The 288,358-nt window shown below is 45.1% G+C and overlaps 3 protein-coding genes, 2 long non-coding RNA genes and 1 other non-coding gene across 29 annotated transcripts; 4 read left to right on the top strand and 2 right to left on the bottom strand.

Annotated features, from left to right (window-relative positions):
• Positions 1 to 345: 345 nt before the first annotated feature.
• LOC118355365 (uncharacterized) lies at positions 346 to 51,007 on the top strand. Its single transcript, XR_007412117.1, has 3 exons — positions 346 to 413; positions 50,405 to 50,476; positions 50,820 to 51,007. It is a non-coding gene; the product is annotated as an uncharacterized LOC118355365 (long non-coding RNA).
• Positions 51,008 to 51,218: 211 nt separating this feature from the next.
• CABLES1 (Cdk5 and Abl enzyme substrate 1) lies at positions 51,219 to 115,739 on the top strand. Of its 3 annotated transcripts, none has more exons than XM_035718780.2 (9): positions 51,219 to 51,503; positions 56,533 to 56,625; positions 75,134 to 75,211; positions 93,048 to 93,144; positions 94,394 to 94,550; positions 95,577 to 95,680; positions 109,747 to 109,853; positions 111,049 to 111,256; positions 114,396 to 115,739. In XM_035718780.2, exons 1-9 carry the CDS (start codon positions 51,253 to 51,255, stop codon positions 114,534 to 114,536), a joined length of 1,236 nt encoding a protein of 411 aa, XP_035574673.1. In that variant the 5' UTR covers positions 51,219 to 51,252; the 3' UTR covers positions 114,537 to 115,739. The 3 variants fall into 3 exon arrangements, with proteins under 3 accessions (XP_035574673.1, XP_035574674.1, XP_035574675.1); XM_035718782.2 differs by lacking the exon at positions 51,219 to 51,503 and adding an exon at positions 51,739 to 52,021; XM_035718781.2 differs by lacking the exon at positions 75,134 to 75,211.
• A 26,387-nt stretch (positions 115,740 to 142,126) lies between these two features.
• TMEM241 (transmembrane protein 241) lies at positions 142,127 to 254,210 on the bottom strand. 16 transcript variants are annotated; one of them, XR_007412114.1, is made up of 16 exons: positions 254,052 to 254,210; positions 249,359 to 249,405; positions 243,826 to 243,903; positions 230,248 to 230,329; positions 215,794 to 215,871; positions 207,459 to 207,484; positions 205,524 to 205,575; positions 203,028 to 203,137; positions 201,862 to 201,897; positions 197,896 to 197,930; positions 189,044 to 189,113; positions 184,687 to 184,780; positions 164,697 to 164,796; positions 153,542 to 153,606; positions 150,520 to 150,568; positions 142,536 to 146,562 (listed from the first exon to the last, which is right to left on the bottom strand). XR_007412114.1 is itself a non-coding variant. In XM_025429320.3 (15 exons), exons 1-15 carry the CDS (start codon positions 254,121 to 254,123, stop codon positions 146,502 to 146,504), a joined length of 891 nt encoding a protein of 296 aa, XP_025285105.1. In that variant the 5' UTR covers positions 254,124 to 254,210; the 3' UTR covers positions 142,536 to 146,501. The 16 variants fall into 16 exon arrangements, 9 of the variants coding, with proteins under 9 accessions (XP_025285105.1, XP_048968794.1, XP_025285107.1 ...); XR_003128596.3 differs by lacking the exons at positions 150,520 to 150,568; positions 164,697 to 164,796 and having other exon boundaries at positions 142,127 to 145,440; positions 146,140 to 146,562; XR_003128598.3 differs by lacking the exons at positions 150,520 to 150,568; positions 164,697 to 164,796 and having other exon boundaries at positions 142,127 to 145,440; positions 146,258 to 146,562.
• Positions 169,554 to 169,661, top strand: LOC112649038 (U6 spliceosomal RNA). The gene has a single exon (XR_003129455.1). It is a non-coding gene; the product is annotated as a U6 spliceosomal RNA (small nuclear RNA).
• A 2,816-nt stretch (positions 254,211 to 257,026) lies between the features above and the next one.
• On the bottom strand, positions 257,027 to 262,612 carry LOC125755472 (uncharacterized). Its single transcript, XR_007412116.1, has 2 exons — positions 262,474 to 262,612; positions 257,027 to 259,047 (listed from the first exon to the last, which is right to left on the bottom strand). It is a non-coding gene; the product is annotated as an uncharacterized LOC125755472 (long non-coding RNA).
• Positions 262,613 to 262,760: 148 nt separating this feature from the next.
• RIOK3 (RIO kinase 3) lies at positions 262,761 to 287,487 on the top strand. Of its 7 annotated transcripts, none has more exons than XM_049112830.1 (15): positions 262,770 to 262,994; positions 268,190 to 268,424; positions 268,539 to 268,654; positions 269,468 to 269,613; positions 269,707 to 269,814; positions 270,024 to 270,133; positions 271,636 to 271,779; positions 272,425 to 272,552; positions 273,557 to 273,694; positions 279,859 to 280,056; positions 281,504 to 281,663; positions 283,132 to 283,212; positions 283,302 to 283,391; positions 284,300 to 284,407; positions 285,784 to 287,487. In XM_049112830.1, exons 2-15 carry the CDS (start codon positions 268,404 to 268,406, stop codon positions 285,889 to 285,891), a joined length of 1,656 nt encoding a protein of 551 aa, XP_048968787.1. In that variant the 5' UTR covers positions 262,770 to 262,994; positions 268,190 to 268,403; the 3' UTR covers positions 285,892 to 287,487. The 7 variants fall into 7 exon arrangements, with proteins under 7 accessions (XP_048968788.1, XP_048968786.1, XP_048968791.1 ...); XM_049112832.1 differs by lacking the exon at positions 268,190 to 268,424 and adding an exon at positions 266,432 to 266,657 and having other exon boundaries at positions 262,771 to 262,994; XM_049112829.1 differs by lacking the exon at positions 268,190 to 268,424 and having other exon boundaries at positions 262,762 to 262,994.
• Positions 287,488 to 288,358: the final 871 nt, after the last annotated feature.

The following is a 288,358-nucleotide window of genomic DNA, read 5'->3' as shown; positions in this document are numbered from 1 at the left end:
CCGCTGCCCGCCCTGGCCCCCGGCGGCCACGCTGCGGGGCTCGCGCCCGGGGCGCCCCGGGGCTTCCTGAGCCCCCTGGGCGCGGGCCGGGCGTCGGGGGAGCAGCCCCAGCCGCCCCGGCCGGCGCCTCCCGCCTCCTGCGCCCCGCCGCAGCTGCCCGACGCGCCCGGGAACGCCGGGCAGGAGGAGTTGGAGGAGGACGATGCCTTTTGCAGCGTGCAGGTGCCGGCGGCCGCCTTCCTGGGCTCCGGGACCCCCGGCAGCGGCAGCGGCAGCCGGGGTCGCCTCAACTCGTTCACTCAGGGAATCCTGCCCATCGCCTTCGCCAGGCCGACTTCGCAGAACTACTGCGCCCTGGAGCAGCCGGCCCAGGGGGCCAGCGCCAGCGCCTTGGAGCAGCTGCAGAGGTCCCGGTGAGTTGCAGGACGCGACGCGCACCCCGCCCCCCCCCGCGGCCCTCCGGCGGGCCCTCGGCGGCGGGACACGGGCCGCCCCCGCCTTCCCCGCGCCCTGCGGGATCCGGGGGCTTCGGGCCGGGACCCCGAACCGGGAGGGCGCGCGAAAGAGGCCGAGTCCGCAGGGCGTGTGCGGTCGCAGGTGTGTGCGCGAGTCCCCCTCGCGGGGCGGCGGCGTCACGCTCGGGCTGGAAGGTGCGGGAGTCGGTTCCAAAGCCGCACCCGGACCTCCCATTTGCAAGAGAGAGATCCCGAACTTCCAGAAACCCGGTCGGGATCCGGAGGCGCGCCCTCCCCGCGCCAGGCAAGACTTGGCGGGGCGCAGAGCCCGGCGGAGGGTCCGGCTGGTGGCGGCGCGGCGCGGCGCGTAGGAGCCCGAACTCCTGGAAGACACGCGGTGAACCCCTCCAGAGGGGAGTTCCTGCCTGCGCTCAGAGTTGTCCCGTGTCCCAGGAAAACGTGGGACTTTTCCTCTTGCTTTCCTGAGAACTAGAAAAGCCTTACATTTCCTAGCACCGGGCGGGCCTTCCGAGTTTGGGGACTGGGAATAATTGGGCTTGAAGGTGTTTTTTTTTTTTTTTTTTTTTCCCCCAATCCAAGATGAATTTGCTAGAGCTCGTTTAAAGCTCGTATTTGCCAGTTTAAGTCATCTGCAGGTTTTAGGCATCTCAGCAAAACTATGAACATTTGCTTATTGTGAAGGAAATAGCTGGAGTTTGTCAACACATGTTCAGAGGACAGTTGGGAATTAGGTCTGTGTAAGGAGCGGGACCGAGTTGGGAAAAGAAGCGAGTGGGGAGCAGTGGAGAAATGCAGGCCTGTTTCCTGGGAGGGAGTATCCTCTCGTTAGTTAATAAGGCCTCCTGTGAAGTCACTTCTAGCCTGGGCTCCACCTTGGCTCAGTTATTTTAACCTCTGGGGGCCTTAATTTCCCCTTCTAAAATGGAAACATTTTGCAGGCTTGGAGGGAGGAGAACATTTTCTGTTACAGCCTCTCTCCTGTACTGCTCTCCCCAAAAGCTCAGGCTTTTTCTGGCCTAAGTAAGAAGGTGGCCTATTGGAAAACTTAACTTCCTCCCCCAACGGACAAATGGGGAAAAACAAGACAGGCTCATCCAGAAATTTGCTCTTGAGTTTCCTTCTTCCACACGGTGAAATCTTGACCCTGCCTGGTGTGTAGCCTCACGGTGTGATTGCTCATGGTTGCAGGGAGGCGCGTGGAATGGAGAGGCAGCGTGGTGATTGCATGGATGAATTAGCGATGCTGGCCACAGGTGACAGTCTGGCCCTGGCATTTCTTGTCAGAGCACGCATCTCCCCGCTAGTGGGCAAGTGCACAAGAGGGGAATCCCTTCTGGGTGATTGGTGCACACTCAGCAGCTTCTGGGCAGTTTGCTGTTACCGCTTGATACCACACACTGGTTCATAATGACTCTGTAGTTTGAGCGGAAGCCCAGCCAGGCCAGGGGGTCATGACAAGAATTGTACTAAACATACATGTTATTCTAAGCCAGTATGCAAGGCTGGCCTGTGTCTCATGGTTAGACAGATGTGTTCCTGCACTAGAAGCAGCTGGAGATCAGATTACCTCACACTTTGTCTCCAAGAATCTCATTTCTGGGGATATGGAAGATTTTGTGTTGCTTTTTTTTTTTTCAAGATTATATTTTTAAGTAATCTCTACACCCAACATGGGGCTGGAATTTAGAACCCTGAAGTGGAGAGTTGCATGGTCCACCAGCTGAGCCAGCCAGGCGCCCCAGTGTTAGTATTTCTGATCAAAATAATAGCCAGAATTCAATCTCCAGTCTCATAAATATGAACTCCTTGGATGTTGTAGTGATCTCCTCACCCTCCCAGCACACACATTACGATGAGTCAGTCAGTATAAGGTGCTTCCTGACAGTCACATTCGTCCTACTACTTAGGAATTATCCGTATCTGGCAACTTGATAAGAGGCTTCTTTTTTTTTTTTTTTTTTTTTATTACAGCTGTCAACAGAAACAGCATGAAATTTAATGTACCGAGAGGTGGTAAATGGGTAAAACAGGGATTTAAGAAAGGCCTTGAAGAGCCTTGCTTGGCCACAGCTGTTGGAGTGGTCATGAACTTAATCTTCTAGGATGCTTTGTTTCCTACACCATGCTGCTTTTGAGACTTTTGTCAGAAGCGTGCTGCTTTTATGATCACTACAGCCTACTTCCACCTGCCTAGGCTGTGTGATATAGGGTACAAACTCCTTGAATAGGGCCCAGGGCCAATTTACAAGAAAGCCATTGGCTTTTCCTGGTGGTCCTCCTTCAAGAAACCCTGCTAGCCAGGGTGGTTCCATATACTACTTCATGGGTGTTCTCTTGGGATGTCCTTTTTAAATCAAATTAAACCTTCCTTGGATGTGTCTCTTACTATTTAAGGAATTCCATAGAACCTTGCTGCTCAAAAGCGTGGGCTCTGGAACTTGAGCTTCACCAGAGTTCTTAGAAATGCAAACTTCTCAGGCCCCACTCCAGATTACTTGAGTGCAAATCTGCATTTTCACAAGATCCCCAGATGATTCATATACAAATGAAAGTTTGGAAAGCATTGCCATAGTTAACCTGAAATCTGCCTTTTAGAATGAACTTGAGATGTCCTCTATTGGGTGTGTTATGATTATATAAAAATCAGAATTTCTCAGTCTAAAATCGTGAAACACTTTGTGTTCTTTCTGCCTGGACACTTGTAAAAACCAATCATTGCTTGTACTTGCAGACTTTAAAATATGACAGAGGAAAATTTCTGTGCCTAGGCCTGGGGACTATTTCTGTGCTTAGGGCTGGAAATTTGACATACATGTCATTGACTCTGCACAGCCACCCTATGTGTAGATTGTGCCACAGACCCAGTGTTGGCCGAGAGAGGAACCCGAATCTTTGACATCCAAGTCTGGATGGTGATACCTTCCATGTGGAAGGCCCTAGAACAGTTTTGGAGCTGTTGACTGTAAATGTTTGGAATACAGCAGGTCAGTCATTCTCGTGTGATTCTCTATTCTTTAGCCATCCCTCCCCACCCCCCACATATTTAATCTTGGTTTGGGCCCCTACCTTTTGCTCCTGTCTCCGTTGGACCGTCTGGGGAACTGTGTCCTGCGGGCCTGGGCATCTTCCAGCCTGGTGGACAGGGCTCCAACCCTGGGAAGCCAACATGCTGGGGTTTGCTCTCTGGCTAGGTGTCAGAGGTGGGAAGCCAAAAAGATGCCTTCTAGCTTGACATCCCGTTGTGTTCTCTGGGTGGTGCCAGCTGCATGGGGAAGGTGTTAATAGGTGAAAGGGAGTGTAAATTTATAAGGTGTGTTTTAAGGCTTCCTTTCACTTTAGAAATTTCATCTCTGGCAGCAGTCCTGGGTTGCTCCACCTCCTTGATCTTCTGAATGGCAGACAGCCTCCCAGAAGCACAGAGTCGAGCCTAGGTGAGCCAGCGGTGTGCCACCGGGCCTGACAGAGGACCCTGCACAGTGATCTGGGAATTAATTTAGAAAAACATGAGGGTTTTGCTTCTTCCAGCACCTGTGTTAGCATCGTGCCTTATGGGTGGAGAGTTAGCTCTTACATGGGAAAGAGGGTGCGTGGTACAAAAGAACTCCCAAGTCTTGGGTTCAAATTCTGAAGTTACTGCGTGATCCTGGGCAACTAATCAACCTTTCTGGGTCTGATTCCTCTAGAAAGCCTTGGCCTGGTCTTGGGCCCTTTCATGTGTGAATTGGGCTTACATAATTGCTGAGGGCTGACTCCGTGTGGGCGTGTCCCAAATGCTTGATATCCAGGCTTCTCAAATGTAAATATTTTTAGAATCATCTGGGACCTTGAAAAAAAAAATAGGGAAGATTCTGATTCTGCAGGTCTGGGAGAGCCTCAGTTCTGTATTTCTGACAGCTTCGTGGGATGCAAATGAGCACAGATTTTGAAAAGGAAGGCTTTACTGGGTACTGTGATTGTCCCGGTTGGTTGTAAGAGCAAGGAAACCAGGTGTCAGAAATATTAAGTAACATACTCAAGGTCACTCAGACCAGTTGGGGCAGAGCTCAGGCTGCTTTGGATCTTCTAACCGCCCCTCCCTCTCCTTTGCCCCATTGGGGTGAAGGTCCATGTGCTGTAACTGTAGTCCTTGTCTTCACTGAAAAGAAAAACACATGTGGGCTCACCAGGGGATGGACGTTTCCCCTCAACTTTGTCACCTCCCTGCTTTGTGACATGAGGCACATCACCACTCCATGTTCCTGTTGTAAGCCACCTGACCTGTCTGGATTTTAGAAATCCGTACAGGACTTTGGTCTCCTCCGGCAATAAGCAAACCCAGGTTATTAAGCCATCTTTCCAGCAACATGAACTGTAGAGGCCAGAGCTGCAGTCCCAGGCAGGCCAGGCCCTGGTCTGGACGCTTACCCAAGACTCTGCGGAGGCTGTGCCCTGTCGGGGTCTGAGGTCAGTGGCCCGAGGTTCACCCGCTGCCCTCCCTCGTGCACTCACAAAGCCTGTAATGTTGTGGGTGAACTCAGAAGGGGAAATAAATCGGAAGCCTGCTCACCGCTGGCAAATACCCAGAAAGGGCAGCTAGTTCAAGTGTGACCTTTTGCCCTTTGGAAGGGGGCTGGGCAGCGGCAGCATGGCTCTGTCTCATGTCCCTACAGCTGTCCTGGGGAGCTCCGCCTGCATGGACTTTTTCCCATAGGAAGGAGAGCTGTTAGGTGGGGAGAGGGGCCCAGGGCAGGTGGCCTCTAAAGCACACTGGGAAGGAATGGTGGGTGAGGCCAGGTGAGGTGACCTGTTGAGCATCAGGAATGCCAGTCCGCCCTTGGCAGCTCTAGATTCTGGGTCAGCCCTGGCTGTGCCCAGTAACCCTGGATGGGGTCACTTTACACCTTTAGCCTCAGTTTCCTCATGGACTTAGAGGGCTGGGTTAGATGAGCTGCCGCCCTTCCTGGCCTGGGGCTCTGAGTGGTTCAGCCCTGGGCCTGCCACCGCTGAGGCCGGGGTATAGGTATGTGTTTAGCTCGGGATGTGTAGGTAACCTAACCTTAGAATCGGCTGCAGAAGTGGCATCCACTTTGTCCAACGTGGGCGCCAGTTGGCGGGACGTGTGCTGACGAATGAGGGAATGAGTGGATTCCCCCCAGTGTAAGGGAGAGCTTTACAAACTCCCTTCAGCTATACTCCCTCTGGCAAGTGAAGGTGTCATAACTGGACTGGTCACTTGAAGAGGCCAGCCAAGCTGGAAGCCACTGCCTTATGAGTTGGTCAGTCTGCAACTGACACCACCCCATTGAGAAAGAGATCTGTACTAATGTCCTCTCTTGCTCAGGGGGGGTCATCAGGTTTGCAAAGCACTTTGTAGACCTTGATTCCAGCCTAACGACATGAAGGGGCAGGAATCCATGGTCACAGAGTGGGCAAAGGGTGACTTTGCAGGTGCTCTTGTCAGGTATGTAGTAGAGGAAAATTCTAGGTTGGATACTTACTGCCTTGTGTCATTTATTCAACAAACATTGAACAGCTCTCACTTATGAGCTGCCAGTGTGCTAATCATGGGAGATAGAGACCTGAAAGGTGGTCCCTGTCTGTTGGGAGACGTAAATAACCTAAGTGGGCCAGTGAGCACTTGGTGAGAGCTGAACTTGTTATTCACTAAACGCCCTCTCCCCTGGGACCTGGCTCTGGGCCTTGACACAGTATTTTTATTTACCAAACATGTCCCAGGTGTTCTCCTAAGCGCTTGATGAGGATTAAGCAGGTTGGTGTGTATAACCATCCGCCAGCACTCCTGCCTCACCTCCATTGTGAGGCGGAGGGTCCCTGGAGCCCGGACACGCAGGCCAGGGGGCCAGGTTCAGAGGCAGGCGGCCTGGCCCCGGGGTCTGTGCCTTCACTGTGGCTTGACGCAGACTCATGAGCGCTTGTTCACCTGGGCTCAGCCAAACTGGGCAGGAGGTGTGTGTGCAGAGGGCACTGCTAGCGCCCTGTGGCTTCCTCACTTAGGTTTTTGGCTTTCTGGCCTTTTGGGGGGCTTCTGTGGGTGAGGGCCCAGAGGATGGGCCCGGGTGGACACAGATTCCTGAGACCCCAGCAGCCCAGTCCGGCCCAGAGCTTGCCCTGCCTCTCAAACTCTTCTCAGCCACATCTGGATTTCTCTCACTTCTGTTGCTGTTTTGATGTATCTGCTGCTTTACCAGATGCCTTACGTTGTTTACAGCGTGGAGGGAATAGGAGTGAGCCTGGCACTCCGGCACTGTTTGTGGCCCCAGGGCCCTGATGTGTCCTTTGTGACCATGACCACCAGGCTCCCACCTGCGAGATGGGAATAATACTACCTCCGTCTCGGTGTGTTTCCTTTGTTTGGACCCTCTGTATCTTCTCCCTCTGTATCTCTTTCCCCTAACTCAGGGGTCCCCTGACTGTGGCCCAGGGGCTGTTTATAAATAACATCTTCTGGGAAGCAGCCACACCCATTCATTTTTGTATTGTCTTTGGCTGCCCTGTTGCTACCAGGCAGCACTGAGTCCTTGTGGCAGGAGACCACATGGTCCACAAGCCTAAACCATTTATTCTCTGGCTCCTTACAGAAGAAGTGTGCGGACCCCTGGCCCTCGCCCAGCACTCTGGACCTCGGAGGTGTGCATTGGTCCCTTGGCCCCTCCCTGGCCGCCCTCACTGCCCTTGCCGTCTGGAGGCTCCTGGCTTCTGTTTGGACTCACCCACTCCTCGTCCCTAGGCTGCTAGAGGGAACTTTCTGAAACCCATGTCTGACCCTGTCAGGTTTAAATTCCTTGTATTTCATGTGTGGCCACCTTCTGGCAGCCACCACAACCCCCCTGAACCAACCCCACCCCCATGCTGCCTGTCATGTCCATGCTGTGCTGGCTTTCCTCAGGACACCCCAGGCTCTGACTCTTCTCCATGGGAAGAGTCCCCACTCTCCACCCCAACCCCCCCAGAGGCCTCTTCATTTCTGACCCGTTACCCTGCAGAGCCCTCATGTTTGGCACCAAGGGCATTGTCTCAGAATTGACTTTCTGTCTTCCCTGTGGGTCTGTACCTGCTTGGCTGAACCCCTTTCTGGGTGTTGGTGCCTGGGGGCGGGGCGGGGGGGGGGTGCTTGTTGGTGATGACCTGGAGCTGGCTCTCAGCAAGGTGGAGGAGCTCCCTCTATAGAGTAACCACAGAACCAAACAAAACCCACATTCCCTGATTGTTGGTAAGGTAATTTGATCCCAAGACACTGACAGACCCTCTTAAAATTCTATGGGGCACTTTTTTTTTTTAATAATAAATTTATTTTTTATTGGTGTTCAGTTTGCCAACATACAGAATAACACCCAGTGCTCATCCTGTCAAGTGCCTCTATAGGGCACTTTTATCCTCAAAGCCTCCCCCTTTCCCCAGCAATCCTGGTGACCCCTCCCCCCCACAGCTTTTTTAGGTCTTTTTATTTTAATAGCAGTGGTCACCCCCAACCCTTTATTTGGTAAAACCGCCTCCCCCACCGCCTCCTTTCTCAGTTCTGCAATAAGTAACCTCAGCACGTGAATGTTGTGGGCGTGAGTCAGGTGATGTAAGCTGTACCCCCATCCCACCCACCCCACCCCTGCCCTGGGGGAGGGGAGGGAACAGGCATGGAGTTCTCAGTGCCTTTCAAAATCCTGTGCACTTCGCAGGCATCATTTTGTTTCATTTATGTAGCTATCCTGTGGAATAGGGATGCTATGTCTTAGAGCTATGGAGGCTGAGGTTTGGAGAGGGTAAAGGAAACTTGCCCAAGGCCTAATTGGGAGTCTAGAGTTGGGACTTCGACTCTGGTTTCTCTCTGGCTTCTAAGCGGGTTTCTGCTATAGACCCAGTGTGTGATAGCTGGCTCCTATACCGTGGTAGGACAACCAACTGGGGGATCTGAGCTGGTCAATACCCTGAATCAGTCCTGCTGGGATTATTTCCACCCTGGGAATCCATCAACTTTACAAGTCAGGGATTCCCCCACCCCCAAGCTGGTTTACTAGCACGTGTATCAAGGCCACACCACCACACCACACATCGTTTCGTTCCATTCTCCCCCTGGGGGCTGTGCAGAATGTCACCAGCAGAGAAAGTGTTGAAAACCAGAGGTTTTTTTTGTTTTGTTTTGTTTTGTTTTGTTTTTTAAATAAGAATCTGTTCCTTCATACGATTTTGTGAATTTCCCCAAAGGCCACCCCCCCACCTACTTTCCACCTCAAACACTGGACCCCCCTCAAGTTTCAGCCTACTTGCAATTTAAAAACCAAGCCTTATCACAGACACAGTGGAGCTCAAACAGACCATTTAGCATTACGTGTAGGAGTCACAAAAGTATCAGGCATTCTTCCCTTTTACAAACTTTGTGATGCTGTATTTTTGTTTTTGTTTGGTTTTTAAAAGCTTCCAAGAACACATAACTAATCAGTTTCCTGGGGTTTTTTTCCCCCCTTTTTGTTTGTACTAGCATTTTGGATAATTGCATACTAGTTTATATTTAACAGGGTTATCATTAATGTGGTTTGGAGTTTATTGCTGCACATTTAGTTACAAAGGCAAAAGCTTGTAAAGCAGCACATGCAAATACTGGAAGTTTAGGACTTGGACTATTATGATATGTGTATGTGTGAAAGGGCCTGGTCTTATGCTTGATGATTAAGATCTTATTTATTTATTCATGAGAGACACACAGAGGCAGGGACACTCCCTGTGGGGAGCCTGATGCGAGATTTGATCCCAGGACCCCAGGATCACGACCTGATGCTCAACCACTCAGCCACCTTGATATAAGGCCAGGGTGTACTATCATGGAATTGAACCTAAGTTCAATCTAAGATTGAACTTAGGTTCAATTCCATGATAGATGACAAACCAGGAAGAAAATAGTAAAATATCGAGAATGCCAAAGATGCATAGCACATTGGCTTTTATTTTAAAGCACTTTACTCATTAACCCGGTGATTTATAAAACCAATGTTTATTACCTGGTGTCTCCTTTGATTGTCTTAGGAAGGGGGTAGGGAAGGTCAGGAACTGGAGGTCAGGCAAAGTCTCTAGTTTTGCTTAAGGACAAACGTTGGCATGCCAGAGGACAAATGGTTGGTCTGATGTTGAAAGTAAGTATTACATTTAATGAGTTGAATAAGGTTTGCTTTTGGAGGGAGAATAAATAATGAAGAAGGAAGATTACTGATGTCCAAGGTCATGTGGGGGTAATTGGGGGACTCGATTTTATCCATCACAAAACAAAACATCTGATGATAGTAAGTTCTATTTGCTTGTTCAGGGCTCTACAGTTTACAGAATGTTTTCATATATAATATTTTCATCCAGTTTAAAAAGGCAATGTGGTAGCCGCTTTTATAAAATAGGAAGTCAAGCCTATTAAGAACGAAGAGGTCCATGGTCATGAACTGTGTGTGTGGCAGAGCTGGAATTTTGTGTTCAGTGTGCTGAAGTACAAAGAAATATTGTGCCATAGTTTTGGCTAGCCAGTGCCTCTCAGCAGGCGGGGGTGCTGATTTTCACGTGATAACCTCTGGGGCAGGCCCAAGAAGCCTGGTTGTGGAATATTTCCCCAGTAACAACCTCTTGCTCCAACTCCTAGTTTGGTGGTATTCCTGCTTCCTTGCCCCTTGCTGCTGGGCCTCCTCCTAGCTCACTGGGTGAACGGAGTCCAGACTGGAAAGACCAGCTTTGGAGTTGGACGGCTCTGCAACGTACAATACTTTGAGGCACCTCATTTCACCCCTCTGAACCTCAACATCCTCATCTGTAGAATGGAGATAATGCCTTTGAGATATTGCAAGCACTAAACTAAGAATGCAACATGAAGCACCTCACAGAGGTTTGGCTCTTGGTAGTCGATTAGTGAAAATAAGAGCTGGTAATTCCACTCAGAATTGCCCTGTGCCTTTTCTGGTCTGTTGAGAAGTAGTTGAGCCACTTGACAGGGTCTGCTAAGATCATCTGGAACACAGTTGTTTGCCTTGGTGGAGCTCATGCTATGGTACACTGAACAGATAATTTGCGGCGTTGTTTTAATTTCATAAATAGTAGTAAAGTAAAATCAGAGCGATGAAGGAAAACAATACCCTTTCCATTAGGGCCTGCATTTTGCCTCTGTTTACACTGGAGTCTTGACAGTTTCCATTGCCAAAATGTCTCAGGGACAGGGAAGCAAGGAGGGCTGAATTCACATATTCAGTGTTGTACCCTTGGAGCAGCAAAGTGGCGAGGTTAAGGGCGACAGCTGATCTGGCCTGCACGCAGGAAGATGCTGCCCGGGACACACACGGGACTGCTACCTCCAAAGACAATTCTAGAAGATGCACCTTTGCTTGCTCCCTTTGCAGAAGCCATAGCCTCATTCTGTGGTCTGTGTGTTGCCTGCCCAGCCTCCTTTTCTAAGCAGGATATCCTCTTGAGTGTGAGGGACCTTGGGGCACCCCTGGGGCCCATGTGGTCATGACCATGGAGTCAGTTGGGTGCTTCTCTGGTGGTTTGGCCTCCTCCCCTTCCCCTCACTGTTCATAGGTCCCTTTGCATGTGGCCTCAGCTCCTTTCTTTGAATAGAGTTAGAGTTGAGCCTTTGTCTATGGCTCCCAGTGTGGCTTGGCATTGGGTTGGCAGCAACCCACACCCGTCTTTGTGCTAGGTTGTTCGCACGCCTCTGTGTGGACAATCAAGTGGGTTCACTGTTCATAGATCAGTGGGGCCAGTGCCTGCCTTCTAGGAGAGAACTATAGCCCAAGGCAGCTGGGCTCCCGGGTAGCAAGAGAGGTCAGAGTCCGGCAGCTGTTCCTACAGGGGGAGCAGAGGACCCTGAAGCTGGGGCTGCAGGCAGTGTGATGGCACAGCTCACTAGTACTTAGTTGTGGACATGAGCTTTATTTCAGAGGAAGGAGGGAGGCTTTTGAATAGGGGCAGTGTGAGCAGAGCTGGATTTTTGACAGCCGGAGGCAGGTCAGGAGGAGGAGGATGGATACAGAAGTACCTTATGTTTTTAGCCCTTTTTAGAAAATGTTATTTATTTGACAGAGCACAATTAGGGGGAGCAACAGGCCGAGGGAGAGGGAGAAGCAGGCGTCCTGCTGAGCAGGGAGGCCGATGTGGGGCTTGATCTCAGGACCCTGAGATTATGACCTGAGGTGAAGGCAGATGCTTAACCTACTGAGCCACCTAGCTGCCCCGTCTTTAACCCTTTTGGCATCCTAGTTGTCACTTCAGAAAGACCTAAGGTGTGTGTGTCCCAAAATTTTCGTCTTTAGGGAGTTCATCTGCTTTTTACACTTGCAGAATTTTAGGAAGAGTATCAGGAGGTTCATGGAAGCTTGAAAATTTCTCCCTAAGGGAGGGGGGTGAGATCAGTGATGAAACTGTTGGAGGGGTCCCAGAGGACAGTGGGGGCCTCTGACCATCACAGATACGTGATGCTAGCCTGTCATCGTGACATGGATGGAGGGCATGCCCCTCAGTGGCAGCATTACCGGTAATCTCTGAGGTCCCTTGGGTCACCTGCCTCTGCAACCTTTGAAATGTGTACTGGGTTGAATAATGTCCCCAGCATTCATGTCCACCTGGAGCCTCAGAATGTTGACCTTGTTTGGAAGTAGGGTCTTTTCAGCTGTAATTGGTTAAAGGCCTACTGGAGTAGGGGAGGCCTCGAAGCGGGGGGCTGGTGTCTTCATAAGAAGGCAAACATGAACACAAGAGACAGAGAGGAGAACACCAGGGAGGATGGAGACAGAGACTGAGCAAGGCATCTATATGCCAAACAACTGCCAGCAAGCACTAGAAGTGGGAAGGAGCAAGGAAGGACTCTTCTCAAGAGCCTTCAGGGGTAACCAGCCCTGCCGATACCCGGATTTTGGATATCTAGTCTCCTGAACTGTGAGGAAATCAATTTCTGTTTTTCGAAGCTGCCCAGCTTGTGTTACTTTGTGATGGCAACCCTGGGAAACACCAGAATGGCGGTGTCTCAGAGTCAGACTTGGATCCGGTTCTCTGCATGTGTGGACCAGCCTTCCTCTTCCTGGCCAGTGGGAAAGGACAAAAGTCCCAGTGCACAGCCCGAAGGCATGTCTCTATGTGGCTGGGGCACTGTGGAATTTGGGGAGGAAAACCTAAACTCTGTGGTGAACAGTTCTAGTTTTTTTTTTTTTGTTTTTTGTTTTTTTTTTTAAAGATTTATTCATTCATGAGAGACACAGAGAGGCAGGCTCCATGCAGGGAGCCCGATGCGGGACCCGATCCTAGGACTCCAGCATCATGCCCTGGGCTGAAGGCAGACGCCCAACTGCTGAGCGATCCAAGTGTCCCAACGGTTCTAGTTTTGATCAGTTCTTTTGTCATAGCGGCGGACCAGTCGTTCTCAGAATGTGGTCCCTGGGCATCACCTAGGATCTCATTCGAAGCGCAGCTTCCCAGGCCACACCCCAGCCATCCTGAATCGGACATTCTGGAGCTGAGGACCAGCCGTTGCTGTGGAGAAAGCCTCTTGTGTCTCGAGCTTTATTGTACCTCCTGGAAGGTGTAAACAGTGTCTGGTGTAATGGGACCTCTTTTTATTTTGCTTCAACACAGTTATCCTAGTGTGAATCAGTGGAAGTTCTCTCCTGGTGCCAGACTCTGTTGAGAGCCCAGGTAATTCGGGTTTGAAGCTCCACACAAACTGCTTTAGCCTCTGCCCCACCCCCCCATCTGTCTGGTGAATTCTACACCTGGCTCTTTCGCATTAGTTTTCCCTGCCTCCTCTGGCATCTCATTTTGGAGGTCTTAGCATTTTTATTTATTCATGAGAGACAGACACACAGAGGCAGAGACACTGGCAGAGGGAGAAGCAGGCTCCATGCAGGGAGCCTGACGTGAGACTTGATTCCAGATCCCGGGATCATGCCCTGAGCCGAAGGCAGACCCTCAACCACTGAGCCACTCAGGCGTCCCCATCAAGCAATTCTGAAGAATGCTATGGAGGGAGTTGTTGTGAGTCTGTCTGCATCTCTTAAATCTAGTGGCCGGGAAAGGTTTTTCTAAGATAACAAAGCAGTTAGCCAGTCAAGATGGGACATAGGGGTTTCAGGCATCGAGAACCATGTGTCCTGGGGCCCATAGATGGAAACATGATTGATGTGTTTAAGGGATAAGGCGGCCAGGGTAGTTGGACCATGGTGGATGTGGGGCCAAGGGAGCTCAGGCCCCAGAGTTGGGCAGGGATTGTAATCCGCCAAACCTTGTAGAACATGGTGGGGAGTTCCCACTGCCCCCCCCTTTTTTTTTTTTTTTTTTTTTCATGAGAGGGAGAGAGGGGCAGAGGGAGAAGCAGGCTTCGTGCAGGGAGCCCAATGTGGGACTTGATCCCGAGTCTCCAGGATCAGGCCCTGGGCTGAAGGCGGCGCTAAACTGCTGCGCCACCCGGGCTGCCCAGTTACCACTGTCTTACAGCTGCAGTTGAAAGCTGTTGGAGAACCAGATAGGGGAGTGGTGCTCTCTGGCTTCTATTTCAAGGGCCCACTGACACCTGTGTGGCAAATGGATTGAAGGAGGTCAGGCTTGGATGTGGGGAGACATTTGGGAGCCTCTTGCCTTCAGGTGAGTATCCTGCTAAGAGACACTGGTGGCCTGGCCGAGGGTGGAGATGGCAGGGGTAACGGACTCCAGATGGAATAGAATGGACAGAACTTGCAGGTGACTTGCTGGTCCCTGGTGTCATAGAGCTTACGTCCAGTTGGAGAGAGATGTGGATAATCTCCCAGCAAGTGTAAGACGGCCGCCGTGGTTGCATGTTAAAGCAGGGAGGTCCCTGGTCCTGTCACAGCCTGCCATCAGTGCCACGGTGTGTCTGACCCAGCTGTGGTGGGGAAGGCTGGCTTGTGGGCGTGCCTGCTGAGCTAAGGTCTGGAGGGTGAGCAGACATTGGGGCCGGTGAGCAGTTGGCGGGGCGTGGAGGACTGCGCAGGCCCCAAGACCAGCCTGGGAGCCCCAGAGGAAGCCGACCAAGGGCCAGTCTAGAGCACAGAGAGTAAGAAGGGCGAGTGAACTCAGGGCCGCGCTGGGGATGTTGATTGTCACCGTGACACTGGTCGGGAAGCCATCAGAGGGTTTCCATCAGGGTGGAATCATTTCCAAAACCTTGGTTTGGAAATGATTATGCCGCTGCAGTGTGGAGGAGGATGAGATGAGGGGAGCCTCAGGTGGGAAGGAGGAAACCAGGGTCCACCGCTGGGTTTGATCGAGGAAGGAAAGGAAGTGGTGGCCACTTTCGTGAGGGTGGTGGTGATGGGGGGCGGGGTGGAGAGGTGGGCGGGTTCCACAGGGGTTTAGGACTTGGAGGTGGTTTGGCTGTGGAGGGTGGGAGAGAGGGGGGCATCCAGGGCCACGCCCAGGCTTCTAGTGGCATCCCTTCCGTCTCTGGGACGGGGTAGGGCACAGACACGACCCAGTGCTGTGAGATTAAAGGGAAAACCTGTAGACCTGAAGAGGACCTTCTTTCTTCTTCTTTTTTTTTTTTTTTTTTTAAGATTTTATTTATTCGTGAGAGACACACAGAGTGAGAGAGAGAGGCAGAGACACAGGCAGAGGGGGAGAGAGAGAGAGGAGGGAGGGAGGGAGGGAGGGGCAGAGACACAGGTAGAGGGAGAAGCAGGCTCCATGCAGGGAGCCCGACATGGGACTCGATCCCGGGTCTCCAGGATCACACTGCGCGGGCTGCAGGCGGCACTAAACCGCTGAGCCACCGGGGCTGCCCAGCCTTCTTTCTTCTTACTGTCTCTGTGCTACCCTCTCCCTCACCACCCCAGCTATGCTTTTACTCTCCAGAGTTTGAAGTGACCTATCTGTAGGATCATAAATAACTCTTTGAGTGAAGATGCATACATTTCCTTGTTCTTCTGACATGGAGAAGGATAGTCTGCTTAGGCAGAGATGATCTCAGGTTTAATGCTCATTCCCAAGTTTTTTGACCTAAAAATTCTAATCCTCTTTTAAGGTAAATGATGAACATATCAACTTAAAAAAATACCCTAAAGCAGATTGTATTCATTTAATTTCAGTTAAAGACTTGAGTTAAAAAATTTTTTTTGAGATTATATTTATTCATTAGAGATACAGAGAGGTAGGGACGTAGGCAGAGAGAGAAGCAGGCTCTCTGTGGGGAAGCCCTAGGTGGGACTTGATCCCAGGACCCCAGGGTCAAGACTTGAGCCAAAGGTAGATGCTCAACCCCTGAGCCCTTCAGGCGTCCCTAATTGCTTTTTATTAGAGAAGAAAATATCCTTGGGTGAGATAAGATTTTCCAAACAATTCCTAGTTCAGCTTGTGCCTATTGCAGTTTGTTACCAGGTGCTGAAATCCAGATGATCTGAACGTGGGGGATGGGGATAAAGATACATTCTTCAGGACTAAAAGAGCCACCACTTGAGAATCTGCATGATGGCTGGCTGCAGGGATTCAGTGTCGGGGTGACTTCGTACTTGCTCCGTGATTCAGTGTAAGGCCAGGATGCTGTGTTAATATTTCAGCACAATTGTGTCTCTTTCTTGTTTTATTGGTGGTTTTTCATCATAATGGCATGTTTACTGAACACTGACATTCTGAGCTGAACATTGACATATGGAAAGCACTTCACATCCCAGATCTGCCGTTTCCTGGGTGTGACCTTGGGCAGATTCTGTAATCCCTGTGGAACCCAGTTCTTATCTGTAAAGATGAGGAAATAGTATTTAATAATCAGACACCTCACGGTATGACTGCCAAGATTAAATCCAGTGATTTTTGTAGAGCACTTAGCACAGCGCCTGGCATGTAGTTAGTTCTCAGTAAATATCCAATGTGATTATTGTATCCCATATACTCTGCTGGTGCTCTGCATATCTTGTAGGGGCTGACATCACCCTGTAAATGAGGGAACTGAACTCTAGGGAGCTTGCTTTTCCCGCCAAGTCACGTAGAGCTCGGCAGAGCAGGGATCCTGTCTAACCTATGAGTCCATACTCCTGCCACTGTGCATTATTGGCTGTGACACGTGCATACTTTTATCCAAACACGTTTTGTGACCTTCCTGACCAAAATGGGTTCTGTTTGAGAATTCAGGTGGTGTTTCTTGACGCTCATACTGCTCGACACTTTCACTGTCTAAGAATATATGCTGATGTTTGAGTCATTTACCGATTCAGCCCATGTTTGACTATGGATGTGTCAGTAGGGAGCAACTATGAGTAGATAGTGACGAAACCAGATTGTTTTAATTCAGCCCTGTTTGCATCGAATGCAAGTGAATAACTGAGGCCAGGCAGATTGGAAAAGATGCAAATGATATATTTCAATCCAGTCTCCCAATCTAGATACACCCTCTCTGCAAGCTGCATTTCACAGAGCTGGAAAGAATTTAGCCTGTAGAGCTTATTAAGAGGTGTGACATTCGTTATGTGTGACTCTAGTTCTTTCGGAGCCAGGAAAATAAAAGTCAAGATTGGAATATTAAGGAAATGGATAAGATACGTGCAGACTGGTGAAATCTGGGCAAAAAAAAAAAAAAAATATTTACACGGGAGTTCAGCTTTGATTTTATATTGTCACAAATTGTTACCAGATGCCTGCATTTCAGACAGACTCCCGAGCTGATCTGAGAGTGTGAGTTGGAAAACAAATCGCTTTGCCATTTGGAATGCTGATTGATATTTTAGAAGTTTCTTTTTGTTTTCAAAGGGAAAATAATGCATATTCCAGGCCTAGCAAACAGAACTTTTATAAATGGCAATTAACAGAAGATGCCCAAGGGAGGAAGTCTCCAGTTTCTTTTTATAACCCTGGCAAAAGTAATTGAGGTGACATTTTATTAACATTGGCATCTCCCACTTGCGCTGGGAGCTAGCTCAGCCTTGTATAACCATGTCTAGAGCTAGTAGTTTCATTTCCATTCCCTTCAACCTCAGGTCAGAGTTGAAGCACAAGAGAACTTCTGTCTGGGGCAGCTAGCCTCATGTGGTCCCCATGTGGCAGGACCCCAGGCTCGTGGGGTGGCCTGTACATTTTCCCCTATGTGTTTTTTTTTTTTTTTTTTTAAATAGCTTTTAGTTTTGGGTCTTAGGTTTGGACTCAACAGTGTTCCCTTATCCTACAGCCCGTTTTTCCTGCTGGCATTTGAATGACTCATAAGATGAATTTTGAATGGCCTGACACCTCTCCCGTGTTCCCTGAATGCTTTCTAAAAGGTTCTGCTGTGTAAGAATATATGCTGATTTTCTCATTTTGAGTTGTTGGAGAGTTGCCGGGATGACTGAGAGAGCCGAGTCTGAATTCTGGCTACACACCTTGGATGCTGTCAGACTCTGGTGAGAATCACTCTCTGAGGCTCAGTCTGGAAAAGGGAATATCAGATCCGGGTAGTTAGAGGACTATAGGGGTGGAGTAGAGTGAGGTCACTCCATGGCTTCCAAATGAGCCTTGGTATTTCCTATAGGGGCCAAGCTGTAGACTTTGAGATGGACAAGAAGGGACCTTGAAGAGGCCCAGAGGGATGAGGCTGCCATGCAGTCCTGAGCATCATGTATGTTGGAACAAAAGGATGGCACCCCGTGCCCTTGCACCCTGGGGCTAATGTTGGTCAAGGACTTCTGAGCTATGGACAGAGACCTAGAGTGTGCCTAGACTGGGTGAGCCAAGTACTTTGACATTTCTTCAGAGTTCAGCCTCCCATCTTTGTCTTCCTATGTTAATGCCTCTACTCTAAGGGAATGAATTTTTAATGTAACATTTTTGGCTTATACATTGACCCTTGAACAACATGGGGTTTAAGGGTGTGGATTCCCCACATAGTCAAAATCTATGTATACTTTGACTCCCTAGAATCTTTTTTTTTTTTTTTTAAAGATTTTATTTATTCATTCATGAGAGACACAGAGAGGGAGGCAGAGACACAGAGGGAGAAGCAGGCTCCCTTCAGGAAGCCCGATGTGGGACTCGATCCTGGGACTCTGGGATCACGTCCTGAGCCAAAGGCAGACGCTCAACCCCTGAGCCACCCAGGCGTCTTGACTTCCTAAAATCTTAACTAATAATAGTCCTCCATTGACTGGAAGCCTTACTGATAACATAAATAGTCAACTACCACGTATTTTGTATGTTATATGTATTATATACCAAATTTTTTTTTTTACTTTTTTATATACCAAATTTTTTTTTTTTTTTTTTTTTTTTTTTAAAGATTTTATTTATTTATTCATGATAGTCACAGAGAGAGAGAGAGGCAGAGAGACACAGGCAGAGGGAGAAGCAGGCTCCATGCACCGGGAGCCCGACGTGGGATTCGATCCCGGGTCTCCAGGATCGCGCCCTGGGCCAAAGGCAGGCGCTAAACCGCTGCGCCACCCAGGGATCCCTATATACCAAATTTTTAAAATAAAGTAAGCAAGAGGAAAGAAAATGTTATTAGGAAAATCATAAGAGAAAATAAGTTTATAGCACAGTAATGTAAAAAAAAAAATCATGTATAAACAGACACCCCCCTCCCCCCATTCAAACCTGTGTTGTTCAGGGGTCATGTGTATAGTCACTCCCATTACCCACAGTAGTTGTGTTGGGTCAAGTCATCAAGTCTCCCGTGAGCTCTGAGTTGGCTGCAGACACAGTGCTGGACCATCGCTCTGAGGGGACGGACAGAGTTGGGCTCCCGTGAGCCTCTGGTCATCAGTCAGTTGATACATAACCTTGTTTTATTTGTGTTTCTGTTGGAAGATACTCATTGACATTGAACTCACAACCAACAATAACTCAGGCCTGAACAAAGCTTCTCTCATACGCGTCTCTCCCGTGGGTACATTGCAGCCTACTTGCACTTAACACCGAAGAGCACTTCAGTTCTTTGCCTGAGGGGCATTTTAAACAGCCAAATCAACAAAAATGCAAAAAATGTGGCACCAAAAGTACATTGAGAAAGACCCTTGTGTACAGTAGGAGAGCAGACAGGAAGGCAGAGCCTCGCCCTGTCACCTCAGCTGTTTAGAATTTTCCCTGCTCTGCATGTGCACAGGGCTGTGAGTGACTGCAGAAGCATTGGAAGTATTGATTTGGGGGGTTACAAATACATCTTATTCTAGCAAGTAAGTGAATTCATGGCTACGGAATCTGCCAATAAGGACAATCAACTAGTCTTTTTTTTTTTTTTTTTTTTTTACAGGTGTTTATTAAGTGCGTGCTGTGTGCTGGAGGCTCCCCAAGACTGGGATGTCTTGGAAGGCTGTGTTTTCTGTTTTACAGAGGCCTGCCCCGTGTGTTCTCATATTTATTCCTGATAACCCCCTTGATAGGAGAAGGGCTGGCTTTACTATCTTCCCTTTATTGACCAGAAAGCCAGAACCAGAGAGCTGACCTGACTCTGGGTCACAGCATCCCCACTAAATCTGAGTTTCTGGCTCTGAACCCTATTTTCTTTCCACTGTGCTGTGCAGGGAGATATAAGTACAAGATAGGATGAGTGCTTCAGAGTTTGAATGCTGACATTTTTTAAAAAGTATTTGAGACAGCATGAGCAGGGGTGGGGGTAGAGGGAGACAGAGAAGCAGGCTCCTGCTGAGCAGGGAGCCCAGTGCAGGACTTGATCCCTGAGATCCTAGGATCATGACCTGAGCCAAAGGCAGATGCTTAACTGACTAAGCCACCCTGACGCACCTGCTGACATCATATTTTAATACTGTTTAAAAAATTCTCTTTCTAATAATTTCTCTATGATCTCATTAGATAAAGGTGGCAGACAGGATGCCTGGGTGGCTCAGAGGTTGAGCGTTGGCCTTTGGCTCGGGTCATGATCCCGGGGTCTTGGGATTGAGTCCCGTATCAGGCCCCCCACAGGGAGCCTGCTTCTCCTTCTGCCTGTGTCTCTGCCTCTCCAATGAATAAATAAATGAATCTTTAAAAAAAAAAAAAAGGTGACAGCATAAATTCTGAGGCCAGACTCTGTTTGAATCCTGGCTTTGCTACTTACTCCCTGACTTTGAGTGACTTAGAGTACTTTATAAGTAAAGGAAAACCTTTCTGACTCTTGGTTTCCTCATTTGTAAAATAAAGATAGTATTAACACCTGCTGTGTGGGGTTAAGGTGAGAATTATGGGAATTAATTCATATTTAGTGCTTAGATCTGGGCCTGGCATATTGTAAGCCGCTGTGTGTTAGCCATGATTATTATTTAGCGTGATGGGTACTCAGGAAATCCGTGTCGAGTCAGTCAACGATGACTCTAAAAATTAGGCAAATGGTAACGTATGGTTGCAATTGCACGGCCCAGAGCCAGGAGGAAATTTTGCAATTTTCCAGTCCTTTTGATCCATTTGGGTAACATAGTTCAGACCTGGAAAATCTGTTTTAGAGCTTTATTTATCCAGTGTTTGTCAGCAGATTAAACGGACTTTTGTCAAGTCTATGTCATTTTTGGTGAGTGGACAGCTAATCAGATGAACAAATATTAGTGGGCACCTGGTGGGTGCCAGGCAACCTGCTGGGTTTAATCGTCCCTGCCTGTGAATATTCAAGTAATAGAAGACAAGAATATAAGATGTCGTATGGTTAAGGCATATAAAGAGCACATTTCCATGTTACCCTAAAATCTCCATCTTTATAGCTACCAAAGTGTATTTAATTTTTTTTTTAAGATTTTATTTATTCATGAGAGACACACACAGAGAGAGGCAGAAACACAGGCAGAGGGAGAAGCAGGCTCCCCACAAGGAGCCGGATGTGGAACTCAATCCTGGACCCCAGGATCATGCTTGAGTCAAAGGCAGATGCTCAACCTCTGAGCCACCCAGGCATCCCACCAAAGTGTATTTAAAACTGCCAGTTTCTCTTTGCTTCCTTCTGCTACTCAGCATCTGGTAGAGACCTTAGCAAAAAGTAGTTGTGTGCCCCATACAGATGGCGATACCACATCATGTGGAGGGTCCCCAAATGGAAGCCATCCCTGGACCCTTCAGACCTATACCTTTCTAAACAGACATCAGGCAGCCAACCCATTTCCTTGTTTTAGTACCTTTTGTGCCACCAGCAGAAGGTAACTGCAAAGGACGCAGCATCATTTCCACATCTGTGCAATTACAATATGGTAGTCATTTGGAAAATTGATTATTTTTCTTTTTCTCTGGAAGGCCCAATTTGGGGCATTCAGATTACTTTCTGCATTTCTCTGTCCCCCCTCCATGGACCCAGGTCTCACAAAATTAAATCTTTTCCGAGAGATGCTTTAGTCAGGAGCAAGGGCATAGGGCAGTAGACACTGAGAGCAACACAGTAGATTCCTGTTTGCTCTCTGGAAATAGGGTTTGGAAGTTTGCATCCCTGGAGGGTGGTGGTGGGGCCTTTCTGATTTTCCTTACCAAAAAATTGCAGACCCTGAAGTCCTATTTGTCCTACTGTCTAATAGTAAATGTAAACTTTGCTTTGCCTAAACTGCTTGCATTCATGATAGAAGCTCATAACATAGAGTTCTCTTGTTTGAAAATTCCTATTAAAAGGGTACCTTTCCTATAAGCAAGTGTTTTGTGACATGTTTTAAGTAGACCTTTTACCCTAGTATAGTTTCTTCTACTGTATACTTTTTTTTTAATCAGCGAACAAATGATTCTTTCTTCGGAGTCTGTGTTTACTCAGCCTGAGGCGACGGTGTGAGATAACACTGCTAAATAGATTCTAGTCAGATGATCCTGGCTGTGCGAGTTTATAAAAGACATCTGTTTAAGTTCAAAAATAAATAATTAAAACACATGCACAGACAAAAGGTTGTTGCTCCTAGCAAGATTAAAATAAGTCTGCTGTGTTACAGAGGTTCTTTATATTTTTCTCGAAAGAACTTGATTTTCTTCATTTCATTGAAAGAGCTGGGTAAAGAAAATGATAAAGGTTTAACTTTTTGTTTAAACTCATTGTCAAGTTAAAATATCTTCAAGTGGCAGTAGGATACTTTCGTGTCTCTGGAGAATTGGAAGGTAATTCTTAGCTATGGCCCTTTTGAAATGACCTAAATAAGAGAAGATTCTCCCAAGCAAGGACTTTCAAAAAGATATGTTGATTTTTAAATAGGTATTTTGGTGATGGATTACTAGAGCCTTTAATTGAGACATGGGAAAAGACTCAGGCAAAGGCCTCTCCTAGTTTTCTTTTGCCAGCCCTCTGCCCGGGGTGCGGGGCCAGGTACACGGTGTGTGGTGCAGGGGATGCCACGCTGCTGTGTGCTGCCCTGGGCTGCTGCGGTGGTCACCCCGTCTGTCCAGCTGGCCCTTCGTGGAGGACCTCCACCCATCTGTTGTTCTACAGTCAGCAGAGGGCCCAGTGTTGGGGGGAGGTGGTCCCAGGTGTTCCCCCCAGATGGTTCCGAACATGCTTTGCAGGGACCGTATGTCCTGTCTGGTCTTCATCCTGACATCCTTGTCAGTAAAGGCCTCTTCTTCTAATTTTTTTTTTTTAAGATTTTATTTTTAGGGGCGCCTGGGTGGCTCAGTTGGTAAAGTGTCTGCCTATGCTCGGGTCATGATCTCCAAGGGTCCGGGGATCGAGGGCTCCTTGCCCAGAGGAGAGTCTGCTTCTCTCTCACTCCCTCTGCCCCTCCCCCTGCTTATTTTCTCTGTTTCTCTCAAATAAATAAATAAAAACCTTTAAAAAAAAAAAGATTTTAAAGTGATCTCTACACCAACTGGAGCTTACAACCCTGAGATCAAGAGTCGCATGCTCTACCGACTGAGCTAGCCAGCCAGCCCGGTGAAGGGCCCCCCCACCCCTTTTTTTAAAGATTTATTTATTTATTTATTCATGATACACACAGAGAGAAAGAGGCAGAGACACAGGAGGAGGGAGAAGCAGGCTCCATGTCCGGAGCCTGACGTGGGACTCGATCCCGGGACTCCAGGATTGCGCCCTGGGCCAAAGGCAGCCACTAAACCGCTGAGCCTTGGATCCCAAGTGCCCCCTTCTTAACACCAACTGGCCTGGGGACTGTGATAAAAATTTTGCTTTGAAAAATGGGAAAAAAACCCAATCCTCACTTTATCTGTTATGTTTTGCCTTCATACTTTCTGATAAAACACTTTACTGATGCTTTTTGGGAATCTTCTGTGTCAGAAAAGTTGTATCTAAATGATATAAATAAAAACACCTGTGATCCCATTACTGCTAACACTTTGGTCTTACTCCTGGGGTAGGGTTCCAACTTTCTTCCATTCTCCATCTCCTGTTCCTCAGGCCTGAGCTCTGGTGACAGGGATTAGAGCAGGCATAGCATGTGGACACAGACTCTGCTCTCAGAGTTTGAGGATGTGTGCGTGTGCCACACTTTTGTTAAGTGGTAGCATGCTTTACATGTTGAATTGCCTTTTTCCTTTTCACTTAAAGCAAAAATGAACCACATTTGTATCAAGAAGACTCAAAAGAAATAGTTGTGATAAATCCTTTGCGAGCCAATTTTTATTATTTAGATAATCACTTCTAATGATCGCTGGGTATGTTACGTTCTTTTTAAGCAGGATGCTGTTAGATAGCCAGCTGCTTAAAGTCCTGTTGTCCTTCCAGAAACTTAGGTGGCATAAGGGAGGCATGTACTTGACGTTTGTTTTCCTTAGGCTCATTCTTCCCACAAGTGTCTATGGAGTAAACATATTTGCTGGGGGCTGGGCATAGAACATTGAACAAATTGTCATTGGTTCTCACCCTCAGGGAACTTAGAGTTCTAGACAGGATGCAGACAATTAGAGAAGTAAATAAGTACAAATTTGGGTAAAGATGTGATAAGTGCCCTGGAAAAAGAGAATGTGGGCTGTGGAAGAGATTAATGGAGGAGGGAGAGCAGCTTCCACTGGGTGGAGTCAAGGAAGGCTTCTTGAAGGAGGTGTCTTCAGCAGTTGGAATAGAAGCCTCAGGTATACAGGGAATGTGTGGGAAAGAGTTGAGGACAACAGCAGGAACGATGACCTGTTCCAAGGCCACGTGGCTGAGAAGATCCCATTTGGGGGAAGAAATGAAAGATGGCCATTGTGCCTGAGAATTATAGGGTCAACGGGGAGAGATAGGCAAGACTTTTTGTGCCTTGTGGCACTTCCTGAAGGGTTTGTAGTTTCCCTTAGTGCACTCAGTGGGTTTGAAGCCCAGAACAACAAGATCCAGCTAGTTCACGCTGGCTACCCAGGAGATGAGATGAGCCCTGATGACGAGGGTTCAAGGCTAAGTTCAGAAGTGTACTGGGCAGTACTTAACGGCTGCTGAATGTGGATGTGTTGGGGACGGGAGTCAGAGATGAGTCCTGGCTTTGTGACTTGGCTTCCTGCTACCACAGACTGAGCAGGGGCAGCCCAAGGAGAACTGGTCTAATAGGGGAGGAGGAGGACGCTGATATTGGTGCTGCCCTGGAGAATGCCACGTGGAGGCTTAAGGAAGGCAGATGGGCACACGCGGGCCTGGAACTCCAGAGTGAGGCAGGTTGGTGAAACAGATTTCTGCATCATCAGCGTGCAGATGGTGTTCAAGGCCAAGGCAGAGAGGGTGGACTTGCCTGGGGAGGAGGTGCAGAGAGATGACAGAGTGATTATTTAGCTCATCTAAGATCCCAGGGCTGAGAAATTGTAGAGCTGGCAATTGAACCCAGGCGGTCAGGTTATTGAGTCTGGGGTTCTTATCTGGTATGCCATGCTGCCCTCAGGGCTCTGCAGCACCCCTCCCCAGGGGAGGTCTTTTGCTGCACTTCTTTGGAGGGGCCAGGGCTATAATAAGGAAGTGGAATCGGTTGAGAAACTTCTGTAGTCTGGAATACCACTTTCCCTGGAAGTATCTAATGGCTCTTTCAGTTTGGATATGAATATGAATTTGGTTATGAATGGCCAATTTCACCTTGCAAGTTAGGGCGAGACTGTCTCCCTTTTGTTGTTGGCTAGCCCCTCTAGCCCCAGGGTCATCATCACCAGCCTACCACAAGTGTGCCGCCTGACCTCCCAGGGTCCCCACATCAGCCAGCAGTGCAGGCCAGTGCATGGGCCACTGGTGGGCTCTGTGTTTTTCCAGGGTATTTTTTTAAGCATCTATACCTGAGTGGCGGGTTGCAGAAGCAGGAATGAGCTTGTTTTTTGTTTGTTTTTTTTTTCCCCATGTTGGGTTTAACTACAGGCCCAGCCTCTGCTGAAAGACAGGTATGATGTTGGGAAAAGATGGGTTTCTCTGCATCAGAAATTGCTCCCTCCATCCGTAAATCAAACTTAACAGAGTGTACCATCATGCTTAAGCCTCACATAACATAGCATTCACCATCTTAGCCATTTGCAAGCGTACAAGCCAGTGATAGTACACACATTGTTTTGTGATTAGTCACTAGAATTCTTTTCATCTTGTGAGACTCTAACTGTACCCATTAAATAACTTTGCCTTGTCCCTTCTCCCCAGCACTAGAAAATAAACCACTATTCTGCTTTCCGTCTCTGAATTTGTCTATTCTAGGTGTCCCGTATAAGTGGAATAATACAGTATTTGGTGGTTTTTTTTTCTTTGATTTTTTAAGTGAGAATGAAAGCAGGTGGAGGTGCAGAGGGAGAGGGAAAGAGAGAATCTCACATCCCAGTGCAGAGCCTGACTCGAGGCTTCATCTCAGGATCGTGAGATCATGTCCTGAGCCGATATCAATGAGTTGGATGCTTTAAAAAAAAAAAAAAAGAGTTGGATGCTTAACTGAGCCACCCAGGAGCCCCTAGTAGTTGCCCTTTTATAACTGGTTTATTTCACTCAGCATCAAGTCCATGTTGTATATGTGTTAGAATCTCCTTCCTTTTTAGGACTGATTAATATTTCATTGTGTATATCCATATTTTGCTTATCCATTCATCCATTGATGGACATTCAGGTTGTTTTTACTTTTTCACTATTGTGAATATGGCTATGAATGTGGGCATAATAAATCACACTAAAGATTTTACTCCCCCCCCCCCCCACACACCCATCTAGAAGCAGGCTCTCAGGTGATTTACAAAGGAGAGGGGAAGGTTGGTTTGAAGGCAATGATTTCTTATCAGACTTGATGCTTGAAAGTTCACATTTTAAGGGAAATGACTGATTTCCTGTCTACTGGAAAGAAGCAATTCTAGGGATTTTTTTTTGTTCATATGTGTGCAAGCAGTTGGTGAAGAAATTAATCATGATGGGCTCTTTTATCAACCTTTTGTTTTATTTCTTGCCCTCCCGCCCTATTTTTTTTTCAGTAATGATGCCAGTTGATACTTTAATGCTACCCAGAATACCATAACAGTAAAAATTTAAATCTCTCTATATAATATGAATACATCTTTTTCCAAAACTATTTTTTTTCTGATAAGAAAGAGGAATAGCTGTGTGAGACGTTTAGAAGAAACAAATTCAAATTACCCCTAAAACTATCACCCAGAAATGACCGAGATGATGAGATGACGTTATTGTTTTGGTGTAGGACATGCACGCCTATGGACAGGTTATTATCTGTCAATTGTTTGTTACAGTGTATGTAAATGTTCTCTCTTTTTAAATACTAGAGTCCAAATTGCACATACTGTTCTGTAAGTTTACTTTTTTCACTAAGATGTTGTGAATACACATACACACCCCGCCCCCCTCCCCTTGTCTTTAAATCATATCCTGCATGTGACTGTTGCTGCCTGGGTAGCACTCTGTTCTCAGAAATGGACTGAGTTCTCTCCCTGGTGCCACCTCTGGAGCCAGGTGTCCCCCAGGTTCTGTGTCAGGCCTGATTTCTCTGCTGAAGATCTTAATGGCGGAGGAAGGGTGGCATTTCCCTCAATTTACAGTAGGAAAACAAGGAGAAGTTAGCTCTGAATGACCTAACCAGAACTGGGGGGAAGCTACAAATAGAAACCAGAGCGCTCATTCACTGCCTGGTGCTCCAGTAACTCTATAAAACTAATCTCAAGATCGCTATCTGCGGAAATTATTTTCCCTAATCTCCTGGGAGTATGCTTTTAATATTTATGTTTGCTTAATGGTAATTTCAATTCCACGTCTAATTTTTTTTTTCTTCACTTAAAAAAACCCGAAAACTTTCCAGGCTTCTTTGGGAGACTTGGGGATGTTTCCTCTCACATGGCTGGGAACCTGTGTGTGCCTGGGACCGGCCTCCCTCCACCCCCACTGAGAATTCTCAGGCCAGCAGCAGGCCAATTTTTTCAAAAGCTCTTTGGAAATTTGGGGTCTGTTTTATTTACCAGATGCCTCCGTTTTTGCGATTTTATTAGCTCTCTCAAATACTAGCCCTTAAAAGGGCTAGCAAGGTGCCATCCTTAGGGAAATCATATTGGTTAGATTCCATCGGTTGTCATTTGTATAGTGCTAATTTGGTGCTAATTGTTTTGGGGGGGGGGTTTGAGGTGCTGATTATTTTGTTCATTTAATGGGTGTTTATTGTGCACCTAATGTGAGTTAGTCCTGGACATTAGGGACCTCTGAATTACTTAAGAGAGCCAGACCAGGAAATCCACCAGAACAGTGCAGGGCTGCAGTGACAGCAGTGCTTGGGATGCCATGGGAGCAAGCAGGGGCTGTGCAGAGAGGGGCTAGAGGGAGGAAGGAAGGGGCCATTCCAAGCCACAGTGCCCTTGCAGCCTAAGGTATGCCCTGGCTGGGGGCCTCTGCCTCCTTGGAGGGAAGGGGGTGGAAGGATACTGGGGCCTGCAAGGGCTTGTGCCCTTCCGTCCTTTCCCCTGCTTAGAAGCAACAGGCAGTTTCTCATAAAACACCATAGGGCAGCTCTCTGGGTGACCCCCATGGCTGTGTGCTCAGGACAGACCTTGGCAGCTCTGGGAACTCCTTCTGCTTCTTCATACCTGAGACTCCTCAGGATCACCCAGAGGCAACCCCTGAAGCATCTAATGGAACTGATACTAGTTTGCCTTTTAGGAGTAAAAACAAAACAGAGGTGGAACTCAAACAGGTATTTGCCTACTCGTGTTTATTGCAGCATTATTCACGAGAGCCAAAAAGTGGATGCAGTCTACATATCCATCAACAGATGACTGTCTCAACCAAATAGTGGTATATTTTATATTCAGCCTTAGGGACGCCTGGGTGGCTCAGTGGTTGAGCATCTGCCTTTGGCTCAGGTTGTGGTCCTGGGATCGAGTCCCACATCAGGCTCCCCGCAGGGAGCTGGCTTCTCCCTCTGCTTGTGTCTTTGCCTCTCTCTCTGTGTCTCTCGTGAATAAATAAAATCTTAAAAAAAAAAAATTTCTGACACACATACAACATGGATGAACTTTGGGGACATTGTGCTTAGTGAACAGGCCAGGCATAGAAGTACAAATGTTGAATGATTCCAGTTACGTGAAGTACCTAAAGTAACCAAAATCACAGAGACAATAATAGGGTGGTGGTTGCCTGCGGGGAGGAGTAGTATAGGAAGTTAACGTTTCATAAAAGCATAGAGTTTCAGCGTGGGATGAAACATTGGAGATGGATAGTGCTAATGGTGGCGCAACAATTTGAATGTACTGAATGCCACCAAATTGTGCCTTTAAAAATGACTAAAATGGCCATTTTATGTTATGCATATTTTATCGCAATAAAAAAAGTGTTAATGGCAGAAAAAAGCAAGGCATAAGGACGCCTGGGTGGTGCATCAGTTGAGCGGTTGACTCTTGGTTTTGACGGGGGTCTTGATCTTAGGGTCATGGATCGAGCCCGGTGTTGGGCTCCAGGCTCAGCGTGACACGGAGTCTGCTTGAGATTCTCTCTCCTTCTGCCCCTCCCCCTGCTCGCCCACTCTCTCAAATAAATCTGAAAGGAAAGAAAGGCATAGAGCAAAGCTGAGCTCTGGGCTAGGGCTGAGTGTTGAGTCTGCAGGAAGAGTGCCTGGCCCCTCTGCTTCCTTCCTCAGGAGGAGCTCCCCCTCCACATTGCCTCCCGTGATGAGGACAAAGACAAGGCCCTCCATGCAGCAGAAGAGCAGTCAGATGTTTGCACATGTCCATCCGTGCTGGAGGGTTCCCCCTATGGGTACCCAGGTTGCAGGGTCTCCACTAGGCTCTGGTCACCTAAAGACCTGGTCTGGTGGCTAAATACATTAAGCCTGTAATTAATGTTGGACCTTTTACAAAAAAGCGTCCTAGTCTTGTTAGGAAAAAGTTATTCTGTTAATGGAGTCTTAGAGGTCCGAGAGCAAAGCTTGCTGTGGCTCAGTCCAAGGTTCCAATTTTTTTTTTTTTTTTGTAATGTACAACATTTAATTTTAAAATGTTGATACTACGATATATAAAAATAACTATTATAAATGCACATAGTGTATTCTATAGCTACCAGGTTTACTTTTTTTTTTTTTTTTTAAGGAAACTAAGTTACACTGTGGTTAAGACTTGTTATCTTCACCCTTGAAAAAGCCCACATTCTATCATAATGATGTATGGTCAGACTTAACAGCTCCAATTGTTTAAACACTTGGATCAAGTCATAACCAGTTTTATTGCAAAAGAACTCTGCCCATTGATCAGTTCTAGTATGTGAATCTCTACCCATCAAGTCATTAACATCCAGAAACACACATCATGAGAAGCAAGAAGTATCCCCCGTTCTTCTGCATATTAACAACTTGTTACCCCTGAGCGACTGTGATCACATCACTGAGGCCTGTGACAGTCACTTTTTGCGTTCATCCTGAGGGAAAGATGGGATGATTTCAGTACAAAGGCAACACATTCTAAGCAATTGCTTACCAAAAAAGTCACAAATTAAATCAAAATATTTCATAGAATTTACTACAAAACACCAAAAAAAAAGTGCCTTCACTTAAGTTCTCCCTCCCTGTATCCAGCGAGCCAACTGGATATCTTTGGTCATGAAGGGGACTCTTATAGTGTATGGCACCCACGTTAGTCTCTTCAGATGAGCCTATCAGGTGCGCTTCCCTGGCCTCCTAAAGCATACCACTCAAAACCTAGAGTAGGTTTTGAAATCCTGGACAGTCTCCCTCATCAACCTATAGAAAGGGAGCTTCCAGGTGGATTTCTGGTAACCACAGACCTTGTGAAGCTCAAGGGTCCTGGGCCTGTGGCCTTGATTTTTTTCACCCCACCAGCAGAGGGGGCGCTTCTCCCGGGGGCTTTGGTGGCCAGCTATTTGCAGGGTACCATTCCAACCATGGGTTTACAGGCTGTCTGCTTGGCTTGGAACATTTTTTTTTTTAAAGATTTAATTTATGAAAGAGAGTGGAAGGAGGAGCAGAGGGAAAGAGACAAGCAGATTCTGCACTAAGCGTGGAGGCTGATGCGGGGCTTAATCCCTTGATGCTGAGATCATGACCTGAGCAGAAACCAAGAGTTGGATGCTCGGCTGGCTGGGCCACCTAGGTGGCCCAGGACCATTTTCTTTTACCCCAATGTCTGAGATGGCTTCTCTACACTGAGCTGCTCTTGCTGCCCAGTGAAGAGCTGCAGTCACCAAGCAAAGACAAGACCTCCAACAAACAGCCTAACTCCTCTGTGCTCCAAAGCTAATTTTTTAAAAGCCCATCATACCTCCCCAGTTGGGTAAAACTTTCTTTGGTAAAATAGCTCTCATTGGAAAATAAACTTTGAAGTTGTTTGAAGCTTCCTTTCAAAGGTAGCAGAAACAGAAAGAACTTCATTTCATTTGAAACAAACTTCTGGAGAACTCATCAGAATTTGAAAGGACTGTGGGACAGATGTGTTGCTTGCATAAATAGTGAGGGGGGTTGAAGTGGTTGGTGCAGAGGCTCTCCAGAGACTCCTTGGAAATCCCAGTTGGGTTTCCCTTAATTGGAGCCAGCCGCTGGTGGGGTCACAGGTGGCCTCAGGGTAGTGTGGCTCCTTCCTGGGCGTGGGGGTGGCCCTGAGTGGGTCAGCTAGCCCTGTGGGAAGGAGGGATCTCTGGGCAGCCCTCTGTCCTTCCCAGTTCTCCTCTGGAAGACAGCCCCATTCCTTCTTCTGTAAGAGACACTTGTTGTGAGCTGTCATTCTGGAAAAGACGAGACAAAAGAATGCATCTTCCTTTTCAAAGTGCCACCTCAGACTGTCATATAGACACTGCCCGGTTCTTTCTCTACCACCTTCCTGGCTCTGTGACCTTGGGCAGGTTACAGAACATGTCAGGACCTCGGTTTCTCTATCTGTGAAATGAAAGAGTAGCACCCACCTTACAGGGATATTGTGAGAAGTAAACACAAAGATGTCTATAAAGCTTTTAGCAGAGTTCTTAGTATGTAATGTTCACAAAATGAAATATAAATGTGTGGCCAGGACCTGCCGGGTTTTTGATCTGGTATGACGTCCCTCCTGAGAGCCTTAGTGCAGTTGGAAGGAATGTCTGAGCATACACAGAATGACTGTCCCCTTTCTCCCACACCTTTGCCCTGGGCCTCTGGAGGGTTGGGTGGCAAGGATACTTCTGACCTTTATGTTCAGTGTTTGTGGCTTCCAAGACCACACACCCACGGCTCCTCAGGCAGCATGTTGGTGGGCTTTGCATCCCCTTATGCCCTCATGCTTTTTTATTAGTCTAAAACCAGAAGCCAGACTGCTGGGGTTTTTTATGAAGCTGAGAAAATGGGCACTTGATGATTATGAGGCATTAAATCTTGGAGCCACTTTAATAGGCACAGGCCAGCCTCAGAGTGAGTCTCATTTGTCCTGATGCTTGACAAGCTTCAGTTTCGAAGAACACACATGTCAGAATCCAGGAAAAGAATGTCTCAGATGAGGGGGGGGGGGATGTATGTCTCAGACTGAGCAGGGAACAAGGACAAATTGGAGGGGCGTTTCAAGTTGGAAAGGTTAAAATCTTTTTTTTTTTTTCCCATAAATGTCAGCTGCAAAGAAGGCAAGAGTTTACTCCAGATGAGCAGATAGTGTTGTGAATGATTGGAGTCTCGTGGGCTTTGGTAGCACGTGACTTATGCAGCTGGGCTGTGCATGGTTCCCTCCCCTGGATCAGTGATCTCCTGGGTCCCTCCCAGCGCTGACACCCAGGAAGCCTTCCCTGGTTTGCTTCTCCTTGGCGCCACCTGGCCAGAGCTGGAATCCTCCCTCCTCCTTGCTGCCATTAACACCTTGAACACACCTGTTGGTGCACCCTCTACTTTTATCATTCTCTCTTAATGGGTCTGCCCACCGATTTTTCCTTTTTTTTTTTTTCTTTAAGATTTTACCTATTTTTTTTTAAAGCTTTTATGTATTCATGAGACACACATGGGGGGTGGGGGCGTGGGGGGGGGGCAGAGACACAGGCAGAGGGAGAAGCAGGTTCCATGCAGGAGGGTGCCTGATGTGGGACCTGATCCCAGGATTCCAGGATCATACCCTGAGCCGAAGGCAGATGCTCAACTGCTGAATCACCCAGGGGTCCCAAGATTTTATTTATTTCAGAGATTGAGTGAGTGTATGCATGAGCGAGGGGAGGGGCAGAGGGAGAAGCGGACTCCCTACTGAACAAGGAGCACCCCCCCCTTGGCTCCATCCCAGGGCCCTGGGATCGTGATCTGAGCTGAAGGCAGACACTTAACTGACTGAACTACCCAGGCACCCCGAACCAGATTATTCTTGAAGGCAAACACCATGCTCTTTTCATCCTCGATTGCCTAGCACCTTGTCATGGGTGCATAATGAGGGATGCATGATTGGTTGAATGCACATAGTTTATAATTCTGGTGAGCTTTGTCCCAGGTGGTGAGGGGAAGTTTTCTGTGCATTGAACCTTCCCGTCATATATCCTCCTCTTTTCAGCCCTGCATACCTTTGTTTATGCTTCTATTTCATGGTAAAGCTTTACAACGACTTTGTTTTGTTGCTATTTAACTTTTGACAGATCAAAGTGTTATCATTTTTCCTTGCGATTTTTAGGAATCTACTCAGTTTTCAGAGAGGTCTCTGACTTCTGTCCTAGTGTTACTTTGGTCATCCCTCAGTTTCTCCCTAGATAGTTGCCATACCATGGAATCCCAGCTGCCTGGGACTGATCCCCATCAGGCACCCAACCACCACGTGTGCCTTCACTGAAGTTCTGGTTCCCCGTGATTGCATTGGCCTTGTGTCTATGCCAAGCAGGCACAGCTCAGAGCTCACCTGCATCCCAAGCTCTGTCACGTGAGAATCTTTTTTTTTTTTTTTTTTAAACCAGGTAGCTCTTTATTTTTTTAAAAAATAGGGATCCCTGGGTGGCGCAGCGGTTTGGCGCCTGCCTTTGGCCCAGGGCGCGATCCTGGAGACCCGGGATCGAATCCCACATCAGGCTCCCAGTGCATGGAGCCTGCTTCTCCCTCTGCCTGTGTCTCTGCCTCTCTCTCTCTCTCTCTCTGTGACTATCATAAATAAAAAAATAAAATAAAATAAAATATTTTTTTAAAAAATATTTTATTTATTTATTCATGAGAGACAAACAGAGAGAGAGGCAGTGACATAGGCAGAGGGAGAAGCAGGCTCCATGCAGGGAGCCCAATGCAGGGCTTGATCCTGGGACTCCGGGATTACGACCAGAGTCAAAGGCAGACACTCAACCGCTGAGCCACCCAGGTGTCCCTAGCCCATGAGAACCTGACTAAAGTCTGGAAGTTTTTTTTTTTTTTTTGTTTTTTGTTATTGTTCCCAAGACTTTATTTATGTATCAGAGAAAGAGAGAGAACATGCACAGCAGAGGGAGGAGGAGAGAGAAAATCTTAAGCGGGCTCCATGCCCAACAGAGCCGGATGTGGGGCTCCTCTCACTATCCTGAGTTCATGACCTGAGCTGAAATCAAGAGTCGGACTCTTAACTGACTGTGCCACCCTGGTGCCCCCAAATCTTGGAAGTTTTATTAGAGTTGTGTTTGCCCTGTCTCCATACTAGGTCTTGAGCCACCCAGAAGGAGGGCCACATCTTAGTGTTTCTTTGCTCTTCTTTGTATCCCTGACGCCTAGGACCATGAGTACTTGTGTGCATTTGGTGGTGACAATAATATGACAATGCCATCTTGCTTAGGGTCACATAATAGTGACAGTTGAATCTGGAACCTTGCCTGTTACTCCTGCCACCCTGTTAGCACTATCCTTTGCTTGGTAGCAGTGGTTTTAGTCTTTTCTTGGGATCACATAGACTCTTTCAGGAAAGAAGTGGATGTATACACATATACATGCTTTACATCTGGTTTTAAAACTGCATAGAACCCCTGTGCTGGGAAGTCAGGCACCCCAGTTTAAGGATCCTGTACTAAAGAATGACACCATTGAACATCCTAAGGGAAGGGGCACCTGGAGTGCTCAGTCGGTTAAGCGCCTGGCTTTGGCTCAGGTCATGATCTCAGGGTCCTTGGATCAAACCCCACATTGGGCTCTGTGCTCAGGAGGGAGTTTGCTTTTCTCTCCCTCTGCTCCTCCCCCTGCTCTTGTTCTCCTTTCATATAAAAATAAATCCTTAGGGAAATAAAAAGGCGGCTGATTGCATTTATTTAGCCCATTGCTTTCCGAAAACACTGGTTGAAAACCATGTATTCCCCACCCCCCCAGGTTGTTAAGAATATATTATTTTCCACAATAACCATGTGGTATCCTACGGAAGCCCTGGCATAAAGAGGCCATTCAGACCTTTGGGATAGGCTTTTGCAAAGAATCTAATAAACAGTTGAATCCACATTACATCTAAGTGAATATTCATGTGGTTTTAGGCAGAGCTCTTATGCCGCAAATTCGCTTTGGAAACCTTTCCTGAACAGCCTGGTAATTAGAACTGTGGTTGCTAATTATGTATACGGTGAGGCAGATGCGCTAATAGTATATTTTCAAAGGGCTCGAAAGAGCTGTTAAAAAATTAAACTCCCTCCCCAGACGCTGACAGGAGCACAGAAGCACCTCAGAGGGGGGATGGTCTTCCGCCTTGCTTCTTGGATGCCTGAAGGTGCTCTGGATTGTCTCCTAGAAAACAGGATCAGCCTTTAATAAAAAGGGAGTCCTTTGCCAGGGCAGCTTACACTAGAGGCTAGGGAAATGAGGAGTTATGGAAATTGAAGTCTCAGAGCTCCAAACAAACAACACTTTGATGTGTGCATCAAGGAGGTTGCCTGTTTGCCCTGCAGGGAGAATGGGGGGGGTGGGCTGCGGGGTGGGGGAGAGCTGGGGGGGGGCAGCAGGTGTTGGGTGATGTAGTGCTTGAGGCTGGGTGAAGGTGATGAGCCGGTTTCGCTTTGCCTTTCCTGGGTTTGCCCCATTCACCTTCGCTTCGTACCTGCTGCTCTGGGCTGGAAACAAACCCCAAAAGACCAGTTCAACCCACCTTCTAAAGGAAAAGAAGTCGCTCTGCAGTGAGGCAGCCTTGCCCTCCTGATGTCTGGCTCGGGCCTGGGCGGTTGCCCAAGCTCTCAGTCTCTATAGTGCTGGTCGAGGAAAATTGAACCAGATTTCTAGTTTGAAAAATTGTGTGATCTAGAGCTCTGAGGATCTCAGCGGGAGCTTTAGCAGTTCCACAAACACTTGACTTATTTTTCACTATGTGTTTTTCCTCAATTTTTCTCTCTCTATAGCATATATAGTTTAGCATTTATATATCATATGTAAGTATTTTAACAGCTTGATTGAGATATGATTCTCACCACCATCCATTTAAAGTGTACTATTCAATGGGTTTAGTATATTCACAAAGTTGGGCAACCATCACCACTGTGTAATTTTAGGACATTTTCGTCACCCAGAAAAGAAGCCCTGTGGCCATTAGCAGCCATTCCCTATTCTCTCCACTTCTCACGCCCAGCACTGGACAACCACTAATGCACTGTCTCTATAGATTGCCTGTTCTGGGCGGTTCCTATCATTGGAATCCCATAATATGTGGTCTTTTGTGACTGGCTTCTTTCACCGAGCATCATGTTTTCAAGGTTCATCTATAATATAGTTGGATATAAATATTTTTAAAACTGCAGTTAAGATATAAGCCCATTAGTATTCTATAGCAAACCCTATCACATGGGTGACCATGTATGCATTAATTAATTTGTGCTGCCAGAGTAAGTTGGTTTTGTGCAATCAAGCTTCACCTGCCACATCTACTTAATTGAACTGGGTCCTGAGATATTTAAAACCAATTACCATAGGCACCTCCTTATCTGTATCAATTGAAATTGTACTGTACAACCAAGATCAAAAGAAACAAATTAGATGCTGAGATTGATCTTAGACTAGAAATGTCATCCATAATTCCTGGTTTTGTATTGTCTGTCCATCAAAATGGCTTCACTGCTGTGGTTGAGTTATAAGTAGACATCTAATTTGTAAAATTTATGATTAATCTGTTTTGCATTTTGGGATATGATATAAAATTGGTTTGAAAAAAACATTTTGCTGCTCAGAATAATCAGAAATCTGACCATCTCCATAGTGTTACTTTGGGACCTTGTTCTCAGTATGGCTTTGGCTCCTATTGGCTTGCCTGAGGGTCTCTCGGAAGCAGGTAATATCCATCCTTGCCCTCTATGGGCTTATGGTAGCTGCAGACAGTCATCTGTGCTGCTGTACTTTAGGATTTTTTGAGCACTTACTATGACAAGATAATGTCGGTATTGAAGGGGTTTCAAAGAAGGGAAGACTTACCTGGTCAGGGTACTTGCAGTCTGGCTGGAGATACAGAGTACAAAATAAGAATAAAACCAATCATTCTACAAGCATCTAGATATGAATATTTCCTAATACAGTAAGATACCAAACGTAGGACTTCAGAAATAGTCAGGGACAGCTTCACAGAGCAAGTGGCTCCACACGGTGCCTTAGGAGGAGAGGGTAGGATTTGGATGGCTGAAGAGCAGGTGAAGCAGATTCTGAGTTCTCTTTTGAACTAAGATGTGATCACCCTTGGGGGCATTCCTTGCCCCATAGACCCTGTATGAAGCCAGTGATTCGGAAGTCCTCGTCCTCCATTCAGCTTCAGTAAAGGGACTTAACTGTGGGGCAGGAGAAACAAGGCATTTTGAAAAGGTCTTCTGGAAAAGAATGAGATCACCTGGGTCCCTCCTTAGGAGAAAGGATGCTGTTGCTTGAAGCCAGATGGACAAGGAAGCATCAATCTTTGTTTCCATAAGCTGCTATTGAGCGTGGGCTGAGGTTAATCTGAAAAACTAGAAAATAAAGATTGATGGAACCCCGTCAATCCTGAATTTGCTATAAATAATTGCCTGCTGTTTCTGAGCTGTCAAAATCCATTTCTGCTGAAGGCCCTTTAGAACAGAGAAAGGTCAAGCTGAGAACCAAGGGAGAAACTCAGGGGAGCGATTATGCTGGAAGGGCAGCCTCCCAGAGGCCCCTCTAAATACTGATGTGGAAGTAACCAGCCTGCCTGACTCCCTGCTGGTCCTAATTAAATTAGCTCCCGTTGACCTCTCACCTTTCCAGGACTGGGGATCCAGGGAGAGGAGCACACCTCCCGTCAGAGTTGGGCTTTTTGCTGGGGCTGGTGCACCTCGGCCTTTGTGTGGCAAACCCCATAGAGCTGGGCATAGAGAGCCCTCATCTTGCTTTTGAACTGAAAGTAAGTGTGTATGTGGCAAAGGCCTTGCAAAGCACCAGTAAGTCCTCCTAGTAATGGGGAAGGGAAGTGCGGTCATCCACGCTCAGGCCCTTGTCAGGATGGGGTAGTTAAGAGAAGGCCCCGTTGTGAGGACAGAGAAGAGGGTCCAGGATGAAACACGCTTCCTGAAAGGCTTGAGATCAATGGAAACCACGCATCCATCAGGTACAACTCAGTGCTCGTCAGCCTTCACCAGGCTCAGGAACTGGGTGCAGTCAGCCTCTTTATAAGGAAGCATTCCAGCCTACTGCGCCTGTACCCTCATTCCCCGACAGAAGCCCCTCAGGTGTTCTGCACCCCTTTTGTTCTTCTGCTGTCAGACCAACAGGACACGCTGCAGGAAGGTGCACACACGCACCTCCTCCTGGAACCAACCCTGTCCGTTTTATTGGAGGCCTGACTCCTTTTAGACTCTTCCCTGACTTTGCTTCAGAGGATTCCTCTGTGTCTGAGACCTGCCTGGTGTTCCATCCTGTTCAGCTCTGGTAAGGCAGGTGTAGGAGAAATCCACCCCGCGTTTTACCTTTTGAACCTCCCACGCTAGCCTGGTTGCTCCTTCTCCTTGCCTCTTCCCAATTAAATTGTGTTTCTCCTCTGAGCTCACTCATGCCCTCCTCCCCTGCCTCCCACACACTCTGTACCTGGTCGGTCCTGGCCTTAAACTCTGGGTCCAGGTCTGAGATTCCCAGTTGCCCTCCCCCACCTGGCTCAGGGAATCCTGAGCAGAGAACACCTGGATTTGATTGCTTGAATTCTGATGCCCATCCAGAACATACATGAGCTGGCTCCATACTTCTTGCACTGGTTCTGTTAGATTGACCGAGCTCTTTTGTCTCCAGGGTGAAGCCAACCCTTTTATTTTTGAGTTGTTTTCCATTGTTCATGTCTCTTTCCCATTCTCGCTCTGTCCTGGCTTGGTACCCACTCCCACCCACCCCCAGCCCCCTGGTTGGTATCTGGCATATTTTGTAGCAAGGATGACATCATTTATCTCTTAGCTACACAGAACCAACCTTTCTGGATCCTGATTTTTTTTTTTTTAAACCATTATACCTGCTTTCGTTTTTGCTTTTCTGTATATTTGGTCAACTTGGTTCTCAGCTCCAGGGCAAGGCCCTTCCCTCCAAGGTGAGGCTGAGCAGGTCTTGGGATGCAGCACTGTCCCCCAGCCTGTGGCGCTGGCTGGCCCCTTTACTTCCTGATACCCTGTGGATGTCCCAGGACCTGAGCAAGGGCCTTTGCAGTGGCCAAGTGTGCTGTGTGACACTGCTGTCTTCTGGCCATTCCATCTAGTCCCTTTGTCAGAGGAGTTTGAACTTGTTTCCACAGGGAATCCTTGTGGCTCTTCATGCTGGGGAATGATATGATGGAAAAGGTATTTTGTAAGATTAGCGGGGTGGTGGTAGGCAGGATGGCTCCAGGCACCTGAGGGGTGAATATCTGGTCGGTTACTAAATCCTGCCAACAAGTCCATTTCTGAACAGCCTAAATACCGAGATGACCTCACACCTTAGTTTTCCAGGATTTGGTGAGTCTGATGAGAACTTTGAAACGAAAGTACACTCAGGCAAGCCAAGTGCCTTTGTATTCTCTGTAAACATTTAAAGTTGCATTCTTGACCTGCATATAAAATTGTAGGAACAGAGGCATCTCGGTGGCTCATCTGTTAACCGTCCATCTTTGACTCTGGTCATGATCCTGAGGTCCTGGGATCAAGCCCCACATGGGGGTCCTTGCTCAGCTGGGAGCTGCTGCTTCTGCCTGCTGTGTGTGTGCGCATGCGCTCTCTCTCTCTCTCTCTCAAATAAATAAAATCTTTTAAAAAAATGTAGAAACATCTTATTTGAACAAGCTGATTGGCAACTCTTAGTGTATTGATTTTTATTTTTTATTTTTTTTAAGGTTTTATTTAATCGAGAGAGAGAGACAGAGACAGAAGCAGAGACACAGGCAGAGGGAGAAGCAGGCTCCATGCAGGGAGCCTGACGTGGGACTCGATCCCGGGTCTCCAGGATCACACCCTGGGCTGTAGGCGGCGCTAAACCGCTGAGCCACCTGGGCTGCCCTGATTTTTAAATTTTATTTCTGCCTGACCCATCAGTTAAACTTTTTAAAAAAATTTATTTAAATTCAATGTGCCAACATATAGTACAACACCCAGTGCTCATCCCATCAAGTGTCCTCCTTAGTGCCCATCACCCAGTCACCTCATCCCCCCACCCACCTCCCCTTCCGCAACCCTTTGTTTCCTAGAGTTAGAAGTCTCTTATGGTTTGTCTCCCTCTAATTTTTCCCACTTAGTTCCCCTCCTTTCCCTTATAATCCCTTTCACTATTTCTCATATTCCACATGTGAGTGAAACCATGTGATGATTGTCCTTCTCCGATTAACTTACTTCACCACGGATAATACCCTCCAGTTCCATCCACATCGAAGCAAATGGTGGGTGTTCGTTAGAAACGTTAAAACATAGCCACTTTCACAATCCGTTTCCATCCCTCCTTTTTTTCAAAATTTAAAAAAGATTTTTATTTGAGAGAACGAGCAAGTATGAGCTGGAGGGTGGGGCAGAGGGGGAGAGAGAATCTCAAGCTGAGTCTGCACTGAGCATGGAGCCCAATACAGGGCTCAATCTCAAGGCCCGGAGATCATGACCTGAGCAGAAATCCAGTCAACTGACTGAGCTACCCAGGTGACTCCCTCCTTTTCTTAAAGATGTTCTCTCCTCCTCCTCCTCCTCCTCCTCCTCCTCCTCTTCCTCCTCCAGATTTTATTTATTTATTTGACAGCACAAGCAGGGGGAGGGAGGGGGAGACGGAGAAGCAGGCTCCCCACTGATCAGGGAGTCCAATCTGGGATTCCATCCCAGGACCTTGGGATTATAACCTGAGCCGAAGGCAGATGCTTAACCAACAGAGCCACCCAGGCACCTCTATTTTCCTTCTTTTACAAGGAAGATTTCCATGACCCGCTGGGGGGTTTGAATTGTTTCCATCTGCGAACTGGGTATGGAGCTGGCTTTAGACATATAAGCTGCTCTGGGTAGTGGAAGTTTTTCCTTGCACAGGCAAGCCAGCTGTGTGTCCTTTGCTCAGAGGCCTAGCAAGGGCTGACTGGTCCTGTAGGGAGGGCATTGACTGATTGCCCCAGCCTCGTGGCCTTGCCCAGCTGGTCTGCCACTGCAGTGTTAGATGCCACGGCTCTCCTCTGGGATTTCTTCCGCAGTCTGACAGGCAGCCGCTGCCAGGTGAGCAAGTAAGGACTGTGCTCCGATGCAGCATCACCTTTGCTGCTAGACAAAGGTTTAGATCCGTGCAAAGAAGAATTAAGCATGAATTCTTTTTTTTTTTTTTTTTAAGATTTTATTTATTTATTCATGAGAGAGAGCGAGGCAGAGAGAGAAGCAGGCCTGAGGCAGGAAGCCCGATGTGGGACCCAATCCCAGGTCTCCAGGATCACGCCCTGGGCTGAAGGCAGACACTTAACCGCTGAACCACCCGAGCATCCCTTAAGCACGGATTCTAATACACACATCTTCATGCTGAAGCTAAGGTTGATTTTGCTTTAAGACTGCCTATGTATGTAGCTTCTGTTGAGAGGTGACAGCTGACTTCTTTCTTTGTCTGTGATCACCTGTGCTTTGGTGCAAAAACCGTCGTTGTCTTCACTGGGCACAGTCTAATTTGACTTCTGCTAAAGGAGCATCTGGAATCTTGGCTTTAACTTTTGCCAAATCATGAACAAAGTTATCAAAACTTAGTTGCTGCATCTGTAGAGTAAGCTTATGATGCTGTGGTGCCAATGACTCGGAGCTATGTTGGAGAAATGAAGGAAGTAAAAATGCACATTAGATGTGCACTTGGCCTTCAGAGAACCTGGGATTTGAAAACTGGCATTTTCACAAAAGGCATATCAATAAAGGTATACTTCTTGTATATATGGAGGTTCTTCTCTTTAGGGTTCCTTTAACTAGTAGACTTCTGGGATGCCTGGTTGGCTTGGTGGTTGAGCATCTGCCTTTGGCTCAGATTGTGATCCCAGGGCCCTAGGATGGAGTCCTGTATCAGGCTCCCTGCAAGGAACCTGCTTCTCCCTCTACCTACGTCTCTGCCTCTCTCTCCTTGTGTGTCTCATTAATAAATAAATAAAAATAAAAAAAATAGGTTCCCATAGTAAATAAGTTTACCAATTATAGATTTCTACTCTGCTTTCCAGGAACACCTTTTGTGCATGAGTTGAATGCTGTTTTTAGAACAAAAGAATAGGTCTGTGATGTGGAAATGCAAGAGATGCAGGCTGGGACCTCAGGACATTTCACAAAGAGATTTTCTACTAAAAAGGCCAGCCCTGCTAGTTTCTAGGTTAGTGGCCTCCGTGTCTTTTCTTGGAAGCTGTGAACTCTTAAGTCAGAAAAGGACTCTTAAGAGATGAGGCTCCTCCCTTATTCTCTTGGCTGAAGTGGGACTTCTTTGTGGCCAGCCCTGTCTCCTTGCCCACAGCTCCATAGCACCAGCGTTACCTGGGGAAGGGAGTCAGCACCCTGATCATCCTCAGAGTTTTCTGAGACCCCAGCAAGGTCTCGGACCACTGCTCCCACACTTGCAGGTTGACGTTGTGAACCTGCAGGCATTGGACCCAGGCCTCATGGTGAGGTTGGTGCCCTACTCCTCTTGGTGGTCCCCCTCCTCCCCGCTCTGCTGACCTTCTTCCTCACTCGCTGGTTCACAGCCAGAGAACAGGGTACCTGGGAGAGAATCCTGGATTCTCTGTTGGGCCCATTCTAAATACCCTGCTGAGGTGCTGTGAGTGTCTCCAGTGGTGGAGACAGGTTGCAGCTTTATCCCAAGGTAGGGTGCTGTTCCCAATGCCCCTTGCTTTTATAAAGTCAGCTCTTTTTTCTTTTCAGTCTCAATCACAGACAAATATATATATATATATTTACATTCATAAGTAGATATGGAACTAGGAAAGGGTCTGAGAGGACATATACCAAACTCTTAAAGGGTGCCCCTGGCCACTGGGTTTGTAGGTCATTTCTCAGTTTCTGCTGCATATGTGTCCTGATTTGAAATTCTTTTATGGTGAGATTTATTACTTTAATAGTCACAAAAGCAGAAAGATTCCACTTGAAAAAATGAATGTGTAATAAACTCAAACAGAAGAAAGCCATTTTTTAAAAAGATTTTATTTATTTGACAGCGCGTGCAAGCATACAAGCACAGGGAAGCGGCAGGCAGAGGCAGAGGGGGAGAAGCAGGCTCCCTGAACAGCAGGGAACCCAAAGTGGGGCTTGATCCCAGGACCTGGGGATCATGACCTGAGCTGAAGGCAGACACTTGACTGACTGAGCCACACAGGCACCCTAGAGGAAACTCATTTTAAACATCATGTCTTATACCTGTGACTACTCAGCTGTCCCTCCCTTTTCGCCCTCCCTCTACTCCTTGCTGTAGTGTGGCACTGGGGAGCTTTCTGAGGATGATTTTGGGGCTTCTAGTGGACCAGACTGGGAACTCGTATACTGAATAGAGAGAGCCCACTCACTGATAATTGTGTATAGAAAAGCACTGAGTGAAAGGTCAGGTGCTTCCTGGGAAAAGTCCACGAGAACCCACCTGCCTGATGATGGAGTTCATCATTTTATTCAGCCAGACTTAATTGTACACCTGCTGTTTGCTAAAACATGCTCTATTCTTAGGCCACACAAGTGAGGAAGGCATGGAACCTCACTTGAGCCAGCCCACTGTCTAGCGTGGTTTACTTTTATTTGGGGAAGAGAGATGGTTCAGTGGGTGAAAGACAGATACAAAAGCGAATAAACTGCAAGTATGTGTATGTCTTACGACTATATTAATGGGCTATTTTTGTGGTTGTATTTTTCTTTTTTTGGGTCATAATAACTGAGCAGATTTAAGCCATGACCTCAGCTCATCCATCACTGGTGTAACTGAGGAATCCGTGATGCCCTCACACCCTCTGCACCTGTGAGGACATAACTGTGCCCTCCAGTAGCCTGGCTTGTAGCCAGCAAGGGGGCTTCGTACATGGGGAGAGCTGGAGCCACAGAGGAAATTGCCTTTTTGTGAGGATAGTGATGGCTGGCTCAGATGGTCCAGGTTCTTCCTTGCTGAAAGCTTGTGTTTTGCTCTGAGACTTTTTTTTAAAGATTTTATTTATTTATTCATGAGAGACACACAGAGAGAGGTAGAGACCTAGGCAGAGGGAGAAGCAGGCTCCATGCAGGGAGCCCGATGTGGGACTTGATCCCAGGACCCAGGATCAAGACCTGAGCCAAAGGCAGACGCTTAACCATTGAACCACTCAGGTGCCCCCGCAGAGATTTTTAACGGGCCCCAGGGGTTCCATTGGGCAGCCAAGGGAGAGAGTGTTGATCCAGCCTTACTTTCTTGTTTGACACTGAGGCTAAGGCCAGGGGCCGCTTTTCTCAGCGCTTGCTGGTCCTGTCAGTGTCACATGCTGTCCCCAGTAGTGCCCACCGCCTAACATTGGCTTTCAAGTCAAGCTGCTGCTTTAGGTCACCCCTTAAGGGGACTGGCCTTGGCCAGCTGGCCCAACTGGACCCAGGATGATGCCACCTGGACTCACTGATCAGTAGGGGCAGCAGCGAGCTTAGAGTCCAGCTCTGGCAGTTACACCCCTGTCCACACCAGCGCGCTCTCTCTCTGAGACACTCTGCTTTCTGCGCTGAGAAGAGACGGCCCCTTTTCAGAACCTCTGATGAAGAAGCCCTGGGCACAGCTCCCACCTTGCCCCTCACGTTCCTGGGATCCCCAGAATCTCTGGCATCTGGGCTCACAGCGGCTGTGGCCAGGCCTTTCGGGGTGGCCACCCTCAGTTTGTGTGGATAGTTAGTTGTTATTCCTTCCCTGCAAATGGAGCCAGTGACACTTTGTGCCTTAAAGACACTTTCAAAATACTGGCCCCAGGTCTTACCTTGTCCAGTCCTGTTACCCACTCACATGTTTTTCTGTGTGATTTTTCTTCTCCCTTCTCCCAGTGACCTTTCCTTAGGTGTTCAATGTAAATGGGTTCATTATAACCAGCCCTGAGTCTCAGGAGCACACAGTGACTTGCTCTGCAATGAACCATCAGCTGTAATGATAAGTGGCTTAATTTGGTCCAGGTAGGTATATCCAGATAAGCAGTCTTGTCATAGATTTGCACCTTCCTTGTCTAGACAGAGTCCAGCATTCAAAAGATAATGTTCTCAAATGAGTCTGGGTGCTTTGAGGAAGCTGATGTGTACAGTCGTTGAATGTGAGCCACACTGGCCTCAAAAGCATCAAGGGACAGTATGGAAGGGCCCAAATTGTAACTGTCAGACAAGGCAGGGAACCCTGACGACTTGATCTGAGAAACCAGTCGCGGCCTCTTCCCACTTAATGATGTGGACACATAATGCTTGGGCTTACTTAATGTCTGCTTGCTTAATAAGAAGGCTATGTATTCTTTGTCAGTCATTAAAACATGCAAAGACCTCTGCTTGGTAACTGCCGCATGATGAGGACTTTGCATAGTAATGGAATTAGTTTATGAGGTAGACTGCAGGGTGAAAGTGCCAGGTGAGGGTTGGCCACCTGCCCTGAGCCTTCTCTTCCATTTTGGGCTTTCTGAGGCTAGAAAGCAAAAGGAGAGGTTATTATACACCTCAGAAGGATCTAGCAAGTGGCAAGGAGCAGAGATGAGCACCACTGGGATCACACCACAGGGTGTACCCTTGTGGCAGTGAACAAAGTTTATCCTATGTGGGAAGGGTAGGCACCACATCTTTGTTTTCATGGTGCTTTTTGACTGAAATGTTCTTTGCCAAGCGCTGCATGTCCATCTTGAAGAATACAGTTGACCCTAAACAACATGAAGGTTGACCCCCCACCCCCACCCTGTGTGCAGTGGAAAATCTGCACGTAATTTCTTACTCCCCCACAACTACTAAGTAGCCTGCTGTTGACTGGAAACCTTACCAATAACAAATAGTCGATTAACACATATTTTGTACATTATATGTGTTATATACTGTATTCTTACAATAAAGGAAGCTAGAGAAAAGAAAGTGTTAAGAAAGCCATAAGGAAGAGAGAACAGACTTGTAGTACTGTTCTGTATTTATCAAAGAAGTTCACATATAAGTGGACCTGCGCAGTCAATCCCACGGTGTTCAAGGGTCAAATGTATATTGCTTGGTTCCATCCATGAAAGAGGGAAGCACATCCACTGACTTTAAAGGAATAAGTGGGTATTTGGGGTTTGGGTTTTCTTTCCTTTAAGGATTCCAGCCTTAAATCCATGTAGGTGTGTATGAATCTATAGCTGTTCAGCTCATGAAGAAAGTATCAAATATACTGGCCTTTTTTTTTTTTTTTTTTTAAAGGTTTTATCTGGGGAATCCCTGGATGGCTCAGCAGTTTCGCGCCTGCCTTTGGGCCCAGGACGCGATCCTGGGGTCCTGGGATGGAGTCCCGCGTCGGGCTCCCGGCATGGAGCCTGCTTCTCCCTCTGCCTGTGTTTCTGCCCCTCTCTCTCTATGTCTATCATAAATAAATAAAAATAAATCTTAAAAAAAATAAAGGTTTTATTTATTTATTCATGAGAGACAGAGAAGAGAGAGAGGGAGGAGGGAGAGAGAGGCAGAGACATAGGCAGAGGGAGAAGCAGGCCCCCCGCAAGGAGCCCGATGTGGAACTTGATCCTGAATCCCGGGATCACACCCTGGGCCAAAGGCAGACGCTCAAACCACTGAGCCACCCAGGTATCCCTGCACTGGCTTTTAGAAAACAAACCCTGGGCACCGGGCTGTGACTCTTGAACTTGGGGTTGTGAGTTCAAGTCCTACCGTGGGCATGCAGATTACCTTTCTTTTTTAAGATTTTATTTAAATGAGAGAGAGCACTGCGCAAGTGAGTGGGGAGAAGTAGAGGGAGGACAAGTAGACTCCGTGTTGAGCACTGAGCCCGATGTGGGGATTTGATCCTACGACTCCAGAACACAACCTGAGCCAAAAGAGTCGAAACCCAACCGACTGAGCCATTTAGGCTCCCCCATACAGATTACTTCTTAAAAGTCCTTATAAAGGTACAGAAAAATACATTCAAATTTGGTTCTCTTTTAAAAGATACTTATTTTTAAGATTTATTTACCTTTAGAGAGACAGAGTGAGCACGGGGAGGGGCAGAGAGAGAAGGAGAGAGAGAATCCCAACCAGACTCCCCACTGAGTGTGGAGCTGGAAGCAGGGCTTGATCCTGAGACCCTGGGACCATGGCCTAAGATGAAACCAAGAGTCATTTGCCCAACCAACTGAGCCACTCAGGTGCCCTGTAAGATTTTAAATAATCTTTCTACACAGTATGGGGCTTGAACTCACAACCTTGAGTTACATGCTCTACTGACTGAGTGATCCAGGCACTTCTCAAATTTGGTTATTTTCCAAATAAGCACCTTTCTTTTCCGGTGTGGGAAAAGCTGGATACAGCTTTTTCAGAGGGAAATTATCAGATTATGTGCTTTTGTGAATAGACCTATTTTTCCAGGGTGGGCACCCTGGTCTGAATGTTAGATGAGAGCCTATGGGGTCCCAGCCTATGCACCAGGGCCTTGTCTGTTTACCATGGGATTCACTTGGCATTTGCAGCTGGAGTGCCAGCCCTGCCGTCCTTGGAGGGGATGAGAGGCAGCCTGAAATGCTGGAGGAGTTTGAGGGATTATTAACGAGATTCCTTGGAGATTGTCTCATGGACTCCCCCTGGAATATGAGCTCCTCAAAGACAGGAGTCAAGCCTGGGTTGGCTTTATGTTCCCCACGGGTGAGGCTCATAGTTGGTATGGTTGAGTGTGTTGGCACAGGGTATGTTAAGAAAATGCACATGCCTGGTCTTTGCTGGGGCCTTCGGTTGTATCCGTGCTCCCCAAGGACCCAACCCCAGAACTTCTCGGTGGATCTCTGTTAGGATCATTGAAGGAGGGAGGCTTTGAAGTTGGTCTGTCACCCACCCTGGTGGCAGATTGAATAGAAGATTAAAATGTTATCTGAGAAATGCTCTTCCACAAAAGAAGGCTCAAAGTTTGACAGAATTTTTGAGATTTTCAGGATCTGAAACCTATACTTTATGTCTGCCTATGGCTAAAAGTTACGTCTAATGACAATTTAGACTGTGTACTTAAATTAATATTTGACTTTAAAAAAATGGACTTTTAAGAATTCAGAACACTATCCAGAGATAAACAGACTAAATATTTTAATGATTACCTTCTAGCTCTTGAGGAGACAGTGGTATTAAGTGAGAACAGTGCACAGAGGCCTGAGGGGACTAATTGTCTAGGTGGCCAGTGCATCAGCAAAGGTGGCATGCAGTTCTTAAGAGGGTGTAGGTGTCAAAGGAGCATGTGCCTCAGGTGGGCTCAGGCACAGGGCATTTCGGGGTGACCTTGCTTGCTATTGGCTGGGTTTGGAGGAAGGGCCAGAGCTAGGACAGCCAGGCTGATCCCAGTCAGTTGACCCGGGATGAGGGAATGGTGGGGGAGGTGTCAGGTCAGGAGGCAGCCCCAGTTGGGGGAATTAGAGTGTTGTCCAAAACCCAGTAGCTACCAATCATTTTTTGCCCTGTGAGGAAATTGAAGCTCAAAGATTAAGGGGTTTTCTAAGATTCCAAAGCAATGCATGGCCCTTATGGAATTCACCTGCCTCTGGATGGGGAACATGGGGGCCCTGGTCCTGGAGAGCTATGATAGATGAGAATGTGACTGACGGGGTGTTTGCCCTGTCCCAGCCTGAGTACATGGAAGGGCTATGTTTCAACTGATGGCCCAGACACTTCAAAGCCACAGCTGCAAGGTGTTCTCATGGGGGTCCTGGTGTAGCTGAGTCCCTGGAGTTATGGGGCTGCACAGGACAGTATTACTTACTAATGAATTGGCCACCTATAAAATCAACACCTATAAAATCAGTTCCCGAGAGAGAGAGATGTGTGTGATGACTGTTGTGGAAAGGATTTGATATCAGAAGATTAAGAAAGGCTCTTAGAAATTGATGAAGCCAAAAAAAAAAAAAAAATTGATGAAGCCCTTGAATCATTTGCAAAAATGACCTTTCTGATGGTCTTATTGAAAGTAACAAAAGGTTCAGGGTAGTTGGTCAGGAAAAGGTACACACAAAAGGAAAGAACACTTGTTTCATTTTGTTGTTCTTTGGGGACAAATTAGAACATGGTTACAATTGCATGTTCTTAACCTACTTTTTTTTTTTTTAAGATTTTATTTATTCATGAGAGACACGGGGGGGAGGGGCAGAGAGAGAAGCAGGCTCAATATAGGGAGCCGGACGTGGGACTAGATCCCAGGTCTCCAGGATCACGCCTAGGGCGGAAGGTGGTGCTAAGTCGCTGAGCCACCCAGGCTGCCTCTTAACCTACTTTTATTGAATGTAATATAAAAGACTTATCTTTCTCATTATAGTGTCCTTTTTTCAAGATAAAAACCCAGTCATATTTTTTTCTATCTACCTCCCTCAACCAAACCATTTACTATGAAATGATATTCTTTGTACAAATGGATTGATTGTAAAGTTACCAGCCTCTCCATGCCACCCTGGTCCCTATACCAGATATTCTTAGTTAACTAGGACCTGTTCTTATTTTATTTTATTTTATTTTATTTTATTTTATTTTTTATTTATTTTATTTTATTTTATTTTATTTATTATTTTACCTTATTATTTTTTAATTTGGCAAAAGGAACTTGATTAAGGAGATTTTAGCTGGTGGTTTGAGATTCTTTAGCAGCCCGGAAAAAGAGTCCCATGTCTTGTCTAATCATGCTCTGAGTGAGGTCTATTCTTACTGGTCTCTGAGAAACTTTCCCAAAGGAGTCCTGTCTTACTTGTTCATAGTTGCTGTTTAAATCGTGGCCATCAAGAGACTATAACTTTTTTATTGCATCCTAATGATTTTGAGATTTTATTTAATATGATTTTAAAATTTAATATTTATCAGTTAACCTGGTTCAGACCACAGGGTAGTGGAATACTTAATAGTATTATCTAATGCTTTAGAAAAACTCCACACAGTATCCAAGTGCCCAAGGGGCACCTTGTCTTTTTTGAGGAAATTGCAGCATAAAAGGATCACTTAATTCCCTGATCACCGTAAAGAGGTCTTATTGACTGGAGAGAATGCTCAGGATTCAGCAAGGCAAGATGGGCCTGGCATTCAGGGTGCATGCAGGCTGGGAGCATGGTAGCTTTTAGAGACAGCTTTTGTCCAATCTTTTTTTCCCCTCTTGATATACTTTATTTTTTCGAACAGTTTTAGATTTACAGAAATGCCTGCTCCATTATACGATGTGGTTTTAACTACTAAAAAGGATTTTTCCTCCCTCTTTCTGCAGACGTCGCCTCATCTCCCAGAGATCATCCTTGGAGACCCTGGAAGATATTGAGGAAAATGCCCCTCTACGGAGGTAAGTTTTTACTGTTGCACTTATGTGTATGTAAATAGCCTGCAGTGCAATATGACAGCCAAAGGTGGTGGTGGTTTTTTAAGTCCTTGATCCACAGAATTAAATTGTTTTAAATGATGGCCTGATCCCCGGACCCATCGTTTGGAAACCCCAAGCCTGAGGACCGTGAGAGCAGTATTAAACTTCAGTTATGTGTTTGGAAAGCCCAATTTGCATGGTGGCTTTGGGTGCTGTCTTCCTCTCCAGTGTGAAAGCTGCTGCTTGTTGGAGACGAGCCAGCCCATCGTTGTCCCAGTTTTCTTAGGTGCAGTGACACAGTCATGATCCTGAGTTGCATTAGCAGGTGCCCGCCACGTGACTGCATCACCGGTTGCTGGGGAGAGTCGATGAGGATAGCTGTGAGGGCCTCCCAGGAGCCGAAAGGGATTTCTCCGTTGGGGTCAGAAAGCCACCTGTGTTTGGGTGACAGCAGCTGCGGAGCTGTGCCCTTCCTCATCCGCCGCCCCCCATCTGTGCCCACCCCCCACCCTCCATCCCCCCCCTTTAGTGGAGGAGACCGTATTCACACAGCACACCTCTGTTAGCCCTCGCGGTGGCTCAGCCGGGTTGGTGGCGGAGTGTTCCTTCTGCAGAAGGAACTGAGGCAGGGTGGGACCCAGGCGCTTCACCGGGCATGCGCGGCGGCTTCACGGGGGGGGCATGCGCGGGCGGCTTCACGGGGGGGGGGGCATGCGCGGGCGGCTTCACGGGGGGCATGCGCGGCGGCTTCACGGGGCATGCGCCGCGGCTTCACGGGGCATGCGCGGCGGGTGACGCAGAGGGAGCCTGGAACCCAGGTCTGCGCACCTCGTGCTTTGGCCCCTGGAGCGGACTCAGGGGCGCAGGTGCCTGGTTTGATCCTGGGAGGGTGTTGCTGTGGACCGAAGCCTCTCACCCTGGAACCTGCCTGCCCCTTCCCCGGCTGGGGCTTTGCTCCCTGGTTAGTCCTGTCCACAGACCAGCTGGATGGAAGATGCAGCATAGACAGGTGATAGATCTGATCGAAAGTATTGGGTGGGGGATCCCTGAGTGGCGCAGCGGTTTAGCGTCGCTGTCAGCCCAGGGCGTGATCCTGGGGTCCCGGGATCGAGTCCCACGTCGGTCACCCTGCATGGAGCCTGCTTCTCCCTCTGCCTGTGTCTCTGCCCCTCTCTCTCTCTCTCTCTCTCTCTCTCTCTCTCTCTCTCATGAAATCTTTAAAAAAAAAATTGGGTGTATCAAGCCTCGCTGCTGATGTCTTTCCAAAGACAATGTCAGCGCCAGCCTGTATTTCCACCTTTGAAGTCGTTTTTGGAAACGTACGTAATCTCCGGGACCAACTTCGGGTGAATGGCGTCTGGCTGTAATGTAGCTTGGGTGTTGGGAGAGGGCTGTTTCCTTAGATAGGCCTACAAAAAGCGGAGCAAAATGTCCACTTAGCTGCCTCTGGTCCAGAATCATCCTGAGAAGGGAGGAAAAACGAAAAACGTTCTCAGGTGGCACTGAGCGGCTTTGGCATCGGAGCAGGTAAGGTCACCCTTGCCACAAATGGGGAAATCAGTGACTAGAATTCAAAGAGCTTCTGGTATTTGAGATGCCTCAGTTAAGGCAGCGCGGTAGCTGCAAGTCAAGGAAAAAAACCAGGTAAAAGAATGTCATTCTGTCCTCAGGGATTCCAGGTGGTTAACCGAGAAAGGGTGAGGAGCTACGTGCAGGGTTTCTGATCGCCTGCGGCCTGGTCACCTCTGTCCTCTCCTCCCAGAATCCACCCAGGCTGGTCTTCTGACCTCTACCCCTCAGTCGTAGGATACCACAAATGAGCACAGTAAAAAGGGCTTCAGCCACTACTGAGCTACTACTTATCCAGCTCTTACTTACAGAACAATATACTTAATTTCCAAGAAATCTTGTATAAATGTAAAATTTTAAAAACAAGTCTGAAACCGAGGAAATTAAGCCAATTTGGCCAGTTTGAGAAGGCTTTATTTTCCTAATAGACTTTTTTTTTTTTTTTTAAGATTATTTATTTATCCATGAGAGACAGAGAGGGACAGAGACACCGGCAGAGGGAGAAGCAGGCTCCACGCAGGGAGCCCGATGTGGGACTCCATCCCGGGACTCCAGGATCACGCCCTGGGCGGAAGGCAGGCGCTAAACCGCTGAGCCACCCAGGCTGCCCTAGACTTTGTTTTTTTTTGTTTTTGTTTTTTTTAAATTTTTTATTCATTTATGATAGTCACAGAGAGAGAGAGAGAGAGGCAGAGACACAGGCAGAGGGAGAAGCAGGCTCCATGCACCAGGAGCCTGATGTGGGTTTCGATCCCGGATCTCCAGGATCGCGCCCTGGGCCAAAGGCAGGCGCCAAACCGCTGCGCCACCCAGGGATCCCTAGACTTTGTTTTTAATTTAGAAAAAGTTCTAATATTTATTTAGGCAGAGCACTGGGTACTTTGCAGAATTGTTAAATGACTGTATTGTACACCTAAAACTAATAAAAGGCTGCATGGAGCTATCCTAGAATTAAAAATAACAGCTAATTAAGACATGTACTTATTCCTAGGAAATAAAAGTAGCATGGGCACACCAGAACAGATATTCATTTCGGAGTCTAGGGGCCTGAATCCTTGGCTTGGTTCTTTTACTAACTGGTTACATGGCCTTAGACATTTTATGTAGCTTCTCATTTTTCCCATCTGTAAAATGGGAGAGCAAACTGTGACTGCCCTCTGAGGTCTTTTCCAGCTCCCAATTTTGTGAAATGAATGTACCAGTAACGACACTGAAGTGTTTTGGGAACTGTGGGGGCGGAAGGGTATTAGCCCAACTTGCTTTTAAACTCAGCACGGTGACTAAATGGCTGCAAGGCATCTATTAAAAACCTTTTGCATAATTAAGTGTATCCTGTAATCAGTGCTAACAAGAAAGAGCTAATCTTTCATTAAATTAGTTTTTAATTTAATTCTATCCTAATTTAATTTTGCATCACTTAAGACGTATGTTTTTAAATGGATACTGAAATTAGTTCTTTGCTTAACCTGCCACAAGCTGAGTGCTCAGTCTTCCAGTTTCCTTGGCAATTGTTGCTAATGCCACAGTTCTCTTTTAAAACATTTCTTAGATTCCCTGGTGGTTTAGTTGAAAGCTTTAAAAAATGCAGGACAACAAACAACTGTCTGAAGGAGGGGCTAGATTAGTAGCATATGCCCTTACAATTGGGTGCTGCTCCATTCTTTTTTTAAAGTCTTGCCTTTTTCCTGCATCTCAGTTTACTGGTGAGTTAGTGTCCTGCACCTACCTACAACTCCTGGAGTTAAGCATTCATAATGAGAGGCTTTAGATTAAGGAGTTTTCCATCTGCCTGGTGGTTATCTGGTATCCTAATATTAAGGACCTGAGACATTGCTACGAGGTGTCCAGAAGAACCTCGGTTTGGTGGTGGCAGATGTGCCAGCCATCTCCACCTGCCCCTCTTTTCCAGCCTGTCTGGGTTGGTGGGTGCTGGCTGCTGCACCATTCAGTGATTACTGGCTCCTCTTCCTTTCCATGTGAGTGCCAACAACCACCTGTGGCCCTTTTGCAGCCTTCCAGTTGTAGCAGAAGGCCAGGGAATTTTGTGCTCACACCCGAAGGGTAACAGCTCTTCTTTTTGCAGGCATGGGAAGCAGAGAGCAGCTCAGGTCTTCCCTTTTCTGGGCTGGGATCGGTACCAGCTTCCTGCTAGTGGGGGCAGGCATACCTACCCTCTATCCTCATAGTCCATTTCTTGGCCCACTAGCTCAGGAAACTACTGTTTGGGGGGAAACAGGGTAAGAGTATGAGGACACTTCTGGACACTTGGCCCTATCCAGAAACCAGTGGAAGCATAGCCTTAAATCAGAGATTCTCTTCTCTCCAGTGGCTGCATGTGTCTAGAACCTTCTGCAGTGTGTCTGAGAAACATTTGGGGACCTTGGGTGGCCTGCAGACTCCAGTCATTTTGGAGGTAGAACTGCGGCAGTTTGGGGTCTTGGATCTGCTTCCAGAGAGCTACCCAAAGAAAGCAGAGTGAGGCTCCCATCCCCTTGAACCTCAGTAAGACTAAATCTGGGTTTGGAAGCTTGGAGTGGAAAAGGGGGATTGATGGGTGCCTTCTGCTCAAATCCTGCCTGAAGGCCACAGGAAACATTGACTAAATACAAGTCTTTCTTTAAAAGACTCTAAAACCAAGAATTCAGGCTCCTTAGTGACAGTTAAAATTTTAAGAAGATAGGAAGCAAATAGTAACAAAATCTGCATGCATTGTAGCTGATGGGCCGTTAATAATCACAACAGTGAGATTTGTATACAAATATTTACATGTGTATATACCTGTGTGAATGTGAATGCTTGTATTTGATTGTGTCACTTGACAGTTTATGAATTTCTTGTGTATATCATTAAGTTTAATCCTGATAGCAACACTAGGAGGGATCTGAAATAATTACTAGTGATAAGTCGGGGTATCAGTTGTAGTGAGTTTGAGGCTGGAGGCAGGGAGGATGGTGGTTTCTGCTGAAGTGTCTTTCAGGGCCACGTGGGCCCAGAGCATGGTCTGTGGACCCTGCCCTGATGTGGAGGACCTGACTTGAAGTGGGGGGCTTTCCCTCCTCTAGACCCAAGGACTGGGGAACCCTGTTTTCCTGATGAAAGCTGCGAAATGTTTGCTACTATGTCTTTGATTTAGCCTGCGCTCAATTGAATTCAGTAAGGGTTTTTTTTCCCAGCTGGAGAAAAAAAAAAACATTCTCAGCACTCTTAGGGAATGGCTTTTGGGAAGACTGGTCCTTACTGGGGGAGGGGTACGGGGGTTTGAAGGGATGTACCACCTGACATCTGCCAGGGACATCACCTGGTTTCCCTCAAGCTGGGCCCTTGGAGTTGCTGTGCAGGCCTGTGACCTTGCCCATTCCCTAGTCCTGAACCCAAAAATGCTCCCAAGCCCACTTGCCCTCAACTGAACCTCCTTGTTGGGTCATCTTGTTAGTCTTCCCTGAAGCCTCCAAGTTCAGAACTGACTGAATTCGGGTGGTGGCTTCAGCCCAGAACTCAGTATAGCAGGCACTGCTGCTCCAAAACTCACTCTTTGAAGCCTAAGAGTACGAAGGTACCCACGCCCCATGGCAGGAGCCAGCCCTTGGGGCCAATGGTCAGAAAAGTTTAAGTAGACCAAAAAATTGGTAACAAAAACACAAATAGAAACATCCCAGCTCTCTTTCTCAAGACAAGACCAAACTTCAGACTCTTATTTGATTTTTTTTTTTTCTTGCCCTTTCTCTTATTCTTACGGTTGTAAAACTTTAGAATTTGCCAGGTAACTTTGGAGAAAAAAAAAAGAGACAAACAAGATCTTTTTAGCCTTATGGTGTATTCTGTTTGCCCTGTAGTACAAGTGGTGTCCTATATTCCAGGAAAAAAAATAATTTGAATCCAAGTCATTTTGTTCGACAAATATTCACTTAAAAATACATCTTGGGGGGAAAAAAAGAAAGAGAACCAGCCGCTCCTTCAAAGTAAAGCCGTGACTTCCAGGCGTAGTCAAGTTAAGCATTGAAGCAGCTGTCCAAGTTGTTCAGGCCAGAGTCCTGCTATGGAAGAAAAATGATTTGGCATTGCTCTTAAACTGAATTTTCCAGTGTTTTTCTTCCCTCTGTAAATTCTTTAAATTTACAGTTTTCTGTTCCCGTTACCGGTGTTGATACAGGAGGATTCTTTTTAAGATGACAAGAAAGAATAATGTCTTTGGAATCTATGCAGGTTCTGTTATTGTAACTGAGGACAATAGTTTTCATTAGCTGGCTTTCCAGAGACCCATATAAATGATTATCAGGATTATCAAGGAAGTTGTCTTTCGTTGGAGGTTTTTTTTTTTTAAAGCTTCCTTGCTTCCAGCCGTATTGTCCTCATTATCCTCAGGGTGATTCAAACCATTTGTCTGGTCTTCCTTCCTGTCTTTGTGTGGAGATGTCTCAGCTGTCTTGTGGGCAACTGACCCATGTTTTTGAAATGACTTTATTTTTCAGATGTCGAACTCTCTCAGGTTCGCCCAGACCAAAGAACTTTAAGAAGATTCATTTTATCAAGAACATGCGGCAACACGATACCAGGAATGGCAGGTACCACACTAACTGAAGCCTCCCCGCCAGCCTCCCTGCTGTAGGAGGGGGGTGGTCCAGTGAGGATGGGAGGATGGGGCTGTTTGTGTGGCCAGATCTCTGCACAGCGAAGCCCACACTGTTCAGATGAACAGGACCTCATTTAACCTTTCCAAACAGATTGTTTCCACCCCACTCCCACTAGCACCATCCAGAGAAGTCTACAGAAAATAATGCTCCCTGATAGCGACCAAAGGCTTGGTGAGATTTCCAGGCTAACTACAAATGGAATATTTAATAGCACTCAAATATATTTTTATAGAAAACCAAGCAAAAGTGCATTTTTAAAAAATTGCTTTGTTGGGTTTTATCTTCTTTTTTTTCACTAGGGTTATATGCTCTGGTCAGTAAAGATCCCACCAGGTCTGTGCTCACACTTGGCTTTGTTGCTAGCTTTGACGACCCGGCAGGTTCTTTTTGGGCACCGATTCAGATTCCTGGGCCTGCTGACAGCTAGAGCACGTGTTTCTCCAGCTCTTCCATTGCTTTTTTGGAAAATGCTATTCAATGAAAATTAGTGTAACTGAAATTTTTATATAACCATGATAATAAAACTCCTGGCAACAAATAGATCAGGGTTGTTTGGCATGCATACATTTGTCCAAAGGGCTAAGTCTGTTCATGGCAACCTCATGGCAGCACAGGAACAGAGCTCCAAGACCTCTTCTTGGTCCCTGGTGCTCTGTACCCGTTGCTCCTCCCCACTGACCTGTGACCTGCAGGGTGGTTTCCCCATGATGCCACCCTGGAGCAGAGGTCCTGTGACAAAGACCATTTTGTTTTATTCCCTCCAGATGCACAGAAAACTCTATAGACCCTACTAACAATCTCTGTTCCATACCAAATGAAGATTGCCAGAAAGTGTGTTCTTTGTTTTTTTTGTTTGTTTGTTTTAAAGATTTTATTTATTCATGAGAGAGACAGAGACACAGGCAGAGGGACGAACAGGCTCCATGCAGGGAGCCTGACATGGGACTCCTGGGTCCCCAGGATCATGCCTTGGACTGAAGGCGGCGCTGAACCACTGAGCCACCCAGGCTGCCCTGCCAGAAAACCTTGAGTTAGGTGCACAGACTAAGGCCTAGCGTACCTGTCTGTAATTTGGTAGGAAATACACTGTACAACCCTAAAGATAACACTAGTGATTACAGTTTTTGAGGACTTGTTTTCTTGAAGCTAATGCCTATTTTTTAAACTGACTTAAACAGGGAACATAATTTTATAGCTGTTCAGTGGTTTCAGAATAGGAGAACCGAGCTCCCTCATCAACCAGTGTTTATGTAGTTGGTGTATATTCCTAAATACAGAGCTTTTAGTTAAAATGTACCCAGCTGTCATCTGTTAAAGAGAATATTCTGAATTTCTCTCACTTAATCTTACTCTCACAGTTATTGTGCCTTATTCCCTTAGCCATCCTGTTTTATTTTTCTTTTGAGGCTCATACTGAACTTAACCTTCACTCAGAAGCCATTTTTAGTATAATTACTCATCGTTTATTTACATTCGTGTCCTTTTAATCTCCTTAACCATAAAATAAACCTAGATAGCCTTTAATACCTAAATCAAATCAAGACAAAGCCAGAGGGAGTGGGCCAGACTAGTAGCACTCCCCACCTCTGGTGGTACTGATGCTGTGGAGGATGCAGAGGCAGCTAACTACCTGGCCTGGTGTGGTAGTGAGAGGATGTAGCTAATAAAACATTTGGGCTGATGGGATTGCCAGCATACAGGACAGAGTCCGCCTTCCCGGCACACCCTTGACCCAGGGACAACACAAACAGTCCTGAAAGCATGCAGTTGCTAGCAGTTTTGCTGGGGAATTTTCAGAGGGAGCCAGGAAGGATTATTAGCTTATCTGAAGATCTGAGAATTGGAATTTAGGGCAGGAAAGCAAGCTAAGAGCTGTTGTGGGAACCACAGGCTGTGGGTTGTGCCATAGCCAGTTGTGTCTGCCCCAGTGAGAGCTGCTTCTCCGGTGCCAGAGGAAAGATAAAAGGGCTGGAGGTACTCTCCCTTCTTCCTCTGGGTTAGTAGCAAGGATGGGTTGTCCTTAGGTAGATGAAAAGAAAGAACTTGAGAGGACACCAAGAAGAAAGTATGGTTTCTGAGGCAACAGAAGGAAATTGTGGTCAAGAGCTGATGAATGGGAGGATGTGACCCAGCCTTTTGAGAAAAGAAAGAATTGGCCTCATCATAGCCAGGCAGCATTAGGTTGTCCTGACAGAGGGACATGTGGATGATCTATAGTCCAGCAGTGGTGGGGAGGAGGGATCTTGATCATGCTCGGAAGGGAGGGTGGCTGGTGCATCGGCAGGGGTGTCCAATTCTCCCACCTGTGGTGTACCGAGGTGTATGTGTACCACTATACCAGATGGTGCATTCTTGTGGCGAGGATCGAACTCAGGTTTGCCTGCGGGTTCTGGGAAGGAAGGAGGCTTTACAGAGAAGGCTGAAGATGTTCATTGAAGAGCTTGAAAGTCTGTACTGAAAATGGAATGGTTGGAGTACTGATATCCTGCCTTTTCTTGTACCTGGGGAAGGGGACCGAGAAGGGGCCGGAAGAGTCCCCCAGGTCCAGTCCCACAGTGGCTCCCACTCATGGCTGTGCCAGCTTCCAAGTGTCCTTGTGATCTGTGACTAGCACACACCAGGCTCTCAAGACTGCAGGCCCACTCTGGGGCCCACTTGCTGCTCTGGAACTGAAGACCTCAGTGTCGAGGCAGCTCCATGCCCAAGCCTGCTGACTGGGTGACAGAAGCACCACCGTAGAAGGGGATTTGGGCTCCAGGCTCAGCGAGAACTAAGTGCAGCTGACACCAGGACAGGGGAGCAACTGTTCTGGGACTCAGTGCCCAACCTGTGAGTATGAGAAACAGTTTAAAATAAGGAGAAAACTCCAAAAAACTGAGAACCAAATATGGTAAAAAGACAACACTTGCATCAAATTCAAGTGGACATAACAATCAGGAATCTCAGGGTAACTGCTTAGAAACAAACATTGGGGTCTTCAGCAGCTTCATGTTCTCCCACTTCTCTCTGTGACATTAGACGAATCTCAACTACCGTGAAGTAGAGATGAGTACCTTCCATAAAAGGTGTGGTTCTGTTGGAGAATGGAATCTACTTGAAGGAAAACCTGTCTTCACCTTCTTCAAAATCAGTGAATTCTGTGTGATTGGCCTTGAGGACCTGCTGGAAGGCTTTGGGTGTAGGTAAAATACAGAACACCAAGCTCAGGGTGTTTTGGGGTCATTTTGCAGACCCTCGAGCCAGTTGGGTGTAAAAGAAGTCTACAGCCTGGACACAGGTTACAGATCCAGTGATGGAAGCTTCCACTACACTGTTGGGACCAGATGGGCATCGTGTTCTTTTTTTCTTAAGATTCTATTTATTTATTCATGAGAGACACAGAAGCAGAGACATAGGCAGAGGGAGAAGCAGGCTCCCTGCAAGGACTCTGATGTAGGACTCGATCCCGGGCCCTGGGATCATGCCCTGGGCCAAAGGCAGATGCTCTGCTGAGCCACCCAGGTGTCCTGGCATCATGTGTTCTTGACCAGCCCTGAGTAGTGCTTCATCTCCTCACAGGTTGGGGAAGTGGTGAGGGGTGCTGCAGTGCTCTGGTCCCACTTCTGTTGTAACAAAGACAGGTAGGTGATGGGGAAGTTATGTTGGACTTGATGGTTGTGAAAGGAAGCAGTACTTGGCTGGGTTTTAGGAAGACATCTCAAAACGTCAGACTACAAAATGGATTCTTGTGGCTGCAACCACATTGGCAAAGTGGATTATAAAATATAAGTATCATAAAGTGATAATGGATAACATGTATTGAGTACTTACTGGGTACTAGGTTCTAAATACTTTATATGCTTTGTTTCATTAACTCCACTCAGTGGGTATTTGTTGAGTAAGCGAGTGGGGAGATCTTTTAAATGACTTCTGGTCTTCAGAACTATGTATCTTGAGGAATGGAAAAAATTTAGAAACAACCTTGTGAGGAATGTTTTGCTGTTGTTGTGGTAGGTAGAATGACGGCCCCGAGAGATGTGCATGTCATATCCCTTGGACCTGTGAATATGTTGGTTCCATGGCAAGGGGGAGTTGAGGTTGCTGACCAGTTGGCCTTGGAGTAGCAGGATTATACTGGATTATCTGGGTTTGCCCAGGTAATCACCAGGATTCTTACAGATGTAAGAGGGAGGCAGAACAGTCAGTGTCACTGTGATACAGCATGAGAAAGACTCCACTCCATGCTGACTTTGAAGGTGGAGAAAGGGGCTGTGAGCCAAAGAATATGATGGCCCCTAGAAGCTAGAAAGGGCAAGAAAACAGACACTTTATTCAAGCCTTCAGTGGGAACTGGCTCTAACCCCTTGATGTTAGCCCCATGAGACCCATTTCAGAGTTCTGACCACCATAGTTATAAGATAATAACTCTGTTGTTTTAAGCCATGGACTGTGGTAATTTGTTACCGCAGCCATAGGAAATGAAAACACTCATCATCCCAATTTACAAAGGAGGAAGCTGGGGCACATGGCTGGAAAGCAGGGGGTGGAATCCAGATCCAGGCATCAGATTCAAGAGCTCGTTCTCATAATCAAAAAGGAAGGTGGGTGGTAAAAATCCAAATATTCTAAGACAGCATATCATGGTAGGTTTTGAGAAAACCATTGAATTCTGATTTTAAAATCCATTAGACAAAGGGCAAAGACTAATAAAAGAATGGTTTAAGTAAACCTATAAAAATAGTTTGAGGAGCTCTAAAATCCAGTGTGAAGTAAAGAGTGAAGAGAAAGAAAAATTGACACCCTCATACGTGGCTGTGGGAATATAAAATGGTACAGCCATTACGGAAAACAGTTTGGCAGTTCCTCACAAAGTTAAATATAAAATTACCCTGTGACCTGCAATTCCATTATTAGGTATATACCTAAAATAATTGAAAAGAGGAATTCAAACAGATAGGTGTATGTCAGTGTTCATAGTAATGTCATTTACAATAGCTAAAAGGTGGAAACAGCCCAAGTGTCCGTCAGCAGATGAATGGATACACAAAATATGGTATATCCAAACAAAGGAATATGATTCGGCCACAATAAGGAATGAAGTGCTAATATATGCTCCAGGATGTATGATGCTAAAAACATCATGCTGGCTGAAATAAACCAGACACAAAAGGTCACATGGTGTATGATTCCATCTGTACAAAATAGCTGAACTAGATAAATCTATAGAGACAGTAGTAGATTAGCAATTCCCCGGGGGATAGAGTTTCTGTTTGGGCAGTGGAAAAGATCTGGGAATGGTGATGATTGCACAGTGTCATGCATGTACTTGATGATGACAAATCATAACACCTAAAAATGGTTGTCAGTTTTATATTCTGTTTTATATATATTTTGTGACAATAAAATGCCAGCAATAGCCAGGGGGCTTTTAAAACCATCGTCAGAAGAGGGAGAGAAGGGATAGTAAACTTCTTGGTGTTGATGATACAAGGACGAAGCAAATGTTAGCTGCTGGCCCCGTTTTCACTTCTTCAACAAGCAGAACTGTGAAACGTAAGACTCTAAACAAGGTAATGTGCTCTGCACGCCGTAGGCACCCAGGAAATAGATACCATTTCGTGTGGAATAAGTGAAGACAGAAGCCTTACGTTTTGAAATAATTGTTAGTCTTTAGGATTAGATCCCAGGAAATGGAAGGAATTGAGAAACACAAATGGTTTTTTAAAATGCCACAGAGAATGAAAGAAGTTCTAAGTTGACTGCCAGGCAGATATTGCCTTTAAAAAGCCAAAGAGACCAAGGTGGTAGCAGAGGGGGAGTTCTAACAATCATAGCAGCCTCGAGCAGATTGCTGGGAGAGCCCCAGAAAGGACTGTTCAACAGATGGTTTGTGTGCTTTCAGAAAAGAGTGGAGGTTGCTAGCCGTCACGTTAGGTTAGCTTCGTCTCTGTACTGATGGAATGACTAGGTTAGGAAGTTAAAGGAGTCATGACATTTCTTGATCTCAGCGAAATGTTAGACTGTTCCTCATTATCACACAGCCCAGCGTTCACTTGGTAATGTGAAGCTAGAGCACCTGCCAGCAGCTGAAAGCTGTGAGCCAACCACAGTCCACCCAAAGGGGACTCGAAGAAGCATGGCACATGGTATTCTCTTGAGCATGTTGCCCCCTCTGCACCCCTCTGCAGAGCCAATGCCAGTAAGCCTCACTTGGGCAATACAGGAGACCAAAGGCAGGAGAGGGGCAATGTGTTAGAGATAAGAACCATGTACCTCGGTTCCCCAGTGGCTGGAAATGGTAGGCCTAGCTCAATGAGGTTAAACTCAGCAGGCATAAATGCAATGAAGGTCGATGGGCATTCGCTGTACAGGATAAAGGCTTTTCAGAAGTTCGTGGGAAACATATCTTGGAATTTAGATGGTGTTTTCCAGAAAGGCAGTGTGTCATAACTACAAAGTAAGCTATTTTAGCTTGTCCTAGTGGAGGGAAACGTATCCCTTTCATACCTAGCCAGGGTCAGTCCCATCTGCCCTGTAGTGATCAGCAGGACTGTCGTGTTTTAGAACACCGGATTTGTATTGGGAAGGCCTCATTGCAGGGGCCTAGGATTTTCCAAGCCCCTTTCCCACGGAAGGATGGATGACATGTAGTGAGTGAATAGGAACTGCCAGAGTGTCCATTTCATTGAACTCCCTGTATATAAACAGCCCCTTTTGGGGGAAGGAGATGTGCATCCAGACAGTAATGCCCAGCAAAGTAGTTCCATACCTACATAGAATGCAGAATGATAGGTGTAGTGGTACTGGCACCTGCCCTGTGCCCGGGACCGTTTTAAGTGATCCTGCTTCAAGGACTTATAGGCTAGCTGCGGAGGCAGACAAATAAATACATCCTGTCAGATGGGAATAGGTGTGCTATGGAGGAAAACTGAAGCAGCTGAGGGGTTTGGGGTTTGGAGGTGGGGGTTGGGGCAAGGCCTCAATGATGGGGGACTTTTTTTTTTTTTTTTAAATTAAGTGGGCTCTACACCCAGCTCGGAGCCTAGTGCAGTGTTTGTTTGAACTCATGACCCAGAGATCATGACCTAAGCTTAGATCAAGAGTCGGTCACTTAATGGACTGACGCACCTAGATGGGGAGACTTTTAAGCAGAGATCTGAAGGAAGTGAGAGAGCCAGCTCTGTGCTGTCCCAGCAGGGAAGCGCATTCAGAGTGGGTGGAATAGCACTGCAGAGTCACTAATGCTGGAATGTGGCTGAGGGGTGTGCCTGAGGAACTGTAGAAAAGCTGGCATGGGAGGAGTAGAGAGAGGGTGAGAGGAGGAGATGAGCCCTGAGAAGTCCTGGAGGATGGATTGTGATGATGTCTGTTTTTATTGTGAGCAAGTTGAGAGCTGTGGCGGGTGCCAGGCAGAGGACCAGTGTGGTCTGGCCTGCATTTAAACAGGAGCACTCTGGCTAACCAAAAATCAAGGGCAGGCATTGCAGGACTTTCTGGTAACGTTTTCCTTATAGAAAATTAGGGGATGTGTATATTGTGTATCACCTTTAAAAATGAGTTTGTTTTGATAACGAAGTTTTAAAATGACTTGAAGTCTTTAAAAAACAATTACAAATGTATGAGCAAACCCTCTGTCATGAGAGAGAGATGGCCAGTGATCCCATGCCAGAGCATCTGGCACAAGGCCCCTGGACATCCTGTGAGGAGGGTGGTTGGCAAGTGGGAGCTGTGGGCAGCTTAGTCAGTAGAGAAAAGCCAGTCACCGTTCGCTCTAATATGCATCTGTGCCAAGAGCCCCCGCTGTCTGCTGAGGAGGAGAGGCTCAGCAGAAGTGAAGACAAATCTCAGTCTCAGGGATAAGATACACCCTTGGAAATGACCCATCATCGCCAGGCCAGCTGGTGCCGGGGAGAGCCAATTGCTGGCCAGGTAGAACAGGGCCATCAGAATGAAAGGTGGCACTTTTGAGCATGAAGATTGAAGACTAGCAGGTAGCCTAGTGACCTTTCGGGACATCTCAGTCTAGTGACCGTCATGGTCCTATTAGGAAAGGACCTTTTTTCTTGGTACTTCCAGTTCATGAGCCACAAACGTTTGTCTTTGAGAATAAGAGGAGATAAGAGCCCTGACTTCCGGTGGGTGATGCCCTGCCTCGGGCATAGAGCTGTGGGCATCCATTTGGAAATCATCTGGTTTTCAAACATCTGCCTGGTACACAAGTGATAGCTGTCAAGTACCCTGGAAGTAAGTGCCCACCGCTTGGGTCTGCTTTGAGAATCATTTCACTCTGCACAGGCAGAGAAGTGTTCTTTTCAGTGACTGACTGGGCCGTCTCATCCTTTGGGAAGAATTTTCAGAGACGTTTAAAGGGGTTTGAGATGGAGGTGGACAAAGAAGTGAGCTAGAGTGTTGTTTCTTTCAATTGTGGACTCACTCAGCAGGAAAGAAAAGATGTAAAAGATTTCCACTTCCTTTATCTGCTTTCCAAAGTCAGGTGGTAAAAGTATGGTAACTGAAGTCAAGTTGTAGCCTTTCCTTTTTATACTGAAAATTTTGGAGGGAAGGCAGGGAATGGGTAATAACTAAATTAAGACCTTGCCTGTGATCTCATCAGTCCCAATCTGTCAGCCTAGTTTAGTTTGAAAAATGAGTTGGAGGAAATGGCACATCTCAAAAAAATAAAATGAAACCACTAGTTAAGTTCTGGACTGACCTTCTTGAGAGAAGAAAAATGTCATTGCCTTTCTCCCTGAATTGAATACATCTGATGTGATAGATGTCAAGCATCTTCTGTGAGGCTCCGTGCAACATCTGCCTCTCCCAAGCATGCTTTTCCCATCAAGGAACTTTTCGTCCTTGTCAGAAGACCAGAACCCGCCATCCCATGTAGCACAGGCTGGCAGGGAAGCATCTTCATTTGCATCCACTAATGTCTGTAACCAGCGGTCAGGAAAGCTCGGGCCTAGGGGTCAAGAAGCCTTCAGCAATCCCCAGACCTCACTTAGACTACTGGCCCCAAACGGCCCTGGACCTGCCCTTCGCATGCTCACCCAGCGACTTTCCTTCCCATCTTCCCTGGTAGTGGGAGGAGCCAAGTGTGTCTACCACCTACTAGGGATGCTTGTGCCTTGGGGCCAGCACCCCATACTAGGTTTTATTTTTATTTTTATTTTTTTTTAAAGATTTTATGTATGTATTCATGAGCAACACAGAAGGAGAGGCAGAGACACAGGCAGAGGGAGAGGCAGGCTCCATGCAGGGAGCCTGACGTGGGACTCGATCCCAGGACTCCAGGATCAGGCCCTGGGCCGAAGGTGGCGCTAAACCGCTGAGCCACCAAGGCTGCCCCTATGCTAGGTTTTATTATTCGCACCTTTTTAAGAAGCCTGGAGGTTAAACGGGGACTCTGCACCTTTGGAGCTTTGGAGAGAGATGATTTTCTGTGTTTCACATGTGCAGACATATTTGAAGTGTGTAAGCACTTGTTGCTTCTTTTCAACTAGTTTGATTTACAGAAAGTAAAATGAGTCATAGAGAAATGGTTCGAAAGTTAGAACCATCTCTTGGTGGTTCTCCCTCAATTCTCTGCTTGGTGAGAGGGCCTGGGAGCCCCGAGGTGGACCAGGTCATGGTGCCCACCAGTGCTGACTTGCGCAGCAGTCAGAGGAGAAGACTGATGCAGACGGCTTCAGTCTGGGGTCCAGGACACAGCTACCAGTGCTGCCCTGGAAGCACATGAGACCAGGTAGCAGGGGCTCCATGGCTCCAGGGGAGACTTCCTAACTCTGCTTTTCTTCCTACCTCCGTTGCTGGCTGCTTTGTGTACTTCCTGCCCGCCCCCCCCCCCCAATCTTTTGCTGAGTCCCAACCCCAATACTTGAGGATGTGATCTTATTTGACTAGAGTCATTGCAGGTGTAATTAGTTGAGATTAGTTGAGGGGGTGAGGTGAGCCTCTAATGTGACTGGCGTCTTAGTTAAAAGGGGAAAATTTGGAGACAGACCTGCGCACAGGAAGAATGCCATGTGGCCGCAAGAAGGTTGGTGTGATGTTGGCACCTGCCAAGGTGCTACCAGAAGCTGGGAGAGAGGCCTGGAGCAGACCCTTCCCTAGCTCCTTCATCAGAGGGAGCATGGCCCTGTGGACATGGTGGGCTCAGACTTCTGGCCTCCCAGATGAAGAGACAAGCAGTTCTAGGTGTAAGGCATTCAGCAGGCGGCCCCTCGTGCCGGCAGCCCCCACAAATGCATTCCCTTTCTAGCTCACAACTGTTAGGAGCTCCGATGCCTGTCCTGTTTTAGGGCCTGTTTTAGGGAGCTCGTCTAGCCACCGCTTTGGTGACTGTCACCGTTCCTCTAAACGGCTCCCAGGCTTCCTGAGCCCCAGGACCCACTCCCTCCCCAGCTCAGGAGGCCTTTCAGGAGCAGGCCTGCAACCTCACTAGTTTCTACTGCTCTTCTGCCACCAAGCCACCATCCAGCTATGCAGAATTATCTATAGTAATTGTGTGGTTGGAGGAAGAGTTTAGTAACCCGTGGAAGAAACATCCGTAGAAATTATGTGTGTAGCTTAAGCATTGTGCTTTAATTTAAGGCATATTTGTGGTCATCTGTTCAGTTTGTTTTTTGATGCCAGGCCTTTTCTTTGCATCTGGGCCTGTGGATCGGACTCTGTCTCTGGCATCAAAACCACATACCATTATTCCCACCTATTGCTGCTATGTCTGGATTGGGCTTCTTTATTTATTTTTTAAGATTTTATTTTTACATAATCTTTGCACCCAACGTGAGGTTTGAATTCATGACCCTGAGATCAGGTGTCATCTGCTCTTCTGAGTTGGCCAAGTGCCCTAAGATTTTAATTTTTTTTTTTAATTTTTATTTATTTATGATAGAGAGAGAGAGAGGCAGAGACATAGGCAGAGGGAGAAGCAGGCTCCATGCACCGGGAGCCCGATGTGGGATTCGATCCCGGGTCTCCAGGATCGTGCCCTGGGCCAAAGGCAGGCGCCAAACCGCTGCACCACCCAGGGATCCCAGATTCTAATTTTTTTAAAGTAATTCCTCTACCCAGCATGGGACTCAAACTCACAACCCTGAGATGAAGAGTCATGTTCTCTACTGACTGAGCCAGCCAGGCATCTCCGGATTGGACCTCATTAAAGTGACCCAAGGATTTTAAGTGCAAAATTCTATTGGGTTTTCATAGTGTTTTCCTAATCTTTTAAAGTTGTTTCTAGCACCCAACCCCTTTTTTAGTGATTTGCCTTGCTTGAATACTTTTTAAAGCATTTGGTGCTTTTTGTAGCATTTCTCCTCGTTTCCTTCACATTTCATCAGTTTGTGCAGTCTTTATTGAACAAGTACAAGCAAAAAGTGCCGCTGGCATAAACAGGTTGTGGATTCCATAAGTAACTCTTAGTAAGTGTACAGTCTAGTGTGGGTATTCTAGCCTGAGCTTTAAGTATGCTGTGGGTGTTGGACAAACTGCCTCACAGAGGGGTGGGGAGATCCTGGTGGATCAGGTACGTGAGGTCAGCGAAGAGTTTTCTTGCATAATCAGAAGAGTTTTCTTGCGTACTCAGTTCCTCCAATAGGCCTCTCTCTCTGCTCTTTCTCCTCTCGGCCTTGACTCATGCAGTCCCTCCACCAGCTTATCTTCTCCTTGCCTGTTATCTCTCAGGTCTTAGGCGTCACTTCCTCCAGGAAGCTCACTTTGCCTCTCAGGCCGGGTTAGCTGTCCCTTGGATAGCAACCTCTATTTCTCAATCTGGGCACTCCCACCCCTGTGTAAGTGTATTTTCTACCCAACCATAAGCTTTGTGAGGATGGAACTCCTGTCTTTGTTTTTCATCATCAGATCCCCAAGGTCTGGCATAGAGTAAGTGCTCAAAGTATTTGTGGGAGGCAGAAAGGAGAGGCAGATCACACACAGCTGTTTCTCAAAGGTCCTCCACCATTCCTTCTGCTGTAGGATAAGGTCCGTGCCCTTACATGGCAGTGAAGTCCTTTGCTATGGTGGTAGCAGTGCTGGCAGTCACAGGTGGCAGTGCAGATTGGGGTGGTGTGAGTAGTTGTGACAAGTAGATGAACACAGCTACTGATGATGATACCACCATCTTGTATTTGTGGGCTACTTAGCACAGCCCTTCAGATGCTTTCTCTCATCTAACTCCTGCCCACTCTGTGTCCCCCAGTTGTTTTCACTCACTACCTGGGAGCCTGACACATCATGGCAACTGTCATGTTTCCCTTCATCCCAGCCTCTGCGTTGCCTGTTCTTGCCTGTTGGACTCCCACTCCTCCACTAGGACCAAGCCCAGAATCCAAACATCTGCCCCTGGCTTCAGCCCTGCCTCTTGCTCAGGCTTCTAGGTCCCTGTTCCCCACGGGTTCCTTCCTTTTTCCTACTCTCAGAATTAGGAGATTGTCTTTTTTAAAGATTTTATTCATTTATTCATGAGAGACACAGGCAGAGGGAGAAGCAGACCCCGTGCAAGGAGCCCGATGTGGGACTCATCCTGGCACCCCAGGATCACGCCCAGGGCTGAAGGCAGGTGCTAAACCGCTGGGCCACCCAGGGATCCCAGGAGATTGTCTTTATCCCACTCCAGGAGGGAAGAGACAGAGCTCTTTGGGGGAGAGTGGGCTTGGAATGCCCTCAGGTTGTCTGCTCTTGCCCTCCGCCCAAATACAGCACAGGCAGGGGCGGGTGTTGTGTGTGTGTGTGTTTTTTTTTTTTTTTTTTTGAAAGATTTTATTTATTTACTCATAAGAGACAGAGAGAGAGAGAGGCGCGGAGACACAGGCAGAGGGAGAAGCAGGCTCCATGCAGGGAGCCTGACATGGGACTCAGTCCCGGGTCTCCAGGATCACGCCCCCTGGACTGAAGGCAGTGCTAAATTGCTAAGCCCCCCTGGGCTGAGGGGTGGGTGTTTCTAAGGAGGAAAAGTATCTCCACCCCCACGACTAATAAGAGTTTAAATAGAGGAAACAAGAACATCTTGATTTTGGTTTAATTTTCATTCATCTGCTGTATAATTGTCAGCCCTTCAGAAAGCAAGGAAGAAAAAAAGAGAAAGCAAGGGAGGGGGGTATCAAGGCTCCCCACCTTCCCCAGCTGCCTAGCTTATAACAAAGTACTGTGGGAGGAGGAAGCAGTTGTGGGGGTCCAGGGGCTAGGGAGAGAAAGCGCCCGTCTGGCTCTGGTCCTGAGAGTTCATAATATTGGTTTGTTTTCTGGCATCAGTCTTAACAGCTTTACCTTCTCCATGCACCAGCGACTGGCCTGCCGAGCGGGAGGTTTGTGTGTAGCCGTGGGAACAAAGTGACTGAGCTGGATTCACTTTCTAGGGCCACCCTACAAATCATCATGGACTAGGTGGCTTAAAACAATAAAAATGTGAGCTCTCACAGTTCCAGGGGCTGTAAGTCAGCAGTCAAGGTGTCAGCAGGGCTTGTGCCTTCTGAAGGCTTTGGGGAAGGATCATCTGTCACTTCTCCCAGCTTCTGGGGGTGGCTGGTGGTCCCGGGCGTATTTGGCTTTTGGCTGTACTCCCTCTATGGTCACATGGCTTTTCCTCTCTGTGTATCTGGGTGTCTCCAAATATCTGTCCTTACTAAATCCAGCCACTGGGTGTAAGGCCCATCCAAATTCGGTGTGAATGCATCCCAACTTGATTACATCCGCAGAGGCCTTGTTTCTGGCCACATTCATGGGTGACATGGACTTGAACGTGTCTGTTTGGGGAACACAATTCAACCCAAACCCCAACATTTGGAAGTGTGTTTTTTTCTTTCTTCCTGGTCATGTAGGAAATGAACTACAGAATTGGGGAATGTCACATACAGGCTCCTGGACTGTGTTCATGCTCACCCATCATTGTTGCGAATGTGATTTTCTTTGTTCTAACTTCAGATGTTAGTAGCTTGGTTTTTGTGTCCTTAGGAACATATTTCTGCTCTCAGGAAATATTCCACCTGGGAGGGATTAAACTTTCTCACAGCCAACAGAAGCGTCCCAGGGTTCTGGAAATAGAACAAAAAAACAGTTTTCGGCGTTAGAGGGAACACATGAGAGTCCAAGATGGCATGAGCTACTGCCTGGTCAGACATTGCTGCCTCTGGGCTAAGGAGTTGAGAGCAGATTGAATGACTGTGGGCAGCAGTGCTCTGTCAGCCATCTCCTGGCTACTGGGAGCACTCCATATCTCAGAGGCAGGGTGTGCCTTTGGAAGCTTTGTGGCCTGAAGCCCTAGCTCCCTCCTACCAGAACTTTCCTAAGCAACTAAGCAAGGAAATGAAGCTATGTGAAGAAGAAAGATGGTACTCTTAATGCGTCCTGGAGAGGTTTGGAAAACATTGTGTATCCAGAAGCCACTCTGCCCAAGTGGGCTGCAGCCATGGGAGCTTTTTCCTTTATTTTGTTTTGTTGTGTTCTCCTTCTCTGGCAGATGTTTGTATGGAAATGTGATCTTTAGTTCCCTAAAGACCTACTTCTCTGGAGTTAATTCTTTTGAAGTTACGATCTTTTGTGTAATGCTTTCTGGTCACCTTGATTCCAAGTCGAGTGTTAAGCATCACAGAAAGGAAAATTCTGCGGGCTCTGCATGCAGTTTGAGCACACAAGAAATAACTACAGCGAATGTGGCTGTCTTGTGTTCTTGAAAACTACCGTCCAATTTAATTCTTTCACAAATACAGAAGCACTTGAAGAAGGCAAACGAATCTGGTTTCCTTGGGCATCATGATGATGGATATTTATTTCCCCAGTACTGACAAAGAGGAAAGCTGCAAATTCACAGAATCCTCCAGGTTTGGGATACAGCAGTTGGTCATGACAGGCCTGTCTTGAGGTTCCCATTGCTCAGCCTTCCTTGTAGATGAGATAGAACGTGAGAGCTTGCCACTTGTTGCCTGCTCTGGCTAAAGCCTGAAGCCCCTCCTGGATTCAGAGCTACTTCAGGAAACATGTTGGATGCGTTCTTGGGAGCTCTTAATGGCTATTTCCAGTTCCCCAGGGCTTGAACAGCCACAAACCTCTGGAACTGCTGTCTGGGTCTCCACTCTGGAATCCTCTGAACCCTGCATATGCATAATGTGGGAATCAACAGGATGGTTCCACCCAGAAATGGAGGGGAAGTACCTAAAGCTGCTGTATTCCTTTCTTACCTCCTCCCTACTCCAGCTGCTTGAGAATGACCAACCAAAAAAAAAAAAAGGACCACCTTACTGGATTGTTGGAAAACATTCTGCATTCATAATTGCTAAACTTGACCTATATGCATTAGAATCACACGCTTTTCTGAATGAGACTCAGGCTCAGCCTCTTCTAGACCTAAATGGTGAGGACCACACCGATGAGCACTCAATTAGAGAATAGTGCAACCCATTTGCTAATAGGCATGTTGTGGTTGGGAATTTGGAAAGAATATTTAATTTCACATGCATTTATGTTCTATTAAAAATGTCCAAACAAACTCAGTGTGTGGGAAAGAAGCACATATTAGCACTCAATAATGAAGAAAATGCTCAAACACTAAGCCAGTTGAGTTTGTTTGATACATTCCTTCCTCTGTGTTGCAGAAGACATGGATGTTGAATGCTACATGGAATGAGTAGTTCCAGGTTTTTCTCCTGGGTGGATGGTAGGGGTTGTTTAGAGAACCTCTACCCTTCTATCTAGAAAGTTGCTCAGACTTTCTAGACTCTCTAGAAGAGCAGAGCAAGAGAGTGAGGCACCATTGGTACCAACAGCCCTGATGTTAGGGCTCTTATGATGAGTCACCCACTGGCCCTGCCCATTCCCAACCTGGTCACCTGCAGGCCAGGCTGGAAAGCCACTCTAGAAACTGTGGATGAAGGCAGATTTGGTGTCCAGGGGGTCCATGGACACCCAGTAAATCCCTAGGAGCAGACTTCTCCTCCTCCCTCCTCCTTCCTCCTTTCTTCTTTCTTCTTCTCCTCCCTTCCTCCTCCCTTCCTCTTTCTTCTTCTTCTTCTTCTTCTTCTTCTTCTTCTTCTTCGAGAGAGAGAGAGAGAGAGAGAGAGGCAGGCGCAGAGACATAGGCAGAGGGAGAAGCAGGCTCCATGCAGGGAGCCTGATGCGGAACTCGATCCTGGGACTGTGGAATCACGCCCTGAACCAAAGGCAAATGCTCAACTGCTGAGCCACCCAGGCATCACCAGCAGACTCTTCTAGTAAGTCTTAGAGAAGGCAAAGCATCAAGGCACATAGTGGTAAAGAGCATGGCTTTAGATCCCCAACTGGTTTCATCTGCTAGTTTGTCACCTTTGGCATGTCACTTACTTGCTTTCATCATTTGAAGCATTTAGAATTGAGCATCTGATGGGTACCTAGTAAGTAGTAATAATGTCCACTTACGTAAATGTACAGTCACTATACTGTCAAGATCTGTCACTGGTCACCCTGAGTGTGAGAGCCCAAGGAGGCTGGCTGGGTATGTTCAGCAAAGTGGTATGCTTGTGATTTATTTAGCTCTTAGCCCTTGAGGCCTGGTGGCCCACTCTGGATGTGGCAGTATCATTCTTGGAGCAGTGACAAGGTTTAGGTGTGTGGTATCTCATGAGAAACCTCTCCCTCGAGAGAAGAGAGACACCTCTGTATGAGTAATCCACATCTGTAGGTTACGTGTGTCATCCTTCAGTTGCCCTTGGACCACACCTTTGATATCTTAGCAGGCCTTTGTATTTTAGCACAGAGGTCTGAAGGGGTTCAGAATCCAGGTACCATGCAGGTAAAACTTCCCTCAACCCAAAAAGGCAATCCCCAGTAAAACTAGTTAAATTTATTGAGTGTTGTTATTTGCCAGGCATTGTTCCGAGCAATGTTAGTTAAACTGAGGCTCAGAAGGGTTAGTAAGAGGTCCAAGGTCATACAAAGGTGATACAACCGATATTGGAACCTGTGATTATAGGTTTAGTCCTATTAACCACTGTTGACATGAATCACTGTGGGGTGAACAGACAGCCCTGGTCCTGCCTTCCCAATGACGGGGATTGAGGTGCTGCTCTGAAGCATGGCAGCATCCTCACTGTTTATGGAGGGCTGCCATGTGCTCAACCCTTAGACTCACCTTCTAGAAGAGGAGGGAGGCAGTGGTGAGCAGCCCTTTGTGATTGGTGTCTTCCAGAAGTGAAAATAAGGAGCCATTGACAGCACCAAAAAGGGAACGAGTAACTCGGTGAAGGAGAAGGAAGTGCTTCTCAGGGCAGTGACATCTGAACCAGGTTTCAAAGAATAAATAGCTCACTAAGCACACTAAGTTGGGCATAGCAGGCAGAAGAAATAGCATGCAAAGGACAGGGATATGAAACGGCAGGGATCTTTTAAAGGTGGAGGACAGCAAGTCCCTTAGCATGGATGGATGATCAAGTGCAGGGGTGAGGGGATAAGGGGATGTCCTGTTTGTTGAGCCTGGAGAAGCAGAGAGAGCCAGAAGACAGGAGTATGCTTTGCCATGCCAGGGAACCCAACTTTATCCTGGGCAGGTGGATAATTTAATATTACAGTTCTAAAACAAGGTCATAATCTCCCAACCTTGATGCAGTTAGTAGTATTTTTTTCCTCTGCTTTTATCATCATAATTATTGAAGAAAAAGATTACAAGTCCGTAAGTTCCATATCTGATGTGTGTTGCTACTGTGTTTAAAAAAATGTTAGTTTTTAAATCTCCTCCACTTGTTTCTCTTTTTTTTTTTTTCATCAGCAATTCTCTTTGGCAAAAGTTATTTTCATATGCCAGGATAAGTACTTTTGAGTTTTTTAAAATGTTTTCTTAAGTGGACTTTGATTGCATAAGAGCATCATGCAGAACTGTTTCCAGTAGTATCTTTATAGCAGGAATGGAGGCTAAGACTGATTATGTAATTGTTCCCTTAATTTATTCTCAGAACCTAACATGCTGCCAGCATATAAAAAAAAACAACCTAATGATCACAATGCTATCTGAGTGTCTCTTGCTCACGGTTTCTGGCACTATTGCTCTTGCATTGTTCACTGCAGAGTAGAAATGGATGGTTTCAGTGCAACATGACTGTTTGCAGCACTGGGCACCCCAGACTCATGACTCTGTCTGTCCATCTTGCTGTGCAGCCCACAGCCAACCACTCTCACTAGAGAGGATTCATGTATACTCCTTAGAGACCTTCACCAGTGTCTCACATGTTAACCTTTGGATAAGGAGAGGCAGCATACTTCTGCTGCGCTGAGGTTGCATTTTGCAAGGAGCACAGAATACCATCTGTCAGAGGAGGCGGCGGCGGGAGTGTGCAAATATTGCTGTGAATTCCATGAATGCTTAATTGCTACGGTTGGGTGTTTTGTTTGTTTTGTTTTGTTTTTTTTGGTTTTTTTTTTTTTTTTTGGTTTTTTTTAATTTAAGAGTCTTTGCATTTAGTTTGTTGTTTGTTCTTTTTTTTATTTATTTTTTATTTTTTAGAATAGTCCTTATCAGTGGCAGAAGATCCTTCTGTAGTATATTTTCCGTGCTGCCCTATCGTGACAGTGCCCAAGTTGGGTATGTATATGCATGCTTGCTTTATAGTTCTCTGGGTGAAAAGCTGTGACACTGTGTGCATAAGGTGGCTACCCTTTCCATTTCAAAGAACTTGCCTTGCTTTGACACTGCAAATTCAATACTTGTAAATATGGGGGGGGGGGGGGGAAAGCTCCACTTTCTTTTCAGCCAGAAAGCTTCCTTGTTACTTTGTGTGTGTGTGTGTGTGTGCATGTGTGTGTGTGTCCCCTCACCTTATTACCTCCTGTTTCCAAATGTACATTTTATTACCTCTTTCTGTAAAGCAAGAGCAATCCAGGGACCCATCCCATTCCTCAGGGCCATGTCAACTTTTTGGAGAAAGGTAGGTGAAGAAAGGAATCAAGATAAACCATATGAACACCCTGCCTCTTTGCGTCTTGGGCTTGGGGCTGGAAACTGATGAGCAAGCTGGAGCAAATATCAAAGCAAAATGGTACCAGGAACAGACCTATGTGATTTGCACAGGCCAAAGGAACACTTACTTCTCTAGATCAAGAAGCCCCTCCTTTTGCTCTGAAGAAAAGTAGGTAAGTGAGGCTCTGTCTTTCTGTCCTTGCAGAGCCTTCCCTCTTCATTTTCCATGCCAAACTCTGCTCTTGTCCACTGAGTCTTGACTGCCTTGCCCCTCACCTGTCACTGCGTCTGGGATTTGTCATCAGGGAGCTGCTGGTATTTAGAGTAGGGATAGCTCACGGAATAGGATGCCAAGAAACTTGCAGGATGTTGGCTGTGACCTCTACAAACTAAATGCTGGACTTGCCCTCTAGACACTGTCATAATGACACACTACCCATTCATGACCACTGTCCCGGGGGAGGGCATTGTGGCACCTGGTGCTGATTGACCATTTATTCTTCTTTCACCATACTCCACGAGCTCTCCCTGGTCCTCCCTGGTCATGGACCAGCTCTCCCTGGTCCTCCCTGGTCCCACCCTAATCCCCCAAGACCTGTCAGACTTCCACCTGTTCAGTTCACTGTGGTCCTTATTGTACTCTATGCCATAAGTGTCATGGGACAGAGAGTCTTATTCATGAAATTCTGATTCCATCATTTATTTGATGTATGCCTTAAAGAGTAGCAGTAGTCTTACTGTTTACTGAGCACTTAACTTTGTGCCGGTCCTTTTCACTCCTTGCATCCTTACAACAACCTTGCAAAGTAGGTGTTCTTGAGAAAGTAACAGCAAATCCTTCAGCTCAGAGGTTCAAGAATCACCTAGGTGTGGCCAGCAGAGTTGCCAGGAGACCTCAGGAAAAGGTGTGCTTTACCAGCCTGCTGTGGTCCCAGGTTTGGCTGCACCTGAGAGCAGGCTTACCTCCCTGTGGACACTAGGTTGTACCAGCTCACAGACCTATGCGTGACCCAGAAGGCCAGTCCTTTCATCTTATTATGCAATTCATGGCCCCAGGGCCCAGATTATTTCAGTGTGACCAGCCTGTGAGCCCATTTCCAGGGAGTTCTAGAATCAGTGGAAGGCTGTCTGCAAGTATGTCCTCTCATGGCCAGCTTGATGGTCACTCTGGGGTTGTCCTTATTTTAATATTTTCCTGGGCTTCCATTGCTAACCTTTTTGATTGATGTATTCTTCCATTGGCTATGTCCCATTTATTCATTTACTGAGTGCTTATTATGTGACTAGATACTGGGATAAAGATAGTGAAAGATCTTGGACCTAGTTCCTGCCTCCTGGAACTTACAACCAAGAAGGGGTGGGAGACACATTAAGATTTCACACACGAGGGATCCCTGGGTGGCGCAGCGGTTTGGCGCCTGCCTTTGGCCCAGGGCGCGATCCTGGAGACCCGGGATCGAATCCCACGTCGGGCTCCCAGTGCGTGGAGCCTGCTTCTCTCTCTGCCTCTCTCTCTCTCCATGTCTATCATAAATAAATAAATCTTTAAAAAAAAAAAAAAAAGATTTCACACACGATTAATTACCACTTTTAATTAAGGCTAAGGATATTCAATCAGGTGACTGCCAAATCTTCCTGGTTCAGAACTCATTCGGTTTCTTTAACATAATCTGACTTCTCTGTGCTTTTGTTTTAGAACTGTTCATGTTTATTTCATTCTGGAACGGTGATCTTATTTCCCAGTTCTGGGACTCCTTCGTATAGTAGCCAAGTACTTACCCTGTTTTGTAGATAGGACCACTGATCCTCAAGAATTTTTTTTTAAGATTTTATTTATTGACAAAGAGAGAACACAAGCAGGGGGAGGGGCGGGCAGAGGGAAAGGGAGAAGCAGACTCCCCTCTGAGCAGGGAGCCTGATGCAGAGCTGGATCCCAGGACCCTGAGAATATGACCTGAGCCAAAGGTAGACAGTCAACCATCTGAGCCACCCAGGAACTCTGTCTGATCCTCAAGAATTATGGTCTCAAACAGCAACTTTGGGCCAGAATGGGAATTTGAACCTAAGTCTGTCCATCTGTCCAACTCCAGAACTTTTGTGAGTCACCGTGGCCCACAGGCAAAACAAGTTCCATATTCACAGAAGGCCGTCTGTGAAGTGGAGCTTCTATGAAAACTGCCTCACAGAGATTAATAACTAAGACTCCTAGGGCAACTGACTATGCAAGGTCCAGCACGGCACCTCACACAAGGTGGTAGATGGGGCCAACTTGTCAAGGACCCCACATTTCATAAAAGTGTTGGGGGTCAATGAGAATTTGAGAGACTTGTAGTTTTTTGCAGGGCGGAACACTTGCCTCTGAGCCTCTGCTTGTTCCTCTATACAATGGGCATCTCACATTACTACCTACCCATGTCGTTACTTTGAAGATCACTGTGTTGTATGCAAAGCTCGTGGGAGCACATTTTACCTTAAAACTACCTAGGAAGAGAGGACCCAGACTATGACTATGGCGTCCTTAGTAGACATATATGGCCCTCCACATCTTTGACATGTGGAGGAAATACTAGCTGGCAGCCAGGGTGCTGGGAGGAGGGCATCCATGACTGCCTAGGTCTCCTCGACTCCTGCTGGGAAGGCCCCGTGGGTTACAGGAGGGTATGTCACAGGGTTGGCAGCACATCTAGCTGTTCTGCTGGCTGCCCCAGGGGAAGCAGCAGAGTGTTTGTGGGATCATAGGATGTAACGTTTTACAGCTTTGACATGAATAAACTCTCCTCCTTCAAACTTTATGAATAGGGAAACCAAGGTGCAATAAGGTTAATTTTCTATAACAAAAAATTATCAAGTCCATTGCAATGCCTGATAGAGAAAAGAACATATTTCTGTAGCATATTTTACTTACGTGCTCACATAAGAAATTACGAACACCATTTAGAATACTGTAATTTTAGCAGCAGGATGAAGCAGCACTTCTGTTTTTTAAATTTTTTGATGAGCAGACATTCTGTTAATGAATAACTGCCATTTAAAATTAGGATTATTTTTACTAATTATTGGGAAACTGCTATGCTCAAATAATAAAAGTATTTATACTAGTAAATTATATACCTCTATATTTTATAGTTCATGCCTGTATTAACTAATAGCTTTCTGCTGGAGTTCTCTGATTGGGACCAAATCATAAAATTTCAGGGGTGGAAAGGACTTCAGAGATGGCATGGCCTGGTCTCCTTGCTTCATAGCTCGGGCCCCTCAGGTATACGGGTGGACACTTAGCAGCACCAGAATCCGGTACCCCAAGCCACCTTAGCCTGCAGATTTTGTTCTTTCTGGTCACCATTTTTCTGTTGCTTATGCATGTGGACTGAGCCACAGGCGCCTGTTTATTCCAGACAAGTGTAAACTGTCCCCCCTACCCCTCTAAAAGGGGTGATATACAGCTCCAAGTCCACCACAAGGAAGTTTTAAAAACAGGAAACTCAGAAGTTCATCCAGTGTGTACTTGAACCTCTTTTACAAGGAAAGCATCTATCAGGATGGCCTTATCTCTTTCCGGTTCTGTTTTCTGGCTTCTCATGCTGCACTGGAGCTTCCCAGTTCTGGCTCCCACATCTGGGCTGGTCCTGCCTCCCACCCTGACCCCAAAGCTTTGTTCTTGGTTTTAAACTGAACTGAGCACTTACTTTGGCTCCTGACATCAGTTGACCAAAGCAGACAGACCAGTCTCACGAGAGGTTTTACCATTTATTTGTTCAGTTACTTAATCACTCATACATTTCTTCTGCCCGAGTCCCTAAGCAGTGTGCAGCTGTGGCACAGAGGAAGGTAGGTGTTCAGTGAATTCAGACGGAGGGATCAGGGAGTGCTCCCCAGAGACAACAGGTCTTCATTGAGATGTAGAAGTGTGAGGTCTTGGAGAAGTGGAAGAGGGTATTCCAGCCTCACGGTTGCCTTCTGAGGATGTAGAAGGTGGTCCGGCCCCTTGTGAACTTCTTGGGAGGCAGGATGGGGAAGATTCTCTATAATGCCTGGAACATTAAGAAAATTGGGTAAATTGCCATCCAGGGAGGGGCTCCCATTGCTAACCCACACTGCAGCAATGAGCCCTAGGTAGTGAGGGGAGTGGGTAGAGACAAGTGAGCTGTCCTGGGACACCAGGTCCTGAGATGTCACTGCCACAGGCCCATCACTCAGCTTGCCCCAGGTCGGTTTCATACAACGTGGAGCTTTGACTAGACCCTCTAAAGATCTGCACACTCTGTTCTCATCCCTGTCAATTTTGCTAATGTGGAAGCTGTAAGTCTGGTTGAACGGGAGTTTATGAATGAGGCATGCTGTTCACACTTTCCATCCACCAACGATCAGCTGCTTCTAGAGCTCCTATCTGAATAATTATTCTCCATTCAATTTTTTAAAATTTGAGGGTTTTTTTTTTTTTTTAAAGTGCAGGTCTGATGACTGCAGTTTTATTTGATACATGGTTTCCTGGTGTGGGCTTAATCACCCCAGGGTTGACATGCAGTGTCTGGAGTCCTTTTACATGCCATCAGGTTTAGACTTCTAACAGTAGAATCATTCACCGTGATTTCTGGAGCTTCCACTTGAAGCAGACTGCCCTGGTTATTTAGCAAGTACCGTACTCTTCAAACTATTCTTTCCTGCCTTGATTCATAGGTAAAGATATTTGAGAAGAGAGCATATTTCCTTAAGGTTAGCTGATTAGATAGACCCACATGTGTGTGAACATGATAGTGGAAGGAACGCAAGCTGAAGCGTAAATGCTTATAGTATGCTGGGTGCTGTGCTAAGGGCCCTTATACATTTGCTCATAGAATCTTCTCAAGAGCCTCATAAAGTAGGTTCTGGGATTATCAGTTTGGATACGAGGTTGGGGCAGAGACTGGTGTAGCAGTAGTGGCTGAGTTAGAAGGGAGGGTGGGAGGGCGGGCAGGCCAACTCCAGGCTCTGTGAGGTGCTGTGTTCTCTGCTTTGGGGCAAACAGACCCCACAGGAGCAATTCCCAAAGCACTAATGCACAGCTGAGAGCCTAGTGTATTTTTTTTTCACCATCATGCCCTGGGGCTCCACCTGCTAGCTCGGGACCAATGACCATTGGGTAACACTGCCTGGCAGTGGGCATCTGGGTATTGGTGGAGCTCTGTGTACGTGCAATAGGAGGGCTACCTCCTGGGGACCTAGTGGGTTTGGTGCTAGGTGGTGACTTTCCAAAGGCTTTGGAGGTTGTCAGTTTACACTGCAGGCTGGGCTCCTCCAAGGGTAAACCCCAGGCATCTTTGGGTGGAGTCTTGTGTGAAAGTAATCTGTCTTAATTCCCCTGGAACTATTTGTTGACTACAGAATAAGAGGGTCTATAGAGAGTGGGGAGGTGGTCACACAGTGCAGGTATCAACATGGTGGAGGCACCCTGATTCATGGTCCTGAAGTGCTGCTGCTCATGTCTCCCCAGCGCCTACCCAGCCATAGCCGGGTCACCTTTATACCTTCCTTCTCATTACACCACAGATGGAAAATGCTTCTCTTTGAGAAAGTGTGTCAAATAGTTACATTAGCACCAAACATGTCTTCACTTCACAAAAGCATTCGTGACAGGGCTTTTTTTTTTTTTTTTTTAAATGCTTTCTTGCTTGCTAAAAATGTCATTTGACTTACAGAGTTCTCTCACATATAACACTTCAAGAAATCATCCGTTAGATAAAACAAGATGCGTCTAATAACTGTTCTTTGTTTCTGCTCTTCCAATTTAAGAATTCAGACTCTTGGCCTGTCTCATGAACCCACAGTGGCTCTGATGGGCATGGGGTGGAGGAAGGTGGAGTGCAGGGTGGGATACACTCAGACAATAGGATGCTCACTGACTGTTGCGGGGAGGCTGTAGATTTGGGGTGGTTCACAGAATGTCTAGGGAAGACAGAAAGCAGGATAGACAATGCAGCTGGAATAAACATGTGGCTGTGTTGGCTGTTGATGCCTCCACCCCACAATTGGCCATAGCTCAGTCCCTCGGGAAGTGTGGATCCCTTTCTTACCGCTGGCCCCCACAAACATGCTTTCTTGAATGAAGAAACTTTGTGTTTTCAAACAAGCCTGTAGTTTGTAAAGAAATAGAGGAAAATGGCAAAAAGAACAAAAAGACCTTGCATTTACCCAGATAAATAACCCATTCCAGCATTCATTCTTTCCTGAAGTTCTAAATTTTCCATTGGCTATCTTTCGGTTTCATCTTGAAGAACTTTATCTTCTTCCTTTACTATTTCTTGGAATATGGATCCATTGCTTCAAGTTTTTTTTATCTGAAAATGTCTTTGTTTCACTTTCATTTTGTATTTATTGGTTTTTTGTTTTTTGTTTTCAATTTTATCAAGAAGACAGTATCCATACATACCCAAATCCAGGTGAAAGCAGCACCACCAGCCCTGCAGCCTCCCAGCCCTGTGCTTGAGACTGGTGCTGCTGGCACCCCTCGTTCCTGGCCCAGCCCCTTTGGCTCTCTCCAATGCTGGCTCCTCTGTGACTCATCCATGACTAGTGAGTGCTGAGTTGAGGAAAACAGGACCGAAGTCAGATGTGTGGGAGCCCTCACACCCTGAATGTCATTTTTCTTACTCTAGGTGTCTGACCTCTGCTGAAAGCCCCTTCATGCTTTTCTAGACTAATGAACCCAGAGACTAGGGCTTGGGCTCTACCCTCAGTTCTCCTCAAACCCATCTTGTGGCCTGTCTTGTTGGCCTTATTAGCAAAATGCCTGGCTTCTTCTTGCCTTTGGGACTTCTAGACTTGGTGTAGAGTTTGAAAAACTGGTCTTGCCCCTCATCCCATTGGAGCTTCTTATGGATGGAACTCAGACCTCCCCTCCAAGTCCCTTTCTCAGGCCACTTTCACAGTCCCTCTAATGCCCCACTTCAAGGTTCTACTAAGAGTCCACTTGTATTTCATGGTACCCTTAGACCTGTCATCGATAGCACCTAACAAACATTTTAACATCTCTGTTAAATTTGTCCTTAACCCTCCTTGAGGGTGTGGATTGTGTCTTAGTTCTCAAGGCATCACTTGCATTGCAGTGTGCATAGTAGACACTATTTGTTGAATGAATGAGTACAAACAGTATTTTTGAGGATCGTGTCTCTAGACCTTGGAGAATGGCTAATTTTATGCATATGTCACTCCCCCCCCCCCTGCCCCGAATGATGGCCAAACCCTTAACTTCAACAGGAGCAAGTACTCTCTTGAGTCCTCAGCCTGGCACCTCATACTTGTGGGCATCTTGATAGGAATGGCAGCATTGGATGGGTGGTCATGAGGAGGGGTCTGGATGGTACCAAGAGGATGATCTGTCATGGACCTCTGTACCCTGTTTTTCTGTAAATGACTGTCACATCCACAATGAAGGTTGTTAAGCCCCCCTGCGGGGGGCGGAGGGGTGTCAGGCTGCACGTAGGTGCAGGTGCTAAGCTTTAATTAGGTTCCCTCACCTGACCTACCCAGCCAGGTGACTCCCCAACATGTTAACTTCACCAGCACAAAGAATCACTCCTGCTGTGCTCCTTGAGTTGCTTATAAATACTAACGCCCTGAATGTTAAGAATGCCAAGGGCCTTTTTGCTGATGTCACACCTGGTGTGCCCAAGCTCCATCAGAATTTCCTGGCTTTCAGCTGGCTTGGTTTTCTAGCCTTTGATCAACATGTGATTTTTCCCTTTTGTGTATACTGCTTTTGCTTAAAGCAAGGGACATCTTTGAATTGATTTTTGCATGGAGTTCGAAGGGGTTGATTTTCCCAGAGCCAGTATTCCCCAAGCAGTGGGGAACTTTATTTTGTCACTGGTGCCCTTTTTGTGTTGGGTGAAGTGAAGCTCTTGCCTTGGTCTTTCTCACCACTCACTCATACTTTCACACACTCATGTGTGTTCTGGTCCTCGCTGTCTGGTCTTTCCTGGGGCCCAGTGTTGCCATGTCTAATGAGGTGCGTGTGTTGGGAAGATGTCAGGATTTACCAGCATGCTTAGATTGAAGGCTGGCTCCTACTAAGCATTAACAGAGGTGAGTTGTCATTCATAATGGCAAGCCTGTGGGCTGTGCTCAATGAGCGAGGGTGTAGAAGCTCCTCCTGGACATAAGGGCATTGCCACTTCTCAGTGTATCCCCAGGCTGGCTCAGTAAGGACACTAGACACAGAAGATTTGCCATGTGACGTCACACTGTTTCACGTGAGTTCAGTGGTAAGGAGCACACTTCAGCTCCAAAGATAGACCTTTAGAGCCAGAAGAAATTTGGAGATTATTCAGTCCTGTGGTTTTCAGACTTTTTTTTTGCTGAAGAAACCATTCCTCCAATACAAATTTACACAGAATGCCATAAATAAAATGGCTAACTGCAGAGTTATTCCAGAAAAGTGGGTGGGAATGAGAAGCCCACTCATTTTCACTCCATCCTTCATGGTCCCAGTAGGAAAACCACAGTCCTCCATCCCTGCCTTTGGTGCTTGTGGGCATCTGAAGCCAAGGACGTAGGTTGCGTGGGATAGAGCTGGTGCTCAGGCCGAACCCTCAGTCTTAGCAAATTAATTAGCTTTGCTGGTTCCAGGCCTACTCGTCTATAAAACTGGCTGTGATGTCAGCCTCAAGAGTTTTGAGAGTATTAAGTGAAGTGTCATGTATGAAAGCTCTGAGCACTCTGCCAGGCTGTACATAGTAGGTATTCCTCAAACGTTCCCTTTGGTTCCATTTTTGTCCAGTCACAGAGCTATTTCATTGTTCTTTCTAAGTTTGCCCCAACACAGCAAATCAGTCCGATTCATAATGAGTTAGCCAGCATGGTGTTTCTGCAGACACGAGAGATTCATCTTCAGATCTGCTTTTATCTGGTCTTTATTTTCCTCAGTGGTATGTGCATATTTTAAAAAATCTAGGATGTATGTAAAAATGAAGGTCATTTCTCGAGCCTTACCTCCTGAACAAAACCTTCATTAACACTTTGGTCTATTTCCTTCCAGTCTTTTTTTGCCCCCTTACCCCTAGTGCATGTGCTTGTATGGAATATGAAGAGATGATTGTTTTGTTTTGATCTTTCTTGCTGGTGGGAAGAAGCTTTGCCAAATCCCACCTTTCAAAACAAGCTATTGGAAGCTGGTCACTGAAAAGAGGAACAGATGTTGCCCGTCTTTTTCACTATAACTGTAACATCAAACCTTCCCATAGCTGTAAACACTCTTCTCAGATTAAGCTTGTAAATTATACTATTTTCTGGGAAGAGTCCCAGCCTTAAACCAGCTCCTCTTCTCTCAACCAGCAGTTTGCCAAGGCTCAACTGAGTCTCTTTGCCTTTTATCCACATGAGTCACTGCCTTCTCTTTTCTAGTGTGGATCTGTGGTTTGGCTTGGCAACCCTTTGCTTACAAAATACATTGCAAGCAAGTTTCCCGACTCTCTTAAGTAGGCAGACCCCGTTTGCTAAACAGCTCTTCCGCACCTCTACCTAAGACCACTGCCCCCTCCTCTTGCACTCAGCCTTGTCCTCTGGGACAAGGAGCTGTGCCGTCACCGTGGGACCAGGAGCTGCAAAGCAATTTATGGGTTCAGAAGTAGAGGGCGGGGAGAAGTTGTAAAAGGAACATCTTAGGAGTGAGAATCTTAGGGTCCTGAGAAGGAAAAAGAGGTTCAGAGAGGGAGGTAGAAATAATGCAAACCTGACCCTCCTTAAAATGTTGCTGAAGGTCAGCCCCAAACCAGGAAACTCAGAGTCCACTTTTTTCCTATTTCTTTGCCCTCTTACGCCCTCTGACCTGTTATTCCTACAACCATGGCTCTTGCTTTATTGTGGGGCTAGTTTAGTGATATTATAGGCTAAAAGAGCATTGTGTGGGCCTAATCTCCATTTGTAACATCGTGTCAGTAGGAAAATGCATTTTGAGTTACAGACGGCCAACTCAAAAGCTTTGGAACATAACCCACTGGAGTGAGAGACTGCCCACATTGTATTGAGGTCAGTCCTAGGGCTGTCTCTGCATACGGGGACTAACCCGTGCCCAGATGCACTTTATTTCTTGAAACATACAGACATCAGTGGGTATTTCTTTATATAGGGATCCAACCAGAAGAAAGTAGCAGTTAACCCAGTTAACTTGTGACTCAGGGTTAATGTAAAATAACCAGGCTGTATGATTCCAGCTTGATGATGTGTGTGTAGAAAAGGACCCATTCAGATAACCAGACCTGAGTGATAGTGACTGAGTTCACTTACTACGGATGTATCCACGACTGTGTCATGAAGAAAATGGCCTCTCAGTACAGCACGAAGTAGGAGCATGTTTTAAAATAGCAGTGTCCAGGGGCGCCTGAGTGGCTCATTCAGTTAAGTGTTGGACTCTTGATTTCGGCTCAGGTCATGATCTCAGAGTTGTGAGCTCAAGCCCCTCATTGGCTCCTTGCTCAGCAAGGAGTCTGCTTGATGTCCTCTCACTCTCCCTCTGCCCTGCTCCCCACTCACGTGCATGCTCTTTCAAATAAATATCAAAAAAATAAAATAGCAGTGCCCACATGGTATTTGTTGATGTCCTTCTTAGCTTTCAGCATGGGGGCATTTCAGATGAGGTCATCCTCTTGGGTCCATTTCCCAAGTGTTGATCATTTTGTGACACAGAAAATGGCTTTTTCTGAGAGGGGGCCTCAAAGCCTAAATACCCCCTGCCACCCCCTCTTCTTCCCTTCCCACTATCCCCCAGAACATCTCTTCGTGGTGGGAAATTATGCATTCGCAAGTTGTGTTTCTTTCCTCACACCAACCATGTTCCCACACAAAGACAGACTCTGTAATGATCTCATGGATGAATCATCCCGTTATCCGGCTGTTGATAGGAGCTGCCTTTAGACAAAGATTTTGGTGTAAGCTATATTAAGGCCCCTTCATTGTCTGCCAGTTACCCTTGGGGGGATGGCTTATCGATGGAGTGCTGTAGACTAAAAGCTGCTTTGATGTCACTTTTTCCTGTCAGCCCTGAGCTTTGTTCCACTGACTGAACTGTGTAACGTTCTGCTCTGGTACAAGTAAGCAGCCCCAATCCAAGATGGCAGCTGTGTTGTATCTGAAGAGGCGAGAAATAGGACTTCATAAACTATGATAAATGCTTGCTTATATCACTGAGTTCCAGTAGATGCATAATCTCTTAATTAAAATTAGCTCACAAGTGGTATTTCCTAATCCAGCTTGCAAGCTTTGCTCTCTGCAGCAAATCTGTTTTTTGAAAGATCTGGAAATCCTATTAATATTTAACTGGCTTTAAATTATTTATGTATCAAAGCGTTTGACCTATTGTTGTCCCTTAAAGAGCAAGAGCCCAGTGGTGCTTCCGGCTGGCATTACGAGGTCTCAAGTTTACAGCACCATTAAATGATCGCAGGTGGAAGGCAGGCCATCTTGGAAGCTGAAAGCCCTGGAAACTAGTTAATGGATTATGCACACACAGGTCCATCTACTTACCAGGTGTTAAGTATTTAAATGTTACCTTTTTTTTATTAGTAATATTGGTTCGCTAATTACGTGCTCCTTTAGGAAAAGATCTTACCTTGAACTTCTTGTTATCTAATACAGCATCTTGTTTGATCAATTCCATGCATTATAGCTCTGTGAGCAGAAAAGGTAATGAAAGATCATTCTGCCTGTTACATGGGATGAAATCAGGATTTGGTGGTTGTGTGGTTAACAGCGACCTAGGTAATCCCCTTTGGGCACCAGGATATCTAGATTGGCCATCTGCTCTGACCAGATGATTCCACAACTTCAAAATCATGTGTATTTGCTCTTTGCTGTGGGAGCCGAAACTAAGACAGGTCCAGGGAGTTTCCGACCACCAAGTCACAGGCTTTCAAGGAGAGCTATATTCAGTGAATTGTGGGGCAGTCCTATGAAGAATAGAGTTCCACTCCACAAAGAACCAGCCTGTGTTTCTGCCCCTTTAAATAAGGGTATAATTGCTGCTTGGCTATCTCCCCAAATGCATTCTCATCCCCTCCTCCATCTTCTGTGAGCCCCTGCACTGTCCCCCCCCTTAAACATCTCATATCCACCCCCATTGGCCAGACTTTGTAAGAAAACCTTTGTGCTGGGTTTTCAAAGTGTGTCTGTTGCTTACAGCTTCTGCAAGAGAACCTTGAATAGATGAGAAATGAACTCTTGGAGCTAAGTAGGTCTGAGCTATAGCGTCACCCGGGCCTGTGGAAGAGAAGAAAACAGACCCTTGCATTGTCCGTGGTTCCTGACCACTGGTTCTCTTAGTGCCTCTGTCCAAATGAGATCCTTCCCTGTGACGCGGCTAACCATGTTCATCTCTGAGTGCAAGCTACAGCGTGTAAACCGCAATGCACACAAGTTTGGACAGTATCCACATATGGTATTTGAACTTGCCTCCATTCCATTTTTAGGAGGAGGTGGAACTTAAATAAATTAATATTTGGATGCTACATGTATCTGGGGAAAAAAAAAATCTTCCAGGCTTTTCAAAGAAACTGGAAAGTCCAATTTCTGTCTGCTTTCAATTACTTACAGCTGCAGTTCCACAGTACCCAGTTCTGTCTCCTGGTCTCGAAGGGTTAATGTTGGCTTTGGTGCCAAGCAGATATTTCTGTTTTCATACACCATTTTAATGAGAATTCAGAACAATGATGTTAGAAAGAAAACATCAAGATTTTATCAGTACTCCCCAGGGACGACTTCTTATGATCCTTTTTCACTGGAGTTTTTAAAAGATTATTTCTGGGTGAACCAGCAATATCATTCAGAGGTCCTCTCTGTAGGCAGCTCTTCCTGGCTCCCCAAACGCGGGGGCATCCTGGGCCATAGGTCTCTCTTGCTTGCTATACACTCACATGTAAGTCCTGAGCAATTAACGTATCTATAAATTAGGTGGTGCGATGTGAAACCACTGTGGGCACCTTAACAGCATGTTCCATTATGGCTTGTGTTAACACAAGGTTTCAGCAACTCTTATGAGAGCACTTAGCTAAGGAACCTAGAGAAGTTTGTCAGCCTCTTTGTGAAAGATTGCCTTTTTCAGATGCCTAGAGTCTTAATATAGAGAAATTAAAAACCTAAGAAACTAACACACTGACCTAGCTTAGACAAGATCTGTGTCATGTTGCTTGGACATGTGGCTATGCAAGCAGATGTGTATGCAAGTGTCCTCTTAATTCAGTGCCACCAAAATGACAGCCACGAAGTTAGTGACAACCTCTTCTTGAATCTAAGGCAGAAAAAAAGGAAAGTGTGCCCTTAGCTGTTGCCACAAACCTGTCAATTTTCTGGAGCAACTGTGCTATTACTGTGTAGATGACGTTTTGAAGTTCAAATGGAGCAGATAGGAGTACACCAGATGTGGAGTGCAGGAAATGTCTCATTTCTTCTTTTAAAAGAACCCTCTAAACATGAACTGTTAGCCCCTACCCCCAACCCCACCCCAAGGCTGAAGGGAAATTAAAACGTAATCATCACTGGGTATTCTCCTTTCTCCCCAAGATGTGCAAAGGACCTGGAGTCTTCCATAATGCCTTGAGTTTGAAGAGCTGTGCTGCTCTGTGCCTCATGTAGGCACATCCTGTTCCCAGAATGCTAAAGGGATGCAGGGCATGAGTCCTCTTTGAACCTGAGTCCCACAGTGATCCTCTTCCTCCCCAGTGAGGATAATCCTCTGCTGGTTCCATCTGTAGGGTCCTGCCTCTCTCCCACCTCCTCTAGGACACCTGACACAGTCTCTTCTCCAGTGAGCTGGGGCTTGGGAGGTAAACATCCCAAGGTAGTGGCCAGGCCACTTGGGGGAAGGCTTGCTTGGTCCATTACAGTAGCTGCTAGCTGTGTTACTAGCTTGCTAGCTAGCTATTTGAGTTAACTAAAATGAGGGAAGCCTGGCTGGCTCAATCAGTAGAGCATGGGACTCTTGATCTTGGGGTTGTGAGTTCAGGCCCCATGTTGGCTATAGAGCTTACTTAAAAATAAGATCTTTAAAAAACATATATAAAAAATAAATTAACTGAAATGAACAATTTATTTCTTCAGTCAACTCATCACACTTCAAGTGCCCAGTTGCCACACAGCTAGTGGCTGCTCCATCAGACAGTTCAGATGGAGGAAAGTTTCCATAGGAAATGGTGTTGAATAGTGTGGGTCTCTAATGAGCAATTACGTGTGTTTTCTAGAAGCGGTTGAGCGGGGGACCCACTGCTCTTCTAGCTTGTTCTCTGACTCAGCTTGGCCTTAGTTTACTGAGAAAGGAGAGTGATACAAGTGAAGGGCCGCGGGAAGTGATGGCTGCAGTGAGCCGACCCACACAGTCATTCTGGAGAGATGGGTTCCTGTGGTTAGGTGTGGTGGAGCTTAGCCCGTCGCCCTTTGTCTTCCATGTGGTCCAGTCCTGAAGGACTGGAATAATCACTGGAGCTAAGAATTCCTGTTTCTTTAAATGTATTTTGAGATTTATCTGTTAAGCGGAATCTTGGGCTTTATGTGAACGCATAAAGTTTAATGCATGTTATGGCTCCATTTCCCTTGGGTCAGGCATCAGGAAGCAGAGGGGATTGTGGTTTGAGCGTGGCTGGTTTGGTTCTGTGGATGGGGTGGGTACATCCAGCAGGGAGGGTCCCCCTGGCCAAGACAAGCCTTCCCAGGGAATCAGGAGCCTGTGAGCCCATGGAGTCTGATGGGACGGTGCATGCTGGAAAAATACCCACGTCCCCTGCCGTCGGTATAAACCAGCACTGGTGAGACAGCGAAGAGCCAGACTCCCTGGCTTCTTCCAGTAAATACTACACAGCAGACATTGTGTAGATGGGATACAAATGTGGAATGAGCCTCCGTCCCTGCCTGCAGCCAGTAGTTCATTCAAGAGCACTCTTAAAATGGGCATATTTTAATATCCTTATTTCTTTCGATTTTCTCACCCCATGAAGATAGGCTGTGCTTTTAAATTAGTTTCAGCCCTAAGTCACATTCTGTGTCTGGCAAAATGGAAACAAGGAGACGGTTGTTTGGGAGTTGGGAATTTGAGGCACGTGCTTGCTGGGGTGCGCATTAGGCGAGGAGGAAGTCCCGGAAGTGCACCGAAGATCCTTTAATGAAATGCAGGCACTGCAGCCTTTATATCTGCTCCCCTCCTGGGCTGCCATGGCCATCCCCTTATTCGTTGCCTGGTTCAGGTTCTTGCTCTGTTGGCATTGCCCTTTGTGAGTGCAGGCATCCTCTCTGCCCTCCGTTGCTTGAGGAAGCCTTTTAAGAGGCAGGCAGCGGGGTGGGTGGTCTCTGGCATGTGTCACCCTCAGGTTCCGGTGGCCTTGCTGAGCCCCACTCTGCTCCCAGCTGCAGGTTTGAGGTCACTAACGAATGCAGGTCTCTGTTCACATGTTTTATAAAGTGACGTGACTTAAATCATCCTGGATCTCACGGTGCCTCGCAGAGGAGGTGCCCCTGGGAGAACGCACGAATGGCCTGAAAGTACCCCATTGCTCAGAATGTTTGGAGCTCTGGAGGGGATGGTGTGCACCTTCTACCAGAGTGCTTACAGTTCTGAGCTACTGTCCTATTCTGCACCATCCCTTAGGGTGAGCTTGATGTCTGGAATTACCTGAAGTCTTTTACAGTCAGATCTGGTCAGTAGGATATGGTAGTGGGTGGGAGGAACACTGATTCTAGTAATAGCTTTCAGAGCAAATAAATACATATAAATACAAAGCTTGCAGACTGGGATGGGTTGATTGTTTGCTGCTTTTGTGTGACTGGACTGTTGATTGCGGAAGGGACTCCACAGAGAGTTTTGAGCATGACCATAGATAGGATGGTGTCCCAAGGAGACTACTTTAAACAAACAAAAGTAATACTAGATGCAAATTTTGGCTTTTTTTTTTTTTTAAGATTTACATATTTTAGAAGAGTGCGTGCATGCACAACCCTGGGTGGGGGGCTGGGCAGCTGGGCACAGGGAGAGGGACAAGCCGACTCTCCCATGAGTGCAGAGCCCATGCGGGGGGGGGCTCGATTCTAGGACCCTGAGATCACGACCTGAGCTGAAATCAAGAGTCAGATGCCTGACTGAGCCGCCCAGGTGCCCCTTGGCTGTTTCTTTTAAAACTGTCACACTTCTGCATTATAAATAGGATTATAGGGCCAGTGATTGCTCAACTAAATCAGAGAATCCCTGTTTTTTCCTTCCTAGGTGGAGAGGCTTCTTGTCTCTTTTCCCCTCACTCACCTTGCTCCCTCTCTTTATCTTGGGCCTGGAGAGTCCTGCCTGTGCATTTTGTTTGTTCCTGCTTAGGTTGTGGGAGCCAGCCCCTGAATTGAATATGGTGCCTCCCTCCAGGCCATCCAGCAAGGCCACTGCCAGTCTGAGATGACTTTTTGACTAACAAGCACCACGTTACAGAGAAAGAAACTGGAAGACAGTCCTTCCCAAACGTGGCAAGGGTTAAAAACTGACAACCCAGGTTGCGCTGCATATCAACTGAAACAATGTCTATGGATGGGGTCCAGGCCGTGGTAGTTTGTCAGAGACCCCCAGGTGATTCTGATCAGCAGCCAAGTCTGAGGACTACTGTAAGGAGGGGGATTGTCCTTGACAATGTGAGCAATTACACCTGAGCTTAAACACAGCCAGCTCAGTCTTCCATCTCTCAGGCAACAGGATGTGCTAGAAACGGTACTGGATGCGATAACAGTCTATAGCCTACTATTCTGGTGACTTTGGCAAGCTACTTAGCCTCCTATGGGGTTTTTCATCTATAAATAAGATAATAATCACAATACCTGTCTAATAGGGTCCTATTAAGAAATCAGAGAGACAATGTGTGGAAGGCTTTGTAAATCGTGAAGTGCTGTATAAATGCTTGTTAATACTGGAGATCATTCTTTTGTAGAAATATACTCATTTTCTAGGTCCCCTGGCGAGATAGCTGGGATGACTCTGGCGGCAGTAATTCCTTTGTTACCAGCAGTAATGCTGGAAACTGTTTAGGACCAGAATTCCATTCTCTCAGCTAATAAAGGGGGCAGCGAGGAGAAGTGGTCTCCCTTAGCTTTAAAATGAAACCAATGGCCAGAGCCTAAGAGCCATTGCCCCATAATGCCCCGGGAATGCTTCCTGCCCTCCTGTTGGCTGACTAGGAGCTGAGGGGCCTGGCGGAGAGGAACATCAGTATTCCACGGGCTTCTGAGCCTGACTTTCATCTGCAGGCTTTCTGTTTCACTGGATTTCATCTATATCAGAGTGGATGAAACAAAGTAGAATTGCCCTCAGAGTGTTACTGATGGGCCGCAAAGGAAGCTCAAAGGGCTGTTCTGTTGGCCAGGGCCCGCCCCTTCAGTCATTTTCATCAGTATGACTGTGGTGTCTTTTGTGGGAAACGTCATCATGGCTCTTTTGAGTACAGACTGAAGTGTTTTTTCTTGGGCCTGTCCTCCCCAGGGATTTGAAGTTGGATGGAGGGAAGCAGTCATCAGGTGCTGTGAGCTTGAAAGAGATCATTGGTCTTGAAGGCGTGGAGCTGGGAGCCGACGGGAAGGTAAGGCTTCCTGGCTTCCAATCGGCAGGTTCGTGCCCACACCACCGTGTCAGGATGCCGAGGCAGCATGACACACTGTGACCCTGGCTCTTGGTACAGGAACCAGGTCTGCAGCCCATCCCTGCTCCCCTAGCATGCACCCAGAGATCCACCAAGCCAGTGAGGAAATAGCACGAGTATTTCTCTACCAGTGCTACTCATAATGGAACGCAGGATGCTGATGAGTATCTCACACCCACATGTGCATGCTCTGGAATCAGAGGACCGGTGGTTTGAATGCACATTGATTCATGGTGTCAGCAAACAATGTTCCCGCCACTAGAAAGTTTGTTTTGAGTGGGAGGAGGTTGGGGAGAGAGGCTTCCCACGGTCCTAAAAAGCTGAGTCTCAGCCTTAGTGAGCACCTCACAGGAAGGCTGTCACAGTTCTCCTTATCCACAATCCAGTGAGCTGCTGGGTGGAAGTCCAGCGAGTGAGGTTGAAAGATGAACTTTCTGTGCTGGATCCAGTCAGTCTTTGCAAACCCTTCAAAAGCCTGTTTATGGAGATGATGCAGGTATTTGGAGAAGCCATCCCACTGTAGTTTGCTTCCAGCTGAGGCTGCTGGGGCAGCATATGACCTCCTCACCTCCCCTCTCCCAGAACAGCTGGTCACCACTGTGTCTGGGTGACATCAGCCCCGAGCTCACAAGCAGGGGTGCATGAGTGTGCTTCTCCAAGCAGGTGAAAAGAAAAACTTGTTCTGTGTCCATTGCCGAAGGTTGAGCGTTCACCTAACAATGAGGGAGGTGAGCTAGAGATCACATCTGCCAATGAAACATACAGGAGGCCCCAACCCCTCATCAGACACTCTTGGGGCCTGATGTATTCTGGGATTCTGCACTTGGTGGATTATAAGGCTTGTTCGGTGTTTTAAAAAAAAAATGTAGTCTGTGTGTCATGTATTACACAACATCCCAGCAGCTTCTGGGATAGTTCTCAAACACACTAACATTTCTACCACATAACATGAGTATTCACATGAAGTGCAATATTAAAACTATATATAGCTTCAAGTCAGTTGAATTTAGGTTTTGGCACAAATAAATACCAAAATTAGTTTCATTTCTGATCTCACTGGATTTTAGAAGTACAGATGTAAGAATACGGACATGAACTTGGTGTGGTAACATAGCTTGGTTGGTCAGGATGCATAGCTAACATTGCCTGGGAATAATCTATTTTGCTCATTTTTGTTTTCACCTTTTAGACTGTTTCTTACACCCAATTTCTGCTACCCACAAATGCCTTTGGAGCCCGGAGAAATACCATAGACTCCACCTCCTCCTTCTCCCAGTTCCGTAACCTGAGCCACCGCAGCCTTTCCATAGGACGTGCAAGCAGCACCCAGGGGAGCCTGGACACAGGTAACCTTGGGTGGGGGCTAAGGCCAGGCAGTGCATGGCAGAAGGTGCCTTGGTGCACAGCATGTGTTGGGTCTTCCTGTGTGCAGACTGGAGGATGGGTGCCTCTGGATGGCGTGTGAGCCCATCCCACGGGGGGACATGACTTTTGGGCAAATCTAATTTCAGGCCATACAGGTTCACAGCCAGGCTACAGGGGGACCTACCTCATCAGTGAGATGTTTCAGCCACCAACACCCAAGCTCCCTCAAGGAGAAATGCTAAGGCCATCTGTACTGTGCAGATATGGTGGGACCACCTCCCCTACCCCCCAGCCTCTCTGCACCACTCGGCTCCTTATCTCAGCCTGGGTCTTGCCTGTATTTTCATAGTGTTCAGATTTGGATTAGGTGTGGGAACGTTTTGTGACTCTCATAGCAGGTGAGCTAACATGGCCAACAAACACGAAGGAAGGCTTGCTTGCTTTCAGCCTTGCCTCATCAAACCTTTGTAAACCTGAATAAGGGAGAAAACTATACAAAGCAGTATTATTTTTATTCTCAGAAAAATTCCAGGGGCACAGGAAGTTCCTCATACCTGTCCAGGTGCTGAGTCTGGATGCACTGTCCTTATGTTCCCGCCATCTCTGGTCACTTACAGCTGTTTGCCCTGGTGCCTGCTCTGATCTGTGTTTGTACAAGACACGGTAGCCAGCCCAGAAGCATTCACTCTAGAAACCTGCAGCTCACATGGCCGAACTTGAGTTGCTAATTGGATCTACAGGTTTAACGAATGCACATTTTTGGTGCTACATTTTGTAATCCCGGTGCTCGCTGCATCTTTTGTGCTCTGGGAGGTTTTGTGCTCTCCCAGGTCAGAGGGAGTGATAAATAATTTTCCAAAGTGGAAAAACTGTCCGAATGTTAAGTATTTGGTGATCCCTTGTGCAGGGGAGATGCTTCATCAACAAGTAGAGCTATCTCCTGCAGTGTGACTTTTTCGGCTCAATTCCCTGGGGCCCCTATTGATTATTTTGTGTATGACCCTCAGGTAGCGACCTGGGAGACTTTATGGACTATGACCCAAATCTCCTGGATGACCCCCAGTGGCCTTGTGGCAAACACAAGCGAGTTCTCATCTTTCCTTCGTACATGGTGAGTAGCGGAGGAGAGATGGTCTGTTTGCTCACTCCCTCAGCCTCACCCCTCAGGCCCCTCAGGCATGCCCATCCTAACAGGTGGCTGCTCTATGGAGTCTAGGGGGCTTGTTCACACACTGCTCAACCTAGGGAGCTTCTGGAGGCTCCCCAGTGTGGTTTGCTCACAGAGTAACCAGCATGGGCTGGTCCTGGGTTCTTCTGGGCACCTGACCTGCATCAACCACTTTGCCTACCAGACTAGCTCAGGGACCCTCACCTGAGCTTACACACATCTGTAGATGCCCCCACCTCCACCCCAGGGGAGAACCAGTTCCATCAGATTCAGCTCTGTCTGGAGTTCCCTGGTGACTGTAGGCTTCCACGTGCACTCCAAACAAACAATTGGCACTTGGCTCCGAATGACAGAATTATCTTCTGGGAGAGTGAAGGTAGGCCACTGTGGGCGTTAAATGCAAAACCTTTCCTTGCCATTTTTACTTCATGGACTCTTCCTGTTTTTCCCTTTGTGGTAATCTTGGTTTCTGCTTTTGGCTGACCACCATTTCCCACCACTAGGTCTGCCATTTCTCCAGACCCCAGCGGGGCCTGGCTGGGTCCTTGTACTTTCTTGGGGCAGACTTGCCCGGACTGAGCGGCTCGCAGATCTCGGGCAGCTGTGGAGGGTGGGGAGCGCTGGGCTTGTGGGAAACCTGCCTGGCCAGGCCTGCCCCACACGGCATCAGGCAGGAGAGCACTGACCCGGAATGCTCCCACCGCCTCCCTGACTGGCCCTGGGGGGGGAGGGGCGGGCACAACTCAGAACATCCCGCTCCAGTTCCCTTGCTCCTGCCCAGCCCGTGCTGTTCTCAGCAGCCCTGGCCTTGGGAATGAGCACACGGTCCCTTTTTCTCTTCTGGGTTCTTGTGTCTGCAGAGGCCAGAGTGGGATTCTATTTACTCAAAGGGCCCCTGAAAGTTCACCCTGAGCTGAGAGTTCTCAGCCCTGGGGATCCACCCTCCAGCCTCTCTTTTTCTTCCCTGAACATTTGGCGAGTGGCTGACACCAAAGAAACACCAGGAGGGACTCAGGTCCTCGCTACTTGCTCCCAGCATATATCCTATTCTCCCATGGCATGCTGAGTCAGAATGAATTACCAAAGGCACTGAGTTTAAAATTGCCCCTGCTTCTCATTCTCCCGTCCTCATTCTGTACCTCTTAACTCAGAAAGAACCAGAGCCATTTATAATTTTTTGTCCTGCTCTGTGACCTGTAAAGATTATTTACTTTTACAAAACCAGGGCTTATTCATGTAAGCTAGCACGTAATAAGTATTTAATAAATGACCAGAATCACCACCCTAATGGAAAGGGAGCAACTGAAACGTCATGCCTTGTGTAGGAATAGGATTCTTTATGTTGTTCATTGCTTTATTTACTAAGTAACGGGCAGGAAACTGTGGCTGGGGGAGTCTGAGTGAGGCTGTCACCGTTGACAGACAGGAAGTGGGGGCCAAGGCTAGAGCTCCTTCCCTGGTGCTCTTCTCACTTGGCCTGTGACTCCCATATCCCTCAGCAGTCAGCGGCAGAACTGCCAATCTCAGGGTAGGACGTGACAATGACTCTTTAGGGCCAACAGTTTAAAACTCCTGTGTGACCAAGAGAATAAGAGAGGGCACTCTTTTTGATCGACTGGGATTTGGCCGGGAGCTCTTCTGTAGGTCATGTTGTGTCTGGTGATAACATTGACTCTCCTTCTGAGGCCTTGTGTCAGGCTGGTGCCAGATCTTATTTTTTTCTTTAAATGGTTTCACTGTGAGCTTTGAGGTTCTGGGCTGCAGTTTTCGTGTGCATGCCTGTGCACACAGGTAATTTTTCCTCCTTGGACAGTGTGCTAGATGATTTGCCAAGTCAGCATATATGTCCTCTCCTCCTTGCTTTATGTTCCCAACTGGCTCATTTTTCATTTTACCATGTTGAATCTGCAGCCCCTGCTTCCTGTAGTAGTACATGTTTTAAAGAATGAAATGGCTTGTGAACTGCATTTTCTGGTCAGCCCCATATGATGGACATCTATTCTGGCTGCAGAGATTGGTACTTTGATCAAATATGGGATGTCCACTTTTCATCATTGTTCTCTGTCACTGATATGCATGTCCTGTGTTATTAAGAGCCTCAAACTGGCCCCCGGGAGACTTCTTCTCTAGAAGCAGGCATGGAGTTTAGGGCTGTTTCACATGCAGCTGACTTGCACGAGTAAGTGTGTGGGTTTGGGTTTTGGTTGGTTTGCTTGAAGATACACAGTTTGCCCATTCAGCCAGTGTTGACTGAGGCCCTACTATGTGCCAGACCAAGTGCTTCCTTATATGGTGGAAAACAAACCAGCTGCTATCCCCATTTTCCTCAGCCTTACAGTGGGTAGAGAAGTCAGACAGTGAACAAGCAGATAAGTCACTATAGTCGTTAGGAGAGGGAAGAAAAGTGGTAGGAGGTTATGGGGGCAGGGTAGGGGGGTGGAGGTGGGAGGTCAGCCTCAAGGAAGGTTTCCCTGAAGAAATAACATTGAAGGTGAGTGTGAGTGGTAAGAAGGAGTAGCCATGCCAGGCCCCAGTGGGAAAGGCCCATGTGCAAGACTCTGTCTTGTGAAGGGATGAAAGAGGGTGAGTGTATAAAATCAGTATTTTTAACAAAGTCACTGTCCTTCCCTCTACACATGTGCACACACACGTGCACAAGTGGAAAAGGCAAGCTCATAGACTGATGATCCTGACAGATCTTCCATCCTTGACCACAGGCACACAGAGCTGTGCTAGTTATAGTTACTAACTACAAGGTAGACAGAGCTACAGGGTTACTTGATTTAAGCTATTGAAAACCTTTGAAGATCTGGGGCCATCTTGGTCTGTGGGTGGGTGGGAGATGAGCCCTCATCATTGGCAGGGTGCCCCTTGCAGACAGATGTCAGGCCTCTGTGAAGTCTGTGCACCCCCAGCTCATCTGTCCCCCTTCCTGGGGGCTTCCTTTCATGGTCTTTGCTGGAAGATTGGGAGGGAGGCCAGCCAGGAGCCAGGTTTGACTGTATGTGCAGTACTGCCTGCGTCCCTTCATACTGGCTGCCAAGGCCTGTGGGGTCCTGCTGCCTATGCCTCTTCTCCTTAGGTCACCAGTGCAGCTCGAAGGAGGCCAGTTCAGTGGTGGCCTCAAGCCTGAGAACCAGGGGCTATTGTCCAGGGTTTTGGGGTGTTTTGCTCCTGTGGAATTACAGGGCCTGAGATGTTCATGTTGCCTCTGCAGAATCAAACAACTCAGAAAGTGATGAGCTAAACCTATCATATCTCCCAGCTACCATTTTTTTTTCTTTTCATATTAAGGTGTAATTTATGTATGGCCAAACGTACATGTTTTAAGTGTAGAGCTCCATGAATTTTGTCATCTCTGCTTTAATCAAGATAGAACATTTCTTTCCCCTTAGTTCCCTCCTGTTCACCCTGTCCTGCCTCCTACCTGCAGAGGCAGCTGCTGTTCTGACTCTATCACCGTAAACTTATTTTGTGTATTTTGGTGCTGGTGCTTTATAAACATAGTGTATGTGTTCCCCCCCCCCCCCGCCGGTGGTCCTCCTTTCATAGAATCTAATATGTGAGACTCGCTTATGTTGCATGTGTCGGTAGTTTTTTTTTTTTTTTTTTTTTTTTTTAAGAGCTTCCCCATTCCTTGTATGGATACGCCCCAGTTTGTCTATCTACGGTCCTGTTGATTGACATTTGGGTTTCTAGTGTAGGGATACCATGAATATTGCTGCCATGGGCATTCTTCTACAAGTCTTTTGTGAACATGTATTTTCATTTCTCCTGGGTAGATACACCTAGGAGTGGGCTTTCTGAGTCCTAGTGTTGGCAATATTAATCTGCTAGGATGTAGTTGGATGTGTATTTTCGTTCACATGTGTTCTAAGTATGAGATAAATGGGCCACTCATGGCCACAGTTGCCTTGCCTTCAGAAACGGGAGAGTTCTAGAGGTGAATGTTTCCTTGAGGCCTAGAAAGAAGCCTGTTATGTACAAAGTTCAAGCGGCAGCCCTTTACAACTGGCCTTGCATTCATTCAGAGTTAACACTGGTTTTTAACTTTGATCTCTGAGAGTCACTCCCACTATGAGCCACCGTGAAAGGGCAAAGGGGAAATTTTGAAGTTAAAAAAAAAAACAACTTCTGGGTCGGTCTGGAAAGCCAAGTCACAGCTGCCTCTGTGGTTTTGGCCCTGAAATTTTTAGACGGTGACCACAGAGTAGGAAAGTCTGGTGAGCCTGCTGGCTACACTCAGGTTCTCAGAGGGCCAGCGCTTAATGACGGTGTTTCTCGGTGTGGCGAGGGCGGGCCCGAGGCCTCAACTCAGAGCCCGCTGTTTCCTGCCCCATGGGCCGCCTGGCTTGTAATTAAAGTTTCACCAGAAAGTGGTTGTTTATCATTAGAACCTGGCAGCTGAAGTCAGTAGTGGTTTTGTTTGTTCTTCCCCTTTATGGGTGTGGAGAGCAATTAAGAGGAGAAAGTAAGCAAAAGAGCTGACTGAGATAATGCCAACACAGTCAACGTTATTTGAATGCATATCTGGATCCTTTTCCTATCCCTCTTGAACCATTTTGACATCAGAAGGAAAACTGACTATACTAATCTTTATGACGTCTATAGATATATAAACCTGGAGAGGACATCTCTTGGATTGATCTTGATAAAGTGTCTATTCGTGTATTAGTATTACGATCTAACTACTCATAGAAAAGCCCCTCCTGGGGTGCCCAGGTGGCTCAGCAGTTTGGCACCTCCCTTCCTCCCAGTGTTGTGATCCTGGGGACCTGGGATCGAGTCCCACGTCCAGCTCCCTGCATGGAGCCTGCTTCTCCCTCTGCCTGTGTCTCTGCCTGCCCCCCCCCCCCCCCCCCCGTGTGTCTCTCATGAATAAATAAATCTTTAAAAAAAAAAAAAAAAAAACCCTCCTTCCTATCCCAGACCTCCCCAGTCTTGTGGGAATATGTCTTAGAACTTTCTCGGCACGATATGGGATTCTGAGCTGTGAGAAATTGGAGACTCGGTTAAAGGAAGACTAAGTCAACCTTCTGTATGGTAGGCAGTTGGGCTCTGGTTTCCCTCACCATACTTCTCTTCCACTGAAAGCTCTCTTGATGACAGAGGTATTACCAATCTGCAGGGTGGATTTATACAGAGCCCTGGGGCTCTGCCTTGTAAGGCTCCTTCCAGGGCCCTCAGGTTTCAAGGTGCTTGAAACTCCTTCAATTCAGGAGACCCTCCTTAGGAAAAGGAAAAGTAAGGAGTCATTATGCTAACACCTTTGCTAGGCCTCCTGAGACCTGCTTGAGGGGAAAATCTGCCGGGTACCTGCACAGGAGCTGAGCAGTGGGGTCTTTGAGACCCGTCAGCTTTTGGTGCAACTGTTAAGAATGCCTTTGTAATTGCCCTGTTCCATTGTGGTAGGTTTCGTTTTCTGGCTTTTAGGGTTTTTTGGATTGAGTGTATGTGACAGCTTTATTAGCTGTAATTCACATATCATACAGTTCACTTCTTTAAAGTATATTGGGGTGCCTGGCTGGCTCAATCGGTGGAACGTGCTACTCTTGGTCTAGGGGTTGTGAGTCCAAGCCCCACATTGGGCGTGAGCCTACTAAAAATAAGAAATGATAAAGTGTATAATTAAGTGGTTTGTAGAACATTTACAAATTTGTGCAGCCATCACCATAATCAAATTCAGGACATTTTCGTCATCCCAAAGAGAAGTCCCTATGCCCTCAACCCTCCACCCCCTCACCCCATGGCAACTACTCACCTACTTGTCTGTCTCGGTAGACTTGCCCGTTCTGGACATTTCATACAAATGGAATCCTACACTATGTGGTCTTTTGTGTCTGGCTTTTACTTACATAATGTTTTCAGGGTTCATCCACATTGTAGCATGCATCAGTATGGTGGTTTTCTTTTAATCTTTTTTTCTTACAAAAATAATACAAAATCAAATATTCTACATTTTACCCAACATGCTGTTGCATCTGCTCCCTTTCTATTTATTTGTTTCAGATTTTCAATGACCATTTTGTGGTCTTTAACATGATACTCCATTCACAGTTCATCAGCTCCTGCTCTGAGGCAACTGCTGAAGAAGCATGTATTTGGAAGTGTATCCGAATATGTGTGTGTGTGTGAGAGAGAGAGAGAGAGAGAGAGACTGAATTCCAGGCCACATCCACCCAATGTCCTCTTCAGTGAGTTGAAGACACCTTTCAAAAAGTTTTTCTGTATTACCAGATAAGCATTTGACAAGTATCTGAAACTGGACCTGCTTTGTGCCTTCTGGCAAATCCACATGGCAGCTTAAACCTGGAGCCAAAGTTGTTTTTCCTGTGTTTCTCTCGATGCTTTGTAAACAATTTCATTTTGGTGAGGAGCTGTTCCCCTCAGGGCAAGGGAGGGAGAATAAATCTAGGGTTATGGATGTGGAATCTAGTGGGTAGAAATAGCAATAAATGCTGCCCCGGGCTACAGAGGCCCTCCACTCACTCCCACAGTTTTCCTTGTGATTTACTGGCCTCTTGAGGGGAAGGGAAAAATTCATAGAAGAGCTGAGATGCCCATTTGTTTGTGGTTAGCTAGATCCAGTGAAGGCCACTGGTCTACCTTAGCGGGCATAGAATATCTGCTTCCCAGTGTCCGGCGGAGCTTGGGGTGCCCACAGATGCGGGCATGTGCAGTCAGGCAGGCTAGGTCCCGTGATGCAATGGCCTTTGGAACTGGAAGGAGCTGCAGAGAGCAGGGCCCATCAGCCCTCCTTCCTTTGGAATGTTCTGCCCCCAGGGGCTCCTGTGACCCAGAGGGGAGCTTTAGCAGTGTCTAGGGCAGAGCCACATCTGTTCAGAGCTGCCTGGGGAGATGTGGAGGGCAGGAGAATAGGGAACAAGGAGGGACTTATCAGGCCCTGAAGCAAAAACACTTCTCTGTTTCTGTGGAAACCAGACCAGCAGCGAGCCCCCCTTCACTCTCTAGCATTGTTATCGGGGTATCTGTACACCCCACCCCCCACCCCCCAGACCTGCCTCCACTCCCTGCCTCACCTACCCCCAGCTGAGGCCCTCACTACACAGCACCATGACTGTGATGTGAGCCAGGTAAGCCCAAGGGCATTTCCCTCGCTGCTATCCTGATAAGTCAATCTTTGTTTTTTTAAAGCAAAAGATACCAGTGTGTCCACAATAGACGGTAGACTCTTCCAGATAGATGACTAAGTTCTGGTCTTACCTTCTCTTCCTGTCATCTCGGAAGGTAGTTATGGTGTCAGCCCCAGGTGGGCCCTCCTGACCTGGCCTCCCATCTCTGACTGGCAGGCCCCTATCCAAATTGCACCTCTGGACATTCTGCATTCTGGATGGTCTCCCCACAGCCGACCTTCCTCTCTTCCCTTCTATGCAGCTGTGTATACACAGCTTCCTTGTAGGCAGGCAGCTGCAAGAATGTGCACTCAAGCTCCCTCTCGTTCCAAGAGTGGAATGGCCGTTCTGCAAAATCACAAGCACCACAGAGAACTGGAGCTAACTGCCTGCCACACTGCCTGGCCCAGCTGTCAGCCTCTGCTGTGGGCCACAAGGAGCTCTACATCTGGCCAATCCCATGGCCTGGAATTAGGTGGCATTGAAAGCATTGGTCACTCAGTCTGTCCCAGGCCAGGAAGGAACCACAGCCTGTTTATTAGCACTTTGATTGATTGTAATGCACGCTGACAAAACCTGCGCATTGAGTCTATATATTAGACTAGTACATAGGAAAGTACATAGGAAATGTAGCACCTTTAATTCATTTTCTAGTACATAGGAAAGTATAGCACCTTTAATTCATTTTTCTCTCAAGCCAGAAGGACTGAGTAACTGGGGGCCCGTAGTAACCCTGTGCATGCATCTCAGCCTCCAGTGCTACCTCCTTGGCTCATCTCTATCACTGAAAAGAGGGTTGCTGCCTTCCAGCTGGTCGAGAAGTCCCACCTCTCAAGACGTTGTAAGGTACCTCAAGACAGGACCACACAGGAGAATCATGGCTGCTTATCTTCCAGAGAATAATTGTGAACAGGAACCGGAACAGAGGACAGCAAAGACGATCATCCCCTCTGGAAACTGCCTAATGTGGCGGCCCTGGGCTCAGGGTGATTCAGCCAATACCCAGAGTCTGGGCTGTGCGGGGTCAATATGGAGCGGTGGGCTCAAGATGCAGTGGGTGAACAAGGGTCTGGGAGCAGATGGCCCTGACTGGACTCCGAGCAGGTTTTTGTTTTTTTGTTTTTTTGTTTTTTAATTTTATTTATTTATTCATGAGGGAGACAGAGAGGCAGAGACACAGGCCCCTTGCAGGGAGCCCGATGTGGGACTTGATCCCGGGTCTCCAGGATCACGCCCTGGGCTGAAGCCGATGCCAAACTGCTAGGCCACCGGGGCTGCCCCAAGCAGCTGAGTTTAAGTAGGACCTGAAACAGCCCCACAAATCTCGGGGTGCCTTGCCGCAGGTGATGGGGAAGCCAGATGGAGACACCGAAACAACAGAATCCTGAGTGGTTTCCCTAAGCACCCCTGCGTGGTGGAGCTGGGGTCCGACCTGGGGATTCTGGCTCCAGAGTTTGTGATTTCCTCCTGCAGACCACAGCTCAGAGAAGCAGAGACAGAAGGAAGACTGAAGAGAGAGCCTTATCCCAGCAAGCACAGGAGGTGGGAAGAGAAGAAAGTGGGAAGTGCTCCCATACACTGTGGCCAAGGCCAGCAGCACCTGCTGTTTGGGTCAGAGCTGAGGCCAGTGGAGACAGCTGGGATCAGCACAGCAAGGCTGTGTAGTAGCATCATTATGAGCAAGCACCACTGCCCTGGGATGAATGGTGCCCCTGAAAAACAGGTTGACGTCCTAAGCCCTAGTACCTCGGGTGGCCCTAAACCTGTAGGACTTGATGTCATTACAAACAGAGACCCAGAGAGAAGACGGCCATGTGAACAGACACATGGGGAGAACACCAGGTGATGAATGGCAGAGACCGCAGTAATGTGTCTACAAGCCAGGGGATGCCTGGGACCAGAAGCAAGGAGAAAGCAAGGAAGGATTCAGGCCATAATTATAGAGAGAACAGAACCCATCTGACACCTTGATCTCGGACTCCTGGCCTCCAGAGCTGAAACACTGTAAATTCCTGTTGTTAAAGCCCCGTGGCCTCTGGTACTTGGTTATGGCAGCCACAGGAAACTGATGTGACCACTTTGGCATTATCTCCCTGCCCAAGGTGCTCAGCCTGACCTTTACAGTTTACTACCATCCTCCTCCTGTCTTGAGTCTGGAAGGCCTTTCATCGCCCCAGAAGCCAGCCTGCCTCACCGACATTGATGTCAGCAAACCCACTGAGATGATGGCATTGTTGGGCCCCTGCCTCACACACAGTGGCCACAAATTTCCAGTAGTCCGTGTTCTCTCCTTCCCAAGGTGCCTCTGGACTTCCCGAAGTAGCCACCCGGGAAGCGCTGGGCCCAGCTCTCCCACGTCCCTCCTGTGCCTTCCTCCAACAGAGCCCCTCCCTCTGCCACACTGCCCTGAAGGCTGCCCACCCCCTGGGGGTCAGGAAATGGGCCTTGACAGAGATGGAGATCTGCAGAGATTCCCCCACCCAAAAATGTACCATATCTATTTTAGAAAAGACCCAAAGAGTAGCCCAGTGAAAGCCAAATAAGTGGAGGATGCCAGCAGGCTTTCTACTCCATGCTGGGAGCAGTGGCAAGGAAAGGCTGGAAAGTCCACATAGGGAGAGTGATGCAATGTAACCCTGGAAGGCAGGGCTCTGCCCCCGAGAAGATGAATTCGAGGGCTTGGCTCTCCCTGTAGCTGGCGTGTGCTGTCCTCACGGGGGCCAGGTGCTCAGTGTCTGCTTTCTGGCCCCCTTCTGCCCCCCCTCTCCAGGACCAGCCTGGAAATAAATGTATGTGTCCACTGCTCTCAGGAAAAGTAGGCCCCAGCTCTTAACCCAAGAGCTAGGACAGGGTTGCTTGTGAAAACAAGAGTCTCTCCTTCAAGGCCTGAGTCCAGGGTTGCAGGCTAAGCAGGATTTAGTGTTTGTGAAGTCATTCTGAAATTCGAACTAGTCAGGAAGTGGTGTGTGAGGTTCCTCTGGGGTAAGACTTGGTGCCCTGATAGGCCTTCTTGCCCACAGACCCTCCCCATGGGCTCTGCCCTTACCCTATGTCTTCCCAGGTGAGATTTGCTTATGACGGCAATCCGCGCCATCAGGGAAAGGAGTGAGTGCCTCCTCAGTTATGGTTCCATGGTGGAAGAATGGCATCCATGCAAGCTAGTTTACAGAGGAAGGGGTTTAGCATGGGATACTCAACAACTTATGGAGGCACTGGAGAGGCTGACCACACAGCCTAAGTTGGGGTTTCACGGATGATCCCAGACCCACACTGCAGAGCCAGGCCACCCCTCACCTCTTCCTTAATCAGGGCCCGCGTTGCTGGTTGAGAACTCAGAGCGGCTGCCAGTGTCAGACCTGGTGCTGCCACTGCCACCCTCGAATGCCTCTACTGGTGAAATGGGCACCCAGGCAGGACTCCTGGACTCCTGCCGACACTTGGCAGAACAGAAGCATGGCTTCCGCGTCATGGTGCCCTCTTGGGCCGGTGCATTGATGGAAGGAATTGGAATCGTATTTGGAATCCTAGCTGCAAAGGAGTCAAGAAGTACAGCCAAGTGGGTCCTGTTTGGGGGGGAGGGGGTGTCGGATATCCGGACCACTGCGTATAATGCAGCTGAATCGCTGAGGAGTGCCCCGACAGCCAGGGCTTTAGGGAAGCCGGTCCAGCAGGAGGTGGCTCCAAGCCCAAGTGTGGATGGGTGCTGCCTGGTGAGGAGACCCAGGTGCGGGGAAAGTCTCCTGGGAAACATCACGATGTGGATCCAGGGCCCCACCCTTGCATGCTGACTCGCCGCGCCTGGAGCAGAGCCCGGATTTCTGCCGTCTCCCATTTCCATGCTCTTGATAAAATTCTCCAGTGTCCTTTAGGTACATCATGTTCTTGTTCAAGCTTCAGGAAAATCCCCTGAAGCAGCCTCGCCAGGTGTTCTTCCTAGTTTCAGGGAGGGGAAGCTGAAGCCTCAGGAGGTTGAGTATCTTTCCTGGAGTTGCCACGTGGCTGGAGGCAGAGCCGCTGACAGCAGTCAGCCCTTCCTACCTGCTGCCGGTCTCGAGTTGTCTCCACTGCTCATTTTAGCCTGATGAATGGAACTGCACTGAGACAGTACATGTGGCGAGCTGGGAGACCCGGCTCCAGTGCCGGCCCCGCCCCATCACCCCTCTGAGCCTCTGCTTCCATACCCGTGAGACGAGGTGGCTAGCACACACCTGCAGGCTGCTCTTCTGGCAGTGGGAAAGCAGAGCTGCTGTGGTTGCCACAGGGAAGGCTCCAGACCACCCTTCCCAGTCCAGGATATCCTTGCTTGGGGCTCACAGGGCTTCAGTCTCCAACAAGAGCTGGTGAGGGTTTGCTTGAGACTTTGATCCACCAAGGAAGAGCAGGAGAGGCTGGCTCTGGGAGTTAGGGATGCCTGGTGTGGGGCAGAAGAGAGAGGGAGGGAGGGCTGGGTATTTAGGAAACAGAAGTAGTAGCTGATGGGCCAGTGGGCCCAGCATGAGGTAACGGTGTTAGATGTAGTTCCCCATTCTGCTGCCTGTTTCCTAAATGAAAAATCTTACATCCTGTTCAACCCGGAGGAGACGTCTGTTTGGGATGATAAACGCATCTTGGAGGGCTGCCACAGGGGAAGCATCCACTCTGCCAGACATTGAGTGGCCTCCATAAGGTCTCATACTTCCCTCCTCTTGCTGCCCAGCAAAACGTCACTGCACACAAGTGTGTGCCTGAATCTGTTTGCACCCTGGTGCCACACTGCCACTTACTTGTTCCTTGCCAGCACTTCACAGGTGCATAGAGTGGCTACCAGAACCAGCATGTCCTGGACCACCTAAGGGAGAGCCTTCTTGATTGGGCCAGAAAGACAAGCTACCACAGAACTCTTGGCATTGCACTGAGTCTGTTTTCACCCAGAATTTGAGAAAGTTCCATAGGAGTTTGGTGGAACCATTTGAGTTCATCTTGCTATGGTTTGCTTTTACTTGCCAAGCTGTTACAAAGGTGCTAATATCAATGTGAATTTGGATGTGCTGGCTCTTTGTCTCCTCTCCGTTATTAACGGACACCAGAGGCCTTCCACGTGCCTGTACAGCCAAGCATCTTCTGAATGGAGGTGTTTACAGATAGCTACCCACTTGTGCAGGAGCCCTGGAGGAAAGCTGTGATGCCTCCACTAGAAGAGGCCAGGCCACAGCAGCCGTCCACGGGACTGTTCCCTACCCAGCAGAATCCAAACTTGCTCTTTTCTCGGGCTCTGCTTGGTGAATATTACTGCCTACAGTCAGCCAGAGAGGCATCAGGCATCCTTGTTGCTCTTCGAAAGTAGGATCCTGAGGAGGAGAAGTGAGGCTAACCTGGTGAGACCCAGCCAGAGACTGTTACGTTCAGAGTTAATAGCATACGGCACAGACCAACCAGGAAGACCCAGGTCCTCAGAAGGACCTCGAATGAACCAGTCTTTAAGGATGGATAGGATTAGAAAGGGGGAGGGGGAGGGCATCTGACTGGCTCAGGCTGTGGAGCCTGCAACTCTTGATCTTGGGGTTGTGAGTTCGAGCCCCGCATTGGGTGAAAAGCCTACTAAAAAAAGGAGAGGGGAAGAGGAAGAACCCCAAGGTTTCCAGGATTGTTAACAGTAGCTGACACCATGTACACATGATGGAAGATTATCTAGCCATTAGAAGGAAGGGAATTCTGGGCAGCCTGGGTGGCTCAGTGGTTTAGTGCTGCCTTCAGCCCAGAGCCTGATCCCGGGGATCAGGGATTGAGTCCCACGTCAAGCTCCCTGCATGGAGCCTGCTTCTGCCTCTGCCTCTGCCTCTCTGTCTCTCAAATAAATAAAATCTTAAAAAAAAAAATCTGACACCTGCTACACTGTGGTTGAACGTGGAGAAACATTGTGCTGAGTGAAACAAGCCAGCCACAAAAGGACATACTGTATGATTCCACTTGGATGAGAGACCTAGAGAAGTCAGAGACTGCAAGCAGAATGGTGTTTGCGAGTGAGAGCTGGGGTGGGGGGAACAGGGAGCTGTTGAGTGGGGATAGAGTGATGAAAGTTCTGCAGATGGATGATGGTGATGGCCACACAGCATGAATCGACTTAATGCCACTGAACTGGATACTTTAAATGGTAAATTTTATGTGGTGTATATTTTCCCACAACTAGGAAAATAATAGCTAACATTTATCAAGTGCTTGCTCTATGCCAAGTGCTGCTCAGAGCACTTCTGTAGTTCTCAAAATAGCCACGTGAAGGTAGACACTGTTAGCTGTTCTCATTTTACAGATGGGGAGCCTGATGTGTGGGGTCATTAAGTAAGTGTCCCAGGGTCAGATGACTCGCGATGGTCACATGTGGATTGAACCCTCAAGTGTGCAGGTGCACACCCCATGCCCTCACCCCTGTGCTCAGTAACAGGCTGAGGCACAGGACCTGCAGGAGGGACTGGAGGCTGCTGTTTCCAGATGTCACCCAGTCCTGCCGTAGCAGGGATTCGTGTTCTCTCTGCCTCCAGAAGCCATGTGCTGTTCAGACGCTCAGGCTCAGCGGGGCCCTTGATGTGGCTCTCTTCCGGGCTCCCCATTGCTCGGTGGTGTCCAAGATTGTCGTTGGCCATAATATGCATGTAACCGTTCACCCAAGACCCCTATATATTAAAGAGTGACCCAGGGTATACCTGGGTGGCTCAGTCAGTTCAACGTTTGGCTTGGGTCTACCCTGAGATCATGACCCACGTCCAGCTCCCTGCTCAGCGGAGTCTCTACTTCTCCCTCTCCCTCTGCCCTCCCCACCCCAGGCTTGTGTTTTTGTCTCTTTCAATTAAATAAAATCTTTAAAAACTTTAAGAGTGACCCGAGTTGTCCAATCTGTTACAGACCACAGTAATAGACTATGTGAAGCCCTCAGATCTCAAGAAGGACATGAATGAGACCTTCAAGGAGAAGTTTCCCCACATTAAGTTAACACTCAGCAAGATAAGAAGGTAGGTGAGGATCAACATCCACTTGAACTTCCCATTCAAACCCTTTCCTGGTGTGCATTAAGCTCATGCTTTGTATGGCTGGTTCCTCCTGTAGTTCCAGGAAAATCATTTACACAGGTGCATGCAGCAAGGTGAGGCTCATCCGATGCTGGTGGATGCTTGCTTGCATGAGTGAGAGCCAAGGAAGAAGGACAGAAGACCGAGCTCTTGACATGAGTTAGTTGACAGGGGTCTGGGGGGAGCTTCCTTAAGTGAAAGAATAATTACTTCATACTGTCTGAGGCTTAACAGTTCAGTAAGGGTTATGATACAGAAAACTCATTCTCTGCTTTCTCAAATGTAGACAAAACAGAAAACGGTTGGATAACATTTGAGATAATTCTTCACCCACAGTCATTCACCCAAGAGTTGACAGCCACACCTTACCTTTAAGCATTTGGCAAAACAAAGCAAGATCAGACCCATCTTTTCCCTGCAGCTGATTGGATTGACTTCGTGGTGACCCACATGTGCCAGCCTGGAGAGAAGTGCCTGGGGTTGTGTGTGTACACCAGGACAGATTTTCAGTGCATGTAGTGATGGAGGCTAGACTATGCGCCAACACGGCGTTGGAGTAGGTGCCAATATTTACATGCTGTGTATTCCAATTCTGACTTGATTCTGGCATGTTCCAAGCCAGAGAAGTGTGAGAAAAGTGATGTATTCACACTTTGTCCATTTGCTGGGTAGCATTCCTAAGTACACTGGCTGTTTTGCTGTTAGCCTAACCCCTCTTCTGCCACAGTTTCTGAACATGACTGATACTCAGCAGAGTTGATACCAAGCACCTAATTTAAATCTATAGGTGTCTCTCTGGAATGATCATAATTCCCCTCTGCAATTTACCTCTTTTCCCTTGGACAGCTTTACTTCTAGTTTCTAGAGACCCTCAGACACCACCTGGATTCAGTGTGGTCTTCTGTGTCCTTGTTGACATGGTCAGTACAGTTTCACCAACAGAGAAGAGCCCTAGCAGCTTAAGTCTGTTGCCCACGTATAAAGGAAATTTACCCTTTGGGATTTAGTCCCATTCCACGTCACCCTTCTGGGAATGAGAAAAAGGAAATGCTTTGGGATGCACTAGTCTTTTTTTTCTTTGGGGTCCTCTGAAACTCCCGAGTTCTAATAATGTTCCTTTCTTCCTGTCTTTCTATAGTCTGAAGCGAGAGATGCGGAAGCTTGCCCAGGAGGACTGTGGCTTTGAGGAGCCCACAGTGGCCATGGCCTTTGTCTATTTTGAGAAGCTCGCCCTCAAGGGAAAGCTAAACAAACAGAACCGGAAGCTTTGTGCCGGAGCATGTGTACTATTAGCAGCCAAAATCGGAAGTGACCTCAAAAAACATGAAGTCAAGCATTTAATTGACGTAAGTGACCTGAGTCCTGTTGCCTGAGGAAGCGTGTGGGAAGAGCCTGGTTGGTGATCCTGCCCAGGAGAATTGCTGGTACCCACTGAGAGACCAGGGCTGTGAGGTCATCCTGCAGTGGAGGTCAGGCCCCGCATCTCAGGCTGCTCTAGAACAGAGGGATGATCCACTTTGACAAGACCAAAGATCCCCAGTATTGGGTCAGGCCATAAAAATCCATTTTCAGACACCCTGAGGGGTGAAATTACTCTCAAGCCACAGAAGCCACTGCAGTGGGAAGGGGACAGGGGCTTGTGGGCAGTGTGACCACAGAATGTCCGTCAGACACATTGACTCAACAGACCTTGGCTTCCTGTGGCCTTAGTTGTCTCTTCTTTAAGGAAGGGCATGGGTTTGATTGAGTGGTACCTCTACCTTCTAAAGGAGAGCCCCATCAAAGCAAGGAAACCCAGATCTTGGGTGCAAAATGCCTGTTTTGAAATATACTGTATTCGTAGAAGACTTGAGATGCAATAAAACCAACAGATCAGGAGACAGTTGCCATTGAAAAGATAGCTTCCTATCACGGTTCCCAAGAGAAGTGGCTTAGCTCAGTCTGCTGAGCAAAATCACATTGACAGGGTGGCTTCAACAGCAGGCATTGACTTCTCACAGTTCTGGAGGCCGGGAGTCCAGGATCAGGGTGCTGGTGGCTTCAGGTCCTGGCAAGAGTGCTCTCCTTGGCTTGTAGATGGCCTCCTTTCATTGTGTCCTCACGTAGCAGGGAAAGAGGTAGGCTCTCTGCTCTCCTCTAATGGCACTCATCACATTGTGAGGACTGCACTCATCAGCTCCTCAACCTGACCACATCCCGGAGCCCCCCAGTTAATATCTTGCTGGAGGATAGGATTGGTGGGGACACCAAACCATGGGGAGCCACGTGGGGAAGTACTGTGGTTGGTCGTGAGGCAGAGGAAGAAGGGGGAACTGTGGGCTGGATGGAGCCTCCTGTTTCCATTAGAAGGAACAGGCAAGGCAGGGTAAGTGGGCTTCAGACTGGCTAGCTAGAATCATTCCAGTTGACTCTGGGGCAGAGGAGAGCTGTCCTTACTGGTTCCCCTGGCCCTGTGTGAAACATTTGGGCAGGTGGAGAGTGGTCTGGAGTGTGAGAAGGGGATTGAGGAGATGGTTGAGGTACGTCTGGGCCTTGGATGGGTTGGTTTTGCATACAAAAGATGTACCCACGAGTAGTTGGCTAGCCCTAGAAGGGGGGTGGGCGCGCCCTCTTGGGTCTGCGAGGCTCCAGATGGCCAAGCGTCAGAATACAGAAACTACAGAAACTACAAGTTGTGGTCACTACGATACCCTGTGGGCTAGTTGTGCGGCTGGCTCAGGGGCACAGGAGGAAAAGCAGAAAGGGAGCTAATGTAGGTACTTCCCACCTAAGAGCATTCTTTTTGCTTTATCATTTTTATTTAATGTTTACAGTTCAGGGGATCCCTGGGTGGCTCAGTGGTTGAGCGTCTGCCTTCGGTTCAGGGTGTGATCCTGGGGTCCCGGGATCGAGTTCCGCATCGGGCTCCCTGCATGGAGCCTGCTTCTCCCTCTGCCTGTGTCTCTGCCCACCCCCACCCCCACCCATCTCTCATGAATAAATAAATAAAATCTTTAAAAAAAAAATAAAGTTTACAGTTCACTGGTATTAAGTGCATTTATATTGTTGTGTGGCCATCACCATGTCTGTCTCCAGAACTTTTTCATCTTGCCAAACTGAAACTCTGACCCCCTTCACCACTAATACTCCTTTCCCTCTCACCTCCCAGGCCTTGGCCACCATTCCTTCCATCTCTGAGTATGACTTCAGCTGTCTTGCATAAGTGGAATCATAAACTATTTGTCTTTTGTGACTGGCTTGTTTTTCTTAGCATTATGTCTTCAACATGTGTCAGAATTTCCTTTTTAAGGCTGACTGTATGTATAGTCCACAGTCCACATTTTGTTTATCCATTCATCCATCGATGGAAGAAAGTGTTAAGTCAGTGCTTTACTGTTTCTTTTCTTTTTCTTTTCTTTTCTTTTCTTTTCTCTTTTTCTTTACTGTTTCTAAGAAATGGTGCATAATTGTCTAGCTTGTAGAGTATATACTTCTAGGAACATGGAGGGCATCTTTGGTTATCAGATCTGAGCGGAGAATCAACAGGTTTACATAGATACTCCCTGAACTAATCTTTACAAGCACGGTGTTAACACACATGTAATTGTAGTTGAGTAACTTACCGTCCAGCAAAAGCTGATAGTGTCCATGCAGAACGTACAGTTCCAGGCAATGGTTTGACATTTGCAGTAGCAATTAACCTGACTCGCGGTCCCATCCTAGTTAAACAGTCTGAACATGGCCACTAATGTCTCTGCTGGGGAGTTGTTTTTATTAAGCCAAAGCAGAATGTGCCCTGGCGAAAACAAGGCCTTTCCTACCCACCTTCCCGCCAGGTTCTTCGTCTCTACCTCTGCAGCCCTCACAGCTGGGTGGAGTGAGAGGCAGTGCCCGAGGCGAGCCTCAGGCATGAGCTGAACACAGCTGTGTGCTCAGGCCGTCCACACCCACACGCCCCAGCTGTGCGACGCCCTGAACATGAGGTGATCTCAGCAGGCCTTGGGTCCTCGTGTGAAATGAAAGGACCAAACTACACAGTCAGCTCCCCTAATCCTGAGCTTATCACATGGTCACTACTGTCATAGGCGATTTGCTCTCTTTTTAGTCTTCTCTCCAAGCCTCTACTTGAAACAGGTGTTGAGTTTGGAGCTCAGCATTGCAGTTTACACCCCATGTTTTGTCTCATCTGTGAAGTGGGCATAAAAGTAGCATTGACCTTGCAGGATTATTGAGAGTAGTAAATGGAGTGATGGGATGGATATTGGGCTCCAGGCAGACCGTGGGTCTTGGGGGCGGTTGGATTCCTTCTCCACTAGGTCTGAGAGCAGGAAGTACAGCTGATGGGCCGCTCCCCCCCTCGCCCCGCCCCTTCGGCTGCATTCCTGCCCATAATGGGTTTCTCTGTAAACACTCCTTGGTGGGTGGATAGAGAGCTTACACGAGCAGAAGCCTAGGATTTTGATTTCAATGCTAAAATGCTCTCGGTTTCCTTTCATTCTGTTGCAGAAACTGGAAGAGAAGTTCCGGCTGAATAGGCGAGAACTGATTGCCTTTGAATTCCCAGTGTTAGTGGCCTTGGAGTTTGCTCTTCATCTGCCAGAGCATGAAGTCATGCCCCATTACAGACGCCTGATCCAGAGCTCCTAGCACAGGCCCCAAGGACGGGTAGGGACCGCTTCCTCTGAGCTTGTGGAGCAGCACTTACTACTGGAAATGCAGAAACAGAACTCGACATACCAACCTGTTTTCCTCTCAACATGTTTTTGTGGAGAAGCAGTACCGGAAACTTTTCAGGAAGTCCCGGTCTGGCTAGCCCGGCATGAGCCGTGAGCGGGTGATTACGCGGCAGCTGAAGGGGAGACCCGTGCAGGAGGTGGCCAAGGGCCTTTCAGCTTTCACCTGGCTGGCATTCCCAGCTGTCCCCGCCCTGCTGTTCTTCTGGGCACAAACAGACCTCGCAAGCATGGTCCATGGTCTCCCCTGCAGACCTGGCCCCACTCAAGAGAGCAGAGTTCTAAAGCAGAAGGGAATTTACAGTGGCTGGGGGAAGCTTTTAAAGGATACCCTTACTGTGTCAAAACAGTTTGCCAATCTGTTTTTGTCTCCGCTCTTAGAGGTGTGCGCACACACCCAGGGGGGAGGGGGACGTGAGAGTGTGAGAATGTGTGTGTCAGAGCTGCCACCTGCCAGAGCACGGACCTCTGCCTGGGGGTGAGAACCAGCCCGACCTTCAGCAGTTCTAGACCATCTCTGGGCAACTGCCCCTCTCTCTCTACCAGATTGTCTGACATCCTCCGCCCTTAGGAAATGCCATAGTTTCTGTTACTGCTCCTACCACCAATGGGACAAAGAGGACGAGTCCTCGATGCTGGACAGGCCACGTGGAAAGGCATGAAGTGTGGCGCTCTATGCCTTTCTGAGGCCGCACCGCGTGCTTATGGTTGACCTTCGCACTTTCCCGCTGCGGAGACGGCTGGGGCTGCTCCGCGGTGTGTATTCTGTGCTCTATGTTAGAGTGCATAATAAGCACATTGATTGTGCTCACTCTATATACATGTTTTCTAGAAATCCAGAGTAGGTGGGAGACACATGATTGGTGTTTGGAGGCGTCTGACCGCTGGGACAGACTGCATCTGAAGCTGAGGTTCGGTGGACGGGAGAGGCAGCAACTTCTCATCGCCCCATCCACTGTCTGTGCAGAACTTCCGCTGTAACTCGTCCTGCCTGGCTGGCACGTCAGGGGTCCCGGGGCACGTCACAGCCACAAGAGCTGTGCCTGCTGGACTTCACTGGACAGGAGGCGGTCCGGGGCCCCGTAGAAAGAAAATTAAAATATTTTGTTTCTATATACATGTATGTGTATGTGTAGACACACATGTCACCGGTCACCCCTTGCCCAGGATTACTGATCGCTGTGCCACCATCCCCACTTGCACACAGATGGGAGCTCCTCACATCAGCTCAGAGAGCAGGTGACAGGGAAGCCGAGCACACGGCTTTAGCGGAGCCGGAAAGAATCCCGACAGTGGCACAGGATGGAGGGATTTAAGGAACAGCTGGGGAGGGAACAGATTACTCCCCTTCCCCAGACTCCTAGATTTCAACCAAATTCAGTACTAAATATTTTGCTAACAAGTATCCTGGGCTGGATTCAGTTTTAAGACCATGATTTTGTTGGGGGCCATGATGAACACGACCTCTAAGTCAACTGACATTTAAGGGGTGCCAACTGTTGGAGAGGCGTAGTGTTCAGAGCGTCTCTACCGCCTGAACTAAACATGCCATTGACCTTCCTGTCCTGTGGCTGGCACGTGCTGCCCTGATGAGCCACCCCAGGGTCGCAGCCTGCTCAGCTCCCCGGGGAGTGCCTGGCAGATGGGAAGCCTTTACAAGGAGCAAGGCCACTGGCATCTAGGAACTGCCCACAGAGCTCCCCACTGTCCATCTGTCTTGAATCTCCTGCCAAGCTCAGGGGGACATCGGGTGGGTGACCTGTGCCACCAGGGTCCTTCCTGTGTTTCAGAAATCAAGCTAATATTCTTGAATTTGGGGCTGTTTGGTTTTTAGCATTTATCAAGATGAACTTAAGTTGTTGGTCCATTATTTAAAAAAAAAAAAACTAATTTTAAACTATTTTGGCCTGTGGATTTGTTGAGTTGGGGAATTTTATTGGTTTTAACTTAGTTGGGAGAGGGCTCAGAATGAAAGATTTTGTCAAGAGGCTGCTTTTGCTTGTCCTTAACATGGGCTTTCTAAAGGAGGGGGGAGGATGAGACGGAGGGTCGGGGACGAAGACCACTGCCAGGGCCACCCCTGTGAAGTGCGCCCCACACACTGCTCCAGCCTTGGGCCTTGACAAGGAGTCAAGGAGCCTGAGCTTGTGTGGAGAGGAGGCATGCCACTTGGCAGACTGTTCTAGAAGACCTTGAGGCTCTGCCCTTTTCACCCTCCACCACAAGGGGCAGCTTCAGCCCCCCTGCCAGTCCCACTTCCTCAGACCCGCCCTGAAGCCTCCCCAGCTCTCCCTGTGCACACACGTCTGTGGGGAAGCCCTGCCTGGCCGCGTGCCCCACAGGATGGCACTAGCGGCTCTGCCTGACTCGGTTTCTCCACATTGGACTTGTCAGGCGTGACTTGTCAGACAGATACCAACCAAGCAGACAGGCTAGTGCAGCCCCCTGGGGAGGAAGTGGCCGCTGCTGCCCTGTCCCAGTGTAGCTGCCCCGGGGCCGGGGCCGGGGCCTGGGCCTGCGCAGGCACAACAGAGGTCACCACTTTCCCTCCATCCCCCCGCTTCCTGCCCCCCGTCAAACCTACACAACGGGAACATACCAACTGCAAAGCTCTTCATTTTTGTGTCTTTTTCCTTGTTTTTAACTAAGAATTCCCCTACTGCAGCTGGCGTGGTCTTCACCCAGTGGGCCCATTTTGGGGTGGCCCCTTACTGCACATGAGCCCCTCCGTACTAGAGGCCCTGCCCTGCGGCTGCGGCAGCAGGTGACGCTGGAGACCCCTGCCCTCCTCCTCAGTCTGTCCCCTCATTCTCCCAACAGCAAGAAATAAAACTGTTTACAGCCCCTGCTGCCGGATTGTTCTTTCTCAGACATTTCCAGCTCCGGCCTCTCCCTCCAGCCTCCCCCTCCGCTGCCTCCACAACCCATCCGAGCCTGAGGCCGCCTTGGCCCCCTTGCAATCTGCCTCTTTACAGTCCTGTTGTGGGTGCATTGACGGGGAAGGCTTCGAAGACAGCTTGTGAGGGGGCGGCCTGAGGGCCTCCTGGGGGCCGTGCGGTCTGGGACAGCAGGGCCAGGTAGGAGAGCGCTGGCAGCCGGAGAAGGGAGGAAACCTCACGACTATAGACCCGGAGTCCTGTGTCCTCAACACCAACTTAAAAGGTGGCCTCCGGGAGTGCAACTGTGAGGCACAACTGAAGTAAAAAGCTATTATAAAAGAAATAATCGGTGAAAGGAGTGGTCTTCTTGCTGCCAGGGGAACTCCCCGCAGAAGGCACAAGTGCTGGCTCAGAGCCCCCGCCCCATAAAGGACCATTCAGACTCCTAAATAGATATTCCAGAAATTCTGCAAACAAGCCTGGTTGCGGCAGGAAAGCAGGCCTGGCGAGGATGGCGCTTCCTCTCTGCCCTCGCCCGCTGCCGTCTTTCTACTCCAGGTGTGGTCCAGGCACCAGCAGCACCCGGGGGCTTGTTACAGATGCGGAATTCGCATCCTAAGATCTCATGAAGATTTGTGTACACTAAGATCTCAGAGGGACTGTTCCTCTGATAAGCACAGGAAATAAAGTTCTTGGTCTACAAAGACTAACCACTCATAGAGTTGTCTAAAATAGAAAAAAAAAAAAAAAAGCAGAGATACTGTAGATGGTTTTTAATACCAAAAACAAAACAAAAGAACAGCACCAGGCTCTCACCGAAAGGTAGTTTCGACTGTCAGATCATGTAGCCACTGCCCCTAACATTTTCCGGATGCACGTGGTCAGATTGAAACCGGACTGCGCTACAGCTCAGGTGCTGCAAATCCCAGCGGGCTCCCTGTGGATGGCCTCATCCAGGTTGGCCAGGGTCGCCGTTCAGGTGAGGCCTGTGTCCCAGGTTGTCGGGCCCAGGGTGGAGGGTCAGGGCTGCTGAGGGCGCTGGAGCAGGGGTCCCCTCTAGTATGACTGCGGGCTGCACGCACACAACCTTGGCGACCTCCTGGAGGAGCAGACTTCTCAGTTTGCTTTTTCACTGGGGTCCACCTACCATATTAGGATTTTATTTGAGGGCAGCCCAGGGGGGCTCAGCAGTTTAGCGCCGCCTTCGGCCCTGAAGTCCCAGGATGGAGTCCCACATCGGTCTCCCTGCATGGAGTCTGCTTCTCCCTCTGCCTGTGTCTCTGCCTGCCTCTCTGTCTCTGTCTCTCTCTGTCTCTTTCTCTCTCTCTCTGTCTCTCATGAATAAATAAACTTAAAAAATTAAATTAAAAAAAAAGGATTTTATTTGAGAGAGGGAGCACACAAAATGCGGGGAAGGGGAGATGGAGAAGCGGACTCCACGGAGCAGGGAGCCCCACGGGGCTTGATCCCAGGACCCTGGGGTCAGGACCCGAGCCAACACACCGACTGAGCCACCCAGGCACCCCTACCTACCATTTAAAAATATATCTTGGGATCCCTGGGTGGCGCAGCGGTTTGGCGCCTGCCTTTGGCCCAGGGCGCGATCCTGGAGACCCGGGATCGAATCCCACATCAGGCTCCCGGTGCATGGAGCCTGTTTCTCCCTCTGCCTGTGTCTCTGCCTCTCTCTCTCTCTCTCTGTGACTATCATAAATAAATAAAAATTAAAAAAAATATATAAAAATATATCTTATATTGGATTCTGTGTGTGTCAACAGGGACTCCCAGGCCTGCCCGGGAGGGGCTTCCAGAGCTTGAGGAAGGAGCCCTGGGGGTGGGCAGAAGTCACCTTTGCCAGGTGCCAGGATCCTCGTCTCCAAGGGAGCTCTGAGTGCAGAAGCTAGAAAGGGCAGTGCCAGGGGTGGGCCAGATTCCCCCGCATGGGCCAAGGCAACGGGCTGGCAGTTGCTACTCAGGTCAGCCGGGTGCACAGGGGCAGGCCAGGTTAGAGCCATCGTTTGGTCCTAGGAGTAAAGGCCAAGAAGACCAAGAAGATGGACAGACAAGTCCAGGCCACTGGACCAGGGCGTCTGGCCAGGTTGGGGAGAAGCCAGAGCCGTGACCTGTGGTAGGAAGGCCACCCCTTGGACGGGAGGGCTGGTGGGCAGCCCGGGGGGCCGCGTGTTCACCGAGGAGATAGCACGCGCCCCAGCTGTGCTGCACACTCCGAGCGCGAGTTCTCCCGGGACCCTTACACGAAGTGCACAGTTAGGGATCACGGCTCGCATTTCAGAGCCCAAGATGCAGCCTCTGAGAATCACCTCCCGGAGCTCACAGTTACACAGTGGTAAAGGCAGGATGCAAGTCCAGATGGCTGAGGCCAAAGCCCAACCGGCTCTCCCGCCTCAAGCCGGGTCAGCAACGAGACGCTGAGAACGCGGGAGCCAACGTGGCCCAGCAGTTTAGCGCCGCCTTCGGCCCCGGGCCTGATCCTGGAGTCCCGGGATCGAGTCCCGCGTCGGGCTCCGCCTGGAGCCTGCTTCTCCCTCTGCCTGTGTCTCTGCCTCTCTCTGTGTCTCTCATGAATAAATAAAATCTTTAAAAACAAACAAACAAACAAACAAACAAACAAACAAACGTGGGCGCCCGAGCCGGGCTGACCTCAGTTGGCCCCGACCTGCCGCCCCAGGCCCCCGCGCCAGGCGGGGCCTCCCCCAGCTCACGGCGGGGTGGGGGGGGCGAGGCCGTGTCACGACGGGGCCCAGAGAACGGCCGGGGGTTTTCGAGCCGCTTGAGACTTCACACCCCCGACCCCAAATGTCGCTGGCAGGACACAGGCCCCCCCAGGTGCTCCCGGAGACCCTTTCAGGCTCTCGGCCACAGGCTTCCGGCCTGGAACACTCCACCACCCGCAAGCGCTCACCAGGTCGGTGTTGCTCAAGTCTAACGGGCGTCATCACGAGGCAATCCCCCGTGGGCACATGACCCCGGTCCTCTGCTCAGGCCTTGCTCAGCTCTGACCCCGCAGACCCCCCCATCTCCCCTGCCCTCCGGCCGCTGCTTCGGTTCTGCCACCGGTGAACAAGAGCAGCAGGAGGAGGCCAGCTCGGGGGCTCCAGGGCCCACCCCGCCCCACCCCGCCCAAGGGACCCTGCTAGTCCTGGGGTCTCTCGGCCTCCTAGGTCCCCTAACCTGTCCACACCTCCACAGTTTCCGCACTGAACTCACTTTCATTGCCCCCCGTTGCCAGGGCCCACCCCACCTGGCACAGCCAGCTGGCGGTCTAGAACAGCGTTTCATCAAGCATGAGCAATCGGAAAAACGAGCATTCTATATTTCCAAATCATTCTGGAAGCAAACAGTGGAAATCGTCCCACAAAACCATCAAGAATGAGTGAGAACAGGCGAGAAGATCATGTGCCTTTAAAAAAAGAAAAACAACTGACAAAAGGCAGCTTGGCTACAATGAAGCTGACCCTAAAATCAGCCCTCCTTGGGGTGTCGGCGGTATCCAGGCCTCCTCCCCACCAAATGGTCATTCCTTTGGAACCTTAAAGTTCTTCGTCATTCCCCTCTGAGGGGAACAGGAGGGGCTTTGAACAGGATTTGAACAGGAGCTGGTCATGGAAGTTGACCAAAAAAGAAAAAAAAAATTCATTGCATCCAATGGGGAGGCTGCTGACATCTTCTGCTAGAACTACTCACTCTAAATTAGTTTTTAAAGACCCTGAGTTCCCGGGACCCCTGAGTGACTCAGCGGTTGAGCGTCTGCCTTCAGCTCAGGTCGTGATCCTGGGGTCCTGGGATCGAGTTCCACAGCGGGCTCCCTGCAGGGAGCCTGTTTCTCCCTCTGCCCGTGTCTCTGCCTCTCTCTGTGTCTCTCACGAATAAATAGAATCTTTTTTTTAATTTTTATGATAGTCACAGAGAGAGAGAGAGAGAGAGAGAGAGAGAGGCAGAGACATAGGCAGAGGGAGAAGCAGGCTCCATGCACCGGGAGCCCGACGTGGGATTCGATCCCAGGATCTCCAGGATCGCACCCTGGGCCAAAGGCAGGCGCCAAACCGCTGTGCCACCCAGGGACCCCAAATAGATAGAATCTTAAAAAAAAAAAAATCTGCATTCCAGGCCCCACCCACCATCTCAGCCCCAGTCCTACTGGGGTGCAGTGGGGTGAGGCAGGGAGCACTGAGTTGGTCCTCCCAAGGGTACACCTCGGGGACGATGGGACACTGATGCTGCTCAGGCCACTGGGGATTCCAGCGCAAACAGGACATCCTAAGTTTTTAGAGTAAAACTCCAGGAGGCCCAAGGGGCCAGGCAAGTGTATAAAGATAGAAAGAGAACAGAAATAACTGTTGGTGAGAAGCCTATGACCCCCGAGCCCAAGGACAGCTGGGACGAAGAGCAGTGGGGAGCCACATGGTCAACAATGGAGCAGGGTCCCCACGATGCTCTCCTGGCTGAGTGGGAGCCCCAGTCATCTCACTCCGGAGGACAGACACTGAGCATGGCCCCATGAGGGTGGCCCGGGCCTTCTGCTCGCTCACCCAAGGCCGGCAGCTGAGCCCACTCATCCGGCTGGCCAGGCCAGACGGGTCCTCCACTGGGACCAGAGGCTCTTCCTGCCTCCACACACTGAGATACACACACAGTCACATTACACACATGCTCACACACACATGCTCACACACACACACACACACACACACACACAGCATTTGCTGTCATTTTCTCCTGACTCAAACCATCCACTTGCACATAGTCAGGTGGGGCAGGTGCCAGCAGTGGGGGCGGGGGGAGCAGGAGACCGTGTGTGCCCTCCCTGTTCCCCCAGCTGTCAGCCGGAGCTAACCCCCAGGACGTTCGTGTTCCCCTTCCACCTCTCCCGAGGGAGGCCGTGATGTGTGGCAGTGCGCAGGCCGTTTCACTCAGTGACTTGAACCCCGCCCCCAGAGGCACCCCCCATTCTTGCCCCCGCAGCTGGGTGGATGGAGGTGCTGGGTCCAGCGCGGGGACCCAGGAGCCGGGCGGGGCACGGTGACAGCCTCCATGACGAGGTAGCTCCTGCACCTGTTGGCCCGCTAAGGGGCCCTGGGTGCCTCGCTGCTGCCTTAAGCCCAAATTACACTCTGCCCCCCACCCATGCTGACTGTAGGGTGGTCCTGGGGAGACTATGAGGCCCCTGTGGCATCAGTGCTTCCTCCCGGGGCCCCCACCACCAAAGGGGTTCCACAGCCCCAGCTGGGCTCACCTGGACAGCTGTCCTGGCAGGTGTCACCCCACCAGCTGGGGCGGCCTAGGGGCTTCTCTCGGCCAGTCTCCTCCCTTCCAGAGGCTTCCCACGTGCAGGACCAGGGAGTCTTGGGCAGGTGGGCCGGGCTGCCTGGCCTGCTAGCCCGGGTTCCCCACTGAGCCTGCCCCCCCACTCTGGTGGAGGGCGTTGTGACAAAAGGCCTAGAGAGTGGGGGGCCCGCTGACCCTCAGCCCTGCGGCGGGCCTCCCGCTCTCTCCCCGCTCACCCTGCGGAAGGTGAGAGCAGCTCGGTAACTGCGACCAGCCAGGGCTCAGCACAGCACCCCAGCACCCCGGGTGGGAAGACGGGCTGCTCTCTCACCCTTCCCTGCCGTCCCTGCTCCTGCCTCCCCGCCGCCCTGCGGCCCAGCAGGCCGCCCAGGGCACACGGAATGTCACAGGTGCGGTCCCACATGGCCAAAGCCCCGCAGCCCCACAGCCCCAGAAATTCAGGTTCTCACAGTTCTTGAGGCTGGAAGTTCAAGGCTGAGGTGCCATCAGGGTTGGCTTCCTCCAGGGTCTCTCCTGCTGCCTCTTCTTCTTGTCTCTGTGCCTGAACATCCCTAGTGTCTCTTTGCGGGTCTGAATTTCCTCTTCTCAGAAGGACAACTGTCAGACAGGTGAGATCTCTCCCACATGGGCCTCATTACCCTCACCTCCCTCTTTTAAAGGCCCTGTCTCCAAAGAGCATCACATTCTGACCTCTGGGGGGTTGGGCTTCAACACAGGACTTTAGGGGACACATAGTTCAGCCCATCTCGCTCTCAGTGGGCATTCCACGCCACCAAGTCAAGGCCGTTCACGTGTCCACTCGGGTTCTGCATACATGTCAGATCAAAGTCTAAGCAGCCTCTTCTGGATGGGATGGTTCCTGTCCTCTACCCAGCCCTGCTGCCAGCATCCAGGTGGGTCTCCTGAGGCCCTGGATTGTTCTGTGGTCTTTCTATCTCAGCCCACCACCAGCCCCTAATCTTCTGCTCTCAGAAAGGGTTTGCTTTCCAGGCTGCACATATACTATAAAGGGGAGGGGAGGGGAGAGGAGGAAAGGAGAAAGGGAGGGAGGGAGGAGTTGCCTTCCTCTTCCCTACCAGGACACTCTGCTTCCCAGTCTTTGCAATGCATTCACTTTCCTCACTGGCTCATCTCCCAATTGCCTTTGTCACAAGCTCTCCAGGCTGTCCTACCCCTTGCAGTCAACCCAGAGCCTCCTGCATTTCCTCCTTCCTGTCTGGCTGACACCCCTCTGCACCTCTCCTTCACATCTGGGATCTCCTGCCCCATCCGAACCTCAAAGCCCCCTCTGGTCCTTGGCTGCCACCTGTCCTCCTGGCCCAGTGAAGGGCCTCCTGCTGCCCAACTTTGTACACAGTCCCTCTCCCCCTTGCCAGGCTTCCTCAGCATCTTCGTACACATTCCTGCCTCACAGCCACTGAACACAGGTAATCTCTCCAAGCACATTGAACATCCCACAGTCTCAATTTCGCCGAAACCTCTGTGGCCATCCCAAGTTTGGGAAGTCCCTTTAATTCCCAATCACCTTTTGGGGATGAGGATTTTCTGTAGCTATCTGATCATCAAAGTCCCTGAGGTCTCACTTTCGAGAGAGCTTATTTGCTCTGCAGGATTCCGAGAGCCCACAGGCCACAGCAATTTGGTCTCACCAAGTGATCCAAAAAGGTGCGCTAACTCAACCATCCCGAAAGAGCACAAGCTTTTTATTTTTGCAGAGTAAGTAAAATGACTCTCAGGAAGTCTCTAGCCTAGTTCTAAACCAAAGCATGAGTCTCAGCTGCTGAGAACTGAATAGGAATCAGACCTGTAAGGGGAGGCAGAGAAGGAGAATTAGATATTTATTATATAGACTTTCCCAAACTGAAACAGTTCTCTTGATTCCATTTAAGACAAGATCTGGGCTTTTGTTGTTGCCCAGGGAAGTTTCCAGAGCCCAGTTACTATTAAGGACAAATTTTCTCCTGGAAAACTAGAGATCTGATGAGTGCTTGTCAAAGTACAGTGTCCCAGTAGGACCAGATGCATCAGAATCACCTGACATGACTTTTAGAAATGAAAAAGCCTGGGAATTCTAGAATCTCTGGGAGTGATAGCAGGAATCCATATTGGCAACAAGTTCCCCAGTGAATTTTCTACATTGAGAAGTTTGAGAGTCATAGCTGTTAGTGAGAAGGGCTGTGGCAAGTAACAGATGGAAGGCAAAGACCGATCTGCAGGGCTTCTCAAACTTTAACAAGCATGTGAGGTTGTTAGAGAGCAGGTGCTGCTCTAGATCTAGGAAGGAACTCGAGATTTTAGGGAGCTGGGGTTGCTGGGCCAGAAATCACATTTTTTTTGTAATTTTAGTAGTAAGGATCTGGAAGGCATGTTTCCTTCCCATTATCTCTATGTGTTTTTGTGTGTGTACAGCAATTAATAGCATAGCATATTCACATGGTTTATCTCCCCTAGTGAAAGAGGCTATTGGTTTTTTGTTTTTCTTTAACAAATGTATTTTTTAAAGATTTTATTTATTTATTTGAGAGAGAGAGTGTGAGCTTGAAAGCACAAACAGGGGGAGCAGGAGAGGGAGAAGCAGGCTTCCCCATGAGCAAGGAGCCCGGTGTGGGGCTCAATCTGAGGACTCCAAGATCATCATGACCTGAGCCGAAGGCAGGCACTTAACTGACTGAGCAACCCAGGTGCCCCGATCTAAAACAATTAAATCCTTGTTTTAATAATGATTCTAAGCCTTATTTAAACAACCACTGCCCTCTCAAGCAGCCACTGGGGACACAGCACACAAGAGTGGTTTAAAGAAAGGCTCTGGTGTCAGAGGTGCAAGTTCTCATAACAGGTTCTCTCTGCCCCTCACTCCCTGAGTGAGCTGGGGACAATTATGAAACCTCCCCAAGCTTCAGAGCCTACCTATAAAATGGGGTTGACTCTGGCTTTTTCTCTCAGGAGGTGGTGAGGGGTAAAGAAGATCATGAATATAAAGTATACAGGTAGCACCTGACACATAGCATGTATTCACACATCACCCATTAGCAGTAGGGCCTAGTAGAACCACGTGGGGGATTCCTCTTCTGGGTCTGGCTTTGAGGGCCAATTCATAAGTAGGGTAAGAAATTAGTCTCTTAAGATACCTTCACCTCTGGTTTGACCTGAGACACTATGATTCTGAGCCATCACCTGTTCTAGTCACTTTTGGCATCAAATGACTTCTGATATGTTCAAGAAATAAAATCCAGCTTTGTCTAAGTCTGCTTGGGCTGCAATAACCAAAATACCATAGAGTGAGCAGCTTAAATAATAAATGTTTATTTCTCAGTTCTGGAAGCCCAAGATCAAGGCAGCTGCAGACCTGGTGTCTGGTGAGGGACCTCTTCTCTGGTTTACAGATGGCCATCTTCTCATTGTATTCTCACATGGCAAAGAGAGGGGCAAGTTCTCTTGTGGTTTTGTTTTTGCTTTTTTTGCAAGAGTGTGTGTATGCATGAGCTGGGGGTGGGGTGCTCAGGGGGAGAGGAGGAAAAAGAATCTCAAGCAGACCCCACATTCAGTGTGGAACCCAAACCGGGGCTCGATTTCACGACCCTGAAATCATGAACTGAGCTAAAATCAAGAGTTGGGAGACTAAGCACCCAGGTGCCCCTCTTGTGTTTCTAATCCTCTCATGGAGGCTCCACCTTCATGACCCAATTACTCTCAAAGGTTCCATCTCCAAATGCCATTGCTTTGGGGGATAGGGTTTCAATTTTGGGGGGACACAACAGTCCATACAAGCCTTAAAGAAAGAAAATGGGTAATTAATTTCAGAAGATTTATTCCAGTGATGCTCTGAATGATGTTGGTGTCCTTGGAGCAATTGTGTGGCATCTGTCCTGACTTGCCCCCAGCCTTCCTTCTGCCTTCATTCTGATTGGCTGCCCTTGCTGTGGAGGTGACAGGTCCCCATAAAAGAACCCCTGCATGGAGGCCACTTATTCTTCGCCTGTCTCTTCCCCCTTCCCCAATCCAGCCTGTCTATCACAGCTCTGGATCATGCCTGGCATGTGTTCCAAATAGATGTTCCCCCCTACATGGTAGCAAAATTCAATCCACATATTTTTTGGCCCAGCACTGTGCCAGGTACTGGGGCCCAGTAGTGAGTAGTAGTTACTACATACATGATAACTATCTTGGTGAAGTTCACAGGCTATAGAGAAGACAGACAGTCAAATGGCTGCATAACTTTGACAAGCCCTACAGTAGAAAGGTTCATGATGTGTTAATGAGCATCTAGTTTGGAGCTTTGACCTGATCAAGGAAAAAATGGGAAGAAGTGATGCTTGAACTGAGATAGGAAAAATGAATAGCAGTAAAATGGGCAAGATGAGAAGGAAGACATTTTCTAGGTAGACAGCACGTGGAAAGCCCCAACATCAGGAGGGATTGTGGTGTGTAGTTCTCAACAAGACCACAGAGATATATAGGGTCAGTGTATTAGTCAGGGTTCTCCAGAGCAACAGAACCAAGAGCAAGGAAAGATGGATGGTTGGATAGATGGATGGATGGATGGATGGATGGATGGATGGACAGATAGATGGATGAAGAGAGGGAGAGAGAGATTGAGATAGAGTTAGATAGGCTTATATGACTATGGAGGCTAAGAAGTCCCCAGATATACAATCAACAAACTTGAGTCCCAGGAGAGTTGATGGTGTATTTCCAGTCCAAGTCCAAAAGCCTAAGAGCCAGGAGAGCCAAAGGTGTAAGCTCCAGCCTGAGAGCCAGCAGGCTCAAGACCCAAGAAGAGTGGATCTTTCCATTTGAATCTGAAGGCAGGAAAGACCAATGTCCTAGCTCAGATAATCAGGCAGGAGGATTTCCCTCTTACTCAACCTTTGTGTTCTGTTCAGGTCTTCAAATGATTGGATGAGACCCAGCAACATTAGAAAGGGCAACCTGCCTTAGTCTACCAATTCAAATGTTGATCTCATCTAGAAACATGGCCACATGTCTGGGCACCTCATGGCCCTGTCAAGTTGACACATCAAGTGAACCTTCACAGACTATCAAGGGCCTTGTTGACCACAAGGAATTTATCTTTATCCTCTGGACAATAGAACATCATTAGCACATTGAAACAGGGTGATAAAACAAGCAGATTTGTGATTTAGAAACTGAATTTGGGCAGGAGTCTTGGGGGAAGCTCAACAAGGAACAAGCAGAAGCAAGGGCAGACCAATCAGGAGGCTTCTGTAATGATCAGAACATGGGGTGTCAGCTTGGGGGTGGGTGGTGATTGACACAGAGAGAAGTAATAGACCTCAGACATATTTAGGACTTGGTAATGGATATGGGAGGCAAGGAATAAAGAGAGGTCACAGATGAACCCCACTTTCTAGCCTGGACAATTACAAGGAGGCCAGTGCCCACACGAAGGTGAGAAGCACCCGAAGAGGTCCAGGATTGGGAGGGAAGAGGGTGAGTTCAGGCGTCCACATTGTGACAGAAGCCCTTCAGCAGGATAGAGTTTTCACTGAAATGTGGGACTACATTTCCTCTTGTATCAGGGTGTGGCCAAGTGTATTGTTTTTCTGAGTTTGTAGTAACAAAGTACCACAAACTGAATAACTTAACCTACATGTGTTGTCTCATAGTGATGGAGGCTGGGAGTCCAAAGTGGAGGTGGTGGTTGGGTCAGTTCTTTCCAAAGGCTCTGAGAGAGAATTTGTTCCCTAGTTCTCTCTCGGCATCTGATGGTTGCTGGCAATTCTTGGTGTCCCTTGGTTTGTAGACGGACCCCTCCAATCTCTGCCTCTGTCTTCACAGAGCATCCCCCGACCCCCGTGTCTCAGTGTCTTCACAGAGATCACCTTCCCCTCTGTGTCCATCTGCATGCTCAACTTTCTAACATCTTGTAAGGACACCAGTCATGTGATTAGGGCTTGCCCTAAACCAATATTATCTTATCTTAACCTGATTACGTCTATAGAGACTCTATTCCCAAATAAGGTCACATTTACAGGTACTTGTTAGGATTTGAACCTATCTTCTGGGAAGGATGGTAGGCAATAATTGAACCCATAATACCACGTGACTGTTTGTTTGTTTTGTCAATGGAACATTAGTAGAAGGAATATGATTTCCCAGGCCAAAGCTTTTAAAACTCAGATGTGGCTTTTACACTCCCCTTTTTCCTACGGAAGGACTTTGGGACATGCCACCCTAATATGTGCCCTTTGGCATACTGGTTATTTTGAGCTGAAGGCATTTGAAAAACAGTAGGTGCAGTGGGAGGCTTTCTCTGCACTCTCCTTACCTGCCTAAAGTCAGATCCTCCAAAAGAAACTTGGTTGTCATAGGTTCCCTCTCTAGGGAGTTTCATCAACCAGGGAAGATCAATTCTTATTACAGGAGAAAAGATTAGAAGCCAGCACCACAGCCTGACAAACTGTCACATACTGTCCTCCCTCCTGTCTGTTCTTTCATTCTTCCTAAAAATCATTTCCTCTTTCTGGGGTTGCTTTACCTCTCTTTCCCTTCCCCTATAAGACAGTATATAAGCTCTCAATTCTCATCATATGTTTTTTTTTTTTTTTGGGGGGGGGGGCGGATATTCACTTTGTTTTTTTCTGTGATGCCCCCAAGCACATAATAGTAAAAATGAATGAATTTTCTATTCTCCTGTTAATCTGCCTGTTGTCAGTTTATTTCACAGACCCAGATATTAAAACTAGAAGGATAGAGGGAAAGCATTTCGTTCCTCCCCTACACTACCCACTGGATAAGTGCAGAGGACTCTGAAGATACTGCAGGTGGCACAGCCATCAGATGGAAGAAACCCAGATCTTTGATTCACCATGTGGGAGAAACAACCAGGAACTCCACTCTGGACCAGTGTATCGGGGAGGAGTAAGCTCTTATTATGCTAAGCCCCTGAAATTCGGGAGTTTGTCACAGTGCTAACTTTACTTTCCAGAGATCTTGTCTTGCAAAGGCTTGCAGACATTCAGAGGAGATGCCATGCAGACATCTAGCCCCAAAGGCAGGTCGGGCTGGAGATGTACGTTTATAAATGATGTGTGCGTAGCTGGTAGCTGGGCTACATGAATGCATGGCATTGCCACAGGAGCAAGCCTAGAGGGAGGAGGGAAGCCCCAGGCTCAGGCCTGGTGGGGTGATAATGTTTAATACCTGGATAGACTAGAATGAGTCTGCAAAGAAGAGAAAGAGTGGTGTGTGAGAGAGGTGGCAGGCCCTGGGGTGTGTAAGGTCACGGGCACCAAGGAGCCGCAGACCCAGACCTTGGGAGGCCATGTGTGAGGAAGCTTGCAAAATATCAACCGGATTGAAAGACAGGAGGGTCACTGAGGGTGAGTACTGTTTTAGAAGGTGCCTGAGATCAGGTTGGAGGGCTGAGGAGTGAGAAGGAAGCGAGAAGCAAGCAGAGAACATTTTTGATGAGTTGAGATGTGAATGTGAGGAAGTCGCTGGGGCTGAAGCTCGAAGCTGGGAGCCAAAACCTCCTCGCCCACACTCGGCCTGGACACAGAGAAGTGAAACCACCCCTTACTGCCCAGTTAGCGCAAGGTCGCTATTCCACTGGCTTCATTAGCATTTCTTTACTCTTTGGGGACTGTCCTCCCAAGCGAATGGTGCAACTGTTTACTACAGAAACTTCCCGCAAGAGCCATCAACTCTTCAATGAGAAGCAAGCCTGGAGATGCTTTGAATCCCTCCCCTGCCAGCCCCACCGATCCTGGGCTGTGGGATGGGGCCTGTTACTCACTCCTTGATCCCCCTTGAAAGACTCACCACCAATTCTTGATGCATGCCCAGCTTGTCGCCCCCCTCTGAAAACCAAGCTTCTCTGGCTCCCCGATGGCCCTCCGCAGCAAGGAGCAGTGGCTCCCTCTCATCGGTGGCTGTGTTGGCCGTATTTGGGGAGCCAGCTCCTGATGATGGGATGAAGAAAGAAGTCAAGTTCGGCATTTTCTGTTTCTGTTTTGTTGTTGTTAAGGAAGACTCAAGGGTGTTTAAAGCCAGTTGAAAAAGAGGGGTCTAATAACCCAAAGAGAGTCGTGGTCAGGTTCCTGAGGTCGCAGGAGAAGCCAAAATCAAAATGAGCTGAGAAAGAGGGATTCATGCTAAGCTGGACAGGAGGCACTCAAAGTAAAAGCAAGGGGAGCCCAGTGCCAATGGAAGCTGGCTCGTATGGATGAGATGGAGGGTGAAGTTCACATCATCGGACAGCTTCTATTTTCCCTTTCAGTAAGAGCTGGGGGCCATCAACCCGGGAGAGGGGAGGGCAGACAAGGAGAAAGGGGTTTGGGGAGAGTGAGAGTGTTTGGAACAGTTGTGGAGATCCAGGAGACTGAACCAGCCTGAGAAAAGGACCAGTTGGTTCTGTGAGTACAGAGCTGCCGTTTGAGATTGGTGCTGGGGCGTCTGGAGGATGTAATGTGCCCTCCTGTTCTATGACCCCTGAATGAGCACTTCGGGGGTGACTGCATGTTTCATGCTCACCTGGATATGTAAGTGCTAAGAGACCTAAAAGTCACTTTACTTCATTGCCACATTCCATTTATTCCAAGTCTACTGTCACCTAAAGCCAACCACTGCAGAAAGCCATCGTGGATGAGGATAAAGATATTGATAGTAATATCTACTACTTATTATGTGCTGGGCACTGTGCTAAGTGCCATGCATACATACATACAGTATATGGACACGAACATATGTATAGACACATATGGTGAATGTACACAGTCTCACACACACACATACATATACATACACACCCAGTTTGCCCATTTAATTATTTCAACAAAACTATGAAGGGATTATTGTCCATTTTATTTCATTTTTTAAAGATTTTATTTATTTATTTATTTGAGAGACAATGAGAGAGAGAGAGAGAGAGCATGGGTGGGGTGAGGGGCAGAGGGGGAAGCAGACACCCCACTCAGCAGGGAGCCTGATGCAGGGCTCCATCCCAGGACCTACTTCCCCTGCCCTCTTGGGTACCCAAAGTCTCTCAAGGCAGCCTTCCCACCTCCAGTACTGCCCTTGCCCTGCCTGCTGGCCCCCAGGTGCTGTCCCTAGATCGCCAAGGGGCCAGAGCAGTGCAAAGTTCCCAAAAAAGGAAGAGAAAAGTCCCCCTCTCTGCTTCAGTTTCACTTTGATCCCACTGCTCATGGCCCCCAGGGTCTTCTGGAAAATACTTGTGACTTATGCCTGGAGCAGCCTTCACATCTTGAGCTTAAAAAACGAGTCCCTGAGGCAGGGGTGTGTGTGTGTGGGGGGGGGGGGGCGAATATGTCAGTGTGTGAAAGAGTGCGTGTGAACAAGCGTGCATGTGCATATGTGTGTGCGTGTGTATATGCCTGTGTATGAGCATGTGCATGGTGGGGTTGGGGCAGTAGTGGGTAGAAACTTAGCAATATTCTGCATGTCCCTCCTCATCTGTACCTCACCAACTTGTGTAAACAGGCTGCCCGCAGACGTCAGGCTCCACCACGTTGCTCTGGCCCCATTGGGTGGTCTGATTCCAATTTACCTCAAGCCAGGGCCTCTGCTATTGAATTGTTGAGCTTTTGACCTAAAACTAAAGGTGGGGAGCCTTGGGGCCACTCCCGGAATATGGACCTTGTCCTCTGGGGGTTGCTGAGGCAAACCTGAGGCCCATAGCTCCCTCAGGGCACCATGGCTTCCCCATCTGACTGGAGGGGGAGCAATCTGGAAGCTCAGAGTGTGTAGGGAGACAGGCTGGATTCACAAGGCCAAAAGGAAAATTCAGGGTGGGGGTTCCTCCTGGCCCCCATTCAGGAGCTTGGTCAGCAAGAGTGATTTGTTTTGTTTGGGGAGGAGATTTGATGAGGACACGGATACCCATACCCCAAGGTCATGGTCAGGGAGCCCAGCTCTTACACGGGGTCGGAGAAGGGGGCATGGGTGTTAAAGAAAGTGCCTATCCCAGGGAAGCTGCTTTTAGATGTCTGAAAACAAAATTTTTGGTGTTGATGGGGTGCCTGGCTGGCTCTGTCAGAAGAGCATGCGACTCTTGATCTTGGGGTCGGGAGTTCAAGCCACACGTTAGGTGTAGAGATTACTTAAATGAATACATACATAAAAACTTAAAAGAAAGAAAGTGCATATTCCTGGGGAGCTGCTTTTCAGATGTCTAAAAAACAAAACTTTTGGTTTTGAGAATAAAGAGCTGAGAGATGCTAAAGAGAGACACAATGTGAGAGACACAAATGTAGGATTCCACTTAGATGACGTGCCTAGCAGAGGCGAATTCATACACGCAGAAAGTAGAATGGAGGTTTCCAGGGGCTGGAGGAAAGAAGGAACCAGGAGTCATTGTTTGATGGGTCCTGAATTTCCATCTGCGGTGAAGGTTGTACAGCAGCGCAAATGCACTTAATGCTGCTGAAATAGATGCTGAAAATGGTCAAAATAGTAAATTTTATGATAGAGGTATTTTACAATTCTTTTTTTTTTAATTTTATTTTATTATTTTTTTTTTAATTTTTTTTATTTATTTATGATAGTCACAGAGAGAGAGAGAGAGAGAGAGAGGCAGAGACACAGGCAGAGGGAGAAGCAGGCTCCATGCACCGGGAGCCCGACGTGGGATTCGATCCCGGGTCTCCGGGATCACGCCCTGGGCCAAAGGCAGGCGCCAAACCGCTGCGCCACCCAGGGATCCCGTATTTTATAATTCTTAAAGAAAATAGAGAAATGGCCCAGGAGGCGAGACGCCGTGTGGGAAAACAAAAGGCCCAGGGCAGGGTGGGCCCAGACCAGGAGAAGAATGTTCCAGAAGGGGACTCCAGCGTGCCGTGTGTTGGGTGCCCACAGTTCAGAGTTCTTCAGCCCGCTATTAATAGCATGGTCCCGCTGCGTTCACTTGAAGTGATGTGGAATATAATATAGGACCCAGTTGTTCCCTTGCGGGCTCAGGGCTCAGGCTGGCTAAGGCACCCCAGCACCAGCCGGTCCCTTCCTGCCCGGGCTCCACCCTCCCTGGCCTCTCTGCAGTTGCCTCCTGGGTGATGGCAAGACCCACACAGTCAGCAGCAGCCACCTCCTTCAGGGGGTGGTAGCCAAAGAGATAGTGCTGTCCCTCCCCCCTGCCGTGGGACCACAAGAGAGGAGCTCTGCGTGACCCAAGGGGCTCAGGGCAGGGTTTCTTTCAAAAAGTCCTGCTCCGCTTCCCTTATCTTTTCCTTCTCCGCTGCACCTGACCACACTTTGGCTGCAAATCGCACCTCCCCAAGTGTGGGGGATAAACCAACAGACATTTGTGATTTCTCTGCCTCGGGGCAGGTTGGACACTTCCGCTTACCTAAGCCGAGCTCAGCTGATCTCAGCCGGGCACACTGATCCCAACCAGTCTGCAGTCGGCTAAGGGCAGGCTGGTCTAGGATGGCCTTGGCGGGGGCACTTGGCTCTGCTCCACATGGTCTCTCATCTTCCAGCAGGCAAGGCTGGACTTGTGCTGGTGGTGGAAGCTGTCAAAGAAAACACGCACTGGACGGAGTTAAGCGGGCAAGGGAAACTACCCTAGACTGTTGCAGGAGAGGTCAAGACTATGGCTACAGGGCAGACACTGCACTCAACTCTGAGTCCAACAGAGAGCTGGGGACCTATAGCCAATGGGCAGGCTAAGGGAGTCAGTGGATGGAAAAATACTGAAAGGAACTTAGTTAGGGATGGGGGAAGGGTGGGGGGAGGGATGCTTGCTAAACTGGCTTGGCAGGAATCTTGCTGAGCTGAACCCAGCAGCCAAGGAAAAGGCCTCGTGGAGAAGAGGCCTCAGAGAGGAGTCCAGGAGAGCAAGTGGAAGAGTACAAGGCTTCTTAAGGCCTTAGCTCAAAGTTGGGAGTGTCCCTTCCACTGCTTTTACGGCCAAAACAAGTCGCAAGGCTGGCCCAGACCCAAGCAGTGGTGAAACAGCTCCATCGTGCTGCAAATGGCTGGGGCACCAGCCCGGTGGAACCCCGGGGTCATCTTTGCGATGCTTCCCTACTCTTTTCACCGGAAGACCCTCTTCACCCACCAAGACCCTGGGGCAGAATGAAGCCCCCACCGCTAAACCCCAGCGCTATGCCACATCCTGTGCTCTGACTTAGCCCGTAGCCTGGCTGGGCATGGAAGGCTTGCCTGCCCTGGAGCCTACAGACTGGAAAGTGCCAGAATCGGAACCGAGGCAATCTAGGGGCTCGGACTGGTGAGGTAGGTTCTTGAGACCAAAAGGAGAAAGAATAAGATGGGAAACTCACGAACACAATGAATATAAATCAGAGGCTTGGCCTTAGGGAAAAGTAAGCTCTGGTTTGTCAGAAATACGTGGAGCCTCACACGGGGACTCGAACAAGACTTTTTACAGAAAATTGTAATACTAATAATGGCCACCATTCCTTGGCCATCCAACACGGCACTAGGCATTGTGCTAATGCTATACATTTAATTGTGCTTCGTTTTTATTTTATTTTTTAAAAAGATTTTATTTGAGAAAGAGAGAGAGAGAGGATGAGCTGCGGTGGGGAGGAGGGAGAGGGAGAAGCAGACTCCCTGCTGAGCAGGGAGCCCCCCACGTGGGGCTCAATCCCAGGACCCTGGGATCATGACCTGAGCTGAAGGCAGGATGCTTAACCGACTGAGCCACCCAGATGCCCCTGTGCTTAATTTTTAAAACAGTCCAGGTATTATACATTTTTATTGTTATGCAAATGAAGACTCCCAGTCCGAGACCCAGTCTCACCCAGTTAAGTGAGAGGTGTAAGACCCATCCGGGCCACCACGCACAGAGCACCGCCAGTGGGCACGGTCTGCGCGACGCTCCGAGGAAACACTGATAACCAGACGTGGGCCCCGCCTCCGAGGAGCTTACCTAGAGGGCAGAGCAGACAGCGGGGTGGGGGGAGAACTTAATTATTTTCTCCAAATTAAAATGGTTGCAGGTGGAGGGCACCTAGCTGGCTCAGGGGTTGAGCATCTGCCTTCAGCTCAGGAAATGATCCTGGGGCCCTGGGATCGAGTCCTGCATCGGGCTCCCTGCATGGAGCCTGCTTCTCCTTTTGCCTGTGTCTCTGCCTCTCTCTGTGTCTCTCATGAATACATAAATAAATAAAATCTTAAGAGAAAAAAGTTTGGAGGTGGGCAGCCCATGGCTGCCATGGTGGCTCCACTGTCTCGTCAGCAACTCAGGCTCCTTCCAGCTTCTGCTCCACTGCCCTTAGGACAGTTTCCAACCTGAAGGTTGTCTCAGGGCCCAAGAGAGACGCTGAACTCCAGCTATCATGTCTTCCATCCAAGAAAGAAGCTGCAAGAAGGCAAGAGGTCTACCCACGTGAGCTCTTTGAAGGAACTGTCCCCAAGTGTCACCCACCAAGTTCTGCTCGGCCTGTACCCACTCAAATAAGCTATACAGGCTGTACAGGAGGCAGGGGTGCACCTTTTAGCCACATATACAGCCTCTCAAGTAAAACTGACTGCTATCACTGCTACTACGAAGCGTCAGGGGTTGAATCGTGGCCCCCACAAAAACGTATGCTGAAGTCCTCACTGCCAGCACTTCAGAATGTGACCTTCTTTGGAGATAGGATCTTTACAGAAGTGATCTGGTCACAATGAGGTCTTCAGGGTGGCTCCTAATCCAGCATGTCTGGTGTCTTTATAAAAAGAGGGAATTTGGACACAGAGACATGCATAGAGAGGAGACCATGTGAAGAGACACGGGGACAAGACGCCCGGAACCGACTGTTCCCTCTCAGCCCTCAGAAGGAACCAACCCCTTCAAAACCTAGTCTCTGACTTCCAGCCTCCAGAGCTGTGAGGCAATATATGTCTGTTGTTTGAGCCACTTGGTCTGTGGTACTGTTACTGTAACCCTTGCTAACAAATACAGCGAGGAAGAAGGGATGCACGCTGGGTAAGCAGTTAGCGGTCTCCACGCCAGCATCCTAGAGCTGTGCCTCCCAGCTCCAAGGCTCCAGTGGGGGAGGCAGACCATGGTGAGCTTGAACAGGGGGTGAAGACAGGGATGGGGGTGGGGGGCTGCAGAGGTGGGAACCAACCCCAGCACAGGCCAACAGCTTTCCTCCATCAGGTCCATTCCCCTCACCTGAGGGGAGGTTACAAACAAGCCTCTACGGGGCCTCCACCAAGGCTGTTGCTGGGAACCTGGACGTGGCAGCTCCCAGGGATGCTCTCCATTCCCTGCCTTCCGGTCCATGTCCTCACGTCACATGCACATGAATCTGTTCAGTCAGGGCGCAAACTCCTCCATTGGCCATGTTTGTTTTTCCCTCTTGCCCAGGACAGGGGGCTTCACTTAGACATGACTAGCAGCTGACAGAAACACAAACATAAAGCACAGGCTTGACTTGGTTGTACCTTCAAGAGCCCCAGAGTGAAAGAGAACAGTTGCTGGGAGCTCAACGGTTAAAGAGTCACCACCTGCCCCGGGAGTGGTGAGCCCTCCTCCACTCCCCTGTCCAACTCCACCACACACGGGAGACCCGGACCCTTTATTCCCCAAAGCACAACCAGCACCAGAATGTCTTGCAATGAGAGACTTGACTGAAGGCCTGAGGATCAAATGGGGCATCACTGAAAAATAAACTAGGACCGGAGCTCCCAGGGCTCTGGAAGTGTTGACCCACCATGACCCCTGCTGCTACCTGTCTCCTGAACTCTCTCACCTACCTCCAGGTGCCGGGGACCCCCATTCCTACCCCCACTCCCAGTTTTTCCATGCCCCATGTTCAGGTCTCCTACCCCAGGCAAAGATGTGGCTGCTCTGGGAAGCAGCCTTTGATAGGAGTTTATGAAGTACTTAAAAACCTGAGTCTAACACAAAAGGCCACGTATTGCATGATCCCTGTTCACATGAAATCTCCAGAACAGACAAACCTGCAGATGTAGAAAGTGAATTGCCTGGTCATCCGGAGCAGAGTAGGGAGGAATGACAATGAGTGCAGGGTTTCTTTCTGGGGTGATGAAAATGTTCTAAAATCAGATAGTGGTGATGGTTGCAGAATCCTGGGAACATACTAAAATCCACCAAATTGCACATTTTAAATGGGTGCATTTTGGGACATGTGAATTATATCTCCGAAAAGCTGCTTTTTTAAAACAAAGCTCTGTCGGCGGTCTTCTTGTAGGCTCAGCACCTCTGTGAGAACAGGGAATGGATATAGTGACCCATGAACAACTAGGTTTGAACCAATCGGGTCCACTTGTACCTAGATTGTTTTCAAAAAATATACCTAAAATACTACGAATGCATTTTCTCTTCCTTATGATCTTAATAGCATTTTTCTTTTTTCTAGCTTAAATTATTATAAGAATACAGCATATAATACATGTAACATACAAAACACATGTAATCAACTGTTTATGTTATCAGGAAAGCTTCTGGTCAACAGCGGGCTATTAGTAGTTCAGTTTTTGGGGAGTCAAAAGTTCTACGTGAATTTTTGACTTGCAAGGGTGGGGGAGTCAGCACCTCATCCCCTGTGTTGGTCAAGGGTCAGCTGTATTTGCTTTCCGCCTACAATCACATGGAAAGTCACAGGGAGCTGCTCCTGCCAGAACAAGGGAGAATCTGCCCGGGGACAGCCTCACGCTTCCCTTTGGGAGGAGGATCTGCGTGGGCCTCACGGATGTGAGGAGGCAGGCCTACCTTCAGCGACGTAGTCCACGTAGTCGCTGGTGCTGGAGCAAACGGAAGCACCTGCAACCTAGCCGAGCCCCCCACCCCTCACCCCGCCTCGGGGAATTCACTGTGCGAGTGGACTGAGGGAAGGGGTGAGGAGAAAGTGAAGGAATGATTGGGGAATGATTGACCTCACTTGCCAGGACACAGAGAGCCTGGAGAGCCCCTAGGATTCTACCTCGGACTTAGCGCCCTCTTCCCCAAGATCCCCGAAACTTCCAGGGGCCCAGCAGACCCACTGGCCCTGGGGACGGAGGGGGTGTGGGGGGGCTGGATTAAGTCCCTGCACTTCCAAGGCTCCGCTGCACTCCCTGAGGCTCCTTCGGAGTGACGGTGTGAAGACAATGGGCACAAAAGCCTTGCCTTGCCAGCCCTGTGGGCCATTTTGCACCGCAGGCAGGAAATAAATGACTCAAATGTTCCTTTTGGCTCAGGCAGTTGTTGAAATGGGATTCCACTCTCAGCTGCCAAGGGCGGGGAGCCGAGGGGGGGAAGGGGGCGCGGTTCCTTCAGACCCCTCCCCAGTGGATCGTGGATGGAACCACACAAAGCTCCATACACCACTGTTTGTTTTACTAAGGGCAGGACGCTGCTGGTCAGGCTGCAGAGAATCAGCTCCCTGCAGGAGCAAAGAATCCCTCATTTCACGGGGAGCTTGGGGTGTCCGCTGCTCTGAAAGGTTCCAGGACAGAGAGAGCCTTGTATAGGTTCTGGAATGCGCTCGGCCTTCCTGGTGGTTTGGAGGACCCAGGAGCTGCCCAGCAGGTGGCTTGCGAGGGACCCGGGTGGTGATGCCTGGCAGTGAGGGCCACCAGTTGGGGGGGGAGGGGAGCTTGTCTCCTCTGGTTTGCTCAGAATCCAGTGATCTGGGGCGGGAGGATGAGGTGAGTGGGCAATGCCCGTGGACAACCCATAGCATGGGCAGGGGCCACGGAGACGGGTGGTGAAAACATTCTGGAGCTCCTCTGGTCTCCTCTGGGCTACGGAGCAGGGAGCCCGCGGAGGTGTCCTGTCCTGTCAGAGTCTCCGAGGCCTCATCTAGAGGCTGGACCTTCAGGACTGTAAAGAGTTAATGATAAAACATTTTGGGAGCACCTGCACCTGCACCCCCTACAGAGCACCAGGAGCACTTCCTTCCCAGCATTTAAATCACAGCCGGGCAGACCCAACCTACCTCCCGGCCTCTCACAGGCTTCGGCTTTGGCACTGGGCTGCCACTCCCCGGCGTGGTCAGGCCTCCCTGCCTCCGACTCTGCTCACTGGTCCCTGCTCCCTGGCCCCTCGCATGGGAGGGGAGGGCCCACAGGTGGGCTGAGAGCTCAGGCAGCCTCCTGCGAGTCCTGCCACCCCCTGGAACTGGCCTCGGGGAAGTTACTCACCTTCTCTGTGTCTGCCGCGTCCTCTGCAAAAAACGAGGCCACAAGCAGTTCCTCTACCAGAGGCTCCTTGGGAGGCTACAGGGAGATGCCTCAGGAGCGAAGCACTTGGAGCAACACCGGGGCCTGCCACACGGCACGTACATCTCTAACTCGGCGCTGAAGTGTGTGGGAGACACCACACGTTCTGGAAGAGAAGTTCCTGACTTTTCAGGAGGTGCTCAGAAGAGTCCGTGCTTCCTTTCCCAGCTTTATTCTCTGAAAAGCCCTTCACTCCCTGAAATGCTCTTTTTCCTTGTCTGTCTCTATCCGCGCTGGAAAGCAAGCTCCAGGAGGGCTTGTCTTGCTCCGGTCAGAGCCGGACGCCAAGCGGACTCTCGATATGTTTTGAATGAACAAATGTGTAAAGGAGGTACTGCAACGCAAAGCGCAGATCTGGCCTGTACTGGGGCTCAGGGCAAGCCTGGCGCCGCCCGCCGGGGCCCTGCTCCTGGGGCCAGAGCTCAGCTGGAGCAGGGACCGCTTCTCCCGAGCAACGGTCTGCTCTGCGGAGGGGCTCAGAGCACAGACTGGAGCCACCAAAGAGGACCAGAATTCTAGGACCTCTGTCTCTTATCTATTGCTGTGGGACAAATTTCCCTGAAACTTAGTGGCTTAAAACAATTTTACCTTATCTCATAATTTTGCGGTTAGGAATTCATGCAGGTGCGGCTGGGCCGGGCGATTCTTCTGCTCCACGTGGCATCAACTGAGGTCACTTGATGACAGCCAGCTGGCAGATGGGCTGGTCGAGAGGCTCCAGGACAGCTCCCCTCACAGTCTGGTAGCCTGATGGGATGTCTAGAAGGGGGTGCTCGGCAGGGACTGTCTCCTGGAGTGCCTGCACCTGGTCTCTGCAGCACAGAAGCCCCATGGTGGTCAGACTTCCACATGTCAGCCCAGGGCTCCCAGAGGCTGCTCTAGAAGACTAAGGTAGATGCTGCAAGGCTACTTTTGACTCGGCCTTGAAAGTCACGTAGCATCACTTCCACCATGTTCTACTGGTAGCAAGCAAGTCACAGAGCTAGCCCAGGTTCAAGAGAAAGGGCAAGAAACTTCACAGGAGAGTGAATACCCTTGGGTGGTGGTGCAGGCATCGGGGGAACAAGCTGGCACAGCCTCCCTCTGCGTGGGGCTGGGGGACAGAACCTGAAGTGAGGGCAGGGCCAGGAGAAGCTCAAGAGCCTCACTCCTTTGACTGGCTTTCCCAGGAACAAGAATCAAAGGACCAGTAACTCCCAAAGAGTCCCAACCACCTGAACTTCCAGATGATTCCATATTCTATTTCAATACTTTGCCCAAGTCAACTACTCAAAAAAGATACCATGTTCCAAGCATTCACAACCACCTATTGTATTTGTACATGCTTATGTGTCTCAGCCGGATCTGTAGCTGTACACCCTGCTGGTGGGCCTGCAGACCTAAGTGTCAGTCACCCAGGCTCTTCAACCTTCAAATCCTTCAGCCACTGAAAAATGCCAGTCCCTGGGAAACCGAGCCTGAGAATTCAACAGTGGCTGCTTGTTCTGGAAACGTTACGAGCTATAGTTCAGGTGGGAGCAGTGCCATTCCCAGAGTGCTGCTGGTTGCTCCAACCCTGTGCAGGGTGGACCTCAGACACAGCCCGAGGGGGGAGGCTGGTGGGCAGCTGGGATGCAGGCCACAGACCCCACCTTTTAGCAAAGACACAGCCTCCAGGGAGAAAGCGACAAGTGGCCTCACAGATGTCAGGAATCCACATGGAAGCACTCATGCGCAGAACTGATAACTCCCTGTAAAATGTTCCTCCTTCACAACAGAACTCTCTCAGGTGAAGATGAGCGGGCTTAATCAGAGAGACCTGGGCTCGAGCCCTAGCTGGATGACCCTGGAAAAGTCATGGAACCTCCCCGAATCTCCTTAGTAAAACGGAGGAGAATGTTGCTTGCCTCACCACTGGTAAAACTAAATGACGGGACACACAGAAAGTACCTAGCATAGTGTGGCATTTGATAAGCATTCAGCAACTGAGTGTCTTAGATGTTGTTATGGGGTTGGTAACCCCAGCAGCTGCTGCCAACATCCGTCTCCTCGCCACTTCCCTGGCCCAGTGTAGATGAATCGCTCCAAATTAGCACTGACCAACAGACACATCATGTGAGCTAAATGTAGAGATTGCAATTTTCTAGCAAGCCCATTAAAAAAAATAAAAAGAAATGAGAAATTAATTTTGATAACATATTTTATTTAATCCAATCTATCAAAATGTTATTTCGATCCATAACCAGTATAAAATTATTACAAAATATTTTACATCCTTTTTTTTATATGAAATCTTTGAAATCAGCATATACTTACACTTATTTACAGCACATCTGAATTTGGACATATACCATTTCGGTGCTCAATGGCCACGTGTGGCTATGCTGGGTCAGCCTACAGGATGGCACAGGTCCAGGAGAATAAGCTGGGTGGCCCTCCCTGTTCAGAGCTAAGCGGCCTGGATGTTGGCAGAAATCCGGCCTGTCTTGAAGATGCAAGAGCCCTCCCCTCACAGCCCCCACCCCCAAGGATAATAACTATTTTTACAATACTTTCCAGCTGAGTTTGAAGAGAAGAAAAAGAAAGGCAAATTACCATGAAAACAAATGGTTTATTTTTCTTTATATCCATAGCAAATTAGGAACAATACACAATCATACAGAACCTTGCCTCTCCTAATGGAAAGCATACTCTTTATTTGTACAAATGAAAAAAAAAACAAGCACCATGGCTTTGACTTGGAGCCAGCAAGGTCAGGGACCATCAGGACCCAGACAGGACATGGTGAAATGGATCATCTTCCACAGAAGGGAGTGCTGGGGTTGCCTGGAGATCCCCACCCAGAGAGGGGCCCAGGGAGCCACAGATAATGACAACTGAGGTTGCACTAATCTGGGCCAGCCCCTGGCTCTACAGACCTCTGGGCTCACCTGCATTCAGAGCTGAGCATGTAAATTTGGGCATAAAACATAGAAGTTAAGGTTTGGGGGTGGGGGTGGAGAAAAAAGCCCTAGAAGAGATGGAGGTTGAAGGAAACAGAGTGGTATAATGAAGAAACACCTTAATCCTCTGCCTCCTGCTAATGTCAAAGTAAGAAAAGATGTGAGATTTTAAAACAATGAAACTAGACCACTTCCTTACACCATACACAAAAATAAACTCAAAGCAGATTAAAGACCTAAATGTGAGACCTGAAACCATAAAAATCCTAGAAGAGAGCACCGGCAGTACTCATTCTGACATCAGCTGTGGCAACATCTTTCTAGATCTGTCTCCTGAGGCAAGGGGATCAAAAACAAACTAGTGGGACGACATCAAAATAAAAAGCTCTGCACAGCAAAGGAAACCATCAATAGAACAAAAAGACAACCTACTGAATGGGAGAAGATATTTGCAAATGATATATCCAATAGGGGGTAATATCCAAAATATATAAAGAGCTTATACAAAAAAAAAAAATCTGATTAAACAATAGGCAGAGGACCCAAACAGACATTACTCCAAAGAAGACAACCAGATGGCTGACAGACACGTGAAAAGATGCTCAATATCACTCATCCTCAGGGAAATGCAAATCAAAACCACAATGAGCTATTACCTCACACCTCTTAGAATGGCTAAAATCAAGAGAAGAAACAGCAAGTGTTGTGAGGATGTGGAGAAAAGGGAGCCCTCATGCACTGTTGGGGTGAATGCAAGCTGGTGCAGCCACTGCGGATAACAGTGTGGAGGTGTCTCACCAAATTAAAAATAGAAATACTATATCATCCAGTAATTCCACCCCTGGGTATCCACCCAGGGAAAATGAAAACAGTAAAATATGAAAAAGACATACACACCTCTATATTTATTGCAGCATTATTTACAATAGCCAAGATATGGAAGTAGTCTAAGTGTCTACTGATAGATTACTTCTAGTAAAGAAAATGTGATATATAGATATGCAATGGAATATTATATATATTATGGCTGTATAATATTCCAATGCACATATATATAGAAATACTATATGATATATATGTCCATATATATATATATATATATGCAATGGAATATTATACAGTTATAAAAAAGGATGTGGTCATGCCACACGAGGCAACATGGATGGATCTTATGCTAAGACAAGCCAGACAGAGAAAGATAAATACCATATGACTCCACTACAAACAGAATCTTAAAGAATGAATAAACGAAGAGTGGAATCAGAACTACAGAGTACAAACTGATGATTGCCGGAGGGGGTACAGGGATGGGCAAAACAGGCAAAGGGAAGAGGGAGCTATAGGCTTCCAGTTATGGAATGAGTAAGGCATGGGAGTAAGAAGTGCAGTGTAAGGAATACAGTCAATATTATAATAGTGATGTATGAGGACAGGTGGTACTCTTGTGGTGAGCAGAGCATAAGGTATAAAGTTGTCGAATCACTAAGTTGTGCACCTGAAATCAATATAACATGTGTCAACTCTACTCAAACTTAAAAAATTAAAATAAAAAACTTAAAAATAAAAACAATGGGACCCTGGAATGCCATTAAAAAAATAATCAAACGAAAAAAATTTAAAAATCCTTGGTAGAGATTTTTTTTAAGAGGTCTTCCTGGGGCACCTGGCTGGCTCAGTCAGTTAAGTGTCTGCCTTCAGCTCAGGTCATGATCTCAGGGTCCTGGGATCCAGTCCTGAGTGGGCTCCCTGCTCAGTGGGGAGTCTGCTTCTCCCTTTTCCCACACCGCTTCCCACTGCTTGTGCTCTGGCTTTCACGCTTTCTCTCAAATAAATAAAAATAATAATAATAAAATAAAAATTAAAAAAAAATCTTAAAGAAAAAAAAAAAAGAAGAAGAACAGATCTCCTGGAAACAGGAGATGGGCCCATTAACTGTGCATGATTCTTTCCAGACTTAGGAATCTCCGTTTGCAGTGGACGGCACCTGGAAAGACAGGCTTAAGATGACATTTGGTCAGATGCCACTCATTTGGTGAGATGCCACTCAGATGAAGAACTGAGTTTTACAAAGAGGGTTTTGTGGGAGCAGAAGAACAAGGGCAATTCTAAACCCATTTTTCTATTTGATCCTCAGCCTCTATAAAGTTTAACACCTCTGATGAAGAACAAAAAGCAAACTGAAACTCCATCTGCATAGAGGTCACTCTGAACATCTTTACCTTAAATGACACACAGAGACCAGGAAAAGACCAGGAAATGGACTGAAGGTACTCAAGTTCCAAATCTACTAATCCATTCCCATTTGTTTCATTTTCTGTTTATTTTTTCAATAAATTGGAGAGAATGTGCAGAAAGAATGGCCCCTGACTGAGCTAACTTTACTCTTCCCAGAGCTGAGTTCCCAGATGCTAAAGATGGTTCTCCATCCATGACGCGGACGTCCAACACCGAAGGCTGGCTTCCTGCCTGGGGAGCAGTGGCTGCAGCTTCACTACCTCCTACATCTCGACATGACCACAACCGACACCCGGCGGGACAATCAGGTATTCAATACCTGTCATCAGCAGAAATATTGGGAGTTACACATTATTCTCTTAAACCTTCATGGTGGGTTCAGAATCAAGTTACTACTTCATGCATATTCATTTCTTTTGACTCCCACACAGGCCAGGTTTAGAGTTTTAATCCAATTTTTATTTTATTTATTTATTTTTATTATTACTTTTTTAATCCAATTTTTAATCTGGGATGAAAAATATACTTCTGTGTTCAATGATTTGAAACCTCCTCTGAGCCATCCGGGAATTAGACGGATTAAAAGCTTTAAGGAATATGAATATAAATGTGTGTGCTTGTGTGTATACATAGGTTCTGTTTGTTTCACTGTCCAGGGAGCATATCCATCAGTAATTATAAAGTTTATTCCCTCTGATGATCATGTAGGAGCAAGTTAACCTAATAGTGGGCAAAAAAAAAAAAGAAAAAAAAAGAATGTATGAAGTCAACACAACATGACACACAGCCACAAAAAAAGGCTTCAGCACCCACTCTGGAGTGATAGTGTCCTTACTAGTGTTTGCCCCTCATTGCTGCCCCAGCCCCCAGGGGAAGCCCTCCCAAGGAATTTTATCTGTGCTCATAAGCGGGTGAGTGTGGGCTCCAGGCAGCACACGAGAGCAAAGGAAGGACGACCCCCTGGATGAGTCTCTAAAGATATAAAACACAACACAACACAAAAAGTGCAGTGAAATACCTTGAACCCACCACCAGGTGGTCAAAGCAGTTTTTGGCGGCCGGTGTTGAATACGGAGGCCTGTGTGTCAATCAAGTGAGCAGAGCCATCCCCAGGAGGGACCTCCCCATACACATACCCTGCATCTGGGTTTACATGGCGTGGTCAGCAGGGCTCGAGTGAGCCTCTTGAAGCAGGAAGACACAACCCAGTGCATTCTCTGCAGCAGCCCGGAGACCCCCGGAGAGAGCTCTCCTTGATGCCCTGAGAAGTGGGGGCCTCAGTGTCCCTGCTTTCTTCCTCCTGACACATGCGACAGGGAGTTCCAAGGCTCAGGGGCTGCTCACTCCAGCTGGCAGCCTGGGAGTCTACTCTTCCTGCCTTCAGGAGCTCTTCTGCTCCGAGAAAACCAGCAAGGCCTCTCCAAGTCCACCGAGCAGGAGGCTGCAAGAAATAGCAAGAGATTAGCTTTCTGGTCCCTCGAGTATGGAGGCTGCATACCCATTGAGCTGCCCAGTGCCCACCTGCAGCAGGGCAAGGGGTCCCTCATTCTGTGGCAGAGACCTTCTCATCCCCTGCCTAACCTGCCCTGCTGTCAGGTCGGGCCTGGTGATCCCAAGTAAACGTCAGCTGTGTGGCAGGAGGGGAGAGGGCTGCAAGGTGGGGTTGGAGCCTTTCTCCCTGGGAAGCAGGGGTGGTATCCCGCTCATCCTGACCCGGCACAGGAGACTGTACTCCCGCAAATGCTCTGCAGCAGATGCAGAGGGGACAGGGCTTCCCATACAGCTGCTAGGGGGCCTTTTTGCAGAGGAGGCTTGATGACAGGACGACACCATGCAGGTATCCATAATCTTACCGTGACTGAAGTGACAGTCTCTGCACCCTGCTACTTCACTGAGACTAACAGAACAGTTAGAGATGAAAATACTAACGGCAAATCATGAATTTCCCACCGGAGCAGAAAGAAATATAGTCAGCGATTTGAAAATGAAAAGGTAGTGGGAACACTGCAGACGGTGAGAAGGAGGAGTTGACTATTTTAACATGCCTCTAATTAATTAATAAGATTTTATTTATTTATTTGACAGAGGGGAGATCCAAAGAGCACAAGCAGGGGGAGTGGCAGAGGAAGAGAGCTGAGCAGAGAGCCCAATGCAGGACTCGATCCCAGGACCCTGGGATCATGACCTGAGCCGAAGGCAGGTGCTTAACCGACTGAGCCACCCAGGCGTCCCCACATGCCTCACATTTAATACATCCAGAGGTCTGTACATTTTCTATCTTAAACTTCTCAGCAGATAATCTGCTGTCTGAATCCTCAAATTCTTCCCAAAAAGCACTTCTGGGGACCGGCTGGGCCGTCACTGAAGGATTATGATGGGAGGTCCCTGGTGATGAAATGCTCTGGATCAGAGGTGCCAATGGCCTTTCGGTTCCATGTGTGCCTCCATCCATGTACCCACATGCAGCACACACACACCTAGGCCGTGGCGTCTTTACGTGTCCAACACACACCCAGGGCACCCAATATATGAGACACATGGTGGCTGTGAACATTCCCAGTGAGAAATGTCACCTATGTGAGTGACTCTGACATAAAGAAAACTTGTACCATTTACCTCGTTCAGCACAGGGATGAACTAAGTGTGAGACTATTAAAACAATAAAGTGAGTTCAAACTGTGGCTCAGGTGTTTACCAGCTACGTGACCCTGTGCATGCTATCCAGCTTTCGTCTCGTCTGTGCCACGGGAGACGTCACATCCAGCAATCTCTGTGAGGCTGGAAAGGGTATACATGAAGCCATCACCCCCACACTTGGCCTGTAATGGACAAGTGATAAAATATTATCCTATCGGCTAGCTGACTGTCCTCCCAGGGCAGCAGTGTCTTCCTCACTGGCCCTCAGAGCTGGCTTCCTGATGCTGCTTGAAGACTTCACCTGGGGGGAACATCCCACTGCGCAAAGGGTTCAAGCCGGTGTCGATGGGCTTCTGACTCATGGAAGACCCTGGGCACATGGTTCCTCCCTCCAGGGGGAAGTCCTTCCTCAGGTTGACCCAACAGCTGCTTTTTACAACCTTGCCTGTGAGTCCCAGTTCTGCCTTTTAGAACAACAGAGAACAAATCTACTCCCTTCCCCCTGTCAACCCTAGAGAGGGAAAAGCCCCTAAACCACCATCATCTCCTCTCCCTGGTGACTACAGGCCTCTGAGTGAGAGCAGAGGCACTCGTTAGGTAGACAGTCACTGGGGGACGGGGCCAGGAGGGTGTCCCACCCCCCAGGGAGGGGAACAGCTGGGATGGAAAGGTGAGAGCGTGAGGGGGATGGATGCCTGGTCTCCAAAGCTCCAAGTTGGAATGTACTTTCTTCTTTGCCCAGAAATACTATGAATAGTGGCAATAAGTCCCTAAATTCTCTTTAATGCACATTTAACTCATAATAATGCAACTGAAATTAGCATTTACGTTAGAGGTGAAACAAATGCCCGAGGACCTTCCTAGATCTATAATCATCTTTTTTTTTTAAAGACAATTTTTAAAAAATTTTATTTATTTACTTATGATAGTCACAGAGAGAGAGAGAGAGAGGCAGAGACACAGGCGGAGGGAGAAGCAGGCTCCATGCACTGGGAGCCCGACGTGGGATTCGATCCCGGGTCTCCAGGATCGAGCCCTGGGCCAAAGGCAGGCGCTAAACCGCTGTGCCACCCAGGGATCCCTATAATCATCGTTTAAAGGATTGCTTCTGTAAGAAACTGGGGTCCAAGTTCCAGAAGACCATATGTGGAAACACGACCCATTTGTGCTGGTGCCTGGTCTAATTCAGGGACATCTCTTTGGATGAAGAAGTAACTGAACGGGAAGCCATTCTTTTGGTCCAGAGGCTCAGCCCTGAACGCCAGGCTTTTCCTTTTACACAGATCTTACTGTTCTTTTCAACATCCCTTAAAGAACACACACACACACACACACACACACACACACACACACACACACGTCTTCTTAACACCCCCCACCCCCACCAGCACCCCCAGGCAAGTTCAGAGTCACTGTGACCTGGCGCACAGGCTGCACGGGCCTTTGGCCTTGGGAGGGGCTTATTTCTGCAAATGTAACGGGGGGCTCAGTCATTTCTGCAGCTTCCAGTAATCCTCCGCAGTCACCAGGGAGAAGAATAGGCTACGGGCTGGCTCTTTGCCCCTTCTCCCCCCACGGCCTTAGAACAATGCCGAAGTGTAATAACCTTGCATTTCATCCGCTGGGCTTAGCTATTTCATGAAACACCAAAGCAGCTTAGTGAATGCTCAGAAGGAAACAAACCTTGGTTCAAGTTTACTGGTAAGAGAGCCAGGGAGGTAAGCTTTGATGTTGTTTTCTAAACAGCAGGAGAAGCTGACACAGGGCGCAGGAATCTTAATAGCATTACAACTATTTAAGTCAGGTCCTCACTGAACTGTTGGCAAATCTTGTAATCCCCATCATTCCTGAAGTCAACACACTTCATCTAACGAAGGCATACGCACCAGATTGTAGACCTTACCCAGCCAGAAACATCCATCACTAGCTTCTCTTTGGGGTGTGTGGGGGTGTGGGGTTTCAGGGTCCCTCCAGTCTTTGCCCATCAGAAGAGGCCTCAACTGTACATTCATTATTGTGCTCATTCAAGCACCTACTGACCCCATGAGATGGGGCAGAGCCTGTACCCTTTTCTGGCTGGGGGCCCAGCACTACATGCAGCGCCTAATAAATATTTTTTCCATGAATGATGATGAATTCTTATCCTTGCTCCCCCTGCTCCCATCCATGTTCCAAACTATTTTGGCTTTTTTTCTTTTCCACGAAAAGCTATTTGCCTAATGTGCCACTCCCTTGGAGGCTTGCTGAGGGGGACAGTTCACAATCTGATAAATTACTCTGTGTGGAGAGGTAATGAGGGACAGTTCTCTAGAAGGCCCTTCTTAGCATTTTAGAGTTTTTGCATTTTTTAACGAAAATGGAAAACTGATCAATTTCCATCACTGTGATCCTAGCTGCACTCTGGGGTGTGTTGGGGGGAGTAGTACTTCCTTCACCCCTGAATTCACTCTTCCTATAAAGAGGCTTGGGCAGTCTCTGTGCAGTGTCTGAAAATAAAGGCAGAAGACATCGTGTGTGGGAGGCTTGTGCTAAGATCCAGCATGTTGGTAACTCATGATCAATGGCGGGCTCCGTGAACGATCAGCAAAGGCAAAGGCGAGAAGGGATCACAGAATCCTCAGAACAAAGAGGTTGTGTTTGGATTATTTGTTTTCTCTTCTTGTATCTAAATACTTGCAAAGGTAAGAGTCTCTCTTACTCTAAAAAGGATTCAAAGAAGGGGCACCCACAACTAATTCTACTCAACAGGGACATTGCTCACGGTTCAGAATTTTTTCTTTTGTACGTGTTGGATCCGCTTTGCTGAAATTCTGGAATAGAGGAGTACATATTGATATGTAGCATGAAACTCTGTTGGCTAAAAGTGAATAATTAAATATTCATCTGGGTATTTAAATTCTGGGCTTGCAACAGATTGTTTTTATAATAAAAACAAGATAATTTGTCGGATAAGAGCAATTGCTTTTAAGAAAAGACTTTAAAAAGTTGACCAACATTGGTACTTAGGTTTATAATTTTTCTCGGTATGGGATGTAGAAGACTGGCCACTCATTTATTCAGTCCTTAGGGCTAGGCGGTGAGCCACACAAGTACATGAGTGTGGTTCCCCTCCTGGAGGAGCTCACAGCCACAGGAAGATGGGGTGTGCACATCTACCTGTCACTTAGCATGGTGTGTGCTGCACACAGAGAGGGTGGGAGGGGCTTCTGAGAACCAGACACACGGGTTGACCAAATCTCTAACTCAGGAGATAAGCAAGCTGCTAAGTCTTGCCGAAATTTTAAATGGCATTTTCTCCACTAACCACCGCAAACCTTTACATCCCTGATTCCCAACTGGGGTAGTTCTGCTCCCAAGGGGAGCAGGTGCTATTGGCATCCAGTGGAATAGGGCTCAGGTTTGCATCTAATAACCCTATAAGGCATAGGACAACCCCCCTACAACAAATTATCTGGCCCCAAATATCAACAGTGCTGAGGTGAAAAACCCTACTTCAGATGATGATGTTTCGTGCAGCTAAGCTGCCAGCCAACCCCCCGCCCCACACCCCCAAAAGGTAGATAATGACACGTCATGTACTCATTTCCTGGATGGTTGACCTCGCTGGGGCCACACACTGTGTCTGTAGCCTCAGAGCCCACCAAACACCTTTTGTGAAATGAACGAATATATGTGCAAATGGAGGCTCTCAGACGTAGCTGATACAGGGTCGTCTGGTCTCAGCCAGCCTGGTGTGGTGGAGGCTGCGCTGACTTCAAGAGTCCATGTCCTTGTAAGGGGGCAGTCTCTATTCCAGCAGCTGGGGCCATGTGGAAGTACAGGCCCAAAGTAGCCATTGTTCCGTATTTTCAAAAGAATCTGGAAACCTGGACCTTTATGGGGAAATCACCTGACTTCTCAACGTCAACCAATTTAAAATTTGCAAACCAAACAAGAAACAACGACGATACAGGCAAACACAGGAGGTCCCAACAAAACAGTTCTGCAGTCCCTGCCCTTTGTGACTTCTGATCAGTTCTAAGCTCCCGCAAGACAGAGGACAGCCCTGCCGGCGCCCAGGCTCTGAGAGCCGGTCAGCCAGGCTCAGCTTGAGCACACCAGTCTGTGGACAGTGCAGACTAGTTCTGTGCAAAAGACAGGAAATCTGAAATACAGCCTGACACTCCTCCTCTGGTGGTTCACTTTGTGGTTGGAAAATTCTTTGGGGCTGAAAACACACCATCCTTAAACTCAAGAGTTCTCAAAAATCAGGAAATTCCAAAGTCAAGGTTCCTTTTGCAATAATCACACATGCTGTTTCCTTGATTTGGGTACACACAGGCTTTCTTTCCATTTTGTTCAGGGCATACCCATCAAGTTCACAGGACATGAAAGAGCCTGCAGGCTTGGCCTCTTACAGACTGCTGCTGTGATAGTCAGCCTTAGCATTTCCTCCCTGCTGGAGGAATCTCACTCCTCTATTTCTCACACTCGGCTCAACACCTGGGTTTTTAAAATTCATTCTGAAATTCTGTACAAAATACAGTAGTCGGAAGTTTACTTGTGAGAAAGAAAAACACCATCAAGAATTTAGACTACTGCTATGTAGGTGAAGACATTGACATTTGGGGACAAGTCTCAAGAATGTATCAGGATATCTTGGCAGCTGGGCTTCTGGACGTCACCCACTGTGGGCGTCATGCCTTCCTGGAAGGACAGGTGCAGGGGAAGGAGGGGGGAGCATGGAATTAGCTCCCTTCCCCACAGCCGCAGCTCCGGTTCCAAATCACCAACATTCACCATTGGCACCTCCTGCCTCTCTATCCTTCCTGGTCTTCCCGGGGCCAGAAGGCCCAAATCCTCTTCCACCCGCAGCCTTGCTAAGCCTCTCTATTCTGCATAAGGTCCAGTTCAAGCCAGTTCCAAAGCCTTCCTGATGGTCCATCCCCTCTCCTTCCTTCAGCCCTCACATTTGCTGTGCATTCAAACCATGACTGTCTTATCCCACAAATTATCTTTATGATTTCCCTGCCCCTTCCCCTCCTTGAGCGCTGACATGTCTTTGCATGCAGCAGTCACACAATAAATACTTTCAGCTAACGGACAGAATTATAGTTTATGGTATTAACTAAGACAATGAGATCTTTTTTCTATAATCATTCCACTGGACATTCTGAGTTCACCATGTCAGACCCTCAACAAGAAATAGAGCTGTCTTGTCCTGAGTAATGCTCCTTCTGTGTTGCTGTCGAATTATCTAGAAGTTCTTTATAGATGATCATACTGGGGGGAGAAGAACACAAGGCCAATTTCTCTTGTATCTCCATTATGACCCACTTCTACCTAGACACTGTCTATACTGTGGGTAAATCCTTGGTGTTTGCCAAGTCAGGTTTAAGGAGGAACAGTAAGGTTATGGGGTCTTGGGCACACACAGGTCTGGTTTTGAATCCTTGTCTAGTCATAGTAGCTATAAAATCTTGGAAACATCACATAATATATATAAAACTAGTAGTTCACCAACAGTGCTTATGCTTGTGTGGATAAGTGGCTGAAAGGTGTGTGGGTGATGTTCTATTTCTTAATCTGGATGCTGGTTATAGTAGGTTCGGTATAATCAGTTTGTGAAAATTCATCAAGTTGCATATTCATGACATATGCACTTCTCAAAATGTATATTTACAGGTCAATAAAATATATACCCCAAAAACCCATTCTTCAACATTTAAGAGGGAAAAAAAAATAGTATCCTGATAAAACCCAAACAATGAATTTGCTTTTCTCTCTCTGTGCCAAAGACTTACCATCCCACCATTGCATTGGTCAGGATCATATCAAACAGCAATACTGACAAGCCAGCTGTGATGACCTGCAGAAATAATTTCAACAAAAGGGCATTAGAGCAGCAGGACTTCGGTAACCTTCTCTAGAGCCCTTGTTTACAAGCTGAATTCATGTTAGTTCAGATTCCAGACGTCACTTGTTTTTACTTCATGTCCTTTTCCCCACACACTTGCTAGGCCCCTGTATTTAGTGCTTCCTCTGAGCTAAGCATTTGGTGGAGAAAATGCTAAGTCCTAGTCTATTTGGGAGGTGAATATCTTCATAGAAACACTTAACTTACAAACTCTTCAAAAGAGGAGGCACACAGCCAGCATCTCACCCATCTCTCTCTAGGGCAGGCGGAGAATAAGAATATGCATTTCCATCTTGTCTTTATGTGCATAAATAATCCCCAAGCCCAGTTTTGCTCATTGATCTGTTCCCACATCCTCCAGATAAAAACTTAGCTGTCACCTTGCCTTTGCTCACAGCACCATCTCTCCCCCTGTCCCAATGTCCCTGTTTTTCTGGCCCATGATATAAGTTCTAAGAAACCAGGTGCTGCCTGGGGGAGGGAACAATTAAATCATTAATTAATTATTTGCAGGGGCACTGGCTGGCTCAGTTAGAGGAGCGTGTGACTCTTGATCTCAGGGTCATGAGTTTGAGCCCCTCGTTGGGTGCCGAGATTACTAAAAAAATAAATAAACTTTAAAAAATTATTTGCAAATACCTAAAAGCCAAAAGAGGGAAGAGGTTATCCCTGCATCTCTCAGAGCTAGAAATGACAGAAAAGTCTCTTAGGAATGGCATTAAAGGGACTCACACTCCCATAGTATCACTAAACGGTTGGCACAAAGAGTGTGTGTGAACCAAAGACCCAACTCTGTCACCACTTGGAATGCCTGCTCAGGAAAAGATGTTTTTTCCCCAGAATTCTGTATTCTAAAATGCGAGTTGGCTTCCATTGGGAAGGTGAGCCTAAGGACATGCTTTCTTGCAGTGAGAAGGAGCAGGGAGTCATCATGGAATGGGTCCCTCAGGCTGGACACTCTGGGAAATGTGAAATGCCACCTCACTCAAGGGGACTCATGCTGTCCTAGAGGCCTCTCTTAGGGTCTCCAAGCTGGGAATCAGGCAGCAACCAGGTGGTCAGAAGGAAGGAGTACATTTAATGAGTCTCACCCTCATTCATTTACCATTTCAAAAAAAAGTCTGCAAATATAAACCAGGAACTTTCAGTACAGAAACTCTGTGAGGCTGTAGAACCTGTGTAATTTACCCACTTGAGGTCCCTCTCTCTTTGCTTCTTTTACTGATTTACAGCAAAAAAACACGACAGCAAAACAGACCTGTGTTTTCTTCAGGAACAAGAATGAGGTGGCGACCAGGTCAGTGAGACAATTGCAAAGCAAAACCCAAAGAACGTGCATGGAGAAAGAGGTTTATCAAAGTGCTGGGGGTGGGAGTGGGGGGCAGGTATCTTCAACAACAGGGTGAGTGGCAGCTGTTCTTCTCCTATCCTCCCCCATTTCAGTTTAACATTATACTTAGGACCTTCGCATCTATGGTCATAACTGAAAGGATCTCAAAATTTTATTAGCTTTCCATGCAACTGTCGGGTTTTGGGAACAAGGTTATACCGACCACATCAAGTTAGTGCATCCGCTTCCCTGCTTCCCTTCCTAATAAAGGATGAAGGTGATCTTTACTGAGGATGTTAACTCTGACTTGAATGCTTTGGACCTGGATGGACCTTCTAGTTGGGGCTGGCCTTTAACAGCCACTGTCTTAACCAAATCTTCCATTTTCCTTGATTCAAGTCTGTCATTTTCACTTTTTCCAAAAATGTGTTTCATCTAGGTTTTCTAACTCATTCACATTTCGCTATTTGGAAACCAATACTATTTTTTCTCATTTGCACCCATGTTTGTTACCTTATGTTTTATTCTTATTTTTATTGTCATTTTCTTTTTTATTTTTCCTTCCTTAGTCTTAACCAAAGTTAAGTTTGTTAATCCCTCTTTACTTTTGCTGCTTCTTGGATATTTCCTGGGATGGAGCCAATGGGGATTTCTTAGAACCGCTGAAATAGGCTCGGTTCTGATGGATGGCCGTGATGTTGGCAGCTTGGCGCAATGGAACACCTCACTAAATTGATGAAGGATTCAACTGGCCTTTCCTCATTCTTCACCATTGTTTTTAGGCCCTTTGCCCCTTTATACCAGCTTTTCAAGGCCTTCTCTGATGGACTCATTCCTTATTCTCTGATTGAATCTCTCCACAGCTTCCATCTGGCGTGTGAGGCCGCCACCCCCCACACACTCTGGAGTCCTCACAGCCTGGGACACGCGCCTCCCTTCCTCTGTGCACTTCTTTAGCTCAGGACTAATCCTGTCTGCCGTGAGATAGACAACTGGCCTGCTTATTCCTATTAACTGCACCTTTTGCCAAGAAAAACACATCTTAAAACTTCCAAACCAGCCCTTACTTGAAAGTAAGATTGGTTTAGGAGCCACACTGGTGCCTTTGCCATGTGCTGCTTCCTGGAAATGTTTGTACAGTCTCTTGCTTTTCTCCTGAGGCACTTTTTCAAACTTTTCTAAAGTTTTATCTCTCAATGAGCACATTTTCTGCTGGCTGAGACACTCACTAAAATTTCACAAATAGGTGTGTCTTACTGCTATAGTGAATGTATAGTGAAGTTGTCTACACTACAGAGCTACTGTGAAGTTCAACGGACCACTTTGTGATCTATTCAGTAGGAACCATTAGGCTTCTATCATAGGCTTCTCTACTTTTTTTTGCTTCCATTGCCAGCTCAAGCAGTCAGCATTAGAGGCATTTTCTCCCTCCCTCCCTCCGTGTCTCTCTCTCTCTCTCTCTCACACACACACACACACACACACACTCACTCACTCACCAAAGCTCTGCCTCTTCACAAAAGTCATTGCTGAAGATGGGATTAGTAGCGGCCAGCAACGCCTCACCGAGAGGCAGACACTGGGCAGTCAGCCAGGCCAACTTGCCCACTAAGTGACTTGCACCCACACACCAACCTCACCATGTGTGAGGTTCAAATTCATGCCTCAGCAAAGTGAAAGATTTCTATATGCCATGGGCCATCAAGGCTGCTCAAGAATCCTCCAAAGTGGGAATGATACACCTGCTCATGCCAAGGGTCCATTCCACTTCCAGTTCCACCAAGGAACAAACAAAAGCCAGAAGTAGCTGAGGGTGCATGTCTGAGTGCAGAGTGTCCTACACGTGGTTACCTAGGGGAAGGACCTGAGAGGTGGAAGGGACTCCCCAAGATCAGGGGTGGGGGACCTGTGGCTAAGAGATAGAGGCTCCAGGGGCCTGGGACCTCAGAGCAGTGAGGAGTAGAACCAACGCCCTGCCTCCCAGGTCAGCCTTCTCTCACAGCCAAAAACAAGAAAGGGCCCATCCACATCACCTCCATACGGCTTTCTTTTTTTTAAGATTTTATTTTTTAAGTAATCTCTATGCCTAATGTGGGGCTTGCACTTACAACCCTGAGATCAAGAGTCACATGCTCTACTGACTGAGCCAGCCAGGCACCCCTCCATATAGTTTTCTTGGAAAATAAAAAAAAAAAGAATCCACTGAAAGCAGGGACTCCAACAGATATTTGCAAACCCATGTTCATAGCAGCATTATTCACAATAGCCCAAATTTGGAAGCAACCCAAGTATCCATCAATGGATGAACGCACAGGCAAAATGTGGTGCATAATTATTTAGCCTTTAAAAGGAAGGCAATTTGGACACAAGAACTCTAAAGACATTATAGTAGGCGAAATAAGCCAGATACAGAAGGACAAATATTGTAGCGTTCCACTTACATGAGCTACCTAGAGTAGTCACAGTTATAGAGACAGAAAGTAGAATGGAAGTGACCAGACCCTGGGCTGGAGGGGGGGGAGGGGGGGGAGACTGGAAGTGGGGAGTTAGTGTTAACGGGGACAGGGTTTCAGCTTTAGATGATGAAAAAGTTCGGGGTTTGGATGTCAGTAAACGTGTAAACTTTTTTTTTAACCCTTTAAAACAGCTAAAATCTGCTCTAGACTTTGAATTACTCTTGGCACTTGCCATTCAAGAGACTTCAGTAGCAGCCATTCCTAGCAATTGTTGTTCCTGCTTTCAGAAAGCACGTTTAAAAACACACATTTTTCCCCATAGAAGAAAGAGTCCTGTGGTCTGAGGAATGTCTCCGTCGCACACTCAGATCTGAACAACAAACACCAGGACCAGCCGTGGGCTGAGAGATGCCAACAACAGCAGAGCTCAATACATTGTGTCGGGCAGCGGGGCTTTGAACTTCCTGGCTTTGTCCACGGATGTCACAACCTCTGTGTTATTGAAGCAGATTTTGGTATTTAAAGCAGATCAGGCTTGTTTTTTAAACATTCATTTCGATCCTAAGACAAATTTTCTGTTTGTCTAAGGGAAGAAGAAAGGGGAATGGTTGTTGGTGGGAACCTGCCAGACAGTCGTGCATTTGGGGTGAGGGGGGATCAGAGTCAGGCTTGGTGTTTGTTATTGCTTTGCTGTTGTTGCTTAAATACATACGACTTAAGAAGAAAGGGATGGATCGCAGCACATAGAAAAGGCCCGACCCTCCTGCTTAAGCTAGTTGTAGGGTTCCAAACACGGTTTTAGACCATCATGTTTGCTCAACAAAGTCCCTCTGCCTGGAACAGTTTCATAGGCCTCCACAGACAATTCCCGCTCACTTTTTGAAAATCCATTTCTAGAAATCTTTTACAGCTTTTTATTAAGATTTATTTATTTTAGAGGGGGGAGCATGCACACGAGCGTGAGTGGGGAAGGGTACAGGGAGAGGGAGAGAGAGAGAGAATCCTCAAGTAGACTCTCCACTGAGCAGCGAAGCTGAAACAGGGCTCGATCCCAGGACCCTGAGATCATGACTTGAGTCAGAGTCAGAAGCTGGATGCTTAACCGACTGAGCCACCCAGGCGCCCCTAAAAACTTTTCTGAACCTGCCCTTCACTCCTTCCACACATCTGAGTGGATCAGGCACCTCTTCCAGTCGCTTCCATACCCCTTGGCACTGCACACACCAAACTATGGAAACGTGTGGTCTCCCCAACCAGGCGGGCGCCGTTCATCTTTGTATGTTGAGGATCTACCAACAGAGACCTACATATGGTAAGTGGCTGATACATTTTCCAGAACTCAGTAGTTATCCGAGCTGATAAGTCATAATCTTGTTTATTTTTATTTTTTATATTTTTTGTATTTAAATTCAATTAATTGATATATAGTATATTATTAGTTTCAGAGGTAGAGGTCAGTCAGTTCATCAGTTTTATAGAATACTCAGTGTTCCTTACATCCCGTGCCCTTTTTTTTTTAAAGATTTTATTTATTTATTTATGAGAGACACACACACACACACACAGACACACAGAGGCAGAGACACAGGCAGAGGGAGAAGCAGGCTCCATGCAGGGAGCCCAACATGGGACTCGATCCCGGGTCTCCAGGATCACGCCCTGGGCTGAAGAGGGCACTAAACCGCTGAGCCACCTGGGCTGCCCACCCTGCCCCCTCCTTAATGTCCATGCCACCCCATCCATCCCCTCCAGCAACACTCTGTTTCCTATGATTAAGAGTCTCTTATGGTTTGTCTCCCTCTCTGATTTCGTCTTGTTTTATTTTTTCCTCTCTTTCCCTATGATCCTCTGTTCTGTTTCTTAAATTCCACATATGAGTGAGATCATATGATAATTTGGGAGACACTCTTGTTTATTTTTAAATCCCTTTTCATATATTAGGGGCAGTTGGAACCCAGACTGGAGACACTCTCTGCTCCTCATCTCTGCTTCTTTGCCCAGTTACCTCCAAGAGTCTAGAAAGAGCTCCGCGGGGGAGGATTTGCAACTAGCTCACTCAGGTTCCAAGACCAAAAATACCAGGAAAGATTCTGATTGTCTCCTGGACCAACTGACCATGGCCGGGGAGGGGGTGGGGATGGGGGTGGGGTGGACAGAATAATGAAAGAAGGTGGAAGTTCACCCTTGAACTTCATAGTTGGAATGAAGGATGGAACATTTTCTTGGAGGAAAGAGGGAAAGTGCTGGGCACACAGAAGAACAGATGTCTTGCATGCCCTTGCCACCAATGCCACCTGGGAGCCTGCAGGAAATGCAGAATATTAGGCCTCACCCCAGAGCTACTGAACAACATGTACATTTGAACAGAGAGCCAGGTGACTTGTTTTCATATTCAAACGTGGAGTTCTGCATTACACTCTTCAACTCCAGCGCTGGCTCAAGAACTACTCTGTCCAGCTGGTACAGGACTGCTTGGCACTGCCACATCTCCAAGGAAAGGCAGGCTGTAACTGCTCTTAGACCCATCCAATATGTTAATAATTTCACACACCCAATAAAAACTTTCTTTTCACCGGTTTCAATTTTGTGTTGAAACTCTCCAATCATTTTATTCATGTTTTCTTTTCTTTAACCTAGTATCCACAGTCATCTTGAAGTTACTGTTCGCTCCAACATCTGGATTATTTGTAGCTCCGTTCCTATGGTTTTTTTCCCACTTGATTATTAGTCAGGTTTCCCGCCTCCTCACTTGTCTATAACTTTGTGTCTTGGACAGTGTGTAAAGGAACTGTAGAGGCTCCAGATGACTGCTTCCACCAGGAAGTGGTGTCCTCTTTTCTAGGATGAGGGCTCAATCCAATGAGGTGGGCTGAAGCTCTACTAAGGCTCTACTTTATATAGTCCTTCAGGGATGGCATTTAAGAGCTTGGTGGATCTCTATCTCCTGGTCCCTGAAAGTACTGCCTTTCAGAAATTCTGGCCTTAGCATTTGAGCTTCCCATCCCACATAGGTTCAAAACCCAGCAACTGTCTTTAGGGGAAGACTTATCGTATTATTTGCTATGGGCTCCTACTTCTAGCAGAATTTTGTCTCATAAGCACCCCAATACCATGAGAGTTTTCATTTTGCCTTTCTGGGCCAGCCTGCAGCCTCCTGAGCTGATCCAGAACTCAGCAAATGGCTCATGGGAATACTGGACTTGCCTTTGGGGGTTCCTCTAGTTTCCAATCCATCACACCAATTCCATGACTGCAAATGCTCTGCTAGTTTCCCTTTCCCATAGAATATGTCCTCTTCTTGGGCCAAGTCAGATCCTTATCCCCCACCCAGAATCAGCAAGTATCCTCCCCCTCCCCAACTACCTTGAAGAAAAGAGCTTGTGCTTCTCAGTATACCTAGGAAGAGTCCTTCCTTCTCTGGAAATTTATTTACTGTGGCTCTCATTGCTTTCATTGGTCTCTGATTTCCTTTTCTTTTTTAAGTAGGCTGTATGCCTGGTGTGGAACCCAACACAGGGCTTGAACTCACGACCCTGAGATCAAGACCCAAACTGAGATCAAGAGTCAGATGCTTAACCACCTGAGCGTCCCAGGCACCCCTCTGATTTCCTTAAAAAACATGATTCTTGCAATTCATTTGCTTCCCCCCCTAGTTGTTTCAGTTGAATGCTGGCCTGTCACAATGTACAACATTCTACTCTGAAGTGAAAGGTTTCCATTTATTACATAGATAAGAAAACTGAGACCCAGAGAAATGGTAAGCTACTGGTTTTCAAACTAAGCTTGGCTAACCACTATTTCCCTAGAGCCTCCTTGGATGTCATGGTAAGGCAAGGTGGGGAGGCTTTATCTGACTTGTTCTGAACATTTTCCTGATCAGTGACAATCTTATTAACTCATTCATTATAATTTTAATTACCTTTGTTCTTTTATCATAGCCTAGGATCATATATATATGTATATGCATATATACATACATATACTTGGATCATATATATGTATATGATACACACACACACACACACACACACTTGCCATACACACACACACACACACACACACACACAATCAGCCTGGGGCAACAGGACTTGCTCAAAGGCACAATCACTTTCTCTTCAGATAGTTTCAGGTATGATGCAATTGATGAGGATTAATTAGGCAGCTGGTGGTGAGAGGAACATTAAGGTTCTTCCTCATGATTCTCTCTGCCCATGGGGGAAGGAAACTCTTCTGCCTCCTGGCTTTTTATTCTCATCCAAGTTCACTCTGATGGGAAGACCTACTCATCTTGCTATATGTTTATTGAGGCTCACTACACTAGTTAGTGGGATTCTAGTGCTTTACACACAAACCCCAGACTCTACATGGTATCTCTCTTCACTTGAATCCATGCGTAAAATTCCCTGGAGTCTGTCTCCACTTGTTGGTGGTGGGAATGGAAGATGGGGTGGAAACCATGCCTCCTATAAGGAGCAGAAAGCCTTAAGTCTCTAAACATTTTCAACATTTCATTGAGCTTAACATTTTCAGCTCAACTTTATTTCCCCACTTGCCTACTATTCCTTGTGTATGTATGCTATTAGTCTACATCCCCAAAAGGGAAGAGTGGGCAGTAGAGTTTAAGTATCAAAACTTTGAACTTTCCAACACACACTATGTACTGAAAATACCCATGTGTCTTGTCATACCATCCAATTCTAGTCCTTTGGTTATAACTTCAAATATCTGTGGCCCTTTGGACATTTTTTTGCTCTTGGACTTGCAACTTCCCGGCACAGTTTTACAAGGTACTAGCTCTTCCCCAGGCTGGGTGTCAGACTTTTCTCTTCAGTATTCACGTTTCTCAAGCGGCCAGGTTAATATGTGCACCGATGTGCTTCCTGGCACCTTTGGAGGGTTTTGTTTATCCTTTTCTCTTCATGGGCATTCCATTTCAGCTCATCCTAAAATACCTGGTTTATCTGATTTCCTATCATATACTTATTTTTTAAGTAAAGAGGCTGTAAATATGCCAAGTACTGCTTCTTTGCCAAGCAATATAAAGAGCAAAATAATGCTGTCATCCTTAGAATATCCGATTGTTGAAGATGAATGGAGAATCTGAGACTACCCTAACTTTGTCGCAGACTCAATTCAGAGACAGCTTGGTGTAGAGTCAATAGATTCTTCATCCTGGTACTTTTTTCTCAACATTCTCAGTTTCATTTTATTCAGTAAATGTACTCGTCTACTGACAGACTTACTTTTAAAATGACTGCTTTCTGCCAAAGTTATTTTTAAAATTTTGTCCTGCTGATTGAGAAGTTTTATGTCTCCCAAGCTAAACAGTGCTCTGTGCTTCTGGAAAGGAAGGGATGTGGCTAAGGTGTTTAATTTTCTGAGTTGTTTGGATTCACTCAAAGGATAGATCTAATCTCTGCAGTTTATTTTTAGAAATGAAATAAATTGAAGCTCAAAGGAGCTTTAAAGAAAGGCACCATAATTATATTTACTCCAAGGCCTGAGGATGTTTTCATCTCCTTTTGATATAAGTTCAATTCATACTATTGTTATCCTTAGTAATAATGGAGGGAAAGAACAGATTTGCCAGCAGATATACATCAAGACCTCCTTGCAGTGTTTAAAGAAACATAGCGCCCATTTTGCAAAAAAACTCTTTGCAGCTTTAAACCTGCCTCCTTCCTTAAGCCCAACAATTCCTGGAGAAGTATCAGTTGGGAGAAGTGAGGCCATGACGTCACAGGCTGTGTCCTGGTTCCAGGTCTGGTCACACTCAGTTTTGCAAGACCTGAGAGTGAGAACTCCTGAGGAATGCACAAAGCTTGCGCAAGAGTCATCCCAACAGCTCAATTCCGCTTGAGGGATTTACACAAACCACGAAGGCTTTCAGCTCTTGCTGTAAGCTTGGCACACACTGAAAAAATGTCAGTGAGCTCTTCTGCTATGGACTGAACTATGTCTGCCTTCCCTGTTCATATGTTGAAGCCTAATGTCCAATGTGATCGTATATGGAGCTGGGGCCTTTGGAAGGGAACTGGGGTTGGATGGGGTCATGACAGGGTGGAGTGGGGGGGTCCTCATGATAGGCTTAGTGACCTTATAAGAAGAGACCACAGAGCTTGCCCTCTCTCTCCCTCTTTCTCTCTCCCTCTCTCTCTGCTGTGTAAAGACACAGCTAGAAGGTGGCCATCTGCAACCCAGGGAGAGCACTCCCTCCAGACACCAACCCTGCCAGCACCTTCATCACAGACTTGCAGCCTCCAAAACTGTGAAGAATAAATATCTGTTCCTCCAGCCGCCCAGTCAGTGGTATTTTGTAATGGCAGCCCAAGCTGAGACATTATTCCTTGCTCTTTTGGAGAGTTTAAAAAAGTGAAAGTTAAAAAAACAATGACTAACTGTTTCAGAAGCAGTTCTCACCAAATCAGAAGTGAAAAATGAAAAGGGCTTTGAGTTATTGCTGGAATGAAGCAGAGGCTGAATGACACGCACTGCACACCTCCCTAGGCACCAGGGAGGAGAGCGCGACAGGCCAGAACCTGCCCTCACGGAGCCCTGTGTAGGCCAGCTGCTTCTAGAGGCCACCACGGGAGTCGTTTCAATGGAACTTCGAGATGATGCCTGTGTTCATGTTGGACAAATAAGAATTACCCAGAGAGGAAGTTGGGGAAGGGCTTTCGACATAGAAGGAACAGTACCAACAAGTCAGCAAACTCCAAGCCACTGGGTATTGACCAGAGCACAAAGTGTGAGGTGAGTAGTGGCCACCCCCTCCTTTTTTTTTTAAAGATTTATTTATTTATTCATGAGAGACACAGATTGAGAGACAGACAGAGGCAGAGACACAGGCAGAAGGAGAAGCAGGCTCCCCACGGGGAGCTCGATGTGGGACTCGATCCCGGATCCCAGGATCACACCCTGGGCCGAAGGCAGGCGAGTAGTGGTCACCCTTAAAGCTGAAAGAAAACCGAGAGAGAGAGAGAGAGAGAGAGAGAGAGAGAGAGAGAGAAACAGAGAGACAGAGAGAGAAACAATAGTTGGGAACCCCTTTTTCCTAGCAAGGTACTGAAAAAAATCCCATGGAGAATCCTATTCCTAAAGGATGATGGGCAGCTGGTTCTAGGATGACTGGGGCACATGGTTTGATCAGCATGCCAGGGGTGACCGTGGACTGGACCTCAGAAGAGACCATGCCAATCTTGTGGGCATCTCTTTTTGCGCCTGTGCCTGTGTTTGTGCCTGTGTCTGATACTTACAGCTGGATTTGTAAGGCCAGCAGTCAGGTAGTCCTGGGTGTCATAGACTCACTGAGGGGGCCTCAGGCCAGTTCCCCTCTCTGGATTTAAGTTTTCCCCTCTATAAGAAACAAAAAAATCAGCTATAAAGTATTTCTCAGGAACTCAATTTTAGTCTTTCACTTAAAACATTTTTTTTAAGGGGATGAGGGATTTTATTTATTCCCTGACTTGTTCCAGTAAGAATTTTCAAGAAGCTTAAAAATACAGTGGTTACAGACAAAATATGTTGATTAAAAGTAGATAAGAGTGATGAAGTGCACATGTGCATCTATGCCTTCATTTCTCTCAGGTATATGCCAGGGGTGGGCCTCCTCCATCATTACATAGACCTTGTTTGGCTGTAGTGTTTTCCAAATTTATTAGTTTTTTAAATTTTATTTTTAAGATTTTATTTATTTATTTGACAGAGAGAGAGCACAAGCAGGAGGAAGAGGCAGAGGGAGAGGGAGAAGCAGACTCCTTGCTGAGCAGGGAGCCCGATGCAGGGTCCATCCTAGGACTCTGGGATCATGACCTGAGCTGAAGGCAGATATTTAACCAACTGAGCCACCCAGGCACCACTAGCTGTAGTATTTTCTAAGCTCGAAATGTTATTCTGCATCCTCACCAAAACTTGGTATTGTCAGTTTCTAGAACTTTAGCCAATCTGATGGGTGTGTGGTTCCAATCTGATGGGTGTGTGGTTGATACCACTTCTGTCTCAATTCCCCATTCTCTTACACCTAACCTAGTATAGGCCAAAAGCCGCAATTTCCCTACAGAAGACCCTATCCAACAATCTTTAGGGCTGATACTTCTTTTTCTCTTCTTCAATTTTTTAATAAACACCTGTGTAGAACTTCCAAAATGATTAACTAGGTTCTCTGGGTTACTTGAAAAATTGAAAAAAGCACTTTGTAACCTATGGTGTCACTTGGATCTGGACATTTTAAATTTCTCTCAATACTAGAATGGCAAAATAGAACCAAGCAGAAATAAAGGCTCTCTATCAACCCAGATCAGCAGCTCTCAAATTGTAGCTGAACCCCAAATGCAAACAGCACTTCAAACATTTCTCCATCTGCGAAGGAAAGGCTCATTCTTTTCAAGTAATAACACACTAGCAAATGTAAAATGCTCAACACACATTACTTCATACAATTCCTGCAACATTTCCATGAAGTCATAATGGTGTTTCCCATTTTACAGATGAGAAAACTGATACATACAGAGGCAAAGTAATCTTTCCAAGGTTACAAGGCTAGAGTGAAATTCTGATCCAGGTCTTTCCGTCTCCCAAGAGCTGGGCTGTCACTAGGCTCTACTGTCTCATCACTCTATAAATCTCTGCTGAATAAACTTGCTGAATATAACATGTTCCAACAGAGCACAGTGAAAAAAATTCTCCAGGGAAAAGAAAACCTCATAAGAAGCATGAGTACTAAAGCCAGGTAGGTTTTACATAATTCGTAGAGTGAACAGTCAACGGCCTGAGACTAAGTTGAAGAAAGAAGAACCATCATTGACTTGACAGAAGATACATCAGGATGTAACGAGATCCAAGTGGTTCACACTGCCTTATTCAACTCTGATGCTGGGGCAGGGAATACTTTCATGAGGTATCTACTACTGATCTTGGACTATGGGCTCAGCTCTGGGGGGGTATGAGACGGCACCCACTCCCTCCAGTGCTCTGGAGTGAACTCCTTTTCTAATTTCTCAAGAGTTCTAGCCATCCGTGAAAGACAAAACTGACAAAGCATACGCCGATGAAAGGTGACACCGAATCACTGCCAAACCCCTCCCTCCCAAAGTGCTGAGCTCCCAAATCCTAACAGTTTAAGGCACACAGAAGGAAGAGTTCTGAACAGCACAGCCAAATGTCACAAACATTTGGCAGTTTGGGATAGCAGTGTCAATGATGCTTACGGCTGGATTCGTAAGGTAAAGATCTGTGAGAATGCAGGGCCCCATGTCATGAGAACATCTCTTACGCTCATCTGAATAAAACATGTTGTTTTCCTGGAGAAAATCCTTTTGGGGGAGAAAGGGCAGTACAGAGATCATTAACAGGTGATGGGATCCTTGAAACCAAAGTGTTCTAATTCCAAGAAGATAAACCTAACCCACTGTGAAAAAAAAGTAAAATCTTGCTTCTTTTTGGAGTGTGGGGTGTGGGGTGTGGGTGGTAATCACTGTACGAAAGACAAATCAGAGACTTAAAAACAATGGCCCCAAATTCCATTTTCGCTAAAATATACAAGAGGTGCTTTCACAGTCACCAAATTCTTTGCAGTTCAAATTCTGCATCTGGGAAAACATGGACCCTTTATGCATTATTTTGGCATATTTATGGAGATCTGGGCACTTCAGCGGGTGTCAGGGATATAACCTTGAGTAAGATGTGCCCTGCCTTCCTTGGGCTCACAGGATGACACCCAGGTGGCTGGCTGGGAAGGAGTGACCCGATTATTGTGATTTTTCTAATTAGCCTGATGCTTGCCCTTATTTTTCCTCTCCCAACATGGAGGTGAGGGAAAGTGCTGGGTATTTTATTTATCAACTCTTGACTAATCACCTGCCACAATCTGGGCCAAACATTGTGCACACCTGGAAAATTGTGCAGAAATGAATTGTGCAGAAATGAATGGCCTGAGGTGAGGCAGAAAAGAAACAAGATAGAATTTTCCTTGGAGGCGGATGTGACTGGGGGGCTGCACAGGTTGAGCATCTGCCTTCAGCTCAGGTCATGATCCCGGGGTCCTGGGATTGAGTCCCACATCGGGCTCCCCACAGGGAGCCTGCTTCTCCCTCTGCCTATGTCTCTGTCTCTGTCTCTCATGAATAAATAAATAAAATCTTAAAAGAAAATCAACACACACAGTCTAATACTAGTTGTGTCTATATGGTACCAGGTAATTCATTGGTGACTGAAAAAAACTTTTCTTGCTGCATATTTGACTGACTGGCTATTTTGGAATCCTATAAGCTTGTTGAATATAACAACCTGCTGGTATGGAGCTGCCTGGCCTTATAGTCAGACACAATTATAAACAAAAACAACACCACTAAAAGTCTTTCACATCCACATGTCATTCCTTTCTATCATGCGTCAAAACTCAGCTTTCCCATAATAAACGTCTGCTCCCTCGGATTTCCCAAGAACTGTTTCATTTTATTAGCTTTGGTTATGGCAGTTCTTCTTTCATGGCACAGCCAACTCAATTCTGCCCACAGCCTGCCCTCTGGTTTGGGCATGTACAGGGGCTGAAGAGCTCTTTGCTGATGACCCTGGGCTCGATTACACCTTGGGAAACTTAGTTTTAGTGACACGGAGAGAGGATCTTTTTCTTTTTTAAAGATTTTATTTATTTACTCATGAGAGACACACAGAGAGAGGCAGAGACATAGGCAGAGGGAGAGGCAGGCTCCCTCTGGGGAGCCTGATGTGGGACTCCATCCCAGGACCCCAGGATCACAACGTGAGCCACCCAGGTGCCCCGGAGAGATCTTTAGAAGGAGACAATGGCACACTCAAAGAAAGGCATGTGTGCATTACAAGAACATTATTGGGGGCTGTGGGAGGTACTTGATGAGGTACATGCAGAATTCCACCTTTCTCTATGTCTGACATGAGGGCACAAACCCGTAAAGCTGTGTAAAACAAGATCGGCATATTTAGGCACTCGCTCAGCACTCTTATTTACGCAATACTGTCCTACAGTGAACTAGGTCCACGTTAGTGTGCATCCTTCAACAGATGCCTGGTAAATGTCCCCAACTAACTGGACTTTCTGTTGTAAAAATCACTTTAATTTTAGTTATTTCAAATTATACATCAACCTCGGAGCCAGGAAATTTATAGAAATTCGAGGCATTTCCTTAGTAAATGAACTGATGCAAATTCATCCAGGCCAAAAGTTGTGAAAGCCAGCATTGTTATCATATTTTTGCAGCAGAGAACACTGTGATGGTCACTGGCACTAGAAATAGCCCAGAAAAGAATTAGGAGTGCATAATTGGAAACAAGAAAATAACAAACTTATCCAAAATAGCAAAATATCCGTTAGCATCACTCCCTTCCCTATGAATTATTTTGACAATAGGAAATGGAATTTAATTTTTTTCTTTAATCCACAAGTGTATTTCCCCTCCCACGTGCCCTCTGGGAAAACCTTATTCATAAACGAAGAATTCCCAGATAACTAACGTCTTTGCTGTTTCCATACAGCTCAACAATAACAAGGCAGCTCCCCAGCTTGCCACTTCAAGTTCCTGTCGCTTCAACAGTGATGTCATGGAAAGACATCCACATGCTGTTTTTGTTGCCCAGCTAGACTGTAAAGGAAATCAGGCTCTGCCTCTAGGTTTTAATTTTCCATGAAAAGTTATTCACATTGCCATAGCTGCTTAAGCTGTGAAAAAGAAAAAGGATTTAATTAGGTCATAACCGTCATTAGATTTTTAAGTACACTCTTTCGACATAAAAGTCACTCTACAGCACAGCTTCATTGAGTTTAATAATTAATTTTCATCAGACCATGCCTGATGCGTTATGGTGCTGAATAACCACCAGAGGAGGAAGACATAAGGAATGCTAAGCGCTATGAGAAAAGTGATCCCCTTCGAATGAACTTCCCAAGGTTACAGGAAGAAGGCGTGGAGTCTTAGGCTGAGAAGAGGGAAGAAATTCATATGGTGAACTGAAGGGGTGGGTGCGGAGGCTCCTCTTCCCTGATTCCCTTTCCCCATGCAGGAAGTGTGGGAAGACGGGGATGAACTCTCCACACCCAACAGTGAGGAGGACAAGAATGATGAGGTTACAAGGAAGTAATTGTGCCCAATTTGGCAGCATATATACGAAAATTAGAACGATACTGAGACCATTAGCGTGGCCCCCGCACAAGGATGACATGCAAATGTCATGAAGCGTTCCCTACTTTGCTGTAACTATGTGAGGTGATGGATGTTAACTGAACTTATTACAGTGATCATTTCACAATATATACAAATATCAAATCATTATGTGGTGCACTTTAAGGGAATACAATGTTATATGTCAATTATATCTCAATAAAACTGGGGTAGGGGAAGGAGTAATAGTAGGAACAAAGGAGGAAGGAGAAGGAGGAAGAGAACTAACACTCTGTTAAGCACAGACAATCTACTGAGAGCAAAACGTGATGGGCATTGTAACTCTGCTCTCAGGATTTTCCCATAGTCTGTCCTTTGTGTGTGTGAGGGTGGGTGGGTACACACGCACGCGCCACACATACACATGCATGCCGGACATTGAACCTAAGACATCTGATTTCTGAACCTGAAAGATGTGTTTACTCGTCACCTCCTCAAAAGTTCAAGATATGATTCAAAATTAAGTCTTGAAAATTCTGTACTACAAATACACCTAAAAAAATTTAAGTGGAGTAAACAATTATGTTATTTAGAGGGCATAAAATTTGTATGATTCCATATTAAAGGGCAATAAGGGGATGCCTGGGTGGCTCAGTGGTTGGGCATCTGCCTTTGGCTCAAAGGTCCTGGGATCAAGTCCCACATCGGGCTCTGTGCATGGAGCCTGCTTCTCCCTTTGCCTACATCTCTGCCTCTCTCTCTGTGTGTCTCTCATGATAAAATAAATAAAATCTTTAAAGGACACTAAGCTGCTACTTATTCCTTTAAAAAAAAAATTCTACCAGAAATCTCAAGAGTTTTATCAATAGTCTTAGAGACATTTTAAAATTCCAAACACTGAACCCTAACAGCATCTGTTGACACTGCTTTTACAAATTCATCCTATATGTAAAACAGGCTTAATTTTATCTAGTAAACTGACATAGCCAAGATTCCTTCTTCGTTCAATATCTTGGTCAAGAGAAATGTCAACATGTCATTGAAAAAAGAAAAGACATTATTAGGCCATGCTCCAAGATCTGGCAAAAAACCCAGAGAGACAGGCAGTCAAAACTCAGAAAAATTCTTACCCACTTAAGGGATCTTCATAAGGATAAATCAATTGGAGGCTGAAACTTAACCAGCAGAACTTCTCTTCTCTTTTAAGAGCAACTCCTATATGGGAAACACAGTTCAGGATGGCGGTCGTGTTACTACACAAGGAGGTGTTGTTATAGAGACAGCTTTGAAGGCTCCTTGGCAATCCCAGTGTATAATTAGGGCTCCGATCACAGAACAGCCAGCAGGGTGGTCTCCATGGAAACCAACAAACACACATTTTCACAGGCCTAGCAACTGTTCTGAATCAATGACTCTTTATATAGGTTTAAAAACATTGTGAATGGTGCATCAATTGCTTCTTTTGTTGGACAATGTCTGATTAAATATGTGTGAGAGTCCTTGTTCTCATGCAAGCTGAATTTCCAGTAGAGTCTAGAGTAGGCTGCCCACAGCTAAATTCACTTACCTAGAACTACGGAATACAAATGATAAATTCAGATGCAGGAAGTCACCAGTTAATTTGGTGAAAGAATTAAACTAGTGGTTGACAGTGCCAGGGAGGACCTGCCAACTGTCGGCACTCACTCTTCAAGGGCTGTCTAAATATTATTTGATCCTCTCAGTACAGTAGACATTATTATTATATTTGTTTACAGATGACAAAATGAAGCACCCAGCTAGGAAGTGGCAGACCTGGGACTCAAAACTAGGTCAAACTTCAGACTTGGTCCATCCAGGTTTAGAGGACCCTACGTAATAATGATCTGTGTTTGCATATGTAGCACAGTGTCACTCCCCAGCTACTATTTTCACATACATTATCTCATATATTCTCTGTGTCTTGAAACACTGGGTCCAGTTCTAGAATTTTGTAATTTTGCAATATAGTTTTCTTTGATTTTTGCCTGTTCCATTTCTGTGCCCACCACAGACTCCAGGTTTGAAGACTCACACGGGACCACTTCTAGGAAGGTTTCCCCATTCTCTACCCGGGCTATGGGAGAAGTGTCTTCCTAAGCAGCAATGGGACATGAAACCCCATTGAATAAGCAAGGATTTTGACTGTCCAAACACAACATACAAAAAGGGACAAACATTCCAATTAACCACCTGTAGCATTTACACTGGAGTGAAGGCAGACTTTGGTAATATAGATGGAAGGTCATATTGCTGAGTGGTTTCCTACTTTATTCTGAATGGATTCTATTAAGGATGTTCAAAATCTGGCAAATGTTTTAGGAAGTATGCGTTGATAATCAATGATCATGTCATCAGCATTTAGTCTTAAATATCAGACACATCAACACTGCCAGAACTCACCTGAGTCGAAACGTTTCTGAGCTATCTGATCAAAGCCAGTGAGTGCTCTTTCCTTGTCCCCTGAAATCCCAGTCCCCTACCACACATCTCTTGGGAAAGCCTCATTCCCATCTATCTCTGCCCTTCTACTGAGGCTCAGGAAAAAAGGTTGTTTTCTCTAAAGCTAGCCCCCATACCCCTTCCATCTCCCACTGAAAACTGTTCTCCCAATTTCCCTCATTCTTCAGCATCTCCAAATATGTGTATGGTTGGTGTCTTCTTTTCTAGTTTCAAGCATGCCCAAAGTCCTTCTTTCCCCAGAAAATAAGTTATTTTCACTAGATCTGGCCATCCCTCTTCCCACCACCAGTCACAATCTCCTTCCTGTGTTTTGTGTATTCTTGGATATTTATGATCCATCTTCAACCCCCTCCCACCCTGCCCTTCTACTAAAACTGTTTCTTCCAAGGCTAGTGATGTCCTTGTTCTAGTCTTTTCTCAATCTGGATCTCTCTGACCTCTTGGTGGCATTTTGCTTTACTCCTTTCCCTACACAGAAATTCCGGGGGTCCCCTTGGCTATTACTTCTCTCTCCTGCACATTACTGATCTCTGGCATCAAAGTATCTCCCAAGCGAAGTCCCAGCCCTTTGCTCTGCTCCGTCAAACTCTCTCACTCCCTCAGCGAGCTCATCTACTTCTTTATGCACTTGATGCCAACTCCACTGCTCTAGAAGTCCAAACGGACACACAAAGCCCTGAGCTCTCCCCTACATTTCACCCCATGTTTCCAACACAAAATAACTCCATTTAGATGTTTTAAATCTAAACCATACGCATCTAAAACATCTATAACTAAACCATACACACCATACACATTTAAAACATATTTCACCAGCTTTCCTCCCCAAAGGCGTTCTTCCATAATCTCTCCCACCCATTTGTGACTGTCATGCCATGGATTTCTCAAGTTCTGAGCCACAAACCCTGGAGCCATTTGTGATCTTCCCTATATAACACTCCCTGGACCCAGATGATTGTCACACACCCCTTACTGCTCTAAAAGGATCTGAGGCTTTGTTACCTAATTCTTTGATCACATCAAGTAACACTTACATGGTCGATTAAATAACTACAATTTATTTTGCTTCAGATTATCAGCCAGGTTGACCTTTCACCTTGTTGCCTTCTCTCACTACCTTGATTCATTTCCCTTCAAAACGCTTGGAACTCATTTCCAACACGATTTATCTCATTCAGAAGTTCACATGGTCTCTGGGGCATAACTTTTAGGGCTTCCTAATCTGTCTCTTCAGGGCCTAGTTTCTTTCTTTCTTTTTTTTTTTTTTTTTTTAAGATTTTATTTATTTATTCATGAGAGACACAGAGAGAGAGAGGCAGAGACACAAGCAGGCTCCATGCAGGGAGCCCGATGTGGGACTCGATCCAAGGACTCCAGGATCATGCCCTGGGCCAAAGGCAGACGCTTAACCCCTGAGCCACCCAGGCGTCCCCAGAGCCTGATTTCTCCCTCACACTTCCACACTCTTTTCCTGGTCTGGTCAAACTTATTTCCTAATGCTTCCCCATCTGCACATCTTGCCTTGGGGCCCCTGCCACTCGTCCTGGAAAGTCGTTCTTCCATTTTTCACTTTTCCCAGGAAAGCTGGGCTTGCAGGGCCAGTTCAATCTCTCCACTATCTCAGCCCACTCGGAGCTTCCCTTCTCCCAGCCCTGAAGTCATACCACCCTGCTCAGCAATATACTCTAATAGTCTCACCCTTGTCACTCTTACCTCCTCCTCTGGTTATAAAATGCCTTCGGCTGGCACTGTACATACACCAATGTACTTCCCTCACCCTGGACTCCAAAGACTTCCCTAATAAATGTTGACTGATTGGTAAAATCATGTCTGGAAAGAAAGCCATTCAAAGAGAGACCATGTACTTTGATATAAGGCATTTTTAATACCACCAAGGGGGCCCGTGGCTGGCTAAGTCAGTAGAGCATGTGACTCCTGATCTGATCTCAGGGTTGTGAGTCTGAGTCTGACATTGGGTGCAGAGATTACTTGGGGTAAAAAAAAAGCTTTCCATTTAGGAGCATTGGCTGGCTCAGTGAGTTGTGTGACTCTTAAACTTGGGGTTCTGGGCTTGAGCACCATGTTGGGTATAGAGATTGCTTTAAAAATAAAATCTTAGCAAAATATACCACCCAAATTGTACAAATCTAGTATATCTTAAAATCCCATGGAATTAACAGCTCTCTCAGGCAAGCACGGCACAGTGTCAGGGAAGGGATGTGCATTAGGTAAGGAGGCACTCATTCTCTGGTGCTGACCCCACACTGCATGGCCCTGAGAGTGAGGTCCACCCTCATCTCCACCCTGTGCACATGAATGATGAGACTACCAATCAAAACAAACAAACAAACAAACAAACAAACAAACAAACTAAACCAAACTGAAAGACACATCCTAGACAAGCTACAAAAAAATCTTTCCCAGGTCCATAAAGAGAATAAACTAGAACTTGGATTGCTGGTCTACCACTGACTCAGGACAAAATGGCAGCAGCAACTATAGCATTAGCTTAAAGGAAAAAAGCATTCTTATGGAGGCAGCTTTGAAATGGGGAGCAAACACTGGATTCTAAAGACCATAGAGGGCGGAGCTGCTCTCTGGGAACGGCTCTCTCCTGGCTCATCCTCAACAGAAACTCACACTGGCCTCAATTGCTCCTTCCCAATGGATGCTGAGAACACCAGTCAGTTTAAAGTTAATAAGGATGAGACAAGGCACTATTCAATCCAGGAAAAATTCTCACATGAGAACTTAAATCTCCTAGAGAAACCCATTAGCATGCCCCATCTTTCTTATATGTCTATACATTTCATTGCTTTCCTGTTAAATTCATTCATTTTTTTTCTTGTATCGATGCTTCATGAGTGGGAAGGGATTCCAAGATTTTATGAAGATGAAGTTAGATTTCACACACCCGAAGTTATCAAATTGAAAGGAGGAATAAAAAAAAAGTTGCTAAATGTTCTGTTATTTTTAGCTTTTTAGAATATTTCTTAAATTCACAGATTAAAAAAAAACAATAACAGGGGTAACAATATAAAGTGACTCAGAAGGCACTTTTTTCCCACGCTGAGATTTCTCAGACCTAAAGAAGGCACTAAGATAAGGACGGGAGAGAAGCATGGATGCCTTGGAAGGGATGAAGTTCACATGACAACTCCCTGGAAAAGAGTAGAGACTGGGCCCATCGGGTACACGGAAGAAGTACCCTCAGCTGCTTCTGAATGACCTCTCTTTCTGAGTATCTTGAGTTTTTCCACAGAATCTAAATTCTCCTCTGGGGCCAATGGAACATCCTTCTGAGTCACTTTCTGAATATGCTGGCACTCAGTAGAGTCATAATGACGTCATGGGGAAATGTTGTATTGCTAAGAACAATTATGCTGTATTTCAAATGTCAGCACATTTTGATGTGTAGGTGGCCCAAAGAATGGGTAAATATTCTGCTACTGAGGGTAACAGAGCTTATTTTCACACAGAAAAGAGAAAGGAGAAGGAGGGGATGGAGAAAAAAGAGAGATGCCTTGAAGCACGAAGGCTGGAAAAGACCTTAGTGGCTCATCTAATCCAATCTTCCACATTTAAGGAGGATTAGCATTAAACCACAGCAGCCAATTAAAAAAATCCTTCCACTTTAGAGTCAACTACAGAGAAGGAAATTATAAACCTTCCTCCGAGTTTAAGAGGAAAAGAAAAAATAAAATAAATAAAAAGGAGGCTCATGAAAGTAGTGGCCAAACAGGCAAACCCATACACATAGGAAAAATATCCTCTCTAATCCTAAAAGACAAGATTCAAGTACTATTCTTTGAGCACTCTGCAGCTTTCAGGGATGGCTCACATGCCATAAAATTCACCCACTCTCAACGTAAAATCCAATGATTTTTAATGAACACATTTAAGAAATTAATTTAAATGATGGTGCAACCATCACCAAAACCCAGTTTTAGAACATTTCCATTACCTAAAAAAAAACTTCCTTGAGCCTATTTATAGTCAATTTCTGCTCCAGGAAAGCATCACTATGCTTTTCTGTCTCTATAAATACGCCTTTTTGGGGAATTTCACAGAAATGGCATCATACTATATGTATTCTTTTGCGACTGGCATCTTTCACTGAGCATAATGTTTTCAAGATTCATCTGTGGTATAGCAATGTATTAATAGTCCATTCCTCTTTACTGCCAAAGAGTATTCCATTGCGTGTGCATAGCACATCTTGTTTACACATTCACCAGCTGATGGACACTTAGATTACAGTTTGGGGCTATTATGAATAATGCTACTCTGAGTGTCCATGTTAAAGTCTTTTTATTTTCATTTCTCTTGGGCACATGTCTAGGAACAGAATTGCTGGGTTGTATAGTCACTTTATGTTTAACATTGTAAGAAGCTAGCAGACAGTTTTCTAAAGTAGCTTTAGGGACGCCTGGGTGGCTCAGCGGTTAAGCGAGCCTTCAGCCCAAGGCGTGGTCCTGGGGTCCCGGGATTGAGTCCCACATCAGGCTCCCTGCATGGAGCCTGCTTCTCCCTCTGCCTGTGTCTCTGCCTCTCTCTCTCTCTCTCTGTATTTCTCATAAATAAATAAATAAATAAATAAATAAATAAATAAATAAATAAATCTTAAAAAAAATAATAAAGTGGCTTTACCATTTTACATTCCTGCCAGTAATCTATGAGGGTCCCAGTTTCCTCACATCCTCATCAGCACTTACATCATCTATAGTTCTTTATTATAGCCATCCTAGTGAGTGTGTAGTGATATCTTACCATGTTTTTTTAAAAAGACTTTTTTATTTGAGCGAAAGAGAGATATTGAGAGAGAGCACAAGTAGGGGGAGAGGGAGAAGCAGACTCCCCACTGTAGCACAAGTAGAGAGGGAGAAGCAGACTCCCCACTGTAGCATAAGTAGAGAGGGAGAAGCAGACTCCCCACTGTAGCACAAGAGAGAGCACAAGTAGTGGAGAGAGGGAGAAGCAGACTCCCCACTGATCAGGGAGCCATATGTGTGGCTTTATCCCAAGATCCTGGGATTATGACCTGAGCTAAAGCCAGACACCTAACTGACTGAGCCACCCAGGCACTCTCATCATGGTTTTATTTTATTTTTTTTAAAGATTTATTTATTTATTTATTTATTTATTTATTTATTTATTTATTTATTTATGAGAGACACAGAGTGAAAGAGAGAGGCAGAGACACAGGCAGAGGGAGAAGCGGGCTCCCTGCATGCAGGAATCAATCCTAGGACCCTGGGAACATGGCCTGAGCCAAAGGCAGGGGCCTAACCACTGAACCACTGAGCCACCTAGGTGTCCCTCATCATGATTTTTTTTTAAAGATTTCATGTATTTATTCATGAGAGACAGAGACAGAGAGAGAGAGGCAGAGACACAGGCAGAGGGAGAAGCAGGCTCCATGCACGGAGCCCGAAGTGGGACTCGATCCCGGGTCTCCAGGATCATGCCCTGGGCCGAAAGCAAGGGTTAAACCACTGAGCCACCGGGCTGCCATCCTCATCATGGTTTTAATCTGCATTTCCCAAATGACTAATGATGCTGAGTTCCTTTTCATGGACTTTATAAACCATTCATATATCTTCTTCGGTGAAATGTCTATCCACATCTTTTTTCCTTTTTTAAAGTTTTAATTCAGATTCCAGTTAGTTGACATATAGTATAATATCAGTTTCAAGTGTACAATATAGTGGTTCAGCACTTGCATACATCACCTGGTTTTTATCACAAGTGTCTACCTTAATAACCATCACCTAGTTCACCCATCCCCTCCCAACCTCTCCCCTGGTAACCATCAGTTGGTTCTCTATAATTAAGAGCCTGTTTCTTGGTTTGTCTCTCTTTTTCCCCCTTTTGCTCATTTGTTTTCTTTCTTAAATTTCACATATGTGTGAAGTCATATAGTTTCTGTCTTCCTCCGATTTATTTTGCTTAGCATTATACTCTCTAGCTCCATCCATGTTGTTGCATATGGCAAGGTGTCTCTTTTTATGGTTGAGTAATATTCCATTATATACATATATATGTATTCACATCTTTTGACCATTTTTTTTTTGTTTTTAGGGTTTTCTTAAAGATTTATTTATTTGAGGGGGATCCCTGGGTGGCTCAGCGGTTTAGCGCCTGCCATCAGCCCAGGGCGTGATCCTGGAGACCCGGGATCGAGTCCCAGGTCAGGCTCCCTGCATGGAGTCCTGCTTCTCCCTCTGCCTGTGTCTCTGCCTCTCTCTCTCTCTCTGTGTCTCTCATGAATTAATAAATAAAATATTTGAAAAAAGAAGTCTAATTTACCAATTACTTTATGACTCATGCTTTGGTGTCTAAGAACTCTGCTTAAACCAAGGTCAGTGAGACTTCTTTGGTTTTCTTCTAAGAGTTTTCTATTTTATTTTATTTTTTAAAAGATTTTGTTTATTCATGAGAAGCAGAGAGAGGCGGAGACATAGGAAGAGGGAGAAGCAGGCTCCCCGAGAGAAGTCTGATTTGGGACTTGACCCAGGACTCCAGGATCACGACCTGAGCTGAAGGCAGATGCTCAATCACTGAGCCACCCGGGTGCCCCAAGTTTTCTAGTTTTAGTGCCTGCATTTAGGTTTATGATCCATGGTTGAGTTGACAATGTGAGACGAAGGTCTCAGTACTGTTTTTCTGGCATATAGATATTTGATTGTTCCAGCACCATTTGTTGTAAAGAAAATACTTTCCCCATTCAATTGTCTTGGCATCTATATAGAAAGTCAACAGACCATAAATGCCTATGCTTTTTCCAATACCATAATGTCTGGATGATCCTAGCTTTATAGTGAGTTTTCAATCCCAACTTTTTCTTTTTCAAAACTGTTTTGGCTATTGAATTTCCAAATACACTTTAGGATCAGTTTGTGAATTTGTACAAAAACGTTTGCTGGGATTTTGAGAGGGATTATGTTGAATTTATTGATCAATTTAGGGAGAATTTCCATTTGAACATTGAATCTCTCCATTTATTGAGTTCTTAAATTTCCCTCAGAGAGATGTTACAGTTTTCAGTCTTGAACTTCTTTGTTAAGATCCTAATTGTAATACTATTTTGAATGAACTTGTTTTCCTAATTTTACTTTATGAACATAACTGTTCATTACCAATATATAAAACTATAATTGATTTTTGTACATTGATCTTGTATCCTGAGATCTTGAAAAATTAATTATTAGTTCAATTAATTTTTTTAAATAGATTTCTTAGGATTTTCTACACATAGGAGAATATCATCTGTGAATTCAGACAATTTCATTTCTTCCTTTTTGGGACACCTGGGTGGTTCACTAGTTGAGCATCTGCCTTTGGCTCAGGGTGTGATCCTGGGGTCCTGCAATCCAGTTCCTTATCAGGCTCCCTGTAAGAAGCCTGCTTCTCCCTCTGCCTATGTCTCTGCCTCTCTCTGTGTGTCTCTCGTGAATGAATGAATGAATGAATGAATAAATAAATAAATAAATAAATCTTTTTAAAAAAATTTCTTCTTTTCTAATCTGGATGCCTTTTTTTTTTTTTTTTTTTTTTTTTAATTGCACTGCTCAATAGAAGTGGGGAGCACAAACATTCTTGTGTTGTTCCCAATCTTAGAGGGAAAGTATTCAGTCTTCCACCATTTAATATAATGTTAAGTACAGGTTTTTCACATATACCTTTTATTAGGTTGAGAAGATTCCCTTCTATTAGTAGTGTGTTGAGAGTCTTTATCATGAGTGGACATTGGATGTTGTCAAGTGATTTTCCTGCACCTATTGATATGGCTACATTTTTTGCTCTTTATTTTATAAATACAAAGGTACTATATTAATTTTCATTTTTTTAAAGATTTTATTTATTCATGAGAGACACAGAGAGAGAGAGAGAGAGAGAGAGAGGCACAGACACAGCAGAGGGAGAAGTAGGCTCCACGCAGGGAGCCCAAAGTGGGACTCGATCCCGGGTCTCCAGGATCACGCCCTGGGCTGAAGACGAAGACAGCACTAAACCGCTAACTACCCAGGCTGCCCTAATTTTCATTTGTTAAACCAACTTTGTATCCTTGACAAATCTTACTTGATCATGGCATAAAATTCTTTTTATATATTCCCATATTCAATTTGCTACTATTTTGTTAAAGATCCATGTTCATGAAGAATATTGGTCTATAGTTTTCTTATGATTTACTTTTGTCTGGCTTTAGTATCCAGGTAACCACCTTATAGAATAAATTGGGTGTTATTCTCTTTCCTCTGCTTTCTAAAATAATTTGTAAAGAGAAAATATTTCATTTAAAAATATTTGATAGAATTCATCAATAAAACCCACTGGGCCTGAGCTTCTCTTTGTGGAAAGATTTTTAATTACTACTTACATTTATTTATTTGTTAGGAGTTTATTCAGATTTTCTATTTATTCATGAGTCAATTTTCCTAATTTATGCCTTTCTGGGAATTTGTCCATTTCCTTTCAATTGTCTAATTTGATGGCATAATAGAATGAAGAAAGTTATTCATAATATATAATCCTTTTAGTTTCTATAGAATCAGTAGTTATGTCCCTCATTTCATTTCTAATTATTTAAGTTGTATCTTCTGTCTTATTTTCTTAGTCAGATGGCCAGAGGTTTGTCAATTTTGTTGGTGTTTTCAGGGAACCAACACTGATTTTCCTTATTGTTTTTTGTTTTGTATTTCATTAATTTCCACTTTAAAGTTTATCATATCCTTCCTTCTGCTTGCTATGGGTTTAATTTGCTCTTCCTTTTCCAGTTTCTTCAGGTAGAAGCTCAGGTTATGATTTGAGACCTTTCTTTTTTTTCTGATATGGGTAAATATAGCTATAAATTTCCCTCTGAGCACCACTTTAGCTACATCCCTTAAGTTATGACATACTGCGTGATTTTGTTTTCATTTGGTTATTTTTATTTTCCCTTGTGATGTTTTTTTTTTTTCTAGATTTTTTTCTGTTGTAAATTTCTAATTTAATTCTGCTGTGGCCAGAGAACATAGTTTAAATGATCTCAATCTTTTAAAATTTACTGAGACTTGTTCTGTGACACAGCATAACATCTATCCTGAAGAATGTTTCATGTGTGTTTGAGAAGAATATATTTTCTGCAGTCAATGGGTGGAATGTTATATGTCGGTTATGACAAGTTGGTTGATAGTGTTGTTCAAGTCATCTATACCTTCTATATCCTTGCTTTTATATATAGTTGTTCTATCAACTTGAAAGTGCAGGACTGAAATCTTCTCTTATTGCTGAATAATTTATTTCTCCTTTCTAGTCTGTCACTCTTTGCTTCACACATTTTGGGGTGCTGTTGTTAGGTGCATATATGTTTATAACTGTCATATCTTTCTAGTGTATCAATCCTTTTATCATTAATAAATGTCTTTGTATTTCCCTAGTAACATTTTCTGTCATAAAGTCTATTTTGTCTGATTTTATTTTATTTTTTAAAGATTTATTTATTTATGATAGACAGAGAGAGAGAGAGAGAGAGAGAGCAGAGACACAGGAGGAGGGAGAAGCAGGCTCCATGCTGGGAGCCCGACATGGGACTCGATCCCGGGACTGCAGGATTGCGCCCTGGGCCAAAGGCAGGCGCTAAACCGCTGAGCCATCCAGGGATCCCTATTTTGCCCGATTTTAATATAGTCACTACACCTGGCTTGCTGTTTGCATGGTGAAGTTTTTCCATCCTTTTGCATTTATCCTATTTGTGTTTTTGAATCTAAGGTGTGTCCTTTGTAGACAGCATATAGGTACATCTTGCTTTTTTATCCAGTCTATCTTTGCTTTTTGAGTAGAATATTTAGTCTATTCACATTTAATATTACTATTGGCAGAGCTGCTAGCAATAAAACCCTTAGTCTTCATATGGGAATGTCTATTTCTCATTCATATTTGAAGGACAGTTTGGCTGTATGTAGAATTCCTGATTGACAGATTTTTCTTTCAGCATGTTAGATATGTTATCCTATTGCCTTCTGGTCCCCATTGAGAGAGAAGTCATCCACTGATTGTATTTTTTTTTTTTCTACACCACTTTCCTCTTCTTCTGGAACTCTTATAATACATATGTTGATATGCTTGATGTTGTCCCACAGGTCTCTGAGACTCTGCTCATATTTCTCCAATTATTAAAAAGTCTTCGTTCTTTAGATTGAATAATTTCTTGGGCTCCACCTTCCAATTCACTTATTTTTCCTTCTGCCACTTAAACCTGTTATTGAGTATCTCTAGAGAATTTTTCATTTTAGTCATTGTATTTTTCAACTCCAGAATTTTTACTTGGGTCTCTCTTTTTAAATCATCTCTATCTCTTTATTGGGATTCTGTATTCATTGAGTCTTTTAATTCTTTAAACATGGTTTCCTTTAGATCTCTAAACATATTTAAATAGCTGCTTTGCAGTTTTTTTTTTTTTTTTGCTAAATCCTACCTCTGAGGACACTCAGGCATAGTTCCTATTAACTGCTTTTCCCCTGTGTATGCATCATGTTTTCTTGTTTCTTTGAATGTCCCTAACTCTTTTTATTGTTGAATATTGGACATTTTAGATAACATATGGCAGCAACCTTGGATTCTTACTTTTCCCCAGAGCACTGTTGTTGGTACTATTGCTTTGCTTGTTTAGTAATTTGCCTGGACTAAGTCTATGAAATCAGTCTCCCATATTAGGTCCCTTACTCAATTTCTTTTTGTTTTTACATTTAAGCTTTTTCTGGCTTTTTAGAAGTCATCCCCATGTCTGCATAGCTTAGTATTCTAGCAAAGACTAGTCAGAGGTTTTGGTCAAACACCTTCAGCCAGGCTTCTTCTCTGTGCCTCTGACTGTGTGTGGGCTAGGGAGCACACTCAAACTTCAGGCTGAAGTTTTTCATGTCTGCCCCAGCTTTTGCTGGCTCTCTCCCATCTCCTCTGTGTGTGCATGCAGGCTCCGCTGGCCAGGGACATGTGGGTGTTTTGGGCACACTCCATCTCTGCTGCTCGTGCACACAGACTGCGGTCAATTTGGGACACATGGAGAGTTATCAAGCCCCTGCTGGCTGTCTCATATCCCTGAACTACCTAGTAAGTCCTCAGCTAGACCACTGGTCCATTGCTTGCCCCAAAGAGGACTGTAAATTCAAGATAGTGGGGCTACTGGTTCTTCTTACTTATTTACCACTGACATGGCCACTTTAACTAAACATACTCCAAATGGAGTATTCTAGAAGCAGCAGCAAGGCTGCTGGTTTTCACAGCCTGTCCTGCTCTGGTTGAAATATCACACCAACAGAACTGAGGAGGAGGGGATGGGAGCAACCTTAGGTAATACTGCCATACGCTCACGTTGCTCCTACCCAAAGTTTTGCAGTTTTCACGAACAAATGCTTGCTTCTCAGTTTGTTGTATGCCTTTGGTCAATTTTTAGAGAGCTGAAATAGATATTTTTGACAATCTTTTTCCAGCTTCCCAGTTACTTTTTGGGAGGAGGATTTGTCAACCTCCTCATTTTGTCATGCTGGAAGCCAGTCTCTTAGCCACTCTTTACATTTTACTGTAATTAGACTTTATTAATGCGGTTAAAAAGCAGACCCATGGAGGTGAAAATATGATGGTGAAATGGTTGTTTTCTAAGAAAAATGTTTGTTTTTGTTTTCTGGGGGAAAAACATCAACCAATAAATATAAAGATGATAAAAGGTACGAGCTTAAACAATGATTTCATTAAGCTAAATTAAGAATGCTCATTCTCAGAAGCAGCACATAGGGCCCAGCATCTTGACTTCTTTGCAGATAGGAAAGAAATGAAATGCTCCGCTAGAAGAAAGTTGGTTCCAAAGCGTTTCAGTCACGAATGAGCATCCCACAGCTGCTTTTTCTGCTCCTTATTTTTCCACCTCTCTATCTTATGCCTCAACCATGATCATCAGATATGCAATGGGCATTCTTAGAATAGTCTTGTTTGAAGACTTCACCAAAGTCTTCCTACCTGGCTATTTGTCTGTTTTCCTCTCTCTACCAGCCCTGACAGAGTGAGATCTCTCAGGGAAGTCACTTTGGGCTCTGGACACACTCACAGCCCCAAGGAAGGAAGAGAAGACCTGCCTCACGTATCCAGTAAAAAAAAAATCTTTTTTTTTTTTTTTTAATTTACTCATGAGAGACACACAGAGAGAGGCAGAGACATAGGCAGAGGGAGAAGCAGGCTCCTTATAGGTAGCCTGATGTGGGACTCGATCCCTAATCCCTGGGACTCCGACATCACACCCTGAGCCAAAGGCAGATGCTCAACCCCTGAGCCACCCAGGCATCCCCAGGAATCTAGTCTTGTGGAACCAGGGAAGACTTAGAGATTTCTGCAGGCAAAACCTCTCATGTTCAGATGTGGAAATTAAGGCTCAGGGAAGTTAAAGGGATTATCCCTTCCAGGAGTGTGACAAAGATTGTATCATGCTGCTAAAATAGGCAGAGGACCTCAGAAATTGTCATCGGAATGACTGAAGGATCAGGCTCAGAGCCCTTGCCTGGAAATGATATCATGAAGCTCAAACCTGATGTTACCCATGCTCCAAGAAACACTGGACATAAAGGTTCCTGAGACTGATTTTTCCCACTCCTTCCCTCTTTCTTACCTTAGCAAAGAAAATCCAGGCTGCATACTGCCCTGGGGCCACAAGGTTTTTCAGCTTCACTGTGCTGAGCATGAGAAAGAATCCTAACAATCCACTGGAAGGAGAAAATATTCTTTTGTTAGTGAGGCTTCTCTTCTTTTAGCCAATAGCTAGCTATTTTCCGTTACATTTTACCAGCCAGTTTCTAATTATTAGAGAACCTGTATCTTGTCTTGGTTTTCTAGTCATCTCTGTATAAAAATATCAAATATTTAAAAATCCATGAAGCTCTAATTTCCTAAGGAGCTATGATAAGAGAGTTCCACTGGGTAGGGGGTAGTGGGGGAAGGAGTATAGAAACTTGGGAAGTCTCTGGCTAAATCATGAAAGAAGAAAAGTGTGGAGGACAATACCTCCTGCTCCCTCTCATATTATTTCTGGAGCTTGGTGCTTGCCAAGGTAGAACTTCAACTTTTTTTCAAGCAGAACAAACTGCTAGAAAAAGACTTCCAAAGCAAAACTTACCATATGGGGACAGAGGGTCTGGCCCGACTCCTGGGTTCAAAGTAAAAATCTAAAGTAGAGGGCTGGCTCCACTAGCAGATATCCCCCAAACCAGGCTGAGCTACACAGAAGTTATACTTTGGGAATGATGCCTAAGCTCATGTGCATGACCTGAGAGACTACGCCCCATGGGAGCTCTAGAGTCTGGAGCAGTGCAAGGCACTGGCATAGAGGTGGATAAGGAAGTAGTGGCCTGTGCTGGAACCATTTTTGAAAGCATCACTGTGTGGTCAAGGACAAAGCAAAGGGCACTTCAACAGAACAGTTACTCTTCCTTGCATTTGGAGGCGGGGCAATTGGGGAAGAGTATAGCTGAGAGACTCCATGATAGAGCTGACTTCCTATAAATAATATGCAAGTGGGGGCTCGTATGTGACTTTTATTAGAAATTGAAAAGCAAGAGATATGACTGCCATTGTACCCCAAACCACCGGTCCTATGAGCTGTACCTCATTTGTACCTCCAGGGCCTCAATGGCCATCCTGCTGTCTCACCTTTATTATAGGCACTGCTGTGGGGTTCCAATCTGGATCATGAGCTCTGACAGGGCAGGGCACAACCTTGGGCTACTCTGTGTTTTCCCCAACAGAGCCAAACATGGTGCTTTGGTCACAGTAGATATTACATAAATGTTTGATAGGTTTCCTTAGAAGCAGGTTGGATTGAATTAAACACCTGTAAGGCCAAATTTCACAGAAACATGTGCCTTCGCTTCATTAGATTAGTTCATGGCCATGTTCCTGGGACAGAACCAAAGACGGAGATGAGGAATGAGGGTTCTCTTGTGTATATTTCATCCTGTTGGACCTTGATAGCCAGCAAAGTTTGTTCAGATTTGCATCTGCAGTCATGGGAGGCCGGGCAGCTACGGATAAAGACAGTCATTCACACCCAAAAGGCAAGGAAGTTCAGTGGGTAAGCAGCAGGCTGGAAATTGAGTGACCTAGGCTAGGCGTACTGACCCTCATGACCTTGACTAAACCCCCTTTATCTCTTTTTTAATTGCCTTAGGTTCTGTGTTGTTAAAGCAGGAATAAGCACAGTGGTTCCCATCCTATCCTATGGAAATCAGAGACTTTCGGAACAGAAAGCCTCCCTAGCCTCAAATCTTACTGCATTAACAAGCAAACTGAGGCCCAGCCACATTTAGAATCCAGGTTTCCTCGCTCTTTCAAGGGTTTTTCTGCAGTGCTTCAAACTTTACCATGAAGATACATTCTTGATCCAAAGATAGTAAGCGATTGCTGCAGGTGGCTGAGGCCACTGCGAGGTTGGGAGTGGAAGATAAGGTGGCTGGTACTCCAGGGCTCCTCCTGGTGGCCTCTACCCCTGCTTCCAGGGAGGTAATAACTTTGCAGGTGACTGTGCTGTCTCCCATACCCCCTCCAAACCACTTCCCCCACTTCCAGCTAGAGGAAGGGCATGATCCATGTCCCCTTTCCCCTCAGCACAGACTTTGCTAGAACAGAGCCACTCCCAGTCTGTGCCCAACATGCTTGGGAAAGCATCCACGACTCCTTCCCATCCCTTGACTGGTATGCTTGTGAATCATTTCTAACTCACGGCCCCTCTTTTTCTCCCTCCATGCTCAGGTCTTCTACCCCTCGCTGTGGAGGCAGACCTTAAAAGCAATGCAAGGATCCCAGAAGTAAAAGAACCTGTGCTCCCCGTTAATGTGTCTCTGGTCATGGCTCCCACCGTCCCCTCAGGCCTCCATGACTCCTTCTGAGTTTCTCCAGGGCCTCTGAAGGTGACAACTCTTAGTCTGAGATATGGTCATGCAGGAGTCATGAGATGTTGTGGGGAAAACTGACACGTTCTTAAAAGGTCAAGCTTTGTACTGGAGCGGGGTTGGTGAGGTTAGAACATAGTAGAGGGTCACATCAATTCAAGCAAAGATTTCCAACTCTTTTAAGCATAAAACCCTGATTTTTCATGCTGGGTTGTAAGAAAGTTACAGATTAAAGGGGGCAGAAGTGGAGCTAAAATATCACCCCACGAAGCCAGCACCAACGGGCTGCCAACGGGCTGTGAACTGTGTTGTTCTGTTTCAAATAATCGAACAATAGCTGCCCTCCCCTCCTCACTGTTGGCTGACACTGCCAAAAACCAGACCCATGGGGAAACAAGTCCACCGGCACCAGAGCAGCACTGACACCCATGTCCCCCTGATCCTAGTAACGGGCAGCTGACGAGGCCTGACCAAACTGATAAGGACTCATCTTGAGAAGATGAATTCTGACAGTATTTTCCCGAAACTTAGCTGAGGATGATAAATAAGTCATTCTGAAGCTCAAATGCAAAAGCAAACTGTAGGAGATCCCTGACTGGCTCAGCAGTTTAGTGCCTGCCTTTGGCCCAGGGCCCGATCCTGGGGTCCCGGGATCGAGTCCACATCGGGCTCCCTGCTTCTCCCTCTGCCTGTGTCTCTGCCTCTCTCTATGTGTCTATCATGAATAAATAAATAAAATCTTAAAAACACACACACACACACAAACCACAAAAGCAACCTGCAAAATATTGATTTTTTTTGTTCTAACATACCTCTATCAAACACAATATACAGCCATACACCAGCTTTTTTATTTTGTAAAGAATCACTGCCTTACAAGGTACAACCTTTGATGTGTGGGAAGAAGTGGTATGGTTTCGTAATTGCTCAAGGTCTGTGAACATTTTATTTGTTGTCCAGATGAGCAGTTAATAGTAATGGCCATCATTTACTGGGCCAGCTGAGATGCTCGGGACTTACACATCTTATTTAGTATATGCAATCATCCTAGAGTGGTATTATCTTTCCACATTACAGATAAGGAAACTCAACTAAAGCTCGGGAAAACTAGGACAGCTTGTCCAAAGAGTGAGCAAATTAGCAAGCAGCAAGGCTGGAATTCAACACAAGACTGGGCTTCCCACCCTATCAAAATACACCCTTCGAGACCATCCACAGAGGCCTTTCCATTCATCTCTCAGCATGATAAAGTGAACATGGGAATCATGGCAAGAAAGGGGGGAAGTGGGTGGGTATGAAACTCTATATGTACCCATCCCATTGGTCTGAGTACCTCCCAAGACCACGTAGTAAGGGTCACTCTGTTGTCTAGGTGTTTCCTAGTCACTGGTTTCCAAAACCTCTTTCTCAGGGTCTTAGGATTCAGCCAAGGTTTTTGGGAGGTTCCCCTCTAGGGACAAGGCAGGGGCCGAGGAGGAAGCTGAGCAGGGGCAATTCTGAACCCAAATCTTCCCTTGAACTGAACCCGATACATTGTTTTATACATTGAAGTTCTGTTTAGGAATGGTTCATAGGGCAGCCCGGGTGGCCTCAGGGGTTTAGCGCCGCCTTCAGCCCAGGGCCTGATCCTGAAGACCCGGGATCAAGTCCCACATGGGGCTCCCTGCATAGAGCCTGCTTCTCCCTCTGCCCGTGTCTCTGCCTCTGTGTGTGTGTGTGTGTGTGTGTTTCTCATGAATAAATAAATAAAATCTTAAAAAAAAAAAAAAAAAAAAAAGGAATGGCTCATAGAGAGAAACACAGTGCAGGGTTCTTGGCTCTTCTGCAAGTTTGAAAAGCACTGCCCTCACCAAGAAACTTCCGCAGGACACAGGTCCCCAAGGCCGCAGGCCGGCCCTGAGCCCTTAAGGATGCTCATGACAACCTGCTGACAGCTGAGGGAGCTGCCCCCAGACCTGCCTCACAACTACTCTCCTATGCCTCTCATTTGGATAACTGGTAGTGACCCTGGACTTGATGAAGACAGTGTAGCACAGACACACAGAAATTACTAGAGCCAGAGGCTTTGGGTGTTAAGCTTACCTGGCACAGCAGCTGCCATGGAATCTGTAGAAATACAGGAATGGAAAGTCCAGGACACTGAAGAGATCACCTGAGGGGCACAGCAAGAGTGAGACAATGACCACACGTGCCCCCATCCCCAGCTGTCCCAGAAAACACAGGCAAGGGTCTTTAGCACAGCAGCCGTCTGAGCACTGAGCTGCCCAGCACTGAACTCACTCTGGCATTCCAAGGGTTTCTATGTGTTAGTGGCACTGTCTTAAAATAATAGTGTGATGATCATAATGCTCTTTCAGCAAGAGTCTGTCCCGTGCAGGACCCTATGCTAAAACCTCTACATACAGCATAACATCTCTTTCAGTCCTTGTAATAACTATAACTCTGTGTGTGGTGTTTTAATATCCTCATTTAACTGGTGCTCTGAGAAGTTAAAGGATCTGTCTAGGATTGCACAACTGTTGAACAGTGAAGCCAGAAGGTACACCCCACTCACTCCAAACTCGACAATCTTTCTTTCTTTCTTTTACTTTAAAAAAATATATTTTATTTATTTATTCACGAGAGACATAGAGAGAGGCAGAGACACAGGCAGAGGGAGAAGCAGGATCCTTGTGGAGATCCTGATGCGGGACTCGAACCTAGGACCCCAGGATCATGACGTGAGCCAAAGGCAGATGCCCAACCACTGAGCCACCCAGGCGCCCCTTACAATCTTTCCTCCTCATCAGGCAGCCATCCCTGCACAAGGTGGAGTATAAAAGGTTGTTCTATTCTTTTCTGCCTTATGTCTAAAAAAAGACTGTGAATGCATGCCTCTGACATCTTTTTTTCATTTTGTGTTTAATTACTGCACAAATGGCACAGAGGCCAGACCGACCGTGCTTACTCATTTGGGTTTAAGGTCTAAAGGGTACATTTATTTCTAGTGAAGTAAGTTCATTCTTTTAGTTCCACTTGGTGCAAGAGGAAATAATCACACATATTGGCTGCTTCCCCCTCTGGAATTTGAACTTGGTCACAAACAAGAAGTCAGGAGATTAAATAAGCAGAAAGCCTTCCAAAAATGTCCAGAGAAAAGGAATTAAGCATTTCTACAGCAGATTGCCTAATCCTCCCAAATCTGGAGTTTCTGAGACTCTGGAGGAGCCAGACCTTCCAGACCCCCAGGCCTCGGTCTCTCACATCTGGATGGACCAGGGCAAGAAAGGCTGAGCTTCCTAAGGACTCACAGTATGTTAGGTGTGCAGTGCAACATACAGGCAGCAGTTCCTACATCACTGCACTTATTAATCAAGAGTTTCAGAACGAGACAGACTGGGCTGCTATCCTTCCTCAGAGACCGAACCGATTTCAAATAATTCAACCACCTCATGGGAAGGAAAGTCCTGAATTCCACTTCCCTAGAGGTTTTGTTTTTGCTTTTTAAAAATCACAACTATTGTTTTGTTTTCTTTCATTTGTGCATATATGTGTGTGCTTAACTACAAAGGGAAGGGTCTCTTGGGATCCGGTTTTCGGGCAGCCCAACGAGCGGTTCAGAGTTCTCGCTTTCTTCCTGCCACGACTCCACCGGAATGCTGCACCGTCCACACAGACCCACACTGGTGGAGAGGCTTTGCAAATGACACTATCGGGCTCAAGTGTCTAGTGCATGAACAGCACAATTTCTGCGGAGGTCCCTTCCTGCACACAAGCAACAGTGAGGTGACCCTGGGCACCCCAGCCCCAGAGGGCGGCCAGAGCCCCCCCGACCTGTGCAGGTGGGCAAAGCGACAGTCCATGTGGGGTTTGCTCTGTCTCTCTGCCAGCTGTGGTCCTGGGCCCTGTTCCAACTTCCCTGAAGGTGTGAAGGAAACTGCAGTGCAGTTAGTGTGATGACGAGGAAGGGCAGAGAAGAGATAAGCCAGGGGCAGGACCTCGAGATTCCTGGGGTGTTGCCTTCGCCCCCCCCTGCCCAGGCTCTCACCAGCAGGGGGTTCCTGGGGCATGGGCAGCCTTCCCAGCCCAGCGTGGGCTGCAGAGGGGCTCTGACGGGCAGTGCAATGGTCAGAGGTGGGCTGGGAGAGAGGAAGACAAAGGAATGAAACCACGGTCCTAGGGAATTTACCAGTTATGTGATAACCTTCACCCAAATCCTAAAAAACTCATCCTATAAATTACTGAGAGAGAGAGAGAGAGAGAGAGAGAGAAGAGCTCACTCTTATCTTTGAGCCATTTCTAAGACCTCTACACGTCTCTCACACAGTACTTAGTGGACCCATGCCTGTCTCTGCTTTTGAAACCAGCCAGTTGAGAGGAGGGACTGTCCCTTCCTCACCTCCTATCCACTGCATTAGGATCATCAGTAGTGCATTAGGCTAAGCACTACTGAACCCAGAGTACCTGAAACACCTAACTCCTCTTGCTTCCCCTGCAGAGAATGGGGAAGCAAGCTGGCTACGCTGATCCTTAATTTCAAATCTGTCTCAAATGCTTCCACCACCCCTCCCCGATGCCTTCAGCCTGGCTTCTCTTCCACCAGCAAGGAGGGTGCAAGCCAGCCCCCACACAGCACAGGCTACTGACCATGCTCGAAGATGGGACAGCGAATGGCTGGCCAGCCCAAACTCGTGAGAACTAAATCTAGGAACCTAAAAACCTTGTAGAGATGCTCCAAAGACAAGGCTCCTGCACCAGGTATTGTGGAATGCACAAGTTGTAAACACGTTTTGAGGCAACAACGTGCAGCCTTCTGCACCATGGCCCTGGTTAGGCCTTCCCTTTTTCTGAAGTTTTTATTTCAATTCCAGTTAGTGAATATACAGTGTAATCTTAGTTTCAGGTGGACAATATAGTGATTCAACACTTGCAGACATCACCCAGTGCCCATCACAGCAGGACCCTACCCTTCCCGAGCCACAGTAAAATTCTGCTGACTTTCTGAGCGAGAGAAGGAATCCGATCTATCTGAAGATCAGAGATGAAATCACCACAGTGAAAAGTGCAGCCCAATCTTACTACATTCAAGACTGCTTGATATCTGAACATCACATCCTCTCACCACATTTTAGCCCTCAGAACCGGCACGAAAATGGAAGGTTGGTTCCAAGACCAAGCAGTACTTGCTTTAAATCACATATGAACAAAAGGCACAACCAGGTAACAAGGTCATTTCTGGGTCCGGTTCCTGTGGGTCTCTCTCTTCTCTGGGTCCTGGAAATTTTCCCTCTTGAACACACAACAGAGGGACCTGGTACAAACAGGAAATGCAAACTTTCAAACAGAGGAAGAATTTCTCTTCTTTACTACTGCTTAAAATGGTCCAAGGGGAAACAAGGTTCGAAAACTCTTGAAGCCTCTGTGTGAATCATGAGGTTGAAAGATAAAGATGGCAAGGTAGATTGCACCTACCAAGAAGCAAATGCAGTGCCCCGAGGGGGAAAAGTGGCAGGGTCCGCACTCAGGATAAAGAGAACTATCCATCTGATCCCTACCACCATCTCCAATGCACTCTAAAGGTTATGACCCAAAGGGTCATCATCTCCTCCTACAGAAACACTTTCTGGTCACTCAGGAATGAGTGAGAAGGACAGCTCGAGCACTAACAAGAGACCATGCAGACTAGCTAAAATAAGACTGACAACACCAAATGTTAGTGAAGCTGTGGAGCAACTGAACTCTCAGACATTGCTGAGTAGGGGTATAAAATGGTATAAACACTTTAGAAAACTGGTACTTTCTTAAAACTTAAATGTGCATCTGCTCTAAGACACAGAAATTCTATTCCTAGGTATTTATCCAAGAGACATGAGAATATAAGCCCCAAAAAAGTTTTGTATAAGAATGTTCATGGCGGGACAGGGGTTGGGGGTGCGGGGGTGGGGCACATGACTGGCTCAGTCAGTAGAGCATGTGACTCTTGATCTTTGGGTTGTAGGTTCAAGCCCCATATTGGGTATAGAGAGAACTTAAAAATAAAAATCTTTATTTTTAATTTTTATTATTTTAAAATTTTATTTAAACTCAATTAATTAACATATAACAGACTATTGGTTTCAGAGGTAGAGGTCAGTGATTCACCAGTACTCATTACATCACATGCCCTCATTAATGTTCATCACCCAATTACCCTGTCCCCCTACTACCTCTTCAGCCATCCTCAGTTTGTTTCCTAAGATTAAGAGTCTCTTATGGTTTGTCTCCCTGATTTTGTCTTATTTTATTCTTTTCTCTCTTCTTCTATGATCCTCTGTTTTGTTTCTTAAATTCCACATGAGTGAGATCATATAATAATTCTTTCTCTGATTGACTTATTTTGCTTAGCATAATACCCTCTAGTTCCATCCATGCAAATGACAAGATTTCATTTTTTTTTTTTTTTGGATGGCTGAGTAGTATTCCACTGTGTGTGTGTGTATGTATATACATATATATTATATATATTTATATACATATAAAATATATATGTATCTCACATCTTTATCCATTCATCTGCCAATGGACATCTGGACTTTGCATAGTTTGGCTATTGTGGACATTGCTGCTATAAAAAAATAAAATCTTTAAAAAGAAATTAAAAAAAAAGAAATTTAAAAATAGAGAACGTTCATGGAAGTTTTATTCATAACAGCCAAAAACTGGAAACAGTGCCCGTGAGCATCAGCAAGTGAATGGATAAACAAAAGGTGGTATGTTCATACAATAGCACCCTACTTAGTAATAAAAGGGAATCAACTAATGATACATACAACAACCTGGATGAATCTCTGAACACTATATTGAATGAAGAGCCAGATACAAAGGAGTATTTCCTGCCTGTTTCCAGCTATACAAGGCTCTAGAATAAACAGAACTTATCTATGGTAACAGAAATCAGATCCATGGTGGGTTTGGTGGTGGGTGAGAAGGGAGTAATGAGGAAGGGGCATGAGGAAACTAGTGACAGAAATGGTCTCTCAATGGGAGTGTAAGCTACAAAGGTGTATACCTTTGTCAAAATTGATCAACCTGTATACATAAGACAGGTGCATTTCATATATGTAAATTATACCTCAAAAAAATATTTTGAGAGAGTGCGTGCAAGCAGGGAGTGTGGAGGGGCAGAGTAAGAGAGAGAGAAAATCTTTTTTTATTTTTTTTATTGGAGTTCAATTTGCCAACATTTAGCATAACATCCAGTGCTCATCCCACCAAGTGCCCCCCTCAGTGCCCATCACCCAGTCATCCCAATCCCCTGCCCACCTCCCCTTCCACTATCCCTTGTTCATTTCCCAGAGTTAGGTGTCTCTCGTGTTTTGTCACCCTCACTGATATTTTCACTCATTTTCGGGAGAGAGAAAATCTTAAGCTGGCTCCATGCTCAGTGTGCAGCCCAACACAGGGGCTTGATCTCATGACCCTGAGACCATGACCTGAGCCAAAATCAAGATTTGGATGCTTAACCAACTGAGCCACCCAGGCACCCCTATACCTCAACTTTTTAATGTTTTAAAAGTCCTACTAAATAATTAAGATATGGGTGAAAAAAAAAAAAAAGAAGAGGTGAAAAGAAACAAAAAGGAATAAAGCCCTGCTTTATGTCAGCAATTGTGGGGCTGGCTCAGTGGTTAGAACATGTGACCCTTGATCTCAGGGTTGTGAGTTCAAGCCCACATTAGGTGTAGAGATGACTTAAATAAATAAAACTTTTAAAAATTAAGAAATAAAGTGCCAGAAACCAGAAACTGTTAACAGAACCTTCATAAAAACACTGCACCCCTGGGCCTTGAGGATTTACTGTGTCTTACCTAGTACAGGTGTGGGGAATCAGGAATATACTCTCCTTGATACAAGGCTCTGCTGTGGACATTCTAGATGGAAAGTGTAATAAGCAAGTTGGGAAGAATAAAGGATTGTTCTAACTTAAAAACAGGCTAGACTACCCATGGGTCGAATGAGAAAGCTAACAAATTGGAAGGAATTGGGGCTGCCCCATGACAGCAGTCCTTGAGTATTTCTGGAGGACAGAGATTTCCTCAGGTGTTTTATTTGCTGAAACTTTGTAATCAATTGTATACTGCTATGAGAAAACATCTCCAGGATCCATCAAAGAGTTGAGCCAAATCATCAACTGATTTGGCTTTATAAAGCTGAGAAAAACTGATCCCTCAGTACTCTTCTAAATTCTGAGCTTTCATCATTTTTCATACCAAATTTCTACCTTAATATCTATCTACCTTAGTGATCTATTCTACCCCCAAAAATATAACCATTTTACCGTACTCAGGTGCTTTTTGAAGCAAAGAGCCACTGCTTACAGTTGTTCAGGTTGTGTACTGCACAACTTCTCACAATCCTGAGATCATGATCTGAGCTGGAATCAAGAGTTGGATGCCTAACTGACTGAGCCCCCAGGTGCCTCATATCCCCTATACATTTTTAAAAATTCAGTGGTTTTTAGCATATTAACAGAGTTACACAACCATCTCCACTATGGAATTCCAGAACATTTCATCACCTCAAAAAGAACCTGAGGCCTATCTTAAATTACTCTTCTGCCTAGACCATTCTACAACTATAGGCTGTTGACTACTTGGTGTTTCCAGAGAGTAAGTTCCCAAGCTATTCTTGCATTAGCCTAAAAGTTTAGCAATAACTCAAGGTGAAATGTGGGAATGTTGGTCAAACTGTATAAACTATTACCAGCATCACGGTGCTTAGAAACTGGTAGGCAAATGCTCCTCAAATTAAGAGAAGCTCCAGGGACCCCTGGGTGGCTCAGTTGGTTAAGCATCTGATTCTTGATTTCGGCTCAGGTCATGATTTCAGGGTTGTGAAACTGAGCCCCACATCAGGCTCCAAGCTGAGCGTAGAACCTGCTTAAGATTCTCTCTCTCTTCTTCTCCCTCTGTTCCTCCCCAGCCCCCTTGCATGCACATGCACACACTTTCTCTCTCAAAACCAAACCAAACCAAAAGCCAAGAGAAGCTCCAAAAGGAAATTTAGTAACATTGTATAAAAGTATTCATTCACTCCAGAAACTTTATAATAAACTGCAGGATCACTGAAAAAGAAGCCTTTGAAAAGAAGGATTTACTGTGTCTTACCTAGTACAGGTGTGGGGAATGACCTGGGAGAAGGGTCAGGACCTAAACTTTGGTCTCTCTCTACTACTCACCTCCCCTGCACCATCTTGGCCACGTCCCTTAACTGTTCTGGGCTTCAATTTCCTCAATTGTAAAATGTAGCAGCACCTTGGATAATCACTAAGGCTCCTTCTAGTTCTGAGAATCATGAGGAATGAACGAACGAACATCACCTCTTAGTTGAAAGGCAGAGTGATTTCTTTAGGGGAGAATCATTCACCAAAATCTACCACTTGTCACTCAGGGAGCAAACGAGCATGCAAACCAAGGAGAAGCAGAGAATTTTCCAAAGGCTTTGACCAAGACACATTTCAAAGGAGGAGGGTGCTTAAGGGGTTTGTGAATGTCTCTTGGGTGGCAACCTCCTGGCTGCATGAAAGAATGACAAGAGGCATACTTAGAAGCAGACAAGCACCAGCTCGGGTGAGCAAAAACAGGTAGGGTTCACACCATGGGTTTCATACAATTTTTATTTTACAAAGGATAGGCTTTCAACACATGAGAATGCAGAGGGCGCTCAGCACCAAACCTCATAGTCCAGACATAACACCAGGCTGTGGGCATGGGCAGAAAACAGCACATGTGCCTAGTGAGGGCCAGTGTAGAGTAACGCTTGGAAAAAAGAATAATTCAAATTATCCTCATGAGATATGGGTTCAGATGGGTCATATACAATCCAGAAACAATGAATCACTATCAACAGTTCCCTCAGGAGACTAGCTCAAACAGTCTGAAGTAGCTAAAGGCACCAACAGAGAGCAATCATTGTTCAGGGCACAACAGGAGCTAGAAAGGGCTTTGCAAAGAGCCCAGTTCACCTTTCTCATTTCAGCTGAGACTCTGAGGGCTCGGGAAAGGCCTTCTGCCCTGCAAATGGCCAACAGACATGAGTTGAAGGAGCATGACCAATAAAATGTGTATTTCCAGCCATACCACACGCAGATACGATGTTGTTATCTTTGGCATCAACTTCAAAACCTTTCAGAGTAAGAAAAAAAAAAAAACTCACAATGGAACACAGTATTGTGGGCAATTCTTGAATCTGAAAAACAATTCTAGAGTCACCAAGGCAGCCAACAGGGCAAAGGGAAGCTTTTATAAAGATTTTTATTTATTTATTCATGAAGACACAGAGAAAGAGGTGCAGAGACTCTGCAGAGAGAGGGGCAGAGAGAGATGTTGCAGGAGGAGAAGCAGGCTCCATGCAGGGAGCCCGAGGTGGGACTCAATCCCGGGACCCCAGGATCAGGTCCTGGGCTAAAGGCAGATACTTAACCGCTGAGCCACCTACCATCCCCAAAGGGAAGCTTTAAGCCTCGACTTCCTTAATCTGCAATTATAAATAGTGTATGATCACACACGATAAAAATGTATGAAAGAATGTCAGTCGGAAGTAGGATGAATCGGAACTTTCTCACCAAATCCTTTCACACTAGGATTGAAGAGCAATTCTAGATGTTTGAAGGAGCTTGAGAAGAAGAGAAGAGTACTCCACTCGTTCGTCGGGCAGATAACAAACCTGTCTGGACAGCTGAGACCGCACCGATGAAAACACAGACGACAAAATTCAAGAAGGGGTGAGAATAAACTCGCGGGCAGTAAACCCACAAGGGGTCACTGAGACCCATCTCAAGTACGTGGGCGATGCCTAAGCCCTGTGCTCCCGTCCTGGAAGGCAAGCCGTGTTCTCTTCTAGAACGTCCCGCACAGATACAACTGGGCCAGAGCACTGGGTGGAATGGGCAGCATCAAACAAACAAACGGGCTTACCTGTGGGATGAGACGCGACTGCCAGGAGCACCACGCTGAAAACGAAACAGCAGAGCAGTGAGGAAGTCCTCCCCAGCACCGAGAAAACAGCAATGTACATTGCCACTAGTTCTCCGAAACGGGGAGATCTGCCTAAAAGCAGACTATTGGCACCGAATGGTCTCACTCATCAGCGAGAGGGTGAGATCTCCTGAGAGGCCTCAGGTTTGGGAACCGCAGGAGGGTTGGTGGACTGTACTCCAGGACGGACCAAGGACCCACACCTCGCTCCGAGGCCAGCTGTATGGCCGATTATTACCACACTCACCTCATCTGCCAAGAGTATTTGTAAGCTAAACAAAGCGAACTCTGAATTACACATAGGCTGCAACTGAAAAACAAGCTGTCAAGCATGAGCTAAATCTACCATTGCCATAAAATTAATTCTCTCGGAGGTTAAGTTAAATTTTCAAGAAGACAGCCCATAAAATGATCCATTCCATCAACCATGTGCCTGGAAATTACCCGGACTGATTTGCAATAGAAGCTGAAAAGGATGAAGAGGAGGAGAAGTGTTCTGATGCTGGTCATATTGGTCCTTGGTATTGTCCCATCTTCCTCTCTGGAAGCTTCTCCCATCTCCTAGTACCTGCCTACCACACTTTCACACTGCCCCGGGCTCACCTTCTACACCTCTTCCATTGCAACTCCATGCCACCCCAGCAGCTACCTGGTTAGAGGTTAGGAATACAACTTTTTGTCCCATACGATAGGAGGGGATTTTTTTTATTTTTAATGCTAGACAGACTACTCTAGTTCTTAATACTGGCTATGCATCAGAATAGCTAACACCCTGGTTAGAATCTCTAAGGGCAAGATCCAGGCATCAGTTGTCTTCATTTGTTACACCCCCGGGTGCACTAAAAGGCACTGGGGTGGAGAACCAGCAAAGTCCCTAGTTGGTGACATTAGAGGCAGTGTAGAGGACAGTTTGAACAAGGAAGCCACTGTGAGCTTGACAGCTCTGCCCCTCCCTGCCCCTGGGTTAACTCTTTGCACCACTTCTGTTTTTCTCCATCTCTTTCTCTGCTCTGCCTCTGTAGTACTGGTTGTCTGATGGCTCCAAGAAGTGGCATCATGCAAAGGGGCAGGAGGGGAGGAGGGTCAGGAGAGAGGCAATAAAGAAGAGCCACACGTTGGGTCATTCAAGCAGTTGTAGGTTTATAAGACAGGCCTGACATGTAGTTACAAAAAATACGCACACTACAAGCAAGACTGGAGACTTTCTGTCCTTTGCTTGCCATCTATTCTTTCTTTGGCAAACACAGACTCTGTATATACTCCATTATTTTATCTCATTGAGTCCCCTTTTGGTTATAACTTCCGCAGCAGAAGTTATGACTCCAATGGCAGGATAGAAGAGGCCCCTCTCCATCCCAATATTATCTCCGAGGGCTTGCCATGGTACCCCAAATCCCATCACTGGCATCATCCCAAAGGATGTCCCTAAAATAAAATATTAAGGTATAAAAATAAGGAGAAATAATTAAATGAGTTCTCTAATCTCTGTCTGAGTTTTGCAAATCTAGTGGCATGCCACTCCTAATTCCTACGCTGTGATCGCCTAGGGGGCAAGAGCCACCTTTTATTCTTTCTGGATTCCAGGTGCCCAGCAGGGCCAGACATATAGCAGGCACTGCGTAGGTTTTTGGAATTGTAATTAATCGCCTCTATGATTATTTGTGGCGGGCATATGTTTGAAGAGAAGTGTAACTTGAAGCCCCCTACATTTCTAAGACTGTATGTGACATGTAAACTCTAAAGAAGAAATCATATAAAAGGCATATCATGACACATGAACAGCAGACTTTTAAAATGCATTCAATAGCTGTTTATTGAATGCCTGGTCAGTGCCAGGTACGGTTCTAATTTGGGAATATGGCAATGAGCAAAACAGAAAGCCTTCCTCTATTTCCTATATTTCCTCTATAGGAAATATAATGGGAAAATAGGAGAAAAATATGTTCTCCACAGGCTGAAGTCCAAAGTCATACCCCCCACAGAACTCCTGTCTATTTCCCTTTGACACACACACAATTTCACCTGCAAAATGAGAAAGTGGGGTAGCAGCAGGGAACATATGATAATTTTTTATTTAATATTTAATAATGTCTGCTTATGTTAAAAGGAAATGGCATTAGGCATACATCCCATAATCATTCCTTATAAATGTCTTATATTTCTTAAAATGCTGGTGAAGCCCACATTATTTTCAGCCCCAGATACAACCTCCTCCTTTGTTCCTTCCTTCAGCCTTTCCCATCTGCCTTGGGCCTTAGACCTCTGTTTATATGAGAAACAGGGAAGGTCAGCGTCAGGGGGCAAATACACCCTCAAGAAAATAGTTGTATGTGCCAAAGTAGAGAACCACTCAACCACTGGCTTCTCTCAAAAAAAATGGAGACCAAATTAGTTCTTGGCCCCGGCAGGCAGAGCTCCCGGCTGGCAGCAACCAGCACATCTGCTGCATGGATCTGAGGAACCCCTCAGTGTCCATGGCCAGGGGAAATTGAATGGCGGCCCTCGTTCTGATTCACACGTCTTCATCACAGGTACTGAAAGAAGACTAGGAAACAGAATTGTGGCTTTAGCCAGGTGTGTGGCAGGCCCAGCCAGGAAGCATTGAGCACCAGGCTCAAGGGCAGTGGGTGTCCTCACTTGAGGGTGGTAGGGAATCGGGCTGGCAGGAGAATGAGTCAGGGGTCACAGAGGCTCACTTTTCCATCCTCTTATTCCTTTGCCGCTAGAGTAGACTCTAAGTTCTATGGAGAAGAAGAACTGCCCAAAGTGTTCTGATGTTATGGGAACATGTTAAACATCAAGGGCCTTCTGCATTTTCAGAAGCGCATCTTAAAAAGGCAACTGGTGTGTCTGGCCAGAGTAGAACTAATGATTGTTTTCAGCAGAGTACAAAAGAGGCCCACAGCCATGCTTGCGGTGGGTCCTTTCAAAAAGGCATTTTAATAAACTACAATATTTATGAGCTTTATCTGTAGATGAAGAATATGGCTCATGTTGAACGTTTTAAGATGAACTTTCTGCAAAAATCAGCGTGACTAAATGCTGAGCAGCACATCCCCAGCCTGGGTCATCTTTGCAAGCAGTCATGCATTAGGGCAAGCTGGGGCTCCCAGCAGCAGATCCCACCCTTCTTCCTCTGCAGCTATTCTATTTAGTAGACAGAGCTCTATCCTCTGTTTGGCTTGGGGCAAGGGTACAAACAGCAGTCCATACACTACATTTAAATGTTATAAATCAAACTTCGAACTTCATCCTACCTTAATAACTATACCTTCAAAAACAACCTGGAAGTCTAGATTAAGATTTAGAATTCTTGGAGTCACTGGAGGTTCATGTCAGAACATGGTGGCATGGACAGTTTCAACCCCTGGCTCCTGGTTCCCAATGAGCCCCCTTCTCTCTCCACTCCAGGCTCCATCCTGAGGCCTCATACACCTGTGTGTGGGCACACTGGCCTGCAAGTCCACCCTCCATGAACACCTCCTCCCCTACTAACAGCCTGTCTTTGGACACTGCTTGGGTCTAGGAATGAGTTGGAAAGATAGGAAACCTTGGAATCAAGCTCAGGACCTCCTGAGCAGAGAATTCTAGAAGAATTCTAGAATTAGAAGAGAGACTGTGGGCCCTGGGAAGAAATGTCCTCTTAGCCTTATAGACTCCATACTTCATGGAGAGAGGTATGATGTTCTGAAATGGGGAGTCAGAAAGAGGTCCCTTTTGCCTGGTCTATGTACCGAACTGCTATTTGGTTTTCTCAACTTCTAGTCATCTTACAAATTATTTAGCTTGCCTTTCTGGTAGGCATACTGGCTCAGCACCCCCTAATCGAAATATTATTGGGAAATAAAAATCCATTAGCTCTAGAAAGATATGAGTTGTTCTTTGAAAATGTAAATTATATTTTACCTGAACATATAGTTTAAGTACTGCTGCTCAATGTCGCTAAGGAATGAGAAAAAAAGAAAAAGATAAAACATGTAAAATAATAGAAATGTTTCACATACACAAAAGGGAGATTATATTCTACTAATAAATTATATCTATGGCTGAGTTTCTACATTTAAAAATGGTATGAAGGGTATTTTATATTCGAAACTTGTTCCTGGTTCATTTTTAAAAAACATTTCCTAGTTTAGTAGTAGCACACACATTTTCACCTGTGGCAGATTAGCTCCTACATCTGCCACTGGGAGAGGAGTGTCAACTCTTTCAGGCCATTGGACCAACTTCTAGGGCCACCATATTTGACAAATAAAAATATAGGACACCCAAATAAATCTGAATCTCAAATAAAGACTTATGTTTAAGTATATTCCAAATATCACATGGGCCATAGTTACACTAAAAAAAGGATTCACTACTTATCTGAAATTCAAATTTAACTGGGCATCCTGTATTTTATCTGGCAACTCCACTGGCTTCTTGCTGCAGAAACACTTCATTAAAGGAACAAGAGGTGTTTTACGGACCTGAAGTCACAGCCTCCAAGTGTATAACCTTCTCCCAGGGGTCCTTCTGGTGGGCCTCAAACCCCAGAAGCCAGCAAACCAGTCCAGCTGCAGCACAACCCATGCAGCGACCACTCTCTTTTTCATTTACATTTGCTAAGGCTGCTCCGTTGACTGCCCACAACAGAGGCCTCATTTTACCCCAGCACAGAGCTCATGACAGGAAATTCTGGATCTAAACAAAGTCAAGTTAGGAAGGGGCTAGGGAAACAAGAGAAATGAGGTGGCCTCTGAACTGGAAGAAGTAAACCAGGGCCCCCTAAGCAGCGGGTCACACAATTTTTATAAAACTGTTGTGTAAAAATTTGCCCATGAAGTAAGAGGGCAGAGGGCCCCCCCCCCCTATTCTTTGCACATTGCTGACGACCAGTAGGATCAGGTGCTAGTGGATCCTGCCTGGAATGACCCAACAGCAGGAGAAAAGGTTTCAGGGGCCCCTGGCTGCTGCCCTCACCACAACCCACATATGCACAGTCTCTGGCTGAACAGAACAAGCTCAAGACACTTTGGGTCTCATCCCTTTGTTTTAACCAAACAACAACCCAGCACACTTTAGAAGCTTACCTTAAGGCATTGGGTTTCCGGGACTTCTGCACTATCTTATAAGCCCCTGAAAATGAAGCAGTGGGTGTTACTGGCACAGGACATCCTGCGTAAGGGGTTGCCCGCACCTGCTGGGAAGCACAAAATCCACATGGAGGAAGGCTGCTCTTCCCACACAGGTCACCCACGGCTGACAGGGGGCGCAACAACACTCTGGAGGATGTCCAGGATGCTAACGCAGTCATCCCCAGTGATAACCACTCGGTACAGAGAATGCTGCTGGGCTGGAAGGGCTCATGATCAGAGAAGGATACAATTCACAGGAAGCTTTCAACCTCCTCTGCAGGATGCACAGGAGAAAGGAACACGGCTGCTCCATTTCTGAACCCTGTGTAACACAATCAGGGCCCTGCTTTCCCCCTAAGACCACAGGCAGGAAACACCAAACGTATGATGTGAAATAAAGTCAAATGGCCCTTTTATTTCACTCGCTCACATTTTTTTGCATATACTGCTGAAAGACAATGTTTCCAACACTAACTTCTGGATCTCTTCTCAGCATTTTGAGAGAAGACCAACCAGCACTTATCCACGCTTCTGCCTTGAGCAAGCAGGGCCAGAGCCGTGGTGAGTGAGTTAGTATTTGTGGAGAAAAAGAGGAGACTATGTCAGAAACGGAAACATTTCAGGAGAACCAGATCAGAAAATCCTCATTTAATTTCAACCTTGACACCTTATCTGTAATTTTCCTATTGCTCAGGATTACCGAAAAGTGGATATATAAGAAGGTCTAAGTAATAAGCCTCAATTCTTTAAGTAAGCATTCTTTTAAAACTTACCTACACAGAATAAGTGAATTACAGCCCAGAAATATCCATTGGGATCAAACTGTAACACAGGATTTAAAAAAATAATAAAACAGCTATAAGAAGAGGCAAATGGGATCTAGTGTGACAACCAGAAACCTTAACTGTCAATGCATAGTGCCAACCAAGGGTGCCACAACAGGACTCTGGGGCCTGGGCCAGTTCATCTTCAATTCTCACCCTCATGCCTATGACATCTTTCTAACAGGGCTCTCTGCCTCCAGCACCCCTTTTTCCCATTCTCCACACCACATCTCTAAAACACTGATCCCATGGTGTCACCTACTGCTTAAAATCACTCAATAGTCTCCCAGTGACTTCAGGATAAAATCCAAACTCATGGCACCCTAGGATCTCTATGACAATCCCCTGTCAACCCCACCAGTCCCATCTACTGCACCCCTTCCAGGGAAAGTCACACCTTGCACTTCCCCAAGCCCAAACACTTCCCCCATCAACTCAGCCAAGGGGCACTCCCTCTCTTCTTCCCTTTCTTATTTTTCTCTGTAGAAGTTTATCTCATCTGACACATTTCATTTCATTTGTCACCTCTTTCTCCACCATCTACTAGCCTATAAATTCCAGCAGGGCAGGAATTTGCACAGGGTTACACACACAGTAAGTGCTCACTAAAGTTGAATCACAGAATACAGGACACTCCATGACTGTGCCCACACCTGCTTTCTTCTCCTGGCCATCACCTCCTCACCCTTCAAGATTTAGGTCCAGAGAGCAGAGTCTGGTTCTAGCATTAGAAAGGTCTATGTAAATTCTGAAACCCCCACTTATTTGTGGGCTGGTGATCTTTGGGTCCTCGTTGTTCTTTAGCTATGCAATGGAGACAATAAGAGTCCCTCTCCTTGTGAAACTATGAGATTTTAAATAAAATAAGGCACGTAAAGCACTGGCACAGAGTCTGGCACATAGCTAGCTCCTTATAATTGCTAGCTCTTCCTACTTCCTGGGCCCCAAGTCTTCTTAAGTGCCTCACTATGTCCCGTATCTCCCCAGGACAGAGCCCTGGCTTCCCTGTGTTATAATAATCTATTTCTCATCTGTCCTCCTCCCTTTTGCTCTGATGAGACTCTGACTTCTGCCTGCAAGAGGATAATTTTTCTTTGTGTCCCCAGAGCCTGGCTCAGTGCCTGACACTTGATGGGGACTTAATAAATGCTGGGAGAGAAAAGAGAGAAAACAGACCCACCGCGAGATGACTACTGGGGGGTAGGGGTGGGTCCTCAGGGCCTAGTAAAGAAAAACTCAGGCGAACAAGCGAAAATCACTCTGCAGATGAGGCCTTTGGGGATGAGAGGGAAACTCAACTTTGCCTCCATGCAGTAGGCTAGGGTACTCAACCTGGGGGCCTGGGGCTTGTGGGTCCTCCCAGCACAGACTGAGGGCTAGTGGCACCCATCACGGCACCCAGAGGCCAGAGCTCTGCCATTCTGCTGCAGCCCTGGAGAGAAGGTAAAGTCCTGCAGAAAAGGTGTTGAGCTGGCCAAGAGGTACCCAGCCCGGAAGCTTTTAAATGCCTTTGCACAGGCTGGGGTTCTTCCGATTCTTGAAGGAAGGACTAGGAGTTCTGCTCACACACGCAGGCTGCAGAGAGTAGAAGACACTTGGAAGGCAAAATGAATGCCCTTGGACTTACCTGGGGGTCATTGAAGGGAAGGCATCCTGCGGCAGCCAGAAGGAAGAGGGTGCTGTTCAAAGGGAGAGAACACAGGCAGCTTCACCTTTCAACATCAAAGGGTTTCCCAGACAGCATGGGGGTTGGAAGACATCAGGAGGCGCTTGCACAAGGCCGACACCCTGTGAGACCCAGCCCCGTGCCCCTGTTCCTCCTCTGAGAACCCCACTACCTAGGCCATTTCCAACTGTGTGCTCCACCAGGGACCAGAGAGTCCCTTCCCTGGGGCTCAGCTGGCCATTTCCCAGGACACGGGCACTTGCAGGACATTTGCAAAACCATGGCTGGCTCATGCAAGAAAAACAATGATGCCCATGAAACAGATAATAAGAGATTTTTTTTTTTAACTGCAGATCCCCAAAAATACACTAGTAAAAAAACTGGTTAATCAGACTGCAGATCCACCTCTCAGGAAAAAGAAAGCACCATGTAAAGCATAGTAAAATCTTTTGTGCATAATCCTCACCAAATGATCAAATGTAACAGCTCCAATGACAGGACAGACCTACATCCTGAGCCTTCTGACATGACATACTGAGGAGGGCACAATGTCATTGTCATTCGTGTGGCATTTCTGTCAAATATGCAGAATGCACCTAGTGTGGCCGGGTGGGCTCAGAGCTGGGGACCCACAGCCCTGGGAAGACAGGGCTGTGGGTCCCCAGAACGACACCGGACATCCGAGGCACAGGAAGGTCCTCCACGTCAGCCCACCCCCCTTCTATAGCCTTGCCAACTTTTAAGACACATGTACAAAAAGCCCGGAAAAGACTCCATGGCTGCAGATTGCCAAGAGACTCAGAGGCAAAGGGTGGGGTGAATGGGGGAGAGGCTATGGGAAGGGTTTCTGGGACTGCACAGGATTAGGTAGGTTTTAGGTGGGAGACAACGAGAACCCTAATAGATTTGGTGTCTGCATAGAGTAGAAGGCTGTATCGGATATAGGATGCTTCCTCATTCACAGGCAATGAATGTTAGAGGTCCTCTCAAACAGACAGCCCCTCGAGGCTGATAGGACATGGGGGACTGCCAGGTGTGAGACAGCACTTGGTTTCCCACCAACCTTGGCTTTGAGCAATACATGATTATATCAGGTATTAGTGGGTTTTAATTCCTCTCTTTAACACCTGCTAATCTTTTAAACGAGAGGATAAGTCCTGAGAGTGTTATGTTTTGTTTTGTTTTGTTTTTTCCGCAAGTAGCAGCCTGTAATAAAGCAAAATAAGAGACTGGATGAAAGCCCAGAAATATCTGAAACAATAAGTCCTAAATCCATGTGTCAAAGCATTTCTGTTGGTTCTCTATCCTCAGGACTGAGCTTCAGAGCTATGGCAGAGGAGGCAGGTAGCAGCCAGAGAACAGGGTTACAGGTCAGCACACCGAGGGCCCAGGGACCTGAGAGTCCAGCTCAGCTCATGGTTCCGCCCCAGGGACCAGGCTCGAAGGGCAATGAAGCCTGCCCTTAGTCACTCTGCTGTGGCCCAAGATCACGACTCAGATCCCTGACCTTGCAGGCAGTGCTTTTCCCACCATAGGAATCATAAAGACTCAATAAATTGCAAACATTATTTTAAAAGTTTGAAGTCATTTTCCATGTTTTTCATTGTCCTTCTCCCATCAGTATTGCACAATTCTTAGTGAAGTTTTGGGCATCAGTGATGAAATCTACAGATTATTTTCCCCTTAGGAACAGAATATTTCAGGGAAGAAAACCAGAGAGAGAAAGAGATAGTAAAATTTAGAATAAGACACAAAATGGGGGAATGTAGCTGTTGATAACAAATTCTGTCAAATCTCAAATAGGAATCTTAACAGTTTATCATCAACATTTAAAATCAGGTTAAATCTTCTATTTTAGAGGGCTTTGGGTTTTGCTTTCTTTTTCTTTAAACTTACCTACAGATCTTTTCAGGAGAAGTTTTCTGTATGAAAAAAAGAGACATATAGTTAGTCTTAAAAATTCTCTTTTCCCCTTAAATAAAATACTTAGATCAAGAGGCAAATAAATTTCGAGTAAGCTTATTGGGGGCTTAAGAGCGGGCTGCACCTCAGTATTTTTTGAGGCTTTTCCTGCTTGGACCACATGAAGGATGACTCAGAGGCCAAGTTGAGTCACTTGGGCAAAGCACTCTGGGTGTGCAATTTTACTACCCTCACCTCTGGAACTGTGTTTACTCACAAAACCCCAAAATGATGCCAGGGCCAAGCCTTCAAGTATCTCACACACCAAGAAAGGGAGAGAGAGCAATTGATGTGACCTGTGTAAGAAGGTAATTCAAGCTCTCATTCAACTTCTATTCCAGTCCATCTCCTTACATTTGCCTTTCACTAATCCAGCTCTGACTCTCAGCAGTGCTGTAAACTCTCTGGGATGATGTATAAATGAAGAAACAGGAAAAAGGAGAAGGGAAATCTCTCTCTCTCACTGCTAGAGAGAGAGAAAGGGCGGATTGGGGAAATCAAAATTTGGCATTCTAAAACTCCCCGAAATGAAGAAATTCTAATGAGGACCCTACCTTTATCCTCTCCTTTTTATTAGTCATTTTAAGGGAATGAGTTCTTTGCACTCAGGTATAAAGTTCTAGCAGGAAGAAGCAAGATTTTTCTATATTTGATAGAAGAAATAACAGATTAATTCTGGACATTTCAAAAGGATTACTTTGCTAATTGGGGACAAACTACAGTGCTTTGATTCCAGTTCATGAAAGTGAAGTATGAACATATTGTTTAAAAATGAAGCACTCTTGGGACACCTGGGTGGCTCAGTGGTTGAGTGTCTGCCTTTGGCTCAGAGCATGATCCTGGGATCCAGGATCGGGTCCCGCATAGGGCTCCTTGCATGGAGCCTGCTTCTCCCTCTGCCTATATCTCTGCTCTCTCTCTCTCTCTCTCTCTCTCTCTCTCATGAATAAATAAATAAAATATTTTTTAAAAAATCATATTAAAAAAAATGAAGCACTCAGAAGGTACAAACTTCCAGTGACTAGAGTCTGTATTGTAGATTTGAAAGTTGCTGAGGGAGTAGATCTTGAAAGTACTCATTACAAGGAAAAAAATGTATAACTACATATGGTAATGGATGTTAACTAGACCTATTGTGATCATTTTGCAAGATACACAAATATCAAGCCATTATGCTGGACACCTGAAACGAATATAATGTTATATGTCAATCATATCTCAATTTTTTTAAAATGTAAAGCACTGACAAACATGGTTTGCTATAAAGGCTATCTTCAGTTTTCATGCATTACTAAATAATCTAGTTTGCCCTTGTTTTAATAAATAGATCATGTTTGTGAGCAAAGTAGTGGCTTGCATCTTTAGATCCTTAAATCTTATCTCTGTGGAATCCGCCTCAGCTGGCCATGCCAACCTTGACTCCACTGCCACCTGGTGGGGGACACATCCCTTCAGTAGAGGAAGGATGACCCAAAAAGGTGACCTGACTTTGGGCACCTGGAGAATTGCCCTATCACAGGAAAATGTGTCACTGAAAGATTCTGGGCTAAATGTAATCAACATATCAACAGTTTGGCAGAAAAATAGGAACAGACAGGATAGAGATGAAAAGCATGGCCCAGCTGTTCCATGAGTAGTAACACGTGCATCCAGCAACTGTTTGGGGACTTCTGTCACAGGGCAGCAAATCAATACAGAGCTCGAGACAGTTCACTCATTCCACAGAGGAGAGACTGCTTTTTTATTTGAAACGCCTCTGGCCCGAGGATCCAGAACCTGAGATACAGAGATTAGAACAAGCAATAAATGCATTAGGGAGCCTCTGCTTCCCAGGTCTCCACAAACAACTGAGGAGTTAGTGTCTGGTGTTCACCTTTTGAGGCTCCTCCGTCCAAAAGTCACCCAGTGATAAGTCCTCATGATGTCTCAGTGTTCTGAATGAGTCAGCATAACTTCTCAAAAGTCACATCGCCAAAAAGAACAATAAACAACTAATATTACCGGAGGTCAGCTAACTTACTCTGAGGACTCCCTACTCTATGCCAGTGTTGTTCTAAGCCTCTATATGTATTGACTTATTTCATTATGGGTTATTTAAGTCTCAGGATGTGCAAGAGATGCAGATACCAAGGCACTGAGAAAGTAGTAAAGTTGCCCAAGCTCACAGGGTTTGGGCTCAGGTGATCTAGCTCTGGAGCCTGATCCTTTACGATGCTATTCTGACACAAGCAGCCTGCCAATCCTGCAGTGACACCTGCCAGCCCTTTCAGACTACCTTCATTTGCTGCTTCCTCTGCCTGCCTGGAGTGCTCTTTCTCCCTGCACTTTGAAAATTCCTACCATCCACAGGTCTGGGTTCAAATTTTGCCTCCTGGCCTTTCCAAGCAGACTCTCCATCTACCCCATACCTTTGTTCCAACCCATATGGCATTCTATGAACATCACAGAATGTGTTTACGTGTTGGTTCCTCCGTTTACCTGAGTTCTGTGAGGATGATCAAGGTGTCGTGTATATCTCCATAGTTGTAGGCCTAGCCAGATGCTTGATATATAGCGTAGATTTAGTCAATGTTGAACAAATGAACAAAAGAATGAATAGCAGCATTCTAATGTTTAACTGTGACAAGTATATCTGCAAGGTAACGGGACTAATTTCACAAGGCACACATTATCTTATAGTCAAACTATATGTGTGCGTGTGATTGCACATGCATGTACAAAGAATCATGGATGGTGACAACGAACCACAGTTCCAATTAGAGTTTATCCTTATAACCTGGGAACAAGGTCATGAGGAGGTCAACTTTCCTCTCCAGAGTTGAGTCTGGTGAAACCTGACACATAATAGACAAAAGAGGCCTCACTATGAGTCACAGGCAAAGCCTAAGAAGTGTCATACAGTTGTCTTCCTAGTAATATCTGGTCACCTTGTCGAAGCTCCAGGCTAAAGGATCAGGAAAGTGAATCATATGGGAATAGATCACAGCCAATCTTCATCACAGAGCAGATTTTAATGCCAACCTACTAGAAACCACCTACAAGTCTATAAACAGGAAAACACATCATGTTCCATGTGGAGTGGAATGAGGACACGAATAGAGATTCCTGACAAATCGATCAACAGAAAATAGAATATATTATATCATTTGTGTATGTCTATATACGTGTACTGAAAAAAAGTCTGATAGAACATAGTAGTATCATATGCAAAGTAGGATCACAGTTGATTTGAGACGTTTTTCCTCTGCATGTTCTACAACTTATTATAGTTTATTACATTCTTAAGGAAAGAAAAATCTTTAAAAATGACTAAATAGGTATATAATTCATGCAACTGTTTCCTCATTTGCCCTGACAAGAAAGGATATTGTTTATAAAAAACTAATCAACAAATCTAAAAGATAACCAACTGAATAGGAGAAGATACTAGCAAATGACATATATCTGATAAAGGATTTAATATCTAAAATATATAAAGAACTTCTACAACTCAACACCCAAAAAACAAATAATCTGATTAAAAATGGACAGAAGTCGGGGCACCTGGGTGACTCAGTCAGTTAAGCATTTGCCTTCATGATTAGGTCACAATCTCAAAGTCCTAGGATCAAGCCCTGAGTGGGGCTCCCTGATCAGCAGGGAGTCAGCTTCTTCCTCTACCCCTCCCTCACTCGTGTGTGCGTGTGCACATGCACACATACACTCACTGTCTCAAGTAAATAAAGAAAATCTTTAAAAAGAAATGAACAGAGGTCATGGACAGACATTTCTCCAAAGAAGACATATAGACAGCCATACAGACACATGCTCAACATCACTCATCATCAGGGAAATGCAAATCAAAACTACAATGAAGTATCACCTCACACCTGTCAGAATGGCTAAAGTCAAAAACACAAGAAGCAACGGGGCTGACAAGGATGTGGGGAAAAAGGAGTCCTTGTGCATCACTGGTGGGAATGCAGACTGGTGCAGCCATTGTGGAAAACAGTATGGAGGTTCCTCAAAAAGTTAAAAATAGAATTACTCTACGATCCAGTAATTCTACTACTGGGTATTTACCCAAAAATATGAAAACACTAACTCAAAAAGATATATATCTTTATAAACCCTGATGTTTATAGCAGCATTATTTACAATAGCCAAATTATGGAAGCACCCTAAGCGTCCCAGTAGATGAATGGATAAAGAAGTGGTATATATACAGAAAGGAATATTCCTCAGTCAAAGAAAGAATGAAATCTTGCCATTTGCAACAACATGGACGCAGCCAGACAGTATAATGCTAAGTGAAATAAGTCAGGGAATGACAAATATCATATGTATAATTTAAGAAACAAAACAAACATAGCAAAAATATAAAGCAGAAAGCAGACTCGTAACTATAGAGAAGAAACGGATGGTTACCAGAGGGGAGGTGGGTGGGGGGACGGGGAAATAGGTGAAGGAGATGAAGAGTACACTTATCATGATGAGCACTGAGTAAGGTACAGAATTGTTGAATCACTATATTTAATATCTGAAACTAATATAACATGCTATGTTCACTATACTGGAATTAAAATTTTTAAAAAGAGAAATGATGTTTAGTGTTGGGGATGAAATGGAGATGAAGATTCAAAATATTTTGGTATTTATCATCCAATTTATTCTTCCAAGGACAGGTCCTCTCAGCCTAAAAGTCTACCCCCTGGTCTCTGCCTGATGGAAATAGCTCTGAGGATGCTCTAACCCTGTTTCCTACTCTACCCCGACTTATCCATCAGGAAACAGTACCCTGTTGAGATGCCTGGATCTCTTCTCCAGATCCAATAAATCTTAATTTTTCAATTCACACACAAAAGCATAAGTCTCCGAGAACCTCAGCAGCTCTTGGTGAGTTTCTGAACCTCAGTGATTAGTTAGTGAATATTCGGCTTGGCAGCAGTTCTAGGGCAGGACTCTGGAGCTATGAAGACAACAACCATATGGTCCCTGCCAAGAGGCGGCTTAGAGGAAGCAGGCATAGACCCAGAGAAACTCCCACCTAAGGTTCATTGAACCTTAGGTACCACTGAGTATAAAATCTCTCATTCTTTATATATTACTAAGAAAGAAAGCATTTGACCAGGGCATTCCACTGATTGTAGAAGCATCACAAGTGTAGGTAGTGAAAATTTTTTTAACGTGAGAAAAAGCAGCACGTGTTAGAATTGATGAAATACAGAAATCACACAATGGTGTGATTAAAAAAAAAAAAAAAAAGGTTAGAGAGTGGTGCTCATGCTCCTTGAGGTGTCGGGAAGGCTCCAATTGCATGCAGACCAGCCTAAAAGACTGAGAGCCTCCCTCGTGAGACCTTGAGAGTCACCAGAGTCCCCTCTCACCTCCTGCATTCTTGTCCCTTCCAGAGACAGTTCCAGAGACAGTAAATCTGATCAGTCTCTCTGGGCTTTCTCAGCCAACCCTGGCCTCCCACTGCACTCAGCACACCCCCCAAATTCCTAGCTCAGCCTCAAAGGCTTGTCCTAAGTCTCCAGCCTCATCCCTAGGCACCCTCTCTCTTTCTTACCAAGCTCCAGCCACACTAGCCCGGAGTGACTCCTGCCAAGTCCCTTCCTACATCTGGTCCTTTGCATCTCCTGCTTCCTCTTCCCAGGAGCCCTCCCCTTAACCCCACCTGCAGAACTCCTGCTCAGCCTTTGTCTGTGTTTATTTTTTTTTAAAGATTTTATTTATTTATTTGAGTGAGAGAGAGAGTGCACAAGAACATGAGCAGGGGAGGTGCAAAGGGAGACATGGACTCCCTGCTGAGCAGGGAGCCCAATGTGAGGCTCAGTCCCAGGATCCTGAGATTATGATCTGAGCTGAAGGCAGATGCTTAACTGACTGAGCCACCCAGGTGCCCCCTTTATCTGTGTTTAAATGTCACTTCCCCATAGTGGCCTCTCTGGCCATATAATCCAGCAGAGGAGTGTCATATTTGTGTCTCCTTTGCTCAGCTGATGCTCCATAAGAGTTGCCCAGAGCAGTAAGACCATGCCCTTCCCTCACTACTGTAGGCTTATAGCCTGGCACGGTGGGCGGTACACAGGTACATAAAAATACTCAGAATGAATGAAGAGTGCTTATAAGAGGTTCTCTGACCAATCAGAGGAAAGAAAACATCATGACATGGTCTAGGAAAAATAAGAAGTTTGGTTGTGGCTGGATTTTCTAAAACCCAAGAGGTGTATGGCATCTAGGTGGTTATGGGCTTTGCATGCCTCCATGGAGGTCATGAGCCCTCCCCATGTACATGGGGGGACATGATCGGATCAGTTTCAAAAGGTCACTTGGGTGCAATGTGGAGGAAGGTGAGCGTGGGGAGAGGCAGAGGCAGGAAAACCAGCCAGGCACTACCACACATCTGGCAGGTGAAGGCAGGTGATGGTGCACACAGAACACAATAACTATGTAAGCCAGGACTGCTCACCCCAGGCCCCACTTGGCTGCCCAAGGGCTCAGGGGAGCAAGATCTCATTTGACCTCTGAAAAACAGATGAGGGCCTGAACCAAGGTGGCAGAAGAGTGGGAATGGAGAGGTGGGGACAGATTCAGAAATAGGGTGTGTGTGTGTGGGAAGACCAGACCAGGGCTCTAAGGGGATCCCAGTGTTTCTGCCATGGGTGGTAATGACCAGGATGAGGATCACCAAGCAACAAGCAGGTTGCAAAAACAGAGCAGTTCGTTTGGTCCCTTTGCATTTCATGTCCCCGGGGAGCAGGTATGTGGAGAGCCAGAGGCAGCAGCATGCAATGGGGATGTGAGTTCAAGAGAGAGGCCTGGGCTGGAGATGGGACACAGGAGTCACCAGTGAACTGAAGGCGGATGGTGGAGGAGGCTGTCCAGAGAGTGTGTGCTTGGGAGCAAAGGGCTCCTGACACAGAGCCCCCGGAGACCCTGCGGGGTAGACGAATGAAAGAGGAGGAGGAGCCAGACACTGGGGAAGAGAACCAGCAGGTCGAGGGGGCCAAGAGACTCCAGGAAAGGCAGCAATGAACCTGGCGATGAACGGTGTAAAAGGCCAACAGTGGTGGAAATGCACTTATAAGTGACCTCAGGCAGAGCAGCTTCGGGGTGACGGTGGGGGCAGAAGCAGGAGCAGCTTGGAGGTGAGAGGGACACAAGGCCATGGGCAGCTCCGAACCCAGCCCTCCCTCAGGCATGGTGCTGGGCCAGGGCAAGGACGTGGCGGGGCGGAGGTGCGGGTGTGCTCAGGCAAGGGAGTCGGCTGGCGTGCCTGGCCAGTGTTGGTTTGGGACACGCAGCCTTCAGAGCCAGGTTAGTGTGAGTGGGTCCCCCAGGGTCTGCTCTCTCCTCAGTGGACTGGGAGCACTGAGAGTGTCTACAGGCTGAGGAAAGAAAGGCTGCAGAGAGGGAGAGAGGTTAACTCTGCAGGACAGAAGAGGTAGTCCATGCAGCTGCCTGCGAGCAGCAAGTGGGGATGACAGGGTGCCCGCGTGTACGGAGTGGTCCCAGCCATGGGAAGGACACCTCTCTCCCCTGCACACTTGTAAGTGAGCTGTCTGAATGGCCACCTAGCCTCTCTAGTTGAAGAGTTCCCAATTTTTTATATGAAACCATTTCAAATGGGCAGGTGTTAGAAAGAAAGAAATCTCAAAAGAGGAACCAAATTAAAACCACCACTAATAAGGTTAATAAACATAGCAAACACATACAGAGAACCTACCGTGCACCAGAAACTGCTGGAAGCACTTAACACGTGTCACTGTGTCCTCCCAACAACTGTATGAGCTGGGTGTCATTACTACCCGTTTTTCCCAGAAGGAGGTGAAGACACTTGCTCCAACTGATGTGACCCAGAGCTAGGCTTGGGAAGAGAAGGCAGTTTCCCCAGGGCAGGCTACTGCTCTTCTCAGCACCCTATGTGAAGCTCTGCCATATATTCCCTGGTGGCCCTGGGATTAGCTGCGGGTGGGAACGCTGCCTCCCAGGCCCCACACCTCAGCCTGAGGTAAATTCCTCCTTGTATCCCAAAGTGATTGCTGTGCCCTGACCTGCGGCCGAGGGCCGTTCAGATCAACAAGCATTCCCACATATGTTTGGTGATGCGAAAGGATGTCGAAAACACGATCCTTGAAATTAGTGATGACTGCCAGGCAGTCTTGACCACTGTCAGGAAACAGATGGCAGGAAAAGGTAGACACTAATTTGGGCCATAAAACAAGGTGCACCTTTGAAATTTAAAGCAAGGGAAGCGAAACTAGCATTTTGCATTATCATTTACCTCTTTCCGAAAACACTTCTGGTGCCCACAGATGATAACTTCAGCTACATTATGCAAAGTGAGAAACACAGGAATGGCCTGAAAGAAAACAGAATGTAATAAGCATGAAAATGTTTTCTTTGATCCCGTAATTACATAATACTTGATTTCTGCTTAAAAATAAAGATCCGTGGGAACTTTTGGCATTCACATATACAATCCTCTCCAGCAAAAACTCTTCTGCGTGGATGAGCGCTCTCTGTTGTAATATTATTCTTGGTGTGGCGGATGTAGAGGCCCAACACATATTTATTAAGCACCTACTGTGTCAGGCACCGAGCCAGGTGCAGGAAACACAGCTTGTGCAAAAGGTGGATCTATGATAGGGAGACTGTCCCTATCAGGTAAGAGCTCTCATGAGATACACCAAGGGGCACACCTACCCTAGCCCAGGGAGAGCAAGCCTTCAGGAAGGAAATGAAGTCCATAGGCTACATGAGGACGGAATGACAAACTGGAGTGAGCCAAACAACACAAGGAGGCAGAGGGTACTGCAGGCAGAGGAACACACAAGAGCAGGGGTGAGAGTGAATAGGGGTGGGGGTGCGGCTGAGCGGTGGACTGTAAAGAGAGAAGCCAGAGAGAGGAAGGTGGAGAGGTCATCAAGACACATCACAGAGTCAAGACAGCACCAAGAGCCAAGAAGCCCCTGAAGAGTTGTAAGGCAGTGACGTGATTTGATCTGCATGTTGAAAGGAACTTGGTAGTAGAGGGCAGAAGGCAGAGATGGTACGAAAGTTTAGCAGAGTAGCAGACTGAAAGATGCCTCACCCCCAAATGACAGTCACACACTAATCCCTGGGACCGGTGAATGTCACCTTACAGAGCAAAAACGGATCTTTGCAATTGTAATTAAGTTAAGAACCCTGGGATGAGGAGTTTGCCCCAGGTTATCTGGGTAGGTCCTTAAAGCAAACACATGTATTTTTAAGAGAAAGACAGAATCTGACACACACAGAGGAGGAGGCGACAGGTGACGGACGTGATCACAAAGCCAGAGAGACTGGAGTGCTGTGGCCACAAGCCAAGAAATGCCAGCAGCATCAGAAGCTACAGGAGCCAAGGAGGGGGTCCTCGGAGCCTCTGGAATGCAGTGTGGCCCTGCTGACACACCTTGATTGAGCACAGTAACACTGATTTCAGACTTCTGGCCTCCACAACTGGAGAGAGTAAGTTTCCACTGTTTTAAGCCTCTTGATATGTGGTAATTTGTTACAGAGGTCATGGGAAACTAACCCAAGGAATGCCAAGATGGCGGCCAGAACTTGGAAGTGGCACTGAAAATGGAGAGCATCCACATTAAGGAAATATTTAGGAAACTGAACTGGGGTAAATATTTGAATAACCAGGATCAACTTTGCACCAAGAAAAAAGGAGGGAGGGGAAAAGACATTAAAAAAATAACACTCCAGAGGGTTATTAAGGCATAAGAGCACCCACTACACATTTACTATCACTGGGCTGTTTGCGAAGAATGGCTTTCTCTCCTAATTTGATGGCTAATCTTGACCCAGTGAGCAGGAAGGATTAAAGGGCACAGGATTTTGTTATTGTCTCTGCTGTTGATGATGGTTGATAATGTTTCCTGAAAAGCAGAAAAAGACCAAGAATAAGCATGGGTTTTAGCATCAGAAGGGGCCAGTGAAGCAGGGCACTTATGCAAACCTTAGTTTGCTCCTCAGTATGGGGAGAACAATACCTACGACCCAGAGTACCCAGAAGGAATGATAGACATATAGGTAAAGGACCTATGTGAGTGGTTCGGGAGCACTGCATGAAAGGTGATCAGTTGACGGGAAGCGCACCCTCAGCAGCCTCGACATAGGACCCTGGCAGAGAAATTGTTCCAGCTTGGAGGATCCACTTAAGATCATGCCGCTCGCCTACTTCCAGATGGATCTATTCTTTATCTTTTTGGAGGGTATATTTTTACCTTGTTTTTAAAACTTATAACTTTGTAGCTCTGCCCTATTTTAGTATTTTGTTCTAACTTGCACTGTTTTATTTCTTTTGGAGTTCTTGCCTTCCATTTTCCTGCCTTTGTAAGGTTTTCTAGTCTTAATTTATCTTTCCTTAAGAGTGCAACTCAAACTGTTTTTTTCCTTTTAAAATGATACTTCATAAAAATAAATAAATAAATAATAACAAAATCATACTTTAACAAATAATCCAATTAAAAAATGGGCCGAAGACATGAACAGACATTTCTTCAAGACCTGCAGACAGCCAACAGACACATGAAAAGACACTCGACATCACTCATCGTCAGGGAAATGCAAATCAAAACCAAGATGAAAACAAAACAAAACAAAACAAACAAAAACCAAGATGAGATATCATCCTGCACCTGTCAGAATGGCTAAACTCAAGAAGATAAGAAACAACAGGTGTTGGCAAGGATGTGGAGAAAAAGGAACCCCCACGCACTGTTGGTTTCCCACAGCCACTGTGGAAAACAGCACAGAAGTTCCTCAAAAAGTTAAAAATAGAATTATTCTATGATCCAGCAATCACACTCTTGGGTATTTACCCAAAGAACACAAAGACCCTAATTCAAAGGGGGACATGTACCCTGATGTCTATGGCAATATTATTTACAATAGTCAAATTATGGAAGCAGCCAAATGCCCATTGACGGATAGATAAAGAAGAGATGATACACACACACAAACACACACACACAAATGGAATATTATTCAGCCATACCAACGAATGAAATCTTGCCATTTGCAACAACATGGATGGAGCTAGAGAGTATAGTGCTAAGCAAAATAAGTCAGAGAGACAAATACCATATGATTTTGCTCTCATGTGGAATTTAAGAAACAAAATAAAGGGAAAAAGAGAAAGAGACAAAAACCTAGAAACAGACTTTTTTTTTTTAAAGATTTTATTTATTTATTCATGAGAGACACACACAGAGGGGCAGAGACATAGACAGAGGGAGAAGCAAGCTGCCTGCAGGGACCCTGATGTGGGACTGGATTCCAGGACTGGGGATCACGCCCTGAGCTGAAGGCAGACGCTCAACCACCGAGGCACCCAGGCATCCTGAAACACTCTTAACTACAGAGAACAAACTGATGGTTACCAGAGGAGGGGGGAGATAGGGGGACGAGGGAAACAGGTGATGGGGATTAAGGAGTGAATTAGGGTGAGCACTGGGTGATGTAAAGAACTGTTCACTCTACTGTCCACCTGAAACTAATACAACATGGTATGTTAACCACACTGGAATTAAAATTAAAAAAAAAAAGAAGTGAAGTTAAAAAAAAATCATACGTTATTTTTATTGTTTCCTAATTTTTCATTTATTTTTTGTGCTTTTTATTCCTCTTAAATTTTTATATTTTGGGTTTTTTTAAAGATTTATTTATTTATTCATGAGAGATATATAGAGGGGCAGAGACACAGGCAGAGGGAAAAGCAAGTTTCATGCAGGGAGCCCGATGTGGGACTTGATCCCAGGACCCCAGGATCATACCCTGAGCCAAAGGCAGTCGCTCAACCGCTGAGCAACCCAAGCGTCCCAAATTTTTATATTTTGAATTCTTATGTGTTTTAAGATTGTTAAAGAGATCTTTTTTTAACTGGCTATATTCATTAGGCCTATGTTTGGCAAACTTAGGGCCTGGCCTTCCAGTTCTTGGCTTAAGGAGATAGCAAAGAAAATCTGGGACAAGTTAATTATGTGTACATGAAAATGAATATGAAAGGGTAACCCGGATGCTATTTGCTTAAAATTAAGACCTTTTAAAAAATGCTTTTGTCTCCTTGACTATAAAACCAGCAAGGAGACCAGATTGAGCCTTCCTCAAGGAGGCTAATTTTCTCAATTTTATAAACCATGACTAGGTTTTTCAATCTTCCTAGGCCCTGCTCTGATCACATTCTGGAAAAGGATCTATCAATACACACCAAATTGATTTTCAAGTACACTAAAGATAACTACCAACAATGTGTTGGACACAGTACTAATTATTTTAATTACATTCTCTTATTTAAATCTCCTTCCAACAACTCATTTAGTGGGTGCTATTACCTTGATTTATAGACAAGTAACCTGATGCTTAAAAGATGAGGCAATTTGCTGAGTGCTCATGGCTAGTTCAGGGCCAGACCCTGGCTCCCATCCAGGCTTCTCTAACTGCAGAGCCCATGCCCCTAACCTCAATGCTATGATACCTCAATTACAGTAAGCCCCAAGGGTAATCTTCCTGGCCCTACAACTATCCAAAGTCCAATAGGACTAGTGTGTTCCAAATCCTGCCAGTCTGCGTCCTCCAGTAAGAAAACTGGTATGATCTAAAATACATAAACTCTGAGGCACCTGGGTGACTCAGTGATTGAGCATCTGCGTTAGGCTCAGATCGTGATCCTGAGATGGAGTCCCACATCAGGCTCCTGCAGGAAGCCTGCTTCTCCTTCTGCCTATGTCTCTGCCTCTGTGTGTCTCTCATGAATAAATAAATAGATAAATAAATAAATGCATGAACTCTGAGTAAACTCTGTGACATGTTTTAAAAGATAGCTTCCGTTTCTACCTTAAAAAATCTGGATTTCTCAAGCCATTTTTCTACTGAGAAGCTAGCAGGCTTTAGAAACAGTAATTCTATAATTGACCATCTCAGCCTCCATAGAGGTATATAAAAAACAATTAATGCAATTCACAAACTTTGATTACTGATTTTCCTCAGCCTCTAACTCTGTATAAGTCCCAGTCTGTGATCTATGCTATCAGTTCAGGAGACCCACGAGTGACTGATTCTTTTAGAAAACCTGTCCTTTAAAAAAAAAAAAAAAGAAAAGAAAACCTGCCGTTTATTATCTTATGGAGTGAGGTTCAGCAGGACTTAATTTTGTTCAATCAGACAAAAGTTCTGAGAAATTATAATAGCAATAATAGCTAAGATATACCGAATGCTTATTATGTGCTAGCTGCTGTTCTAACTGCTTTTGCATATTTAATTGTCATAATAACTCTATGAGGTAGATACTATTAACATCCCCATTACGCAGACAAGAAAATGGATGAATATATTTTGGTTCTCTTTTTTAACCCACCTCTTAATAATCTGAAAACCAGAAAAATCTATGAAAATCTATGAATCTACGAAAATCTATGAGAATCTATGAAAATCTATGTATTTGTTTGCTGCTAAATAGAACAGAAAAATAAGCGTTTTTCCACATTGTCAGGGACTCTAGGAATGCTCTCAACAACAAAAGGTCCTACCATCCTTCATCAGGAAAAATGGCCAAGATTACATAAAATGTAATTAATCAAATTCAAGTACACTGCAGGCCAATTCATTTAGTTACTTAGGGGCACAGTTTGCAACTAATTTATCCTTAGACTCCATTAGCTTAAATTCAACATCTTTTCCATGTGTACTACTGGAAATTTTTCTCTGGTTGTGAAGAGAAACTGGTATCTATTACCTAAAGTCTTTCATTATTCCCATGCTTTCCAGAATGGAATTTTGAGGCCTTGATTATTATTTGCTCAGGTGCTGGGCCTGAGTGAGAACAGTTTCCTATAGAAAATCCTGGCCCTGCGCACTGGCACGGCCTTGGGTCACTCTGCAGACACAGATGCCTCCCTTTTTCAAGCAGGAATCCTGGGTCAGCTTCTGAATGTTTGTGAAAGAATGTCAATCCCATCTTCCCTTTGGGCGATTTTTTTTTTGGGGGGGCGATTTTTAAATATGTAGGTGTGGGCTTAATCTACAAGACAGGATAACTGCACTCCAGGCCTGACCTGCTGGCTACCCAATTTTTATCAAAATCCTGCAGGCTGGAAACAATGCTCCTGGAGGGCTGCCTCAGGGCAGTGAGCAAAGGGAGTCAGATAAGCAGGGTAGCAGTTTTAGCCTCAGACAACAGCTCCTACTGAACCGATCTATTTCATCATGCATCCAAAATGTTGTAAGAATCCTAGAAACTAGGTTGTCGCTGTGTTTGTTATAAGGGTGTTGTTGAAGAGCCTGCCTCACTAAATGGCCTAGTCTACCTTTTATTGAGGACTCAGAACCTGAGGGAAACTTTGCTGTTCTCCAGCAATGACTTCACTCTTGTTTTTCTTTTGACTTTTTCAATCAGAAGATACTGACACACCATGTTACATTAGTTTTGGGTGAGTCAACATTGCTCTATGTTATGCTATGCTCATGACAGGTGTAGCAGGGACTCTTACAAGTCTTTTTTTTTTTTTTTTTTTTAATTTTTATTTATTTATGATAGTCACAGAGAGAGAGAGAGGCAGAGACACAGGCAGAGGGAGAAGCAGGCTCCATGCACCGGGAGCCCGACATGGGATTCGATCCCGGGTCTCCAGGATCGCGCCCTGGGCCAAAGGCAGGGGCCAAACCGCTGCGCCACCCAGGGATCCCTCTTACAAGTCTTATAACCTTTTTATTTGGCTACAGAATGCTGAAAACTGAATTCAGGGCCCAACTGTATTTATTTTGTAGGCTACCACAGCATAGGTTTCTATATGCTAAGTCTTTCTCTGGCCTCATCTAGTTCTTTAATTCTGTTTATAGGGATGCCTGGGTGGCTCAGTGGTTGAGCATCTGCCTTAGGCTCAGGGCGTGATCCTGGGGTCCTGGGATTGAGTCCTGCATCCGGCTCCCCATGGGGAGGCTGCTTCTCCCACTGCCTATGTCTCTGCCTCTCTCTCTATGTCTCTCATGAATAAACAAAATCTTAAGAAAAAATTGTTTATAAAAAAAATATCTATTTTGGGGGAGTGGCTCATTCAGTTAAGCTCTGACTCTGATCTCAGGGTGGTAGGTTCAGGCCCTAGGTTGGGCTCCATGCTGGGTGTGGAGCATACTTAAAAAAAATATATATATATATCTTTCTTATTTTAATTATTCTTTTAAGCCACCATTGATCCTTTCTGGAAGATGGTGAGGTACTTGAATAAGTATATGTACATATACATGAATACATTCACAAGTTGACTTGCATGAGTTAAATTTAAGTGTTTATTTACATTAATTTTTTTTTAAGATTTTCTTTATTTATTCATTAGAGGCACAGAGAGAGAGGCAGAGACATAGGCAGAGGGAGAAGCAGGGTCCCTGCGGAGAGCCTGATGCGGGACTCGATCCCAAGAACTCGGGATCGTGACCTGAGAGGAAGGCAGATGTTCAACCACTGTAAATAGGTGCTCCTATTTACATTAATTTTACTATTCTGTCATTATTCGGCAAAGTCCCCGAATGCAGAGGACCAGACTCCCCTCTTGCCAGTGTATCTCCAGTAGGGGTCTGGAGGCCATCTCTGTCCTTCATTTGTTTATCACATAAAGTAGCTGGCCTTGGTCCTAGGGGCCTTGTTGTATAAGAAATGGACATTTTAAAGTACCAGGGATTCCTCATCTTGGTGAGATGCCTGGGAATAAGAGAAGGCCCAAGGGACAGCAGCTTGCTCCAGCTCATTCCCTTGGGGGCATGAATGTACAGGCCAGAACAGAGAGCAGGCTGGCCTGCTCTCAGTGAATTGTTATTTTTCTCACACTTTTTTACCCAAGTGCATTGAAATGAATGAGTTAAACCAAATGTGCATACCTACAACACACAAAGAAATTCTGAGTGAAGCAAGTGAGAACCTATTATCCCCTCCTCTTCATAAATCCTCAAGAAAACCTCTATCAGAGTCCGAGTCCAGGGTTTTTAAAATAAATACATTTTTTTAAATTGAGGTAAAATTTACCATTTTAACCATTTTTAAGTGTACAGTTCAGTGGCATTAAGTACATTCACATTGTTATGCAACCATCACCAATCTCTATCTCTAGAACTTTCTCATCTTGCAAAATTCAAACTCTGTACCCATTAAATACTAACTCCTCATTCTCTCCTCCGTCTTCCCTGGCAAGCACCATTCTACTTTCTGTCTCTGATTTTGATCATTCTAAGCACCTCATAGAAGTAGAATCATACAGTATTTGTCCTTTTGTGACTGCCTTATTTCACTTAACATAATCTCCTTAAAGTTCATCCACAGTGTTACATATGTCAGAATTTCCTTCCTTCTTAAGGTCAAATAATATTCCATTGCATGCATATGCCACATTTTGTTTATCCATTTCCCCATCAATGGATACTTGGGTTGCTTCCAACTTTTGGCTCTTGTAAATAACGCTGCTATGTATAGGGATGTGTAAATATCTGTTCAACTCCTGCTTTCAAACCCAGAAGTGAAATTGCTAGATCATACAGTAAGTCTATTTTTAATTTTTTGAGGAACCATCATAGTGTTTTCCATAGCAGCTGTACCAGTTTATATTCCCAACAACAGTCCACAAGAGTTCCAATTCTATACTTCCTTACTAACACTTGTTATTTTCCGGTTTTTTGATGACAGCCATCCTAAGGGGTGTGAAGTGGTATCTCATTATAGTTTTGATTTGCATATCCCTAATGATTAATAACACTGAGCTCAAAAAGCCCATCTTTTCATGGGCTTATTAGCCATCTGTGCATCTTCTTTGGAGAAATGTCTTTTCAAGTCATTTGGCCATTTTTGAATTGCGTTGGTTTTCGTTGATGAGTTGAGGGCCTATCTCTAGATTCTGGATATTAATCCCTATAGAATGATAGAACTAAAACAATTTAGTAACAAGTTAGATGTCATTTAATCAAGGGAAAACAATCCTTAGATTAGGAGAGTATGGTGCCTCAGAAGCAGTGGAGCACTCTTCCCAAGGAGTGCTGGGCAAGAATGAGTTTTATGAAGCATTAGAAGTGGCAATGGGGAAATGGTATGATTGGCTGGGATTGCATATCTGGTTTTATTTAGGAAGATCAAGGAACAAGGAAGTAAGTACAGAACCCAGAGTTGCATTGGTATTTGGGGATTAGAGGTCTAGATGTACTGTTTCTGGTCAAGTGGAGCATTTACAGGAATACTAAAGTTTGGCTTGCTGATGTAGCACTCCAGAAAGGAGGAGCTCCATCTTGAGCCTAAAAATATATTTCAATATCCCTTATTAGATAAGTAATTTGCAAATACTATCTCCCACTCAGTGGGTTGCCTTTTTACTCTGTTGATAGTGGCCTTTGATGCACCAAAGTTTTTCACTTTGATGAAGTCCAACAATCTATTTTTTCTTTTGTTGCCTGTGTCTTTGGTGCCGTATCCAAGGAATTATTGCCAAATCTAATGTCATAAAGTTTTCCCCCTCAGAGCCCTGTTTTAATAAGTCATTTTATAAGGGTTATGGAGAACATCATCTTTAGAGATTTATTTATTTATTATTTTAGAGAGACAGAGCAGTGGAAAAGGGCTGAGGGAGAGAATCCCAAGCAGACTCCCTACTAAGTGCAGAGCCTACTGCAGGGCTCAATCATACAACCCTGAGATCATGACCTGAGCCGAAATCGAGTCAGATATTTGACTGAGTCACCCCGGCAACCCCAAGAACATCATCTTTATTTTTTTATTATTTATTTATTCAGGAGAGACACAGAAAGAGAGGCAGAGAGAGAGGCAGAGACATAGGCAGAGGGAGAAGCAGGCTCCCTCCTGGGAGCCCAATGTAGGATTTGATCCCAGGACCCTGGGATCACCACCTGAGCAGAAGGCAGACACTCAACCACAGAGCTACCCAGGCATCCAGAGAACATCATCTTTAGATGGAGCAAGAAGATAACTAAAATCCAGAGTAAGGGTTTACTATTTTGCCACTGAGCCTACACATTAAAAAGTTATCCTTGCAAACAGACTCTGGCCCTTGCAAATGAGCTCTGGTAAGAAAACAACGTGAAAGAGGAGAGCTGCCTCAAATGGTCAGTAACATGGAACATTAGAGGAAGAGTCTGCATTTTACATCAACAATGACATTCTTTTCCTTTGCAGATCCAAGTTCCTTTCTGTAATTTTAGAGCCAAACAAATGGGGAGGGGACTCATGGGCTCCAGTTTGCTTAACTAATTTGCTCCATCTGGGTCTAATTATCCATGTGTATTTCCTCACCAACACCCCATCCAATCTCCATCACAACGTGTGGAGTGAATGTTGTGCCCAGGGAAGACAAACCCTGACAAGCAGTTAGGAAAGGACCAAGATCAAAGAGATGGGTGAGAAACCAGGAGCAGTCCTGTCAAGATGCCCTAACTTAAGTTTACAAAGTCCTGCAACTACTGACCTTGGCTTGCCCTGAGCAAGAAAACGACATGGTTTGCACAGCCAGATCACCAACACCAGGATGGCCTCTTACTGGCAAGCTCATAACGTCTGACTTTGCACATGTGTTCTAAACACTCACCACCACAGGATTTGAGGCAATCGTGTCTAGATGGCCAGGCTTTGGTTGGAAAATTACAACAAGAGTATTAATGACCGGTCAAGGTCATACTGACCCTCCAAAGACCAACACTCACGCCATCAGAACCATCATCACTGTGACCTTATTCAGCATAGGATAGCTGGAGAAACTGACCCAAATTAGCCCAAGTAGAAGGGACAGCAAATACACACTTCCTCTCCACTCCCCTCAACTCAGTCCTCATGGGCTGATCTCCCCTGGCTGATGTGATTTATGGGGTAAAGAGGGTAACTTTTCAAGATGAACTGTTGTGTTTGGACAGGCTTGGGTTTGCACCTCCACTTTAACATTTATGAGTTGTTGACCTTGGCCAAATAATTTGGATCTCAGTTTCCTCATCTGTAAGTGGGAGTAATTAAGTCTGGCTTCATATGTCATGAAGAGGGACAATGGAAAGTGCCCAACGCATACTAACACCTCAGGGTCAGGACCCATACCTTATTTGTCTTTAAGCACCTTGTACAAAGTAGATCCTTGACAAATATTTGCTGAATGGATAGCCACGAGAATAACCCCTTCCCTTAACTCTTTATATCATTCGGTTGTGAGGTAAAAAAATCAGTAAAGAATTCTCTCTGCTGTGCCTTTACAGAATTAAATCTGCTTCCTCTTAGGAGTTGCACATCAGAAGAACAGAGCTTCAAAATCTTGTCAGATAAAGGAGGGCTTTATGGAGCAGAACTACCTCGAAAGTGTTCTGCATAACAATACACCCACGGCTTTTAACTGAGCACCTTCCCCCAATTCCTTGTGGACTCATTAAACTGACAGCTTGGCACCAGCATATTGATGCCTGTTTTCTATCTAACACAAGCTGTATGAGTGCCTCGTGTTTAACCCACTCTATGAATTTGTAAGCAACTATGTAAAAAAAAAACAAAAAACAAAAAAAAAATCAGAAAACAAAGGAGAGATGCTGGGTTATTATTTCACTAAAAAACAATGAGTGTCTCTTTCCTTTGCTCCTCCCACCCTAATTGGGTATATTTGGGTTTTGGTTGTTTCCCTTTGCTCAAAGACTGAATTGTAGCAGCTTCTTTTTACCCTTTGAAGAAGGCTGTGCTCTAGGCCAGTGCCACTCAATGACAGTACCAGTCAAAATAAGGAGCTTGAACCAAAAGGTACATCAGTGCACTCATCCTTCTTCAAAAAGTCTTGCTATGGGGACACCTGGGTGGCTCAGTGGTTGAGCGTCTGCCTTTGGCCCAGGGCGTGATCCCAGGGTCCTGGGATAGAGTCATGCATTGGGCTCCCTGCATGGAGCCTACTTCTCCCTCTGCCTGTGTCTCTGCCTCTCGCTGTGTCTCTCAGGAATAAATAAATAAAATCTTTAAAGAAAAAAAAAGTCTTGCTATAAAAAAAAAAAGCTCAACTAAACAGTGTGTTTAGTGCCAAAGTTGATGTACATTCTGGCACAATCTTCTTATGGACAGGTAACAAAAAGCTCACAGACTGCCACCACATGTGGATCACACTTCGAGAAACATTGTTCTTGGTTACAGAACTCCTCATCTGCCTGATAATGTACTGTGCCGACCCTTACAATGGACTTCAGAGGCTACCTATCATCCTTATCCCTTCTTTTGGTAAGGCATCCCAATATCAAGGATCTGCTGTTCCCTCTCTCAGTCTACAGGATCTGGGCAGGGATCCTGTATGACCAGGGCTGGCCAAACAGTGCTCTGAATCTCTGCAGCCACAGTGAATGGTTCTGGAAGACCGTAATCCAGGGCCAACCAGTCAGCATAATTCCATCTTCCTGGTTAGCTTTCCAACCTAGGAAGGGCAGATGTCCAGCTGATGTATATTTAGGGTGAATCCTGGGACTCCTGCAGGCGCTACAAGGAAAGGTCTCTTTCCATTAGACTTCATGTTATAAGTATGTGAGCCCAGAATCAACAACACCCATGAGAGCCTGGCCATGAAATGGAGCAAAGACAGAGCAGAACTAAAAGACAGAGAGACAGAAACTGGCTTCTTAAGCATGTCATTGGAACCTTTGGATCAAGCCTTGCCTGATCTACAACTTTTCAATTACATGAACCAGTTAGTTTCCCTTTTGCTTAGAACAGTTTATGAGCTTTCTATAACTTGTCACTGAAAGAGTCTAAAGTTATGTCTGATTACCCTGGACTCTTCTAAAATCCATATGCATTGGCCCAAGAGCCAAATCTGAAAAGACAAAAGGTCTGGAGTCAGAGGAGCTGCCACCAGCTGGCACCAGAGGCAGGTTACCAAGACTTTCCACACCTGAGTCCCTTCCTCTGTCAGGTGATTAACATTTGCCTCATCCGTTGCCTGTCAGGTGACTGAGAATCACATAAAAAGATACAGAGGAAATCACTATGGAAACATTCAAAAAAGCACCGTACAAACAAAAAATATTGTTATTATTAGCACAATAGTTATTCAAACTTTACAATTCTGGCATCTTAATTATCCAGTTCCTATAAGAAATTTTAAAAGCCTTTGAACAAAAATACATTGTTTTTCAAATGAACATAGGGGGGTAACAAAAAGAGAGGCAAACCAAGAAACATATGGCTGGTTACCGGAGGGGAGGAAGGTGGGGAAGGTAGATTTTATAGGTGATGGGGATTAAGTTGTGCACTTGTGAGAAGTACCGGGTGTTTTATCAAGTGTTTACTCACTAAATTCTACACCTGAAACTGACATTACACTGTATGTTAACTAACTGGAATTTAAATTAAAACTTAAAAAAAGGGGCAGCCTGGGTGGCTCAGCGGTTTAGTGCCATCTTCAGCCCAGGGCCTGATCCTGGAGACCTGGGATCGAGTTCCGCATCAGGCTCCCTGCATGGAGCCTGCTTATCCCTCTGCCTGTGCCTCTCTCTCTCTCTCTCTCTCTCTATGTCTATCCTAAAAAAATAAATAAAAAACCACTTTAAAAATGCATTGTTTTTATGAACACCTGTGTATTCAGCTACACGAGGGGGAGCGCCCTCTACGGGCCAGAGGGCATAAAGCGAGGCAGCAGACCCAGAAGCCAACAGAATCCAGAAGGGGCAGCTGGAAGCTGGGGCAGGTCTCAGGTTCTGGGCTGAGCACCAATATGTGCTGTGGGTCATTTGCTGGGCCCACCCAGGACGTTTCTCTCCCATTGAACACATCATCCCAATGACTCAAGTGTATGAATCATGAAAGAAAAATGATGATTTAATTTAGAAATTACCCCTGTAACTCTCAACTGCTATTTTGCAACTTCAGGGTTGTCCTAACAATAATAATGCTGTGCAGGTAGGCAGATTTTGTGTTTGTTTTAGTGTTTTTGTATCCGAGACCTAAGGGACCGACATAACAACAAACTTTGCATAAAAAGTCTAAATTGCTTCACAAATTTCACATTTCTCCAAAAGTCAGAATACAATCATTTTCTCAGAAATAAAAACAGTATGAGCAGTCGGGGTACAAGACAGGAAGAGGCATAACTGATTTTTAAACCTCGTTCTGAGTCTCTGGTCAACGGTAGTATCAATGGATTTTCTTTTGATGGGAAAATAACTAAATTTTCATATAATGTAACTGGAATAAGTTATCCTTTACAGTTCCCTCCTTCGAGAAGCTCAAACCTGGGTGGCTGCGGTGGGAGAACAGGGGGACACTTGTTTTACTAGTGTCGCCATGTACTGGGTACCCATGCTTTGCAGGGTATGTGCTGAGTCCAGCACCCCCAGTCCATGTCAGCAATGGCAGGGTTACATTACAGTTCCTCAGAAGCACGGAGAAGGCTGAGCCTACTCACCCTGTTCCCGAGGACAGCCTGCATTCAGGCAGAGTGGGCTAACCCTGTCTGTGTCAGGCTCCATAAGTATCCCTTCTTTCTTTCCCTGCACCTCCATTTATGCCTCTTCATCTTGTAAAACAAGTTGGCCCAACCCAGTAATCTGGTTATCCTCAATCCAGGGAGAAGCGCATAAGGCCCCATGTTGCTCTCCAATCCGGCTGTATCATTATGAAAGTTGATTCTGTCCCCTGTTGATCCAAAGTGCAGTTAGTTAAAAAGCAGAGGGGAAGAGGAAAGAGAAACTGTCTCTCTAAAAAGTCTCTAACACTTACCAGTTTGGATAATGCTCTGGAACCAGCATAGATTATACCCACAAACAGCACCGAAGCAGGAAGCCACGTTGAAACATCAGATCTGGGAAGAGGGAAAGAGGCCATAATGTTTCTGTCATCTTCTGTCCGAATGGCCTAGTTGGAAGGCATGACCCTTTGGATGCACCAAATATGACAATGGTGCTTGTCTTAAAATCTCTGAGTGACCCGTGGAGTGTGACATGGTCTGTGCCCACTGACAGTGAGGAAGGCTGACAAAGCTATCCAGCTACAGCCTGTCTGTTCCCTGTCCCACGACAGGGCACAGACAAGCTGGAGATGGAAGAGGGCTTCCTGCAGTTCAGGAGAGAGAACAAATCTGATTTTTTTTTTAAGGGGCAGTGAACATTATTCTTTGGATTTTAAGTAGCCAGAGGGCTTTGAACTCACGCCCAATTATTAAAAATTTAAAAAGACTATTTACCTAGGCAATATATCAAACAGCTCCATGGAACTACAACAAAAGGAAGCAAATGTCAAAGGACAGAATTTTTAAAAGAATGCTAGAACTCGAACTGGGTGGCCATGTGCTGACGTTTTCCACCGCTAACCTGAAATCTCTAAGGACTTCAGAAGGGTGCATTTCTTTGATTCCGCTGTGGCCCCAAAACTGCTTTTCTCAAAACAGTTTAGATTCTTGCTCTCTTGAAGAAAAGCAAAATTCCAGTTTTTACATAGAGCCCTGATCACGGAGGTTGCAACTTGCCACTCCCATCCGTCACCGACGCATTTGGTCCCTAGAGTTATTCTAATAATAGATAGAAATAAATGAGACCATTCCAGCAGAATTTAACATAATAATCCCAGCTAACTCAATGAACCACTCTCCTGGGATGGTGCCTGTTCAAGAAATGTTCTTTATTAACTTTATTAGCATGGGCAGGCACTCCATCTGTGATCAGACCTGCTTTTGTACGCTTCCCAGCAAACCTGGTGTTAAAATGTCTCTAGTCTCTACTGAGGCCTCCAAACCCTACTTCCTGAATATATTCATTCAGCAAATATTTATAGCAATTTGCAAGGTGCTGACAGCACCAGAATTATTATTAACAGCAGCATCACAGTTAACATTTACTGAGCACTTGCCACAAACAAGGCACTATGCTAAATGTTTTCTATGCTGTGTCTTTAAAAAATCTGCACAGTGTGGGATGCCTGGATGGCTCAGTTGGTAAAGTGTCCAACTCTTGATCTCAGTTCAGGTCTTGATCTCAGGGTCATGATTCCAAGCCCCACGTTGGGCTCCACACTGGGTATGGAGCTTGTTTAAAACACAGCACAACAACCTTATGAAGAAAATATTATCATTATTTCCATTGTGCAAATCAGAAAACTGAGGCCTAAAGAGTTTAAATAATGTGCCTGTGGTCAAAAAAGCTGGTAATGGCAAAACCAGAATTTGATTTCAGGTCATCTGACTCTAAAGCCCTAGCTTTAAGCCACCCTTTCATACTTTGCCCCCAAAGACCTCATAATCTAATGGGAGACACTGACCTATATAAAATAAGCTAAAAACACAGCATGATTTTGCTCTGGTAGCAGACCAAACAGCTAATTACCCAAGGAATATTCTCTGTTCTTACTAGTGCCACTGCAATAAGACATGTCTGTACTTGCACCCAAAAGGCGAACAGAAAAAGGAAGATGCCATTCTCTTTCCTAATGGGTCAAGGAGAACATTGAACCAATTGCTCTTCTTCTAGGAAATGGCTTTCCTAGAAGGAAAAGCTCACAAGGGTCAAGGGAGACTGGATCCAGGCCCCTGGTCCGCTGAGCACCAGAAGGCAGCCCAGAGCACTTGCCACGAGGAGCACAGGTAAGGAGGGAAGTCGGGCACTTGTGACATAGTGTGCCTAGCTGCTGCAGGCACAGTACTCTGGGATGTGAGCTCAGTAAGGCTCCAGGCATCTGTGCTCTGCTCCTTCTTAAACAAAGAAAACACCTGCCCAACCATATGCTCCAAGAGACATCAGGGCATTTGAGTGACCATGGATGTGAAAGAGAAAACATGGCTAAGGAAACACATTGTATTTTAACCCTCTACCCTAAATACAAAGAAATTATTTTAACTATAAAAAACAAACACAGATCTAGTAGAACCAAAGAGACTTCTGGGATATGTTACAGAGCAGCTGTGTGAGCATTTGGATTCAACCATGGCACTATGACCAGGAGCAGGGGCACTGATGCATATGTTGTCCACAATCACCTCATTCAGCACTCACCTAGGTGGGCAGAACCAAAGCAACGTGCACTAATGGGGAAATTTCAACGCCTGCAGAAGCAGTTGGTTGCCTGACCCTGTCTTGCCCCTCATGAGCTCTTATCAGAGACAGCTGCCTCCCTCCTCCACACACCAACAAAAAAGTATAGCTGCTATTGAGAGGAATAAATATGAATCACTGGGGGCAGTGCTGCCAAAACATATGGGCAAAACCAATGTGAAAGGATGGGGCGGGGGCCGAAAAATAATTAAAAATTGAGAACTGTGCATTCACATTGCTCCAAAGTATCAAAGTTCTCTTTCCACTGAAAATCACAGGGTACACTGTTAAGTGTAGTTTATGCAAGAAAACACTCGAGGGAACCCAGTAGACAACCCATACACCATGAAAAAGCTCTTCCATGAGATTAGCAAACTAGTGCACATTTATACATCTTAAATCAAAATAGAGTGTTTTCATCCAAAAATGATTTCTTGATTTATCTTTCAATTAACCCATTAATTATCAAAGCCAGATACTATATAATAGACATATTATTAATGTGTCTCAAGTCAGCCGTAAGTTTCACAAAGGTGGGAGTCCTGTGTGTTTTGCTCATATAAATAAAAGTCAAATGTTACACGGATGAATGTTTTAAGGAAAGTAAAGGACTAGGCTGTACCATAAGGGTATCTGATCTAGTAAGTGAGGATAGGGAAACCTTCCTCTAATAAGTGATATTTGAGATAAAACCCAGTTAGGGGTGCCTGGGTGGCTCATTTGATTAAGCGTCTGCCTTCAGCTCAGGTCATGATCTCAGGGTCCTGGGATTGAGCCCCACAACAGACTCCCTGCTTAGCTTCTCCCTCTCCTTCTTTGTGCTCTTTCTTGCTCAAATCAATCAATCTGTCTGTCTGTCTATCTATGTATCTATCTATACAAAAAAAAAAAAACAACCTCAAAGTTGAAGTGGGTAAAGGGTTGGGGTGGGGAAGTAGAAGAGATACAACATTCCCACCTTGGTCCATTACTCACAGCAGTAAAAGTCTCTTGAGGTTCAGTAAGACTTTGTCACAAGTCTGTTCTTCACTAGCTATTCATTCCTAAATTCTTTGCAACATCAATCTTGTTTAATTTACACACCAGAAGGAGAAATAGGAAACAGACTCGCAGTCACAGGTGTGCATGCTGTCTCCCTCCCAGAGAGGACCTGCTGCAGAGAGTATAGTCCACGGGCAGGTGAACATAATTTGAAGAATAGTTTATACTTGCTGCTTCAGGATTCAGAAATGGGATCTCTGGCCCACAAGGTTTCCACGACTATCAGTTAATATGCTATGGTAACATGGACAGGTCAGGCCTAGCAACAGTTGCCTGGGGTAAATAAAATGCATGACAACTGAGTTTCCCATACTTTTCCAGGCTGTGTGGAGACAAGGTGAGGACAGAACTACAAGGCAGTGCTTTCTTGTCCTTTTGTCATCTCATGAAATATTTTGTTTTTAAAAGATTTATTTGGGGGATCCCTGGGTGGCTCAGCGGTTTAGTGCCTGCCTTCGGCCTGGGGCATGATCCTGGAGTCCCAGAATTGAGTCCCGCATCGGGCTCCCTGCCTAGCCTGCTTCTTCCTCTGCCTGTGTCTCTGCCTCTTTCTGTGTCTCTCATGAATAAATAAATAAAATCTTTATTTTTATTTTTTTTAAAGATTTTATTTATTTACTCATGAGAAACAGAGAGAGGCAGAGACACAGGCAGAGGGAGAAGCAGGCTCCATGCAGTGAGCCGGACATGGGACTTGATCCGGGGTCCCCAGGATCATGCCCTGGGCCGAAGGCAGGCGCTAAACCGCTGAGCCACCGGGCTGCCCCAATAAAATCTTTAATAAAAAAATTAATAAAAGATTTATTTATTTGAGAGTGAGAGAGATAGAGCACACAAATGGGGGGAGGGGGAGAGGGAGAGGGAGAGAGAGAATCCCAAGCAGACTCGCAGTGGAGCCCAATGTGGGACTTGATTCCAGGACCCTGATATCATGATGTGAGCTAAAGCAGAGTCAGTCACTCAACTGATTGAGCCACCCAAGCACCCCCTTGAAATAGTTTTAGAAAAATATTGGGCCTGTGAGGGCTCAGCCTGGGCAGCTGACTTCAGCTCAGGTCATGATCTCAGGGTTCTGGGATTGAGCCCCGCATTGGGCTCCCTACTCAGCAGGGAGTCTGTTTCTTTCTCTCTCTCTGCCTCCTCCCCCATGCTCATGCTCTGTCTCTCTCTCAAATAAAATCTTTTTTAAAAGACAAAAAATATTTCTTCAGGACAGAATGAAATTGTGATTTTAAAATCCTAGTTAACTCTGCTAAAATGGACGATTATTTTCCAGGGAGATTAAGTGATGGAAATTATACCTGGTTCTGGGCACTGAAGAGCATAACCTTATAACATGCACATGGTTATCCAGATCCTTGGGAATTATAAAGAGCTCTCTTTGCTGCCAAGGAATGTTCCAGCAGTCAGCTGAAAAACTTTAGTCAAGAGCTCTAAGGGATGGACAAATTTCACACATTTTCCTGGGCTGTGCCCGTTCTTCTAGGTCAGGTCATCTAGGGCTGGAGGTATGTAGGTGACCCCTAAGGGTCACTTAGGTCACTATGCGTGAGGGCAGAGGAAGGACACACAAGAATAGAGCTGTGCATGGCACAATACTCAATAAATGTTCTGGTTTTTCTACACATAACTCCAAAGACAGAAGCCATTAGGGAAGATTGATAAATCCACCTACACAAAATGCACTGGCCAAAAAATACCATACGGAAAATCAAGAGATGAGATGCCTGGGTGGCTCAGTCAGTTAAGTGTCTGCCTTTGGCTCAGGTCATGATCCCAGGGTCCTGAAACTGAATCCCATGTTGGGCTCCCTGCTCAGTGGAGAGCCTGCTTCTCCCTCTCCCTCTGCCTGCTGCTGCTCCTCCTGCCTGTGCTCTCTCACTCTTTCTCTGTCAAATAAGTAAAAGTCTTTTAAAAAAATCAACTGGTGATTAACAAGCTAGGAACAACTATTGGCAACATAGAAAACAGGCTGGAATTTCATATTCTTAATGTGTAATGAGTATTTACAACTCAATAAGAAAAAAAATCAACTCCATAAAAGAAAAATAGTGGGCAAAAACCAGGTATTTATGTGTATGTGAATGTGTGTGTGTGTGTATTTCTCTCACACACACATAAGACAAATAGCCAAAAAAAAAAGTTACAAATATATATATATACATATATATATACACACACACATACATACTACTTTGTTACTCTTACCAAAAGCTTTAAAAATATGCATACTCTATACAGTATTTAAAGGCAGTTAAAGTTATCCACAATGATGTTTGCATTTATAAGGAAAATAAAACTGCATTCTGGCCTTATGGTTGGTTATCAAGTGTGCCAAGCACCCTGGGGCTTGCTATTGCTTCCCCACCCGGAACCCTCTCCCTCCAGACACCTGCATGGCCCACTCTCTCACATCACCAGACCTCTGCTCAAAAGTCATCTTATCTTATCTTATCTTATCTTATCTTATCTTATCTTATCTTATCTTGTGAGTCAAGTAACCACCCCCATTCCCATCCACTAGAACACACTCAGACACACACACACCCCCACACACATGCCTATTCCCCTATCTGGCGTCATTTTTCTCTAAACTTACTGCCATCTGACATATCATGTACTTCCATTTTCCTTTGTTTCTTGTCAACCAGAAGGTAAGCTCTATGAGGGCAAGGGTTTTTGACTGTTTTGTTCACTGTACACACCCCCCTACACACCAAGAATAATGTCTGCTATATATGCTAGACACTCAAATATATGCTGAAGGAATCATCACGTATTACTTTGTAATTTAAAAAGAGATTTCCCCTTCCTTCTTTAGATTGATAGAAGGGAAAACAACAGTAACAAAATATACCAGAATACTCCAGGCATGACCCTAATTCACATTTCTTTCTATGCTTTTCTTAAGCCCTTCAGAGACTTTGCTCTGAACAGAATTGCCAGTGTTTATAGCTACTGGGTTTTTAAGGGCAGGGATGAAAGCAAAAAGTACGTACATCCTACCATTTGCCTCTTTGAATTGGCCCTAATGGGGAATTCTAACAATAAGCAATAATCTTTTTTTTTTTTTTAAGATTTTATCCATTTATTAAGAGAAAGAGACAGAGATAGCACTAGAGTAAGAGAGAGCTCAAGTTAGGGAGGAGAGGGAGAAGCAAGTTCCCCACTGAGCAGGGAGCCCAACGTGGGGCTTGATCCCAGGACCCCAAGATCGTGACCTGAGCCGAAGGCAGATGCTTAACTGACTGAGCCATCCAGGTGCCTCATCTCCTCCTTTTACTTTCTGACAGTTTTTCTTTGTAAAGTTCAATTGTTAATGTTATCTGGCTTATTGGATTTTTTTTTAAAGCTCTATCCCCGAACCCTGGGATCATGACCTGAGCTGAAGGCAGATGCTTAATGACTGAGCCACCCAGGCGCCCTGCAGTAAACGTTTCTAATAATCATGTTGTAACCTATAACTGTGACAACGGGAAACTAACTGAATTGAGAAACAAACATGTTTTTTTCAATAGACATGAACTCAGAAACTTGTATGGAGGCAGTCATTTTGTTTTCTATAATAATTTGTCTCATTTTCTTTTTTAAAAAGTCATACTTATCCATGCTAGAAAATTTTCAAAATACAGATAATCAAGAAAAACATTACAATTACAGCCCCACTACCCAAAAATAACCACTGTTAATACCTTGTTAGGTCTCCCTCCAAACAGTGCCCAGATGCACATACATGAACACTGCCACAAAAATGGGATCCTGCTGTACACTGGGTTCCATAATCTGCTTAACATCTTTCTGTGTCAAAAAATCATCACTGAATTATCAATAATTGCCTAATAGGCTATTGCTGCACACTGAAGTTAATCCTCTTTTCATTATTTTAATGCAATGACCGTTATCCTTGAATATACTCCCTTTTCATATTCATTTTTTGCACTATCAGGACAAATTCCCTGAAGTGGAATTGCTGTTCAAAGATACATGACTCAAAGTGCAGAATGGGTTACAAAACTGCCTTCCAAAGAAGTTACCCTGACTGCACTCTCTGCTATGGGCTACATGCTTGTGTTCCCTCGAAATTCGTATGTTGACTTCCTAACCCCAGCATGATGAATTTGGAGGTGGGGCCTTTGGGAGGTAATCAGGTCATGAGGTTGGAACCTTCATGATGGGATTAGTGCCCTTATAAAAGAGATAAGACCATGCTTTCTCCCCGCCCCCAATCTCTCTCTTCCTCCCTCCTTCCCCTCCCCCTCCACCATGGAAGGATACAACAAAATAGACAAGAAAAGGTCCTCACCAGAACCTAACTATGCTGGCACCCTGATGTTGGACCTCCAGCCTCCAGAACTGTGAGAAATCAATGTTTGCTGTTTAAGCCATCCAATCTCTGATATTTTTGTTATAGCAGCCTGAGCTAAGACTATCTGTATATATAGTCCTATATTATATAATATATATAAAGTCAACCACTGCAACTCTAAGATTCTACAATAGCCAAATACCTGCATATTGGGAACAAACCAGGCACATACCACTGAATGCATCTTTTCTGCATCTGTAATTTATAAGGTGGCACCACCTGGGCCTCCCATGCTGGTTTATTCTTTCATTGTCTATGTGCCAACAAAGGGGGCAAGACGGAATTATATCCTGAGATGCCCTGAAAGAATCTTGGGTCTCTGCAGCATGAGGACCTCTGGGGAGCTGCTGAGCCAGGGAGTGTGTGTATCTGTGTGCGCAGGGAGGCATCTCACAGTAACTCCTGGGGGAAAAGACTATTTGTCCTGGGATCTGCTTTGAAAGTTGTGGAGATACATAGGTTTTCTTACATGATTTACAAGCACAAGTATGGCATCTTGTTTGAGTCTTGGGCTTGTTTGTTTTTCTTTTTGTGCACACTCTTCTGTCCCTGTGAGCCCTGATGAATAAAGCATTTCACAAGAAGCTAACAATAGTCTGTTGCCATGAATTAAAAAACTGTTGTTATTGAGATGAAGGCTAATTAAATTAAATCACTTGTTTTTCAAATAGAGCATGCATTATGGAAGGAACATCTGCTCCCTCAAAACACTCAGAAGTTTATCTGTTCATGGGTGCCTAAATGGCTCCTTGAGCTGAGTTCTGAAAAATTCTCTGCGTTATGCTGACACCTAGTGGAGCTAAAAACAGATTCCAAACACAAAAATACCAGGCCACAAGATGGGTTCAAGTAGACTATTGGCATTACCTATAACAGTAATACTTCACAACTGTAAAGTCAATATTTGCTTTACAGTGTACAAGGACTTCTGCATACATTCTTCTTCATTTTCTTTTGACTTCTACACATATTAACTCCCTACTTAAAGCAGATGCCTAAATTTCATTTTGGGGCGGGGGCGTCCATTATGGGTGAATATGATTCTCCAAGAATTTTACTCAATGTTCTATTTCCTACTATTCTTAGACATTTCCTCCTTCATTCTTTATTCTTCCTCTGACTCATAGCGGGTCAAGTCCCTTGACAAAGTTCAGCCTTAATGTTACCTGAACTCAAGAACCCTGTGATGATACAATTTTTCACAGTGCATAACTTGGAATAAGAGTCAGCAAACTATCGCCCATAGGCCAAATCCCACCTGTTGCCTGTTGCTGAAAATACCATTTTATTGGCACACAGTCACACCCATCTGTTTATGAGGTCTGTGGTGGCTTTCCTGCTACAAAGGTAGAGTTAAGTTGTTGCAAAACACTCTATGGACAGGATTCAGCAGCAATATGAAGTGTGGTCGACACTAAAGTGTGAGTTCAGTAGATTCCTTCGCATTGGGTGGTATGGGCATGACCTGCAGCCATTATAAAATTTGAAGGTCCAAAACTCCTATCCCAAGAAAGAAAAATACCGTATGGTATTAAGAATTATACATGGAGTCTTTAAAAAAGGAAAAACTAAAAAACAACAAAGACAAAAACTCAAATTCACAGAAACAAAGAAAAGAAAGGTGGTTGCTGAGGGTGGGTCAATAGAGGAAGTGGATAAAGGGGTGCAAACTTTCAGCTATAAGATAAAGTCTCAGAATCTAATACATAAAATGGTGATTATAGTTGATGACACTATGTCATATTATTGAAGTTTCCTAAAAGAGTAGAACTTAAATGTTATCACCAAAACAAACAAATAAATATGTGATGTGATGGATATGCTCATTAACTAGATGGAAGGAATTTTTCACAATGTATACGTATACTGTGTTACCATAATGTACGCTTTAAACATCTTACAATTAAAAAACAAATCTTACAATTTTGTTTGGCAATTATACTTCAATAAAGCTGAAAAAAAATCTTGTCCTTCTGCCATTCCTGGTCTCATGGGCTTTTCACCTGAGAACTACCATAATCACCACACAAACACCAATCAGATTTTATTCAATAGTATGTCTCTTCAGTGGCTTTCTGTATCTTTCCTGAAAACGCTTTGGAAGCTGGTTTTATCATTCCCAAAAAGTAATTCCTACATATACACATAAAGAATTCCTTGGGAAAAAAAACAACGAAAAAATATCCAAAACATAAGAATTTGAGTGTTAATTTTCCTCTCTGAGCAAAGGTAACTGTTCATAAAACTGTTAAGAATCACTCAAAATGAAATGCCAACACATTAAAACATATTTGAGAAACTCCAACCACTGGTAACTTTGATGAAGATGAGCTATTTCACTTAAAAACAAAAAATCAATCATAAAAAGAACTATCCTAATTGATTTGTTCACTGTTCATTTCTTTAGGGACAGGACTGAGTTAATTTGGAGGTTTTACCAAAGAAATTTTTTATGGTTCTCCAGCAAAGATTCTCAGTGGAAAATTAAGGAGTGGGGCTTTCTTCTTCATCTGTTAGAAACCTCTGGTCACAAAAGAATTGTGGCATAGAATTATTCACTTAGAGCTTCTCATACTTGAAAACTTGGGAGTTAAAAATGTGCTGTTTTAGGGCAGCCCCCGTGGCGCAGTGGTTTAACGCCACCTGCAGCCCAGGGTGTGATCCTGGGGACCCGGGATCAAGTCCCACATCAGGCTCCTTGCATGGAGCCTGCTTCACCCTCTGCCTGTGTCTCTGCCTCTCTCTCTCTCTCTCTCTCTCTCTCTCTGTGTGTGTGTGTGTGTCTCATGAATAAATAAATAAAATCTTTTTAAAAAATTGCTGTTTTAGATATAGTGAAAAAAGTAGTATGTACACATTACTTTCAAAATATCTTTATTTAAAAATGTATTCTGGTAATAAAGGAGCCAAAGGATGGTATGAAAAGTCTCCAATGAAATCACACCTGATTCTATAAGCAATGGTTCCAGACTCTAGTAACCAATGCCGTGGTCTCACTGCCAGATGTCTGGTCAGTTTTCTGGATCATGTTTTGGAAACACAGAGTCTACAGCACAGGATTTCAACATCTGCTAGAAAAATCACTTTGCTGTTCTGCAACTGTCTGATTGTCTGGCAGTGGCAGTAGCTGCCATATAAAGACAAACTTGTGCCTAAAAACCAGTGCTATCTCTTTAAAGACAGAAGGCCTCAGGGTGTCATCCAACACTTGGTGATCACGGTTGCCAAGTAAAAATCCTAGAGAAGATTGATTCCATCAGGTCACTCAATGGAGTCAATACAGGACATGGCCAGAGATTGACCAACACAGCAGATATGGCCTCTCTGCAAAGTAGGAAATGTGATGCCAGGTTCTGTGACTTGTTTTAAGAAGGAATTTGGGATTCTCCTATACTCCAGGCTATAAGGAGTCTAAATGAGCTCTCGTGGCATATGTTATTAAATATTGATTTGAGGACCACCCACTGGTACAATCCCCATTCCGCAATGACCTCAGGGACTCCAAGCTGTCTGCCTGCTGCTGTTTTTATTTTTAGTAGGGTCCAACCTCTGCTATCTCTACCTAAGTGCACAATCACACAGCAAAGCTGGGCTTCAGTTCTCTACTGATACAATCAGAAAGCCAAGCCCAGTAGGAAACGCAACCGTGGCAAACACAAACCTATCCTGGCAACACACGAAGGAACATTGGGGCCAGGTCCTTGCTGCTAGCCACCTGGTCACTCCCTTCTACCAAGGGTCCATGGCAACTAGAAATCCTGAGCTGTGCCAGCGGTCATTAATCACGAGATCCACTACAAACTAAGATGCTAAGATCTTTGACAGGAGCTTAACTGAGCCGACACCATGTGTAAGGCTGTGAAGCCACCTAACAAAGTCCAGGAGACAGAAGTGAGATGGTCACTGAGAATTTAGCAGGGGGGACTGAAAGAGGGTATGACCACAGATCTGCAATGGGTAGAGCCAAGCATCACGTAAGTTCGAGGGACAACAGTGTCTACTGGGTCTCAAATTTTTAACATTGAAAGATCACTTCTTCCAGGGCAAAGAACCTAAGAATCTTTGAGTTTATCCAGTTTAAAGTCATTCCTCCTTCCCCTCCCTCAAAAAGCAGAAGGGGATGCTTGGGTGGCTCAGTGGTTGAAATCTGCCTTCAGCTCAGGGCGTGATCCCGCGATCCTGGGATGGAGTCCCTCATTGGGCTCCCAGTAGGGAGCCTGCTTCTCCCTCTGCCTGTGTTTCTGCCTCTCTCACAAATAAATAAAATCTTTAAAAAAAAAAAGGCAGAAGAAGAATTCCACCAACAGATGAATGGGTAAACAAATCGCAGTGTATACATGCAACAGAATATTATTCAGCCTCAAAGAGGGAGGAGATCCTGATACTTGTGATAATTCTTTTTTTTTTTTTTTACTTGTGATAATTCTGAAGACAGTAAGTGAAATAATGACTGACAAAAGGACAAATACTGTATGCTTCCACTTAAATGAGGTACCTATAGTAGGCAAAGTCATAGAGATGGAAAATGGAAAGGTGGTTACTGGGAGCTGGTGGGAGGGAAGGCAAGGTGGGGAGTTATTGTTTGTTATGGAATTTCTGTTTGGAATGATGGGAAATTTCCGCAGATGGATGGTGGTAACGGTTGCACAACACTGTGAATGCACTTAATGCTAATGAACTGTACACTTACAAATTGTTTTAAATGGTAAATTTTGAGATGCCTGGGTGGCTCAGTGGTTGAGCGTCTGCCTTTGGCTCAGGTTGTGATCCTGGGGCCCTGGGATGGAGTCCTGTATCGGGTTCCCAACAGGGAGCCTGCTTTTCCCTCTGCCTGTGTTTCTGCCTCTCTCTCTGTGTGTCTCATGAATAAATAAATAAAATATTTTAAAAAATTCTAATGCATTGTTGACCAATCTCTTCTTCCACTATGAATTTGGTCTGTAGATAATAGTATTGCATCAATATTAATTTCCTGATTTTGATTACTGAGCTGCAGCCATGTAAGAAAATGTCCTTGCTCTTAGAAAATACACACTAAAGGGGTGCCTGGGTGGCGCAGTTGGTTGGGCAACCGACTCTTGGTTTTGGCTCAAGTTGTGATCTCAGGGCTATGGGATCAAGCGCTGCATCTGACTCTGCACTTAGCACCAAGTCCACTAGGGATTCTCTCTCTCCCTCTCCCTCTGCCCCTCTCATTTGTGCACGCTCTCTCTCTCTCTCTCCCTTAAATAAATTCTTAAAGAAAAAAAAGAAAAATCACACTAAAGAATTTAGAAATAAAGAAAACAGGCATTTTATTCTCAAATCTGTAACTTATACAGTTCAGGAAAAAAATGTATATATATATATATTTTATATATATTTATCTCAAGAGAAAATGATGGAAGAAGCAAGGTAAAATAATAATTGAGGAATATGAGTAAAGGGTACAGAGGTTCTTTGCACTATTTCTAACTGTTCTGTAAAGTAGTAAATAATTTCAAAATTAAAAATTTACAAAAAAATTTTAAATTGATTTAGAAACCCATATACTGTGCTCCTATGACCTAACACAAAGCTCACTTAATACAGTGTTATAAATTATGTATCTCAATTAATTCTAATATTATATTAGTAACATCACTAACCAGGACAATACTCCTTGAGTTCTATACGGTTATAAAAGCATTAAAATCATTAAAAGCATTAAATTAAAAACTCCTTGAGTTCTATACGGTTATAAAAGCATTAAAATCTCAGAAAGGAACTAAGAGATCAAGCAACTCAAATATACATCCGTGTTTCCCAACGTAACACCAGAAGAAATCAAATAATGTGAAAAGAATGCAGGGTATGAATCATGAATCAAGCAAGAAGAGGTAGTTCTACCTTGAAGTGCTGTTGATCTCGGCCCAGCCCAGCTTCCATGACACGTGAAGCAGAAGTCCACCAATTAGTGTCTGCCACCTAGAAAGGATAAGGGCCATTGTGAATTTGAGAGAATGCCATGGGCTCAAACACCATCCAGCCCCTGCAGACCCATTGGCTGACACAAATATACACATCCAAGCCTTCCCCCAACTCTCTTTTCCCATTCTCTCCTAGCTGGCATCCCAGTTCCCAGTTCCGTCCTTCTCAACCTGTACTATCCTTGAGTCCAGCTGTACCATCCAGTGTTGACACTGATAGTCTTCTTATTCTATCTAGACTTTTCCTGACCAATCTCAACAACTGTCTCCACTTCTCCCATTGCTCCCAATAATAACTGTGCTTACCTGGACACCGCCACCCTGATACTCCACAAGCTCCCAATAATAACTTGCCTATAACATTATCTTGAACTTCCCTTCCCCATCCTGATCGGCTCCTGCATCCCTAATCAGCCAAACTAGAGTCTAGATGTCATCCTAGCTCTTCCTCCTCACTCAGCTCCCTCATCTGCTCATGAAATCCTATTAAGCATAAACCCTTAACAGTTCTCAAGTACTTTCATTTCTTCTGCCTCTGCCTCAAGCAGACTCCCACTGTGACATACCTGAACCCAGCATCAGTGCCCTAACTGGTGTCCCTATCCCCAGGATGGTCCTGCAACATCCATTCTCTACCTTTCAGCCAAAGGGCTTGTTCCAGAATGCTAACTTAATTTTGTTCACTCATTCGTTTTAAAAATGGTTGATTCTTCCTGGGTGGATAGTAGCAGTTCTCAACCTCTTTTCTGCCACGACGCACTCGGGGTCATGTAATTCATGTGAGACACACTTCCTCAGCATGCAGAGTACAGGGGGAGCACAGGTTGTAAATTAAGCACCCCTGCCCCTGCCATCGCACAAAGTACAGCAAAATTCAAAATGAGTGAGACAGTATTACAGGCATAACTTCACCTTGGTTCACTCTATTGCTTTATTGATTTTAAAATCTTGTTTTGAGTTATGACTTGAGACACCTCACCTCAGAAGCGATTACAACACACCCAAGTGTTGTGACATGACAGTTGAGAACTGGCTGGCCTACAGGATAAAGTCACTGGTGTGTGACACACAAGCCTTCCAAGACTTGCACTCTCCCCCTTCCAGGATCAGCTCCTGTCCATCTGCCATGGGCAGTGACATTCCAGCCATACTAAACAACCCACAGCCTTGGATGTGCCAGGTCATTTCATACTTCTAAGAGTTTCCATGTGCTGTCCTCTTGACCCATAATATTCTCCCATTTCCTTGTGTCTTGGTGAACATTTGCTCATCCTGTAAGACCCAGTTTTTATGCCTCTTTGTGAAACCTTCACAGACCCAGCCAAGCAGAGCAGACAGATATGGGTCATGCCCTCCAACAGTATGATCTAGAGCAGTGGCACTCAACCATATGGATATTCCCCCTGGGAAAATGTGGCAGTATTTAGAGACATTTTTAGTTGTCACAACTGTGGTGGGAGAAGGGAGGGTGCTACTGGCATCTGGTGAGTGTAGCCAGGGATGCTGCCAAACATCCTACAATGTGCAGGACAGCCTCATAACAAAGGATTACCCAGCCCAAAATGTCAATAGTAATTTGAGAGATGACAGTGGCCCAGGAAGGGATTATTTGGATGAAGAAGGAGGACAGATTCTGAAGATGTTCAGGGGGTCCTGGTGGTTAACTAGATGTTAAGGATGAAGAAGACAAAGGAATCAACTCCCAGGTTTCTGGGAGTTTCTCAGTTGGGCAACTAGATAGAAGGTACCATTCACAGCAAGTAAATTTAAGGGGCAGGCAGCAGAGAAAAGAAAGTTACACAACAGCAGAGATCTTTGCTTTCTCCTCTGATGTACCCCACATGTCTAAAACAGTGCCACATAGTATGCACCCAATAAGGATTTATAGAATGAATTACGCTGCCCTACTGTGTAACTCCTATGTGCCAGGCATTGTTCTAAGCACTGGGGTGTCACACTCCAGTGGCAAGACCAATTTTTTTAAAAGTCTTCCATTTGTAGACCTTACAGTCCGTTGGAGGAACAAAAGTCAGCATGTCATATCCACTGATACACAGGGGAAAAAGCAATCCAGATCTAGAGATCCTTCTTTCCCACCTAAGTTCCCTAAGTCTCAACCTGGAAGGACTACAAGACAGTTAGGACCAAGAAATGATTCCTATTCATTAACAGAGAAAACAATATCCCAGCTTTACTAACTGAAATACAGTGAGCCCCTCCTTACTTGTGGGGGGATGCATTCTAAGACCCCCCAGCAGATGCCTGAAACTGGAGATAGTGCCAAACCAAATATGTTTTTTCCTACACACACATACCTATGATAAAGTTTAACTTATAAACTAGGCACAGTAGATTAACAATAGCCAATAATAGGGGATCCCTGGGTGGCGCAGCGGTTTGGCGCCTGCCTTTGGCCCAGGGCGCGATCCTGGAGACCCGGGATCGAATCCCACGTCGGGCTCCCGGTGCATGGAGCCTGCTTCTCCCTCTGCCTGTGTCTCTGCCTGTGTCTCTGCCTCTCTCTCTCTCTCTCTCTGTGACTATCATGAATAAATAAAATCTTTAAAAAAAAAAAAAAACAATAGCCAATAATAAAATTTAACAGTTGTAACAATATACTGTAATAAAAGTAATGTGAATGTGGTCTCTCTCTTAAAATATCTGTACTCCCCCTTCTTCTTGCGATTCTGTGACATGATAAATGCCTAGATGGTGAGGTGAAGTAAGGTGAATGATGTAGGCATTGTGATAGAGCCTTAGGCTACCATTCACCCCTGATAATAAGTCAGGGGAGAATCATCTACTTCCAGACCACAGTGACCACAGGTGATCAGAACCGCAGAAAGAGAAACCGCGGATGTGGAGGGACTACTGTATACATGATCATAAACAATATTTTTAAAGTTTTGCTATGAAATAGTAGGGGGAAACCTGACAAAGTAATTCTGAAGTTCACCTGAAATAATGTACTGGTGATATGATAAAAAAACAAAAATCCATAAGTGTGCATAAAAACAGAAGTGTGCAAGTCTTCTTCCCTTGCCTGTCCCCTCTCTGCACAGCTTCCACCTTTTCCTATGGGTAACCACTCTTGGTAATTTCTTCACCATTATTATTATTTTTTAAATTTTTATTTATTTACAATAGTCACACACAGAGAGAGAGAGAGAGAGAGAGGCAGAGACATAGGCAGAGGGAGAAGCAGGCTCCATGCACCGGGAGCCCGACATGGGATTCGATCCCAGGGTCTCCAGGATCGCGCCCTGGGCCAAAGGCAGGCACTAAACCGCTGTGCCACCCAGGGATCCCACCTTTATTTTTTAAATAAGGAAAACATACACACACTATTCTACATGATAGTACTGTACTACCCTGTAACAGATTTGCTTTTGTCCCCCATTAAATGTATCTTGAAAATTTATTTATTTATTTATTTATTTATTTATTTATTTATTTATTTATAGAGACACACAGAGAGAGAGAGAGAGAGAGAGAGGCAGAGACACAGGCAGAAGGAGAAGCAGGCTCCATGCAGGGAGCCTGATGTGGGACTCGATCCCAGGTCTCCAGGATCATAGCCCAGGCTGCAGGCGGCGCTAAACCACTATGCCACCCACTGGGGCTGCCCTTGAAAATCTTTTTATTTCAGCACCTGTCATTATTTTTTGACATTTGCCATTAAGGACATAATATAATTTATTTAATGGGGTCTGTAGAGATGAAAATGAGGTTGTTTAAAAATGCCTGCTGTCAAAGAGCTGCAACATTTCACATGTACATCTTCATACGTATTTCATTTATGTGAGTGCAAGTAAATCTCTCAAATAAATTCCTCGAAGTGGAATCGTGCAATTGAAGGATTCAGACTGTTGAAATAGTGTCCCATATTGCCAAAGTGTCACTCACAGATACTGTACCAATTTGCCACTGCAGATCCATGTACAGCCAGAACCGAGATCTGGCATCACGTCCTGAGCCAAGGCAGATGCTCAGCTGCTGAGCCACCGTGGTGCCCCATAACATGTCTTTTCATTTTTAACTGCATGCTTTAGCATCATAACACATCTTTCTTCATGTGTTTAGTGCTTTTTGTCCTGAACCTCATCTAGCAAAGATCATTACCCTGCTTTTTTGTTTGCAATTGTCTAATATTTTTTTAAAAAAAGAATGAAGGATGTCATGCTGTATGACATATTTAAATGTTATAATAATTAAAACAATTTAGGGGGATGCCTGGGTGGCTCAGCGGTTGGGCCCCTGCCTTCTGACTGGGGCATGATCCTGGAGACTGGGGATCAAGTCCCACATCGGGCTCCCTGCATGGAGCCTGCTTCTCCCTCTGCCTGTGTCTCTGCCTCTCTCTCTCTCTCTCTCTGTGCATATTCTCATGAATAAATAAATAAAATCTTAAAAAAAAAATAAGACCACATGCTAGATTTATCTGTAGTTTTCTCTGTTACTTCCTTCTTATGTTTTAGCAATAAATTCTCTATGATATTACTTAAAAATATATTTGAAAAATCAAAATAATTATGAACAAAATGAAAGGCAAAGGGCAAACTGCAAAAAAAAAGAGAAATTTCTAATAAACGTGATGGACAAGTGGTTGGCATCTTAAAATATGAGGAAGTCATTAAATTAATAAGAAAAAATACTAACACCCCAGTAAAAATAAAAGGAGAAAAGGCACAAATAGACAATTCACTGATAATATCGATACAAGTAGGTAACACACATAAGAAAACTGTCCAACTTCATTAATAATGTATGAAATGATAAGACAAAAAGTGTTATACCATTTGGGACTCATGAAATCATCAGAGAGAAAAAAAACAGTCATGGTTTGAGTACAATATTATAGAAGCTTTCATATAGAGGCTGGGTGACAATGTAAATTGGTAACACATTTCTGGAAAAGAACTTAATATCCAAGAGGAATACTAAAGAAGTTCATATGCTTTAACCCAAATTTCTAATATTGGAATCTATCCCAAAGAAATAGCTAGAAATTTGATAGATTTGAATGCAAAAAAATGTCTGATAATATTATTGTTTTTATCCTTCAAAATGGGACACAATTTAAATGCCCATTAATAAGATGGTTAAATAAATTACAGTATGTCTATTTGATTTTAAAAAAAGAAAGAAAATCTATATAGTCATTAAAAACATTTTTTTAAAGATTTATTTATTGGAGAGAGATAGCACGTGAGCAGAAGGAGGAGCCGAGAGAGGCAGAGAAAGAAAATCTCAAGCAGACTCCCTGCTGAGCCCGCAGCCCAAAGCAGGGCTCCATTTCAAGACTCTGAGATCAGAACCCGAGCAGAAATCAAGAGTCAGACACTAAACTTACTGAGCCACTCAGGCACCCCTAAAAATAGTACAAAGTACAGCTAATGATGCTGGTTGGACATGTCCCACAAATGTGTACAAAAAGCATAAAAGATACTCACCCTTGGAACAATGTAGGGTAGGTAAATTTCAAGACAGACAGGACATACTGAAAAACAAATACCAGAGTAATGAACAAATTATAGAGAACTGATCATATAATGAAAGAAATTCTTATTGAAGAAACCTAAGTACACTTGAATTTCAAAAAGACTTTTATCCTTCTCCCCTCAAAATCACATACTGGGCAAAAATTAAAAAATGACCTTCCAAGTCATATGAGAAAGAGTGGGTCTGTTTTTCTGCAGGCTCATCAGAAGCCTGACCACCTCTCAGTTGGGGTATGGAACTGGAATCATTAGCAAATTGGGATGCCCAGCAGCTGGGTCTGATGCTGTGGATGCCCAACCATTCAGCCTCTTTCCAGACCCCAGAAGTGCCATGGTGGAGCTGCAGAAACTCAAGAAAAATGGACACAGTCTCTTTTCTCAAAGTATTCACGTTATCTACTGCCCAATTTACCTAAAAATCCAAACCCCTCCTTTGTTTCTCTTCAAGGAAGAACTGCATCATACTCTGTTTCCTTCATGTTTCTTCCATTTGGGAGAATTTGGTTTTTGCATTCTAAAGATCCTTTTTTTTTTTTTTCTTTTTAGCTAATTCTGCGTAGGCATCATTAATTTTTTCTGTGCTTTAGCATTTTAAGGATTTTTTCAAACCAACCTGACCAAGGTCAACTTGTATTTCTAGTCTGTCTTTTACAACACTTCATGAATGAGGGGACTATGTTTTGTCTTCCTGGGTATCTTTTCCTACTATTGAACACTAAGAATTTTTGGAAAGTTTAAAAACCATTAAAGGCTTTAGGCAAGGACTCTACTGATTCTTCACATGATCTAAAAAACAGAATGGACTGGGGTTGGGCAAATTTACATACTTGTTTTTAAACTACACCAATGCCTTCTAGTATGAGCTCCTAAATGTCACAATTACGGCTAACTGCTGTGCTCTGATCAATATTCACTAGAGATGGACCTTCTTCTTCTCCGAAATCTACTTATTCACATAATTCAGTATGCTCCTCCCCACTCTTCCTTGATATTTTCATTCTAAAACAGAGACAGAGGGATGCCTGGGTGGTTCAGTGGTTGAACATCTGCCTTCAGCTCAGGGCATGATCCTGGGATCCCAGGATCAAGTCCTGCATCAGGCTCCCCACAGGGTGCCTGCTGCCTCTCTCTGTGTGTCTCTCATGAATAAATAAAATCTTAAAAAAAAAAAAAAAACAGAGACAGGGGATCCCTGGGTGGCTCAGCAGTTTAGCACCTGCCTTTGGCCCAGGGCATGATCCTGGGGTCCTGGGATCGAGTCCTACGTTGGGCTCCTGGCATGGAGCCTGCTTCTCCCTCTGCCTGTGTTTCTGCCTCTCTCTTTCTCTCGTGAATAAATAAATCTTAAAAAAAAAAAAAAAAAACAGAGACAGAGAAAGGATAAAGTGAGCATCTGGGCCATGCATTACATCACCCTTAACAACCTTCATGAAGGGGATCCCTGGGTGGCTCAGCGGTTTGGCGCCTGCCTTCGGCCCAGGGCGTGATCCTGGCGTCCCAGGATGGAGTCCCATGTCGGGCTCCCTGCATGGAGCCTGCTTCTCCACCCCTCTCTCTCTCTCTGTCTCTCATGAATAAATAAATAAAATCTTTAAGAAAAAAAACCTTCATGAAGATAATGAATATTTATTTAGTTTACTGTGTGCTGAACTTTGTCATAGATACTGAGGGTGAAGATAGAAAATGCTGAAGTTCTTACCTTACCTTGTTAAACAAGAGTGAAAAAAGAAATCTCTGAAAAATGAAATTAAGTCCTAATATTTATTCTTTCGGCAATTCTTCATGTCACTGAAAAGTGTTGCTCAGGGCAAAATGCTATTTAATGGAACAGCCGTGAGCACTTCGTAGGAAAAAGAAGGAGCAATTTGGGAGCCTTTGAAAGGAGAACAGATGTGGACTTTGACTCCAGGCTGAAAGCTTAACAGCTGTAAGAGGAAAAAAGACCAGTAGCTGCTTGGGCCCCACAGGGCTGGTTACCACCAGAATCTCCACAGGCTGGAGCAACGTGTCACTCAGACTAGGTCCAGAGAGCCACAACACCTGCTGTTGAAACCAAAATCAACCATTCTTTTAACACTAGAAGCAATAAGCCTAAAATAGACAAGGTTTTTTGTTTGTTTTTAATCAATTTTCTTTTTACAAACACAGGGAGATAGTTTGCAGATGAAACTATACTGAGAAATAGAGAAATAAAAAAAAAAAAAACCCAGCACAGAGTCTACTAAAAACTGGAAGAGAGTTTCCTGTCCTATAAACATAAAATAATCTTCATTGATTCAAGAGAAAATTCATTTGGCAGTCACTATGTGCTGGGGAGCCCAGGGCATAGCTCCTTCTCATTTGGCCCCTACTGGGTCCAAGCCAAACTACCATGGAGGCCAGAAAGAAGCATGACTGTCCTGGGGTGAAACAATGGCATAATCTAAGAGTTACAAAGTCCCTACCAGAGTCCCATTATGAAGGACTACCTCTCCCAACCTTACCCAGGCCTCACACCTGCTTTCTGCTACTCTTGCCTCCAGTTCCTCTTTCTCCTTTATATAATCTCACCTCCCTTTCTCTCTGCCTTTTACTGTTCTTCTGCTTTCCATCTACTCTGACATTCCCCAGAGCCCTGAACCAAAGCACTCCAAACCTTTGTGGAAAATGGAAAAGGATTTATTATTGAAATTCTGAGGGTCCTTGGGAATCTACGATTTCTATTACTCAAATCAGATTCTCCTAAACACATGACAATTTGTTTTTGTTTTTGTTTTTTGTTTTTTTATCTAGCACCTTGAGGCATGATGCACATGGAATGTACTACCGTCTTTATTACATTGATTGCAAAATGGTGAGAGGCCCCAGTAAATAGAAAATAATTCCATAGATGCAATGTGCATCCAGAGAGGGTATAAATTGCTATGAACTAAATGCTATCTGCCTGCAGGACTGTTTTACTTGGGTACTTCCTTTGTTAACCAATAATGCTGCTTGTGGGTTTTCATGAAGATTTCTCACTCTTCCCTTCTGATGATTATATGAAAATAAAAGGAAGGTCATTCTGTTTTTAAGTGAAATGTTACCAATATATTCATCAGGTTAACTAGACAAATTAGAATATGAAAGTGAAAAGGCCAGGATTTCACAAATTCACATCTTCCAGAAAAGGTGCTAAAATAAACCTTTTACTTTAGCTATCTATTCAATGAGGAAGAAACAAATCTGTTAAAAGCTAATAATTACTGTATCATACCATAAGCAAAAGACTGTCTTTCCTTTCTTCCGTTTCTTCTAGAGTATTTACCACTTACCTAATTTACTATGATGTTGGGCACTTGTCCAGCCACCTCACTAACGTAATTTCCATTAATGAACGACTCTTTGAAGAGGACTTGCTAATCCTACCTTAAAGTTTAAAAACTTAGGTTTAGAGAAATTAAAGTCCCAAAGATCAAGTTGAGTGGAGCCAGGATGTAAACCCATCACTGCCTCCCAGGAAGGTACTATTTATGGATCTTCATCATTAGAACTAAAAATCAACTGGACATGGGGAAAGAGGGTTCTGGAGCATCCTCTGAGTGCCCTGAAGATAGCTACTCACATTAAGAGAACAGGTATAAGGAAATGTTATTTGTTAATAGTTTATTTCCAGAAAGCATGAGGGGTTTGAGGTTGGGGGTGGGGGTGGGGGCGTGGAGACCTTATGGTGGGAGGTGATCCTGGGCCTGGTATCACCACTTTACCTTGGTGTCCAGCCCAATGTCCCTGACAGGAGGAGCTGCCCCACTCTACCCCACAGGGGTCCAACATTTCCCTGCATGGTACTAAATCCAAGGCCAGCTTCCCCCTCCTAACAAAATAAAAACATGGTACCACTGCTTACCTGCCTTTTCATTAAGATGAATTACGTGACATTACTTTAAATAAAATTAATTTCACATTTTATTTTCCAAAATATTTTCACGAAAACCTCTTGAATATACTGGAAGTGTCTGGGATGGAGACACAGAAAAAAAGAAAAAGTCTGGGAGTCTGTGGTGTGAGGGAAAGATGGAGATGGAAATGGATTGATTGATCTCTTCTTTTTAAAAGCTTCCTGAACTCTGTGGGTTTCTAGGAGCAGGGGTATGTTGTAGAAAAAGAAGACAGATTTGTCAGATTTCTTCTACTCCGCCTTCCCCGAGAGGACAAGAACCAACTGCTTTATTTCCCTTTAAAGTAGTATGCAGGGGATCCCCGGGTGGCTCAGCGGCTGGGTACCTGCCTTCGGCCCAGGTGATCCTGGAGTCCCAGGATCGAATCCCGCATCAGGCTCCCTGCATGGAGCCTGCTGCTCCTCCCTCTGCCTGCCTCTCTCTCTCTCAATTTCGAATAAATAAAATCTTAAAAAAAAAAAAAAAAGTAGTATGCACAACCCCAAATTAATTTCCTGGAAATTCGCCAATCAAAAACTTCGGTGTTGCAGATGCAAGGGATGCTTTACAGGACGGGAAGCAGGCAGGGCCGGCACGGTTCAACACATCCTATTTCCACCTGCGGATGCCACAGAGTAGGCTTCCTCTCCACCGCCACCAGGATGCGGGAGGCTGCATCAGCTCCCCGTCGGTGTGCGGACTCAGCCCTCCCGCGTGCAGCCATCGCCACCCCACGCCCGCCCCCTCACCTTGTTCGTGAGGTAAGAAGCCAGGTAGCAGGTACAAAAGGTGAGGCCCACCAGGCACCTCCTCACGCACATGGGTCAACCCGCGCCCCTTCCCGGGGACCCCGCGGGGAGCACCCACACTGCGTCCGGAGCCGGGCCGCCGCCTGCGCAGCCAGGACGGCCACGTGGCTCGGAGCTCGGCCAATCGGCGCCGGGACCGCCCCGCCCCCCCCCGCCCTGTGCCCGCCCCTTAAAGGGACCGCGCCCCCGCCGGCCGCGCAGCTGCAGAGTGAGCGAGGCAGCCTCCTGCTGCGGAAGGAGATCCGGGGAGAGATAAGCGCCCCCCCCACCCCCCGCGGGGCCTGCGACCGACTGTGGACAAGGACAGCAGTCGTGGTAAAAATAGTCGAAAATGGTAAACCAGGGGAAAAAAAAACAGTTTACGAAACAGTTCACGACACTCCACTACCGTTTAAAGAAAAATGTTCATCGCGGCCTCTAGATGGTGGAAGCAAAATGTTTATACTTTACTGAATCTTCCCCCTATTCCACGTTGAGTCTGTATTAGTTTTGCAAATGACATAAAGTTAATAAGTGCAGGGATCCTTGGGTGGCTCAGCGGTTCAGCACCTGCCTTCGGCCCAGGGCATGATCTTGGGGTCCCGGGATCGAGTCCCGCATCGGGCTCCCCGCATGGAGCTTGCTTCTCCCTCTGCCTGTGTCTCTGCCCCTCTCTCTCTCTCTCTGTGTCTCATAAATAAATAAATAAATAAATAAATAAATAAATAAATAAATAAATAAATAAATAAAATCTTTAAAAAAAAGTGCTGTTTTAAAAGAAGGAAGACAGGAGCTAGAATGAGTATAGTTTTGTTTTTTCTTTTTTAAGAGAAGTCATTCTATTGATGAGGAACAGGGGTAGCTGAGGATAAGGTACGAGCCTCGGGCAGGCAGCACATTGACAATTGACAAGTTCTTTTTTTTTTTTTTTTTTGAGATTTTATTTATTCATGAGAGACACAGGCAGAGTCCTTAAAACAGGCAAAGGAACATTCCTCTAGCCTCCACGTTAATACTTTGCTAAGGGCAAAAGGCAATCTTACTGCAACCCCCAGGAGCCTGTAAGTCTACTTTAACATATAAAAATTCCTTTAGAATTTTCCTTTATCTCTAAACCCCCAAGATACATTGGCAATCATCCTTCAACCACATGGCCCACTGATAAACACATCTGAAGGGTCTCACGACCCTCAGGTTTTATTAGAGGGTAATAAGTGACCTTTTCCCAACAACAGCTAGCCCCCTAAGGTCCTGGAAACCTTGTTTCCAAAATTCTTTAGAGAGTATGCTATCCTCAAACACCCACCCCTGTCCCCAACTCCCAGGTATATAATCAGCCACCCCTCCCAGGCCCAGGGCAGCAGCTCTTCCTGCCCACGGGTCCTTTCCCCGGGCTTTAATAAAACCATCATTTTGCACCAAAGACACCTCAAGAATTCTTTCTTGGTCGTCGGCTCCAGACCTCACCTATATTCCAAAACTTCATCACTCGGATGTTGAAATTTACATAAAATAAGAAATTCTCCCAAAAGTAGTTTCAAGCACTGCCCCTATTCCTAGTATATAGGAATTTTACCTAGTTAGGCTTCTGGCAAGTAGGAGTAAATATGCACAAAACATGTTGATGGACTTTGTCAGGAGCTAAAGGTACAAGTGTTCCTCACATGCAGAAACACAGATTTTGGAAATACCCCACACACCAGGAAAACTTCACTTTTTAAAGTTTGTGTTTCCTGTGCAAAATTGTTTATCAAACTACATTATCCAAGCAAACACTAGATGTATTCACTCTACGTAAAAGATAAGTAAACTAAAAAGTAATTTTCCCTTGACATTATTCTAGGGAACCTATCTCAGAGCTAAATAGTCCTTATAAAGAAAATCTTCCCCCAACAGAATTTCTTTGAAATAAATAGCTGTACTTGACAATCTCTGAGCACTTTTAGTAAATGAACAAGTTCGGTTTGGGCCCTATTATTTCCTAGTTACTACTTATTTATTTATTTATTGACAGAATTTGCTTAGCAAGCAGAAACAACCAGAACAGTAAAGAACCATGTAAACAGAAGCTGACATATGTAGGAAAAGTGCTGATAGATCATGCGAGAGCCATTGATTTTTCCAAAGCTGTATTATTCTGTTTCGCAAAACATACTAAACTAAGACTGAATGAAAATAAAATCACCAGGTCTTATGCTGTCAAACAACAATATGCTGTATATGAGATTAAGGTAGACCTAAATACATGAAAAGATTTAACTACTAGTATTGTTAATTGAGATCTTTGAGAGCGAAGGGTCATAGTCATTAATATTTATTTATTTATTTATTTATTTATTTATTTATTTATTTATTTATTTATTTTTAAATTCAATGTGCCAACACATAGTATAACACCCAGTGCTCATCTCATCAAGTGTCCTCCTTAGTGCCCATTACCCAGTTACCCTATACCACCGACCTCCCCTTATGCAACCTTTTGTTTCCCAGAATTAGGATTCTCTCACGGTTTGTCTCCCTCTCTAATTTTTCCCACTCAGTTCCCCTCCTTTCCCTTATAATCCCTTTCACTATTTCTTATATTCCACGTATGAGTGAAACCATATGATGATTGTCCTTCTCCTATTGACTTATTTCATTCAGCATAATACCCTCCAGGTCCATTCACGTCAAAGCAAATGGTGGGTATTCATCTTTTCTGATGGCTGAGTAATATTCTATTATATATAGACCACATCTTCTTTATTCATTCATCTGTCCAAGAACATCGTGGCTCCTTCCACAGTTTGACTATTGTGGACATTGCTGCTATGAACATTGGGGTGCCGGTGTCCTGTTGTTTCATTACTTCAGTATCTTTGGGGTAAATACCCAGTAGTGCAATTGCTAGGTCATAGGGTAGCTCTATTTTTAACTAGATCTTTGAGAGCGAAAGGTCATAGTCATTAGTTTATTTTTTGATAATGGATCCATAAGACTTCAATAAATGTTGAATTAAAAAAGGGGAGTCTCAGATAGAACAATACCTTTGGGGGTTCTCCCCAACAAATCTTTTTAATAATGATTTTTTTTTTTTGACAGCAAACATGGAGAATTCTCAAAAGTTCGCAAAAGCAGCAGCATACTTTTGGAAACACCCTAAATCCCACTTTAAAAGCAGACAAGCTGGGTGCCTGGGTGGCTCAGCAACCAACTCTTGATTTCAACTCAGGTCATGATATCAAGGTTGTGGGATCCAGCCCCACACTAGCCCAGAGGTGGGCTACGAGTTGGGCATGGAGCCTATTTAGGACTCTCTCTCCCTCTCTGTGTCTCCCCCTGCCTTCTCTCTCTTTCTCTCTGTAATTGGAGGGAATTTCCTCAATATGATAGAAAGCATCTTTGAAAACCCCACAGCTAGCATCATACTTAGTGGTGAAAGACAAAGCTTTCCTCCATAAGAATCAGAAACAAGACAAGGATGACCATTCTTGTTACTTCTATTTTACATAATATTGTAAGTTCTAGCCAAGGCAATAAGACAAGAAAGTAAAAGAAAAGGCAAGATCAATTGCAAAAACAAATAAACAAAAACTCCGAAGAAACAGAGGGGCCTGGGTGGCCCAGTTGGTTAAGCATCCAACTCTTGGTTTTGGCTCAGGTCATGATCTCAGAGTTGTGAGATCAGCCCCAAGTAGGGCTCCACACAGAATGCAGAGACTGCTTTACACTGTCTCTCCCTTTCTCTCTGCCCCTGACCCCCACACAGTCTTGCACACACTCTCGCTCTCTCTCTCAAATAGATAAATAAATCTAAAAAGAGAGAGAAACAAAAAACTATCCTACTATAGATGACAAGATTTTGAATATATATATATATATATACACACACACACAAACCTGGGGCACCTGGCTGGCTCAGTCAATGGGACATGCAACTCTTGATCTCAGGGTTTAAGTTTGAGCCCCATGTTGGGTATAGAAATTACTTAAAAATAAAACCTTAAAAAAAAAAAGAGAGCCATTGAGGATGATATGGTCTAATATACATTTAATAGGAGTTCCAAAAAAGAATACAGAGAACATGAAAGAAGCATTTTTCCCACAACTGACAATAGGAAGTGTGTCTTTAGACACAGTAGGGATGAATCCTGAGCATACTACATGAAAAGAAATCCACTTAGTATATTCAAATTCATCTTAATTGCAGTAAAAAATGCATAATATTATTCACTATCTTAACCATTTTTTTAAGATTTACTTATTTATTTGAGAGAGAAAGAGACCACAAGTGGAAGGGACAGAGGGAGAGGGAGAGAGAATCTCAAGCAGACTCCATGCTGAGTACAGGACTCCATCTCAGGACCCTAAACCAAAACCAAGAGTCAGTTGCTTAATCAACTGTGCCACCCAGGTACCCCACTATCTTAAAACCATTTTTAGGGATCCCTGGGTGGCGCAGCGGTTTGGCGCCTGCCTTTGGCCCGGGGCGCAATCCTGGAGACCCGGGATCGAATCCCACGTCGGGCTCCCGGTGCATGGAGCCTGCTTCTCCCTCTGCCTGTGTCTCTGCCTCTCTCTCTCTGTGTGACTATCATAAAAAAAAAAAAATTTAAAAACCATTTTTAAATGTACAATACAGTAGTATTAAGTGTATTGAGGAGATTCACAATGTTGTATAAGTATCACCTATATCAATTTCCAATTTTCATCACCCCCAAAGTAAACTATTAAGCAGTCACTCTTAATTTCTGCCCCCCTCCCAACCCCATCCTCTGGAAAACCATCAATCTGCTTTAGGTTTTTTTTTTTTTTCTTTAGGCTTTTATGGATTTACCTATCCTGGATTTTTTTGTATAAATGAAATCATACAATATGTACCTTTGTCACTGGGTTCATTAACTTAGCATGATGTTTTCAAGGTTCATCCACATTGTAGCTTGTATCAGTACTTCATTCCTGTAGTAGTTTTCTTGAGCTGCCATAACAAAATACCACAGACTATATGGCTTAAGCAACAGAAATTTATTTTCTCACTGTTCTGGAGGCTAGAAATCCAAAGTAAGGTGATTATAGGGCTGGTTTCCTTTAAAAGGCTGCTCTCCTTGGTTTATAGATGGCTGCTCTCTTGCTGCCCCTTCACACAAGAGTCTCTCTGTGACCAGGTGCCCTAGATGTGTTTTTCTTTTCTTATAAAAATACCAGTCGTAACAGATTAGGGCCCCTACCCTACTGCCTTTATTTTAACTTAGTCACCTCTCTAAGAACTTATCTCCACATACTGTTACATTCTGAGATACTGGGGGTTGAGATTTCAATATATGAATTTGGGGAGACATGATTCAATCCATAAAAGTAGCTTTTCATGGCCAAATAATATTCTATTGAGTGTATATACTATATTTTATTTATCCATTTTATATTTTATTTTATTTTATTTTAATTTATACTATATTTTATTTTGGATTGCTTCCAACTTTTGGATATTGTGAATAATAGTTCCATGAACATTCAGTTACAAGTATTTGTTTTCTATTCTCTTGGGCTTATACCTACAAGTGGAATTGCTAGGTCATATAATTCTATGTTTATATTTTGAGGAATTGCCAAATTGTTTTACACTGCAATGGCACCATTTTACATTCCTACCACCCAGGTAGGAGGTTCTCCACATCTTCACCAGCTCTTGCTGTTGAGTCCACTACCCCTTCACTCTTCAGTTCCATTAGGGCATTTCTCCCACTGAATTTATGCACTCCAACTGCATCAAAATCTCTTGCATTTTAACTCCTTATATTCCTTCTAAAAGCTGTCTCCTTTTTCATTTCTTCCCATAGCTAATATTAACCACATAATTCATCATGTGTGACACTGGCTCCCCAAGTGTCAGTTTTCTAATCTGTAGAATGGGGATAACAACATCTCTCAGAATTGTTTTAAGAACCAAATGAGCCGGGACACCTGGGTGGCTCAGTGTTTGAGCGCGGCTGCCTTTGGCTCAGGGTGTGGTCCTGGAGTACCAGGATCGAGTCCCGCATCGGGTTCCCCACATGCAGCCTGCCTCTCTCTTGAATAAATAAATAAAATCTTTTTTAAAAGAACCAAATGAGCTAATGCAGTGCCTGGGTGGCTCAGTCAGGTAAGCATCTGACTCATGATTTCAGCTCAGGTCATGATTTCAGGCTCCTGAGATTGAGCCCTGCGTTGGTCTCCACACTCAGCTGGGAGTCTACTGGAGATTCTCTCTCTCTCTCTCCCTCTGCCTCCTTTGCAGTTTCTCTCTCTCAAATAAGCAAATAAATATTAAAAAACAACAACAACAACAACAACAACAAATGAGCTGATATGCTTGAAGTGTTTAGTTCAATACATACTAAGCATTCACTAGATGGTAGCTATGAGAATGACGATCAGATTTCTAATCTTGGCCCATACTTTTTCTCACAAATCCAGGTTGCCGTTGGTCATTTTCAACTGCATCCATTCATTCAGTTCATTCATTCAGATATTTATTGAGTGCCTGTTATAAGTCAGGCACCATATTAGGCTTTTATCACAACAGTGAACAAAATAAACATGGTCCCTGCTCTCACAGAGTAAAAAGAAAATAGGCAAATAAATGTGTATTTATATATTTTGATGGATGTTTCACAGGCAACTTAAGTTTAACGTACACAAAATTAACATTATTTTCCCTCCAGTTCTCTTGGGTATATACCTAGGAGTAGAATTGCTAGATCATATAATTCTATAATTCTAAGAAATCATTCCTGAACATCTGAGTAGATCTGACCTCTTTCTTTATGTCATCACTGGGCCCTGCGTATACTTCTATCATAGCATCTTTAACACTTAATCATACTGTGCTTACGACTTCAAGGTCCATGAGGATGGGCATCTATTTTTATTCATATTTGTCACTTCAATGTTAGGAACTAAAGAAAGCACTCGATTAAAATTTGTTGAATAAATGATCTAAAACAAATACCCAGATTCTTAGTTCAACTTTTGACTTCCTGTCCTTTTTCTTTTTTTAAGGTTTTGTTTATTTATTTACTTGAGAGAGAGAGAGCAAGAGAGGGGGTACAGAGGAAGAAGCAGGCTCCTCACTGAGCAGGGAGCCTAACACAGGGCTCCATCCCAGGATCTCAGAATCATGACCTGAGCCAAAGGCAGACAACCAACTGAGCCACCTAGCTGCCCCTCTATACCTCAACTGTAATCCTTTGAACCTTAAGAGGGAATGTGATTTTCACATACATTCATATATATGGGCAACCTTTGCCAAGAATAAGTCTGTATTCTATCATATAGTTTTGCCTTATTTTAATTTGTAGTTTCTGGAAGATTCAGAACCTGTCCTGCCCTGGAATGGCAAAAATTGTTTGCTAAAGGAAACCATCAAGGTGGGTATCCTAGGGATCTCAAGCATAGACAGTCAGGGGTCCTGGCCCAGAACTGGCAATGCAGGAACATTGTTATGGAGCGTTTCTGTCTGGAACGTCTTAATAGTCAACATGTAGACATATCGAGCCAGTCCCCTAGCCCATGGTGCCTGGGTTCACGACGCATTAGCTTTGCCCCTCCTTAGCCATATGACCTCCAGCAGGTTGCTTCAGTTCTGTGTGCCTACGTTTCATTATTGGTAAAATCAAGATCATGCTAGAAATAGAATGCACCTCTTGTGACTTTTTTTTTTTAAAGGTTTATTTGCTCGTAAGAGACACAGAGAGAGGCAGAGACATAGGCAGAGGGAGGGAGGCAGGCTCACCGAGGAGAGTCTGGTGCGGGACTCGATCCCAGGACCCCACGATCACGACCTGAGCCAAAGGCAGGCGCTCAACCCCAGAGCCGCCCACGTGCCCCTCTTGTGATTATTTTGAGGACTGAGAGCTAATACAGTACTTTGAACAAAGCACGAACATAGTAAGTGAAATGTAACGCCTAGCTGTTTTTATCCGGTCACTTTAGGAGAATCTACAAAACACCAATCAAAGCTTTTATTAGGCAGTCCTATTTTTTGCTTAATGTTCTTTTTTTTTTTTTAATTTATTTATGATAGTCATACAGAGAGAGAGAGAGGCAGAGACACAGGCAGAGGGAGAAGCAGGCTCCATGCACCGGGAGCCCGACGTGGGATTCGATCCCGGGTCTCCAGGATCGCGCCCTGGGCCAAAGGCAGGCGCCAAACCGCTGCGCCACCCAGGGATCCCTGCTTAATGTTCTTTAACGCATCTTACAAATTTTCACTTTTTATGCCCCGCTTCCTAACGGCAAACTGCCGTAACAACAACATCGGACCCCTCTGCTCCCGCTATTTTCTGTCCCCCGTACCGTCCCAGTCCAGAACTAGCCCCGAAAACAACGAAGGAACGGAAGAAGCCTCGTTTGTTTGTTGTTATACCCGGAGTAACACGCAGCCTCGGTTTAACGAGCTCCAGATGCTGTCTCGGGCAGGCAGGTGGGGAAGGAAGGAGAAGGAGGTGCGGGAAGACGGCGCAGTCCGGCCAGAGGAAGCCACACCCGCCGCCGGCTCCGTCCGGCACCGGCCACCGCGGCCGCAAGTCAAAGCCCGCGGCGTGGACAGACCCGGCCGGAGGCAGCGGCCGGAAGTGCGGCGCGCCGGGGGCGGGGAAAGGAGGCCAGACCGGGGCGGGCAGCCTATCAGAAGCGAGGGTCCCGGCGGAGAGGGCGGAAGAGAAGAGATGCAGTTCCGGCCGCGGCCGCGCCGCCATCTGTCACCTCAGCCCCGGCGCCCGCCGCGCGTCGCCCCAGCCCCGCCGCCTGTCTCCTCGGAGGAGGCTGTTTCCCGGTCCTGCCATCTGTCTGCCCTGTGTCCTCGTTGCTGGCTTCTCTTCCAACATGGATCTGGTCGGAGTGGCATCTCCTGAGCCGAGGCCCGCAGCAGCCTGGGGACCCAGCAAGGTGAGTGGCGGTCGGAGCTGACGCACCTGCCCTGGGTACCCGCGCTGGTCCTCTCAGGAGGCCCGGAGAAAGTGTCAGGCGCCCGGGCGGCTCGGCCGGCGACTCGGGAGGGTGGGGCACGGGTAGCGGGGCTGCCAGTGGCCGCTGTCGGCGGTTGGGGCTCGCTCTCGAGTTCTGCGCCTCGACTCCTGAACCTCCCTAGCAGCTGTCTGGGCCGGGCCCGGTTAGAGGCTCTGACGTTTGAGGGGAAACAAGCATGATCTTGTTTGTCACCGGCCGAGCGAGTCAGCCGAGTAATGCACGGAAAGCCCGACGGGAAGGACACATTGGCAGCTGTTTCCTTAACTTGACAAATGCGGTTATCCGACTTGGGCAATTTCTCGTTTTTGAAGCAGTGAATATTGGGTAAGTCCAGGGCTGATACTCCTCTCCCCCGGGCTGATACTCAGGTGTACACTACCTACTGTGGAAAAAAAAAAAAAAAAAAAAAAAAAAAGGTTATGAGTTCTTATTATCTGCATGGGCTTTCAGGTTTAAACTCTTTTTCTGTATTAACCACCTATTACGTTTATTTCACATTTGGTTTTTGGTTTTCAGACTGCCCCTTTGCATGATAATTTTGTCAGAGGGATGAAAGGACTCTTCTGCCGCTTTATTGAGGGTTTGTTTGAAAGCAGGATTGCTTCAAATTAAGGGATGCTTCAACTGGGATGTTGTGTTCCTCAAATTAAGGTTGGAAGGAGTCCAACTTTTATTAGCTTCCTAATTGTTTTTCACTTGCTGTCACGGAATATTTGTTCCTTTTAAAGGATCACTTGTTTTATTTATTTATTTATTTATTTATGTATTTATTTATTTATTTATTTTTGGATCACTTGTTTTATTAGATCTTTAGGCTAGGTCGTCTTTTTCTTCTTCTTCTTCTTCTTCTTATATTTTTATTTATTTATTCATGAGAGACACAGAGAGAGAGAGAGAGGCAGAGACACAGGCAGAGGGAGAAGCAGGCTCCATGCAGGGAGCCCGACGTGGGACTCCCATCCCGGGTCTCAAGGGTCATGCCCTGGGCTGAAGGTGGTGCTAAACCGCTGAGCCACCGGGCTGCCCTGAAAGTTTAATTAAAGTTAACTTTATGAAAGTTCTCATACAACTATAGGGAGAATTTAAAATAATCTATTGGCAAATGTTGTATCTACGTGTTATTTTGTGTCATTTCCTTCTATTAAGCCTTGTTTATGAGGCCAAGACCAGTAGACATAAAAAGAAAATTAGTAGCCAGATACTAATAAATATATGCTTTATATGTTAAGTTCTTACAGTTAAGCACCTAAAGGCTGATTAAAATGTCAAATAAAAAAAAAATGTCAAATGAGACAAACATTGCTCAGAATACCTAATGTCAGGGCATCCCTGGTGGCCCAGCAGTTTCGCACCGCCTTCAGCCCCGGATGTGATCCTAGAGTCCCAGGATCGAGTCCCACATCAAGCTCCCTGCATGGAGCCTGCTTCTCCCTCTGCCTGTGTCTCTGTCTCTCTCTCTCTCTCTCTCTCTCTCTCTCTCTCTCCCTCCCTCTCTGTCATGAATAAATAAATAAAATCTTAAAAAAAAAAAAAAAAAAAAGAAGGGCAGCCCCGGTGGTATAGCAGTTTAGCGCTGCTTGCAGCCCAGGGCGTGATCCTGGAGACCCTGGATCGAGTCCCACATCAGGCTCTCTGTATGATGCCTGCTTCTCCCTCTGCCTGTGTCTCTGCCTCTCTCTCTCTCTGTCTCTATGAATAAATAAATAAAATCTTTAATAAAAAAAAAGAATACCTAATGTCAGTATATGTGCTGTCAAAGCGAGCGCTAGAATACCTAATGTCAGAACAAATTTCACTTACAAAACTAATAATAAAATATTTGTTGTCATATTTTCATTTAAGTATGCATCATCAGAAATATAAAATTTCATTTTCATCATTTAACAAAAGAATGATCCTGGAATTTATTGATGTTCTACTGGAAGACAGCATTTTCACAGACCAAACAGTTAGTTAGGCTGTATGTATTTCTTAATGCTTTCTTCCTCCAATCTCTTGGAAGACCTAAGGGATTATCGAAGGCTTCGTGGAGGTGGAGATTTGAGGAAGGTCTTGAAAAATGGAAAGAGTGCCAAAGGCCAGCGATTCTCAAAACTTTTTGGTCAGGATGAATTTATACTCTAAAATATCATTGAGGACACCAAAGAATTTTTGTTTATATCAGTTACATCTTTTAATATTTGTCATATCAGAAAGAAAAGTGAAATAGTGAAGAATTTTTTATTAGGTGATTTCAAAGTCATCATATGTTAATACAAATATAATTTTCATTTGTAACCCCCCCATTTTCTAAAAAAAAAACAAAAATAGTGGTTTAGTATTGTATTTTTGCAAATCTCTTTAATGTCTGATTTTTTTTTTTGAGATTTTATTTTTTTGAGAGAGAGAGAGCAAGCAAGCAAAGAGCATGAGTGGAGGGAGGGGCAGAGGGAGAGGGAGCCTGACTAGGGGTTCCAACCTAGGACCTCAGGATCATGACCTGAGCCAAAGGCAGATACTTAACCAACTGAGCCTTCCAGGCATCCCTAATGTCTGATTTAATAGAAGACTTTTGTGATATGTTTTAGTTGAAATATATGAAGGGCAGCCCCGGTGGCACAGTGGTTTAGCTCTGCCTGCAGCCCAGGGCATGATCCTGGGGACCCTAGATCGAGTCCCACATCAGGCTCTCTGTATGATGCCTGCTTCTCCCTCTGCCTGTGTCTCTGCCTCTCTCTCTCTCTGTCTCTATAAATAAATAAAATCTTTTAAAAAAATGTATGAAGGCATGGAGGGGTGAAAGTATGCCATAATTAGCATATAATTATTGTTATTTGAGCATAGGGTACATAAGGGCTGAGACTAGAAAGATAAAGTGGGTCAAATTTTGAAAGACAATCCTTGTTGAGGAATTTGGATTTCATACTGCAGGCAGTATAGTGATTTGTTTCTCACATTCCAGAACTAGGTGATTAGGGAAGCAGTATAGCAAAATGCTGAGGGCAGCCTCTTAAGTTCTACTGCCTTGGTTCAAATCGTAACACTTCCATCTACAGTGTTATTTTGAGTTAAAAAAAAAAAAAAAACCCTTCTGTGTCTCAGTTTCTCAATCTATAAAATGGGGATGATAGATAGAGATATTGATAACTACATAGTGGTTATGTGTCTCAAATAATCTATGCAAATTATACATATTAGGCAAATGACTCAAATATAGTGAATATTCCAGTCTTGTCTGTTACTCTGTTGTCATTGCAAAATGTGGTTGACAGATCTGAGTTAGAGAATACAGCCATTTGCCTTTTGGATTCTGGACTTTGAAACTGATCAGACCAGACATTTCTAGGTTAGGACGCAGCATTATGTATTCTTTCTAGAGGATTCAGAAGTCAGCAGGAGTCATTGGCCAAGAGAAAGCTGTATTCTCTGGATTACAGAGAACGTCAAGATTCTAGACCTCAAAATCCTCACCAGGAGACTGCTCATTTGCACCTGAAGATCTGAGTGAATGAAAGTCACATCAGACCTTGAGAAAGCCTTCCTTGTATTCCCCACATCTGGCTTTATGTGAGGCTGGAATAATTCTGCAGTAGACTAGTATAGGTATGTTCTGGGGGCTGGGTGCATCTCATTAATCTCCAGATGAGGTTAGATAAAACTTGATTCTGATTCACTTAGTCATAAGTATAGTTATCATTTGAGCTTCATCCTAACAACCTGAACCAATTAAATTCCTGAACTTCAATGCTATAGAACCTGAACAAGAGTGGTAGGCCAGCTAGAGTACCTAAACTTGATTTAAAAGTTCCATGGCTAAAACAGGGTGTCTGGGTGGCTCAGCCAGTTAAGCATCTGCCTTCGGCTCAGATCACGATCCTGGGTCCTGGGATCAAGACCCTTATCGGGCTGTCTGCTCGGCAGGGAGTCTATTTCTCCCTCTCCCTCTGCCCCCCACCCCCAGCTCCTATTCACTCTATCTCAAATAAATAAAAAAATTTTAAAAAGTTTTGTGGCTAAAACAGATATCATATGCTATATTCTAAATTCTAAATTAGACACCAGCAGTAGTTAAGGAATGGGTTTGGACTTTATCCTAAAGGTAGTAGGAAACATGAAAACAAAGAGCTTTAAATAGGGAAACTGAACTAATCAAATCTGCATTTTAGAAAAGCTGGTGTGCTATATATGGTGTGGAAAATGGAAACAAGCAGGACTGGAAGCAGAAAGATGAGTTAGGACTCTCTTAATAGAGTAGCCTGGTAATGGGAGGGTGATACCTTGGAGTAGAATCTCAGAAGGAAGATAGAGAAAGCTAGGTCAGTTCAAGAGATTTAGACATATTATTCAATATTAGTGGTCTTACTCACAAGTGTAATCATTTCCTGCTGCTAAGGAAAGCCTGCCCCCTCAAAAATTAGGAATGGTGAAATAAACTTACGGTTTGTATTTCAAGAGGGCTGAGATAGTTATGCCATTGAGGAAGTCCAACTGGCTGATCGTCCAAGAAGAGCCTCACAGAATATTGCTTTGTTGTAGTAGTATTATTTCAAGACTGTTTCTTAGCTTCTAAAGTTCAGAAATGTAGATTTTACTGTTTGTCATTGTTATTTTTGTTTCAACGTATCCCCAGATGTCTTGAGAGCAGCTGACATACACTTTACACATGTAGAAGACTTACTCCTTAAATTAGAATGAGGTGTAACTTCTAAGTGGGCTTTGAACTGTACTAGTTGGTGTAGTCTTTTCCTAAAAGAGAATCTACAGGGGCATCTGGCTGGCTCAGTCCGTAGAGCATGCGACTCTTGGTCTCTGGGTAGTGAATTCCAGCCCCATGTTGGGTATAGAGATTATTTAAAAATAAAACCTTTGGAAAAAGAGAGAGAGAGAGAGAGTCTTCATGGGAAGCCAGATTAAAAGCAGAAGATTATTTGGTGAGCATGCAATCAGAACAAGGGTGGTTGCATGTACTCATCAGATAGTGGGGTAATGCTATAATGGCCTGATGTTCCTCCTCAACTAAAAAGACACACCTACTGAACAGGTTAGAAAGTGCTTTGACAGATTTAATTTCCATTTATCTTTGATTAGATTTGAGCTGGGAGATATTTTTACCTTTTTTTTTTTTTTTTTTTAAGATTTACTTTAATTGAGAGAGAGAGAGAGAGAGAGAGAGCACAAGAACACCCGTCTGAGCCGGGGGTAGGGGGCAGAAGGAGAGGGAGAGATATCTCAGGCAGACTCCTCGCTGAGCATGGAGCCTGATGCAGGGCTCAATCCCGTGACCCTAAGATGACAACTTGAGCCGAAATCAAGAGTCAGACACTTAACTGACAGATACTAGGCATCCCAATGACTTTGAAGATGATTTCTGTAAGTAGGTAATTATTTTGGGTTGATTTTTTTAATTCTCTAAAGATAGCTTTATTTTCAAGTTTAGAAGGTACTTTCATTTTTATGAATTAACCCCTCCTTTTCTTTAAATAGTGTCCATGGGCTACCCCTCAAAACACAATATCTTGTTCCTTGGCTGATGTAATGAGTGAACAGCTGGCTAAAGAATTGCAGTTGAAAGAAGAAGCTGCTGCTTTTCCTGAAGTTACGTAAGTAAAATTCATAAAGAATCTATTTTGTCCAGCAGCTTGTTATGAAAGTTTTAAGATTTGATTAGTGGTTGTCTTGACCAATGATTAAGAAACACATTTTGAAAATCAATGCAGTAGAAAGAGCATCATACCAGGAGTTCACTGATATTTGAGTTTTGGTCCTGATTCTGTGATTAGTTGTCGGTACTATCATGGGCAAACCACTGTGTTTCTCTGGATTTTAGTTATTGCAACAGTTGAACCACATGATCTCCAAATTAGCAAATAGTGAAGTAGGATACAGGTTTGATTAAATATTGCTGTTTTATCTTCTCATATATGTGTTATATTTCCAGAACACAGAAGAAGATTTTTGAGTTTCAGTTTGGATTTATTATGGCCCTTTTATTTATTTTTATTTTTTTTAAGATTTTATTTATTTATTCAAGAGAGAAACAGAGAGAGAGGCAAAGACATAGGCAGAGGGAGAAGCAGGCTCCCTTTAGGGAGCCCAATGTGGGACTTGATCCCAGGACTCCGGGATCATGCCCTGAGCTGAAGGCAGATGCTCAATCACTGAACCACCCAGGCATCTCTATTATGGCCCTTTTAGCATTTTTGTGTAGCTCTCTTAATCCTATTTGGTGCTTTTACAAGCTCCTGGCATTAGTCAAAGGGCAGCTGGACAGAAGATGAATGATTTGATCGAATTTTTCCCTTTTTTCTTCAGTACAATTTGTAACAGTGAAAAGGCACTCTCTAGTCCCATAATTGGTAGCATGTATATATGCAAGCACATTATATTAATTTATGTTGCCTTATTTTGAACAGTGCCTCTGAAGGACCATTTATTACCGGAGAAAACATTGACACTTCTAGTGACCTAATGCTGGCTCAGATGCTACAGATGGAATTTGACAGAGAATATGACGCACAGCTTAGGCGTGAAGAAAAAAAATTCAATGGAGATAGCAAAGGTACTGTGACCTTATTGTGAAACCTCCATTGGGTGGCAGGAAATACTTGTAATGTGTTCCTAAATAAATCTTCATTTGTTTTTGCCTTTTAAGTTTCCATTTCCTTTGAAAATTATCGAAAAGTGCATCCTTACGAAGACAGTGATAGCTCTGAGGATGAGGTTGACTGGCAAGACACTCGTGATGATCCCTACATACCAGGTATCAATGCTTTTATTTTCTGGGGTGAGGGTAGGACAGGGACATAGGAAGACTAAGTTTTCCAATGGATCCTTGTATTTTATATTTACTCTTTGAATCTTGTTTGGTAATTTGCTATTAGATTCAAATATCTTTTCAGACAACATTGAATGCAGGAATTTAGTCTTTGCTACCTTCACATAAACTTGGCTTGTCTTAATCGCCTTTAGCAAAACCAGTTCCTACTCCCAAAAAGGGTTTTATTGGAAAAGGAAAAGACATCACCACCAAACATGATGAAGTAGTATGTGGGAGAAAGAATACAGCCAGAATGGAAAATGTAAGTTACAGGAAGTATTATCTCTGAATCAAGAGTTTTATTGGGATAAATTAAAAACATGGGATTTTTAAATACAATATTTTATCAACTGCAGTAAAACAAAAAAAAAACTTTTAAATTAAAAATAAATACAATATCTTAAATTTCTAAAGATATCTTTCATAAGGATGGATCTAAAAATGTTGTAGATGATAATATAGTAGGACCATGAAAACTCAGCCACTAATGAGAATGTATGTCAGAGTAAAATTCTACAATATTAAGAAAACTAGTTTCATTTGCATTGATTCTAAAATTAAGAAATAGTTCTTATGAAAATAGCATACTTATTTTTAAGCATATTATTTTTCAGTAGCACACCTACTCAAAAAACAGAATAGTGGTGATTTGGGGAATAAGCATGGGAGAGAGAAATCCTTTCTACTTTTTGAATTTTTTAAAACTTGTGCCTAAACTACCCCTGCAAAAACAGAAATAAAATATAATTTAAAAACATAGAAAAAGAAACGTTAGCATTCTTCCTCCTTTATAAATCTTATGGTTAATAGAAAACATTTAGACTTTATTTTTTTATTTATTATTTATTTTTAAAGATTTATTTATTCAGAGAGAGCGCGAGAGAGGCAGAGACACAGGCAGAGGGAGAAGCAGGCATCATACAGAGAGCCTGATGTGGGACTCTATCCAGGGTCTCCAGGATCACACCCTGGGCTGCAGGCAGCGCTAAACCGCTGCGCCACCGGGGCTGCCCACATTTAGACTTTAGAACACAAATAAAGTAATGTCTACACACCCAGCGCGGGGCTCAAACTCATGACCTCAAGATCAAGAGTCACATGCTTCACTGAGCCAGCCAGATGCCCCGTAAACTTAATTTTAAATTCTAGAAATAGTCCAGGTCTGACTCAAGAACAATCCTCTCCAATAGAACTTTCTGTGATAATAGAAAAGTTCTATATCCCTGTTAACTAGTAGTAACCGTATTTGGTAATTGAGCACTTGAAATTTGAGTGATGCAACCAAGGAGCTGAATTTTTTATTTAATTTTAATATATTTAACTTTACCCACATGTGGCTACTGGCTACTATATTGGACAATCAGCTCTAGAACATAATTATCATGGTGTGGGCATAGCTTGCTATATTAACCCACTCCTCAAAAATAATTAATTATAAGATTGTATTTCTTTGGTAAGATTTATCTAGCCTTCAAAATATAGTGTGTCCTTTGTCTAATGTAAAAGCAAGGTGCAAAGCATATGCTGAAATACCTTAGTTTTTAGATGTGATTTAGTATTTTCTGTGCTTTTCTTAGTCTTGCTCTCCTTTCTGTTGGGTTTTTAAGTGAGTTATTTTTTTTCTCTGTAATACCAATGGGTTCTGCTTTTGTAGCTTAATTATCGACTAAGAAACCTGTTTCAAGTAAAAACTGGTGTTATTTTTTTCTTATTACCATCCCTGTTTTTAAAGCATTCAGATACTAATCTTTTTCTTTTTGGCAGTTTGCACCTGGGTTTCAGGTAGGAGATGGAATTGGAATGGATTTAAAACTATCAAACCATGTTTTTAATGCTTTAAAACAACATGCCTACTCAGAAGAACGTCGAAGTGCCCGCCTCCATGAGAAAAAGGAGCATTCTACGGCAGTAAGTATTTTTATATTTTTTTTCTTTGGTGGAAGGTTCATATTAGAAAACTTTATATTTGGGGAAGAAACAAGACTTCATGTTTGACTTTTTTTTTTCATGAGATTGACTATTCAGATATAATGTAACGGTTCTTAATCACTTATTCAAAACTAAAATTTTAGTGGTCATAATTAAGTTGAATATGAATGTTTTAAGATTTAAAAAATTGTTTCTTGTTACACTATGACATTTATTGTTAATAACTTACTCTGTAATGTTTTATATTAGTGAAGATAGTATCTAATATCTTGAGAATAAAGTAAATTTTGAAACTTTAGAAAAACTAATAGTAACTACAGGAGCAGAGCTATTTAAACTTTGAAGATAAACTAAGATTTTGATTAAGCTAGTGTCTGATTCTTAATAGTTCTTTTAGATATTTACTTTTAAATACATTGGAGTTACAATTAACGGATTGTATTTTGTTAATGGATTGCATTTTGACAGCACTCTTTTAAGAGCCTGCTATACATATACAGCTAGGTAAATTAAATCATAAAACTAAAAAGAAGTATATATTTTGAATGCTAGCTACTAGAAATGGCTCAGAAAATGTTTTGTTATTACCAGTTGTTTTCATTTATAGTGCTTTATCTTTTTCAGGAAAAAGCAGTTGATCCTAAGACACGTTTGCTTATGTATAAAATGGTCAACTCTGGAATGCTGGAGACAATCACTGGCTGTATTAGTACAGGAAAGGAATCTGTTGTCTTTCATGCATATGGCGGGAGGTAAATGAGCAAAATAGAGTACCATGTGTTAATAAATCTTAGCCCCTTCTTCCCATATAAATGGATTTACACAAAATCAGTGCTATATGGCAGGCAGAGTAATTTAAAAGGTGTTATAGAAAGTCTAGACTATAAGGATGTGCAAAAAAACCCACATTCATCCTAATCTCACCATCCAGAGATAACCATTAATCAGTTTGTATAGACTCTGTTAGTCTTTTTTCTATACATATTTTATTTTCTACATTATTGTAATCATACTGTATCATACAGGCTGCTGTAAGTGACAGAGCAAAATTTGAAGCTAGGTTTGTCTCAAAACCCATGGTCTTTACACTCTGGGGTCTTTTATCATCAGATTGAGGGGGATATGCTTAGATCAGTTACTGATTCTTGCCCTTGTAACTCTGATCCTTTAAGAAATACCAATTAAGTAATGCTTGCATCATTTAAGGAAACATCTTGTAAAGATCTCATGCCAAATCCTACCCACTTCACTTTTGTTACAAGGGCTTACATGAGTAAAGAATGGCACGAAGAAGGGAGATATTGTTTAAAGTAGACCCTGTTTAGAGAATGTGCTTAAGCCAGGAATGTGAAATCAGTCTGGTCACTTACCATTGAAAATCAGCAAGGCTTACTACCTCAGCAATTCCTTTACCTTAATAATGTTTATAGACAAAAATGTAAAATAGAGTCCAGAATTATTCTAGTTCTTTTTAGGTTCAGAAGGTATTTACTGTATACTTAAGGGGATTCAAACATTTATTGGTTAAATCCTTGCTTTTGGTTTTCTTAACTATTTAGTTAGTCCCCCTTGCTAGATGAGACATGCATGTATAATTGTATATCAAATTATACTGTTAAGTTTCAAAATGAAAAGGATAAAAATGAATATTAAGATAAAATAGCTCAATATTAAAAAAAAAGCTCAACATTTTTCAGGCTGTGTGATCTGGAGCAATTTACTAAAGCCTTTTTATTATTTTTTTTTATTTTAAAAGATTTTATTTATTCATGACAGACACATTGAGAGAGAGAGAGAGAGGCAGAGACACAGGCAGAGGGAGAAGCAGGCTCCATGCAGGGAGCCTGATGCAGGACCCAATCCTGGGACTTCAGGATCACGCCCTCGGTCGAAGGCAGGCGCTAAACCGCTGAGCCACCCAGGGATCCCCTACTAAGCCTTTTTAAAAAACTGACCCTTGTTACCTCATAAGATTTTGTGGTGATAAATGAGATCATATTTGATCATGACTGGTATATAGTAATCTTAATATTTATTTTTCTCCTTTAAGCTTTGTTAACCTCTTCCCAAATTTCATTTAAGGGTTTCATAATAAGACCAGGCAAATATAATGGAATGGCACAAATTAAAATGAGAGATTACTCATGGTAGAAATTAAAACTCTACAGAAAGGATTAAAATGGAAAACAGCCTTCATGTTATCAACTCTCATCTCACAGATCTTTTCTTCAAAGATAACCACTGTTAAGTTTTTAGTTTAGTCTCCCAGGAATTTTTATGCACATATCCCTAAATTTGCTTATGCAAAACAGATTATATTCTCTGTTCAGAATCTTAATTTTTCAGTTAATAGTTCTAAGCTTCTAGCACCCCATTTTTATAGTAGCACATTCCATTATGTTAATGGTTTTATGGTATAGCAAAGAGGAGAACATTATAACAGTAACTGTTATGGTTGATAAAAGATAATTATATAACAGAGTAAGTACACAGATAGAAATATCCTTGTACATTTACATTGATGTGCTTTTGCAAATATACATTAAGCTAAGTTTTAGCTTTGAAATTACTGGCAAAGACTATGCATTCTTTTTACTTTTGGTTAAATAGTGGAAGGCCTCAATGAATGGAGAGTACCAACTGGCTATTGTAGCAAGCAGCATATCTAGCTTTTTTTTATTTATTAAAATTTTAAAAACATTTCTTATATATCACACCAAAGGTCAGAAACCAAATTGGTGTTTGTCTTATAATTTAGTTTAATTTTTTAAAGATTTTATTTATTCATTCATGAGAGACACCAAGAGAGAGAGGCAGAGACACAAGCAGAGGGAGAAGCAGGCTCCATGCAGGGAGCCTGATGTGGGACTCGATCCTGGGTCTCCAGGATCACGCCCTGGGCCGAAGGCAGGCGCTAAACCTCTGAGCCACCCAGGGATCCCCTGTCAATTTTAATGGTAGGGCAAATACAATTTCCTCTAGGAGCTAGTCCAATCTGCAGGTTGTTGTAGATTCTATAAATGTCAGTAAATACTGACAGATTGCCCTGTGAGAAGGTTAACTAATTTATGCAGCAGTATGAACCTGTTCTCATCCTCATTAACACTTAGTATTATCACACTTAATTTTTTTTTGTTAGTGTAAAAGATGAAAAGTACCATTTTGATATTTTGGTGTGCGTTTATTTATGATTAAGGTTGTACATTTTTCCAAGTACTTCATTGGCCATTTGTATGCCTTTGTCTTGTCAACTGCCTTGTTTATTCTTTGTCCATTTTCCATTATGCTTAATGATACTTTGATATAATGAATGATCTCTCTTTCTGGTGGAATTGATATTGTAATCTGTGCTTGAGCATTTGTGAGTTAGCAAAACTAGATAGCATTCGGTTTTCTACAAGTTTTCTAAAAGTAAATGCTTTTAAAAGTTCGCAAGTTTTCTATGCTGTATAGCAAATTACCACAGACTTAGCGTAAAACAACACTCATTTATTATCTCAAAGTTTCCTTTGATCAGAAGTTCCAGTGGGCATGGCTTTGCTGGACTCTCTGGTCAGACTCTCACAGGGCTATAATCTGGGTATTGGCTGGGTGGTGTTCCTTTTTGGAGCTTAGGGTCGTCTTCCCTGTGGTTTGGTCCCCTGCCACTGTAGGACTGAGGTCTCTGCTTTCTTGTTGGCTGTCAGGTAGGGACCACTCTCAACTTGTAGAGGTCCCTGCAGTTCCTGATCATGCTGCCCTTTTATGAAACAGGTCACTTCTTCAAAGCTAGTAGGACAATCTCTCCCTCCAGGCAGCTAAGACTGAGTCTTAAAGACAGTGGAATGTAATCCAATGGCTATACCATCACCTTTGCTGTATAATGTAAGCTAATCAAGGGAGGGAACTGTACAGAGTGTGTACTCCCGGGACTGGGATCTTGGGGGCCATCTTAGGACTCTGCCTACCATAAAGCTGTCTAGTTTATATCACTTTAAGGTTGGCTAAGTAATCAACAATCATTGGTATAGTAACCGGTGCTTTTCAGGGAATAAAGTATAAAATATGTTTTGTATTTTCAAAGAACTTAAAGCATAGTCAGGAGGAGAACATTACAGCAAGAGCTGTTAGGGTCAATAAAAGAATTACACAATAGAATACACAGTTGTGCAAGTGAGATTTGCATATGGGATAGAAATAGTGAACAGAACAAGAACAGTACCAGTTACATTCAGGGCAAAGGTCAAGATGAAGATCTCAACCTGGATTTTAAACAATAGGCAAAAAAAAACAAAAAACAAACAAACAAACAAAAAACCCAAAACACACAACCCAACAGTATGGTGTTGAGTGCAAAAACCGAATTGCTTTTAATATATACAGTATACCATTTATTAAATTTTTAAAGTTATATACAAAATAACATACAGATTTTTAAATATAGATGCTTGTGTGTGTGTATTTATATAACTTTTAGAAAGACTAGAAAGATACTATTCATGATGATGATTGCCTCTGGAGAGATGGAATAAGGAATAAAACTATCAAGGGTGGTAATTGAAGGGAACTTCAGCTTTATCTGTAACACTTAATTCTTTTAAAATAATGAAAGGACTAGAAATGGGAGGATTGAAATTTAGGCAATGAGAAATTGACAATGAGATGGGAAAGTGTATGTTTAGAGGTAACGGTATAAAACTATACAAGCAAACTAGAAATTGATGAGGATCTTAAAAACTAGGCAGAGGGATGTGTAATTTAATAAGAAACAAGGAATTTTATGAATCTTATAAATTAGACTCTATCCTAGATACCTTCCAAATAAGGAATCTCTCCTATGGTATTTTTTTTTTTTAAAGATTTATTTATTTATGATAGAGAGAGAGAGAGAGAGAGGCAGAGACACAGGAGGAGGGAGAAGCAGGCTCCATGCCAGGAGCCTGACGTGCGGCTCTGTCCCGGGACTCCAGGATCACACCCTGGGCCAAAGGCGGGCGCTAAACCGCTGAGCCATCCAGGGATCCCCTCCTATGATATTTTTGATATTATTTCATCTACCTTATGGTTAAAGTATTCCAATGACAGAAATTTATCATTTCAAAATCCAAAGATGTCTATAATATCTTTAAATTACTGGGAATTTTTTTCTGGTATAGAATCTCTGATCTGTCTCCTGAAAATTAATTCACCAATCCCAAATATTTGTATGGCTAATATGTGCTAGGCACTCTTCTAAGTGTTTGGAGTATGGCCATGAATGGCATAAGGAAGGTCCCTGAGTTCATAGAATGTATTCCTCGACATCTCAAACCCCTTCCAAAACAGTAATATGCAAAAAACATCAGATATGTGTTGTGGTAGTTAAAATATACTGATGTCATTGCAATTGGTTGACTACTTTTTATTAGTAGAACAGGAAAACTCTGGTAAAGTGACATTTAAACTAAGATTTGAATGGCACATCTAGGATACAGTATAAAGATAGGTGGAAGTACATTCTAGACTAGAGAACAGCTAGTGCTAATGCCTTAAGAGAGGCACAGACTTGGTATCTCTGAGAGCCTATGAGAAAACCAGTACACTGGGAGCACAGTTGTGAAGGGGAGAGAGGAGGCTGGAGAAGTAAGCACAGCTTAGGTCAGGCGAGACTCTGAAAGCCCGGGTAAGGAGCCTGCTCTTTAAGTGCAGTGGGAACCAAAGCTGTGATTTGAAAGATCACTCAGACCGCTGTGTGAAAAATGGATTAGAGGAGGGGTAAGAGAAGAAGGAGTAAGGCCAGTTAAAAAGTTATTGTAGTTTAATAAAGTTTTTTTTTTAATTTTTATTTATTTATGATAGAGAGAGAGGCAGAGACACACAGGCAGAGGGAGAAGCAGGCTCCATGCACCGGGAGCCCGACGTGGGATTCGATCCCGGGTCTCCAGGATGGCGCCCTGGGCCAAAGGCAGGCGCCAAACCGCTGCGCCACCCAGGGATCCCAAAAGTTAGTGTAGTTTAAAAGAGAACAGTGCTTTGCACTGTAACATTTTGCGGGGAGTGGGACAGGGAGGAAAAGTAACAATAGTCCATATGTCCCTGGCATCTATTCAGAGCAGTGTGCAGAATGTAATGCTCTTTTGTAAGAAAGGTTTTATGATTTTTAAAATAAATTTAGTGAACTTAAAAAAAAATAAAAGAGAACAGTGCTTTGGACTAAGGAGGTATAGTGCAAGAATAGGAGAGACCATAGGAATGTCTGAAGGTAAGAGTCAAGGGTGTGTGCTATTGGATGGGATGGATGTAAAAGGGTACATTCTTGGCTAGAGAAGCTGGGTGGTTCCATTTACCGAGATGAAAGTATGAAGAAAGGCAGGTTTAGGGTGCAATTGATAAGAATTTTGATTTGGACATGTTACATTTAAGATGCCTGCTAGACCTCCAAGTGCTGTCAAGGGATCAAGTAAATCGACCTGGAGTTCTGGAGAGTCAGGACTGTGGGTAGAAATGTAGGAGTTACCTGTATATAGATGATATGTTTAAGGCCATAGGGCTTAATGAAATTTCCCGGGTAGAGAAGACAGAGAAACAGTTGGGAGTCCTCTAATGTGAGATGGACTGGCAGAGTAGGAATCAGCTGGGAACATACAGTACAGAAGGAAAGGGTTGAGAGTTTGAGTCATAGCCTATCTTCTGGAAATAGAGTTCCTTCTTCTCCAGATTAACATGCCTTCACATATTTAAAGGTAAATACAGTAGTCTGTCGTTCTGTCCTCCTTTTTGTTCATATTGCCACCACCATGTTTTAAGCCTTTTCAGTGGCTCACTATTGAGGGGCATTATATTAGCATCCTAAATAGGCTCCATACCTCTGGACTCTTCTGCCCCCTTCTATCCTGATATTATCATTGATTTGATCCTTATGAAGTGTGTCAAACCCTTGGTGATTCCTACCACCCTTGGGAGTACATCTGGGCTTCTCACCCATGCAGTCTGGGCTCTTCACACCTCTGCCTCCATCCTATCCCTTAGCTCTGATTTCTTTCATTTCCCCTTTCCAGCCAAGTCTTAACTGTAGTGTTTGCATGTTTGTCCTTCCTCAGACATGTCCTGTAATTTCAACTCTACCTTGTTAATACTGTGACTGTGCTTATTCATAACCTACCCATTGTTTTGGTTGTTTCAGTTGCCACCTATATCACGAAGCCTTATCTGGCCTTCCCAATCCAAAGGGACCTGTCCTATTTGTGTACTTCTTTTTTTTTTTTTTTTTAAGATTTTTATTTATTCATTCATGAGAGACACAGAGAGAGAGGGAGGCAGAGACACAGGCAGAGGGAGAAGCAGGCTCCATGCAGGGAGCCCAATGTGAGACTCGATCCGGGGACTCCAGAACCATGCCCCAGGCCGAAGGCAGGCGCTAAACCACTGAGCCACCCAGGGATCCCCTATTTGTGTACTTCTTTTATTTTCTCCTGCCTCTCCTTGCATACTCATGGGGCAGGGACCCCTTTACTCACCTTTTTGTCTGTTAGAAGTGAAAGAGACATTTAATTTTTTTAAAATTATTTTTATTCATGAGAGACATGGAGAGAGGTGGATGCACAGGCAGAGGGAGAAGCAGGCTCCTCGCAGGGAGCCTGATGTGGGACTCCATCCCAGACCCTGGAATCACACCCTGAGCTGAAGGCAGACGCTCAACTGCTGAGCCACCCATACATCCTGAAAGACACATTTTAAAAAGTTCTATTTTGTTGCTTTTGTTGAATTTTACCCATAAACCATCCCAGGTAGATTGTAGCCTATTTTAAAGTATGTATGTTTGCTCTGTTCCTCAAGTTTATTTGATAGTCATTAAGTGAAGATTCTATTCTCGATTGTTGAAAACTGGTTGACAATTTATTTGAAAATGTTTTCTTTAAAAAAAACCAAATCCTAAGATTTTATTAAGACCCAAAACATGAAAGCTTAAAAAAAAAAAAAAAACCCAAAGCTTGACATTCTTAGAGAAGACAGAACTGCATTTGTATCATAGAATTTTATTTTGAAATTGTTTTACTTATGAGCTGGCAACTTACACGTTTTTTTTCTTCTTCCATTTAGCATGGAGGACGAAAAGGAAGATAGTAAAGTTATACCTACAGAATGTGCCATCAAGGTATTTAAAACAACCCTTAATGAGTTTAAGAATCGTGACAAATATATTAAAGATGATTTCAGGTTTAAAGATCGCTTCAGTAAACTAAATCCACGTAAGATCATCCGCATGTGGGCAGAAAAAGAAATGCACAATCTCACAAGGTAAAGAAAATCATTGTGCTAGAAGTTATCTAGGGTAATTACCTTTTTATATTAGACCTACTAGCCAGGCAAAAAAAATCCATGCTTTCTTTTATATTAATTTGTGGAAATTATGGAAGGCCTCGAAATTCTAGTATTTAATGAGGCTTTCTATAAGAAAATATTTCCTGAGTATAACCTGAATTCATACTTTTAGAATGAATAGGCATTTTCTGTATTCTTTCCTTAGTAAAGTTTGAAGGAAACAAAGTCATTTTTTCCCTATGACTATATGCTATCATTGTTCAGCTTCCAATTAGGCTTGTGTTAAAGAATGATTTGCCTTTTTGTTTCAGAAAATATTTATTACATCTAATGTTTGTTAATTTGGTAGTGGCAATCTGACCAGTCAAATTGCATTTTGCTTCAATTTATTAGACTTGGTTCTCAATTCCCTAAGCAGAATTTATCAACATATTTATCAACCAAAGTAATAGTAATCTTTCTCATTAATAAACCTTCCATATCTTAATCTCTAGTAAAGGCTTAATTTTTGTTTGTTCTAAAGATGTTTGCTTTCAAATGTGATTATCCATATTTATTAGTTGCAAAATTCTTCTAATTAGTAGGACTTGTAAGTAGAATAATTTTCTAAGAGGTCTTGCTACCCTTCAATCTCTTTTCTATACTTCTCAGATCTCATTCCTGCCTTTCTTAAAATTCTTCAACAGCTCCTATAGTCTTTAGTGTAAGTTCAAAGACTTTCTCTGGTGTGGAGCCCACCTGTCTCTGTAACCTCAACCTACATTGCCCTTCCTCTGACTCAACATCCAGCTATGTTGATTGATAAACATTCCCCAGATGGACTCTCTTGAATGCCTCCATGCATTTCCACAAACCGCTTCTAGCCTAGACCAGTGTTTCCCCACACTGCCTTAATTTGGCTAATTCCTATTCAACCACTTCTTTTTTTTTTTTTTTTTTAAGATTTTATTTACTTATTCATAGAGACACACATGGAGAGAGAGAGAGTGAGAGAGAGAGAGGCAGAGACACAGGCAGAGGGAGAAGCAGGCTCCATGCAGGGAGCCTGACATGGGACTCAATCCTGGATCTCCAGATCGCGCCCGGGACTGAAGGTGGTGCTAAACCACTGAGCCACCCAGGCTGCCCTCAGCCACTTCTTATACTAAGTCATCCTTGATGCTGCGTGCTCCCGTGGCTCCGGCCCACAGCCCTACCCGTGTGTGTGCCACAGACACTGCGAACTGTCTCCTTCCCTGTCTGTGCCTCCCAGCAGTCCATGGCTCTGTAAGGGGTATAGGCCGTGTTTTACTGTCTCTGCATCCCTTGCCCCCCAGGCAGAACCTAGTGGCAGATCATTGCAGCCCTTGGTAGATATTTGTTGAATAAGAGAAATATTCTCTCCTTCTGATTTTTACATTCTTAATTCTTTCTTTCTGTGTAGAATGCAGAGAGCTGGAATTCCTTGTCCAACAGTTGTACTACTCAAGAAACACATTTTAGTTATGTCTTTTATTGGTCATGATCAAGTTCCAGCCCCTAAATTAAAAGAAGTAAAGCTCAGTAGTGAAGAAATGAAAGAAGCCTACTACCAAACTCTTCATGTAAGTTGTGCTTTCTAAAGCATTCACATACGAGTTTATAAAAATATTGTCTAAACCTTAAAAAATGTCCTAAAATAGTACTATTTTAAGGTGATGTAACAAGAACAACAAACTGAAGTGTGTGATAGACTATTGACACTGAAGAGTTATATTTATATCAACATGCTGTTGTCTTGAGTCACTTAAAAGTCATAGAGCTAAGGAGCCCATGAAGCCTTATTGGTTTAGCATTAGTGACACAGAAGCATGAAGCTCTTATTCACAAAACATTCTATTAAATAAAAGTTGACATTTCCACATGTACCAGATGTCATGCCTCATTAGTTTGTATGCCTTCTTGAATGTCTTAGCTCTTAGCAGCTAAGAAAATGCCTGTCATTGGGCAGTTGGCGGTATGCAGATTTGGTCTCATTATGAGTGATGGTAAAAACTGAAGATGGGAGAGAGTGGTCTCTCATATGTGCATAGGTCTTAGAATTGGGAAGTGCACCTCAGGAGCCTTGAGGCCATTTATGCTTGGAGACAGCAACTAAATTCTATCTGAGGTCCTTCCCGCTTAAGAAAATGTTACTAATACTGTCTTCATTCCTCTGTAGTGTTTTTTTTTTTTTTTTTCTTTAAGTAAACTGTCCCCCCAACATGGGGCTTGAACTCATGACCCCAAGATCCAGTCACATGTTCTACCAAGTGAGCCAGCCATGTGCTCTGCCTCTGTAGTTGTTTGAGTTGAACAGTAGAGAAGCCTCTGTGCTTTTTATGTGGTTTCTGCATGAAGCGCTCATGTCTTGCAGCAGCTGATATGATTATGAAAGTGTTATCCCAATACTTTTTTAAGATAGAGCTAGGGAGATAATCCAACATTCTCTGCTTCCAATAGGAAAGGAAAATTGAAAGGAAAATCAAGTTCATTTTTCAGGTTTTGTTGGGCGGTGGGATGACTGGGAAAGAGATGAAGTAGTGATAACACTTTCTCTATTTTATTCTATTAAGGCTGAAAATAAAACATTAATGCTTATTTCTGCCATAAGAAATCAATAATGAATATATAATGCCACTTAATTTATAAAAATATCTCTTCCTTACTATGTCTGGCAAGAAGTACTTTTTACCTTGTATAAAAAGGTGAAAAAAAAATTTTCAACCACTTTCCTTTGGTTAGTGGCCATAAAATGGTTGCTTTCTTATCCTGTGGGGAACCAGGTCTGCTCCTTGGTCTCCTGATCTCATTGCTGTCACATAGACGAGGAAATAGAGTGTCATACTTATCTACCCCTTTTTCTCAATGTTCCCCGACCCTGCCTAAAAATAAAAGACAAAAAAATTCAATCTTAGACTGCACAAAGAGGAAATAAGTTCTTTAATGTAGCTTTGCCTTCCTGGAAAGTTTTGGTTGGCACAGACATTTTAGTTACATAGGTAAATTAGAATTGTTGCTTACGCCCTAAATGTCTGTCTTGCCTCCTTACAGTTGATGCAGCAGTTATATAACGAATGTACACTTGTACATGCTGACCTCAGTGAGTATAACATGCTGTGGCATGCTGGGAAGGTGAGGAGCACATTTTGTTAACATTCACATGAAATGACTTGATGTAAATTACTAAATGTGTACTGAGTGTCTGCTCTGCATTGAACTAGGTCTGGTTGATTGACGTCAGTCAGTCTGTGGAACCAACCCATCCTCATGGCCTGGAGTTCTTGTTCCGTGACTGTAGGAATGTTTCACAGGTGGGCATGCAAACTAATATATCTTTTTTTAGGATGTAACAGATACAAATAGTTTTCTCACCCCTGAGATAAGTTGGATGATTGTTTTCTTAGAAATTGAAGGAAGGGTTTGATTACCGACTACTTTCGAGATAAAGATACAGAGATCAATTTGTCAGAGTTCATTTTCAACAATAATTTGATGGCATGCCTCATATTTGGGCTATTGAATTAAATTTGCAAGGGAGTGAGTTTTTATTTTGACTGCAGATATTTAAGCAGTCAAGCAGATGTTTAATACATACACAGTGCTTTGAGCACAGCTCTATTAGCAAGCCTACATGCCTACTGCCATTGTTATTACTATTAAAAAGAAAATAGTCGCCTTAGTGGTATTGTGTCTGATTACTGGTTCTGTGAGTTAGAGCAAACAGATGAGGGAAGGGAAGGTAAAACTCAATAATCAACAGAATTGAATCACATTTATTTGCTATTTCTAAAGGAAATTAATTGTTAGCAATAGATTCAGGTAAGAATAATCTTTCTAAATGATAGAATAACTTCATATTGGAAATAATTTCTGAACCTACTTGAAGATTTTAATTCACAGGATTTAGTGAATATTTTGAATCAATACATTCAAAGCAGTGCCACCCAGTTTTATACATACCACTCATTTATAGCTATAGAAGCTTATATTATATGTAGCTATACAATGTATATAGATTAAATCCAGAAGGCCACAGGGATATGTTCAATAAGACAAATAGCAAGTAGAACCTGAGCAGCATAGTTAAACTTGAAATGAGAAAATCTGGTTTAAAAATTTTGGAAGGAATTCACTGGTATCTTACAAGTTTACTGTTCTCTGGTATTCGTGTTCAAGAGAACCCTGCTGTGTCTCCTACTGACTTATATTTCTTTAATAGTTTTTCCAGAAAGGAGGAGTAAAGGAAGCCCTGGGTGAGCGAGAACTCTTTAATGCTGTTTCAGGCTTAAACATTTCAGCAGATAATGAAGCTGATTTCTTAGCTGAGGTAAATGTTTTGCGGCGTTGCCTTGCTAATGGAGAACTAGATGGAGTAGATAGCTGAAACTCGGAACTCATGTTATATATTTTTTTTAAGGTTTTACTTATTTATTTGTTTTAGAAAGAGAGAATGATGACGAGGGTTTAGCAGAAGGAGAGGGAGAGAGAGAATCTCAAGTGTAGAGCTTGACACAGGGCTCGATCTCATGACCCTGAGATCATGACCTGAGCAAGACCAAGAGTTGGACACTTAACTGACTGAGCCACTCAGGTGCCCCTCATTTTATTCTTTTATCCCTTCAAAAGCAAAATTAGAGATTTTTCTTTCCTTGAGATGTTTTCGGTCCTCTTCAGGCTTAAAACTAGACTCACAACAAAACACTTCAAGTTTGGTTAAGATGGACAAGTAACACCACTTCCAGTGTACTGTTGCCTCTATTTTTGAATGAGGAAGCAGACTGGAGAACACTCTGGATGATACTGCTTTCTGCATCTTTATCTTTATCTTTCTATAACACGTGGCCCCTACCTTTAACTGAATATACAGAGTTAGCTGTGGTCATCCTTAGAAATACCAGTCATTACAATATGGATCTACAGAACCATTAAAAAAAAAAAAAAGCTTCCTCCAGAGAAATTCTCTTAAAATTAAACAAAAACTAAAAAGTAAAATAGCAGCTAATTACTCCCAACAGTATACCAAAGCAGAGAGTGATTATAGAGTCTGTTCTAGAACTCCTCAGTATGATTTGAATTTGGCGAAGCTGTGCTGGAACTTAAGGGTAGAAGGGAAGTAACAGGAAGATGGTAAATCTGGCCTCTAGTACAGTACAATTGCTCAGTAAGTAGGTGTTACTATTGTTGAACCAATGTTAGAATTTCCTTTTTCTTGTTTCCTGAAAGCTTTATAGAGTACACAGTAAGACCTGTGATCCTGGGCAGCCCCGGTGGCTTATCGGTTTAGCGCTGCCTTCCGCCCAGGGCATGATCCTGGAGACCTGGGATCAAGTCCCACGTCAGGCTCCCAGCATGGAGCCTGCTTCTCCTTCTGCCTGTTTCTCTCTTTCTGTGTGTGTCTCTAATAAATAAATAAATAATCTTTAAAAAACAAAAAACAAAAACTGTGATCCTAGCTGCTAGCTTGATAAAGACACTAAATATGGGCCCTGATAATACAGTCAAGTACAAAACAGACACATGTGTGTTACCCTGTAATGTGTATTTGTGAGACACTGTAATGTGTGTCACACACACTAATTCTAATTCAAGGCCAGCATCCTTAGGAATGACCTAGTTTTAATAGTAAAAATACTGGTTCAGTTAGAAGTATGATTTCTACAAAGTAAGATTTTGACAAATGGATTCAATGTATTAATTTTGTAGATAGAAGCTTTGGAGAAAATGAATGAAGATCATGTTCAGAAGAATGGAAGGAAAGCTGCTTCATTTTTGAAAGATGATGGAGGTCCACCAGTCCTATATGATGAATAGCACCAACACCCACTGCTTTCATTGTTAACACAGGGGTGATTGTCAGCTGCCAATGGCAAACGAAGTTATGGGTGACTTGAAATACCAAAACATGAGGAGTGTACAATGGTGCTTCTGTGCTTTTTTTCCCCTTGTAACTCATGTGCCAGATGTGTGGGATTTGTAGTTCAGCATTGAGAGAATAAAATGTCACTACCTCTCATCTTATGAACAGGATAATATAATTCTTTAACAGCTATAGGTTATCTGGCTGAAATCAACCTGATTTTACAGGATTTGTGGTATAAAATGTTTTGATGAGAATTTTTAAAACTTAGGTAACATTTCCAAACATGGGAGGAAAGGACAGGTGTGTTTACAAGGGAGGCTTTTATTACAACATAATTGCTTTTTTCACCTCCCTGCTTTGTGTTACATCTTTCCTCAAATATTTTATTGGCCTAAAATTAGCCCTTCTTTTTTTTTTTTTTTTTTCCAGATTGTGATCATGATTCTGTAGGAAAATTTCTTCTCTCTAGAGGTGATATAAATGAAAATTTGGTTTTTAAATGACTGACGGAAATAGAAATTGATTGGTACATCATGAATATAAACTGAATTTTTCTTTTCCATACTCATATTCAAGACAAGGCATCACAGATCTCTGAAAAAAATATATAAGAACGTATTAACTATTCAAAATTTTACATTTAACTTTCAGTTTCTCTACATTTAGATGAAGTGGTTAGGATAAAACTCATGGTGCAGCTGCTTTGCATTTATAATGAAAATGTAAATTATCTGGAAGCATGGAACATAATTAACCATGTTTGACATATTTTAATGAAGTCAGTGAAACAAAGTTCAGTTTACTTTTTATTCAAACTATGTCCTTACTGATTTTGAGAGAAATAGAGCAAGCTAATTAGAAATATTAAATAATCATGTGATAAAAAGTATGTATAAAACAACTTGGGTACCAAATTAGTAATTTGAACTACTGGCCTCAATCTTTAGTACTGGCTGGATGTCACTTCTTTTTTATTTTTATTTTTTTGGATGTCACTTCTTAAAGCAAGCACTCTAGTGGGAAAGTACATTGGCTTTGTTAGGGTTGACTTTGTTAATGACAATGTAATCATTCCTCCTATTACTGAAGTCAGATGGACTCTAGAGACCCAGATTTATGCTACTATTAACCCAAACTTTCTGTCTGGTACTGGAAAGTAACAATCTAAGAATCATTTACACTTGAAAGCTTCTTTAACATTATTTTAAAATGCCAAATATGTTCTTTCTAGAAAAATATTTATTTTTGTTTCTGTTATATAGCTTTTAACTACATTTCAGAGAAGTGTGATCTTTGGATAAATACTCATTACATTTCTGAAATGTTTACTACTCTGAAACAGGGATTTAGATGACTGGTGGTTATTGGCTTTACAGAAATTTCAGAGAACTAATTTTAAAAACCATGAACCATTCAAAAAAAATTTTGTTTTGTTTTCTGACATACTCTGTTTGACAAAGAGCAGCAAACCATTGCTGTGTGGCATTCTTGGAGTGTGCTGTGAACATGCTTTTTAAAATATTAAATATGAAGAGAGCATTTTAGAATTGGTTCTTTGTGTGGTTTCTTACTGTTCTTTATGTTAACTTATATCCTGGCACCAAGTTACTCCTGTATAAAATTGAGTAGTGCTATCTTAAGCAATTTTTTTCCCATTCAACTTCTCATATTTAGATTTCAATAAATGACCTACTTCACATTACACATAGGTTTTTCTCTTGTGTATCAGAAGGTGGTAAGTGTTGATTTGCTAATTAAAGACTCAAATACCAAAGGGGGAAAAAAACACAATTTGGAAATAAGAATATTTTGTTTCACTTTATTGGAAGTGGGTACATGAATATCTCTAAGTTACAGAAATAAGGATACTATAGAGGATTTTTATATCAACAAAATAATTCTTTGCATTTCCTTTTTATTAAAAAATCAACTTTTCTGCTTATAAAAGTAAGACGTGTGCTCATTTGAATTTAAATATTACAGAAACTCAGAAGTGCTAAAATAGGAGTCCCTTGTATTCCAGAAACCACTGTGTATAGTGTGGCATGCATCCCTGCCAAGTTTTTTTGTTTTTTGTTTTTTGTTTTGTTTTGTTTTCAGCATACATTCTTATTTTAAAATATCTGAATAGGGTGCCTAGGTGGCTCAGTGGTTGAGTGTTTGCCTTTGGCTCAGGTGGTGATCCTGGGGTCCTGGGATTGAGTCCTGCATGAGGCTCCCCTGCAGGGAGCCTGCTTCTCCCGCTGCCTGTGTCCCTGCCTCTCTCTGTGTGTCTCTCATGAATATATAAATAAAATCTTTAAAAATTAAAATAAATAAATAAAATATCTGAACAGAAAGCAGGATGCAGCGAGACTGCTGATGGTGAAATGCTGGTCATGGGAGACCTCTAAGGAAGATGAAGGATATGTAGTCCCT

The sequence above is a fragment of the Canis lupus genome, chromosome 7 (genome assembly GCF_003254725.2).
Source record: "Canis lupus dingo isolate Sandy chromosome 7, ASM325472v2, whole genome shotgun sequence".
NCBI classification, from domain to species: Eukaryota; Metazoa; Chordata; class Mammalia; order Carnivora; family Canidae; genus Canis; species Canis lupus.
This window is presented reverse-complemented; position numbering and strand designations above follow the sequence as displayed.

Excerpts from the sequence above, each read along its gene's own strand:
- CABLES1 (XM_035718780.2), top strand. The coding sequence starts at position 51,253 with ATGCGCCGCGGCTTCACGGGGCATGCGCGGCGGGTGACGCAGAGGGAG. Across the intron at positions 94,551-95,576 it reads CCAGGGGAGCCTGGACACAG|GTAGCGACCTGGGAGACTTT; the intron begins GTAACCTTGGGT and ends TATGACCCTCAG. Across the intron at positions 95,681-109,746 it reads TCATCTTTCCTTCGTACATG|ACCACAGTAATAGACTATGT; the intron begins GTGAGTAGCGGA and ends AATCTGTTACAG.
- RIOK3 (XM_049112829.1), top strand. The coding sequence starts at position 262,932 with ATGGATCTGGTCGGAGTGGCATCTCCTGAGCCGAGGCCCGCAGCAGCC. Across the intron at positions 269,815-270,023 it reads TGATGATCCCTACATACCAG|CAAAACCAGTTCCTACTCCC; the intron begins GTATCAATGCTT and ends AATCGCCTTTAG. Across the intron at positions 283,392-284,299 it reads ACTGTAGGAATGTTTCACAG|TTTTTCCAGAAAGGAGGAGT; the intron begins GTGGGCATGCAA and ends TTTCTTTAATAG.
- TMEM241 (XM_025429317.3), bottom strand. The coding sequence starts at position 254,123 with ATGTGCGTGAGGAGGTGCCTGGTGGGCCTCACCTTTTGTACCTGCTAC. Across the intron at positions 207,485-215,793 it reads AGAAGTGTTTTCGGAAAGAG|AAAACTTCTCCTGAAAAGAT; the intron begins GTAAATGATAAT and ends TTTTTCATACAG. Across the intron at positions 153,607-184,686 it reads CCTGGATTTTCTTTGCTAAG|GTCATCACAGCTGGCTTGTC; the intron begins GTAAGAAAGAGG and ends TTATTTCTGCAG.